Source organism: Ruditapes philippinarum, unplaced genomic scaffold, assembly GCF_026571515.1.
Source record: "Ruditapes philippinarum isolate M1 unplaced genomic scaffold, ASM2657151v2 ctg186_1_1_1_1, whole genome shotgun sequence".
NCBI classification, from domain to species: domain Eukaryota; kingdom Metazoa; phylum Mollusca; class Bivalvia; order Venerida; family Veneridae; genus Ruditapes; species Ruditapes philippinarum.
The window spans coordinates 18,565-247,232 of NW_026860931.1; the positions used below are offsets into that span (position 1 = coordinate 18,565).

General features: G+C 32.5%; 4 protein-coding genes across 26 annotated transcripts; 3 read left to right on the forward strand and 1 right to left on the reverse strand.

Moving 5' to 3' along the window:
* The first annotated feature begins 237 nt into the window (after nucleotides 1–237).
* LOC132713949 (uncharacterized) lies at nucleotides 238–33,521 on the forward strand. Of its 9 annotated transcripts, none has more exons than XM_060696653.1 (8): nucleotides 238–469; nucleotides 13,631–13,925; nucleotides 15,328–15,613; nucleotides 16,123–21,888; nucleotides 23,555–23,946; nucleotides 25,733–25,840; nucleotides 29,218–29,836; nucleotides 30,374–33,521. In XM_060696653.1, the coding sequence occupies exons 2-7, from the start codon at nucleotides 13,692–13,694 to the stop codon at nucleotides 29,809–29,811; spliced, it is 7,380 nt and encodes a 2,459-aa protein (XP_060552636.1). In that variant the 5' UTR covers nucleotides 238–469; nucleotides 13,631–13,691; the 3' UTR covers nucleotides 29,812–29,836; nucleotides 30,374–33,521. The 9 variants fall into 9 exon arrangements, with proteins under 9 accessions (XP_060552636.1, XP_060552640.1, XP_060552635.1 ...); XM_060696657.1 differs by lacking the exon at nucleotides 30,374–33,521 and adding an exon at nucleotides 28,812–28,879 and having other exon boundaries at nucleotides 29,218–29,333; XM_060696652.1 differs by having other exon boundaries at nucleotides 29,218–33,521.
* Nucleotides 10,100–10,771, forward strand: LOC132713955 (chorion class high-cysteine HCB protein 13-like). The gene has a single exon (XM_060696690.1). It carries the CDS (start codon nucleotides 10,100–10,102, stop codon nucleotides 10,769–10,771), a length of 672 nt encoding a protein of 223 aa, XP_060552673.1.
* Nucleotides 33,522–44,685: 11,164 nt separating the features above from the next.
* On the reverse strand, nucleotides 44,686–66,299 carry LOC132713952 (pituitary tumor-transforming gene 1 protein-interacting protein-like). 2 transcript variants are annotated; one of them, XM_060696663.1, is made up of 9 exons: nucleotides 66,084–66,299; nucleotides 61,269–61,316; nucleotides 61,085–61,140; nucleotides 60,471–60,570; nucleotides 56,610–56,721; nucleotides 56,015–56,080; nucleotides 53,120–53,166; nucleotides 49,482–49,517; nucleotides 44,686–46,692 (listed from the first exon to the last, which is right to left on the reverse strand). In XM_060696663.1, exons 1-8 carry the CDS (start codon nucleotides 66,214–66,216, stop codon nucleotides 49,501–49,503), a joined length of 579 nt encoding a protein of 192 aa, XP_060552646.1. In that variant the 5' UTR covers nucleotides 66,217–66,299; the 3' UTR covers nucleotides 44,686–46,692; nucleotides 49,482–49,500. The 2 variants fall into 2 exon arrangements, with proteins under 2 accessions (XP_060552646.1, XP_060552645.1); XM_060696662.1 differs by lacking the exon at nucleotides 49,482–49,517 and having other exon boundaries at nucleotides 66,084–66,298.
* Nucleotides 66,300–69,522: 3,223 nt separating this feature from the next.
* On the forward strand, nucleotides 69,523–224,888 carry LOC132713953 (sickle tail protein-like). 14 transcript variants are annotated; one of them, XM_060696669.1, is made up of 20 exons: nucleotides 69,523–69,585; nucleotides 71,837–72,029; nucleotides 124,078–124,174; nucleotides 130,129–130,321; nucleotides 183,423–183,530; nucleotides 195,330–195,507; nucleotides 195,958–196,156; nucleotides 205,175–205,334; nucleotides 205,632–206,105; nucleotides 206,241–206,415; nucleotides 207,606–207,795; nucleotides 213,914–214,074; nucleotides 216,657–216,695; nucleotides 217,404–217,585; nucleotides 218,040–218,158; nucleotides 218,849–218,979; nucleotides 219,257–219,332; nucleotides 219,598–219,681; nucleotides 220,092–220,239; nucleotides 220,739–224,888. In XM_060696669.1, exons 2-20 carry the CDS (start codon nucleotides 71,879–71,881, stop codon nucleotides 222,689–222,691), a joined length of 4,818 nt encoding a protein of 1,605 aa, XP_060552652.1. In that variant the 5' UTR covers nucleotides 69,523–69,585; nucleotides 71,837–71,878; the 3' UTR covers nucleotides 222,692–224,888. The 14 variants fall into 14 exon arrangements, with proteins under 14 accessions (XP_060552652.1, XP_060552656.1, XP_060552651.1 ...); XM_060696668.1 differs by lacking the exons at nucleotides 69,523–69,585; nucleotides 71,837–72,029 and adding an exon at nucleotides 80,544–80,771; XM_060696671.1 differs by lacking the exons at nucleotides 69,523–69,585; nucleotides 71,837–72,029 and adding an exon at nucleotides 83,935–84,060.
* The last annotated feature ends 3,780 nt before the right edge of the window (nucleotides 224,889–228,668 follow it).

The window sequence follows — 228,668 nt, forward strand, 5'->3', positions numbered from 1 at the left end:
CTGTCGATATGTAGCCTATTCGGAAGGAGTCGAAATACTTTCCAAGGCATCACGTTTTTGACAAAAAGGCCCACCCGTATTAGCCTACACGACAGGTATACCAATTATTTTTGGTACTTGAGATATAATACTTGATCTTGACCGCCGTGTGCATCTCCGCGACATGCACGCGTCGGGAGGTCTTGTGCGACAGCTATTCAATTTATATCGATGACGTCATTATAACTTTTTGAGCGGCCCTTGCAAGTGAAAAATCCATACGATACCGCTAACAGGTCGGGCTGGTTTGTGAACGCGCTGCAGTTATTTTGCGAATGTTTATGTCGTGTTGTCGAATATCGTAATTTGGACTTAAAAGTAAAACATAACTTTGATGGATATTGTGTGGTAAAGTGAATGACAATATTTGAAGCAATAACTTTAGTTGATCAGAATCTAATTTCCGCGTAAACAATACCAAAACTCTCAGGTAAGCTGTGTACTGTATTTATGTATGCGTGCTAAAAATAGAACGTACAGTAATTCAATGTATGCTCGCAGCGCAGATAAAGAGTTGACCTAGTTATTTATTCAGTCGTCCGATACAAGATTTGTGGTGTAGGATTTTTGTTGATAACATAATTCAGGGATTTCAATAGCTTATTTTGCTAGAGCAATGTTTGAATTTGATACCAATTTTGGATTGATAAAAAGTGTATTCAGTATATCACAATTGAACAGTATTGAATTTATGTGTGTTGGAATTTGTTCCGTTAAGTGAAATAATTGTGTTTAGTAGGTATTTTTAAGTTACGTAGTTTTAACAAATATTCTACTGAGGACGGTGTAAAACGCAGTTTATTGTATAAAAGTAGAGCTGCAGTTTAGATTGTTTGCCTTTTAATAGGTTAGAATGTAAAGTATCTTTCAATTGTAGATCTTGGACTTAAGTTGTTTACTGAACATGGCATGAAGTGATTGACTGTGAAATACGTTCCCAAAATGAAATGTGAATTGTTTCATAACTGATGCAATCATGCTGGATTGTTTACTAGACGCTGTCCTTGTAACTGAGGAATTTTTTTAGTATGTTTGAATGCTTGTTTATAAAAATTGAATGTAACTCTAGTCACAGTACTGTACATGCCTGTCAAAACCTATACATAGCTTATGTTATACATGGGACCAAAAATAGCTAGATATATTTTTGGGTCCAAGTTATACTGTTAAATATATTTCCGACAAAAGAAAAATATTGACTAGACTTGACTTTGACATCCTGTAAATTTATAATTTAACATTTACTCTGATTAAACTTAAAGCTAGATTTGTGTTTGACAAAAGAAATGGATTTAAGGGTGGGAGTTTGTTTTAGAAGAGAGCTTGAGATCACAGCTTATCATCCATTTATAATAAATTCTCAAAATCAAATGATTATTAGTGAGTTTAAAGCCGTCTTTTGCATGTAAAAATTGACTGGTCATCTTGAACATATAGATTTTGTGATTGTAGAGTCTACTAGTTAATTTTCAGATTCTAATTTTTCTCCTAGATCAAATAATTATCTGTGCTAATTATTAATAATCAAGCAGTGTAGCAAATTTTTTATTTGCATTATTTCCCTTTCCAATTGTGATTGACAGTGCATGGTGCGTTTAAATTTCAACTTAAATAAAACTAAAATAAAACATGTCGCATAAAACGACAACTTCAGTGTCACTGATTTGGAACAGTGACTTTAAAAAGAATTTAGTTAAAGTGTATGTTAAGGTTAGGGATGGAAAATGAAATCTATTTACAAGGGGTAAGTTTTTGAATATTAAAGACAAGTGCAGACATTTTATATCTATGTATATAGATGATCTGAATCACACATAATATGTTCTGGTTTATTACAAGATTAGTATTAATGTAAAAATGACTAAATAGGTCTTTCTCTACAGGAAGTTTCTGTCAGTAAGATAAAAGAATGTTATGTGCCAATTATAACTTGTATGTTGACCTATATTGTTAAGGAAAAGATAACAATGTGATTGTATTTCAAGTGTATTGTAAGTTTTTTGTGGCCCACTAAATGGTGGGGCATTTAGATTTACTGTTGTCCATCCGTCTGTCCATTCTCATGTTGTGTCACATATAGCTCAGAAAGTATTTGACCTAGAGTCATGAAACTTTACAGGAATAATAGTCAGCATGTACATTTGTATAGTTGTGCACCCTGGATTTATTCACTGAGTATTTGTAGAGTGATTTGCTTGGTAAACATTTGCAATTTTCAACTTGTGTCGCACATAGCTCAAACAGTATTTGACCTGGAGACATGAAACTGTACAGGAATGTTGCTCAGCATGTGAAGTTGTGCACCTGGGGTTTAACTTTTGGATTTATTCTGTATTGTGAGAGTTATTGCCCTTTACTTAGTAAACATTTGCAATTTTCAACTTGTGTCACACATAGCTCAAAAAGTATTAGTAGTTGTGCAACTGGGGTTTCGTTTGTGGATTTATTCAGTATTTCTAGAGTTATTGCCCTTGAATTAGTAAAAATTTGCAATTGTCAACTTTGGTTGTTTGCATGGTTGGCATGTGTAGTTGTGCACCTGGGGTTTCGCTTCCATTATGTTGTGTTATGTGTTCCTTGAGTGCTTGAGTTAGAATCAACCAACTTAACAGGAATAATAATCAACATGTGCACCTGGGGTTTTGCATGTGCTTCTATATTATATAATTATCCCCTGTCAAAGGCAGAGGGATATAGACTTAGCATTGTCAGTCTGGCTGTGCATCAGTCTGTTTTTCTGTCTGTCTGATAACAGTCACTGAATTGAATGGAGCAAAAACTTTTGTAATAAACTTTTGGAATCTAAATCACATTGAGAGGAAGTGCTTTTCCTAAGTCAAGAATCATAACTTTTATACAAAATTTTGGAGTTATAACCCTTACTATTTATCTTACTTCATTTTTGTATTGGCATAGCTGAAAAAGTACAGCAGGTGTTTACATGAAACTTTTCAGATAGGTAGATAACTCATACATGTACATGTAGGGGAAGCGCATTATATCAGAACCATAACTCTGGTTTGCATAATTTTGAATTTATTGCTCTTTCTATCTTTCATACTTAATTCTAGTCCAGAATATAATTCATAAAGCAATGGAGATATCAATTTGAAATTTCACACAAGCTGAAGTAATATCATTAATGAGAAGCACACTTGTTTAGTAGTTTTGCAATTTGCATCCAAAAATAATTGATGTTCCACTAATATTCCATGCACCCTGGTAAACCCCTACATAACATTTTCATTGCAGGTGTTTTTATGTAGAAAATTCAGGTTAATATCATTTTCTTACATTTTCTCCAAAGTCCAGTAGTCATAATAATAATCATACTTGTTTCTGTAGGTTAACAAATAGACTACAGTTTTCAGGCAAATGAATCAGCAATTTCATTTTTAGTTTGACTTTTTTTTTGAGAAAAAAATAGAGGTATTGTTTACAGTCGCCTCGGCGTTGCAAACTTGTACTTTGATCATAACTTTTTAAGTTCTTGGTGTATTGTCTTCATACTTGGCCATAACAACCTTTTGGACAAGACCTTTCAGTTGACCTCAGTTGACCAGACCAACCTTGACCTTTATCAATAAATGACCTTGACCTTCAAGGTTAAATGTCCGAATTTTCCTTGTATTTTGCTATTAGTAGCTATAACTTTGTTATTTTTTAATGGATTGTTTTCAAACTTGAATTTAATAAACTTTTAGGATAGTGCTTTGAGTTCAACAGACAGACCTTGACCCTCACTCATAAATGACCTTTACTTTCATTGCTTGTTGCTACAATTGGCTGTTACTTTGTAATTAATCAATGGATTATTACAGACATGTTGAATTATTTACATATGACCTTGACCTTTAGGTGACCTTGAGTGACTGTCGAATGATTGAATTTTTATTATATTTTCTTAACATTGTCATTTTTTACCTCGACTAAGAATAAGTAGAGCTATTGTAGTCACCCGAGCGTCGGCGTCGGCGTTGGTGTCCGCGTCGGCGTAACCACTTATGTTAAAGTTTTTGTAATAGTTCAAATATTTTCAAAGTCCATTGACATATGGCTTTGAAACTTGGCACACTTGTTCACCATCATAACCCCAACCTGTAGACAGGAGGAGGTAACTGTATCAAGCATTTTGACAGAATTATGCCCCTTTTTCGACTTAGAATTTACGTTAAAGTTTTTGTAATAGTTCAAATATTTTCAAAGTCCATTGACATATGGCTTTGAAACTTTGCACACTTGTTCACCATCATGACCCCAACCTGTAGACAGGAGGAGGTAACTGTATCAAGCATTTTTTTTTTACTATCAAGCACTAAGAATAGTCGAGCGTTGCTGTCCTACCGACAGCTCTTGTTTGTGGAAAGGATTCATATTGCACAAAATTAGTGTGACTAGACAGACCTATAAAAATTATAAAAAAGGAAAACTTAACTTTTTCTTTAAGATTTGTTTAAACTGTTTATTTGTTTGCTTTTGGAAAAAGTAAAAAAGTGGAGCCTTGTCCCCACCCAGTGGTGGTGCTTGTTACTTAAAATTGCTAATTAAGAATAACAACAAAAATGAACAGTTTTCATTGGTGATAAAAAGTGAAAACAATTATTTTACTTTCCTTCTTTTAAAATTTAAAAAATGATTCTAAATTTCACAAAAAACCCAAAAAAATATATCCCTAATTGCCAGCAATTTTTAAAAACATTTTTAGATTCTCTTGATAGTTAAACAAATTTTTAAAAAAATTGAAACAATATACATATACAGTATAACCTACATTTTGTTCAAAGATAAAAAATTTTAAATGGTAAAGGGACATATTGTATATTGTAGTGTATTATCATTACGGCGTGATAACAGTGAGGATGAAAATGTTTAAGGCTGTATTTAATATATTGTCATGACCATATACATTATATACACACATACACATGTTTGTTTTTAACTTAAACATAGCATGTTATTCACATTTCATAAATTGTAGCCCCAGTATGAGATATTAACAGCATATAATTATATTGAAAGGAGAAGATACATTTGGTCAATTTTGTTGTTTGGTTGTATCAAAGTGGCTTAAATGAAACATATGGTGTTGAGCTTCAAATATGTTGAATTCCAAATAAATTGTATAAAATTATAAATGTTGAATTATATATTTTTTCTACAGGGAGATTCAAATGAAATCCTACCAGAAACTTGGAGGTGTTGGATGCTTTACAGCAATTTTGGTTTATCACAGTTCGTTTGTGCACAGGCTAACACCTCAAAGTTTCTGGTAGGATTTAAATCCCCTCCTATCATTACAGCTGCCCTCTCCCCCAACTTCAGCTTAATTTACGCATTTGGAGCTCCATATCACATGTGTCTGGCAAGAAGTCACTTCTTAGCCAGAGAAAGGCATTTCAAACCTATTTATAGATTATATATAATATTATAATAATTATTAGTGTATTAAATTGATTATATTTAATGTTGGTCATACTGTTAAATTAGGATAGTAATAGAGTGATGGTGCCAGCCAGGTCCACTATTTCAGTCATATTATACAAGTTTTCACTAGTCGAGTCTTGTAAATATCAAAAAATATTCCAACTGTCAGAGTAACTTAGGCACTTGGTGGTAATGCTGGTATGTATGATTGATTTCACAATGTAACAATCACATCTAGCAAGTTGGTGCAACCATATTGTATAAAACTAGACAAAATTATTTTTTAAAGTTTATTAGTGAGACGATATTATTCCCTGCGGTCTGGAGACCGCAGGGTATTGGTACGCGTTTAACTTTTGAGGCATGGAGGAGCACGTGACCTGTTTTCGGTACATGGAGGAGCATGTGATCTGTAAACCGAACATGATTGGTTAATTGACCTTTTCGAAAACCTAGCTAAATACCGTTTGCCGGTACGTTACGGATTTACCTGTAGGTTACAACTTATTAAGAACGTGATATTTCTAATTTTCTATCATTATTTTACCGTTTAAGGTGGAAAAACTTGAATGATGTGTTTCAAAATTATCAATGTTTCTTTAATATCTATCTTAAATTTTACAAACAATAAATTATTTATACTGAAAATTTACAAAATTAAAATATTCGTAGGGGCTTCTACCATAACACATAGAGATATTTTCTGCGTAAACTTGTGTGTTTACTTTATTCTTTGTTTGCTCGGAATTATTCATAAAATGGTAGGCCTATTTAATCATTTTCTTAAAAAGAAATAATTGTTTTATGTTCGACCTTCTCCGGTCTTCAACGGTCACCAGTTTCCAAAGACCTTCTTCTATATTGATATTCAACTGTCAACTATATTCCTGATACAAACGTTTATTTATCCCCCCCCCCCCCCCAAATAATGTTGAAAATAGTTAAATGAAATACCTTTACAGCTGATTATTGAAAATATTATAATCATTATTTCATGATTTTGTTAGGTAGATGTCTTGTTTAACTGTCTTAATTCAATAATGATTTAAGGACTGTCAATATGGATATTTTATGATTTAATGTTAGGCTGTCAAATTTATTATGGATGATCAGTTATATTCACCATTATGTTACTTTAATTTTTGTTGGCATTATTAATATTCAAATACATCTATACATGTATAATACATTGTACATTATTTTAGAAGGGAAGATTTCGATACTTGTTTTTTTTAACAATGTTAAAACATACCAGGACAGTATACAGTCAGGGCAGTATCATGTATATAGCTACATATATGACTCACATAAAGACAGCTATGTTTAAATGGCTTACATCCGCATCTAATTGACTGATATATTAATTAAATGATAAACTTATCAGTTTGGGTTGAAAAGTACAGGGGTTAAAAATTTGTTTTATTGTCTATTTTCCTGTTTACAAAATTAACCCTTTATCTTACATAAAAAACTTTTCATTCAAAAATTATTTATCCTAATTTTTTTTGAGCCCCGGATGAACAAACATTTTGGGGAAGTTTTCCCGTTAACTTCCGTCTACAGAGAGTTTCAGTGTATAGATGCATGAATTGATTTTTGTAATGAATGAAATTTACAAAGTCTTGTTCAATGTATTGATCTAGATAATGTGAATCATACTGTACATATGAGCAATACTATCTCCAGCTCCATGTGTCATATTAAACTCTCAATCATTTCTTTTGATAAAATAATCTCTTTGTTTAGTAAAATAATTTTTGTTTAGTAAAACCATCACATACATTGTACACTATTTTGCAGTAGTATTGTAGTATTGTCCAACAATATTGACCTGGCACTTCATTAATTTTCGTAAAGGTCATTTGAATAAACACTGACCAGTTGTTATTGAATATATCAATATATTTGCTAACTACACATGTCAGTGAGGTGTGGTGTATTGGTATAGATGTCGGACTACAGATCTGAAGGACTCTGGTTCGATTCCTTATCAACACCACGTAATGATATATTTTTAATTTACTTGCAAAATTTAATTTGAAATGTTTTACTACAACTGGTTTTAGAATACCTTTTAGGTGGTGTTTTTATTAAAAAAAATTATTTCAATATAGTATCTTTCAATGCAGGTTCTCTTTGTGACATTATGCAATCGTACATGTATATGCTTTAGTGCATACACACTATTAATGCAGCTTTTAAAATACTACATAGAAAGCACACACAACAAAAGGTTTGCAATAGTGTTAAGAGAATTGCAATTTTTAAAATTAATAAAAACAGAAAATCGCTGAAATAGGATTCGAACCTACCAGTTTACGTCTACATTCTTCAAGTGAAACGCCTTTACCAAATGCGCTAAGAGGGATTTTAATTTACATATTTTAATGCATATTGGAATTTATATTGATTGACAAGTAGATCGTTACGTTTACGGAATATACCGACTACAAGGTCAAACGCAAGAGTGCCATGTCAATGTTGTTGGACAATATGCAATGTTCTTTTCAATGGATAACCAGGTATTTGTATATATGATAGTAAATAGAACTTAGTATAAATTTAGATTGATTAAGTCTTGCTTCAGATGAAATTTATGAACAAAGTATGAAAATTTAATAAGCTACAAATATAATGATAAGTTAAAGGCCCATTATGCCTCAGAAATACATTTATTTTCATTTCTCAAAAGCTTTTTAACTTTGGTGTACTTTTATAAAACTCATGTTTGCCATTTCTAAAAAATTAAAAATACTTTTTTTCTGAAGCTTTATGTGCCTTTCTGTCAATATACAATATTTATAACTATACTGGGGATATCACATACAACTACACTGGGGATTAGTCTGGATTGTGATTGTGGAGTGGCAAGTATAACTATACTGGGGAGTTGTCTGGATTGTGATTGTGGAGTGGCAAGTATAACTATACTGGGGAGTTGTCTGGATTGCGATTGTTGAGTGGCAAGTATAATTATACTGGGGAGTTGTCTGGATTGTGATTGTGGAGTGGCAAGTATAACTATACTGGGGAGTTGTCTGGATTGTGATTGTTGAGTGGCAAGTATAACTATACTGGGGAGTTGTCTGGATTGTGATTGTGGAGTGGCAAGTATAACTATATAGGGGAAATGTCTTGATTGTGATTGTGGAGTGGCAAGTATAACTACCCGGGAAATGTCTGGATTGTGATTGTGGAGTGGCAAGTATAACTACCGGGGATATGTCTGGATTGTGATTGTTGAGTGGCAAGTATAACTACCAGGGATATGTCTGGATTATGATTGTGGAGTGGCAAGTATAACTACACTGGGGAGTTGTCTGGATTGCGATTGTTGAGTGGCAAGTATAACTATATAGGGGAAATGTCTGGATTGTGATTGTTGAGTGGCAAGTATAACTATACTGGGGAGTTGTCTGGATTGTGATTGTGGAGTGGCAAGTATAACTACCCGGGAAATGTCTGGATTGTGATTGTGGAGTGGCAAGTATAACTACCGGGGATATTGTCTGGATTGTGATTGTGGAGTGGCAAGTATAACTACCAGGGATATGTCTGGATTATGATTGTGGAGTGCCAAGTATAACTACACTGGGGAGTTGTCTGGATTGCGATTGTTGAGTGGCAAGTATAACTAAAAAGGGGATATGTCGTGATTGTTGAGTGGCAACTATAACTACCATGGAAATGTTTGGATTGTGATTGTGGAGTGGCAAGTATAACTACCGGGGATATGTCTGGATTGTGATTGTGGAGTGGCAAGTATAACTACCAGGGATATGTCTGGATTGTGATTGTGGAGTGGCAAGTATAACTATACTGGGGAGTTGTCTGGATTGTGATTGTGGAGTGGCAAGTATAACTATACAGGGGATATGTCTGGATTGTGATTGTGGAATGGCAAGTATAACTACCGGGGATATGTCTGGATTGTGATTGTGGAGTGGCAAGTATAACTATCGGGGATATGTCTGGATTGTGATTGTGGAGTGGCAAATATAACTACCGGGGATATGTCTGGATTGTGATTGTGGAGTGGCAAGTATAACTATACAGGGGATATGTCTGGATTGTGATTGTGGAATGGCAAGTATAACTACTGGGGATATGTCTGGATTGTGATTGTGGAGTGGCAAGTATTAACTACCGGGATATGTCTGGATTGTGATTGTGGAGTGGCAAGTATAACTATGGGAGATATGTCTGGATTGTGATTGTGGAGTGGCAAGTATAACTATGGGAGATATGTCTTGATTGTGATTGTGGAGTGGCAAGTATAACTATGGGAGATATGTCTGGATTGTGAATTGTGGAGTGGCAAGTATAACTATGGGAGATATGTCTGGATTGTGATTGTGGAGTGGCAAGTATAAATACTGGGGATATGTCTTGATTGTGATTGTGGAGTGGCAAATATAAATACAGGGGATATGTCTGGATTGTGATTGTGCAGTGGCAAGTATAACTATCAGGGATATGTCTGGATTGTGATTGTGGAGTGGCAAGTATAACTATCGGGGATATGTCTGGATTGTGATTGTGGAGTGGCAAATATAACTACAGGAGATATGTCTGGATTGTGATTGTGGAGTGGCAAGTATAACTACCAGGGATATGTCTGGATTGTGATTTTGGAATGGCAATTATAACTATACTGGGGATATGTCTGGATTGTGATTGTGGAGTGGCAAGTATAACTATACTGGGGAGTTGTCTGGATTTTGATTGTGGAATGGCAAGTATAACTATACTGGGGTATTGTCTGGATTGTGATTGTGGAGTGGCAAGAATAACTATACTGGGGAGTTGTCTGGATTGTGATTGTGGAGTGGCAAGTATAACTATACTGGGGTTTTCTCTGGATTGTGATTGTGGAGTGGCAAGAATAACTATACTGGGGAGTTGTCTGGATTGTGATTGTGGAGTGGCAAGTATAACTATACTGGAGTATTGTCTGGATTGTGATTGTGGAGTGGCAAGTATAACTATACTGGGGTATTGTCTGGATTGTGATTGTGGAGTGGCAAGTATAACTATACTGGGGTATTGTCTGGATTGTGATTGTGGAGTGGCAAGAATAACTATACTGGGGAGTTGTCTGGATTGTGATTGTGGAGTGGCAAGTATAACTATACTGGGGAGGTGTCTGGATTGTGATTGTGGAGTGGCAAGTATAACTATACTGGGGTATTGTCTGGATTGTGATTGTGGAGTGGCAAGAATAACTATACTGGGGAGTTGTCTGGATTGTGATTGTGGAGTGGCAAGTATAACTATACTGGGGTATTGTCTGGATTGTGATTGTTGAGTGGCAAGTATAACTATACTGGGGAGTTGTCTTGAGTTGCGATTGTGGAGTGGCAAGTATAATTATACTGGGGAGTTGTCTGGATTGTGATTGTGGAGTGGCAAGTATAATTATACTGGGGAGTTGTCTTGATTGTGATTGTGGAGTGGCAAGAAATAACTTTACTGGGGAGTTGTCTGGAGTTGCGATTGTTGAGTGGCAAGTATAACTATACTGGGGAGTTGTCTGGATTGTGATTGTGGAGTGGCAAGTATAACTATACTGGGGTATTGTCTGGATTGTGATTGTGGAATGGCAAGTATAACTATACTGGGGTATTGTCTGGATTGTTATTGTGGAGTGGCAAGTATAACTATACTGGGGATATGTCTGGATTGTGATTGTGGAATGGCAAGTATAACTATACTGGGGAGTTGTCTGGATTGTGATTGTGGAGTGGCAAGTATAACTATACTGGGGAGTTGTCTGGATTGTGATTGTGGAGTGGCAAGTATAACTATACTGGGGAGTTGTCTGGATTGTGATTGTGGAGTGGCAAGTATAACTATACTGGGGTATTGTCTGGATTGCGATTGTTGAGTGGCAAGTATCACTCACTATACTGGGGAGTTGTCTGGATTGTTATTGTGCAGTTGGGAAGGCCACGCTTTATTTACAAATGACTCATGAATATATTAGAGTTCAACAGTATATGAATGCGGCTTTAGAGAAATATCGCTTTATTGATCCCATCCGCAAACAGTTTTTAAGTTACCTTTGTTATAAACCAAAGCATAAATAAAATAGCGGCCAATTTTGATAGTGAGCATTGAGCCATTGCAGTCAATAGTAATCCAGATAAGGTAAAAACAGGATATACGACAGAACATAAATTTATAAATTAAAGGTGATCTTGTACACGCAGATTTAAAAATTCAGTAAAGGAGATTTTTGTCGAATGACTTTTTTAAAAGAAATAACATGTATACTGTGCTTGTTGTGCAATTGAAGATTACAATAAAAGTGACTTTGCTAAATTGTTCTTAATATATAGTCAATGCACTTGAGTTGTTTTAATGGGATTAAAACAAATGGATAACAGTGAAATAAAAATAGTAAGCTCTTTTCTTCTGTAAATTGTTTTTGAGTGGAATTTTCTGCTAGTTTTCAAACAATATTGAAGCTCTTCATAAATTTATGGAAAAAAAATGAAAATAACAAGCTGAAACAAGATGTTTTTCTTTTGTAATTTTTGAATATATATTATATTTTTCTATAACACAAATTGTTGTGCTTTTTAGAGAAAAAGTTTAGCAAAACCTTAAAAATATTAACAAACTAGATCAATACAATATTGTATGATTGTTGCTTTTGTTAATACTAAAGAAGAGAATGATTTTCAGGTCGGAATAAGTACATTTATATGGTATGTGTATACCAATATACTACATAATAATAAAAATTTTAAAACGTTTTGTATTCAACCACTTGTTAAATTTAACAGTGTTTTATAAAAGGTGTAGTAGAGCTATACTTGGTTCAGGTATATATTGATCGAGAATTTTCAATAGATTAGACTGGTACCTAGTATACATTGTATGACGATTAATCCACAGAGGTCCTATCTTTATGTGTTTATATTGAATTTTGTATAATGATATGGTTTTGTATGTGGATAACAAACATGTACACAAAAGATCAATAAAGACAAATGATTAACTGAATAGATGGCAGAGGTTGCTTTTTTAAATTGAATTCAATTGAAAGTGACAGTTATTGCCATATAGTGTTATTTCACAGTAAGCATAATACTTTGACAATTTAATGCTAATTTGTGTGCAGCTCTGTAAAAAGAAATATTACAACTTTAAAGCAGAACACCTCCAGATTCATGTTAATTTTTATGAAATTTTTTTAAATGTATTCAAAAGTAAAATATTGTGAGGTGAACAAATGAAGTAATTAACATATTGCAATTGGCATTTACAATCCAAGAAAATTATCAAAAAGTCGTCAACATATGCAAAAACGGCCCTTACTGCGTTAGTAACACAGTAGAAATATGGTGATAAAATACTGCAAAATCAGTCTTAAACTGCACATAACATGTAAACTATAACTTGGATCTTGAATGTTTTTACATTTCTTAAAATTCTAGTACATTTTTATCAATATTTATTTTCTTGAAATATTTTGGCTTATCTGGAGGTGTGCAGCTTTAATAGTATTCAAGTATTGGATGGAAAAAACAACAAACATTATTACAGTATTAAACAAAGATTAGTACTGATACACAAATTAATTTATGCTATCACATTCTGTTGCACTCAAGATACTCTGTTATAAAATACATTTTAAAACTACAATAGTCAAGATAATGTACTTCAAAACCTAGTGGTAAAACAGGTAATATTAAAGTATAGTTACTTCCCTTCTCTACCATTTTTTTCCAATACACATGATTAACGTATTTAAGCTGAACATATGTTCATATATTTCCTTTGTTGTTTTATTGTAAAATCGAGGTTAAACTAAATGTTTGTTGACTGAATGTATGAACGATTGAGAAAACTGATACGACAAATGTTTTTAAACGGTCTATCAGTCTTGCATATCGATATACATTCTTATATTCAGACATTGATTTGAGATGTTATAAAGGTCAGCTCTTGGGGTTAGCATTATATGTGTTGTAAGGTTGAATGAAAGTACATGCATATTGGTTTATTTTTTATGCAAATTGAACTGATTCTTGTTTTCAATTTTTTCCCTTATTTAATAGCAAATGAAGGACTGAGATAGATTTTAGTATGTTAAAGAAAATTGTTAAAAAATAAGATTTCCTGCAATATTTGAATATTATTCTTTTCACTATTTCAGATATCTTTAATACCTTCTGTAAGGATGGGTTAGTTAGTTCATTTCCACTAAAAACTATAGAATGAAGAAGTATTTACAGTATAACACTTCACATTATCGTGAAGCTCCCACAGGCATTGGGGTCCATTTGCCAAAAAGACAAACCATTGATACTTGTCAAAATGAAGCAAGGGTTCCAAATATTCTGGATTTATCCGGGAGGCCTAATATTCATCATGGTATGAAGGCTACAGAACAGAAAGAAGCCAAAGAGCAGGAAGCTGCATTAGATTTGTCCAAGTATGGAAGGCAAGAGGTGAGTTCATTTCTTTTCTCGTTTAATAAATTGGAATACATGATACTTTTAATATTGACCATTTGGAAATGCCTTTTTACCCTTACCATGCTTAATATCTTAAATGGACTTGCCCGGATTAGATATCTTAAATGGACTTGTCCAGATTAGATATCTTAAATGGACTTGTCCAATTAGATACCTTAAATGGATTTGTCAAGATTAAATATCTAAAATAAACTTGTCTAGATTAGATATCTTAAATGGACTTTTCCAGATTAGATATCTTAAATGGATTTGTCCAGATTAGATATCTTAAATGGACTTTTCCAGATTAGATATCTTAAAAGTATTTGTCCAGATTAAATATTTTAAATGGACTTGTCCAGATTAGATATTTTAAATGCACTTTTCCAGATTAGATATCTTAAATGGACTTTTCCAGATTAGATATCTTAAATGGACTTTTCCAGATTAGATATCTTAAAAGGATTTGTCCAGATTAAATATTTTAAATGGACTTGTCCAGATTAGATATTTTAAATGCACTTTTCCAGATTAGATATCTTAAATGGACTTTTCCAGATTAGATATCTTAAATGGACTTTTCCAGATTAGATATCTTAAATGGACTTGTCCAGATTAGATATCTTAAATGGACTTGTCCAGATTAGATATCTTAAATGCACTTTTCCAGATTAAATATCTTAAATGGATTTGTCCAGATTAAATATCTTAAATGTTGAAAATTGTGCAATATAATCTTTGAAATTTTCAAAATTATGAGGATCCTATTTTAAGCATTTACCTATTTCTTTTTATGAAAAACACTATTTGTGGTATAAAAAGAATATTTATTTTTAATTGCTATGTTAACTTATTCAAAAGACATGGGCTGTTCCAAAAATGTTTTCACTGTCAGCACAATGGGGCTTGTAAATTTGTTTTATACATTATCTCTGTAGTAATCAAACACTATTGGCGGAAGTTTATTTTGTATATTTAACCGTCCAGCTTATGTGTTTGTTTTAATGACAAAATCTAGAACAATACTTTATAGGGTCATTTTGTAGTTATTGACCATCTCTTTTCTGTCATAAGAGGTCAAATTTAAGAAGGCTTAACTTGAAAACATCTTGACAAACCAGAAAGTTTGCATTTCTACACTCCCAATTTGGTTCAGCTTAACTGATTTAAGATTTTTTGTTAAAAATGCACACATTACGGCTCACATAATGGGAAAGCATATGAAGTAAAATTAAGATTTATAAAGAGAAAGGAGATTTTCTATCATTATACAATTAATTGAATAAAGTTTTAGGCGACATTGGCATTTGCAAGAATATTGGTAGCCTTGAATGCCTAGATTTAAATGTAAATGAATGTCATGTGTATAAAATATTTTATTTATTTCATGATGAAGTCGCAGGAAGAGGCATTGGATTTGAGCAAACCATGTGTCAAAAGACCAGAACGTCCTATGAGCCAATCATATCCTCAGACACATTCAGTCAACCAATCACAACAACCCATACAAACACCTCCTGCTACCAGACATTCTAAGTCTCCGGCTGGCCAACCATACAGCTTGTTACAAGCTGCACTGAATTCAAGCCAACCAAATGCTGGGTTAAATCCAATATTTGAAAGGATTGGCCAGTCAACAGCAGTTATGTTAGACCAAAGGGCAATGATTTTTTCCACTGCAGGTAATTTAAATTAATATCGTCTGTCATATGTTGTGGTTTTGAAAGGAAAATCTGGATTATTCATGTATCTATATGTTTTCAAGACATTTTGCACTGGAAACATAAATATAATTAATATTTGCAATTAAAAGACAAGAGTATTCTGTGGCTGAGAGTATGGTTAAGGTTTGCTGACTTGAAATGCCTTGCCAGTCAGTGCTATGGGCCTATACCAACAGGCACTTATAATTCTTTCACTAGTCAGCCAGTTAATTGAAAGGCAGCCGTTCTAGTAGGTGCCTGCTGATACTTGAAATAATGAATGGCACTGCAGATCTTCTTCCATTGGTAGAAGACCTTCATAGTATTGATGAGATTTAAAAACCAAGCCATATAAAGTTAAAAACGTAAAAAAAAACAGAAATCAACTAATTGATCATTGAACATTTTTGTCAATCTTAGAAAAGTTTAACTGCCATTCTATTTATATAGTTCTTAATTGTGTTTCATTTTATATTTCAACTATTTAGGTATGCCAGTGACAGACTATGGAAGGACAATTAAACCATTCTCCTCATTATCCTCACGACCACTGGGAATCACTGTGCCCCACATGACACCAGGGGCAGTAATTCAGGGAATGCACAAACCTATTGCTATAACAACACCACAGCCACATAACTCCTCAGTTAACACCAAAAGTCAAACTGTGAGTGATGCATCAGTTAGTGTGACAGATGCCAGTCATTCTATACCTAGTACAAGTAGCCAAGGTTTCTTAGTTAGCCAGTCAAATTACTCCTCTGGACACAACATTCAGATCAGTAGACAATTGAACTCTGGAAAGATTGGAAATGTAGACTCTATAAAATATTCTCCTGAAATATTAAAAGATGCAAACAGGGTTGAACGTTATTTAATCCAACCGCCGAAGGGTTTGAATAATGTTGGGAATATTAATGTGGTACCGACAGAGGTTCTGGCCGGATTCTCTTGCAATCAGTGTGTAAAAACATTCAAAACTAAAGCTGCATTAAAGCTTCACACTACAGTACATAAAACAGCAGAAGAGAGACAATATGCATGTACAATTTGTTCTCGGCGTTTCTTACATCGCCACCATTTAGTTGTTCACCAGAGGAAACATAGTGGTGAGAAACCATTCAAATGTACTGCTTGTTCTAAAACATTCATGGCGATTTTTCTTCTTCACAAACACCTTAGAAAACATGCTCGTGAAACTGGACCAGTTTCTCAGATATCAACAGACCAGTTAAAACAGCTTCATGATAAAAAGCTTCTACAGCTTCCTACTTCAAGAGTTGTTTCTGACGTAAATACAGCAAAACCACCTTCTGACAGTAGCTCAGTTATAGTGTTAGATGATGATGATGAAGAAGTTGTAAATGCCACTGTTGAAATAAAAGTTCATGATGGTGATGAAGGAAAATTGGACAGAAAACGATATGAGAGGCATAAAAATAAACAAATTCTTGATATGTTTGAAAAAGATCCTAGCATGATACTTGAAAAATTAAAGGCAGATTTGATGAAGAACAAAACAGAATTTGAAAACCAGAAACATATAAAGACTGTTACTGAAGAAACTGTTGAAATAATCAAACATTCAAAGGCTGAGTTTGAAAATAAATTAACAGAAGAAAGAAGTAACAGCCCTGAAAAAATAAATACTAATATTGATAAGAAAGTGACAGAAAACAACGAACAATCAAAGGTCCAGGAGGATACAGATTATTTCATTAAGTCTGAAGATGTAGATCGCACATATAATTACATTATTAAAGACAGTAATTATGATGAAGTTAATGTTGACATGGGAGAGAAAGAAGCCATTAAACAAGAAGTGCTTGATGATATTCAGAGGGAAGAAAGTATCGAAAAACAAAATCCCTTTCCTGTGTTTGAATCAGATGATGAAGTTGAACTTGATTTTACTACTGGTGAATTGAAAGTGGTTGGTAAAAGAAATATGTATGAGGTAGACATGAAAGAAAATGGCACAGATACTGAAATGACAAATGATGCAAATATAGAAAGTGAAAATAAAGTAGCAGCCATAGAAATAGAGGTTAAAAATGAAAATTGTTTTGAAAATAATGAAGATGGTGACTGCAAGAAAGAAATTGATGATTTAAATAAGACTTTGTGTGCAGATAATGAAAATGCAAATAATTCAGAATGGTCATTTAAGAAAGGCAAGTTTGATTCAAACTTAAAGCAGGATAAGCAGGATTCAAACTTTGATCATGACAGAGTTGAGTATAACAAGGAATTAGAGAAGTGGGAAAACATTAAGGCAGATTACGTTAATTCTATTGAGGACGGTAGTTCGAAAGATGATTTGTTGAAAGAAAAGAATTATGAGAAATCAGATATGAATAAAATTGAACATGTAAGTGGAAATATATTTGAAAAGTTTAAAGAAATAAGAGATGGTATGAAACAATCAGAAGATAAAAAGTTAGAAGATAAATCTATCAAAGATGGTATAAATGACATTAATAGAGATGTTGAAGCTATTCTTGGAGTCATCAAACAAAAGTTATGTGAAAGTGAGGAAAACAAATCCGAGTTATCTAAGAAACCCAAACTTAATGAAAAAGGCGAAGGAAGTGAACTGCTTCTAAATGTACTTGCTCAGAACAAAACTAATGGTACTGAAACAGTAGGCCTTATTACACCAAAGCATATCCGACACAGGAAAGGAAAAAAGAAAGGGAAAAAAGTAAAGTGCGAGATATGCTCAAGAAGTTTTCATTCGGAACATTATTTAGTGTTGCATATGGCAGTGCATAAAAGAAACCCAATGTTACAGTCATTGAAGAAAGCGAAGGACTATCAAATGAAAGCAATGGGCTTCTTAAATAAAACAAATGTAACTTGTGATATTTGTAAGAAAGTTTTTAAGTTTCAAAAAAGTTTGAATTCCCACATGCGTGTTCATAGTGAAAAAATGATCCAAACTAAATTGTACCGTAAAGCTTTTAGGGACTTTATGGCGGAGGCGGCACCCCAAAGCTCAAGAGGCCTTAGTTCAGATAAAGAAAAATCTCACACACTGAACACTGACACAGAATCTCAGTTTAGAAGATTTAGTTCAGGGGAACAACTTCTAAATAAGGAAAGCAAAATTTCTGCAGCTTCTTTAAAGAGGGTCAGTTGTGATATTGAAAATCTGAAAGCTTTTAACGAAGACCAGTATGATGATCCACCAATAAAAGTGATAATTGGTGATGATAACATTAAACGATACTTATGTCATGCTTGTGATAACACATATACTACTCGACAGAAATTAAGAATGCATGCCCTCATTCATAAAGACAATTGTTTTCTTTGTCATGTGTGTGGTAAGTCATTTTTCCGTCATATAACACTTGAAAAACATATTTCAACACATAGGTTACCCAGACCTCATGTCTGTGAAACTTGTAAAAAATCATTTATACATAGAAGTAGTTTGATGCGACATAAGGTCATTCATGAAAAATCAATACCAAGCATTAAACAACAAGTAGCAGACATAAACTTTGAAATGAAAATGTTGGACACATACACAATGCTAAGGCAAGAAAGAATGCAGAAGTTCCAGGCACAGAAATGTAATGAAACATCAAATAATGAACCAATGTTGTTGAAAACAGGGAATAAATTTGATCCTCTGGATTTATCTGTGGGCATTAAAACAGAAGATCTTGGTTTACCCCCAGTTTTATCTCCAGTAAGTGCTGGCATACCAAATGTAACACATGCCAGTACCTGGAATCTAAGCCCACCATTGATAACACATGAAACAAATAGTGATATTGGGGAAAGGTTTTCAGACAAAACTAAAGTAATTAAAAACATTGAAAATGATAATAAGCTTGGGAAGGTTGAGTCTCTCAAGTCATTAGAAATAAGAGAAAATCGAAAAAGACGGACAGAGTCTACTTGTAGTGACTCAGACATGGTAGCCGTCGAAGGGCACCAGGTTGTCCAGAAAAGGTCACGGAAAACACGTGTTTATCAGACGTCGTGTAGGGTTTGTAAAGAAGTGTTCCCAAATGTAATGTTATTAAAATCTCATATGGTAGTGCATAATACTGTGGAGACACACTTGTACGAGTGTCACATTTGCAGACATAGATTCACTCAAAGCTGCAGTCTGTTACGGCACTTGAAAACCAGTTGTCAGGAAAATCGTATGAAATGTGTGCCATGTGGGAGAACGTTTCATCGGAGAAACACGTTTGATCAACATATGCGTCTTCATCAAGGTGGACCTCCAAACCTGGATGGAAGTTTCTTTGACAAAAGACTTGATGAGGCTGAAGTTATTGAAGAGCGAGAAAGTGATATAGAAAATAATAACCTTGCAAAAATTGAGGGCGGGGTTATGCATCCGGATGGTCATATTCCTCCTTTAAGATTAGAACTGATAAATATGATAGAAAAAGATTCAGATAATAATGTCACGGTAATTAAGCACGATGGAAACGATTCTGATTCAGATGCCAGGACTTACCTGTATTCAGAAGGAGAAGTTCATTCTAGGTATAATTCAGACTTTTCTGATAATGACTGGTCCCCACCACAATCACCAAGAAAACCATCAATTCCTCAGGACTTATCTGTCACTAGTGGAAATATGACATTAAATTTGCTTAGTGCAGTGTGTAGTGACATTATTAATGCTGAAAAAGAACAGGAGGTGAAAAGAAAAGAAATGGAAGAAAAACAAAAAGAACTTGAGACAATTGAAATTTTGGCAAATTTGAAAAGAGGTGCGATGCAGAAATCAGCTAGTCCCTCTTCAGCAGATATGAATGTATATCATGTTGCCTTTCCATTTACCTCTTGTTATGATAAAAATAAAGTACCTTCAAGTACCCAATCAGAAAGTACTACTCTCTCAGATCTAAGAACATCACAGCATAAATCAAACTTCACAAGACAGAGTGATCATACAGAACATTTAATTAATGATAAAAATAAAATGGAACAGCATTCAGATCATTTGAATTTTGATCATGATAAAAAGAATTCCCACAATAAACCTGAATCCCTACCATTTACATCTTTTGCTACCCATAATCGACAAAATTTGCCGTCAGTGGTCCAAAGTATACCAATTTCAACAGTTGAGCCAAAGATTCCCACAGTTGTCCTGGAAGTTTCTGCTGAAGCTGAACGGAAGCGGCGGCAACGAGTAGAAAGTACCTGGCAAGAAAAAACATTTAATGCTTTAACAGTGGGAAAACCAAATGTATCTATAAATGGTCCACATTCTGTGTCTGCAGTTCCTCCATCATCTGTTTGGAATGCACATCATAATTCAAACATCCCTCATTCAGTTGCAGATGGACAACATTCATCTCCAATTATTCCACTTTCATCAGCAATAAATCAACAGTTATCACCATTCATTTCACAGTCATCACCAAGAAGTCCACACACATCAATGGGAACCCCTCAACAATCAGCTGATCACTTGTCGCCTGTCATACAGAATATGTTAGGAAGATCACCCCATTTCACATGTAGTCCTCAGTCACATGTAAATGATCCACATTTATCAAAAGATCTATTACATCAGGAAATGTCACAGATGAAAATGCACTATCCTGCTATTCAAGAGCGTTTGTCACTGTTGATGAAAGCTCAGGTACCCACAAACATACCTGGATCTTCCCACAATACTTCTGCTCAATCTACCAAAACTAATTTGTCTGAAAGTACAAATTCACACAGAACTTTTGTACAATCAAATAAAACTTTAGTGAAAAATGTACAAAATGCAGAGAATGATGTACCCCAAGACTTATCAGTGAAGAAATTTTCTCAGGAACATACTTCTGTGCATTCAAGGTCATTGCACTCGAGGTCTCTTTCCACGGATTTAGCAAGATTGACTCCAAATAAAAGCAAAAGATCAGATACAACAAGAACTTTTTCAGCAGACATGCCAGTACCATTGACAAAAGAGAGTACAAGACAATTGTCATTGGAGAGTAACTCAGTTATTTCGAGGCCAGAAAGTTCAAAGTCTTTGCCAACAGATGTTCTTAAGTCAGGTTATTCTGAGATGAAAAGATCAGAAAGTGTTCCTCTACAGCAACCACCCCTAGTGCCTATGCTTCAGTGTAACCTCTGTAGTCGTGTACTCTACAACAAAACTGATCTTCATCTTCATATGATGGAACATGGAAGGTCAGCAGGTGCTGTGTACAAGATGTTGCAAAGCAACAAGGTACTTTTAGAACAGAAAAGACCCTCAATTGAATCTCCTTTAGGTAGGTTCTTGTAAGAACTACTCATATTTTATTTCTTATTTTTAAATAATATTAATAACAGTAAAATCTACATTTTACATTCTCATGTCTACATAAATGTAATTTATTTATATACATGTTTTAAGAAAGGTACATGGGTTGTCTGTTGTTACATGTTAAGGTTGTTGATTTTAAACTACTTGGCCCTCACTGCTATGAGTTCAAATTCTGTCAGAGAGTTTGGATTTTATCATATGAGGAAGTTTTCCAGCTAGCCAACGAAACTTCAGTGGTTCTACTCAAGTGCCTATTTGTGTCTGAAAATAATTCAGATGGACAACTGAGGTCTTCCTCCACCAGTAAACATGTAAAGTCACCATTTAACCTGCGAAGTAAAACACAAACAAAGAAATAAATTAAAAAAATAAGAAAGAAAGAAAGTGAAAGACTGATTTGTTTGTTTATTTAAAAAAAAAAAATTATCTGAACATAACACAAAGTAAGCATTATCATTGTAAACTAAAGTATAATTCAAAACTTTATTCCCTCACTATGAAATATTATTTCAGATTTCACTAAAGCAGGGCCTAGTAATGGTTTTGGGACACATATCTAAGGAATCCAAACAAATACCACCTACTTCGTTGGACCTTTCAACAAAAAAATCTGAGAAACCAAAAGCTATCAATTTGTCTGCATCACAAACTGCGGACAACTCACCAGGAGTACAGTCTAAGTTGTTTATGCCATTTGTTCACAAAGCATCTGATAAGTTGTCTCCTATGTCAAGTAGTGATCAAAGTGATTCTCTTTCTTCCCCATCTACTCCATCAGGATCTTCTCAATCAAGCTGCAAGTCTGGACGCACTTCGTCAAGAATTACGCATGAAAATCTATGCACGTAGAAGATCACAAGGACTTGATGAGCTCAAGGTGGAATTCAAACCTCCAGAGCCTACTGAAGTATGATCCTTTCTATAGTTCAAGACTTAAAACGATATGTATTTACCATTACATAATCCTTAATAATTCATGTTATGATTTTGTCCTTTAAATTTGGAACAATTAGTAGAAGTATTTTCAGGGATGCCAATATTAAAATAGAATAAGCCTCCCAGCAGTATTAGTTTGGTAAAATGCCATAATTTTCAGGCTGTCCTTAAAAAACATTAAGTTTGTATTCTTTTTTTTATTTATCAGTTCTGCCCAACTGACAATCTTTTTCTGAATGTATTTCTACTTCAAACTACAGTATCAAGTTTAACCATATAAAATGTTTCTTATTATCACTCAACATTTGTGAGTGTTCAATACTCTAGCAAGACTATTTCCAGAATTATGCCCCTTTTGAACTTAGACTTTTTTTTGAGAAATTGGTAATTTTTAATCCAACTTCTTCAATCATGATAGGATTTTAAAAATGTTATATTTTGATAACAGGGATGTTTAAAAAATAACTTTAGAGTGTCCTTCAGTCCGTCTGTCTGTACATAAAAACTGTTTCCTGTGATCACTTTTAAAGAACTTTTTCTACAAATTTACTTAAAATATGAACCTAAGTGAATGGCCAATGGCCCTTCAGAATGTTGCTTGGGCTCTTACCGGTAGGGGACTTATGGATTGCTTGCAATACTATGATAATTGCTTGTTCAAAACTTTATTCCCTCACTATGAAATATTATTTCAGATTTCACTAAAGCAGGGCCTAGTAATGGTTTTGGACACATATCTAAGGAATCCAAACAAATACCACCTACTTCGTTGGACCTTTCAACAAAAAAATCTGAGAAACCAAAAGCTGTCAATTTGTCTGCATCACAAACTGCGGACAACTCACCAGGAGTACAGTCTAAGTTGTTTATGCCATTTGTTCACAAAGCATCTGATAAGTTGTCTCCTATGTCAAGTAGTGATCAAAGTGATTCTCTTTCTTCCCCATCTACTCCATCAGGATCTTCTCAATCAGCTGCAAGTCTGGACGCACTTCGTCAAGAATTACGCATGAAAATCTATGCACGTAGAAGATCACAAGGACTTGATGAGCTCAAGGTGGAATTCAAACCTCCAGAGCCTACTGAAGTATGATCCTTTCTATAGTTCAAGACTTTAAAACGATATGTATTTACCATTACATAATCCTTAATAATTCATGTTATGATTTTGTCCTTTAAATTTGGAACAATTAGTAGAAGTATTTTCAGGGATGCCAATATTAAAATAGAATAAGCCTCCAGCAGTATTTAGTTTGGTAAAACTGCCAGAATTTTCAGGCTGTCCTTACTAGCCTAGCTCTCAACTGGTAGCATAGGCAAGTCAATGCTACTGCTCAAAAGTTTTAAGTTTGTATTCTAAACTTTGTTGGAGTATTTATTTATTGTAATTCAGTTCTGCCCATTCACGAGTTTTAGACATTATTAACTTGACAATCATGAATGAATATGCAATGGAAATAATCTTATTATGACTTCTGAATATTTCTAAAATTTATTAGTTAAGTTTGACAAAAAAGTGATGAATTTTCAGCCCATTTTGCACTACAGTATCAAGTTTACCAAATAATGGACATAATTGTAGACCAACAAATATGTATTGATCAAGTAATAGCTTGTTGACAATATCATGATTGTGTTGACAATAACATGATTGTTGGTACATGACTGATTAATATACATATATCACACATTGCCTAATGAATATACATGTCCCACATACAATGTACACATTCCACATTGCCTAATAAATACATAAATATACAATATACACATTCCACATTGCCTAATAAATACATAAATATACAATATACACGTTCCACATTGCCTAATAAATATACAATATACACGTCCCACATTGCCTAATAAATACATAAATATACAATATACACGTTCCACATTGCCTAATAAATACATAAATATACAATATACACGTTCCACATTGCCTAATAAATACATAAATATACAATATACACGTTCCACATTGACTAATAAATACATAAATATACAATATACACGTTCCACATTGACTAATGAATACATAAATATACAATATACACGTTCCACATTGACTAATAAATACATAAATATACAATGTACACATTCCACATTGACTAATAAATACATAAATATACAATATACACGTCCCACATTGCCTAATGAATATACATGTACATATCACACATTGCCTAATGAACATACATGTACATACATGTATTACATGCACATTGCCTAATGAATATGCATGTACATATCACACATTGTCTAATGAACATACATGTACATACATGTATTACATACACATTGCCTAATGAATATACATGTACATATCACACATTGCCTAATGAACATACAACATACATGTATTACATACACATTGCCTAATGAATATACATGTACAAATTACACATTGCCTAATGAATATACATGTACATATTGCACATTGCCTAATGAATATACATGTACATATTGCACATTGCCTATTGAATATACATGTACATATTGCACATTGCTTAATGAATATACATGTACATATTAAACATTGCCTAATGAATATACATGTACATATTACACATTGCCTAATGAACATACATGTACATACATGTATTACATACACATTGCCTAATGAATATACATGTACATATTGCACATTGCCTAATGAATATACATGTACATATTGCACATTGCCTAATGAATATACATGTACATATTGCACATTGCTTAATGAATATACATGTACATATTAAACATTGCCTTATGAATATACATGTACATATTACACATTGCCTAATGAATATACATATTAAACATTGCCTAATGAATATACATGTATATATCACACATTACATAATGAATATACATATATCATACTACAGATGACAGAATCAGAGAAGTTAAAGTTGAATTACCGTAGGGAATGTAACCGACAGGCAGCACAGAGGAGTCGTATGAGGAAGAAGGATTTGGTAGACAGTCTGCTAGAGGTATGAATAAATTAACTTTATCTTACATTTTTCCAGTCTACAGTTTGTTCTTCATTATTTAATTATAATGTTTCTTTAGTACTAATTATATGACAAGATTTGAGCAAGTTATTAATCCATTTTTAGACACTATTAAGATTGGTTGCAGTTTGAATTAGGGGTGTCACGTTTATCCAATTAAACGGGTATGGTTGGTTTTTAGCTAAAAACCTGCAAAGAGGAGAAAAAAGTTTTAAATTGATTCTAAACATTACATTAGATTCTTATAACAAGATATGACAATTTGTATTTCAGTTGTACTAAATAACGTATTTTTTCCCTGATCGATTATGGTTCTACCTGATTGGAAAATGGTCAGTCCATATTGTAATCATTTTGAGTACAAAGGATTTTATTAGTATGGTCGGTTAAACGTTTAACACGGTTCTCTGGTCTCCGTTTAAACGGTTAGCATTTCTCTAACTGTGACTACCCTAGTTTGAATGCATAAAAGATTTCAATAAAATGAAAGAAGCATGAAAATCCAAATTTGTATTTTTCTTATAATTTATTTTTATAATATTTTGCTATATTTACTGCATGAATCACTTGCACAAATGCAAGCTGTCAAATTGTACCTTATTCTGTAGCATTATACTGTAGTATTGTAGTTTCATGTTGATATGATCTTATGTGGACTAGATAGTTAAATTCCACTCTTCATATTGAAGATAGCAGGTGTGTGGCTGTACCACTGCAGTATTACTGTATGTTGTATATATGTAATATAGTCACTCACTCAACTATACTGTAGAAGACATGCTACTTACATGTATCACATTGCCAGTCATTTACACCAAATCACTTCAAATGATTTACATTTATACTGGTAACACTTTTCAACAATAGGGCTGTTTATTTTACCAATTGAGTATATGATGCAAGAAGTGTTTGCATTTAGTTGTTTTATGCTAAAAAAAAGTAAAGGATAGTGGGGCTATCCTTCTTGACTTTGTGTTAACAGAAGCGTTGGTTACATTTATATATATATATCACAAAGCCTTGAAGACATTAACTTTAAATGTCAAGCATGTCTTCATGATGATAATTGTTGGTGACAAAGATCTGTAACTCTAGTTTGAGTTTTCAATGAATTATTCCCTTTACTTGCATGGCCCTTGTTTTACAAATTCTCAAAACCCCTGTCTGTAAACTCTTGTTTTGTTTAGTAATTGTAGAGTGCTTAAATTAATATATATAACAAACTTTTACTGGTGAAAGATAACAATGATATTTTGAATACAATAGGGTTATTCACATTGAATTAATTTTTATGCAGATATGTTATTAAGTGATCCATTTAGATATTGCTTGTTTTTGTAGAATGTCAAACATTTAACAATATTCAGGGTGACCTTTCCACTTTCCAGATGACATAAGATATGGAATTGAATTGTGGCACACATAAACCAATACCAATTTATATTTTCTTAGCTTGTTCTCTTATTTCAAAACAAATTGAAGCAGTGCAAATTGCACAGTTTTCTCTTTCCTGAATGACATATTTTGTTCAAACATTTGAACCACAGTTTTAAAGTGATGCAGAATATCATGTGAAAATGGTGATTTGGTGTGAAACATTCTTGATTTATGTCATTTTATTGCTTTAATCTCTGGACATTTTATGTGATTTTGAAGGTCCATAAACTTGTGTAAGACTTGCATGTTATATTTTGAACTGAAACTACATTCTTAATACTCCGATCAGATCATGAATGTTTTTTTTTTAAAGTGAAGTTCAAAATTTTATATATTTTATGACACCCTATATATTCAACATACAAATATGTGATACATGTAAACATGTACAGTCATTTAAGTGGCATGTTTAAATGAAATTATTTGGTTATATAAACTAATTCAGTATAGACTATTATTGAAGACTTTTCAGTACATGTAATATTGTATGACAATTTAACTTGTTTGTATTGAAACTTGTGTGATAGCAATACATCTCTTTGGTTCTCATCATCAAGAACTATATCATCATCATCATCATGTTATATACCAGCATCACCATAAGAATCACCATCATCATCAACATGAACAACCCTCATCACTTTATATGCCAGCATCATCACTAGAATGATCACAATCGTCATTTCTTGCAAGAACATTATGTCATTTTAATGTTTCTAATCATCATCATTGTAATCATTTTTGACTTATAGATATTATTGTTTTTGCTCAATGCAAAATATGATAGTCAACATTTAATTGTAACTTTCAAGTTATTTGTTAATGAAATTTACCAGTTTTCTCAATTGATGAATATTTTAATTTACCAGTATTGAAGTAAAAGCCAGTTTTTGAATTATAGTAGTTTTAAAATCATGCCCTTTTCTAAAGTTGAGGTTATTTTAAGAGACAGGGTCTGTAAGATAGTAGGATCTGAAGAGAAAGAATTTAACTAGCAGAAGCATTTGATGTCTTTATATTTAGTGTTAAGCATTTACAAACCATTGTATCATTTCATAACATATGAATGGTGTCATTTCATTACCCCATCCTCAAAACAATGCATGTTATTTTCATGTAGCTTTTTGTGTCAGATTGTTTCCCTCTTTTTTAGTATTCTAGGATATCATCAGTGTCAATGACTACCAACCATAGATTTTGCTCTGACCATCCAAATTCAGTGCATTAAATGAATTTCATAATACAAGGATGCTGTGAATGTCATTTTTTTTTTCACTGCTATTTTTTTTTCTGGATCATGCATGTTGAATTCCTGGTTGAAAATGTTTTGAACACTGTCTGTGTGTGTCTGTATAAGTTAGTATCAAAGTATAATCAGTGTGATTAACTTCTTGTATGGAATTCTGTTAAAGTTCCTAAATGTTACACGTGTAGAAATTAATACCGAGTCATTCTTGCCTTGATATTTTATCTGTTTATGTAACTTATCTTTAGATTTAACATTAAACTTCAGACTGAAAAGATTGAACAAGTATTTGGTAGTAGAATACCTACAAATCTGCAAAACACATAAATTCTCAGGTATTAATAAAGGCATGTTCAAGTATTTAAAAAAATCCTCTGAAATCATTGATTTATAATGAGGACTTTGTTGTTGTTGTTTTGCCTGATATAGAAAGAGAGCTAAGAAATAATTGTTTATATAAATAAACCATATTTTACATAAACAATTTATTTACTTACATAAATGATTTTAAATTTTATATAATGTATGTTTGTTGGTGGATGGGACAATGAAAATAAGAGTTGACTAAAAAAAAATAGAAATTTTCAAAATTGGTATGCTACTACAAAAGCACTTGTCCTACTTTTTTATTAATCTATACACTGACTTACTGGAGTCTTTCTTTTGCTCTTAGGATCTCCATAAAGAGGAGGTTGTCCATAGCGATCTCCAACGAAAGATGGAGGCCCTTGTGGCGGAGAAAAATTCTCTTCTCAAAGCTCTCAAGTCTCATTCATGTGTTAAAGCCTCTCATATACCATCAGAGAATAATTCTATCTTTGAAGCTATCGATGGCAAAGAAGGTGTCGTAGATGTGCAAACATCTTCAGAGAAACGTTCTGCTACCTTGGCACGCACTCTAAACTTAGAGGAATGCTCAGAAGGCAACAAGTCATCTGTTGACCAAAATTCTGTTCATAAAAACATGGATACAAAACATGAAGAACATTGTTTGGGCAAGGAAGTTTCTGTAATTGAACCCAAAGCTGACTCTCCTGTTACAACTGAAGACGAAAGCAATAATGATGACAATGTTAAACCTTATGTGAATGATAGAAAACATGAGGAAATTTCAAATAGGTACTGTGAGGACAGTGATGAAAGTTTTGAATATTCAGATGAAACGGAATCTCCAATTTTAAAAATGCTTACGAGTACTTGTGACAGTGAGGAAATGACAGATATCTCAAATAATCTAAAAATCAAAGACTTGGTGGATATTACATAAAAACCACTGTCAATTTTTTGTATCTGTAGGTATACTTTAACTTAGCAGATGAATAATTGTTGATTTAACCTTACAATTGTTTTAGGTGTAAAACAAGTCATTTATGTGGCAAGCTAGTGGTTAAGGTTGAATCACTTCAAACTATACTATCACAACAACATATTGGTTAAAGAAAATCTGTCTTGGCATTACAATCTGAAAATATTTTTTTATTCATATTTTACTGAATAATTTGATTAAACATGAAGGATAATGGCTTTGTAGATTATGCAACATTATTATGTTCTTAGCACTACATATCACACACAAAAGACATGCTATTATTAATATAAAAATATAATAGGGGTATAAATTTCATAAGTATTGTTGACAGTAAAAAGAACCAAAGAGATGTATGTCAATGTAGTTTGTAAATTTTTCTCAGCAAGCAAAACATTTTTGTTATACATATCTATCGTCTTTTGTAATAACAAATATATATTTGTATATATTACATGTATATCTCAATTAACTATATAACTCTAAATATATATATTACATGACATGGTGAATTTTATTCCAGAAATTATCAGAAATGCCAAATGTAAATCCAAAAGAGAAGAAGGGAGATCCTTGAAAAAGAAGAAAACTGTGTAAATGCATGTACAATGTATGTATTGATGAAAGTAGATAACAGTAAATAACTGATAAACCCCAAATCTGCCAAGTTGGCTCTTGACCCAGTGATTTTGTGTAAAAGATTATCTTGGCTGGACATTGACAACCTTGAGAAAGTCATTAAAAGGTGGCAATATAGTGTCCAGTGATGCTATCGAGATGAGAAGGAAGGCTATACCTTATATCAAACTTAAACCTTACATATAATTGTGAATATGTCCATGTCATTCCATCATTAATCTATAAATGATACAAGCTAACACATTGATATATATTGAACAATACATGATTTCCAATCATATTAGGTAATAGTTTTGATATTGGACCTATGCTTTGAGAGTCTATTAATTATATTAACATGTTTTTGGAGAAAACACTGTCTTTAAATAAATGAGGTTACTGTTTACCTGTTAGCAAAATAAAATATCAAGAAAAAACATTAAATTACATACTTTTGGAAACTTAAAGAATGTAAAAATGACGAAGACCAATATTGTGTTATATGTTTGATTCAACTTTATATTCTTCAGCAAGGTTTTTGTTAGAAAATAGAAGTAACAACTTACTGAAATGTTTTACGCTTAATGTTCATCAGCTAAAAGTAACTTATAGGTACTGTTTGAGTATTTTTTTGTATTTAATTTCTATCAGAATCATGTAAATATGCAAATTTTTGTGGTTATTTCAGTTTAGGATATGTAAGATTGATTGTTTTATCTGTTTTATCTTAAGGGAACTTGATGCCAAGTGTAAAACCTTCAAAAATAATTACTTCTAGTTTCAGCAGGAATTTGTTGTGATATGTTTATTCTATTTGTATTATCATGTTAATTATTATCAATCATTAATCATTATGTTAAATAATTATTGGACTTAACTGCTTAATGCTCACTGTCATGTGACTACATATATCTTTATTGATATTTATGAAATCTCAAATCATATTTGTGATAGCCATGATGTACATTACACATGATATATAAGAGTTAAGAATAATATAAAACTAGGACTTCCACTTCCAGTTTTAATAAGTTATTTTTATAAAATCCACAATAAAATCACTAACAAAATGGTTACATGTTTACTCTGACATTCAAGCAGATATATGGTCATTGTATAGTCATCCCCCCTCATATGTTTAACAAAACTGCCAAATTTCATCAAATGTCCATCAGCGTTATTTTATATCATTTATAACAAAATGGATTCTATGGGCATTTTTAGCTTAACTTTTTCAAATATTGCTGCAGTGAGGTTGTTGTTGATGTGGCTGTCCAGAAACTTTAACATTGGCCATTATTTATTTTCTTCTTTTTAATGGATTGTCTTCATACTTGGACACATCAATCCTTTGGACAAGACCTTCAAGTAGACGAAATTGATTATGACCACTCATCAGTGTACTGGTAGATTGTGAGGAGTAGTCCAGACATGTTGTTTTAATGGACAGACATACAGACAGACAACATAGAAGTTATTCCTATATGTCCCCACTGCTCTGTAGAGGCAACACAATGATTGATTCTAATTAATTAATTACAATCTGAATAGTGATGTAAATTATGTAATTTAAATGAGAAGTTTTCAATTTAACTCAAATTAATTATGATAATTACTTTTGGAACAACAGACAAGGTCAAACAGGAAATTTGAAAGAAAGTACTAGGAGTACTCTACACTACAATATTCTCCCTCTGAGAAATAATAAAAAGTTGCACTTACCCCTTGCTATGTAGTGGCTCTAGTTTAAATGTACCAAAGTTTTATTTCAGTATCCCCCAAGCAGTAAAATCATTCAAGAATAATTTAGTTACAGCAATCATTTGTATATACATTGTATATGAGGTCAATGGTGTGACAAGTTTCCTCATATTGCATTAATTACACACTGCTTCCTATAATTAACTAGAACAGGTGCCATATGAGGACCAGAACTAAAAACATGACCAAAGAAGAGTTCAAATTCACAAATTCTGAGTTAAGAAGCAGACAACAGGCCATCTCTCCAAATGTTCAGAATCTGTTTTGGGGAAAAAATGCATCTTTCTAGACATTGCATTGAGTTGTTTTACTATCAATTTCTGTGACTTAATATAGTAAATATAGTTTACATTTAATATACAAATGTAGTAAATACAACTTTACATATGATATAGTTAACATGGTATTACACTAAAAAAGGCAGCAGATTGCATTTAATGTTTTATATTGTTTGTGAAGGGTCCAAAATTAAAGTTATGTAGTGTAATGTAACAAAGTGATTTGTCTGTTGATGTGTGCCAGTTTACAGTGTTATTGTAGCAATGTTTGTTTGTTTGTTTGTTTAATTTTATTTCACAAAGAATTTTAGTTGTCTAATTATGTCTAACTGGTATAAAAATATTAAAACGGGTTACTTAAATATTGTTTGGAAGTATAATTATATCTATACAAAATACTTTGGCAAGGAAAGAAGTTTGTTATTAAATCAGACAAAAGATGAAAAAGAAGTTTGTCTCCTGTATTTGGAAAGGAAAAATTACCTCCACTTTGAAAGTCTGTAATTATAAATTATTTTAAAGAAAAGGGAGGTAATTTAGTGACAAAAAATAAAATATGTATGAAAAATTTTGGATTGGGATGAATTATGAATACTTGAAGTTTAATAGACAAAAAATTTTTATAAGGACTTCCAAAATATTGCAGGTAATAAGCAATTAAAGGTATTTGTTATTTAAATATCTTTAATGTCAAAAATACTGATTTACGTTTATTTAACTATTTTACATAGCTACATCACTGATATGATTTTTAAAGTTTTTTGTTGTTTATTTGAATTTATTTACTATAAGAAATGTGCTTAGGTAAACATACACAATTTATCTTGTAAATATTTCATCATTATTTTTATTTGTATTTTTAAGTGTTTAGTGTTTCATATTGCTATAGTTTTTATAAAAGTTTCATTTTCTATACTATTTTGTTAAGTTGTTGTTGAGAAAAAGTTACTCATATATATTGCAGTGTGATACTGCCAAAATAATTGAAATGAAAAAATAAAATACTTAAGCAATTGTGATGTGTTAGTTTTTATTTTCATATCCATTAAAGAAAACCCATTTCATTTGTATAACTTAAGATAGTGTACAGTGCAGCCATACCAAGGGGCATATAAAATCCTGAATATAGAGAGGATCTGTGAAAATGAAATAATTATGTCACTTTAAGAAGTAAGACAATTGCAATATTTTGTAGATAATTTCTCACTCCAATATATATTTCAAATTCACAAAAAAAAATCTTTTTTTATGCCTACAGTATTAACTGAATAAAAAATGATGTATTGTAATCAAACTTGGTATATAGCAACCTTATGTGGAAACCCAGGTTGGTATTGCATTTGTACCTGGGGTGAACATTAAGGTCACTGTTACTAAAAAAAAGAAAAATGGTTTCTGGACAATAATTAGAGTGAGGAATGAGATATTGTAATCAAACTTGAGTTTGTATTTGAGTTTATTTATACTTGCCACCAGTTGCCCATATGGGTGAGTCCTCCAGAAGAGTATTAATCATTTTAGATTTTTGTTTGTTCGTTTCATTTTACGCCTTTTCCCAACAGTATTTCAGTCATATAGGCGAGTAGTTTCCTAACCATTGTTCCTGGAGAGTTACACCAGTACAAGACTACCTTCCTCCGCGCTTGGAGGATAGTGCAAGAAACACATACAGAAAGATGCCCCAATTCCAGAAGCTTTCCCTGGTTCTTTAGCGTGCTAAGTGCTGGTTCTTCAGCGTGCCAAGTGTTTAAGCACTCCTAAACGGGACCTCGATTTAAAGTCTCATCCAAAAGACTGATTAATATTTTTAGTTGGCCAGCCCAGGAATCGAACCCACAATTTTGAGATTATGTAAGTCTTGCGCTCTTACTGATTGAACTATGCTGGCTGGCTAAAAATCAACCTTGGTCTATAGCAAGCTTATATAAAGATCCTGGGGTCAAGGTCACTGTTACTAAAAGAAAGAAAAATGGTTTATGGACAATAACTAGAGTTAGGAATAAGAGATGATGTAAATGGCAAGCCTATATGAAGACCCTGGTTGGGATTGCGTTTGGATCCCCTGTGGTCAAGGTCACCGTTACTAGAAATGAAAAAAATGTTTCCAGAAGATAACATTAGTTGAAAATGAGATATTGTAATCAAACTTGGCATTTAGCAACCTTATGAGGACACCCTTGTTGCGATGGTATTTGGACCCTCTGGGGTCAAGGGTCACTATTACTTAAAATAGAACTAGAGTTAGAAATGAGATATTATACTCAAATTTAGTATAAAGCAAGTTGATGTTTGGATTGCAATTAATTGAAATAATTCTTTGTACACAGTTAGTTATTCAGATCACTTTTTTTTCAAAAAGGTCAAAGTTGCTGGTGGGGTTATTAATCACCTTTAGTGATCTCTGAATGGAAGAAAAACTATAGAATGACGTCACCTACCATGGTTGTTATATGACCACACTGATGCAGCGAAAGGAATGTCTTGTTGATTACTTTATAATGTTCAACTTATAAAGTTGTCCACCAGTTAAAAGCATCATGTAAAAGATTGATCAGACCAATGTACTCGGCTGAATTTATATAATGGACTTGCCCCGCACAGTAAATTTAGAATAGTACATAAGTAGTTGAAGGGATTTTAGCCTCATAATACTGAAATTAAGCAAAGTAACTGGTTCAATTACATGGAAGCTTTGTCTTGTCAAGTCATTTTAGCTGAGGTAGTATAGTCCTACATTTTCTGTTGTCATAGTTTTACTGCAGAGCCTCTGTACCTGCTAGCAAATCATAATAGTACATGAATAATAAAATAATATTTTTGTGATGTAAGCCACAGCCAAAAGAAACTAGCCTTTGTCACTAGTATAGGACCAAGCCTGCATGTAAAATCCCATTGTTTATACTGTTGATATCACAATATTTGTTTTTTGTTATTGAAAATGAACTTTTCCTGATTCAAAGCTCAACGTCCATTGAGGAAATTCTGCAGGCTCAGGATTGACAATGTCCACAAACTCCCTTCATGTAGAAAATTCAGCTATAGTGATATAATGTACCTACATATACAATGAGACAGGTTAATATCCAGAATGGGTTTAATCAAAAGGGGTGTTGTTTACAAGAAATTTGATATTTCCTAGAAGTTCAACTCCTGGAAGTTTATCTTTAGGTTTCAGAGAAACATTTTAAGGAAAGAATAATTATGTTTATTGACTGAAATAGCTAGGCTATGTGAAGCATGTCTTCAGAAATCAACCCAAAGATCACTTAAAGGCAAAAGTATGAAAAAGCCAAATTCAATTAATTTTTTTTTTCAGAACATTGTACTTTAGTGACAAAAAGATGTCATACCCATAAATAGCATATACATTATATGGTAAAGAAATCAACTCCAAACTGAATTGATATACAAGTGCGTAATGATAATGGAAATTACTGACTTGCATCAATTGGCTCTGATGAACAAAATGGTGATATTGATATAGGTCTTTATGAGGTTTTAAATTTCCTGTATTTTGAAATTTAACTTCCTTTAACAATTTGTCAAATCTCTATTAATATGTATATACAGTCATAAATATGGTAACTTTCTATATGGACTGATGCATGTCCAACTGACTATTGTCCAAAAATTTAAATAAGCATAAAATAATTTAATAAATTTAAGAATAAAAATTATAATTTACACCAACATGACCCATTGGTTTTGGGAAAGCTATTATGATTATAAGTGATTGCTTCTACAGATACTGTTTACAATATGCATATAACATCTTTTCTACAACATCTTGTTGGTCCTACTCTAAGCATATGACCCTCCCTGATGTTTGGAAATATGTATTCTATTGACACCTTTTTAATTCAAATTCTATTAATTAGAAACCTTTTTTTAATTTAAACAAAAGGATTTGAGAAAATTTATTGTGTAAGTCTGTATGTTACAGAAGAAAACACAAATTATCATCCTTTTATACAAGGGATTGGACCAGTAAACCCTAGGAGTAGGATGAGCAACTACCTTGGTGAATGTAAAAATAAAAACTTGATTATTTCCCATCTTCTAATTTTTAATTATTGTGTAAGTCAAGACAAGGTCTATTAATTTTATATTCCAATGAACTATTTAAAGAAATCATCTCACAGATTGTAATTTTAATGACCTCTTATAAAGGTCAAGCCGTCAACAATATTTTGATTAAAATACAGTACATATATATATTAAATGTTTTTAACAAATAAATAAATTTGTAAACAGGTATTATGTCCAGTAATCAGCACAAATTCTCTAAACCTTTACAGCATGTTTCATGTTGATAGACTAAGGGCTGCATAAAATATTAAACTTTTTTTATTCAAGCTGACTTGGGAAAATTACACCTATTTGAACAAGTTAAACACTGTTAAATATCACTCCAAAAAAAGAAGGTAAAAACTTAAATATCTATTTTATTTCAGATAACCTTGATTTAAACCGTCATTTAACCTTCAAAAACCAATTTAGCTAAAAATGTTGTATTGATGTTAAGTTGATAACCTAGTATTAGTATCGGCTTCCTAATAAAATAAACATTTATAGAGGATATTGAATGAGTGTAGTTTAATACTAAATTTATTGAACGAGTTGAATAAAATCATAGGCGAGCATAATATTGTTTATTCAACGAGTTCAATAAATTTAGTATTGAATCTACACGAATATAATATTCTGTTTATCACATATATAAAATATGAACCGTAAACTGTTAAAATGAGTAATTTTTCAATGACGCGCCTATAGTGTAACGCTAATATTAGCACGCTTTAACGCTTTGTTTCTATATAGCGCAAATGACGTCACGTCAAAGTGTTATTACACTAGTGTAATATCGTTTTTATTAAATGGCTTTATTACACTCCTGCGCCACAGTTTATGTGATAAATATGTTTAATAATTGTCAGATGTATACAGAATATATATATTATATATATATATATATATATATATATATATATATATATATATATATATATATACAGTAAACTCCGCTTATAACGAACTCAGTGGGACATTGAAAATCTGTTCCTTATATCCGGAGTTCCTTGTAAGCATATAGCGAATTAGTTCCTTGTATAAGGAGTTTTTATAGCGAACAGATTTACATATAACGAACTGATTGTAATACATCGTCCGCCATTTTGAAGAGCATTTGATTAAGAATAATTAGTCATTTATTTCTTTTTAGACACAATGCTCGAAAGCGTACAATTTCAGTTTTAGTTTTACTCCCTTTCTCAATTTCTCATAAAAATCATATTTTGTTTCTTAACTCAGTGCTTTTCGTTATCTTTCCATAAATAAGAATAAACAAGATTTTCGATTTTTTCTTCCTTTTATATTAAATATCTATTATATTTTAAGGGTGACTTTTACAAATGAAATATATAGAAATGAAATACATAGTCAATCAAGCATACTTTGTAGTTTTCTATTGATTATGTTTGCAAGCATGCGTGATTATGTTGTAACCGATTATAATTTATCATATTTATTTTACTCTAGCAAAACTATAAAAGAAAAGAAATAATATAATAAAAGGAATAACCGTTTTATCTTTGTGACAAGAACTCGTGCTCAAAATACCCTAAATAGAAAACTATTAGATACCTCTATACAAATTCATTTTCATAGATATATTAAAGTACATACACATTCCGCGAAATAATAACGAAAGTTGAAAATGCGGGATATATTTACAAATAGCCGATATTTTGGAGTTCGTTATAAACGTGTGTTTTTCTGCACTTTTAAGTAAATTGGGACTAAGAAATGAGTTCCTTATAAGCGATAATTCCTTATAACCGTGTTCGCTATAGCCGTATATTTTTATATTGAAAAAAGAAGGGCAAAATTCGGGCCAAAATAAATTGTTCCTTATAACCGGAAGTTCGCTATAACCGTGTTCGCTGTAAGTGAAGTTTACTGTATATATATATATATATAAAACAAAAAACACAGTCCATGAGTTAACTTATTTAATAATTTGCCAACCGGTTTCTCTTATGATCATCAGGGCAAATTTGCAAGATTTTATAAATTCTATTATACTGACAGCTAGGTTATCAAAAGCTATATTACAGAAATTGATGACATCTAACACTTTCTATGAAACTGGTTGGCATTATATTAAAATGAGAAATATAAGTTAATGTCAGTTTATTTTTTTACTATAATTTTCATGTTCCGGCACTTTTTTATCATTTATATGGTGAAATTGGACATTTTGCAGGCTTGCCTACATCACATGAGGAGTCTAGTGGTTTGTGGCGTCTGCTAGTCAACAGATTCGAGCTCAAGTGGGGTCAGGACCATGTTTCCTCATGACACCAGTACCAGTTCCAGGAAACAAGACTGGTACAAATAAGCTCTAACTTAATCAGGTTTAAACTCATTTACCAACCACGAAAGCACCAGGATGATTAGAATATAAAGATGGTGTTATTTACAATTTAGAGACATCCACAAAATTCAGAGCTAAAATCAATATCAATTTGGAAAACTAGAAAAGGAATAGAATGATAATTCAGTTGATCTTGCATGATTTAGAGCTACTGTTGTCTCTGTAATGAAACAAGACAAGAGGGCCATGATGGCAGGGCCAATTTTAACACAAGGGCTTTTATTTGAACAAACTTAGTAGACACCCACAAGAAGATAATTCATGCTAAACATCTAACCTCCAGCTCATTGGGTTTTTTAAAAGAAGATTTTTAAGTTTTTACTATACACATATAACGAAAATCAATGACCCCCGGGGCGGGGCCAATTTTGACCCCAGGGCTTTTATTTGAACAAACTTGGTAGACACTCACTAGAAGATGTTTAATTCAGGCTTAATATCTAAACTATAGCTATTTGGGTTCTTTAAAAGGAGATTTTTTTAAGTTTTCACTATATGCATATAGGGAAAATCAATGACCCCCTGGGGCGGGGCCAATTTTGACCCCAGGGCTTTTATTTGAACAAACTTGGTAGACACTCATTAGAAGATGTTTCATGCTTAATAGCTTAGCTCTAGCTCTTTGGGTTCTTTAAAAGAAGATTTTTTAAGTTTTTACTATATGCATATAGGGAAAATCAATGACCCCCTGGGGCGGGGCCAATTTTGACCCCAGGGCTTTTATTTGAACAAACTTGGTAGACACTCTCTAGAAGATGTTTCATGCCAAATATCTAAGCTCTAGCTCTTTGGGTTTTTTAAAAGAAGATATTTAAAGTTTTTTCTTTCGGTGCCATGGCAACCAGAGTTCTGCATGGAATTAAATTCTTTGAACAATTTTTAAAGGTGACCATCAAAGGAAGATTCCTGTGAAGTTTCGATGAAATTTGCTTCGTGGTTTATGAGATGTCATTTAAAGTAAAAGTTTACAGATGGACGGACGACGGATGGACGCCGGACGAAAAGCGATCACAAAAGCTCACCCTGTCCCTTTGTGACAGGTGAGCTAAAAAAGCTGTAAGAAAAGGGAGACCACACTTTACGCTTTAATGAAAGATCAAACACTTAAAAAAATGTATTTAAAATCTTATCAGAAAAACCCATCTTTCAAGTTCAACGCTTTATATCAATCCACTTTAAAATTTTAATTTTATACCGGATCTCTGTTTACAATCTTCATTCATATAATGATTGTGCCTTCATATAAATAAACCACTGAATCTTTAGTCTACTTGAACTGATTTGATACTCTACAAGCCCTACCTTGTAGATAAATACTAGGATATACCAGTAACTACACGACTGTATGTAGTATGGACTTTGAATATTTAAGACATGCAGTTATATACTTCTTATATTTATGTTTACATTATTTACAGGATGTTATAAACCATGGAGTCTGACAAGGCCCTCTCATGTTTGTTGTTACATTTTATTATTCTGATGTAGAAATTCTACAAATTAATACAGGACAGGTCTATTTCATAAATTTAGCAGAGTATTTTAGTGTCAATGAACTCAATAAGTTAAAACAACAGTGCACTTTGCATAACATTCCATGTATTTAAGTAGAAGGGGTTTTTGTCACAAAAACATATGTCTCCCAGAACAAGGTATGGTACTAATCACTCCTGTGAATTTTGGTCAAAATCCCACCAGCAGTTTGACCTTTGAAAGCCTGACAAGATTTCTCTATTTATAGCTCTGACTGCCATTTTGTGCAGAAAAGTGGAACATGCCGGCAACACACAACTAGGGATTGTACTGATCACTCCTGTGAAGTCTCATCAAAATCCCACTTGCAGTTTGACTTGTGTATGCCAGACAAGATTTTTATATTTAAAGCTCTGGCGGCCATTTTGTGCAGTGACGATGACACTGAATGTGCCGGGATGATACTGATCACACCTGTATAGCTACATTCAGTTCAACCTAGATTTTTCTATTTTTAGCTCTGACAGCTATTTTGTGCAACCAAGCAGAACGTGTGGGAGATATGCACAACTACTGATCATTCCTGTGTAGCCTCATTGAAATCCCACAACCAGTTCAACATGTGAAACATGACAAAATTCTCTATTAAATATTTTTTATTGAAACAAATCACTGGTACATTGTTAAATCGTGTTAATGAAGTCATTGAATTAATGATATCTGCACACTGACCATTCATATATACACTGTCTCTCACAGTTAACAATGAAACTTTACATGTCACACAATATGCATAATAAATTTTATAAATACACATGTATTTATTTTGTTTACAAAGTGTGTAGTGAATAACATGGAAAAAAAATCACATACCGTATATCAGGTTTTTTAGGTGTATGGCAAATTTAGGGATTCTGGCAGTAATCTAATTTTATTAATTTTTTTTCTCGTTTTTTGTATTGTTTTCACAGGTATACATTTGTTTACAATTTTCATACTGACAAGTATGTATTCGGTATTTCACACATACTGTCTCGTCTCGACTTAATGCTTACATGTTAAGCTGCCTATGTTTGTATACCTACTCACAAGGAGTGAATTATCTTATTATATTGGACAATCGGTTAAATAAACGTTAACAAAGCTCACTGTGTCACTTCAAATTTTTATGTACTTAATAAAAGCAAAAAAACCATTTACATGTAATTCTAAACAACCAAGAAGATCGCAAATTGATATTTGACAAATTGATTTGTAGTAACCACATTGTAAAATTAATACAACTATACTGGGCAGAAAATTTAGTTCAAGAAACACACGAAATCTTTGCATTAAATTGAAGAAAAATTTGGTGAATCTATTTTTTGCAATGTTAATTGCATGCGAATATAGCGAAAATTAGATACCCACGAAAATAACCTGATATACGATATTTTATATTTCTCTCATAACAAAGACATACATCATTGTTTATACATGCATATGAAGATCTGTAGCAGGTGCCACACTCAATTTCTTTTTATTTCTTAAATCAAAGGAAGGATATTATAGTTATGAAAATTCCTCAAAAACATAGTCTAAATTTTGACAATTTCTTATACTTAATTATTGTATTTTTAGAGAAAAAGTTTAATGGTAAGTTTCTTTATTTTCAGTTAAAAGCATTGCGTATTGCAGCTTTAAACTAACCCATAAAAACATTTACTTACTAAGATTTTTTTAAATGCCTGAATTTCACAGAAAAAAGAGTAGGAAAAAATTTCTCTACTAAAATTTGGGTCGATACATAACTACTACTATAAAACACTTATAAAACACTGTTTGATATGGAATTTTCAATTATGTGTAGTTGATTAGTATTGTATCAAACATTTGAAGAATAAAGCAGACTTAAAAGGGTGGTCTTGATTTCTTGATAACTCTTACATTATTCTCAAAGCAGTTTTAGAAGTGGCACGTCATACAATGCATAATAATGTATATAAACATTGAATATATTATATGGAGAATGACACCTACACTACAAGCTGTATTATATTCTCAGATAAAGGTTATGTAACATATAAAATAACTCTATCTTAAACTGTCACTCTGAAAACTTATCAGGTATTTTGACTGGTGAAATGTTTCTATTTCTTGTATCATTTACTGAGTAAATAAAATTTCACTATCAATTATTAGGCCAAGTAAATGAATTTCCTATGTAAAATGTATCAATTGAATGAATGTAAACTACACTGCAGGCCTGTTATAACGCTCACATTGGGGTCCAAGGTCTCAACACAGCGTTCTAGAGGTGCAGATACATGTATATAACGCTCATCGCAATTACCGTATTGCCCCTCCCACTGCCGATACATATAACACTTAACGATTTTTACTTACAGTTCAATGAATATCGACATTAATTTTCATAAGTTAATAATGTAAATATATATTATATTAACAAACATAAATCTCAATGACAGTGAAGTAAAAACTTCCAGTTTTAGTTGTGTCCCTTAGTTAATCAAACATCATGCAGGCTTTTTAAATTGCTTTTGGGCGGGTGTGGTTTACTTAATTCAGCGATGTTTGCATGTCACAGTTACTGTATGAATTTGAAATTTTTATAACAATCTGATGCCTGACTGATTGACAGGTTAAACAACAAGAGCGGATTAACTCTTAACCTGTGCATGCTTTTCACACCTTATGCACTCATAAGTGTCTTAATAAAGGTTTGCATTATAGAAGGGCATGTTATTAGAGTTGGGTACCGCCAGAAAGAAAATACCACGGTATACCACGTTTTTTTCCTAAAAACCACGGTATACCACGGATTTTCATTGTATGCTATAGGTTAATTTTTATCCCTAAAATAAGTATCAAGGTAGGCTGGTATAGAATTTCAAATATTTAATTTAAGCAGATCTATAAAATACAGATTAATCAAAGCACCATTTAACTTTTTTCAATCAGGTACTTTCGCATGTTGACAATCATAAATTAATTGGGTCATGGATCAGTTCTTGTGGGTTTTTTTATTACATACATTTAACAACTGTTAAATAAATTGCATAGTTAAAATGGAAAAATAAAATGTTTTTATTGCTTATTGATTAATAAAATAATAGGTCAAAATGCACGTTAGCTGATGACAAATATTTATTTGTCGGTTAATTTTATAAAAGAGTCCCAGCTGCTATTGTAATTTTTTTATTGCAAGGGCTAAGTATTTAATTAATCCGTGCCAAAAACCAAAACAAACATGTACCCCAAAAGCAGATTAAAATTATCACATAGAAAACAGCTGACCATGTTACTGCTTAATCAATATTCATTAGTTGAACGACCAGTTTCTACGCCGTTCTAAAATTAGTTAATTGCCATGCGCATGCAGTAAGTACGTGACGTAAGGAAAACCCCTAGCCTGATTGGTCGCTCTTTATATAAATACTTAAAATACTGGGCCATCCTTAAAAAAATGTTTGTTTGCAGTAACGCGACCTACTCACAAAATTTGCCCCTACTCAAAAGTTTTTTTCATGGTCTGGATAAAAAATTATTTTTTTTAAATCAGAAAATTATGCCTTGTGCTTTGTTTTTTTCTTTTAAAGGTTAATAGAAGAAATAAAATGTATGTATTATTTAATTAAAATTCATTTATCAATTTATTAATTGTTACCAGATTATGAAAGCATATATTGTCCAGCATTTTGAAATTCCATGTTTATTTGGGAGTACAGTTAAATAATAATAAAAAAAAAAAAAAAAAAAAAAAAAAAAATCGACCTACCTACCCACCTTGAAAATTCTGGGTCGGGTTACTGCAAACAAACATTTTTTTAAGGATGGCCTAGTAATGCAAGGAATGCCCTCATGAATTATCAATCTTTACGAAATAAGCGATATTTGGACGAGTAAATGTAAGTCGACAATTTTTGCTTCTTCAACTGAGATCATGCAAGTCGACAATTCTGGCTTACATGCGGTAATTGATAAAGCATTCAATTTTCGCTAAGAAATATCGAAGAATGATAATAGTCGGCAAAATTTGTTTGCTAAAAGATTAACTCAAAGAAACATTAACATATACAACAGAAAAAGTTTTTTAATTTAGTACATTTTACGGATCTGTAATTGCTTTAAATTAGAGCTAAAAGTACCGGTTTTCCAGGTCTGTACCGCGGTACGTACCGCAGATGTCTCGGACCGTGGTTTACCGGTATACCGGTTAAACCGCGCACCTCTACATGTTATAATGGGGCTGCAGTGTATTTAGAAAAAAAATATACAGTTACAGTACAATACTTGTGACACTTCAGTTTTAATACACTGTTATGATAAATGTATGACATTTTTGTGACTAAGTATAGGATAACAATGATGCAACATTTCAACAAATAAAAAAATCTATACAACAAGCAGTTAGACATCTTTTATCACAGACATTTTAAGTTTATTTCTGCCAAACATTTTGTATAAAAATAGTACAAAAATTGCTATTTTTAAGAATAATCAAGAGCAATCAGTGATCACATTTGTCGCCTCATGATAGCCAATTGCATGATCCTGCTAATGTGTAGCAGGAGACACAAAACACATTTTTTATTCCAAGCCAAAAATCATTCAACCAAAAAACCTGTGTAATATGTGCAAGTACTTGTAATAAATCCTGTAAAGTTTCATTGAAATTGCATTAGTGGTATAAGAGGAGTAGTCCAGATAAAGTGCCTTTATTAACACCTTTTTTATTCATCAAGGGCCATAATTTGGCCAAAAATCTCTCAAGCCGAAAACCCATGTAAGATGCACAAGAGATTCACCCACCAATCAATCTTGTGAAATTTCAATGAAATTGCATTAGTGGTATAAGAGGAGTAGTTCGGACAAACTTTAAAAATAAAAATCATTAAAGGGCCATAACCCATAACTCTGACAAAAATCATTGCATCGGAAAATGACGCTGATTTGCACAACAATATTTGGTACTGATCATTCCTGTAAAGTTTGGCTGAAATTGCATCAGCACTTTTGAGGGGTAGTCCAGACAAGTTTTGTGATGGATGGAGAACAGACGGAATGATCCCTATAAATAGATACACAAAAAGCTCACACCTTAATTGATACTCTTTCCCCAGTGTATGTAGTGAAAATACAGATAAACTGTTATAATCTATTTATTAAGAAAATAATTCCTCATTTAATATATTGATATGTGAAGTTAAATTTTAAGCACCGATGTTGTGATGATATTAATATATTCATGTCTTAGTATTTGATACAGTTAATATTGATACACAATATTTCTGTATGTTTCAATTTGAGAGTATAAACGCAATGTATTCGTCAACACTATTTTATCATGGAATGTAGAAGACACTTCTATCTTTGAGCAGTCTACTTCATAAAAGAACTGTCAATTTAAGTTACCAAGTGTGACATTTCCACCATATACAGTATTCACACCATACATATTATTGTCATCAGTCATATACCAGAACTGTATTCATTGACTATTAATTGTAGATTTGACTTTAATGTACATAATCTTTAAATTGACTTGAATTTTAAAAAAAGTAATTCATAAATCAAAACAAATTTCTTGATTACAAACAAAAAAACAAATCAGCTACTTACATATCTTTACATGAAAATGTAAAATGAAAAGTTTAAATTCTATTAAGTTTGACCTGAAAATGTTACTTTATCAATGTTCTAAAACAATAAATTCTTGTAACTTGTTTCAATCAATCAAAAATTCTTTTCATTTTATTAATGCTTGGTCACAACTTTCAATTTCAATTCTTTTAATAATAAAGCCTTTTACAAAATATGGCTAAAACAGGAAAAAAAGATTTCAATTGTGAAGAAATTAAGGTAATGAAATTGGTTATATTTACAGTAAGTAATCAAAGCTCAGAAAATTACCATACTTTACAATATGAGAAGAAGGAACAAAATCAAACACACAAAAAAAGAAAAGCAAAAATGAAAACTGTAAGTTTCTGTACACTAATATCAAGAGAAGATATATTTTAAATCAATGAAAATACACAAAACAATTCCAAGCAAAAAATCAAACCAAAGCTTGAATTGTGGTATGCCTTGTAATTGCAATGTTTCCTAGTCTTTACATCTTATATTTATCATTCATTTTCTTTGCTATAAATTATCATTGTAAAAGTTGTTAGTTCTTGTTTTTCTCTTGTTCTTTACACTGATGTTTAAGGTAGATAACTCTTGTCTATTGGTTCTCAAATCTTGAATATGGATTGTCCTCCTTGATCAAGCCTGAAAATTAATGAGATAATGCATTATACATGTGATAAATGATTTGACAAGCTGCTGATATAGTAAGATTTTTTGCTTTAAGAGGTAACAATAAATTGTTTAAACTCAAATATATACAAACTTATGAAGTACAGAATAATGATTAATAACCATGATATACATAAATTTTACTTACAAAAACATAGCCAGATATTGTAGTTAAGGATAACATTGTTATAAACTGAGGGATAGAGAACTATAGTGGTAAATATATGGCCAGTGTGAACTAACAAAACATTGAACACAGGTTTATATTAATGTAGAATGTAAATTAACTCTCAGCACTAGCGACTGACCATGTAAATTGGAGAGAGCCAGCCAGGTCACCCTGCACAGAAATCTAGTCTAACATTGCTATATAGTGTCTGCAACTCAACTTTACATTTTCCATCCCTTAAAATTACCAATGAACCTTCCAAATATCAAAGCAGGAGAAGTATATTACACAAATTCAATGATGTAACAACCGCTGTCCGTAAGACAGCATGCTCTACTATTACAAATAACTGCCTGGAAGTGGTCATGATTGTCACTAACAAATGGTATAGGAATTAAGTGGTGCGGTACCAAACTTTTTCTTAGTTGAAAAAGGGGCATAATGGTGGTATAAAAAACTTAAACAAAAGTTTTAGATAGCTCTGCCCATTATTTAAATAAAATATTCAAGCTAAAAACACTTGTCTTTTATCATGTTATTATATTTTAAAATAACAATCATTACTACATTTCTTGAACTCTCTATAAAACATTATGTTCAGTTTTAATTTTATACAGCCAAGATTTAAGGACAGAAGATTATATGTAAGTTCAAGATAAAGGCAAGATAATGATACAAATCAGAATAATATTTGCACTACATTAGAATAGACTGATACCCTAACGCCATTAGTATTACTTGGAATACAAAATCACGTATCTTTGAAACAGCTAGACTATTTTCAGTGCCTGACAGGTCTTTGAAATGATGAGTCCAAAATGGGATATACTTATGTCAAAATCCCTGAATGAGTTATTTACTCATAGGGTTTGATATGAAAAAGTGAGATGGTACAAAAAACTAATTAATAAATGAATTGAAAGTGGGCATTATTTTGTCACATCTTTAGATGAGTGATGTGTATTTTCATGGCAGTGTTGGACAAGTTGCTAATGTATGTGACTGGTTATCTAAAGATCTTTCACCATGGTGATTCAAACCCCGTCACAGCCAAGCTGTTGTTTCCTTAAGTAAGTGACTTTACACTCATTGCTCAGTACTGCTTGGTTCTAGGAAATATTAGAGACTGTGACTATAGGATTATAGCTTCCTTCATGATCAAACAAAAATAAATTTTGTATAAACCAAGTTTCAAAGTAATATCTCAAAAAGTTCATTGAAGGAGTGAAGTGGATCAAAAATCATACCCAAAAGTTCAAAATCACACATGACAAAAAGGAGCAAAATAAAGTACTCTTGAAGGGGGTCATTCAAAGTTTTGATGCAATATTTCAATGGGTTCTATGAAACTAGAACTCCGCGAGTCGGATGTGTCGCCTTGTGAACAATGTAGTTTAGGAGAAATGGCCAGGACAAAAAATGAAATATGAAAAATAACAAAGGGCAATAACTAAAAAAATAATAAGTGCAGAGCAGCAGTTTCTGTGCACTGCACTTCTTATCAATAAGATCTATCATTCTATGATGTTTCAAGTCCATAGCTTTCATACTTGAGGAGAAATGACCAGGACAAAAATAAAGTATGAAAATCAACAAAGGGCAATAACTCAAAAAATAAGAAATGCAGAATATCAGTTCTTATGCACTGCACTTTTTCTTAATGAGATCTATCATCCTATGAAGTTTCAAGTCCATAACTTTTATACTTTCGGAGAAATGGCCTGGACAAAAATTATGTATGATTGAAAATTAACAAAGGGCCATAACTCAAAAATTAAGAAATGCAGAGTACCGATTCTTGTGCACTGCACTTCTTCTTAATGAGATCTATAATGCTATGAAGTTTCAAGTCCATAGCTTTTATACTTAAGGAGAAATGGCCCGGACAAAATTAAAGTATGAAAATAAACAAAGGGCAATAACTCAAAAAATAACAAATGCAGAGTACCTGTTCTTGTGCACTGCAATTCTTCTTAATGAGACCTATCATCCTATGAAGTTTAAAGTCTATGGCTTTTATACATTAGGAGATATGGCCCGGACAAAAATAAAGTATGAAAATTAACAAAGGGCAATAACTCAAAAATTAGGAAGTGCAGAGTACCGGTTCTTGTGCACTGCACTTCGTCTTAATGAAATCTATCATCCTATGAAGTTTCAAGTCCATAGCTTTTTTAGTTGAAGAGAAATGGCCCGGACAAAATTAAAGTATAAAAATTAACAAGGGCAATAACTCAAAAAATAAGAACTTCAGAGTACCGGTCCTTGTGCACTGCACTTCGGGTTATTGAAAGAAGCATGCATACCAAGTTTGAAGTCAATCAGACTTATAGTGACTGAGTTATGCTCCGGACAAGCTTTAGGGGACGCCGACGCCGACAACGACGCCGCCGACACAGACGCCGCCGACGCCGCCGACAAAAGTAACCCCTATATGTCACCTTTTCAAGGCGACACAAAAATGGGGTGATACAAAAAACTTAAACATGGTGTGAACAGATGCTCAGGTGAGTAGGACAGCTCTCCCTATATACATGTATATTTGTATATAGTCAAGCCAAAAATAAGGTCATTGAAAATAAATTATACATACATCTCAAAAGTTTGACTGTTTATACATTGTCTATACCTACACAATCATATAAACACATCATTGTCTATACCTACATAATCATATAAACACATCATTGTCTATACATACACAATCATATAAACACATCTTGTCTATACCTACACAATCATATAAACACATCATTGTCTGTACCTACACAATCATATAAATACATCATTGTCTATAGTCTATACCTACACAATCATATAAATACATCATTGTCTATACCTACACAATCATATAAACACATCACTGTCTATACCTACACAATCATATAAACACATCATTCTTGTCTATACCTACACAATCATATAAACACATCATTGCCTATACCTACACAATCATATAAACACATCATTGTCTATACCTACACAATCATATAAACACATCATTGTCTATACCTACACAATCATATAAACACATCATTGTCTATACCTACACAATCATATAAACACATCATTGTCTATACATACACAATCATATAAACACATCACTGTCTATACCTACACAATCATTATAAACACATCATTGTCTAAACCTACACAATCATATAAACACATCATTGTCTATACCTACACAATCATTATAAACACTTCATTGTCTATACCTACACAATCATATAAACACATCATTGTCTATACATACACAATCATATAAACACATCATTGTCTATACCTACACAATCATATAAACACATCATTGTCTATACCTACACAATCATATAAACACATCATTGTCTATACATACACAATCATATAAACACATCATTGTCTATACCTACACAAATGTTTTTATCAAAATGTTATATACACCAAATTCAGTATCATGTAAGAAACATGTTCATCTATTTTTTACAGCAGATGGCAATGCACAAAATCATAAAACAGCAGTACAATATTTATGACCAGGAACATTTTATTCAGTTTATGTACAATATCTATGGCTGTTAATAACTCTTTCCAGAGTCAACCATAAATTTATTGAAACAAAATAATTTTAGCATTCACTCATTTTGGAAATATATTTCATTAGATATAGTTTTATACCTATAAAGTCAAAGGTAAAACAATGTATAGTGACTGTACAGGTTTTTCAGAAAATTTCAAACATGAGTGGGAGCTCCAGGTTAAATCAATGACAGTCCATCTGTGAGCTAGCTAGCTAAATAACTTCCTCACATGTAACAGTCCAAAAATCCCTGAGAGCAGTATGGGACAAGAAATTTGAAATAAGCAACATAAACAACTCAACCACAGAAGTCCTTACAAAATTAAACAATAATGAAGAACAAAAAGATGACAAAAATATTGTAATAAATAAATATATCTAAATCAGAAAATTGTTGCTAGTACATACACAAAGGAGTCATTATCAGTTCAATAAAAAATAAAACATTAAAACATGAGTATTAGAAATACTAATGTATCTAATGTCCCTTTAGGAAAAGGAATGAAAACATGACCTTACTATGAGGAAACTAGGAATATCTATATATAGCCTGAATGACCTTAACAAAATTAAACTGAACTGCTACAAATGGCCGAGTACCATGGTAGATAATAACACAATAAATATTTCAGTATCTATCAGTCAATCAATGAAGGCACTATGGGGAACAGTAAGTGTGATAGAATAATGGAATGAAGGAAGGACAAATGGCAAATGTATCAAAATAAATCTGGAAACAAAATCATAACCTAAATACTATTTAAGTTACCATAGTTTTAACAAAATTTAATCTGCTCTAAATGCACATATGTCTAAAAGCAATGACAATGAATAAAATGTTTGCTCAATATACATTACCTCGTAATCCTTGATGAGCCATAATAGAAACAGTATACAGATCTTATCTTACAATATCATACAATCATTTCTTCAAGACGTGCTACTACTGAAATCAGTATACTGCAGTGTGGGGGCAAGAATTTCAAGAAAATTTTAAGTTTTTTTAAGAGAAAATATTATCCTGTTAACAAACAAAGTAATTAAAGTTCTCTTAATATAATCCTCAAAATAAAATAATATGTATAACAAGAGGGCCATGATGGCCCTGAAGTCACTCACCTGTATATAGGCCCCTGGAGTGGGGCCAGTTTAAACCCCAGGGCTTTTATTTGAACAAACTTGGTAGACACCCATTAGAAGATGTTTCATGCTAAACATCTAAGGTCTAGCTCGTTGGGTTTTTTAAAAGAAGATTTTTCAAGTTTTTTCTTTACACATATAGATAAAAACAATGACACACCTAGGGCAGGGCCAGTTTTGACCCCAGGGCTTTTATTTGAACAATCTTTGTAGACACTTACTAGAAAATGTTTCATGCTTAATATCTAAACCTAAGCTATTCGGGTTTTTTCAAAGAAGATTTTTATGTTTTTCCTATTCACATATACGGAAAATTAATGTCCCCGGGACGGGGCCAATTTTGACCTCGGGGCTTTTATTTGAACAAACTAGGTAGACATTCACTAGAAGATGCTTCATGCTTAATATCTAAACTCTAGCTATTTGAGTTTTTTCAAAGAAGATTTTTTAAGTTTTTGCTATACACATATATGGAAAATGAATGACCCCCGGGGCGGGGCCAATTTTGACCCCAGGGCTTTTATTTGAACAAACTTGGTAGACACTTACTAGAAGATGTTTCATGCTTAGAATCTAAACTCTAGCTATTTGGGGTTTTTTTCAAAAAAGTTTTTTTTAAGTTTTTGCTATACACATATAAGGAAAATCAATGACCCCCTGGGGCGGGCCAATTTTGACCTCAGGACTCATATTTGGTAGACATCCATTAGAACATGTTTCATGCTAAATATCTTAGCTCTAGCTCTTTCGGTTCTTTAAAAGAAGATTTTTTAAGTTTTTACTATATGCATATAGGGAAAATCAATGACCCCCTGGGGCGGGGCCAATTTTGACCCCAGGGCTTTTATTTGAACAAACTTGGTAGACACCCATTAGAAGATGTTTCATGCTAAATATTTAAGCTCTAGCTCTTTGGGTTTTTTAAAAGAAGATATTTAAAGTTTTTTCTTTTGGTTGCCATGGCAACCAGAGTTCTGCATGGAATTAAATTCTTTGAACAATTTTAAAGGTGACCACCAAAGGAACATTCCTGTGAAGTTTGGATGAAATTGGCTTAGTGGTTTATGAGGAGATGTCATTTAAAGCAAAAGTTTACGGACAGACGGACGCCGGACGAAATGCGATCACAAAAGCTCACCCTGTCACTTTGTGACAGGTGAGCAAAAAATATACAAAAATAGCTTTTACTCCATCATACAATTTTACTAACAGAGGAAAACATCCCCTCATATATAATTTTAGACATTAAAAGGTAGACTATTAGAATTCCTATAACTTTATCTGTATATCTAGCAATACTACATATTGAAACTGTCAGGAATAGAAAGTTACTGAAATTTTGTTATATAACAGTGAGAGTAAGTTGTATTTTATTATACAAGGGTGTTTTACTAATGTATGTATTTCTAGATACAGTAGGTCATATACTTTATGGTTATATAAACCACTTCAGTATACTCCTCAATATCATTCTTATAACCCAACACATGTTTCCTGAAAGATACAATAAACAACAATAAAGGAATACGTACCATATTTTTTCCTGATTTCATCTGTCTTTGCCTTTCTTTCTGCTCTCCTTTAATACACACAAAAATATCCATTTATATATAATATTGTAATCAAAAGTAAAACTTACATATTTGTGTGCCATTTATATGCATATTATAAACAAAAGTAAAACTTACATATTTTTATACCATTTATATATAATATTACAAGAACTGTCGGAGGACAGTATTGGCCCGACTATTCAAAAATTGTCACAAGGGTGTTTTATTGAGTATAATAATGCTAGCTATGAATACATAAAATTGACCGAAAAGGTACAAAGGCTTGTTATTAAGATGTTTTATCAAGAAAAACACTGCTTTATTATTATGAATGCATAAAAATGTCTAAAAAAAAGGCACAAACTCTTCAGTAGTTATGGAGATAACAGCTTACAAGCAAAACTTTACCATGAATTTCTAAGTTGAAAAAGGGGAGAAAAATCAGCCTAAATGCAAGATAGAATTATGGATCTTGGTCAGTGACCTACAATTATGATTCTAAATGCATATGTGAAGTTTTAGATAAATATCTTTAATTGTTATTGAGATATGTTAAACTTGCATGTAAACATTAACCAAGAGACTAAGTAGAAAAGGGGAGATGAATCAGCCTAAATGCGAGTAGAGTTATGGAACTTGGTCAGTGACATACAATTATGACTCTCCAATTATGACCCTAAGTACATGTGTAAAGTTTCAAGTAAATATCTTTGAAGACCTTTAACCAAAATTTCTAAGTTTCAAAGGGGCAAATAATTCTGCAAATATTGCAGGCAGAGTTATGCAATTTTGCAAACTGATGTACATTGTTACTATAAAAAATTGTAAATTTCAATTGAATATCTCAAGCAATAATTGAGATATTTGACTTTACAAAACTTTAACCAAAATTTCTAAGTTATAAAGGGGCATAATTCTGTAAATATTATAGGCAGAGTTATCCAACTTGTCAATCTGATGTACATTGTGACTATAAATAAGTATTGTAAGTTTCAATTGAATATCTCAAGCAATAATTGAGATATTTGACTTTACAAAAAACTTTAACCAAAATTTTTAAGTTGAAAAGGGGCATAATTCTGTCAATATTGTAGGCAGAGTTATCCAACTTGTCAATCTGATGTACATTGTTACTATAAATAAGTATTGTAAATTTCAATTGAATATCTCAAGCAATAATTGATATATTTGAATTTACAAAAAACTTTAACCAACTCAGACGCCTACGCGGACGCTGATGCCGACGCCGGGGCGACTACAATAGCTCTCATATTCTTCAAATAGTCGAGCTAATAAAAAAGTAAAACATACATATGTTTGTGCCATTTATATATATAATATCATAAACAAAAGTAAAACATACATGTTTGTGCCAGTTATATATATAATATTATAAACAAAAGTAAAACACATATATGTGTGCCATTCAATTTGAACAACCTTGATGAAAACTTGTAATTGAGAAAAGGATGTTATCTCTACATATCAATGACAAGACTTATGTACCCCTGACACTAGTGATAGTCATAAACAAGTACAGTAGAAGTGGATATTTTCACAAGTCTCCCAAAATCACAATTTCAAAAGCTTTAAGAGATTTTTTTATGTGGACATTTAAATATCAAATTAAAAACAACACTTATCCCTGCAACACATTCATATTGGTTGAAATATTATTACTGCTGAGTTCACAAAAAATGAAACCTTTCTTCACTGTTGTCTCAATGATGTTGAAATTAAAAACACTAATTTTCTGTTTGTTGTACAATATAGCTTATTTTTTACAGTTATTTCAGGTTATGAAGGAAACAGGGTAATGTTTGATCACATGGTAATTGTCTGACACAGGCTATGTTAGTCATGTATATATCAATAATTCCTTCATATTAAAGAATGATGATCAGGCAATATACATGTGATTAAAGAGAGACATAGGAACTTGGGTTGATGAAAAGTCCCCTAGCAATATTTTGCTATTTTTATGAACAAAGAAAAATAACATTGCACACTTTACCACTTTAAGATTAACCCATTACTTCATATACACGCCTTTTAACGCCTTTTTCACCCCCCCCCCCCCCCCCCCCTTTTTGTTGTCTCAAATGGTGAAAAAAATGCCTTATTAGGCCCCCAACACTTGTTTTTGTTTGAGAACTGTTGTTAAAAAAAGTGACAGTTTTTCGGCGCGGCCCCCCAATCCATAAAGATACATCAGCGGGGATGTGCCCCCCTTCTGTTGGGGGTTTTGAAGGGGGGCGGAGTCCCCCTCATCGCCAAGAAAATTTTGGACTTGTGAGAGGCTATAAATGACCTCAGATTGATCATTAAGGTAACGTGTAACCAACGCTTGAAAAGCATTTGACTCTATCTCAATCCATTGAGAAGTTGCAGCACTTTGAAATCAATTATGATGGAAAAAATCGAACGCAAAATAGTGATTTTTGGCAATTTTGAGATGTCCCCTCGTTGCCATGGTAACAGAAAATTTAAGCCTGAGCATGTTGTTGCAAGGGCAATGGTCCAGTCAACATTTGTGCCAAGTTTGATTAGTGTTGAAGCAGTTTTTATAGTATTATAGCAATTTGAACTTGGAACGGGAGACTTTTCAATGAAAACAGCCATTTTTCACAAAATGCTCATGAAGTAATGGGTTAAAGAAAAATATCTAAAATATAATGGTAGTGGGTTAGTACAAACAATTTGACACTTGCATTGACATAAATGCACTTGTGTTTTATACAATATTTTAGAGAAAATGTTGGCATTTTTATGATAAAAAGCCTCAGTATTGCAATACCAGTCGATCTTTCAACTCTTTTTAACCAAACAAGAATAAGTAGCAAATAAAACATGTGCAATTATACAGTGACATACCTCTCTGCCTGTCCTGCCTTCATTTCAGTTTTCTTTCTTTCATACTTGGCATCTTCCTTAGCATACCTAAAAAGTTTATGTTATAGCATTGATATTAATATAGGGAAGTGTTCTCATCTTATTATAATAGGGAAGTGTTTTCATCTATTATAACTAGGTCTAGGATTGGATGTTGTCACACAGACACTGTTAATGTAATATTTGTGACTGGCGGTGGAACATTTCACATACTCATACATTTATTATTTCAGGGTTAACTTTCATCACCTGTAAGCTTACATGATAACTTCATACAACACAGGAACTCTAAACACTCCAGCATGATGCTTTGACAATGTTAAAAACTTTTAGAACAAGCAGGAAAGTCAAATTATAGTCTCAGTAACTAGACCAAAATCACACCAAAAGTGACAGTAAGATGAAGGGAAAACACACCTACAACTGTATGCCTCATAGATAAAACATGCAGAGAATAACAATCTATTTCAAAGTATGTTCAATTCTAATTGATTTTTTGTTTTTATTTAAAATATAGAAACATATATATACAGAAATAGTTTGAACACTATTATAGGAGTTGTTTGTCTGCACTTACTTGGCATTTTTGTTACCCTTACAGCAACAACAACAACAGATACAGATAGTTAGTCCTAATATCAGGACTCCACCAATTACACTGCAAGCTATGATCAGTGCCTCATAGTTAACTAGAAAATAAACAACACTTATATTATCTCATTATAATATATACCTGGTATCAGAACTAAAACAGTTCCTTGTAGTTAACTAGAAAATAAACAACACTTATATTATCTCATTATATTATATACCTGGTATCAGAACTAAAACAGTTCCTTGTAGTTAACTAGAAAATAAACAACACTTATATTATCTCATTATAATATATACCTAGTATCAGAACTAAAACAGTTCCTTGTAGTTTACCAGAAAATAAACAACACTTATATTATCTCATTATATTATATACCTGGTATCAGAACTAAAACAGTTCCTTGTAGTTTACCAGAAAATAAACAACACTTATATTATCTCATTATAATATATACCTGGTATCAGAACTAAAACAGTTCCTTGTAGTTAACTAGACAAGAGGGCCATGATGGCCCTAAGGTCGCTCACCTGTATGTAGGCCCCCGGAGCGGGGCCAGTTTAAACCCCAGGGCTTTTATTTGAACAAACTTGGAAGACACCTATAAGAGGACGTTTCATGACGTACACACTTATAATGAAAAACAATGATCTGCCCTCCCCTACCCCCGGCAGGGCCAATTTTAACCAAGGGCTTTTATTTGAACAAACTTGGTAGACACCCATAAGAAGATGTTTCATGCTAAACATCTAAGCTGTAGCTCATTGTGTTTTTTCAAAGAAGATTTTTTAAGTTTTTACTATACACATATAGTTAAAAACAATGACACCCCTGGGGCGGGGCCAGTTTTGACCCCAGGGCTTTTATTTGAACAAACTTTGTAGACACTTACTAGAACATGTTTCATGCTTAATATCTAAACTCTAGCTATTTGTGTTTTTTCAAAGATGTTTTTTAAAGTTTTTCCTATACACATATAAGGAAAATCAATGACCCCCAGGGCAGGGCCAATTTTGACCCCAGGGCTTTTATTTGAACAAACTTTGTAGACACTCACTAGAAGATGTTTCATGCTAAATATCTTAACTCTAGCTATTTAGGTTTTTCAAAGAATACTTTTTAAGTTTTTGATATACACATATAATTATAAGGAAAATCAATGACCCCCGGGGCGGGGCCAATTTTGACCCCAGGGCTCTTATTTGAACAAACTTGGTAGACACCCATTAGAACATGTTTCATGCTAAATATCTTAGCTCTAGCTCTTTGAGTTCTTTAAAAGAAGATTTTTTAAGTTTTTACTATATACATGTACATGTACATATAGGGAAAATCAATGAACCCCTGGGGCGTGGCCAATTTTGACCCCAAGGCTTTTATTTGAACAAACTTGGTAGACACTCACTAGAAGATGTTTCATGCCAAATATCTAAGCTCTAGCTCTTTGAGTTCTTTAAAAGAAGATTTTTTAAAGTTTTTACTATATACATATAGGGAAAATCAATGACCCCCTGGGGCAGGGCCAATTTTGACCCCAGGGCTTTTATTTCAACAATCTTGGTAGACACTCACTAGAAGATGTTTCATGCCAAATATCTAAGCTCTAGCTCTTTGAGTTCTTTAAAAGAAGATTTTTTAAGTTTTTACTATATACATATAGGGAAAATCAATGACCCCCTGGGGCGGAGCCAATTTTGACCCCAGGGCTTTTATTTGAACAAACTTGGTAGACACCCATTAGAACATGTTTCATGCTAAATATCTTAGCTCTAGCTCTTTTGGTTCTTTAAAAGAAGATTTTTTAAGTTTTTTACTATATACATATAGGGAAAATCAATGACCCCCTGGGGCGGGGCAATTTTGACCCCAGGGCTTTTATTTGAACAAACTTGGTAGACAACCATTAGAACATGTTTCATGCTAAATATCTTAGCTCTAGCTCCATGAGTTCTTTAAAAGAAGATTTTTAAATTTTTACTATATGCATATAGGGAAAATCAATGACCCCCTGGGGCGAGGCAAATTTTGACCCCAGGGCTTTTATTTGAACAAACTTGGTAGACACTCATTAGAAGATGTTTCATGCTAAATATCTTAGCTCTAGCTCTTTGGGTTCTTTAAAAAAAGATTTTTTAAGTTTTTACTATATGCATATAGGGAAAATCAATGACACCCTGGGGCAGGGTCAATTTTGACCCCAGGGCTTTTATTTGAACAATCTTGGTAGACACTCACTAGAAGATGTTTCATGCCAAATATCTAAGCTCTAGCTCTTCGGGTTCTTTAAAAGGAGATTTTTTAAGTTTTTACTATATGCATATAGGGAAAATCAATGACCCCCTGGGGCGGGGCCAATTTTGACCCCAGGGCTTTTATTTGAACAAACTTGGTAGACACCCATTAGAACATGTTTCATGCTAAATATCTTAGCTCTAACTCTTTGAGTTCTTTAAAAGAAGATTTTTTAAGTTTTTACTATATACATATAGGGAAAATCAATGACCCCCTGGGGCGGGGCCAATTTTGACCCCAGGGCTTTTATTTGAACAATCTCGGTAGACACTCACTAGAAGATGTTTCATGCCAAATATCTAAGCTCTAGCTCTTTCGGTTTTTTAAAAGAAGATATTTAAAGTTTTTTCTTTTGGTTGCCATGGCAACCAGAGTTCTGCATGGAATTAAATTCTTTGAACAATTTTTAAAGGTGACCACCAAAGGAACATTCCAGTGAAGTTTGGATGAAATTGGCTTAGTGGTTTATGAGGAGATGTCATTTAAAGTAAAAGTTTACGGACGGACGGACGACGGACGGACGACGGACGGACGCCGGACGAAAAGCGATCACAAAAGCTCACCCTGTCACTTTGTGACAGGTGAGCTAAAAATAAACAACACTTATATTATCTCATTATAATATATACCTGGTATCAGAACTAAAACAGTTCCTTGTAGTTAACTAGAAAATAAACAACACTTATATTATCTCATTATATTATATACCTGGTATCAGAACTAAAACAGTTCCTTGTAGTTTACCACAATATAAACATTTAGTACAACCTCATACTCTTATAAGTTTATCATTAGATTAATTGTTACTTCATTGCTGATATACTAATATAAGAAGACTTTTCAGATCCATGATGAAGAGTCTCTAGATTCATGCTGATGGTTATGAAGTGTAGAAATCTTAAACTCACCATATTGTTTATATATTCAATAAATTCCTAATATACAATACAGTATGTTAATACATAGCTCATAGGTGTAGCACGTCTCACACAAACTCATATGTAAACTTCAGATTAGGAAACTTGGTGGACTTTTAAGTTTGTTTTAAAAAACTTAGACATCTTTTTATAAGTGTCATACATGTTGTTTGCCATGAGTCAGGGGAAAGTTATGTTACTATGAGATTAAGATTTCAATAACATAAACTGGTCAGTATTTTTTCTATCAATTGTTAAATGTCTGAATAATTTGAAAGTTTTCCTCAACTACATTTTTTTTGTATCATCATCTAACTTACAGGTATTTAAATGTAATCAAAAGACATGTGAGTAAATTCTGTTGTAGTCGGCATGAAATTATGAACAGGTCATACGTCACATGTATTGTGAATATTTTACAACCCTTTTGCTGCCTACCAGTTTCACCCACACAACATTCTGTTTGCCTTAAAGATAGGCATACATGTTTTCGTACATATTTTTGTTAAAAGGTTGTAAATAAATGTAAATCAATCCTTTTTTGAAGCGTCATACATCTTAAAAATATGACCGAATCATTTATCTTTACTATATCTCAAAGCAAGAAGATATTTGTTGAACATATGTTATATTTTACCCCAGCAGACAGCCCATTTAGCATCAGCAAGACCACATTCAGATGTTGGTATCACATGTTCCTTCAACATACACTTGCTAGATGATGCACACCACACACACTGTCAAATACAATATATCAACACTTTACACAAACTATCACATTTCAACCTTTTCATAAAACTTAAGGAAGTTATAAAATTTAACAATTACATATTTCATTCAAGTGGTGATGACACCTTAATGAGAAATTCTGAGTAAAGCAAGCTGCTTTAGTTTTCTTTTATGTTTTTTTTTTAAATTGTAGTTTTCAGTATGTGAGAGATTTTAATCATGCAATAAATTTATAATGACAATAGTATCTAATAATATATTTATATTCAATACTTCCCGGGACAAAATAAACACATTTTACAATCCTTTTTTATGATATACCATTCTCATGAGAAAGTTATTGAATGAATTACACACATACTAAGTCACACCAACACAAGTGATTTGCATGATACAGAGACTTTTAACCTGTAAACATGGAGAAAGTTGTCCCTCTGTAAACATTCTCTGTATTTCAAGTCATGCCATGTAAAAACATCAACACATAATCTTATTTTAATATGTAAGTAGAACTAAGCATACCTGTACAGACCCCACCTTCACACATGTATCACAACTAGAGTTGGCCTTCTGACATTCTACAACAACAATATAACATCAGTCTCATAATATTCTAGAGCAGGAATGTCTACTGTAAAATACAGGTGAAAATCTACAAATATAGAAAAAATATACATAATGTATCTAAATAAATAAATAAACTTACCTTCTGCTGGTGTAAGCTTAGGAGTAGTGACAACATTACTTGTTGAACCTGAAAATAATATCATCTATAATTGTTAAAACCTAGATAGTTCATCAAAAATGTGTAATAGTTTTACTGAAATTAACAACTTTAAACTATGTAAAATCATTTGATAATAGATAAGTTTAAGAAAGTTGCACATTATATAATCCAGACTAAACTGTACAGTGTAACAGAACAGGAGTTATCAAAACATAAATTGATAAATATAATAATGGAGGCAAAATGCATTTTTGTAACTTATGCTATTTAACTCTGATTGACGAAAGTTTCATTGTCAAAACCTTATTTTAAATATAGGGTTATCAATTCAGACATCTTGAATGAAAATATGAATCAAGATCATTTATAATCATTACCGAGAGACAATAAAGATAACCAACTAGAGCCATCACAGAGCAGAGACCTGGGTCCATGTTCAACATTTATTACTTCCAAACACAAACACAAAAAGGGAAGCATTGTAGTAAAGGGTTTTAAAAATGCAGAACTGAATTTAACCTCGACTGTTAAAGTCATTTACAACTTGAATTTTAAGTTTTTAACATGTCCATATTCACAGTCAGTAGAGTTGCTTTTTCAAAGTATGAATAATTCTGTCCATTAAAAACAAAGTTATGGTAATTGGCATCAAAGACTAAGACAGTCAAGGTCAATTTAACAGCAAGGTCAAACTTGAATTACTCAACATTTTGGGGTTGCAATAAGTGTTGTGATGTATAAATCAAATGCTTAAAAGAATAAATAACAAAGTTAACACAAGTCACACAAAATTTGCTACTTTTTCCTACTAGGTACCCTTTACCACTTTAAACAGAGTGTGACCACTTCCCACCACGTTTAAACTGAAGATATTGTTTTTTCTGTTTAAGCTGTATCCCTGTACTGCCACTTTCCGATCAGCTAACATGTTTTTCTTTAATAACTGACAGTGAAAATATAAAAATAAAATTTCTCTTAAAATTCTGCAAATATCATTTCAGCTAATAATTGCAACAACTTTTTAAAATTTTACCTGAATTATTATTTTGAATCGAGGACAAATCATTACTGACCCATTTTCCTGTACTTCAAAATTTCACAACCACTTTTCAATCAGTTATTATAAATAACCTTTTCCCCCATGAGCATATTGCGAAAAATGGCCGTTTTCATTGAAAAGCCTCCTGTTACAAGTCCAAACTGCTATGAAACTATGAAAAATGCTTCAATACTAATGAAACTTGGCACAAATGTTGACTACACCATAGCCTATGTAACAGCATGCTCAATGGTAAATTTCCTGTTACCATGGCAACGGGGGGACGTCTCAAAATTGCCAAAAATCACTATTTTGCATTGTTTTTTTCCATCAAAACTGATTTCAAAGTGCTGCAACTTCTCAATGAATTGAGATAGAGTAAAAGGCTTTTCAGCGTCGGTTACTAGTTACCCTAAGATCGACCTGAGGCCATTTTTAGCCTGTCACATGTCCAAAATTTTCTTGGCGATGAGGGGCACTCCGCTCCCTTCAAACCCCCCAAACAGAAGGGGGCTGAAAAAGTGGTCACTTTTTTTTAACAACATTTCTCAAACGAAAAACAGTGTTTGGGGCCTAAATAGGGCATTTTCTCACTGTTTGAGGCCTCAAAATGGGGGGGGGGGGCAAAGAGCCGTCGAAACACGCTTATATAAGGGAAAAGGTTAACAAAATATACACGGTACCACATAAAAATTGTCATACAATGTTAAAATATAACCAGTTATGTATTTTGAAGAAATTTTGACAAACTCAACTTCAGATAAATGGTAATAAACAATTTTAACAAATTTATAATGCCATTTTTCAATCTTGATATCTTTTTGCAGTAGTAAAGCTGTCACAATTGGGGTATGTATTCTCAATGTGCACAACAGAAAAAGCATGTTCTTGTGAAATTTTTAGGATCTTAGGGTCTATATGACCCCATTCTAGTGACAGCTTTCTGAAAAGTTATCGGAGAGAATGTTTTTCCTTGGTTAAGTGACTGTTAGTTTACTGACGTATTACCTTCCAATTAAGAATTGTAAGGTAAAATATGTACATATTAAAATTATAGCTTTTGAAGAGCAGTATACATTATAACTTAATTATATTGAAACAGTTGTCCAACTTAATATCCATTTCTGCAGACTGACAAAAAACTGAGTCTTTAAATCAATTATTTTTAGAAAATTATTGCGATTTGTAACTGGGTAAATAAAGGATTAGTGGAAAACACAAATTTTACATATTTTGAACTAAAATACTGTTATTTTCTTTTTTAACACCATAATTGACATTGCTGCTGATAAATGTAGTCAAGGTAAATACAAGATGTGCTTACAGTTTGGTTATATGACAAATAAGGTCAAAAATAAAGAATTTCCAGGGATGATTGAAAAGTGGTTGTGATTGAAAACTGGCAGTATGTGGATATATTTTCTCTTTTAAACTAACACTATCAACTTTTTATTTCAACTCTCACAAATACATGTACAATATTACTTTTATTCTCCTTTACATTTCTTCTTTTAAACTCTCGCATAGACATGCACCTGCACATAATACTCGAAAGAGGGTGTTGCTGTATATAAACATTGATAGACAATAGATATGAGCCATTCGGTTAGCTCAATTGGTAGAGAGTTGGAGTAATGGACTTGAATCGGGCGACCCTGGTTTGATTCACTGATCACAAAATCTTTTCTACTGTCATTGGCAATGAGCCTCTGCTCTTGTATGTACAAAAGTTTGTTTCAGTTCCTTGCAAAGTTGAGGCAACTATTACTGGAAAACTGCTTGACAGCCTGCCCAAGAACGATGCGAAGGCAACGAACTGTGGGGCCGGAACAGAGGGAAAAGAGTCAACTCGGCCCTATACCAACTCGGCACGGGTCAACTTGGCCCACTTTACAAAAATATATATAACGTATTAACCTTGCTTTGCATGTTGTTAAGGTAAATGAATAATAAGAAATATCTTATTATTATAAGTAATACATTGTACTTCTGCCGAAATAAAGTATATTTAGAAATAAATTGTTATTTATTTGTCTTATATTTATAAGCTCTCTCTGTCGAACTACGTAAATAACGAGGTATATTGAGTGAAAAAGCAACACTTGTTTCCCTTAGTGTCCCTTCGCTTGCAAAATAATGCAAATTTAGCCGTGCTTAAATCCCTAGTTTGGGGCGAATAAATGTCCGATTTTTAAAATTTGTTACACCAATTAAAAGCTGGTGATCTTAGCTTCCTCTCAGTATATATTTCAACACATTGTTTGACACTGAAGGTTTTTAAATTTACGGTTAAAACTACCACGAGTCAGAAATACAACGCTTTACTCGCAATTCTATCGTCGGGTCATGTGTTTTGACGCTCATCTATTTTGACGCCATTTTTGTTTTGACCTAAAAAATGACGAAAACGACCTCGTATGACGTCATAATTTGCTGACTGCACTGCAAGCATGTATTTACAACGTATAACTAAAACATGTGGAAAGACAGAGATATTTCACTGAAAATACTTCACCTTTATCATATGTACTGTATTTTTTCATCTTTTTACTAATGCAAATTCAATTGATGTTTATGCAAGCCATAATTTTGCAAATATAGCCTTTGAAAAATCTTGACCTGCCCTTTTCTGTTTCTATCCTCCATTTTAAAATGTCTAATGAGTGTCATGTGACCAAAACTTTGCAAAGTGTCCTTAATATTCACTGTATCATAAGGTGTACAGCTTATATTGTTTGAAAACGACAATTGGTTTTTAATTGATACTGAGTAAAATTCATAATGGATTAATTATTGTATATAAAGTTTAAAAAAGAAAGAAAAAAATCATTTTTCAAATAAACATATACATATCTGTACAACATCATTCATTTTAGATATATTTTTCAGCCCTTTAAGCCAAATACAGATGCTATTCATCAAGATTACGGTAATAGTAAATGCATTCAAGGTGAAAGAGACAGGTGCACTTATTAAGACCAATGCTAGGGTATATGTATGGCATTCCTAAATAATGGATAGTTTTATATGAAATATAATATAATTTTAAGTTTTCATGATGTTGTTACTTTGCAGGTTTGCTCATTTAAAAACTTCTTTTTCCTGTACATATTACATTACAGTGAAATATCCTTTAAAATAGCCAGCCAATCAAAAGGCGTCATTTCGTATGACTGTAAACAACAATGGATGCCTCCACGGTCTATTAACTTATTAATAAGTACACTACAAAACATGAGTGATTTTGAACTTGTAACAAACATAAAAATGGTTTGCAGTAATAAACAACATGCCATAGTTGCTTTATTTAGTATTTTATTTAATAATCAAGTTCCATATAAAGAAATGCACTAGTTAAACAGCTTAAGGGCGTCAAAACTAATGACTCTAGGATACTGATAAGAGAAGCCTGTCTGCTGCTAGTTCTGAAACTGTCTTATATAAATAATTACAATAATAACAATAAAAAGTGATAACACAAACCTAAATATTAATCATTAAAAAGTGGGCCGAGTTGACCCGTGCCGAGTTGGAACAGGGCCGAGCTGACTCGGGGGCCGAGTACGTTTTAGGGCCGAGCTGACCCGGATTCGAACAGAGCTCTGGTAAATTCAATGTGGCTTACTGCCGTGATCCGGAGTGAAAACTAACAACACCACCACAACAGCCAATAGATATTAGTTGATCAAATACATCCTTCAGCAAATTTGTCAGGGAATCCTCAGACAGGAAGGCGTAACGTGACGTGAACTTACCTGTTGGTTTCTGCGTAGTTTTCTGTGTGGTACTGGGGTTGTCTGTGGTGACAACAGGTGCTTTAGATGTTGAAGCTGATAATACACCGTTAATAACGGCACCAAAAAACACAAATAAAATAAAACACTTCATCTTTTTTTCGAGATTTTTATGTCGCAAAAATTTTAGGGAATTTCTTTCTTCCTACTTCCTTTTCAAATTTCGCTAAAGTCTGTTGAAATACGTACTTTTTCCGGTCAATGTAATAAAATGGATTTAGGTTTAAAGTACTAAAATTATAAAATACACGTGTTATTCATTGTCAATTTACTTATATTCTTTTCGTAAACGATTAAATAAACAATTAAGGGCCAAAAAGGCAAACAATCTATGTGTATTTATCAGCTAAGAAGATTTAAATATTACACAAGTATTTGAGGCTTTTAAAATTTAAGTATACAATTTATTTTTTACTAAAATGTGAGAAATCAGGTATTGTTTTGCTAGTTTTCCAAGTGATACTTTGTGTTTTTTCCGAATGTTTCTTAATTATTAAGATTTTGCCTTATTTAAAACTATTTTGCTAAGTGTTTGATGTGTCTTTGACTCACGAGTTTGCTTCTCGGTCACAGAATATTACACAAATATGTAAATGAAGATTTTTAAATTAATGTTTCGAAGATATTATTAAGGATGACATGTTCTACCAATCAGTTATATTTACTAAATCTTTAACTTCATCATATCCACTCTAAATTTTAGAAAATTCTTTGCTGTTAAACAAACTGAATCAAACTGAGCTTACTTTATTTATAACTTTACCGTGTCTAGCTACAATGTACAACTTAGTTTCCATTTCGATTATTTATTACTCAAATATTTAATACAGCTACTAGGTCTTTCTTCCTGGTAAACTGTTGTTATTAGATGTTTAAAACACATCATAGTGTACGTGCAGTGATGGCTGAATACATAACGAACTATATTATAACATCTACAGAAGCACGAGGACGCATTAAAGCACGATCCTACATGGTGAGTATATATAGGTTTGACGGCTTTTGTGGTTATAAATACACGAAAAATGTGTATTAGCACTATTGTTGCATAAAAATATGCGCCTAACTTGGTAAATCCGTGTTTTGTTATCTGCTTTCCGGGTAAAGAAACAATTTTGTCATGCTTTCCACGTGCTAGGTCAAATTTATATTTTGTTCACGTGATTTATCCGTTTATGTGAGTTTCCTTCTTATTTAATGTATACATGCGAGTTCAGTTTTTTATGCAAGAGTAAATAATTAAGTTTACTTTTAAAGACATTTTTAACAACAATGGCGATTATTTATCTAATTGGAGGCAATTTTGTTGACTTTCATGCCATAAAAATGGAGCACTATTTATGCCAAAAGAAGGGTCTCCTGTTTTTTGCATAAATATGTTCTAGAGAAATAAGATTTGACTTGGCATTTTATTTAAAATTACATTTCTGTAGATATATTTGCATAATAATGTTTCTACCATAATTAGTTTCTGTATGTTGTTTCCGCAATGTGACGTGTATGACCAGATTTTTGGGAAACAACAAAAGCTTCTTTCATTCTTTTTCTCAATAATGTGAAAACCCTCACGAGTACGTAGACGTGTATTATTTTATTACAATATGAATATGCTTGACTTATTCCATTGTGCTATACATTCAAAAAGATTTTATAATCCACAAAAAATAAACGTTGATTAAATGTCCGTTGGGTGATAATTAATATAAGATAAATAAATGTCAGTGCACCACTAGTTTACATACAATAACCTGATATCGGATCAAAATCACTGTCAACTACTGACTACATACCAGGTCATGGATTCAAGTTATCTCCACTGCACTATATAATACAATTCCTAAACTTATTTTGTCCCATGTGATTTCGTTGATCATTGTTGTCCCTACTGCCTAATTAACAGATGACCAAGCCTTGTTATTATTTCCAAACAGCATACAATATGTATGGACACTGTTTAAAAAACAAGCATTATTCCATGGGTTCAAGTAATTATTAGTGTCCTACCAAACAGAAAATCACTCCGTGAAACAGAGCACCCTGAACACCCAGAAACTAACAAGTTCCCAGTTCTGCGTTGTTTCTCCTGCCAAATAACATACATTCCCATGAATAAGTGTCGTACCCGTGTGTTGGTTTCAGCTGAAAAACGTATGTGTATTGTAGTATATGTGATATGGAAATCATTGAAACGTAATGGTCTAGATTTAACTCTTTAAAGATATGATACATGAATAAATATTTAAAGACACTGAGCACAGCTTAAAGTCCATTTTATTCTTTTTTTTATTGCTAAATACATTTTGTTATAGTTGTTTCAATGAACATTGTTCGTGGTGAATTATTTATCTATATATCTATCTTCCCTTAATGTCAAAGCCTCATGGGGACGTAGACATGTCTGCGCGTCAAAAATCGCAAGAAAGTTAAAAATAGTTGTTTAAAAGGGGATAAAAGAATATTTAGAAATGTTAAAAACTGGGACTGGAAAACTAGGGGATACATGTTCGATGCCAGCTATGGCTGCACTGAACTGCTCTGGGGTAGGGAGTAGGGAAACTGCAAGGGGTATGTGGTTCCAGTGATATACCGTCCTAGGAAAGAATGAGAATTTATAATAGCCTGAAGTTGCTGTGAATAACCTATAACATAATTAAGGGATGGCCATGGCGTGATGTTCGGGAGAGGGGTGTCAAATATTCTTCTATGGGGATAGCAACCAGAACATGGTAGGCATAACCTATTATCTATACGTCTGAGTTCCTATTTTCTAAGCTCAAGGGAGTGAAGCATGTCCGTGACGCTAAAATTCTGACCATAATCTAGCTTAATCCATCGGGGTGTTCTTCTTTGGACATTTGATATATTTGTATTTTGGTGTGGGGAGACCATACTTCGGTGCCATATTCAAGCTGGGGTCTGACTAACGTCTGGTAAGCAACGGACTTAATGGATTGGGATTTAACCTTTATGTTTCAGCGTAGGAATCCTAAGGTTTGGTTGAGTTATTCATGCATTTCTTCGCCATTAGGTCATTTATAAGAAAGAATGCACAAAGATATATAGCAATTTAAATTCTAAGTCTAAATTCTTAACTTACTTTATACGGATAAGAAACTGCACTATTGCAGTTTAGAAAGTCTTTTGGTTTATTATCATAACATTAATTTTCTACTGAATAATCTAAACATAAGCACGAAAATTATCAGTATCAGAGGCATTGCTACGTAAAAAAACTAAAATGTTATATTTTTTTTTATTTTACATAAAAAATGTTAAGATCTGCTTGTTATCTTTTCATGACTAACTAATTTATATTTGAGTCGATAAACAGCTAACATTCGCAATAATACACCTCTATTTAAACACGGTGCGATACGTACGAAGTAACGGCATTTAGCATGACGAGTGTGAGCGCACGTGAAAACCGAGAATAGTCAAAATCTGTATTTATGTTTTGGAAAACGTACGAAAGTCACTCTCATTTGTAAACATGAATTTGTTCTTAAGTCTTTCACACATTTTATACTTTTTGTTATCTAAGATAAATTTATGTTTTAAGTAAATCAGAATGATCCTTCAGTCACAGACATTTTATATTTAAATTCATCAAATGACATTCAATGTAAACTTAAGGAAAAGTTAAGTACGCCGATAATACGGAGTCCCATAATTTTACCAGCAGCAAAATTTTAGTTTTAGCAGATAACAGTCATCTGTTTACAAAAGGGACTGTCTAGAATTTCTTGATATTTATGGACAGGCCATAAATTTATGGATAGTCTAGAGATTTAAATATTTTTCAATCCATAAATTTACAGGCATTCAATGTGAAATTTGCTGTTTTTTAATAAGAAAATCTGCAGCTTTAGTAAGTTGTTACATTGTGTACATTTACAAAGGTAATGAGATAAGTTTCAACTTTGATGACTTTGAAATTTTTGTAAGAAGGTCACCAAATTGCACGAAATCTTACCATACTGCTACATTTAATCATAAAACCAGTAATCTTATTATTTTTAACTTGCGGTTTTGAATTTTAATACATTGAACATCTTCTATTTTCATACTTAATGCTAATTTACAGATAATTAGAAATAATGGATAATAATAATTCATAAATTTACACTGTCCATAAATATCCTGAAATCCTAGACATGATAAAGTTGTGCTAGCAGCTATCTCACATTGTCATGATAAGACATGAAGACACCAGGCCTTGCTCAGTATGGTGGCTAGTATATACTCTTCAATTTTCTAATTAATTCGCACTTAGACTGCTACTTATTTAGGGTTAGGAAAAAGATTATTTTCAGCACAGTTTGCAGCATACTAGCAACTATACTGATTAATTGATAGCAAATCAAACAGAATAGTTTTATAAAGATAATATCAAATAATTCAAATTGCATTATCAGGTATATTTTTTATACATTATGTACCTGATTAAACTGCAGAAAAATGTAGAAAATATTTTTTAAAAAATGCTTTTTTTTCTTGAAGTATGTATGTTCTTAATGTAAGCATGATAAAGCTCTTGACTGAGGCTCCATTATAAGGCACAAGAAGTATCCAAATATGTAATGACTTGTATTGTTTTTAGGATAAAATGATAGGTTACACTTACAAGTTTATAATAATCTACATGTGGATGTAGTTTTATGTTAAATGAATAACATATGGTTGAAAGGATATGAAATATTATCTAATTTTACCCATGAAATATGGTGCTATATCAGTCAAATATATTTCATATTTTTTAAAATTAAATATGAAATATAAATATGAAAGTGGGAGGAGTCAAAACTCATATTTATTTTAAGGGACTTCTTTCGCCATTTTGTTTGAAAAAATCTGATAAATAAATAACAACTTTTTGTTGAATTTTGTTTTGAAAACTATCTAGAATGATAGAAAATGATCTAACTAAGAAAATAAATCCGAACACCAATATCTTTAATTCAGTCTTTTACGCTGTACAGACGTTTAAAGAGTTGTTTACGTGACGTCACAATGTAGCGCTAAATATCGCGTGCAAAACAAGACAATAATTATATTACTGCGCGCTGTACAATTGCAGTTGTGTAGCAAGCAATCATGGTGTTCATAACCATTTTTCTTTGATAATGAAATTAAATAAAAAGGTTATTTTTTCGTTTTTCGTGAAATATGGTATATATTTTCACTCAACATGATAAAATGTCACACATTTTCACTCGCCGTCCCGGCTCGTGAAAATATGTGGCATTTTATCATGTTTTGTGAAAATATATTCCATATTTCACTCTAACGAAAAAATATCCTCTTAATATCGAAAATAAATTATTTGATAAAAAATACCCAACCATTATTGTAACTTGTTGATGTAAATTATAAAAATACTGTTGATAATTTATCAAAACTGCTACCATAAAGCATTTGAAAGTCTGGGAAAAGTGCCATTTTCAATCTCCGGTAATAAATCGGTCTATGGGAGGGGAAAATACTCCCATTAACCCACCCTGTACACAGGTTAGAGGTACAAATTGACGCCCCAATGTCCAAAACCATAGTCTGCTAGAGCGCACCTGAATAAGTATGAAATAGGTAAAAGTTGTATTTAAATTCATCACTGCAGATAAATTTAATGAATAAGATTACTGATTATATGATTTAACTTAATCTGAAAATGAATAAATGCTTAATTAAATTTTAACTGATTTTTTGTATAATTTCAGTGACTTAATTTTTCTGATCTGAAGTGTGTTGAGGTAACTGAGATGGAATGGAAGGACACAAAACAAATATGTGCAACTGATGATGATAAAACAAAAAGAAAGAGCAGATATAAACGTATTCGTTCAAGGACACTGCAACATTACAGTCTAAAAGGTGGGATAGGAAAGCCTCCACTACCCCAAGGGTTATGTGGTAAGTCAACATATTTTTAAAAGGCTAATATCAATACTGTGGGTTCAAATTTTGCCAGGATTTCTTTCTCATGAGGAAGCCTAGTCCAGGCAGCTTTAAGACTGTTCGAGAGGTTCTTAATTTGGGTCTTGCGTGTGCTTTAAATAATGCATAGAGACGCACATAATGTCTTCCTCCACCAGAAAAACTGGAATATTGCCATACACCCAGTGGTCTAAATATTTTGGGACAATTAGTTCTCACTACAACTGTTTGTGGCTGATTTTTCACCAATCAGATTTTTTTTATCAATTGAAAGTTTTTTTCCAAAAACTGTTTACACATAGATTTCCATTCTTTTGATTTTTACCACATTTTTACAATAATAGTAAGTTTATTATTTAGATTTTCCTTGTTAGCCTGTACAAAGCTAGTATTAATCATGCACCTTGCATCAATATAAGCCTAGGTCTCTACCATAATTGAAAGATTATTTTTGATTACACAAATTTGCATTTGCCGTGCCTTTGTAGTGCGCTTGTTGTTTTATTTGTTTTTGTTTTAAATTATTTCCTGCAAATGATAAAACAATGCTTATCTAGAGAACTGCATACACACCCTTGACAGTCTATAATCATAATCTAAGCCCCCCCCCCCCCCCCCAAAAAAAAAAATAGTTATAAAGCTAATAAAGTTTGTTTCTCTTATTACTTCTTCCAGTCAAGATATTAATAATGATTGCTGTGTTGTTGTTGTCGTTGTTATTGAGCAAAACCTTTAATGTAGCCCATTACTTAAACATTGCTTGAATGTAGGCCATTACTAAAACATTGCTTTAATGTAGGCAATTACTTAAACATTGCTTTAATGTAGGCAATTACTTAACATTGCTTTAATGTAGGCCATTACTTAAACATTGCTTTAATGTAGGCAATTACTTAAACATTGCTTTAATGTAGGCCATTACTTAAACATTGCTTTAATGTAGGCCATTACTTAACATTGCTTTAATGTAGGCAATTACTTAAACATTGCTTTAATGTAGGCCATTACTTAACATTGCTTTAATGTAGGCAATTACTTAAACATTGCTTTAATGTAGGCAATTACTTAAACATTGCTTTAATGTAGGCCATTACGTAAACATTGCTTTAATGTAGGCCATTACTTAAACATTGCTTTAATGTAGGCCATTACTTAACATTGCTTTAATGTAGGCCATTACTTAAACATTGCTTTAATGTAGGCCATTACTTAAACATTGCTTTAATGTAGGCCATTACTTAAACTTTGCTTGAATGTAGGCCATTACTTAAACATTGCTTTAATGTAGGCAATTACTTAAACATTGCTTTAATGTAGGCCATTACTTAAACATTGCTTGAATGTAGGCCATTACTTAAACATTGGAATGCTTGCTTATCATGACAAAAGGCAGTTATCCAATATATTGCTATATATTGGATATCACAATATTTTATCTCATTCTGGCAATATTTTATTACAATATGTTTGAAGATATCTCATTACATGTATATTGAAGCAATAAACTAAAATTATATTAAAGATGAAAGTGTAGTCCTCTTGTATTAGCTTGACTTCAAATGGCATTTACATAAAGTTATTTTTAAACTCCTTCATTTGCAATGCCTTTTTTAACACATTGTGAAATCTGTTAATTTATTAAAGAGCCTTTCACATACCATTTATTGGGACATAATACTAAATGATCAGCTTATTAAGTTAAGGTTCTGTAGGTTCACAATATATTGCAATATGCTCTCTCTTTGCAATACCCATCCCTTTGAGCAATTTAGTGCCATCATGGTCCTCTTGTTTTCTTGACTTGATTGGCAAGGTTTTTTGCTTGTATACATGCTTGTTATAGTCTGATCCTCAACTTTAAAGAAATGAAGAAATAGAGGTAAAGCATCTGGTGTATATATATATACATGGTGCAGTATATCAATCAATGTAAGAAATAAAACACCTACACTCATGAATGTTATAATAAAACAGTGCCAGCAATAATTAGCTTGGCTCATTATACCTGTACAGGTAGTTATCTATTTATTGTCTGGAAAATGTTTAAAGTCTACAAAACTGGTAATTACACATAGTAATACAAATATATATGGTGATCTGTTGTAGTTATATGTAAGACAATAGTAAAGTTGGAGTTTTCTTTCTGTGAAAACCATGTATTTATTGGCGTCCGCGCCGAAGCGCGGCGCCTTTTATGAAATGAAATCAGATTTTGTGAAAGGGCGACAGCAACTTCTCGAGCCTTTTATAGTTGTTCATAATAAAAGCCGATCATTCCGATCGGTATGAGGGTGCTTGATTATTAATTAGTCGCGATATGTACAATGAATAGCGAACTGGAGAATTTCGCAATGCAAACATTTTCAAATTAATTAACCTTTTCCGTCAATAAATCGCGCTCTTCGGGGTATTTTTATTTATCATTTTGTAGTACACAGTGGGTTATTATGGTATGTTATTCCGAAAGCTGTAAATAGAATGTTGAGTTGATGACCTAAATATTCCGAAAATCTATTTATAGAGGGATGTACTCCTGTCGGTAATTCCCGGTCTCTCCTGGTCTATTTTGACGACCGGCGAATAGTACCACACGTTTATTGTCCGGTCTCTTCCGGTTTTGGAGTAGATGTTTGATATCGTTACAGAACAGAACAAATATTTTACAGATAAATAAGCTTTTTTTCAAAATGAATGTTTGTCACTTAGTTTGGTTACAATAATTAATAAAAATAGATCAACTCTCAAATTTATTGATTATTATTATACATAAACATACAATTCGAAAAAAAAAAAAACCAACAACACAAATCGCATGTTTTATTTTATCTATATGAGATAAAAACAAAAAATATGTACAATAATTGAGAAAAAATGTACATTTTTATGGCATTAATATGACACTATCAACTTTGAAACATTTTATTTAATTTGTTATTCGTGTTTAGTAAAGATGCCGAGGAATTATTCAAAGTTACAAATCAGATTTTATGAATTATTCAATTGATTGATAATTTAAAAAATGATAAAGAAAAATACAAATGTACATGTATATGGTTTAAGAATAAACAATATTATATATTGAAAGTTTAACCATAATTTACTGACTTTTTCCAGTTAAGTTTTGACTTATAATCGTCGGTCATTATGACAATTGAATTCTTAAAATAGTAGTAAACGTAAAAACTCAGTATTAAAGTAGTGCATAAAACACAAAAAAGAAAAGAAAACAATATTCATAAAATCTGTATTTTTTTTATTAAAAAAGATATTACAATTAGTGTATAATAAACATTTATGCTCAACATGGTAATATAACAAGTGTCATATTGTTACTAAGTGTGAACAGATAGCTTAAGAGGGGGTCTTCGCTAATAGCGATAACATAATAAGGGACAATTACACAAGTGTGGTGTTGATCATGCGTTACTCATATGGATTATAAATGATTGTATACATGTATATCCGTTGCTATTAATAACCACGATCATAAAGAAATAACAAGTAATATTCTAATTTCTAGCATGCCAATCAAAGTTATAAATAATGAACAATGTCTTTCGTTCGTTCATTCATAAGTGATATACAATTCTGGTAAAAACCAATGAACCATTGAACAGTTTATAAGAATATCTTGTCATCATATATCTACTAGTTTATCTGCACCTGCTGCATTTCTTGCTCGGACGCCCTTTGATGCTTTGCATCAATGCTTTTCTTGTAATATATGTTATGGGTTATAGAATGTTAATGTGATTCAGTCTTATATTGATTTAAGCATGAGAATGGACAGAAGCAAAACTTTATCAGCTGGCAACTTTCAAAATAATGAAAATCATAGATAATTATAATCACTGTTGGTTAAATTTGTGTGAGATGTTAATATGTAACCTCAGCAGAGTGGCCCTCTACAATGCATTTACCTCTTAACAACAACATAATCAGATTGTTACAAAGATTTAACCCCAGTAGAGCCTTAACTCTTACACAGGGCATCATGATAGCTAACTTAAATATAACCCCAGTAGAGCCTTAACTCTTACACAGGGCATCATGATAGCTAACTTAAATATAACCCCAGTAGAGCTTTAACTCTTACACAGGGCATCATGATAGCTAACTTAAATATAACCCCAGTGGAGCCTTAACTCTTACACAGGGCATCATGATAGCTAACTTAAATATAACCCCAGTAGAGCCTTTAAACTCTTACACAGGGCATCATGATAGCTAACTTAAATATAACCCCAGTAGAGCCTTAACTCTTACACAGGGCATCATGATAGCTAACTTAAATATAACCCCAGTGGAGCCTTAACTCTTACACAGGGCATCATGATAGCTAACTTGAATATAACCCCAGTAGAACCTTAACTCTTACACAGGGCATCATGATAGCTAACTTAAATATAACCCCAGTTGAGCCTTTAAACTCTTACGCAGGGCATCATGATAGCTAACTTAAATATAACCCCAGTAGAGCCTTAACTCTTACACAGGGCATCATGATAGCTAACTTAAATATAACACCAGTTGAGCCTTTAAACTCTTACACAGGGCATCATGATAGCTAACTTATATATAACCCCAGTAGAGCCTTAACTCTTACACAGGGCATCATGATAGCTAACTTAAATATAACCCCAGTGGAGCCTTAACTCTTACACAGGGCATCATGATAGCTAACTTAAATATAACCCCAGTAGAGCCTTAACTCTTACACAGGGCATCATGATAGCTAACTTAAATATAAATTTGGTTTGCACTGCCTTAAGATGAAAGTGGCTGTGGCAAAACATTGTCAGTTTAGCATGAATTTTATCATTAAAATGACCGATATTATTTTTGGTAATAATGTTTACGAAAAAAGAACATGCAAACTTAGTTAAATTTGTAGTGGATTCTATAACCTTATTCTCCCTGTACCCTGAGATACTTGGAAATTTGTTGAAAGGTAGTCTTTGGTATTACTTGCAGTACTTTGATAATTGGTTGTTAAATTAGAATTTTAGTGAAATTGCATATTAAGCAGAATCAAAACTGTAAAAGATGAAACTTGTAATACTTGTTTATCTTGACAAGTCACAGTTGTAAGGCAAGGTATATAATATTTAGTGTTAATGCCTCTGCTTTTTGTCCAAAAAATACAATTCTTATCAATTTGAATATATTTTAAAACTATGAAAGATATCAACATGAAACTTGGTACACTTAATGATCATGACAAGAGCCAGTTGTAAAATATGGGATATTCTCCTGAAAGCAATATAATAGAGTTATGACCATTTTTAACAGAATTTTTGTCATAATTTGCTTATTTTGTAGAATGATTTCAAAAGTATGAAAGATGTCAATATGATTCTTAAAAAAGTTATATTTTTGGAGTTATGCCCCATTTTAACTGTCACAATTGCTTATTATAAATAGGATGATATCAAAACTATCAAAGCTAGCAAATTGAAACTTGTCATACTTGATGATCATGACAAGGCAAAATTGTAAGATCTTGGAAGATATACTTTTAGGAGTTATGCCTCTTTTAAACTTATAATATTTATAAAAGCTGGTTATTGATAGTGGTTGCCCTTAACAGATGATTGTTAACATGGCATTAAGTACTTGGGTATTAAATAAGTAAGAAGACAGTAATATCAAAACAACACATTATCAGTTAAGTTCAACAGTGTATGTGTAAAGTAAGTTCAACAATGTCTGTGGAAAGTACATGTGTTAAAATGACTGAGACCGAGAATGTTACAAATAATGTCACTCCAATACTAATACAATCAGAGCCAGTGATTACTTGCCCTGATCAGTACATGGAAGCACAAAAAATTGATATGTAAACATGTATCCATAAAATTTTGTTAAAGTAGGCCTATTGGAACTATTTGCAAATGCGTATGCTGACATATTTGATCTTAGGTTTCCGGCTGGTTGCTTTGGTAACAGCAAGAAACGGATCTCGAAAATATAGTTAGCTATGGTCAGTCAATAAATTGCCAGCCAAAAATAATAGAAATTTCAAGGTCTTGGAGATGGCTTGGTTTGAATAACAAGTCTCTCAGTTGAATGACAAATTTAACAAGTTGAAAGAAAGAAAGAAAGAAAGAAAGAAAGAAAGAAAGAAAGAAAGAAAGAAAGAAAAAAAAGAAAGAAAGAAAGAAAGAAAGAGCAATTGAAAGTGTGAGAGGAATAGTTACAGAAATCTTTTGTGAGTATTGTCAGTGGAAAAAAATACATGTTATGGTCTGTGAAAATAGAGTTTTCAAACAAGATTTTCAGTTTCTATCAACCTGACAGTATTAGTAATGAATAAACCAGGATTGTTACATGCAAGGTATATATATCAGAAACACATAGAAACTTGTTCTATGTTAATTGCTTATTAATTACTTTGATCAAAGAAACATTTGCCTCATAAGATTAGGTCTGCAGATTTGAGAATGATGAAACATTATTTTTTTCTACATTCATTGTATGTTTTATGTTTTTATTTTAAATCAATTTGATAATGAAGATGCTAAAACTGCAGAAAAGAAAGCTCCTCATTCAAATGTATATCTTCTAGAGGGGATTGAGAATTGGAAGTATGTTGGTGAAAATAAAGAAAGTGCTTATCTATTTGTAGGGCGAAAAGTTTTACCTGTTGTTGGTATAATAGATGTTACTTGTTGTTACACAATCAGAGTAATTGTATAGAAAACATTAAAATATTTTAGCTTTTTTTTCTCCTACCCTGCACTGATGGATTAAATACATCTGATAAAATCATGAATGAAAGTTGTGTGCTTTTGTGGTTTCTGTGGATAACTTTACATTCTATTTTAGTGAAAGATCAAAATATAAAGAAGTGGATGTAATTTGTATGAAAATTTTAACAGTTTGTTAATGGAATTGAAGGAAATAAGTGATGCCAAATTAGGATAAATTTGAATAAGACATTAGCAAAGAGTACATATGAAGGTATACTGATACTTTTTGGAAAACAATTTAAGTATTTGAAAAATGTATTGAAAATATTAGAAAGAAAAAGAAGAAATGTTTTCCAATGAAACACCTTTTAAAGACACTAGAATTAATATTTTAAGGTGAAATATATCGGCAATATATAGCAGCAGATCCTTCAACTTTAAGTCTATTACCTATACATGCACAATATTTAGTGGGTTTTTTCCCCCAATCTTAATTGATATTATTACTTTCAACGTTTCTATTTGCATTCTTTAAATACATAAAAAAATTCTTTCATTTACATTGATTTGAAATGAAATAGGAATTAGGCATTGTATAAGTGCTTAATTAAACATAGTGTGTAGTAACTGTTACAGGTATTTATACATTATATAGTGACTGATAAAATATGTTAAGTCACTGAATGATATATGAATCTTAGTGGCTGAATGATATATGAATCTTCATCACTGAATGATATATGAATCTTAGTTGCTGAATGATATATGAATCTTCGTCACTGATTGATATATGAATCTTAGTTGCTGAATGATATATGAATCTTAGTCACTGAATGATATATGAATCTTCATCACTGATTGATATATAAATCTTAGTTGCTGAATGATATATGAATCTTAGTGGCTGAATGATATATGAATCTTAGTGGCTGAATGATATATGAATCTTAGTCACTGAATGATATATGAATCTTTGTCACTGAATGATATATGAATCTTCATCACTGAATGATATATGAATCTTAGTTGCTGAATGATATATGAATCTTCGTCACTGATTGATATATGAATCTTTGTCACTGAATGATATATGAATCTTAGTTCCTGAATGATATATGAATCTTAGTGGCTGAATGATATATGAATCTTAGTGGCTGAATGATATATGAATCTTAGTCACTGAATGATATATGAATCTTTGTCACTGAATGATATATGAATCTTCATCACTGAATGATATATGAATCTTAGTTGCTGAATGATATATGAATCTTCGTCACTGATTGATATATGAATCTTCATCACTGATTGATATATAAATCTTAGTCACTGAATGATATATGAATCATAGTTCCTGAATGATATATGAATCTTAGTGGCTGAATGAAAAATGAATCTTCCTCACTGAATGATATGTGAATCTTAGTCGCTGATTGATATATAAATATTAGTCGCTGATTGATATATAAATCTTAGTCGCTGAATGATATATGAATCTTAGTAGCTGAATAATTTATGAATCTTCATCATTGAATGATATATGAATCTTAGTCACTGAATGATATATGAATCTTAGTTGCTGAATGATATATGAATTTTTGACATTGTATAGTGATGGATATATCAATTACTATGTCAAATAGAGGCTGATATGTAAGAAAGAGGTAGGATGTGAAGTGGTTGCACACTTAGTAACTGATATATGAATTTAGACATTTTTTTGTGACATCTTTTAGACATCTTTTAGTAATTTAGACACTATATAGTGATTGATATATAAATTAAGATGTTGACTGATTTAGATGAGTTCTTTGTATATTGATAATAAGCTGATTTAAAAGGAAAATGTCATCAAAGATTGGAATTCCAATGTTAAAAACAAAGAGTTCCGTTGGAAAGTATCCAGTGCGTAAGGGCAAATCAAAGATTCCGAGTGGAAGTACATATAAATCTAGCAGTTCAGACAGCGCATATGCCAGTGATGATCACCAAGGGTTCAAGGTTATTTATGGTCGACAAACAGCAGGTTAATATTTATATTACTCCTATAGTTCTTGGGTAGATGAATAGTTTTAAAATGTGATCAGTGTAAAATTTACCTTAGAAACATGGACCAGTGATTAAAAAATTACCATAGAAACTGACCAGTAAAACCAAGCTACTTTAGAACTGGTGTGATGTTAAGTAAAAAAGAAAATATTTTGTACAATAGAACCTTTGACCAGTTAGAAAAACCAAGTAACTATAGATTACCAAAAGCAGTGGTAAAAAAAATTAATCAATTGAAAAAAAAAAACCCACAGATTATTTAGAAAAATTATTAAGAAACTCTGCAAGAATTGGAACATTAATAATGACTAAGCTTTTAGAATAATGAAAAGAAAATTCTTGCATTTTTCTCCATATAAAATGCATAGATATACTTGTACATTGAACATGAATTAAACGTACCTATACTGTGTCGGTGCGGCATAAAACCCCCCAAAAAAAAACAAACAAAAGTTTTCAATACTGCCATGCTGGAGCTATAATGTTTGTTTTTTTAAATGATACAGACAGAAATTTAGTAATATTTTTATCCAGGCTACATTAGCTTATCATTAAGTTTTATGATATTTTTGTAATTTTGACAGAAGGTTATTTTTGTTGTAGAGTTTCTATTAATATTCCAGACCATGTTCTTGAAGTTTTTGTATAATTATATAGGTAAACTATTATTTTTTTGTTCCCATCTGCTGCATGAAATAATACCATTAATCTATAAGTGTGTTTACTGTAAGGTACAACAGATGTTAGAGTCTCTGACTTATATCATACACTGCTTGTTCAAACATAACCCTGTTATATGCTGGCTGATTTCTGCTCTGTCTTCATGTCTTTGGCCCACAAAAGTAAAGGGGAAGACACGATAATATGCTTTCACCCTTTCACCCTTTCGAGGTGAAGTCAAAACCACAACAAATATAGGGCGCCAATACTAAGAATTCTATTAGCCAAACTGAATTTAACCTTGACTTTAAAATGATTTATTGAATATTGCTATAATTGGACATAATTTTGTTAATTATTGATGGGTTTTATTCATACTTAGAACAAAACAACACTTAGCATAAAACCAGCAGGTTGACAGCAATTTGGGTTTGACCATGACCTATTTATAACATTGACCTTGAAGGTCAAGTTGTTGATTTTTCCTGAAATTGTTCATAATTTTGTTATTCATGATAGATTTGATTGATACATTGAAAAATCCCTCTTAGCATAAAACCGTCATGTTGAGGAACTCAAGTTTGACTCAAAATGACCTTTACTTGTCAGATCAAATTATTGAATTTTGCTAAAATAAGCCATAATTTTGTTATTGAAAGAAGGATTTGATTGATACTTGGGCATAACAACCTTTGGGAAAAACCTACAATAAGTTAAACTAAACTTAACATTGACCTTTAAATGACACTGACCTTCATGGTTAGATGACAGATTTTTACTAACATCAGCCATTACTCTTTTATTTATGGACAGAATTGAATAATGCTAAAATTGCCATAATTGTGTTATTAATAGACTGATTTGATTAAAATTAGGACTGACTACTACTTATGAGAGTCAAGTGGAGCAATTCAAGAACAACCTTGACCTTTAAATGACCAGTTCAAGAATGAATTTGACCTTTAAATGACCTTGACCTTTAAAGATCAGTTAAATATTTATAAAATTGGCTAAATCTTTGAAATAAATGAATGGATTTGATTCATATTTGGATATTTGGACCTTCACCTTCAATTATCCTTGACTCAAGGTTGAATCTGAAAATTTATTTTAACTCTGAAAAACTTCATAATTTATGCACAGATATAATTGATATTTGCACCCAATGTTGTTGCATATTGAAGTGAATTATGATATTAAAATGTTAATTATCTTTAAGGCATTCTTAAATATAATGAAATTTGCTTCAACTTTGTTATTAATTGACTTTTTTGGTTTACATTTGAACAAAACAACGCACTGGACCAAATTTATTCATTCATAAAATGACCTTGACCTTTGAAAGACCCTTCTCATAATGGCCTCTACCTGTGTTTTTGCATTTGATAGTAAGAAAAAGTCAAGTGTGACAGTTCTTGTCTGTGACATTTAATTCTTTAAGTTAAAAAAATAACAAAGATGTTTGTTTGTTTGTATGGATTAGATCGCTATATTACTCCTATTATAACCTATACTTTATTTTCAATCAGTCATTCAATTGAAAATCATTATTTCTTAATCAATTATTGAGGGAAATTTTTACAGAAGAAGAAAAAATAATTTTGTTTGAAGATGTGTGTAAATAGAGACCTGATTAAAGGGACAAAGTATAACTGATGTGGTGACACATTATCACCAATCAAACATTGTAATTTATCAATAACTACCTGTCAGGCCCATCAGCTAGTTTACTGTGATAACAATGTTGTATTTAATACATGATGTACTTCAACTTTACCTCAGATAATAATTACAAAAAGTCATATCATGAAATGTTGGTGAGAGAGAGAGGTCGGACAATTTTATTGTGATTTTCTGACATTGTCTTACAGTTTAGACTGTTTTTATTACTGAATGTTTAACATGCCAGGTACAATACAAGGATTAGTTGACATTGTAAAGGATTATTCATTGGTGATGTTATGCATCATTGAATAGATTTTTGGGGATGCTGGGTTTTATTGATGTATTGAAGTAGCCCCCTGTATTATGGGGATCTAGGGTATCAGCACAACCAATGGGATTCATGCAGGCTTCTAAATGACCAGATGTGAATAATTAATTATTGTAATGGTCATCTTTAACTAGAGAATCTTGGGATACTGCTAAACTTGGTAGTAAATATGGGATTTTTTAGTTGTATATGCACCTGGATTTTTCAAAGAAAACATATTTTGCTGAAGAAGAACAATTAATTTTGTTATAGAGGATAGAATAAGTTTATTGAATTTATTGAAATTTCTTTTGTATTTAAAATGTGAGCATAGAGGTACAAGGAATAAAAGCTTGTTTTTCAGTGAATGAAAGATGTCAGATAGTTGATTTTTGTACATGTTTGAAAATTTTTTGTGATTTTTTAAAACGGTTGTTTTTGTTGTTTGGCTTTTCTTTATGCATTGATATTAAGATTAATTTGTAAAGTTTTTTGAAAATATAAATAATGGATATATCGGCAGTAGATAGTGATATAGAGAAAATGGATGATAATAAAACAAAAGACAACCAATTAAAAAACGGAGGAAAGAAGGATACAGATGTGCAGCAAGATGTAAATATAGAGGTGATAGGTAAGTTTGTATCATTGAAAATTAAAATAAGAACAAATATAAAGGATTTTAATAAAGTTACAATCACATGTCACAGGATTATTAAATGGTTCAAGGCGAGCATGTCACTAGCTTTTAACATTTCCTGAACAACTTTCATAATAAAACTGTCGAAATGAAATGTTGACAAGTTAAAAATTATTTTTACTAAATGATATCAAAAACCTTATATCTTATATCTTATATTTTCTGGGCTGACTTATAGCAATAATTGCAAAATTAAGTTTAAATCCTGCTAAGTGATTATTCTGTGGACTATTGTTCTTCATTACTGATAAAAATACACAATAAAATGCATCAATGAATCATTTAAACTTTATTAAATCAACAGAGATACATGGCAATGAATACATTAGTTTGCATTTGTCATGAAAGCACATTGATGTTACCTCTGATCAATGATCTATGTTGTTTTCAATCACCATAATGGTGACTTGTTCTGTAAAATATTGCTTTGTCATTGAAAATTTTTGAAAATTAAATTTTTTAATACTTGCACTTGCTATTGTGCTGTCATGCTACCTGTCCTGTCTGTAGACTGACATAACAGTTGAACAATTTACTTATAGAAATATAAACTAAAATGTAATACATCATGACAAACAAGGTAGGAAACTCAATTATTATCTGATCAAGCTGAAAGAAGTTGTTTCCCTTTAGTATATTAAAGGAATGAAAATATGCTGAATTTGTATAGTATCTACCAGTATATGTATGATATAAATTTATTATCCCCCGCCGATGGAATCGGGAGGGGGATATAGTTTTGGCGTTGTCCGTCCGTCCTTCCGTCCTTCCGTCCGTCCTTCCGTCCGTCCGTCCATCCGTCCGTCCGAATTTCGTTTCCGGAGTAGTTCTCTGCAACTAATGGCTGGAATTCAACGAAACTTTATGGGAATGTTGATCAGCATGTGAAGTTGTGCACCTGGGTATTTTCGTCTGGATATTTTTAGTATTTTTAGAGTTATTGCCCTTGATTTAGTAAAACGTCCGAATTTCGTTTCCGGAGTAGTACTCTGCAACTAATGGCTGGAATTCAACGAAACTTTATGGGAATGTTCATCAGCATGTGAAGTTGTGCACCTGGGTATTTTCTTCTGGATATTTTTAGTATTTTTAGAGTTATTGCCCTTGACTTAGTAAAATTTTGTAATTTTCAACTTGTGTCGCATGTAACTCAAAAAGTATTTGACCTAGAGTCATGAAACTTTACAGGAATGTTGATCAGTATGTGTAGTTGTGTACCTGGGTATTTTCATCTGGATATTTTTAGCATTTTTAGAGTTATTGCCCTTGACTTAGTAAAATTTTGTAATTTTCAACTTGTGTCGCATGTAACTCAAAAAGTGTTTGACCTAGAGTCATGAAACTTTACAGGAATGTTGATCAGTATGTGTAGTTGTGCACCTGGGTATTTTCGTCCGGATATTTTTACTATTTTTAGAGTTATTGCCCTTGACTTAGTAAAATTTTGTAATTTTCAACTTGTGTCACATGTAACTCAAAAAGTATTTGACCTAAAGTCATGATACTTTACAGGAATGTTGATCAGCATGTGTAGTTGTGCACCTGGGTATTTTCGTCTGGATTTATTTAGTATTTTTAGAGTTATTGCCCTTGACTTAGAAAATGTTTGCAATTTTCAACATGTGTCGCATGTAACTCAAAAAGGATTTGACATAGAGTCATTTAACCTTATTGGAAAGTTGCTCAGCATATTTAGTTTGTTCCTGGGGTTTCGCTTGTGGATTTATCCAGTATTTGTAGAGTTATTTCCCTTGACTTAGTAAAAACTGTTTCATTATGTTGTTATTTGATCCTTGAGTGCTTGAGTTAGAATCAACCAACTTTACAGGAATAATGATCAACATCACTAAATTACGAATAATGAAGTCTGGAGATTAAGATGTTTTTACATCTAGGTGAGCTATTGTGATCCCCCACCGTCCGTCGTCATGCGTCGTCAGCAATTTCTTTAAACAACATCTCCTCAGAAACAAATGACTGCACAGCAACCAAACTTTACAGGAATGATCCTAGGGTGGTCCCCTGCCAAAGTTGATCAAATGGTTCTGGTCTGTTGCATAGCCTTATGTCTTCAGTTGTTGTGTTAATAATAACCAGTACTCGGCGGGGGATATAAATTCAACGAATTTGCTTGTTATATGTATTTTTATTAGGACATGGGGTTTTCAGTTTTAATAGGAAGAGATGGGATATAGTTTTCAACTATCTGAAATGGTGTGAACACCACTATGGGGTAAACAATACATGGAATATTAAAAGAAGAAACATTAGCACTATTGTTCCAGAAGGAGTCTATGCCACAATGTTTTTTTTTGACTACCTGGCAATTCCTAGCATTTTTTGAAAGGCTTCTATTTGTACAAAGATATGATTATACATACAAATACAATACCATTATAATTTCATTATGCCAACAAGACCCAGTTTTATCAACAAGATAGTTTCACTTACAAGAAATTTCACTTACAAGATAGTTTCACTTACAAGATTGTTTCACTCGGAAGAAATTTCACTTACAAGATACATGTAGTTTCACTTACAAGATTGTTTCACTTGAAAGAGTTTCACTTACATAAAAGTTTCACATACAAGATGGTTTCACTAAATTACAAGATAGTTTCACTTACAAGCAATAAACAGTTTTACAGGACAAGAGATAGTTCTACTAACAAGATACAAATTTTCTTTCAACACAGACAAAAAAAATCAACAAATTGTTCCTCCAGGTACTTCTGCATTATTTCTCGACAAAAAAGTTTGTTGAATTATTTCCAAAACCTGTTGCATATCAAACTAGACAATCTAACACCAGAGATAAAAATTCAGGAAACTTCATTTTCCACAAGTGGAAGAGATAAAATGTTAATTCTCCTAATTTCTGTATAAAATATGAATGAGTTACCATGAAATATAAGTGGAATATATTTTCGTATATACTGGTGGATGGATTTATTAGAATGTTGCCGTTTTGGAGTCTATCATCTTTCGAGTGAGAGGTTTAATATTAATTTTATATTGATTTTAATGTTAATTATATATTAATACAATAATTTTGATTGAATTGGCAAATATTTGTGCACATTAAATGTACTGTCTGTTCTTGATATTTATTATTTGCATGCAGAGGTAATTTCTATATTTAGTTTAATTGATCACTTATTTGAAGTGTTTATTATTATGTTGGTATGAAAACATTTAGTTAAGTTTTATTAGTCAAAAGTTCTTACAACAATTCCCCACCCCCAACACACAGGTTTGTGTTTGGTTTAATAATATAAACTTTTCAAATAATCTTTTCAAATTAAGTATTTCACAGATGGTTCTTATTAATAAATATATTTTATGAACTTTGAAACCTGATTTAAACACTGATATTTTTGAAAAGGGTTTACTGACTCTCAGGATTTCTAACAGGCACTCTATTCTTGTGATGTTTGTGAATAAAATACCACTGCTTGTAGTTGTAAATTTAGACCAATGTTTACTAACATGTTGCAACAGTATTAATTTACAAAAGAATAAGGTGCCAAAATATCAATTAGCTGAAAGAAACATGTTATTTATCATGTCATTTCATGTATTATTTATTACTTGAGGTATAATTTTATCACCATTGTGATGACTGAAGTTCAACACTGTTGTAACTATGTTCTTTATTTTATATTGGTTACTATATATATTTCTTTTATAACTTCATTCTACATAATTATGTTACTGTATTGTAAATGATTAAGGCAGCATGCCTCCATATTTTTATGAAAATAATTTTTTAAAAATAGTCAAAATATTATCAAGAAAAAAGTGTCAAAATATGAAAAAATAGCCATTAGAGCAGTATGGTAAATATTATGTCACTTATTATTAAGATTTTGTCATATCTTGGTGTATTCATATTGTTTTCATATTTTCCCCTTACAAAATAACAAAATGGCATATAACAGTCACCATAGAATATATAAAATATTAAGTGATAATATGTAAAGTGTTGACTACTTTGTGAATATTTATAATGTACTTTTCATATTTTATGATTCCTAAGTTTTGATTCCTGTAAACAAATTATTTCATTTCCGAGGTGTGGTTTTCACCTGTTTGTGAAATAGAGCTGTTCAATTGTTTCCTACAAGAGAAATACAGTAGAAATGAAACTTTTGTCAAATATTAAACCATTTTAGGTCACAATTCAAACAAAATACACTCTCATATATTGCACTTAAAAACCTTACAATAATGGGAATGTTTTTAGCAATGAATATTTGATGATTTGTAGTATTTCTCCTTCACTTTATCCAATGCATTTATATATCATGGTGGGCTGATAATTCTATCAGTTTGTCAAGCAATCTATGACATTGTCAACAGAAAATTATTAATTTTGTCAACAAATAACTTAGTTGTCTCCTTTAAAGTTACACAGAACACCTAAAGTAATCTCTTAAACAGATTGAAAGTAGTTTAGATGTGGGTTGAATTTTTATTAGCTCGACTTTTCTATGAAAAGGGGAGCTATCCTACTCGCCCCGGCGTCGGCGTTGGCGTCACACCTTGGTTAAGTTTTTCGTACCACCCCACTTTATTTCAGAAGTATTACAAGTATGGCTTTGAAACTTACCATACTTGTTCACCATCATAACCTCCATCTACAGACAAGAGTACATAACTCTGTCAAGGTTTTTGACAGAATTATGGCCCTTTTTTGACTTAGAAAGTGTATTGAGCTTGGTTAAGTTTTTTGTACCACCTCACTTTATTTCAAAAACCATTGGAGGTATTGCTTTGAAACTGACCATACTTGTTTACCATCACGACCTTCATCAACAGACAAGAGGACATAACTCTGTCAAGGTTTTTGACAGAATTATGCCCCTTTTTGACTTAGAAAATACATTGAATATGGGTAAAATCCACTTATTGCCTTAACCCTTTGAGATATTGCTTTGAAACTTTTAATGCTATTTCACATCATTACCCCCATCTGTACGCAAGAGAAGGTAACTCTGTCAAGGATTTGTTTTAAAAATTAAGGCCTTTTATCGACTTAGAATCTTGGTTAAGTTTTTAGTACCAGTCCACTTTTTGACTGAACTGTTTGAGATATTAATTTGAAAGTTGGAATACTTGTTTACAATCATGATTCCCAAACATGTCCAGGAGAAGGTAATTCTGTCAAAGATTTTATTTGAATTATGGCCCTTAACTGTCAATGTTTTGTATTATAGGCAAGCACTAAAAAACTTAAAAAATCTAAAAAAATTCATTCCTATCCACTTGTTCACTTTACCATAAATTATGTCATATAAACATTGCTGTAATATTCAAGGGTATCAAACAACTAGTTCACTTTAAAAATACAGAGATTCTTGTATTGCCTTTTACTGCAAAAACTTTTTTTATTGGCAAGCAATAAAAAAGTCGAGCGCGCTGTCTTACGGACAGCTCTTGTTTAATGAGCAATTGATGTATATACTTGAGATGCAACAGAAAAAAATGTTAATTTTGGTAAAATTATGATTGAAAAATATGTTTGACAATCAAAAATCAATTAAAGAATGCTTTTAACCAAATGCCATAATTCTTGTTTTGTTTTTGCTCCAATAGAATATTTAGAAATGTACAATATTTAAATGGAATTCTTTTTATCTTTCTTTATGCAATTATATGCTTCCATAATAATGGCATGGTTAAACATTTCTTATTTCTAACATTATCTTTATGGGAAACAGGTTATAAGTATGGTGAATGTATGCAGGAATATTAGCAGAGGTTAATTGCTCAAACATGATTAATTGATTAATTATCAACCTAAGGCTCCAATTTATTGCCCATAATGTTTTGGACCAAAAAAAAAAGACATGAATGCATGAAGCAAAGAATTACTTTATAACAATCTGCACTGAGGTATGGACAGTAAATTGTCAAATAGTTATGTAAGGCCGTGTCTACACCTATTCAAGTTTCTTACATGTCACATTTAGATAAGCTAAATAAATGGCCCTTTCAACATTTTTTCAGGCACAATTTTTACTGAAATGTCTCATTAAGATTGCCCAGGATTTATACCTTTGTCTTTGCAAGACTATCATGTTTCTGTAAAATATGTGAAAAAAGCCGGAAAATGATGCAATTAGCGAAAACAGACTGGAGTAAATGAAATGCGTCCATTCTTTTTTAAAATTGAAAAAATGTGACAAAAATTTATTTTGATGCAAATTCTTTATTTGATGAAAGTTATTCACTAAATGAACAAGATCATTTTATATCCATTTTGACTCTACTTGAAAAAGAGCTCTTTTTTAGTTTTTTACTATGTATTTATTTTTATTTTTTTTTATTTTTTGCTCTTCTGTGTATCAGCGTATTGATTTGTTCCTTTGACCAAGACATTGTAATCATTTACTGAAATTCAAAGGGCATGTACACTGAATCAGTAACAAAAAGTCAGAAAATAATAAAAATTACAGCACTATCAAACCTTCGGGGCACATGTTCTGTGTCAAACTGGTGTTATCAGTGTCTTGACAGCCAAAAACTTGTAGAAAAATGGAACGTGTTATAACTTTCTTGCAAGGAATTATCTTCTTGGATGTCACATAATTTCTCTTTAAAACTCATTCAAGTAGGGTGTCTACACTATCCAATACAAGAGAATATGATACAAGACTTGGATAGGTGTAGACGGGCTCTAAGGCACCAGTCAACCAGGAAATAATATCATAGGGCTGCAAGCTCTGTGTTATTTTCTGATCTTTGCAATCTAAATCATACTGACTATCATATCTGACTATCTGTATGTATTTTCCTGTATAAGTTTATTTTTATATACTATAATTCATCGTACGCAGCGACTGCGTTTAGATTTTTTTTCTATAACAGTTTGAGATTGATACATATGGAATTTTGCATGACTAGAGTTGCATCAAAAAATCATTTATGTTCATTTATTATGAAAGCCACACTTTATCCTTGCATATCGTGGCTACTATCTTAAAAAAGACACTTCAAAAAAAAAAATTGCCTCGACTAGGATTTGAACCCCAGGCCTCTCACATCCTAAACGAGCACGCTACCTCTGCACCACGGTGAAGTAATATGTATGTAGCTTGAATTAAAACAAATACATTGTAATTCTAAATTGAAAATTTCCATTTTGTGTTTGAAATCCTTATTAATTTCGAGGTAATTTGTTCACGATAAACCTGTTGTTTAACACTGATGAAAATAGTTTAACGAAAATCTTCTTGCCAAAACAGTTTGACATGTATATATTCCACTATTTGACAGTCTGATTTATTTGTGTACTACGCTCTGAAGTATTCGGTAATCGACAGAGCTAAAAATAGCATTTTCATTGATTAAAATGATATTCATCCGCGTAATTTGTGATTGTGCATTCATGATAATCTGAAGCTTTACGGAAATAGCCGAACATTTTTCATTGGGTAAAAAAGATATTCATCCGCGAAATTTGTGATTGTAACCTCATATCTATTGACTGATCTAAACTTTAAATGCACTGTAATTCATTAAATGCCTGCATTAAAAATTCTTCTTTCTTTTAAATTGCTGGTTTTTAAGCAGTTTTGAGTGAGAACTACTTTGCATTGTTAGGTCTGTTAGGAAATTTTGTGTTAGACCGTGGATGTTAGTTTTGTATTTACTGATCTTGCGATCAGAAAATACAATAAACTAGAAATATTTCAATTTCAGAATTTTCTTATATCTGGCAAAGGCCCTGCCTTGCAGGGTCAATGAGATGGAATTGCCCACTTAATGCCCTGGCACTGCACTGCATATCTATTAATTTGCCCTGATACCGCAGCACTGCCCCAGGCTGGTGCATAGTGGTATGGATTCTAGAATTTTAAGTACATGATTAAGGAAATAAGTTTATATTTATCTTAGTCACAATTACTATAGCAGAGAAACATCAGACTTTTTCACTTTTACAGCTTTCAATATAAGTCACCAATTTAAAATCTACAAAGTAAGCCCATGCAAAAACAGCAACAATAGTAATATATCTGTCTTATGGCAATCTTGTCCCATTTTATTAAAAAAAAAGTAGTTCAGTACACCAAAACCATCTGTTATAGTAATTGAACAATGGATCTTATAATAGTATGGGGAAGCATGTTTCATGATAAAGTCTCATCTATCATTACATTATTGATCAAATAATAATACTATGGTAAGCAGTATTTTCTCGCCTATATTTAGCTTTCATTGCCGAATCATTAAGAAATATCCCAGAACTCTGATGACAAAAGTGAAGTAATAAGTTTAGCTGGTGATTTCTTTTATTTCTCAGCATTATTTTGATGTATGAGGAGGTAGACTGGTGATAAATATACCATTATCGCTGTGAAGAAAATTTATTTACTTGAGCATTTCTGTAATATTCTAGTATTAAGAAATGTTGTGCAAAAATGTCACTTTCCTGACATGATATCAAAATATATAAAGGTTTGTTTTGTAGGGCATGCTTAATAATCTATCAATAAATTTTTGTTGATTGTTATTACATTGTGTCACTAGCTTAAAGTGGAAAGGTCAAGGTCACATTGAATTGTTGAAGTGAGTTAATGGCTACATGTTTAGTTTGCATGACTGGATTTGAATATTGGATCTTTTGCCAAATTAATCATGCATCATGTAGCATGCAAGAACTATTGTGCTATCTCTTACTTAAAGTCAAGGTCACAAAGATTTGTTTTATACAATTAGAGGTATACTAGTTTTAAGGCTTTCCATCAGTCTGGTTGTCGGGCCATCTGTGTAGGCATACTGCTTAAACCATTGAAACAGTAATAAGTGACGTGTCTACTTGGGCATATCCTTGAACTTGACCCATAGATACCCTTGATGTTCAAAGTAAATTGCTTAAATTTTGCTGAAATTGGCTATAATAACTTTTTACCTCACCTGGGCAAACAGTGACTTACATAGCAACCATTGACCTCAACTTTCCCTAGCAACCAGTGCCTTTCCATGGCAAGTATTGACTTTCCATAGCAACCTGTAACCAATATTGCAACCATACACTTTCCATAGCAACCAATGACCAATATTGCAACCATTCACTTTCCATAGCAACTATTGACTTCAATAGCAACCAGTGACTTTCCATGGCAACCAGTGAGTTTACATAACAACCATTGACTTCCATAGCAACCAGTGACTTCCCGTAGCAAAAAGTGACTTACATAGCAACCATTGACTATCCCTAACAATGATATACTTCTTTAGCACCCAATGACCTTCCATAGCATCAAGTGACTTGCCATAGCAACCATCAAGTGACCTCAATTGCAACCATTGACTTTCCGCTGCAACCATTGACTTCCATAGCAATCACTCAATCTCATAGCAACTATAGACTTTCCACAGCAACAATTCACTTCCATAGCAAACAGTGACTTCCAATAGCAATTAGTTACTCCCATAGCAACCATCGACTTTCCATAGCAACCATTGACTTACTATAGCAACCAATGACTCCCATATTGTTTGCACTCCATAACAACAATTGATTTCTGAAGCAACCATTGACTTCATAAGTAGCCTTTGATTGACTTTTCATAGCAAACTGTACATTTCCATAGCTAACAGTGACTTCAGTAGCAGACATTGACTTTCACATAGCAATCAGTGACTTTCATAGGATCCAGTGATTCTACTATTGAATAGCAGGCACTGTCTTCCAAGAAAACCATTGATTTTGTATAGCAACCAGTGACTTCTTTAGTAACAATTGTTTTCTCTTAGCAAAAGCAACCAGTAATGTTTTTTACAAATGCACTATTTGAGATACAAATATGAACTTTTGTGATATCAGTTCAAGATTTAGATTTTTAGCTCACCTGAGCTTGCTCAGGGTGAGCTATTAGGATCGGTGAATGTCCGTCGTCCGTCGTACGTCCACAATTGCTTGTGAACACACTAGTGGTCACACTTATGACTCAATCATCATCAAACTTTGTCAGGATGCTTGTTTAGTCCATTGCTCGGATGAGTTCGAAACTGGGTCATTTCGGATGGAAAACTAGGTCAAAGGAGCTAAAAATAGAAAAACCTTGTGAACACTCTAGTGGTCACATTTATGACCCAATCATCATCAACCTTTGTCAGAATGCTTGTTTAGATTATTGCTTGGATGAGTTCGAACATGGGTTATCTCCGATGAAAATCTAGGTCACAGGAGCTATAAATAGAAAAAACTTGTGAACACTCTAGTGGTCACATTTTCGAATCAATCATCATCAAACTTGGTCAGAATGCTTGTCTAGTCAATTGCTTGGATGAGTTCGAACATGGGTCATCTCTGATGAAAAATTAGGTCACAGGAGCTAAAATTAGAAAAACCTTGTGAACACTCTAGTGGTCATATTTTTGACCCAATCATCATCAAACTTTGTCAGGATGCTTGTTTAGATAATTCCGCAGATGAGTTCGAATATGGGTCATCTCTGATGAAAAACTAGGTCACAGGAGCTAAAAATAGAAAAACCTTTTGAACACTCTAGTGGTCACATTTTTTACCTTATCATGATCAAACTTTGTCAGGATGCTTGTTTAGATAATTGCTTTGATGAGTTTGCACATGGTTTATCTCCGATGAAAAACTAGGTCACAGGAGCTATAAATAGAAAAACCTTGTGAACACTCTAGTGGTCACATTTTTGACCCAATTATTAAGAAACCTTGTCAGGATGTTTGTTTAGTCAATTGTTTGGATGAGTTCGAACATGGGTCATCTCGGGTGGAAAACTAGGTCACAGGAGCTAAAAATAGAAAAACCTTGCCAACAGTCTAGTGGTCACATTTTTGACCCAATCATCATCAAACTTTGTCAGAATGCTTGTCTAGTCGATGCTTGGATAAGTTTGAACATGATTTATCTCGGATGGAAAACTAGGTCACAGGAGCTAAAAATAGAAAAACCTTGTGAACATTCTAGTGTCCAATTTTTGACTCAATTATCATCAAACTTGGTCAGGATGCTTGTCTAGGTAATTGCTCGAATGTCAAGCTCGAATATGGGTCACCTGGGGTCAAAAACTAGGTCACACTGCTCAAATATGGATAATCCTTGTTAACACTAGTGGTCACATTTTTGACACACCTGTCATGAAACTTGGTCAGAACGCTTGTCTAGGTAATTGTTCGGATGAGTTTGACGGGTCAGGTAAGCGATCTAGGGCCATCTTGGCCCTCTTGTTTATATTCTGCTTTCATTTTTAGTTTACAATATTACTTGTTCATTGTCATTAAAATTATTTATATTCAGGTGAACAATATTTGGGCCATTATGGCCTCTTGTTTTATTATTTAGACTTGCTTAATTCATGAACAACAATGATAATTCTGAAAGGTATAATATGAAGTAAGAACAATAATAAATCTTTTTCTGAAAGGTACATGAAGTAAAAGCTGTATAATGGGCGTTTTTAAACTGTAATTATTAATAGTGCAAAAGTGACCATCAAATTTTATGATTCAGCAAGTATTCAGTAGCCAACTTATTTATATAGACAACATTTGTATTGATCAAATGAGTCAATAGTAAGACTAGAGTTTCATCTATAAGCTGTTTATTGGGAGAAATGGTGACAAAACTGTAATTATCTATGGCACACAGTTTTGTGTGGATCACATGGTTCACAGAGATATTGTATAGTATCAGCCCAATATATAGCCCAATAATTGTTTTGCCTACATTTATCTTAGTGTAATACATTTGTTATTCATGAAACATACGATAAGAGCAGTGCAAATGATGGTATTTTCTTCTGTGAATCAATTCTTGTTGCCCTCAAAGAAACTGTTAAGTTCAGGATTTAACTGAGGTACTAAAAGAACCTTGTTACACATACCTATATATACATAATGATATGAGAATATGAAAGGACAATTATAGCTCCACTTTTTAAAGAAATATTGGATTTTGTAAACCCTTTTTAGCTCGACTATACAAAGTATATGGAGAGCTGTCCTACTTGCCCCGGCGTCTGCGTCCAGATTTCAGATTAAAGTTTTGGTGCAGTAAAATATTTTTCACTATAACAGGTAAACTTCAAACTTCAAATTTATGTTACTTATCATCAACCACATCTTATGTGACAAGGTTCATAACTCTAGCACCAATATTTTTAGATTTATCTCCCCTTGAACTTAGAATTTTCCTTAAAAAATACTATTCTTTACTGTTACTTCTTTATTTCTTAAGGGATTAACCTCATACTTCAAATATATGTTCCTTATCATCATCCCCATCTTCGCTGTCTCCTGTGACGGCTCTTGTTGTTAGTATTTTCATTTATGGTCATTACCTTCGATACTACTAACACTATAACCAGATAACTATCCCAGCACTGAGAAAATTGGAGCTTTCAGACAGTTTTTGCATATGATGAAGTTGTGATATCATTAGTCTTACTTATGACTTCATGTGGTCAGACAAGTTGTTGTACAGGTATAAGTCATTTCACTGTGGCAAGTTTTGAAAATTGCTTTTTATGCACCTCCCTCCACAAAATGGGTGACTTGATTTGGACTGTTTTAGCTGATCACATGTGTGAATGACCGAGGATAAAGACTTTACAGTTACTTGACTTCCTTATTATAAGTCAAATGTTTGCTGTAGTGCTATTGTTGTGAAAATTTCATGCAAAGCTCTCATCTGTATTACTGTATTGATTAAATAATTCCATATCAAGAAATATTTTCTTTCCTATATATAGCTCTTCATTGCTCAATCATTATATGTTAAGTAGTTTATTCTGGAAAGCTGATGACAGAAATGAACTGTATCTTTATTTCCAGTATCATTTTGTAATGAATTCATGGTATATTATATTGAAATATTGTTAGACAAACTTCTGTCGACATTTTTATACACCTGAAATAATCTCTGCATATTATGTTATGCTCCTTCCGAAAACTATTTGGCAGAAATATTACTTATAATGAGACAATGTGCAGAGCCCAAGTTTGGACTTTCTGAGATCAAAATAAGCCCGAAGGTTCACTTGATTTATATCGGTTTTATATAAGAAAACATATTTATGTCTTGTTTTGTGAAACAACAATGCCCAGAGCGTTGATATTGGGCATGTAGCATTGCTTTTTGGACAACTACAAAAGTCATATGGATCATGTCCCTTGGGTTCCTATTGGCCCAACCATGGGGGTCACTTGATTTATATACACTTGTATAGGTAATACCTTTTTGGCTTGCAGCCACGGCTGCAAGCCATTTGTTTTGGAAAAGTTGTTCCGGTCAGGTGGTTTCCTGCTTACATTTGTTAGTGCATGATTGAACGGGAAACCAATCTATCATTGTGTCAATCGCAACTTTTCAGCCCTTTCCGTCACTCTTCGGATTAATAATAATAGCCGAGGCAGTTCCGATTGCAATCGTGAGAATTCGGGCGATTCCGTCATACTGCGGAATCAGACAAAGTAATATTACGGAAATCTAAGCTATTTTAGTTACTTCGGTAATCCCAGTTTGTTTATATAAATAGGATTTCTATTTTTACTTGATTTATCGGTAGAAGGAAGAAATAAATTATAAACGAAATTGTTCCGTTTCAATTCTTTTTCAAGACGCAAAAGTTAGTTTCTTTTATAATTGGTTTTTGTCTTTTTTAGTTTTATACAATAGAGAATGGTTACTGTAGTAGTATTCCGTCTCCAAAGGGCGGTCAATCACACAGAATATTAGTGCATGATCGAGTTATATTTAGATCTACTGAGTCTTTTATTTAAACGCAATTCTAACGTAGAGTTTAAACGTCTTGGTGAGGTAATCTAAAAATAGCCCATGCATATCATTAACCTTACCACGTGCTGATCTACAGATAGTGATCATAGATATTTTAGGTGTAACATATAGTTGATACATGCTTATTAATTGGTACCACGTAACAAAGTCTTTTAGTGCATTTACTTGTCTATGAAGCTGCTATATAAATGAAATTAGCAACTGCCAAAACGAATGACTCTCTCTGCAATGAAATGTGCACACTTGTTTCCCTTCAGTATGATAGATAGATCTCCATGTGGGAGAGCCAATGTTAGTATTTTTACAATTGATTATTTTCTTTATTAGTTTTATACAATAGAGAATAGATTTCAAATCGTTTTTGACAAAAAATATTAGTTTTTACAAAAAAACTAAATAAACCCTTTATATATATGATATACAAATACCGTAATTCAAAAAAATTGTGATAATAAATTGAAACAAAAAAAGAAAAATTAAAGGGTTGGGATGATGGCACAACTGAGCAAGATTTTCCTTTTAAAAGGAAACTTTATTTAGTCTTATTCTGTGAAACTACGAAATATTTGGCATGTAGCAATGTTTTGGGGAGCTTAAAATTTATATCAATCATGCCCCTAGGGTGAGTATGTGCCTGGGCCCTAGGGTCACCTGATTTATATAGGAAATTTTGTCTTATTAAAACTACAATGTCTAGAGCTTAAATATTTGGTATGTAGCAGTACCTTGTGGACTTCAACAAAACTGATTGATATTATACGCCGGCAGTCACTTAGTTAATAGAGACTTAAATAGAATAACATATTTAAGTTTTATTTTGTAAAACAATAATGCCAAAGCATAGATATTTGGCATTGTGGCATTGCTTAGTTGACCTCTACAATCATAGGATTGACCCCACACTGGGGGTCACTTTTTATGTAGTCTTTTTAACATATCTTAAAATTATTTACTCCTATACTGTTAAAGCCCAGAGCTTTGATACTGGCATGTAGCATCAATTTATAGTCTTAACCATGACCATGATACCAAAATTGTCTCTGCCCTGTGTGTGACCATGCCTAATGTAGATTAATGTATTAGAAAACATCATTGGTAACATTTTGTGGAAATGATGTAGGGGTTGTTACTATGTCTATTTGGAGATCTCTTGTTGGAGTCAATAATTATCTGATTATCTGGTGAGGACAATTGTCCCCCAGTAGCCATTCCTGACCATAGCTACATAATACAGATGTGAATAATTTGATATCCATGGATTATTTCTGCCTTATAACATTGCTACTACATACTACGAGGTCATTTTTATCTATTTTTGAAGGCAAGTCCAGAACAGAATGAATCAGGTTTTTATGCCTTTTTTGAGTAAAAATTTATGCAAAACAAAGGATGTAATAAGACTGTATCATGAACTGCAGACTGAGGTATTCTTCACAAAACTTGTCCGTACTACTCCTCAAAAACTTTCAGTCCGTACTACTCCTCAAAAACTTTCAGTGCAATTTCAATCAAACTTTACAGGAATGATCAGTACCAAGTCTTGTTGTGCATATCATCAGTATTTTCAGGTTCATAATTTTTAACGTTTATAATTTGACTTTTTTTTTTTTTAAATTAAAGAATAAAGGTATTGTTACAGTCATGTTGGTGTTGCCGTTACCATTGCTGTCCTTGTTGCCATCCGCAAACTTGTACCTTGATCATAACATTGTAAGTTCTTCGTGTATTGTCTTCATACTTTGCTACAACAACTCATGGGACAATACCTTTCAGTAGATACGACTAACCTTGACCTTCATCCATAAATGACCTTGACCTTCAAGCTCTAATGTCCAAAATTTGCTTGTTTTTTTGCCATTACTGACTATAACTTTGTTATTTTTGAATGGAATGTCTTCAAACTTGGACATAATAATCTTTGAAGAAAGTTGACCAAGTTAATCAGACAGACCTTGACCTTCACTCATAAATGACCTTGACTTTGAATGTCAAATTATTAAAATTTTCATTTACTTGTCTGTAACTGGCTGTAACTTTGTTATTATTTAATGGATTGACATCATATTATAACAGAACCATCTTTAGGATAAGATTTTTATGTATATTAAACTCAAATTGACCTTGGCTCTTTTTTGACCTTTACCTTGAATGTTAAATTATTTAATTTTCGCAGATTTTTGCTTTAATTGACTGTAATTTGGTAATTAATAAATGTATTGTCTTCATACTTTGACAAGAAAACATTTTGGACAAGACCTTCTGAAAGGTTGAACTGACGTTGACTTTTAAATGACCTTGACCGTCAAGGCCAAATTATTGAATTTTGTGTTAAATTGTCATAATTTTGTTATTTATGTAGGGATTTGATTTAAACTTGGATGAAACAAGACTTGCTACCAAACAAACATATTGAATAATTTAGATGTGAACTTGACATTAAATTGATCTTGAATGTCGAGGTCAAATTAATGAAATTCTCTTCTATTTTCCTGTTGTAACTGGCTATAACTTAGTATATATATATAAACATTTTTATTTCTGTATATATATAGTTTGCCTATTGTTGGAAAATTTGAGCGATTTGTCATAATAACTTGAGTAACAGTCATTATTTCTGACATTAACTGTCTTTAACACCTTCAAGGTACAAAATATCACACTAAAAGGGAACAGAAAAAATTTATTGGTATATCTGAAATATTGCAATATCTGATATAACTACAAGTGGAGCGTAACAAGGAGAGAGAGGTGGCCAGGGATTTGCCAGGAACCTCTTACCGGGGTCATGTTTTGATGTATGAAACCAATATAACAAGTTTACAATTATTGTAGGATCATATATCTACCATGCAAACAATACTACCTAAACAGTATTGTGTTCTTGAATTAATGTAAGAAAGTGTAATTGATTCTCTGCTCCCTATATGAAAAGTAGTGGATCCTTGCCAAGTTGTTTTCTATAAAGCCCAAATAAGGTAAACTAATATAATCAGATAGATAAATTGATCAAAGCTCAAGACACTATTACATGCATTCAGAATTTTATGATTATATTGCACTTATGACCTTTATTTACATTTGATTTCCCATTAACCAAAAGCATGTCTGAAATTCAAGCAGACATAATCCTGTAAAAGCAACATAATTTGCATTGTGCAAATGTTGCAGATATTGAATTTTGAATAATGTATATATCATGTGGAAGGAAAAGTGTCTGTTTGATCGAATGCATGTGATGTCATTTATGTCCAGAAACTGTAATGGTACATTATTTCTTATGTAATATCTCAAATGGCAAATAGTGTTTTAAATGGTGCAGATTGTTAGTTCAGTTGTCAAAGGTCATTACACCTTTTGTCAATAAATTTTTAGCTCGACTTTTCTATGAAAAGGGGAGCTATCCTACTCGCCCCGGCGTCGGCGTCGGCGTCGTCGTCGGCGTCGGCGTTGGCGTCACACCTTGGTTAAGTTTTTCGTACCACCCCACTTTATTTCAGAAGTATTACAAGTATGGCTTTGAAACTTACTATACTTGTTCACCATCATAACCTCCATCTACAGACAAGAGTACATAACTCTGTCAAGGTTTTTGACAGAATTATGGCCCTTTTTTGACTTAGAAAGTGTATTGAGCTTGGTTAAGTTTTTTGTACCACCTCACTTTATTTCAAAACCATTGGAGGTATTGCTTTGAAACTGACCATACTTGTTTACCATCACGACCTTCATCAACAGACAAGAGGACATAACTCTGTCAAGGTTTTTGACAGAATTATGCCCCTTTTTGACTTAGAAAATACATTGAATATGGGTAAAATCCACTTATTGCCTTAACCCTTTGAGATATTGCTTTGAAACTTTTAATGCTATTTCACATCATTACCCCCATCTGTACGCAAGAGAAGGTAACTCTGTCAAGGATTTGTTTTAAAATTAAGGCCTTTTATCGACTTAGAATCTTGGTTAAGTTTTTTAGTACCAGTCCACTTTTTGACTGAACTGTTTGAGATATTAATTTGAAAGTTGGAATACTTGTTTACAATCATGATTCCCAAACATGTCCAGGAGAAGGTAATTCTGTCAAAGATTTTATTTGAATTATGGCCCTTAACTGTCAATGTTTTGTATTATAGGCAAGCACTAAAAAACTTAAAAAATCTAAAAAAATTCATTCCTATCCACTTGTTCACTTTACCATAAATTATGTCATATAAACATTGCTGTAATATTCAAGGGTATCAAACAACTAGTTATTTTTCTCTTTTTGTACTTGAAATTAAAATCAGTAGTATATGCATATTTCACATTTTATCTCGCCTATTTGATTGGTGGACAAGTGACCAGCTACAGTGTTCAAGGGTATCACACAATTCAGTAAAATAATTCTTCACTAAATATCTTAATGCTCATGGCCATTGTTCACTTTAAAAATACAGAGATTCTTGTATTGCCTTTTACTGCAAAAACTTTTTTTATTGGCAAGCAATAAAAAAGTCGAGCGCGCTGTCTTACGGACAGCTCTTGTTAATCCCCTTCCACATAGCGGAAAGGGGATTATAGGAATGGCCTCTGTCTGTCCGAGCAAACATTTTGGGTTTAGGGTCTATATAACAGTAAAGAGAACAAAAGAGAACAATAGGTTCATTCCGTGATCAAAGGGTTTAGGGGCTAGTAGCCCTTAAGAAACAAAGAAAATAACAAAGAAAATAGCCCCTAAAGCCAAAATGTTGGAATGTCCATCCGTCCATCTGTCCATCCGTCTGTATGTACAAACCCAGAAGTACTTGTGTGACTTGGAGAAAAATGGGTAACAATACATTTCCTTTCATTCTATTCATTCTGTTTTTACTTGTCTGTTTTTTTAGGCCTTGTGTGACTAAAAATAGCTGAAAAGATCAAAGGAAAAGTCACTTAAGTACCATTTAGTAAGTAAGTCGGTCCGTCTGTCTGTCCGTAACACTTTTTTGTCCGCTCCATAAGTTTTAAACAGCTGAAAAATTTTTGAAATATCTTGGCACAAGTGATCACCATAATGAGACGATGTGCAGAAGGCAAAAATTGGGTTACTACCCCCAAGGTCAAGGTCAAATGTTAAAATCTTCATTTCATAATAAAAAGTCTACGCCTGTCCGCTCCATCACTTTTAAACCGCTGAAAATTTTTTGAACTTGGCACAACTGATCACCATTATAAGAACATGTGCAAAGGGCAATCATTGAATTGCTACCTCCAAGGTCAAGGTCACACTTACAGGTCAAATGTTAGAAAGTCTACATTTCGTGTCTGTCCATAACATTTAAACCGCTGCAATGTTTTTATGATAACTTGGCAGAAATGATCACCATTATGACACCATTGGCAGAGCACAATAATTAAGTCACAACCTTGAAGGTCAGGGTCACACTCAAAGGTCCAATGTAAAAAATTACACAAATGATCCCCACCATGACACAATCTGCAGAGCTCAACACCCAAGGTCAAGGTTATATGTTCTCCATAGCTTTTTGTCTTTATGGAAGATTTTAAATAACTTGGCACAAATAATCACCATAGTGAGACTATGTGCTTATGATATGCATGGCACAACATCAAGGTCATGGTTGGTAAAAGGTGAAGAAGAACGCATTCATGTTCAGTGCGGAAGGGGATTTAGCTGTCCTTCAGACTGCCTTGTTGTAAATTAACATGCTTTACCATGGAGAATTTTAGGCTGAAACACATTAACAACAGGGCAACATCTCATCAAACTGAAGTAATACAAGTTGCCCTGGCTCTATTGTAGTTGCATAGACCTGCCATTATCATTATAACTATGCTATCAAGTTAACATACAAATGGTTGATGATCTACTCGTAGTTAACTTATAGAAGGTTTTAGATGCTATTCGGAAACTATCAGGTTAACTTACAGGTCAATGGAAGAACTTTGGAAGCTATTTAGTTAGCTTACAGAAGTTAGTGATGCTACTTTGGAAACTATCTGGTTAACTTACTGGTCAATGTAAGACCTCAGAAAGCTATCCAGCTGACATACAGAAGGTTGATGGTAAACCTTGTGAGGCTTTCTAGGTAACTAATGCTACTTGATAAGCTATCTAGTTAACCTGCAAATGGTTGATTGTAAACCTTGAGAAACTATCTTAGTTAACTTTCAGACAGTTGATTGTAAACCTTGGGAAACTATCTAGTTAACCCTTTCCCACATGAGCATATTGTGAAAAATGGCCGTTTTCACTGAAAAGCCTCCTGTTACACAAGTTCAAACTGCTATGAAACTATGAAAAATGCTTCAATACTAATCAAACTTGGCACAAATGTTGACTGGACCATTGCCTTTGTAACGACATGCTCCGTCTTAAATTTCCTGTTACCATGGCAACGAGGGGACATCTCAAAATTGCCAAAAATCACTATTTTGCCTCGATTTTTTCCATCAAAATTTATTTCAAAGTGCTGCAACTTCTCAAAGGATTGAGATAGATAGAGTCAAAGGCTTTTCAGCGTTGGTTACACGTTACCTAATGATCGACCTTGGGTCATTTTTAGCCTCTCACAAGTCAAAAATTTTCTTGGCGATGTGGGGGACTACGGCCCCATTCAAATCCCCCAAACAGAAGGGGGCAAACCCCCCTTCTGGCAACCCCCTGATGTAACTTTTGGATGGGGGGCGGCCCTGATAAAGTGCTCATTTTTTTTAGCAACATTTCTCAAACGAAAACATGTGTTCGGGGCCCAAATAGGACATGTTTTCACTATTTGAGGCCTAAAAAAGGGGGGGGGGTGGAAAGTGCGTTGTTTCGCGTATATATGAGGTAAAGGGTTAACTAAAAGAGGGTGCTTGGTAAACTTTGGGAAGACAAGGTGGACACATGCCCCCTCCTCTGTTTTGGAACTGCCAAATTCATTGTGGGCAAATATCCACCATTTTAAAGCGTTTGAGGGGGCAAATGTCTGTCACAGCAAATTAAGGGTGCCAATTCCTGAGGGACAAATGTTAAAGGGGGCAAATGCCCTAGAATATGTTAAAGTAAATCATAATACTTGAAAACAGCTAATAATACTTGTTAATAATTTTTGCTATATAACTTGCATTCTTTTAACATTTTTCTGACTTATGCCTATTATGTTTTTCATCTCTATGTACATCACCTCTTCTTCCTTATCTGACTAAAAACTTGAGAAAGAATAAGTCATGGTTTATGTTACTTTGTAGGGACATTACACTTGGCCAGTAGATGACACCTAGTCATTTTGAGGTCAGAGGGTCAAAGGACAAGGTCACCATGGCCTTGACTTCTGAAAGCTTGTCTAACCAGTAATTTGGAGACACAGTCTAAGATTTAATGTTGGGTTTGTTTATGACTAGTAGAAGACCCCTATTGATTTTGAGGTCAGTAAAGGTTCAAGGTCACTGTGATTTTGTCACAGTAAATAAAGAACTCTTTTGCCTATAGTTTAAGTTTGGTGTGAAGGTTGGTCATGACTACTAAATTAATTTTGACAACAAGGCAATGCTTTGTGTTAAAGTCTTAAGATTTGCCAGCAGAGTTTAGCAGTGTGTTCCAGGACTCTTGAAAAAAGTCTAAAGAATTAGGCACCTCTATTGTTTTTCTTTCTCAGCTTGAAATAAATTGAGATTGAATTAAATTAGACAGGAAGTTGAATGACAGATAATTGACAGGTTTTTGAGAGAGATGTGCAAATATTGAACAAGATATTGCTATTGGTGTCAGATAATTAGTTCTGATAGTGGGGGAAATGCCACATTGAATGCTTCGCAACTTTATGGATTTGCTGTCACTTGCTGCACAAATTCCATCAGATACTGGATTGCAAAAGTTTTAATCTGTCTGTAAATCATGTATTGTTTTGTACATTATCTGTGGTGCCAAATTTTACACGCTTTTCAATCTACCAGTCATCTGACCTTTTATAACCCCCTTACCAAGCTGGTAAGCCAACATAATTATGACCTTTGCACTGTTGGTGCAACATAAAACCCAACCCAAAAGAAACAAAACCAATTGTTTGCATAAATCGATATTGTTCTGGTAATTTTGTACTTTAATTGAGTGATTTAGTAATTTTGTGATTTAACTGAGTGATTTTTATTCTCATTATGAGATATGATAATTTTTGTTGGGGCAAAATATTGTGGTAATGTGATCCACAGCATAGAAATTCCTGCTTAAAAAAACAACAGAAAAATAATATTACTTTACAAAAGAAAACTGATCTATTGTAAAAAACATTTAAAACTATATCATTGAAATACTACTTGCTTTTTGTAATCAAAATAAATATATTTAAAAAATAATACATTCATATGGAGCAATATCTTATCTTAACATATGATACTCGTGTCAACCTGGATACAGTGGTCACCTCTCTGTACTGGCCAATTTTAATTCAGACCCTTTATTTACCAAAGAATGATTCTAGTCAATGATTGAAATTATTGTAATTGTACAAGTTCAATAGACTATAGGTAATTGACTTTATGATTATTTCAACAGCATTTACTAGAATCATTCTTCTTTGTGAAAATACACAATTTATGATTAATTTTACTATAAAAAACTAAATCTTCCTACAGAAATGAATGTAAAACTCATTATAGGATTTTGATTAATGCTAATGGACATACAGAAAACATTGTAACAATTTACTATATATCTAGAGTAGATTTCAAATAAAAATCTCATGTAACCATAGTAACTGATGGAAATTATTTCCTCTGTAAATGAAAATGCTTAATGCAAATTTGCTTATTTCCTTTAAATTATCATATTGTTTAATCCTGTTGAAAGGGGCTGTGACTCTACCCTGTTGTCGGAGTGGAATTTTTGAAACATCCATGTCCCATGGATATATTTCTAATTTGCTTTTTTTATAATTTTTTAAGTGCATTTTTATTATATGCCCACAAAAATTATGGTTTATATATAGTTATTTATGCTCCTGGCAGTCTGTTTGTCTGTCTGTTAACAATTTCTAGTTGGCGGTTATTAGATTTAGAAGAAATGGTAATACAGCTTCAGATTTATGTACAAAGGTTAGTGAATTCTGTAGTTAAGATAACCCTCCATTTATGCCAAAATATATTATACATCTCAAAATCTGGTTAAAACTTGCATGTAATAATTGTAAACTTTTTATTCAATGTAAATCATATACATTGTAACTATAAATCGCATATGGCACCTTCTTGCTTGCTGTATTGCAAAGAGAGGAACTACTTTTCGATGAAGTGATGTTGAGTTCTAGAAGCCTTGTAAGGTTGCCTTGGTGCTGAAAAAAAACTGTATGATTGTGTGCCTACAAAGTGAATACAAAACACAGGATAAGAGCACAGGCATACTTAGACAGACATTATACTGTCTATGATATGTACCTGAAATTTAGGACTTCAATATGGTTTTTAGCTTGTATGAGCATGAATTCAGTTAGAAATTAAGAGACCTAACTGCTTGGAATAAAGTGTAATATGGAGGTTCACTCAGCATATAAAATATTTCTATTGTTAATGAGACCATAAAATTCTTAGCTTCCTTCCTGTGACAGTGTGATAAATTGAGATGAACTTTTGTCATGCTAAAATGATTCATGAGAAATTTCTGACACATACATGAAAATTCTCCCCAGTTTTCTGGAAAAAGAAACAAACAAACAAAAAAAAAATCCACTATGAAAGGCCAAAATTTGAACCCTATGACTCAGTGGCTTGCTATTTTGTTTGCATAATCTAGTGAAATGAATTATAAGTTGATGTTCGATCTTTTAACATGTAGAAAAGGGATCACACATGGGAGTTGGCATGTTAGAAAACTAGAGCTGGAATGGAATTATTAAAGTAAAACCTTACTAGCATTGTGCTTGATATTATATTTTCCGCAATTATAACTGTTGTTAAATAGAGAATTTTATATTTGAAAATAATTTTTCTATTGATAAAATTGCACAAAAGCATAATTATATATTTGCTGATAATTCATATGAACAGAGAGAGTGATAGACAATTCCAAATTGATTTAAATATATTATTAGAGATTCAATTCACTTCACTATTTTGTTGAGCATTATAGAACAATACACTCCAACCCTGTTATAATGTTTATGTTAGGGTCAAAGGTCACAACACAGCATTATAATGAGGTGCTGATATATAACGCTCATCGCGATATTACCCCACAACCTGTCGATACATATAATGCTAACGATTTTTACTTACCGTTCAATGAATAAGGGCTGTCATTGATTCATTGCAAAGCATATTGACGATACATTGAAATTGGATGACAAATATCGGCGATATTTATCGATATATACTCCTAATTTCTTGTATATAATTTACTTTCATACCAGTTTAAATGATTTTAGTGAAATATATGTTCTGTTCATACAAATATGTTGTGTCCTGTTTATAAAAGTCCTTTGAAAGTTTTTTTCCTTACCATTTTTTGTCATCACTGCTATAAAATGTGTCCATTATGTGACAACAGCTTAGAGTTAGACATGGCCACCTGCTTCTCTTGTTTTTGGTGAATTTTCATAATTCATAGACATTAAAATAATCAAAATTATCGATTTTTTTTAAATGTGTATCGATTATCGATCAACAGAAAAATATCAATGATACATGGATATCATCTCTATCCATGACAGCTCTACAATGAATATCTTTTTTTTTCTAAAACGATTTAGAAATATAAAGTGGTGTTTAGACCTTAAATTCCATCATGAGGCTGCAATTGGTTGCAGTGTACTTGTACATGAACAGTGGACAAACATTCAAACCAGACAGCACACAATCAGAAAGTGTAGTAAATGAAAATAAAACCGAAGTGAATCCCTTCCTTAGCAATAAACCAGCCTTTATCTTAAATGATGCTTTTACAGTAATGGCTGTTCATACAAAAGATTTATTTACAGCATTTAAAAGTTTTCCCTGGTATTGAGTAATGCTTAAAATGCATGCAACTATTATTTGTCTAAATTAGAATCTTGGAAAATCCCGAGACTTTTCTGATCAAGTGGTTTTGATATTAATCTGAACTGTCTGCAGTTGAAATCAATTATTTACAATGATTTAAGGCAAATGCAAGAAATGATGTGTACAGGGGAAAATATATATTACAGCATTCACTGTGGTGCGACATGCATGTATATAAACAAGTGTACTTCCTGTTACAATTAGGACAGTTCGAGTAATATATATACCGGTATTCTATGTAAGGGATTTTAGAATAACTTGATACAAATGTTTACCATCATAGTATACCCATGAACCAGGTCTTCTGATCAAAGGCCAAAGTCACACTTAGAGATCAGTCCAGAAAATCATTTCTACATACGTTGAGGGATATTGTTATACATTTGTACAAATGTTCACCATGTTGCAGTTCCTAATGTTAAGGTCACACATAGAGGTCAAATGTTAGTTAACAGTATGAAAATTAGTCATCATGAGATTGAGGGATTCTATCACAAATGTTCACCATCATGAGACTGAGAAAACATGCATTACCTAGGTCCATATAATTATGCAAGGTCATGGTCACTGGAGATCTGAAATATCCAGATATTTGTCTCCAGCATATTTCATTATAAATGGAGAGATTTTAGTATTACATGATACAAATTTATGTTCACCATTATAAGATGTAGAAAACCAGTTCTCTAGGTCAAAGTTCAAGGCCACTCATAGAGATTCGAGGAAAATGCTTATCTTAGAGCTAAGCTTCTACATATACTGAGGAATTTTAATTAAACTTGCATAATTGTTAACCAGTGTGAGACAAAGTGTTGTGGTCAAAATTTCGGTCACTTTGGCCAAGATCAATGCCAGACATAGATGTCAAAGGTCAGTTGTAAGAATGAAGATGTGTTGTGTCCTGACAATTCAATCACCAAGAAAACTCATCTAAGGAAAATGTTCACCATCATGAGACTAAGGTCCATACATGGTCAAGGTCACTATAGTGATGATGAAATATGCAGATTTTATCTGAAGTATAACTTTTATCAAGTATCACTTGATAGAAATGTTCACCATTATGAATTGTAGTGTTTGGTGCTTGAACTAGGTCAGTAGGTAAAAAAGGTCAAAGTCACACCTTAAGATCATTGGAAAATGTTCACCATCATGAGACTAAGGTCCATACATGGTCAAGGTCACTATAGTGATGATGAAATATGCAGATTTTATCTGAAGTATAACTTTTATCAAGTATCACTTGATAGAAATGTTCACCATTATGAATTGTAGTGTTTGGTGCTTGAACTAGGTCAGTAGGTAAAAAAGGTCAAAGTCACACCTTAAGATCATTGGAAAAAATTGTCAGCACATATTAGTGCCATGTACAAAATTCAGAATTCTGTATAATATTATGACATGCATATTTTATGATAATGGCATTCTTGTTGATATTAAAACCTGTTTAAATTAACGGATGTAATGATAAGCTCACCCACATGATATGATACATATTGCAGTACAGGGTTCATAACTTAAGGAAAATTGTTTGTAACCCATTTTCACTTTCTGAAGACCTAAATACAAACTTCATACAGTAATATTATTTATCCCATGCCACTTTTGTGACTCCGTAAAAATGATATTGCACGGCTGTGCATATATTTTGACGTGACGTCATTTGCATTATATGAACATGTGTAAAGATGCGCTAAATGTTATAATGTTATACTATAGACGCTTCAATGAAAAATGTCCCTTTTTCAGTTTTAATGGTCTTTATATTTGGTATGTGATAAATAGAATATTATATTAGTGTAAGTTCATTACTGAATTTATTGATCATGTTCAATAAAATAATATCATGATCGCCAGAGGCTTGCATAATATAATTTTATTCAACTCGTTCAATAAATTCAGTATTGAACTTGCACTCATTCAATATTCTCTATGTAATGCTTAAAGTTAATATTAAGTTAAAATGTCACAATTTTCCCTAATTACCAGGTAATTACCAGGTATGAATTAAATGAGTCCTTTGGATTGAAAATAACTCTATGGTTTATTTATATATCAATGTTTCTAGTTTTCTATGAACATTTTGTTAATTAAGATTAAAGTTTTAACTTTATTTTAATACTGTGAAGAATATCCCCATAAATAGGTCCAATTAAATATGCATGCACAAGCGGCTTAATTGTAAAAGGTCTTATGTAAGGTGATAACTGTTTTTAAAATGTTACTTGGGTATAATAAGTACATGTTCTTCAGTTACACAGGTACAGATGACATTTTAGCTAGGCATGCTATAATCATTACATATATTATTATATTATGTATATTGCATATTATTAATTGTTCCATGAACTGTACCTTGAGGGAACAGTAACGATATATTGTACCGGTATACTGTTACTCCATATTTACCACAGAGCAAGTCTGGTTAATAAATTGAGTTGTGAAAGGAACAAGTTCTGTATCTTTGTGTCAAAGATAATATCTGCTGATATGTTTTTAAATAGGGCTGAAATACGGGCTGGTTGTTATATGGGCTGAAATTATGAGATGATGATATGACTTTAAGTACATGACATTATTTGATTATTTGGCCAAAATACATTGAAATAAAAATCAATTCAAAACAGAAATAGGAAAAATAGTCATCACAATTTGTTATTATGATGTCAACCATGCTGTCAACGTTCATTCACAAGTGATTCAGGAATTACAGCAATAAATCTCAATCAAGCTACCATCATTTGATGGTCTGTCTGCTTGAACACAAGCAATAAAACTTCCTTTTAAATTTAAATTTTGTTGTAATCAATTGACACTAATGAATTTGCTGTAAATGATAACTGAAATTGCTGATATAGCCTGTCCATATAGCTTTTCCTCCGTAACGGAGAAAGAAAACTCAATATCGTTTTTTAAGACAGCAAAGTGTATGTTTTGGAATGCTTGATGGATCAATATTGTTCTTTCAACCTGTATCCATTCTAGTATGGAAGCTGACTGTCTTTGGAATACTGGTGGTAAAAATGACGGTGACCGATTTGTATCAATCTAATTAGCTAATTGCATCCAAATTTTCTGCATGATACTGATGCATGCTAATTGAGCAAAGATTGATGGGTGATGTTAAAGAATCAAGTTGGGATTTGAATGGATTTGGTGCTTTATTTAGAGTGTGGGAGAGCTTGATTAGAATTTTGATAATCTTCTCTTTTTGTGACTTGATTTTTGACCTAAACTGGACTGCAGCACAAATCAGAGAAAATTGGATTACATTGTTTAGGAGATTGGATTGTACTGTTGGTGTTAGTGGAGATGTATTCCATAGAGTACACTTCATAGTTGAGTGAAGCTTAAATCAATGTAATCAATACAGTTATATTGGGAATAAGGTCAATAGTAAAGACTTTTAATTACTCTGTGAAAAACAACATCTCAATAAATAGCATACAATAATTATTGTACTTGACGAAATGTTCCCAGTAATACAAACTCAAACTTCCTTTTAAAGAAAATGGATGTCAATTGGCTGTAAATGAAGCTTATTGACTGTTAATTAAAAGTTAAATAGTGTGGCAGGTTTTATAAGTATTGTACTGGTAGTTTCTAGGAGTATGCTCCAATGTTCTAATGACCTTCTTCAGTTGAAAATCAATATGTAGGATTGTACATACTATTGCCTATGAAAGAAAATATAGATCTAGTGGAAATTACACTTTGAATTCTATAGTGATTGGAATTTTAACTGTTAATGCAGAAAGTGACTGGAGTTATGTGGCAGATAAGCTGTTTGATTATTGTGGATAGATTTGCTTGTTATGAGTCAGAAACATCGTAGCCCTCGACCTCTCCGAATTGGAGGTAGGAAAGGTGAGGGCCAAGAAGGTCAAGGTCGTAAATCAAAGGAACCAAAAGACTGGTACCATTACTGTTTGTATAATTGTGGATATTTTCTCTGGCCTGTCTGTAAGTGTTCAAATGCTTTTGTTACCTTATTTTCAATAAAAGTAGGCCAGTAACTTATAGATATCTTATTTAACTAAACAAATTATTAACAATTACTAGTTATAATATCAAATTTGTCACAGGGTCAAATATTTTTCTCTCTTTATTCATCAGATTTTTTTTTTTTTTTTATTTAAAGGAAGATCTAATTTTAGATGCAAATTAGGATTTGGTTCAAACATTAGAACTGCCATACAGAAATTTAACATCAGTGTAGCTGTATTGTAATTAATTCTGATATCTGGAGCTGTAATTATATGTTTCCTTTCAATCTATTGTAAGATAGAGTCAGTATTTTATCTGATTACAGAGTGATTATTCAATTTCATATTGAATTTTAGGGAAATCCAAATTTAACAATGTTAAGCATGTGTTACAAGCTTTATTTTTACTTCTGTAGATTTTGGGGATTTTTTAAGTTGGTGTGCCAGCAGTGTAGTGCCTTCTCTACATAAGAAAGTGCATGCTTGTTTGGTTCAGTAAATACTGTTCTTTAGCATTCTAATCTTTAAGGAGTTAAATTAAATTCTGATGACAAAAGTAAATGTTAAGAAGTGAAATGAAATTTTTTAGCTCAACAATATGAAGAATAGTGGGTCTATCCTTCACACAAACTTAACTTTGGCATTATTAGTCCCCTACCGGTTTAACTGGAGGGGACTTTAGGTTTACCCTCCGTCCGTCTGTCCGTCCGTGTCCGTCTGTCTGTCAGTCCGTCCGTCCACAAAACTGGATCCCGCGATAACGCAAAAAGTACTAAAAATATTTTTATGAAACTTGGTATATGGATAGATGGCAGTATGGAGATTTTGCACGTTGTTCTCTTTTGTTCCTATGTTGAAAATTCTGGTTGCTATGGCAACAAATAGTCTGAAAATATGGCAAATTTAACACATAAACTGGATCCAGTGATAACTCAAAAAGTACTGAAAATACTTTTATGAAACTTGAAATATGGGTAGATGGCAGTCTGGAGATTATGCACATCTTTTTCTTTTCTTCCTATGTTGAAAATTCTGGTTGCTATGGCAACAAATAGTCTGAAAATATGGCAAATTTAACACATAAACTGGATCCAGTGATAATTCAAAAAGTACTGAAAATATTTTTATGAAACTTGAAATATGGGTAGATGGCAGTCTGGAGATTATGCACATCTTTTTCTTTTCTTCCTATGTTGAAAATTCTGGTTGCTATGGCAACAAATAGCCTGAATTTCAAGATTTCTGATTTAAATTGTTCAGCTTTTTTACTATAAGTTCTTTATTTCTTAAGGTGTTTACATTAAACTTTAAATATAAGTTTCTGGTCATCAACCACATTATATGTGACAAGGTTTACAACTCTAGCACAAAAATTATCAGTATTACCTCCCTTGAACATAGAATTTTTATGAAGAAAAAAAAGTTGTCTTTTTTTAAATAACTTCTTTATTTCCTAATGTATCTACTTCAAACTTCATATATATGTTTCTTATTATCACTCAACATTTTTGAGAAGGTTAAATACTCTAGCAAGACTATTTCCAGAATTATGTCCCCCTTGAACTTAGATTTTTTTCAAGAAATTGGTATTTTTTACTCCAACTTCTTCATTCCTTTTAGGATTTACTTTAAAATCCCACATCATAATAATATGACAGGATTGTATAAATATAGTTTCCTTACTAGGCAGGGAAACTTAACACATTACTGTGATATAGACAAACTTAGAACTCAAAAGATTTATGTTCATTCATGTCATTCATTCACTGGTAAAATTGAACGGCCAACTGGTAAAATTGAACGGCCAATGGCCCATCAGAATGTTGCTGGGGTTCTAACCGGTAGGGGACTTATGGATTGCTTGCAATACTATGATAATTGCTTGTAATTATAGGTCACTTACCTTCAACACCAATAACTTTGCCATAAATTTTAAATAAATTATTAGCCCTTTGTGGACATTGAAAATTTGTGGTTACATACACCATGACAGCAGATCAATAACATTTAAGACTTGGATTTTCAAATTATGCTGTGGACAAATATTGAAAATGAAAAAAAGCAAACAACAACAACGTGGCGTAGGGAGAGATCCATCTATCTAACAACTAACAAGATAATTAAAACTATCAAAGGCATCATCATGATACTTGAAATACTTGTTTATCATGACAAGGCACCATAACAACAGGCATTATTAGTCAGTCTTTTAGGAGTAATGTTCCTTTTAACTTAAAATATAAATAAAAATTGATTATTGATAGTCATTAACAGCCAAGCGTTAACAGCGCATACTGTGCTCTTGTTAAGTTATTACCCTTAGTTACCCATTTAAAGTCTTAGCTAGAAGCATTGTGCACTAAGACATTTATTGATTGCTAATTTGTTTAAATTAAAATTCTTAAATATAGAATATAGAGTAAAGGGGAATTGTGATGTAGTGAACAAATGGCAACCAGACTGGACTTCCACTTATGTCATTTACCCCTAGAATGTTGCCCTTTTCCTTTCCTTATTTACCTATAGAATGTGCCTTTTAACTCAGAGATTGAAAAACATATTTTCTCATTTGACACCAACTATATAGGTAAATTTCTGTCATCTGTTGTCCATCATTGTCCACATTTTTTTAAAATAAGATCTCCTAAACCACTAAATGGATTTTGACCAAACTTTACAAGAATGATCTTAAGATGTTCTATAAATGGTTCAGGTTTGCTGATACATAGGTCACATAAGCTAAAAAAAGACTTTAAAAATGAAATTATTTCATAATTATCTTCTTCTCAGAAACTACAATGCCCATAGCTATGATATTTGGCATGTTACATCACTTTGCAGTCTTTTACAAAAGTTTTATGAATCAAAATTGACCCTGCCCATGGGAAAAATTCATGAAGGAAATTACATTTAAGCCTTCTTTTGTGAAACTGCCTTGCCCAGAGTTAAGAGTTTTTGCATGGAGCATTACCTTGTGGACCTGTACAGAAGTGATATAAGTCATTCTCTTTGAATCAAAAATGGTAACTGATTTAAATAGACTCCATACGACAATCAAAACATAATAAAATGTAATCAAGAAAGTGGCCCCATTTTTTTTCTGTAGATTCCATAGTAATGTCCCAAATTTGGATGTGGCCACAACAAAAAACAATGTAACAAGATTAAGGTCAATGATGAAATCTGGACACAGCTAATGTCCATTTAAAAATGCATGTCTATGTGAATTAACAAAATTGAAAATCTGAGTTCTACGATGACCACATGTTTCTCAGCAGGTGACTGACATGTCATGACATTTCCTACCAAAATGTTCCGTCCGTCCGTCCCCTTTTCTTGTCCGGGACATAACTTTGAAACAACAAGAGGTATCAACATGAAACTTTGTAGGTAGATAGATCTCATTGAGTAGGTGTGCAGTGCACAAGAACTGTAACTCTGCCTTGCCTATTTTTTGAATTATTCCCCTTTGTTTATTTTTACACTTTGAACTTTGTCCGGGACATAACTCTAAAAGTATAAGAGGTATCAACATGAAACTTTGTAGGTAGATAGATCTCATTGAGTAGGTGTGCAGTGAACAAGAACCGTAACTCTGCCTTGCCTAAGTTTTGAATTATCCCCCTTTGTTTATTTTTACACTTTGAACTTTGTCCGGGACATAACTCTAAATGTATAAGAGGTATCAACATGAAACTTTGTAGGTAGATAGATCTCATTGAGTAGGTGTGCAGTGCACAAAAACCGTAACTCTGCCTTGCCTAATTTTTGAATTATCCCCCTTTGTTTATTTTACACTTTGAACTTTGTCTGGGACATAACTCTAAAACTATAAGTGGTATCAACATGAAATTTTGTAGGTAGAAAGATCTCATTGAGTAGGTGTGCAGTGCACAAGAACCGTAACTCTGCCTTGCCTAATTTTTGAATTATTCCCCTTTGTTTATTTTTACACTTTGAACTTTGTCCAGGACATAACTGTAAAACTATAAGAGGTATCAACATGAAACTTTGTAGGTAGATAGATCTCATTGAGTAGGTGTGCAGTGCACAAGAACCATAACTCTGCCTTGCCTAATTTTTTAATTATCCCCCTTTGTTTATTTTCACACTTTGAACTTTGTCCAGGACATAACTCTAAAACTATAAGAGGTATCAACATGAAACTTTGTAGGTAGATAGATCTCATTAAGTAGGTTTGCAGTGCACAAGAACTGTAACACTGTCTTGCCTACTTTTGGAGTAATTGCCCTTTGTTCATTTTGACACTTTGAACTTTGTCCGGGACATTACTCTGAAATTATAAGAGATATCTGAACATGAAACTTTGTAGATAGATAGGTCTCATTGGATGGAAGTGCAGTGCTTAAGAATCATTACTCTGCCTTGCCTTATTTTGAAGTAATTGCCCTTTGTTTATTTTTACTTTTTGACTTTTGTCCAGGACATAACTTTAAAACTATTAGAGATATCAACATGAAACTTTGTAGGTAGCTAGATATAATTGGATAGAACTGCAATGCTTAAAGAACCTAAACAAAGCCTGGTCTAATTTTGGAGTTATTGCCCTTTGTTCATTTTTACACTTTGAATTTTACCAGGGACATAACTCTGATATCATCAGGAAACTTTATAGATAGATAGATCTCATTGAATAGAAGTGCAGTGCAAAAAAACATAACTCCTCCTTGCCTAATTTTGGAGTTTTTTGCCCTTTGTTCATTTTTTTTATACTTTCCTGTGTCCAGAACCTTCTCGGGGAGCATCACCCGGTTCAACCGGTTCTTGTTTTGAAAAGTTAACAACAGAGACCAAATTATGTATACATGTGACACCTATACTGATTCACCCCCTGGCTTGGGGGTCACTTGGTTTACAAAGACTTGCTTTTAATCTTCTACTGAGAGCTTAACATATTTGTCATTAAGCACCAACTTGTATTCCTAATGTAAGTCATATAAATCATTTGTTGTATTGAAGTGTCAAAATGGGAAAGGCAAAGACACTATTGGCCAATTTATTCAGTCTTCGTGTCATTGCCCCAATAGTCGAAGACACGATAGTTGGTCAATTTATTGAGTCTTCGTGTCTTGCCCTGAAAGTTGAAGACACAATAATTGGCTAATTTATTGAGTGAAAGTGTCTTTGCCCCGAAAGTCAGAGAGACAAAAATTTGGTCAATTATTGTGTCTTTGCCTTTCGCATTTTAAGGTGAAAACACGATGACACAACAAATATAGGGCTCCAATACGAAGATTTCGTTCCTCCCCCAACAATAATTCTGCAGAAGGAGATCTCGTGTCTCGCCTTTTTAAAAAAACCGTTATTTCACCTAAAATATATTGTGGCTTCATGTCGGCACCTCAAAAGTCGAAGACAAAGACACAATAAGGGGGCACATTATCCTGTCTTCGTGACATCCACCATAGCAAACAAAACTATGTCTTGGACAGGAGGAGTCCAAGGCCATTTTTTACAGTCATTTAGTTGTGATGCACAACATATAATTTTGTAATTATATTTGTCCTGTAAGTTGACCACAACCCATATTATATTCCAAATATGGAAAACCCTTGTTAGCACCCTAGAGGAAGCATTTTTAGCTTGACTTGTTTTTTTTGAAGAAAAAATTAAGGTATTGTTACCGTCATCAGGCAGTGTTCCCGTTGCCGTCTGGAAACTTTAAACCTGATCATAACTTTTTAAGTTATTGAATATTTACTGATTTTTGCTGTATTTGACTGTTACTTGGTAATCAATATATGGATTATCTTCATACTTGGACAAAACAACCTTTTGGACAGGACCTTCTAAAAGGTTGAACTCACCTTGACTTTTAAATGACCTTGACCGTTTATTTTTTCAAATAGATAAGGTGTCTGGTAGGGGTATGAATTACCTTTTTTGATAGTTATAATTGTATCTGGTAGTTGTATCTGCACCCTACCTAACTTAAAAAGAAACAATACTGTTAGAAAAGTTTCACATGCCTCAGAAATGCCTTTTAAGTTTGTTGTAATTTTATAGAATTCTAAAAAGTTACTCATTGACCAATTACCTGAACCATCGTTTTTTTACATCGGTTCTTTTCGACCTAGTGTATAGTGACAAAATCACTAGACATGTTGGAATGATGGATAAACTGTTTAAAATTAAATCAAATATTGCATGACAAGTGTTGAGCATGGCATAAAAGAAAATATTACAGGTTTGGTTATATGTGTTATATATGTGAGTTTGTTCTTCTACATATCATACATATCCAGTTGAGATTTGTTCATGGAAATTTATGCTTCATGCATAAACATAGAAAAAATACTTTTATGAATGCATTCTCCTGATAACCAATCAAATAAAATTCATTTTCAATTCAGTTTTTAGCTCGACTTTTCTATGAAAAGGGGAGCTATCCTACTCGCCCCGGCGTCGGCGTCGGCGTCGGCGTTAGCGTTGGCGTCACACCTTGGTTAAGTTTTTCGTACCACCCCACTTTATTTCAGAAGTATTACAAGTATGGCTTTGAAACTTACCATACTTGTTCACCATCATAACCTCCATCTACAGACAAGAGTACATAACTCTGTCAAGGTTTTTGACAGAATTATGGCCTTTTTTGACTTAGAAAGTGTATTGAGCTTGGTTAAGTTTTTTGTACCACCTCACTTTATTTCAAAACCATTGGAGGTATTGCTTTGAAACTGACCATACTTGTTTACCATCACGACCTTCATCAACAGACAAGAGGACATAACTCTGTCAAGGTTTTTGACAGAATTATGCCCTTTTTGACTTAGAAAATACATTGAATATGGGTAAAATCCACTTATTGCCTTAACCCTTTGAGATATTGCTTTGAAACTTTTAATGCTATTTCACATCATTACCCCCATCTGTACGCAAGAGAAGGTAACTCTGTCAAGGATTTGTTTTAAAAATTAAGGCCTTTTATCGACTTAGAATCTTGGTTAAGTTTTTAGTACCAGTCCACTTTTTGACTGAACTGTTTGAGATATTAATTTGAAAGTTGGAATACTTGTTTACCATCATGGTCCCAAAACATGGGCAGGAGAAGGTAATTCTTTAAGGATTTTATTTGAATTATGGCCCTTTTTGACTTAGAAACTCAGTTAAGATTTTCATTCTTGTCCACTTGTTGACTTAACCATTTGAGATATTACTTTGGAAGTTGGAGTTCTTATGTGCCATCATGAGACCTATCTGTAAGCAAGAGAAGATAACTCTGTGAAAATGTTTCTTGATTTGTACTTAGAAATTCCTAGTTAAAGTCTTGTGTGCCCTTAACTGTCAAAGTTTTGTTTTATAGGCAAGCACTAAAAAAGTCGAGCGCGCTGTCCTTCTGACAGCTCTTGTTGTATTTTCTGATCGTAAGATCAGTAAATACATAGCTAACATCCACGGTCTAACACAGAATTTCCTAACAGTCCTAACAACGCAAAGTAGTTCTCACTCAAAACTGCTTAAAAACCAGCAATTTAAAAGAAAGAATAATTTTAAATGTAGGCATTTAACGAATTACAGTGCATTAAAAGTTTAGATTAGTCAATAGAAATATGAGGTTACAATCACAAATTTCGTGGATGAATATCTTTTTTACCCAATGAAAAATGTTCGGCTATTTCCGTAAAGCTTCGGATTATCATGAATATCATTTTAATCAATGAAAATGCTATTTTTAGCTATGCTGATTACCGAATACTCCAGAGCGTAGTACACAAATAAATCTGACTGTCGAGTAGTGGAATATATACATGTCGGACTGTTTTGGCGAGAAGATTTTCGATAAATTATTTTCATCAGTGTTAAACAACAGGTTTATCGTGAACAAAATACCTCGAAATTAATAAGGATTACAAACACGAAATGGAAATTCTCAATTTAGAATTACATAATGTATTCGTTTTTATTCAAGGTTCATATCATGTATAACTTCGCCGTGGTGCAGAGGTAAGCGGTCTTGTTGAGGGTGTGAGAGGCCTATGGTTCAAATCCTAGTCGAGGCAATTCTATTTTTTTTCATGCAAAATTCCATATGTAAATCTCAAACTGTTAAAGAAGAAAATCAAAACGCTGTCGCTGCGTAAGATGAATTATAGTATATAAAAATAAACTTATACAGGAAAGTACATACAGATAGTCAGTTATAATGATTTAGATTGCAAAGATCAGAAAATACCATAGAGCTGCAGCCCTTTGATTAATTTCTTGATGCTACAAAATAAATGCTAAGCTGCAAGTGTTTTGATTAGTTTCATTATAAATATTTGCATGCACATGTAGCACACAACAGTTTGCTTTTCATTAAAAGTTTTATTGCTACTTTCTATAGCTTTTGTTTTCAAAATCAAATCAATACTTGCTATGATTAATTACGCAAGTCTCAGATTTCTATTAAAACTTCATGTATTTAAATGAAAGTAATGGCAAAGTGTTGATAGGGCAATAATTGCTGAGTGGGCACCAAGACTAGATCAATACAAGAGCAGACTATTGTTGCTAGTAAATCACACTAAACAGACAACTTGGCCTAACATTCTTTAATCCTCATGCACTGTAACATACAGCTTTAACAATGATTGAATGTTTCTTAATGGAACAGGGTTATTATGATACCTGATTGATTGATTCAAAATGCCTTATGTAACCATCACCACACAATAAATTTTGTAATACTTTGAATTCTGAATACATGTAGTACATTGTTGTGCTCTCACCTGGGGGCAGGATTTGCCCTTGTCCATCATCTCTCAGGTTGTCAGCTTTACACTTATACACACATTTCTGTTCTGTTTCATTATGAGTACTTTTAAATTTTAATGGTTTCATAATGAATAACTCAATATTTTAAGGGTTTGATTATGAATCATCTAATATTTTAAGGGTTTCATTATGCATCAGCTAATATTTTAAGGTTTTCATTATGAATCAGTTGATATTTTAAGGGTTTCATTATGACTCAGTTGACATTTTAAGGGTTTCATTATGCATCAGCTAATATTTTAAGGGTTTCATTATGCATCAGTTAAAGGAACTCCACTGAGGTTTATAAGCCTGAAAACATAACATTTTAATTTTTTACAAAGATAAACATGAGCACTTTAAACAGAAATATAAATTAAATATAACTAAGAAATATACAAGAAATACATTGGATATTGTAAGTTTGTGCTATTTTCAGTCGGATATGATTGAAAAGCCTTTAAACGCTTTTCAATTTTGGGTCATTTTTCACTATTATAATAATTATTCTGGAAAAACGCAGCGAGCTAATGGTCTGAAATTTTGCACATAAGTCATTAGTATAGATCTACATCGAATGGAGCAATAATCTCAAAAAAATATTTCCAGTCCCGTTATGTCAAAAGACCTCAGTGGAGTCCCTTTAATATTTTAAGATTTCATTATGCATCAGCGGGCAGCTCATATTTTAAAGGTAACTTTCATTATGAATCAGTTGACATTTTGAGGGTTTCATTATGAATCAGTTGACATTTTGAGGGTTTCATTATGAATCAGTTGACATTTTGAGGGTTTCATTATGAATCAGTTGACATTTTAAGGGTTTCATTATGAATCAGTTGACATTTTAAGGGTTTCATTATGAATCAGTTGACATTTTGAGGGTTTCATTATGAATCAGTTGACATTTTTAGGGTTTCATTATGAATCAGTTGACATTTTAAGGGTTTCATTATGAATCAGTTGACATTTTAAGGGTTTCATTATGAATCAGTTGACATTTTAAGGGTTTCATTATGAATCAGTTGACATTTTAAGGGTTTCATAATAAACGAACTCAACAGCATACGGTTGGGTCTTACTGCATGTGGTATACAGTCAAACTTGTATTAAACAACCGCTCAAGTGAAACACCAAAAATGGTTGCTAAATAAAATGGTCTCTTAAGACAAAGCATAAAAAAATTTATTGATGACATATTCCTTTGCAATTTGGGGTGTTTTTATGCATTTATGAATTAATAATTATAACTCTCTGATAATCTAAATAGATTCTAAAATTTAGAAAATGACTTTCTGATATTTATTGACAAAATGGTTTTGATCTGTTAGGCCTATACACACATTTGGATATTTTCCAGAATTTTTAAGCTCCTCCATTTCTTGCTTGTCCCTGACATTAAACTTTTTTTAAGTGTAAAACCCCAAAACTTCAACCTACGTCTAATTACAATGATTAATTCAACTAACTGCTCATCATGTTCATAGTCAATTCATTGTGTTCTAAATATCAACAGAAAAGTGTATACAGCATCACAGTAGGGGTGGAACCTTGCTTTGTTTTATCAATTTTATTGGATAATATGTGACACACATATACTTAACTTCATGTGCATAGGCTACTAGTTTTTGAAATTAATGTTTTTCACACAGGCATTGGGTTTTTTGATTCTTGACACTTGTGATTGCATGAGGCTGTGTTTCTATAAAACACTAAACAGAGATCACTCAATGAAAAGATAGATAACAATAAACTGACTAATTAGTGGCTGCTGGTCTTGTTGAGCAAAAGTCACTTAATACATAAAAGATACAGAGAGTAAATCGAAGTGCAATAGTCGCTTAATATATGTGGTCACATGGGCAAGTTAGACTGTACATATTGTTATTGTGGGCATGGGAAACCCTTACAGCTACTCTATGATGCAAATTTTAAAGTAGTTATTTCAACTTACTATTACATAATTTATTGATAAAGAAAATTGTGTGTGTGTTCTTTTCCAGATCAACTGTAAAAAATGTTATTTACACTTGTCTATCACTTCTTTCTTTCTGAGTCTCTCTTTGAAAAATAGACTTTTAGCGGTGGTTCTAGATATATATATATTCTAGATACCCATATTTGATTGAGAAAGGACATTTTGAGGTTTCACCTTCTGTAAGTAGAGAATCACATTGTAAAGTGTGTCAGTATGATAGAGGGACATCAGTATTTTGTGGGGGATTTAATTATTAACTCTCTCCTCATTATATATCTTAAATGGACTTGTCTATATTTCTGTCTGAACAAAACCATTCATCAATTTAGGGAAAATTTTAGTAGCCATCAGCAGGCTAAAGGTTGAAGCTCTGACAAACTAGAAAACTTATTGTTAGCAATTACTAGCAACAATTACAGATGTTTATGAATTATGTTTTTGTTATTTTTCAGCTCCAACACAGTCAATTACAAATGGAGACAGGACAGACAACTCTGATGAAGGAAACAGTGTAAGGGGAGCCTACTCAACTACTAGAGAAAGGTCAAGGTTAGTTAATTTGTCTTGCTTTCTCTTACACAAATTAACATTGATTTACATACTTAAATATTAAATTCTTGTTTGTAGATTAAATTGCCTTCTCAAACAAAAGCAAAAAAAACAAAAAACTTTTACATTACATGTATTATTATTTCAATGAAAAAGAAATCACCTTTACCATGCTAAGTTTGTGTTTACTTGTCCTGGTTAGAATGAGGAACTAACCTGGGAGGGAGGATGATTTGAGAGCAGAGACAAACCAATAATATGATTTGAGAGGGAGGGAGTAACCATTAATATGATTTGAGAGGGAGGGACTAACTAATACTATGATTTGAGATGGAGTGAGTAACCATTAATATGAATTGAGAGGGAGCGACTAACCAATAATATGATTTGAGAGGGAGGGAGTAACCATTAATATGATTTGAGAGGGAGGGACTAACCAATAATAAGATTTGAGAGGGGGGGACTAACCAATAATATGATTTGAGAGGTAGGAACTAACCATTAATATGATTTGAGAGGGAAGAACTATCCTTTAATATGATTTGAGAGGGAGGAACTTACCAGTAATGTGATTTGAGACGGAAGAACTAACCATAAGGGAGGAACTAACCATTAATATAGTATGAGAGGGACTTTAGACAACAAATAAGATTTCTTAACAAACCCGTAGCTGCCTTTATTATTCAAGACATTGAATATAAAGGTGTTTTTTGACTGCCTACTTGAACCAAATTTGGTAAGTTTAAATAGCTAATAAATGCTTACCTGCATCTTTGTAGTCAACCAACCATCTCTTTTCATTTTCTCTTAAACTTTTGCAGTAAGTGGCTGATTGAAAAGTTTAATTAAAACTGCTATAGAACCGGCATACTTACTTTAAAGTAGAACATGCTAGACAGAAACTAATTGATTAGCCATTCTTCATTGCTTGAATAGAAAAACCTGTACTTTACCACATATTTCCCTAAGAAATAATGCATTTGGTGCAATGTGAGAAAATAAACCATTTTAGCTGACATTTACCAGTAAATTTACACTTAAATTCTATTCTTTAGAGGCAATTTATGCTACAAGGTATTAAGAATAAGAATTTATAGTGCATATTTTTATGTTAAATTTCAGAATTGGTTAATAGTTAATTATATTCATAACATTAATTGCATATCATTTTTAGCTCGACTTTTTTTTTTTTGAAAAAAAAAAGTAGAGGTATTGTTATAGTCAGGTCGGCGTTGCCGTTGCCGTTGCCGTTGCCGTCTCCGTTGCCGTTGCCGTTGCCGTTGCCGTCCGAAAACTTGTACCTGGATCATAACTTTTTTATTTCTTGGTGTATTGTCTTCATACTTGGCCACAACAACCCTTGGGACAAGACCTTTCAGTAGACCACACTAACCTTGACCTTCATCCATAAATGACCTTGACCTTCAAGGTTAAAAGTCCAATTTTTGCTTGTTCATGCTGTTATTGGCTGTTACTTTGTTATTTTTGAATGGATTGTCTTCAAACTTGAACATAATAATCTTCAAGGATATCCCTTAAAAATAACCAGTCAGACCTTGACATTCACTCATCAATGACCTTGACTTTGAAGGTCAAATTATTGAAATTTTCATTTTTTTGGCTATTATTGGCTGTAACTTTGTTATTTTTGAATGGATTGTCTTCAAACTTGAACATAATAATCTTCAAAGATAACTGTTAAAAATATATCGAAAGACCTTGACCTTCACTCATTAATGACATTGCCTTTGAAGGTCAAATTATTGAAATTTTCATTGTTTTGGCAGTAACTGACTGTAACTTTGCTATTTTTGAAGGGATAAACTTCATATTATAACAGAACATTCTTAAGGATAAGACCTTGTTGTTTATCAAACCCAAATTTGCTTGGGCTCTTTAATGACCTTGACCTTGAAGGTTATATTACTGAATTTTCTCAGATTGTGCATTTATCGGTGTCTGTGTATGTATAGTATATGTATTATATATAAATATATATATAAATGTGTGTGTATATATATACATATATGCAGGTATATATATATATATATATATATATATATATATATATATATAAATATATATATATATATGCATGTATATATATATATATACATATATAGATATATATATATATATCAAATATATATATATATATATCAAATATATATATATATATATATATATATATATATATATATATATATATATATATACATATATATACATGTATATAATTGCGTCATGTTTTTCTATTTTTAGAAATTGCGTCATTTTTTCTATTTTTAGAAATTGCGTCATTGTTGCTATTTTTAGAAATTGCGTCATTGTTTCTATTTTTAGAAATTGCGTCTTTGTTTCTATTTTTAGAAATTGCGTCATTGTTTCTATTTTTAGAAATTGCGTCATGTTTTTCTATTTTTAGAAATTGCGTCATTTTTTTTCTATTTTTAGAAATTGCGTCATTTTTTTCTATTTTTAGAAATTGCGTCATTGTTTTTCTATTTTTAGAAATTGCGTCATGTTTTTCTATTTTTAGAAATTGCGTCATTTTTTCTATTTTTAGAAATTGCGTCATGTTTTTCTATTTTTAGAAATTGCGTCATTTTTCTATTTTTAGAATTTGCGTCATTTTTTCCTATTTTTAGAAATTGCGTCATTTTTGTTTTATTTTTAGAAATTGCGTCATTTTTTTCTATTTTTAGTAATTGCGTCATTTTTTTCTATTTTTAGTAATTGCGTCATTTTTTTCTATTTTTAGAAATTGCGTCATTGTTGCTATTTTTAGAAATTGCGTCATTTTTTTTCTATTTTTAGAAATTGCGTCATTGTTTCTATTTTTAGAAATCGCGTCATTTTTTTTTCTATTTTTAGAAATTGCGTCATTTTTTCTATTTTTAGAAATTGCGTCATTTTTTTCTATTTTTAGAAATTGCGTCATTTTTTCTATTTTTAGAAATTGCATCATTGTTGCTATTTTTAGAAATTGCGTCATTGTTGCTATTTTTAGAATTTGCGTACTGTTGCTATTTTTAGAAATATGCTTACTGTTTCTATTCATATATATACAAAATATATAAACAAAACTAATGTGACAAGACAGACCAACTAAATTTATAAAAAGGAAACATCAATATATGTTCAAACCTTTCTATGTTTGCGTTTAGAAAAAGTAAAAAGTCGAGCGTTGCCCCCGCCCGGCGGTGGCTCTTGTTATTATATGCCGGAAAGAATTTCGTGCATATTATGTTATATACCACCTGGCGTCCATCCATGTCCATTTGTCCATCCGTCCGTCGGTTAGCAATTTGGTTTCCGGAGCATAACTAAAGTTCAATTTGGCCCACAATATTCAAACTTCATAGTATGATTGTCCATATTGGGTAGAAGACCCCAATTGATTTTGGGGTCACAAGGTCAAAGGTCAGGGTCACTATTACCTTAAAACTGAAAACAGTTTCCGGAGCATAACTTAAGTTCCATTTGGCCCACAGTGTTCAAACTTCATAGGATGATTGTCCAATTGGGTAGAAGACCTCAACTGATTTTGGGGTCACAAGGTCAAAGGTCAAGGTCATTGTTACTTTAAAATTGAAAACAGTTTCCGGAGCATAAATTAAGTTCCATTTGGCCCACAATATTCAAACTTCATAGGATGATTGTCCATATTAGGTAAAAGACCCCTATTGATTTTGGGGTCACAATGTCAAAGTTCAATGTCACTATAACCTTAAAGCTGAAAACAGTTTCCTTAGCATAACATTAGTTCCATTTGGCCCAAAGTGTTCAAACTTCATAGGATGATTGTCCATATTGGGTGGAAGACCCCTATTGATTTTTGGTTCACAAGGTCAAAGGTCAAGGTCACTATTACCTTAAAACTGAAAACAGTTTCTGGAACATAACTTAAGTTTCATTTGGCCAACAGTGTTTTAACTTCATAGGATGATTGTCCATATTGGGTAGAAGACCCCTATCGATTTTAGGGTTACAAGGTCAAGGTCACTATTACTTTAAAACTGAAAACAGTTTCCAGAACATAACATAAGTTCCATTTGGCCTGCAGTGTTCAAACTTCATAGGATGATTGTCTATATTGGGTAAAACACCCCTATTGATTTTGGGATCACAAGGTCAAAGGTCAAGGTCACTATTACCTTAAAACTGAAAACAGTTTCCGGAGCATAACTTAAGTTCCATTTGGCCAACAATATTCAAACTTCATAGGAGGATTGCTATTTGAAGGAGGTAATACTTTATTTAATTCTCATGTCTCACAAATGCTTCATTCTTACTAAAAAAAAAAGAAAGACACTTCCGGGCATATAATGCTCCACTGCTCCACCTAGCAGTGCTCTTGTTTGAAAGGAAGTGCCGTTTTATTAAAACTTTAATTGATTAAAAGTTTCACACTATCTGTATTACATGTATTAATGTATACAATACATTTTGTTTTTTATGAGCCCAACTGACAAATTTGGGCATAATTCTTTTCATTAAGAAATTGTTTAAGAGCTATGGGACACAGTTCTAACAGTATAGTCTCAAAATTTAAATTACCATTTTTCATCAATGAATCAGTCACCATCAATGTTTGAATAATATGTTTAGAAAAGATCAACTGATGGTTATGTGCAATACAAGACGCTTATTTAATATACAAGGTTTTGACCTCAATGATGTTACAAAATTTACAATGTGCCCCAGGTAGACCATAGTGACCATTTTGTTGTGTGTGTAGTCTTTGAAATAATGATTATTTTTTGCTAATCTTTTGAAAGAACGAGCTGCACATATTCCCATTTATTTTGATTCTATAGTTTGTTTTATATAGCAGTGATAGCCAAAGTCTAGTTTTGGATCATTCCTTGAAGAAAGATTGGGGTGTATAATTTTTAGCATTAGATTTTGATAGAAATAGAATGGTTGTTTAAAATATTGGTTTGCTTTGCATGTGCATATCTAAAGTTCTGGCTATGTCCCAAGCGCAAAATGAATGCTTTTGTGAACAAAGTAATTACATCTAGTGTTACATTCTATTTTGAATATTTGTCTGAAACATAAAATATCAATAAATAAGGGCATTAGAGTAGTAATATAGGTACTGAATGTTAATACGTTGTCTACTTTGGGATAGTTTTTTTGTTGTTGAAAACTTTACAAGTGCCTTACATATTATAGAAGTGTTGTTTCAAGCTAGATGATACAACATGTATATTACACAATTATACTCAAATGATTTGTGAATTATATTTTTTACAAAATCAGTATGAGCTATTGTCATGACCCCTTTGTTGGCATTGCTGTTGGATATCCATTTTAGTCCATCATACTTTTTAACTTGACAAAGTTGTTCAGTATTGTAATAAAAAACACTTTGAAAAGACTAAACCTTGAATTTATCACATATTCTGTGCAGTTTTTCTGGCTTTCAAAAGCCAGTATATTGTCATGGCTAAATAAAGTGCTTTTCATGTTTAGCATGATTCTGATACATATTATTAAACTCTGCCCTGCTTATGGGGTGAATATTTTACTGTTGTAGTAATAATTTAGAATTACTCCATTAAAGGTTTTTACTCAGATTACTCCAGATTCCACTCTTGTTTCTTTATAATATCATTTTAAACTGTTAATATTCAAAGTTGTTGAGCAATTCTAGTCTGCCAACTTTTGTTGTTACATTCTTTCACTGTTGTTGATTTTCCAATTTTAAATAAATTAAAAATTTACATGTCAGTAAATAATTCAGCTCCTGGGAAATCGCGACTCCTGTTGGAATGATGAATTTATTTCCCAGCAAATTTTATGTATTTTTACCATGGTGATGCAGATCCATACAGTAAATATAACTGTGTATACCCTGAAGAATTGTTAACTTAGACACAACAGAAGATATTTTTTATCAAACTGAACACTGTCTTTATGTACAGTAGATTAAATATTTGTTTTAGGTCTCGAGAGAGGTCACAGGAGACTGATCCACGAGACAGAGATGAAAGAAGCGATCATGATCGGGCCGCCACACGAGAGCCTGTGTATGGAGTTATTCAGACGCAGCCAAGGTCAACAAGAGGTAAACGTCCAGTACCGAGACGGCACACAGTAGGAGGGGCTGCAATAAGAACAAGACACATCCAGGAACAGGTAAAATCTGTTGTGGATTTTTGGACATTGAAATTGACTATTGTCTGCCAAACTTCAGCAATCCATGTTATATTGTGTATGTTGGAACTGTGCCAAGAGAAATAGTGTTTTTGAGCAGTGTGATGTTTATTCCATTGACTTTTAGTGAGATCTTTTCAGGTTATTCTGTGAACTTATGAGTATGCAAATTAGAGTCTGGCAAGCAAAGAAGGATTAAGATGAGAGTCTGTGCTGTTAAATCTTAGTTGAAGCTGCCCTAGTCGAACTGACCTCATTTGTTGTGATAGATCAAGAAATGCTTGTTATAATTTAAACATCACTAGTATCAGATATTGTTGTGTCACCTGTTGCTTTTGACATTATTAATGTGCCATACATTCCCGATGTCCTACATTGGCTGTTGTTCTCATATTTCTAGACAATGATGTGAAGCATTATATTATTAGACAATTGTTATGTCTCACATTGCAATTATTAGATATTGCTCTATCACACACTGTAATGCTATGAATCATCACTATATCAAACATTGTATTTATAGACATTGGTGTGTAACACATTACAATTATTAGATATTGCTCTATCACACACTGTTGCTAATAATCATCACTATATCAAACATTGTATTTATAGACATTGGTGTGTAACACATTGTCATTATTAAACACTGCTCTGTCACATGTTGCCATTATTCAACATTTCTCTAGCACGTGATAATATTTTAGACACTGCTCTGGCACATTTTGCCATTATTCAACATTTCTCTAGCACATGATAATATTTTAGACACAGCAGTGCTCTGGCACATTTTGCCATTATTCAACATTTCTCTAGCACGTGATACTATTTTAGACACTGCTCTGGCACATTTTGCCATTATTCAACATTTCTCTAGCATGTGATACTATTTTAGACACTGCTCTGGCACATTTTGCCATTATTCAACATTTCTCTAGCATGTGATACTATTTTAGACACTGCTCTGGCACATTTTGCCATTATTCAACATTTCTCTAGCACGTGATACTATTTTAGACACTGCTCTGGCACATTTTGCCATTATTCAACATTTCTCTAGCATGTGATACTATTTTGGGACACTGCTCTGGCACATTTTGCCATTATTCAACATTTCTCTAGCATGTGATACTATTTTGGGACACTGCTCTGGCACATTTTGCCATTATTCAACATTTCTCTAGCATGTGATACTATTTTAGACACTGCTCTGGCACATTTTGCCATTATTCCACATTTCTCTAGCATGTGATACTATTTTAGACACTGCTCTGGCACATTTTGCCATTATTCAACATTTCTCTAGCATGTGATACTATTTTAGACACTGCTCTGGTCCATTTTGCCATTATTCCACATTTCTCTAGCATGTGATACTATTTTCAGACACTGCTCTGGCACATTTTGCCATTATTCCACATAATAATATTTTTAGACACACAACATAACTGTCAAGCCTATCAAGCTAAGAGGTCAAAGAAGCCAAAAGTTAGAGTAGGGTAAGAGGAGTTTTGTTGAAGTATTCTGAACAGGATATGATTCCAGGAATACTTGAAATCATGTGAAATTTCAGAATTTGATTCAATGACTGACCTTTGTATATGAACGTTTCCTGTATTAGGAACTCATGAACATATTTTGGTTTATAAGTCACATTGAGGGATTTATCCTGCATGTTGTCAATATAGAAGAGTTTATTAATGATATAAATAAGGAATGTATTCAAAGGTTTGTGAAAATATCTCCATAGAAAAACTGATGTATTTTGTATTAAAAGGCCTGTAAATTCTGCACACTGCAAAATGTGCATTTGTCTCGAGTTTAAAGCTGGCATGTTGTGTTGAAATATTTCCAGTTTTCTGATAACATTTACAGACAGTTTCTATATTCTGGAAGGTCCATTACCTATGTATGGTTTTATAATTACTATGTTCTGAATTTGTTATCATCCAAGAATACCCCTGGTGAATCTAATGAGCTAGAAATCTGTAGAGATACTTCAAACCACTTGTTACAGAATAAACAGTAAAATCTCTTGGTTTTCCCTGGTAGATAACACATTGTCCAAGTCTGTATTTTATAAATCTTTTGAAAGTGAAAATATTTTTATAACATATTTTGTTCAAAGTCAATGTTATTATTTATATATGTGTTGTTTACACTGTCTGACACTAGTGTTATATTTTGCAATGGTACATAGTAGGAAATTTTATTTCCAGGAAACTACTATTGATGTATATCATGAATTATTGACTTACACACACTGGAGGTTAATAGATTGCTGATTGGGGTCAAGCTATTTTCTGGATGCTGAATTATTTCAATAGTATGTCCTCTTTGTAATTATTGAGTTATTTTAACCCTTACCACACTAAATATCTTAAATTGATTTGTCCATCTTACATTCTGTGAACATTGCAGACCATGGTCATACTGTATAGATACGTCACTGAATCTGGGCAGTATTATCTTGGTTTGTACTGGTTTCATGTCTCTGCAGTAGGATTTTAGTCTGTACTGGTTTCATGTATGTGCAGTATGATCTTAGTCTGTACTGGTTTCATGTCTGTGCAGTATGATCTTAGTCTGTACTGGTTTGGTGTCTGTGCAGAGTGATCTTATTCTGCACTAGTTTCATGTCTGTGCAGTGGTATCTTGGTCTGCACTGGTTTCATGTCTATACAGCATAATCTTGGTCTGTACTGATTTTGTGTCTGTGCAGTGTGATCTTGGTCTGAACTGGTTTCATGTCTGTGCAGTATGATCTTGGTCTGTACTGGTTTCATGTCTGTGCAGTATGATCTTGATCTGTCCTGGTTTCATGTCTGTGCAAAGTGATCTTGGTATGCACTGGTTTCATATCTGTGTAGTATGATCTTGGTATGCACTGGTTTCATGTCTGTGCAGAGTGATCTTGGTATGAACTGGTTTCATGTCTGTGCAGTATAATCTTGGTTGGCACTGGTTTCATGTCTGTGCAGAGTGATCTTGATATGAACTGGTTTCATGTCTGTGCAGTATGATCTTGATCTGTCCTTGTTTCATGTCTGTGCAGAGTGATCTTGGTATGCACTGGTTTCATGTTTGTGCAGTATAATCTTGGTCTGTACTGATTTTGTGTCTGTGCAGAGTGATCTTGGTCTGAACTGGTTTCACGTCTGTGCAGTATGATCTTGATTTGTACTGGTTTCACGTCTGTGCAGTATGATCTTGATCTGTCCTTGTTTCATGTCTGTGCAGAGTGATCTTGGTCTGCACTGGTTTCATGTCTGTGCAGTATAATCTTGGTCTGTACTGGTTGTGTGTCTGTGCAGTGTGATCTTGGTCTGTACTGGTTTCACGTCTGTGCAGTATGATCTTGATCTGTACTGGTTTCACGTCTGTGCAGTATGATCTTGATCTGTACTGGTTTCATGTCTGTGCAGTATAATCTTGGTCTGTACTGATTTTGTGTCTGTGCAGAGTGATCTTGGTCTGAACTGGTTTCATGTCTGTGCAGTACAATCTTGGTTGGCACTGGTTTCATGTCTGTGCAGTATGATCTTGGTATGCACTGGTTTCATGTCTGTGCAGTATAATCTTGGTTGGCACTGGTTTCATGTCTGTGCAGTATAATCTTGGTCTGTACTGGTTTCATGTCTGTGCAGTGTGATCTTGGTATGCACTGGTTTCATGTCTGTGCAGTATAATCTTGGTTGGCACTGGTTTCATGTCTGTGCAGTATGATCTTGGTTGGCACTGGTTTCATGTCTGTGCAGTATAATCTTGGTTGGCACTGGTTTCATGTCTGTGCAGTATGATCTTGGTTGGCACTGGTTTCATGTCTGTGCAGTATAATCTTGGTCTGTACTGGTTTCATGGGTACAATAAGTTACCATCAGCATGTTAAAGGTTAATACATATATAAAACCATTCTGTGTAGTGATAATTATAAAGTAATAAATGCAGGAATAACTTTAAAAGACACTATTTGTCTTGAAACTTGAAGCTTTTAAAATGTTTTTGATAACAGTAGCATTTTTATATATATTAATTAACAAAGTTATCATAAGCTTAAAATTTGCAATTCATACTATATTTGATAAAATATATGTAAAAGCCTTACCAAAATTATGATGATTGCCGCCTTGTTGTTGTGAAAAAACTTTAATGTAGCTCATTATTCCAAAATTTTAAAAGAATTATCAGCACAGCACTTGGAATTACTTGCTTATCATGACAATGCACATTTGTAAGACAAGGGGCATTATACTGAAAACTTATGCCAATTTTTAACTTAAAATATTTACATAAATTGGTTATTGATAGTTGTTACCCTTAACAGAGGAGCATGATTAACACTGCATGCATCTATAGTCATTTTAAAAGAAAAGGAATCATGACAGAAACAGATTTTTAGCTCGACTTTTCTATGAAAAGGGGAGCTATCCTACTCGCCCCGGCGTCGGCGTCGGCGTTGGCGTCACACCTTGGTTAAGTTTTTCGTACCACCCCACTTTATTTCAGAAGTATTACAAGTATGGCTTTGAAACTTACCATACTTGTTCACCATCATAACCTCCATCTACAGACAAGAGTACATAACTCTGTCAAGGTTTTTGACAGAATTATGGCCCTTTTTTGACTTAGAAAGTGTATTGAGCTTGGTTAAGTTTTTTGTACCACCTCACTTTATTTCAAAACCATTGGAGGTATTGCTTTGAAACTGACCATACTTGTTTACCATCATGACCTTCATCAACAGACAAGAGGACATAACTCTGTCAAGGTTTTTTGACAGAATTATGCCCCTTTTTGACTTAGAAAATACATTGAATATGGTAAAATCCACTTATTGCCTTAACCCTTTGAGATATTGCTTTGAAACTTTTAATGCTATTTCACATCATTACCCCCATCTGTACGCAAGAGAAGGTAACTCTGTCAAGGATTTGTTTTAAAAATTAAGGCCTTTTATCGACTTAGAATCTTGGTTAAGTTTTTAGTACCAGTCCACTTTTTGACTGAACTGTTTGAGATATTAATTTGAAAGTTGGAATACTTGTTTACAATCATGATTCCCAAACATGTCCAGGAGAAGGTAATTCTGTGAAAGATTTTATTTGAATTATGGCCCTTAACTGTCAATGTTTTGTATTATAGGCAAGCACAAAAAAACTTAAAAAATCTAAAAAAATTCATTCCTATCCACTTGTTCACTTTACCATAAATTATGTCATATAAACATTGCTGTAATATTCAAGGGTATCAAACAACTAGTTCACTTTAAAAATACAGAGATTCTTGTATTGCCTTTTACTGCAAAAACTTTTTTTATTGGCAAGCAATAAAAAAGTCGAGCGCGCTGTCTTACGGACAGCTCTTGTTTACCTTTATTATGTGACTTAGGATAGAAAATATTTTAATGAAATATTCAAATGATGATAATGAATCGAAAACACAATTTTACACTGCTTTCCAATTTTCTTGCATTTTTAAAAGCAAACTGATTTTGATATTTTACATCAACAGTGAGTTATTGTTTTTAGTTATTGAATATTTTAGCTAAGATTTTGATTGGTTTAGATGATTGATGTTGTATGCATAACAGTACACATGAAATCCCCTGATACTGTAAACCAGTCATTGTGTACACATGAAATCCCCTGATACTGTAAACCAGTCATTGTGTACACATGAAATCCCCTGATACTGTAAACCAGTCATTGTGTACACATGAAATCCCCTGATACTGTAAACCAGTCATTGTGTACACATGAAATCCCCTGATACTGTAAACCAGTCATTGTGAACACATGAAATCCCCTGATACTGTAAACCAATCATTATGAACAGGAGTTCACCAGTCAGGGGAAATATAGTAAAATGTCATTTTAGACATTTCTAAGACTTCAAAAACATTACTGTAGACTTGTCTATATAGAGATTGTGGGGTAGAGGATGATGAAAGCTTATGTTATGTTTGAAATATACAACATGACAGCAGAGTGAAATGAAGTTAGTCTAATGTGTATTAAGCGCCCGCACAAGGGAAACACCAAAAATGGTCGCTTAATGCAACGGTCTCTAAAGACAAAGCATGAGAAAAAGTCAAAATTTTCCCTTGTGGTGGTTAAGTTTTTTCACTTTCATTTATATAAATATTTAACAATTATAACTCTATGATTTTCTAAATAGATGCTATGACTTTCTGATATTTTTTGACATAACAGTTATGACCCATTTGGTGCATTCCAGAAGTTTTAAGCTCCTTGTCCTCATAAGTGTAGATGCTAATTCAACTCACAAATCACAATCTTCACCATTAACTCTTTGGCTAAATAGGTAACAAATTTAAATGCAGATTTTCTACAATCATTACATTTTAATTGTGTTAAACAAGCTCAAAATCCTCTGTATAAATCCAAATATTAATTGGAAGTAAATCAATTCATAAAATGTACTATATTTAAAGCAAAGCCATATCATTACCTCTTGAGTAATTATGAAGTTGTAGCATTTATTTTTAACAATACCATGTTCAAAACAAAGAAAATACAGTAGAACTTCTAAATGTCCAACTTCAATAAGTCAGTTTTATATAGAACATAAAACAATCAAACCATTATATGGTTGTACTTGAACCTTTGCTCAGAATCAACGAGGAACATTATATGATATATTTTAGAGATACTGAGAGATATGGACAAAAGATGGATTTTATTGTTCAGCTCAGTGCCATAGAAAGATTATATAGTGTAGTTTTGAACCAAAATTGAATTTGACTGTAATTTCCTCAGAGCTATTGAGATGGTATATGGTTAATATCTTTGAACTAGAAAGAGTTTAAGCTCTTGTTTAGAGCCATTGAGATGTTAACAATATGGTTAATATCTTTGAACCAGAAAGAGTTTAAGCTCTTATTTAGAGCCATTGAGATGTTATATGGTTAATATCTTTGAACCAGAAAGAGTTTAAGCTCTTGTTTAGAGCCATTGAGATGGTATATGGTTAATATCTTTGAACCAGAAAGAGTTTAAGCTCTTGTTTAGAGTCATTGAGATGGTATATGGTTAATATCTTTGAACCAGAAAGAGTTTAAGCTCTTGTTTAGAGCCATTGAGATGTTATATGGTTAATATCTTTGAACCAGAAAGAGTTTAAGCTCTTGTTTAGAGCCATTGAGTTGTTTATATGGTTAATATCTTTGAACCAGAAAGAGTTTAAGCTCTTGTTTAGAGCCATTGAGATAATATATGGTTAATATCTTTGAACCAAAAAGAGTTTAAGCTCTTGTTTAGAGCCATTGAGATGGTATATGGTTAATATCTTTGAACCAGAAAGAGTTTAAGCTCTTGTTTAGAGCCATTGAGATGTTATATGGTTAATATCTTTGAACCAGAAAGAGTTTAAGCTCTTGTTTAGAGCCATTGAGATGTTATATGGTTAATATCTTTGAACCAGAAAGAGTTTAAGCTCTTGTTTAGAGCCATTGAGATGGTATATGGTTAATATCTTTGAACCAGAAAGAGTTTAAGCTCTTGTTTAGAGCCATTGAGATGGTATATGGTTAATATCTTTTAACTGAGATAGATAATATATTTTTTCCAAGAGCCAAAGATTAGCAAGGTTTGGTTTGAAAATTGGTATTTTTTCCACATGAATTTTAGATTATTCTGCTAAAAATTGATTTTGAAGTTTTTGCTTAAAACTGTAATTTTCATTAAAGGCACATTATGCCTTAGTAATGAATATTGTTTTCCCTTTTTTAGACCACATAAGGAGCTTATCACCTGGCAAAACAGTACTAAATGTGAAATTATTTGCCATAAAAGAAGCAAAATGTAAACAAAGTAGTATTTTGACTTCCATACAAAATACTAACTCACTATAACTTTACTTATTGCCAAAAAGCAATAGATGCAAGAGATGTGAAGCTATAACAGGACACCAAAAAATAAATAGCATTCGAGAATTAAAAATAAAACAATTCTGGGCCTGTATTTTTAATGAATGCTTATTGTTGTGACAGAAAAAGGAAAGTAATTAAAATTGGTTTAAGTATTGATAAATCTTGATGCACTCATTGACCTTGTCATTTAAATTAATGGGATTCACAAGGAGTACAGGTAATGTAAACATGGTCTGTGAAGACAGGGGAATATGTTTATGTACAGATATCAATTAGAAATATGTTTGGTTGGTAGGGAAACAATAGAACAAGTGTGGAGTGATGGCAGGATGGAGGCATTTCCCTGCAAAAACTATAGAATGCTTAAATGTGCATTTTATTGTTGCTAAAGATAGAATATATACAAGTAAATCTGGATTTTATTGTTGCTTTTTGGCATGATAAAGTGCTGCAGTAAAAACCTCTTTTCATCTGATGATGGCATAGCATAAAATATGGATTATTGTTACAGAAAGTTTAGGGTGAGTTTTGGTTTGCATTTTTGTAACTTTCTGATTTTTTTTTTTTTTTTTTTTAAAAATGGAGACAGATAAAGTATTCATCACAGTTAAAACACATTGAACTAAGATTTCCCCCCAAAAAGGAGAAAACATAATTCTTATTGTCAAAGTAACAGATATCTTATTTCATTTTTAGCTTTTCTATATATTTGAAGAATAGAAGGACTATCTTACTTACATAGGCGTTGGAATCTACTGCATAACACTTTGGTTAAGTTTTGAATGCAACACCCTGAACTAATAATATTTGTTTGTAACTTCACACACTTATTTGAGAGCATAATTGGAGGTCACTATCCAAGGCCAATAACTCTAGCACAGATTTTGATAGAATGATTGCCCTTTTGACCTTAGAAAATTCTTGTAAAACTACTGAAGGTATTCACTTGAAACTTAATACATTACTCATAGGTCACTTTTTAAGGCCCATATTTAAAGTAATACATGTTGGTTGTTGGTTTGAAAAGTAACTATCCCAGGCCCATAACTCTGAAAAAGATTTTGACTAAACTTAGAAAACTCTTAATTCTATGTTTTCGTGAAACACGAGTCTTCATAACTATTGAAAGTATTCACATGAAACTTAATACATGTCTTTAAGAGGCACTGTCCAAGGCTCTAACATGGAATTTGACTAAATTATGATCCTTTGTCCATTGATGTTATTGGAACTCGACAAATGTGGGGTTTTTCATGCTAATCCTCTGGTACAAACAAACTTTTACTGTTATTATAGCTTTATGGTGCACTATTGGTCACAATAGATAAGTTAACCTGTTGCGCTTAGTTTTGAAGCTGTTACTGTAAAAGTTTGTTTGTACCCCTGGATTAGCTTGGAAAAACCCAAATATTCTTAATTCCGGAGTAAGTCTATTTGTTTGATTTGTTGCTGCCAGCTAAAAAAAGCATTAAAAAACAGATTGACCTGACATTGTATGGGTGGAATAGTCAAGTCAGCAAGATTCTACAAAGTTAGCTTAATCTTGCAAGAGTAAAGCAAGTTCTTGACTTGTGCTTGCTCAAGTTGTTTCCCTTGTATAAAGTTTTATTGTAGAGCTGGTATTTGTTGATATCTTATAAATTTGGAACTGTCCGCTTCCTAAATTGTGATAGACTACAAAAAATATATTTAGGTGATAATATATAGAAATGTGTATCTTTTTTAATGATATAAGTGTTTCGTTATGTATATTACTATAAAATGCCACTATTTTAGAGAGACTGCTTTAAACTTTTTAAGTGTACCAATAATCCTAACCTCCAGGGATTGGTAGTACCAGGGGTTTGTTTGTTTATAAAAGCCTGTACAAAATGGAACAAAAGCTGGCTGAATGGTCAATGTATGTAGATCAATGGTAATAATTATAGAAATCATGTTTTATTCAAACATTGACCCAGTTTTAGAAAGTCTTTCTGAATAGCATCATTTCCCAGGAGTGAAATTTGTCTCACATGGTGACAATAATACTGATCTTGTGAAACTATACCGTAGATTACTGTGTGATTTAAAATAGGAAATTGGATGATAATTCTGCACCAAGCATTGATTTTTGGATGTGGTCTCATTATAAATAGTCTTAGAAATTCTATTTATGAATAAGAGATTTGTTTTTATACGTTGGAGAGCAACATTTTGTAGCGATTGATTGGTTAAGTAGATGCTGTTTGTTTTTTGGCAATAAAATTGATGTAGAATAGGAAACAAATATTTGATTGTATGTTTCTAGGATGTATTACAAATTGATATTATAAAAACTTTAAAGTTGACATACAGTTATGTGCAAGGGGAACATAATTGATGTTCATTGTATGGTAAAAGTTGTACTAGACTGTGCATGGATTATCATAAACAAAGGATAGCATTGAGTACCAGGTTTGGTTACAACAGGTGAACCATTCTATTTCATGTTATTAGTTTAGAATGCTGTGTTGGGACAACCCTGACACCACCATAAAAGACTTACATAAGTTTCAAGCATATTTATTTATTCTGCATTGTGAAACACATTCTTGCATCTTATATTTACATGTATATAATTTATTCATCCTGGAACATCTTGTAAGAAATATTGTTGTGACTTGAGTACAGCTCAAACCTATGACATGTTGTTTTGCTTTGTTCCATTCCTGGAACCAAATGTACTAAGCCATATGTCTAGAGTTTCTCGCTCATGGAAACAACAGGTTGTTTGAACACATGCGGCACGCCATCCATGGATTACCAGTCCAGTGTTTTAACCACATGATCATTCTGCCACTTCAACCATTCCTGCTCTATATCTTGTGTAAGATTTGACCCATGGCTAAATTGTTAAGGTTGTTTACTTCTCCCATTTGTATTTTGATTTTTTTGTTTGAGAGAGTACCTGCAAAAATAGCTGTTGTTTCATCTAATGCACACTGTATGTAAACAGAAACAAAAATGTTTTATGTTGTTTCTTTTGTTGTTGCAAGATGATCTTTTAGATAGTTCCTTATGTCACAATATGATTTTATTGTTTTTTTCCACTTTTTCATTCTTCATAACTTTTGATTGATTTTTGTCAAGACTTACTTGTATGTTAGTTAATGTTATAAGTCCTTTACACTTTGAAATAATTACACTAGCAACTTGTGATGAGCTCTATGTTATCTTTTTTGTCCAATCAGTTGTTTCTCCAGCATTATGTCTTAATCATTTTTTGCCTGCAGTGAACAGTTTAAAAAACAAAAATATAAGTGAAATGACAAAAGGTTCTAACAGCACTCTGTTATAAATAATTTTATCTGGTCAGTAGTTACTTGTCCCAGTATTATGTTAAAGGTGCAAACCCAGGCAATTAATGACAGAGGTGATTTGAATATTACACAATGTATTTGACTGGACAGATAACTCTTGTATGATTAAAATATTTGACTTTTTAGTGTTGTCTCTCTTTGCTAAAATCTTTGCTTCAATTTGGGTCACACCATTTGACCTGAAAGAAAATAAGTTAATATAGAAGATAGTATTGATTGGCTGAAATGGTGTGATATCTGGACATTTTTTTCTACAGTCTAAATCCCAAAAGATCCACAATGTGGATTTAACATGCAAACTTCCTTTTAATATGGCACAGCCTGCTGTTGTAGATTTAACATTCAACCAAGCTCCAAGATGGACTATTGGACCATTGGACACAGGGTGGTCACAGCTTGACCATTGGGTCTTAATCAATACAATCTGGACACCAGTAAAATAATGATGTTATTATAAAAATTGGATGTTGGGTGTATGATTCTTTAACTCTAAATGCCAGCTGTCACAGGAAATGAACCTGAAACACCTTATACTACAGTCATGTTTACTGTCTTTAATCTTCTTTAATCTGTCATAGTTTCAGTCTCTATCTAGTGTTTTGTATAAAATGTCATCACAAAAAAAAACAAAAAAAAAAAACATACCACATTTAGTTTCCATATTGCAAATAAGTTGCCATACATAACTGAACCTTTTCTGCTAGTAAATCAATCAGAAAATGCTAAAAAATGAATTTGACAAAATCACTGTGTAAAGAGGTTATAATGAATAAAGGCAAAATAAAAACTTTGATTTACACCAGTCCTAGAAAAATTAAAACATGCATGAAAGTCTGACATTAATTACTGATTGAAAGTTATAAAATTCATATAGTCAATGAAAAATCTACAACAAACTCCCAACATTTACTTCCCCTGATCATGTGACGTAACCTTGAAAATAGTTGTTTGCTTTAGTTTGTTATCAAATTTTGTTCTTGTATGATAAGTAAATATACACATAAAACTTAATGAATGTTTTTAAATTTTCTAATTCTCAATATGTTTGCACAAAAAGAAGAATTTTTACAGATTATTAATTTCCAGCTGACACAGTGTCTGGAACAGCTATTATATTAAGCAAAAACAGTAACACTATATGAATACTGCTTTCTTGATGTGTTAGACTTTGTTTTGAGTGTCATGTTGTATAATACTGTACAACATATCATTCCGATGTTTGTAATTACTTTATATTACTGCATAACTATGCTAGTCTGTGTTTCTAAATATTGTATACTGCACATCTAGTTATTTTATTTTATTTTTTTTTGGTTGGCGGTTCAATTTAATTTAGGATTAATATTTGATTTAAGATACATTTTGATAAAAGTCTTTTAATGATTTTTTAATGAATTGGCATATATATAAAGATACAAGACAATTTAGTAGAAAAACATATGGTGATGTGTGAAGTTTTACTTTATATAAATATTTAAACTCAATATGAATGCAATGCCATGTGAAAATTTGATTAAACTTGTTTATTTAAATTACACAGATGTTAAGACTCAGGTCTGAATTAATAATATTGTCACAGAATAAAAGAAACTTAATTTTGTTAAAAAAATAATTTCAAAAGGAATATAAAGTATTTTAGTGACTATATTTCAAAAATTTGTAATGATGTTAAACATGGTAAAAATAAAGAGAAAGTTAAAATTGATATAAATCATACATGTAAACTTTTTTTGATAATCAAGTGGGAGATTTTTCTTCAAAAAGAGGGAGATTTTAGAATTTGCAATAAACAAAGAAGAAAGTTCTGACAATAAAAAGAGGGAGCTTTCTTTAATTTGTGAAAATACCCCTTATTTTAAGAAAAACCTTTGAAAAATATGGCTGCAGAAAGTGGGAGTCTCCCGCTAAAAGTGGGAGCGTTCACATGTATGATAAATTACAGTATTTTTTTCAACTGCTTTGATGTCAAGAGCATTGTGAAAGTGTGCTTGTTTTGTTGGCAACAGAATTTCTTCTTCAAAATACCAGGTTTAATAAAATTTGTCCGTACAAAATCATATCATCGCTTTTATTTTTCATGATAAAAATGTTTATACATCAATGTAAAATAGGTGGGAAAATGTCTAAAGCAATGGTAAAAATATGAGAAAAAGGTTTATGCCATGATGTCATTTATGATGTCAATTCCTGTTTTATTACTTAACATAATTGTCAATAAGACCCCCCAAAAAATCCTATGTAATAAAATGATGTATTATCAAAATTATTGAATGTGTTTTTCTTTAACCAAACATGTTATATACTTTATGTTGATAGTCTGTAAATGTATCTGCATGTATATGACAATTATCTTTGTCTTATCGTCCAATCCTTGAACTGGAATCAATGGGGCTGGGGAGGGGGGGGGGGGGCTACAGTTTTCTTTGAACTCTTTGAATGAACTTCATAACTTTGCGATCAAACATTTATATTTAAAGTGAATAATTTAGCCGTTCAGGGTTATTTTATCAAAGTAAGAATAAAGGGGAATTAAATCTTGATGACAGTTACAGTTATGACAATAGTAAGATATTGAGAACAATAAGTTATCTTTCCACAATAGTGATAAAAGTTATTAATGAAAGGTGATAACTCACACTTGGTAACACATGTTTATTGCAGCTTGCTGTAGTAAAATCAGCTAGCCAGGAAATTAAAGTGAGCTCATGGCTTTAGCTTCTTTCATCTGGTTTCATTTGTAATTTGTTTCCCATTTTATATGACTCATATTTACTGTAACCTAGTGGGGACTACAGTTTCTGGGCTGATAAGGTGAGACTATTGTTGCATGTACAAATTGATCATGCAAATTATACCAATGCCTAATGTACCCCTGAAAATTACCGAGTCTTCAGTCTTGGATATAGCACATCAGTGACAGAATATTCACAATAAGGTTTATATTATACATAGATGGTTACTTTATTGACTAATCTGCATTGAATACATAGACAAATGAATGTGCAGGTTTCAAGGAGTATCCATCACTAATGAATTAATTGTTCACAATACCTAGTGTGTGGACTACTGTCAGTGAATGAAATTATTTTTTTCCTCCACCAGTTAAATAAGTATTGATTCAGTAAAACTATGTGGCAGTTACAAGAAGTTCACAAGTAGATGAGAGAGAAGAAAATCGGTCATATGTGAGTGGTTATAAGGAGGTCAATAAAAAGTGATGATAAGATAAGAGATTGAAATCTGTTGTTTATAACATTGAAGAAATTCCAATATTGAATTTATATGTCAGTGTGCTTTAATTGATCATAGGGGGCACATATTGTTTCTGTCTGTCTCTCTGTCTGTTTTCAACAACCAACTGACTTTATTTTGATATATTAAAATAAATAAAGCCCTAAAAATTCTTACATACATGATGCGAAGCACTGTAAAATGGAAAAAAAAGCAAGTGTTATTAAATAAATACAGTCGAAATAAAATTGAATTTTTCGAATTTTTTTCCGTGATTCTTGGCCCAACTTTAGTGAAAAGGGTTGCAACCCTTATAATTTTTAGCTCGACTATTCGATAAGAATAAGTAGAGCTATTGCAGTCACCCGAGCGTCGGCGTCGGCGTAACCACTTATGTTAAAGTTTTTGTAATAGTTCAAATATTTTCAAAGTCCATAGACATATGGCTTTGAAACTTTGCACACTTGTTCACCATCATGACCCCAACCTGTAGACAGGAGGAGGTAACTCTATCAAGCATTTTGACAGAATTATGCCCCTTTTTCGACTTAGAATTTACGTTAAAGTTTTTGTAATAGTTCAAATATTTTCAAAGTCCATTGACATATGGCTTTGAAACTTTACACACTTGTTCACCATCATGACCCCAACCTGTAAACAGGAGGAGGTAACTCTATCAAGCATTTTGACAGAATTATGCCCCTTTTTAGCTCGACTATTCGATAAGAATAAGTAGAGCTATTGCAGTCACCCGAGCGTCGGCGTCGGCGTAACCACTTATGTTAAAGTTTTTGTAATAGTTCAAATATTTTCAAAGTCCATTGACATATGGCTTTGAAACTTTGCACACTTGTTCACCATCATGACCCCAACCTGTAGACAGGAGGAGGTAATTCTATCAAGCATTTTGACAGAATTATGCCCCTTTATCGACTTAGAATTTACGTTAAAGTTTTTGTAATAGTTCAAATATTTTCAAAGTCCATTGACATATGGCTTTGAAACTTTGTACACTTGTTCACACATCATAACCCAACCTGTAGACAGGAGGAGGTAACTCTATCAAGTATTTTGACAGAATTATGCCCCTTTTTTTTCTAAGTTTTGACTTAGAACTTAGAGAAACTTTCAAGCGCCCCTTTTAAAGTTAAAGTTTTTGTAATAGTTCAAATATTTTCAAAGTCCATTGACATATGGCTTTGAAACTTTGCACACTTGTTCACATCATGACCCCAACCTGTAGACAGGAGGAGGTAACTCTATCAAGCATTTTGACAGAATTATGCCCCTTTTTCGACTTAGAATTTACGTTAAAGTTTTTGTAATAGTTCAAATATTTTCAAAGTCCATAGACATATGGCTTTGAAACTTTGCACACTTGTTCAACATCATGACCCCAACCTGTAAACAGGAGGAGGTAACTCTATCAAGCATTTTGACAGAATTATGCCCCTTTTTCGACTTAGAATTTACGTTAAAGTTTTTGTAATAGTTCAAATATTTCAAAGTGCATTTATGGCTTGAAACTTTGCACACTTGTTCACCATCATGACCCAACCTGTAAACAGGAGGAGTAACTGTATCAGCATTTTTTTTACTATCAAGCACTAAGAATAGTCGAGCATGCTGTCCTACCGACAGCTCTTGTTCGACTTAGAATTTACGTTAAAGTTTTTGTAATAGTTCAAATATTTTCAAAGTCCATTGACATATGGCTTTGAAACTTTGCACACTTGTTCACCATCATGACCCCAACCTGTAAACAGGAGGAGGTAACTCTATTAAGCATTTTGACAGAATTATGCCCCTTTTTCGACTTAGAATTTACGTTAAAGTTTTTGTAATAGTTCAAATATTTTCAAAGTCCATTGACATATGGCTTTGAAACTTTACACACTTGTTCACCATCATGACCCCAATTTGGAAACAGGAGGAGGTAACTCTATCAAGCATTTTGACAGAATTATGCCCCTTTTTCAACTTAGAATTTACGTTAAAGTTTTTGTAATAGTTCAAATATTTTCAAAGTCCATTGACATATGGCTTTGAAACTTTGCACACTTGTTCACCATCATAACCCCAACCTGTAAACAGGAGGAGGTAACTCTATCAAGCATTTTGACAGAATTATGCCCCTTTTTCGACTTAGAATTTACGTTAAAGTTTTTGTAATAGTTCAAATATTTTCAAAGTCCATTGACATATGGCTTTGAAACTTTGCACACTTGTTCACCATCATGACCCCAACCTGGAAACAGGAGGAGGTAACTCTATCAAGCATTTTGACAGAGTTATGCCCCTTTTTCGACTTAGAATTTCCGTTAAAGTTTTTGTAATAGTTCAAATATTTTCAAAGTGCATTGACATATGGCTTTGAAACTTTGCACACTTGTTCACCATCATGACCCCAACCTGTAAACAGGAGGAGGTAACTCTATCAAGCATTTTGACAGAATTATGCCCCTTTTTCAACTTAGAATTTACGTTAAAGTTTTTGTAATAGTTCAAATATTTTCAAAGTCCATTGACATATGGCTTTGAAACTTTGCACACTTGTTCACCATCATGACCCCAACCTGTAAACAGGAGGAGGTAACTCTATCAAGCATTTTTTTTACTATCAAGCACTAAGAATAGTCGAGCGTTGCTGTCCTACCGACAGCTCTTGTTAATAATGATTTTTCTTATGGAAAAATGGGTCAACAAATGATTTATAATTTGGTTTATACAGAATTTATTTTAGTTCGATTGTGTAGGAAGCTAAACGCTTATAGACACACTTTCGAATCCGTTCCTGGAACCAACCAGTACTGAGCAATGAGTGTAAAGTTTCTTGCTCAAGGAAACAACGACTTGCCCCTGACGGGGTTTAAACCCATGCGGCTAGCAATCATGAGATTACTAGTCCGACGCGTTAACCACTCGGCCATGCCACCACAAATTTTTTTTCATATACAATTTTCTAAGAGATAAGGAAATGTTTCAGACAGTTAACAGGTAGATTACAACAATGTATAATAATATCATGATGGTAAATGTCATTAAACTTTCCCACCTTGAGCTTTATCACTGATTGTCTAAAGTTTAATCTTTTTTCATATTGATTATCGAGCCTGTTAGCAAACTAAACTAATATTAGTAATCACTTGCCAGCGATCAATGATCAAGGATATGCATAATTACATTTACACCTTTATTAATTACAGCTGTGTCAAAGTAAAACTCGCCAATGCATTTAATTACAAAATTTGCATGCAGTTTAAAAGGCTAACTGGATTTATTTGATTTTTTCAGTGTTGGACATATTTACATCTTCATTTATGACTTTGATTTGTATGATTTATAACAGAAATTATAACGATTTGTACTTTAATCATGTAAACAATTTTAGTATTAGCTTTTCATTTATTTGTATATGAAATAAATTTGTATTTAATAAAGGACTTTTCTGTTATGAAAGGTCCTGATATTTTGTATGTTGTTGTTATTGTTTTTCTTTTCACTTTATATGATATGTTGTCCTAGAAGGTAAAATGTTCTATTGTTAGTGTAAAGATGTAGTAGATAAAATTATTGAATTAGTATTAGTGGAATTGCTGAAATATATGTTTAGATTAGGGGAATTAGTTTACTTTTATCTAATGTTTCATCATACTGGACAGTAGAGTAATCTCTGACCTTTTAATACCTGTCAGATTAGGCTAACTTGTAACTTTTGTTTGGTTTTCAGGGTTTCCTTTTCACATTAGTTTATTAGCTTGCCATATATAATTATTTACCTCTTTTGTTTCTAAAAGAAAAACTTCCACAGAAAAAGTAGAACTATTTTGCCATGATTGTTTATTAGAAGGAAGATTTCTTAACTATCATGGCTATAATTATGAAACATGTAATACTTGATTATCATTTCAAGGCACAATTTTAGCACAAAAGACATTAATCAGAAAGCAATTCTTTACGAGTAATGCCACATTTAAACTATAAATACTTATAGGAATTGGTTGACCTTTACAGACAGGTTTAAACACCGCATGCCGTGCCATGTGCGAGTGCTTTTGTTACAGCAATGTATTTAGCAGCTGACTTAGTCAATGATAGTTTTAGTTGTCCAGTTTGTTCATTTGTTTGCATTGTTGTGTGACTGCATGATTTTGCATGCAGAATAGAAGACTTACTGGATTTACTGGACTTAAAGTAATGGTGGATGTATTTTACATCTACTTTAATAACTTTCCTCTGTATGATTTAAAGGATAAGAAATAAAGCAGCATGCAAATACTGTACTTAAGGCATTAATCTTTGAAACTTCTTTGGTATAAGATTCTCATTGATTTGTATATTGAATAATGAAAGTTTCCTTTATAAAGGGTCTTGATATTTTGATCAATTGTATTGAATTGAAAATAGAATATAAATGATATAAAGAAAAAAGAATACAAATAATACTGTATGATATAAGTAGAATGAAAATGAAATAAGGGATATTGATTATTCCATCAATTAAAAGATAACACCAATATTATGATAGTGTGTTACTATATATAGAAACTACATTGGAACTGGTGACTGTTTGACAAGTACATGGTGATTTGAAGATAACGATTTTTAACATGTATGTTTTATCATATCAACACTGTGACATGATCTTTATCATTTATTACAACAGATATTTTTTTTCTACTCTGACATAATGCCTTTAAGGAGTGTTTTAGAAAATAAAGGAATCATTGGAAATGTAGTTAAAATCAGTTTATGTACACTTTGTCGAGGGAATGTAAACAGAAATGTACTGGACTTGGAGAAGAAAGTGTTTAAAACCATTTATTGATCAATGTGAAAAATATATATGTGAAAATATAGGAAATATATATGAAAAAGAGAATATTTTTGGATTTGAGTAAAGGTGTGATCTGCTTACTTGGATTTTTAACAAAGGAGTATTGTGTTTGGTTTATAATATTTTCCCAATCAGAATGTAATTATTAATTAGAATTGGTAGGTTGTTGTTCTATTTCAGAATATTTCCAATGTATAAATCTATAAAATATTAATTACTGGAGTTTTGATTTATCTTTTTAATATCTACAGGATAGGAATGGAAGAAAATCTATTTATTTTTTACCATTAATTATCATGAAATAAAAATCCTCCCATTTATTACCTGATTTCCTGTCAGCAAGTGCTCCCTTAATTGACCCCTTGTGACTTGAGGCTACATCAAAAACGAATAAATTCTTTGTCAGGTTTTATTATCAAGGCCAATCAGCCCAGGGGTCAAGTAAATTCAGGGTCTAAGAACATAAATAAAGATGGGGTCATTTCTACAAGGTTAATATTTGTTTTATTACTTGTGTTTACTGATGATTTTAGATGGGGGTGTGTTGTAAAAATTAAAGGATAAAGTCTTTTTAGATTTTACCTCCCTGGAATATGATAGAAAGAAATTTGCTGTGTTGGATATAAACTTTTAGTTTTAGGAAGGAGTGATAAATTCTTTTTTTTTGTTTTTTTCTGGATACATGCAAACTGGGACATATGTCCCAGATGCAAATGATGTATAGTACATGTGTATATAAAATAATGTAACTGTGAGTAAATAAACATGTTGAATTATCTATATTAACTCTGTACAGACATAATTTAATTTAGTACACAATTTGTGAAACTTAAAATATAATTTGTGTTTATGATACACATTTATATATCGCTATAATGACCAAATATTTTACTGGACGTAAAGGTTTCTTTTTCCAGTCTACAACTTTGTAGCATGATTTACAAGGCAATAAAAACATTTATATTATACCTAGGGTGTAATATTAGATAATGGTTACTTACAAGAGGATGTTACAAAGGCATGTTTGTGCTGTGTTTGAGGATGAAACATACCTTGGTTACGTATTTTGTCAAAATGTATCAGAGTTCACATTTATTCTCATGTCAGCTCATGCAATACTTTAAATAATTATTTGAGTAATTTATTTTGACATAAGTTTTTCAATAGTTCCTTATATTAATCATCATTCTGATGTATTATAATGAACTTGCCCTAATATAGTGTTATTGTAGTAGTATCTTGATCTGGAACTGCCGGGGATTTTACTTGATTTGGAACTTGTGAGGATTGTACTTGATCTGGAACTCTCGGGAATTGTTCTTAGTTTAGTTTTTAGTTTGACTGTGTTGAAAGGTTATTGAAACACTCTCAAGTTTGTTCCTGTATTATGTACTAAGCAATGAATTAAAAATTTCTTGCTCAAGGGAACAACGGCTTGCCCCTGAAGGGATCTGATCCCATGTGGCCAGCAATCCTTAAATTACTAGTCTGATGGGTTAACCACTTGGCCACACCGCCACTATGGATTGCATTTAATTGGATTGCATTTAAACTCCCGGATATTGTATTTTATCAGGAACTCGTGATGATTGTAATTAATCTGGAACTTCCGTGAATTGTATTTTATCTGGAACTCCCGGGTATTCACTATTGTACTTTATCTGGAACTCCCGCGTATTGTACTTTATCTGGAACTCCCCCGTATTGTACTTTATCTGGAACTCCCTCATATTGTACTTTATCTGGAACTCCCTCATATTGTACTTTATCTGGAACTCCCGCGTATTGTACTTTATCTGGAACTCCCTCATATTGTACTTTATCTGGAACTCCCTCATATTGAACTTTATCTGGAACTTCCTGGTATTGTACTTTATCTGGAACTCCCTCATATTGTACTTTATCTGGAACTCCCTCATATTGTACTTGATCTGGAACCCCCTCATATTGTACTTTATCTGGAACTTCTGGGTATTGTACTTTATCTGGAACTCCCTCATATTGTGCTTTATCTTGAACTCCCTCATATTGTACTTTATCTGGAACTCCCTCATATTGTACTTTATCTGGAACTCCCTCATATTGTACTTTATCTGGAACTCCCTCATATTGTACTTTATCTGGAACTTCCGGGTATTGTACTTTATCTGGAACTTCCGGGTATTGTACTTTATCTGGAGCTCCCGGATATTGTATTTTATCAGGAACTCGTGATCATTGTAATTAATCTGGAACTTCCGTGAATTGTATTTGATCTGGAACTCCCGGGTATTGTACTTTATCTGGAACTCCCGCGTATTGTACTTTATCTGGAACTCCCTCATATTGTACTTTATCTGGAACTCCCTCATATTGTACTTTATCTGGAACTCCCTCATATTGTACTTTATCTGGAACTTCCGGGTATTGTACTTTATCTGGAACTCCCTCATATTGTACTTTATCTGGAACTCCCTCATATTGTACTTTATCTGGAACTCCCTCATATTGTACTTTATCTGGAACTCCCTCATATTGTACTTTATCTGGAACTTCCGGGTATTGTACTTTATCTGGAACTCCCTCATATTGTACTTTATCTGGAACTTCCTCATATTGTACTTTATCTGGAACTCCCACATATTGTACTTTATCTGGAACTCCCGCATATTGTACTTTATCTGGAACTCCCCCTTATTGTACTTGCTCTGGAACTCCCCCGTATTGTACTTTATCTTGAACTCCCGGACATAATGTAGTAAATCTTGAACCCTCAGGGATTGTACTTGATCTGGAACTCCAACAGATTGTACTTCATCTGGGACTTCTGTGGATTGTATTTTATCTCAAACTCCTGCGGATTGTATTTGATCTCAAACTCCTGTGGATTGTATTTGATCTCAAACTCCCATGGATTGTATTTGATCTCAAACTCCCGCGGATTGTATTTGATCTCAAACTCCTGTGGATTGTATTTGATCTCAAACTCCTGTGGATTGTATTTGATCTCAAACTCCTGCGGATTGTATTTGATCTCAAACTCCCATGGATTGTGTTTGATCTCAAACTCCTGCGGATTGTATTTGATCTCAAACTCCCATGGATTGTATTTGATCTCAAACTCCTGTGGATTGAATTTGATCTCAAACTCCCGCGGATTGTATTTGATCTCAAACTCCCGCGGATTATATTTGATCTCAAACTCCTGTGGATTGTATTTGATCTCAAACTCCCGTGGATTGTATTTGATCTCAAACTCCCATGGATTGTGTTTGATCTCAAACTCCTGCGGATTGTATTTGATCTCAAACTCCCATGGATTGTATTTGATCTCAAACTCCCGCGGATTATATTTGATCTCAAACTCCCGCGGATTATATTTGATCTCAAACTCCCATGGATCATTCCTAGTTGTGCAAATCACCGGGACTTTCACCTTTGCTGCATAAAATGGCCTCCAGAGCTATAAATATAATATTCTTGTCCAGCTTTCACAGGAGTGATCAGTACCATACCTAGCTTTGAGAGACATATTATTGTGACAAAAACCTATTCTAGTTTTTGACAGTATGTACGAAAAAGAAAGGTCTAATACAAAAATCGGCAGCGGAAATAATCTCAGCTTGAATAAATAGAGTAAGCCCTTGATTAGGTGGGAAATTTCCACATTCGCTGAGTTTCTGAATGCACTAGTGAAAGCAAAATTTTAGCTTGAAATGAATTTCACTCAGAAGAGGAAAAAAATATAGACTGAAAATAATTCTATAAAAGGTATTTCACATTATTTTTTTGGAAGAATTGTAGTTTTCAATCTGAAGTAACCAATAAAAAAACTTGTTGCCATGGTTATGGTTACTATAAATCTAAATTAATCTAGATAATTTCGTTAATAGATGTGTAATCTTGTTTAAGTCATTCTCAGTGAGGAAGCCATCCAAATTACTTTAAGACACAAAAATGGTCGAACACTGATCATTTTACACCACACTTTGCCTCTCACTGGAAGCTGTGTAACTGACAGACAGTGATTACAATATGACTGTAAGAGAGAAAATAACATCCAGTGTCTCTAATTCAGCACATAAGCATTGGACCGAGTTGCAGGTCGTAAATTGTTTTCATTAAAATTACTGGTCATAGTCGTACATTAAAAATTCTTTACTTTAGTATGAAAAAAGTTATGCACCCTCCTTGTTATTTTTGTGAAATATTGTTTACGTATTCAGAAAAAAGTTGTTACAGTCATATGTCAAAAGTTGTTTACCCATGTTAACAACTGGTTGTTTACCAAGGTAATCTAATGGTCACATAAGTATGTCAAAAAATTGTTTACCCATGTAAACTGGTGGTCAGTTGTCAGTTGTCTGGCATTGATGAAACTTTACAGGAATAATCCTTTGGTATAAATTAGTCAAATGGTTAGGGTTCGCTGAACAAGATGACGTCAGAGCTAAAAATACAAATACCTTAAAATGACATCTCTACCACTAAGAAGATTTTAATGATCCTAAGATAGTTCTTCGCTAAATTTACTAAAATTGTTCAGGTATGGCAAACAAACCTGAAGCGACATTTCCCCCTTCTATCACTTGGTAGATTTTGATGTAAATGTACAGCAATGATCATTAGGTATTCGTAGTCCTAAATTGCTCAAATTGAACAAGGAATATTCTGTTAGTTCAATGTTGTCCATGTAAACCATATCGTAAGATGAGCAGTTAAAGGCCAACATGGCCGTCTTGTTCAGGTTTACATATCCTCATTTCTATAGTCACAATGATTGATAGATAATTTGGTTCATCAAATGTTCTCACCTTTTCTTTTTTAGCTTTGTCCTGTCCAAGAAAAAGTCAAGCTATTATGATTGTTATGGCACCGTTGTCATTGTAGTTGTCATTGTAGTTGTCATTGTAGTTGTGCAAAAACTTTAGTCTTTAATGTTACCTGTTATTTTAACATTTCAAAAAGATATCAACATGAAACTTGGAGTGACAGTGTGCAGTTGTTAGACAAGGGGCATAATTCTTAAAGCAATATTTTTGGAGTTATTCCATTTAGAATTTTTAATAGACAAGCGTTAATTAACACTGAATTCTGTGCTATTGTTTAAATTTACAATAATTGTAGGAGAAGGAAAGGACATTTTGGCATTTTTGGATGAATAGAAATGATATTTTAGGCATTTCCTGACTAAAACACTTTTGTTTTTATTTCCTGGTAATTGTATTTTTGACCTCTCTTTAGCCTACTCATTATCTGTGAAGTCAGGGCTGGACTTATTATTAAGGTCATTGTGCTGACCACAGTGAAAAAAGCATTGTATATATATGACATAAATAGACATAAGATTATTCACAACTGTTACTGTTTAGCATAAAATCATCAACTATATGTTGGTAATAAAAGCACTGCACTTGAAAATATTTGCACTTGAATTTCTCTGTCAGGTTCATTGAGATTTTGTAGAAAACTGTGAGTATTCAGTAGCCTTTTAATAATTTTGTAAAATATAACTTATTTCTTGAGAATATAAAGTAATTTGTGAAGAATATAAATTAATTTATATATAAAATAAAGTAATTTGTGTAGAATATGAATTAGTTTGTATATAAAATAAAGTAATTTGTGTAGAATATGAATTAATTTATATATAAAATAAAGTAATTTGTGTAGAATATGAATTAATTTGTATATAAAATAAAGTAATTTGTGTAGAATATGAATTAATTTGTATATAGAATAAAGTAATTTGTGTAGAATATGAATTAGTTTGTATATAAAATAAAGTAATTTGTGTAGAATATGAATTAATTTATATATAAAATAAAGTAATTTGTGTAGAATATGAATTAATTTGTATATAAAATAAAGTAATTTGTGTAGAATATGAATTAATTTGTATATAAAATAAAGTAATTTGTGTAGAATATGAATTAATTTGTATATAGAATAAAGTAATTTGTGTAGAATATGAATTAATTTATATATAAAATAAAGTAATTTGTGTAGAATATGAATTAATTTGTATATAAAATAAAGTAATTTGTGTAGAATATGAATTAGTTTGTATATAAAATAAAGTAATTTGTGTAGAATATGAATTAGTTTGTATATAACATAAGGTAATTTGTGTAGAATATAAATTAATTTCTTTCAACTTGGCCTGTTGGATATTCTAACATTTCATGTCATAAAATTTGTTTATGTTTTTATATTGATCAATCTATAACTACATATGTATTCATGATATTTGGCCATAAATTCCACATGGGATTTTTATATAACCAGAATACCATATTTACTCCAAATAAAACACCAAATTATATAATTATAATTATGCAAGTTCATTATTAGTCAATTTCATTTTATTTTAGCTAGTCAAGAAAAATAAATAAACAACAAAAAAAAATTAAAATGAAATAGAAATCAAAATGACAACACTATGAGGGAAATAAAGGAGAGTTATTTCAAATTACTGAGAAAGATGTCATTTATTTTCGATATAGTAGAAAACCAGAAAATATTTTTGTCTGATTATGAAACTCAGTATTTTTAATCACCTCTGAAGTTTTCCTGGTGATAAAAAGGCCTTTATAGTAGCACTTTGATTTCATATTAGACAATAAAATACATTACTCTTTAAGACATTTTACCAACAGAATAAATGATGTTTCTTTAATTTCTCATTGGAAGAATATCAAAGTTCTATTGAAGAATAAAAGAATTAAAGAAAAATTAATTAAGTACACATGATCAAATCTTTCGCAACAAATTGTTGTATTTTGCATTTTGTACAACGTTGCTACAGATACTGATGTTGTTAGTGTTGTTTTGTCTGAGGAGAGCATTTTAACCTTGGTTATATTAAAATAGATTTTCAATATTCATGTATTAAAGCAGCAGATCAAATACTAATTTTCATAAATTTTTTGAAAATGTATTTGTAAGTATTATGTTGTGAAGTCCACCTGCCAGACCCACTTAGATGTTACAAGTCAAAGGTAAAGGTCACTAGGGTAAAGGATCCCCTTAATTAAGGGCATTGTATTTCTTTGAAAAATAAACATCTTATGGCATAATGAATTAAAGAGAAAATATTTTGTAAAACTGGGGCATTTATTGCACCAAGCATGGTATATCAGATACATATTATGGTGTTATTTCAGCAGTTTTTATTTGCTAGCTAAAGTTGAGAGAAGATTTTCTAGGATATTGTGGGGATGGTCAAACTTATTTATTCAGATGACTGCATTTACTTGTCAATAAGCCACTGGATTAGCTGCTCATTATTGTGGCAGCATTATCTACATTACTAGACATATATAAAACAAATAGCACTACAAGTAAGAGAACAATAGACACAGAGAGGAACCTGTTAATTGATGATTGTTAGTGTATATTTGTAGGGACAAAAATAGGAGAAAATATTGAAGAACACAGTGCTTTTTGTTTTTTTTTAGATACAGAAATAACAACATGGAGTAAGCTAAGTGATAATTGTGTATCAATATACAGGAACAAAATGTGCTTGAAAGGTTTCCCCTAGGGTAAATTTTGTACTTTTACATGAAAATGTAAGGAATATATAAAGTATACTTTAACATGAAAATAAAAGGAAAACTATTCTATTACCTGGCTTGTATGTAAAAATACTTTTAGGGCGAAATAATAAATTTTAAGGCGAAATTATAATTTTTAATATGGAAATATAAAGAAATTATGAAAATATGTCATGAACAGAGGTGTGACCATGCACCATTTCTTATTCCTTCCAGACATGTTAAAGGGAGAGATGGAAAGTAAAACCTATTTTTATATTTTTATGATACTTAGCTTAATATATTTTTTCTTTTTTTGTAAAGATTAGTTCATATATCAAGGTGCTATTATGATTTTTTAGCTATAATCATTTTCATGACAAAATAAACATGGTGCTTTATGACCATTAGACAAGAAATAATAGGAAACCTCTATTATCTTTCTGTGATAGCTTAATCAAATATGGCCGTAAATCAGGATTTTCTTGTCAACTTTTCCTGCTGCTAGTATTATAAGATTCTCACTTTTCTAAAATAAAATGATACTGACATTGAAAATAATGATCTTCTCTCATTTTCTCGCATGATAAATAATTCATATAGTACCTATAGTTGGCGATTTGGGTCAACAGCAGAAGTATTGAGATTCTGCTATGTTTAGGACTACTGTTCAAATTTTTCTGAAATTGTTGTTTGAGTATGGAAATGGAGGTTTAATTATATCAAAGTAAACAGACTTGTTTGCTTGTCATGGATAGAAAAAAACAGTGTTGAAAATTTAAGGTAGATGTTCTAATTTAAACAAACACATATCACATGTTTGTTGTTTTGAATAAGCAAGTGACATGTGAACAATCTGATAATTAGTTTGGCACATGTTTTTTTCCATCATTATAGATTAGGTTCAATATGATTCTAACTATGTTTACATTACCATCAAAGAGAAAACAGTTTGGGTTTCTGATTGTATATTCCCTAAGGTCAGAAGATGAAAATCAGCTGTATTGTTGCTAAGATTTATGAGTTTTATAAATTGATACATGATTTGGAAATTGTCAAAATGCTGGAATTATTTTCAATGACTTTTCCCCCCTTTTTGTGTCTGCAGGAGTTTTCTAAAGTTACAGGGGTGCTTGATTTTAATTTTTGCATCAAATGTTTGCCAGAACAATATTCCAGGGAGAAAATCTATACATAGTTTTGGGAGACACAGTTCTGATAAAACAAGGTTAATCAATGTAAAGGAGAAAGAAATTGAGAGTTATATTATGTTGACCAAATATTATTGTTTGTTTTTGTATATTTATAGTGCATATTGAATATCTGCAATAAAACTGTAAATGTCACTTTAGTGGTTAAGGAGATAAAGATGGAAATAATCAGGCTGGTATCTAACAGATAGAAAGAATAGACCTATTGAATAATGTTTTTCAATAGGTTGGAAATAAAAAAGGTGTAAAAGCACCAGAAATCAATTTGAGGAATAATACTTACATTAAATATGGGGCAAATATCTTCAAGCAGATTGGATCAACAAAATGGAATTCATCATCAACATCAGAATGGTGACAAATCTTACATAAATGGACATGGTCAAATTTACACCTTGGTTAGGAGTGAACCTGACAGAGAAAGTCAGAAATCTCTTAATTTAAAGAAATTAAAGAAAGAAAAATCAAAAGAGGCCAGGAAAGATGGCAATAAAACAAAAAGTAAAACTGAAGTATGCCGAAATATTGCAAGGTATGATTCTGCCAAATATGGTGCAGATGGTGAAAAAAGGAAAGGTATTAAAGAAGTGACAATGACAACAAATGGACAGGAATATGTCGAGAATATATCCGTTTCAAAAAATACAGAAGAGCAGCCTGTAGGACAGGTACCATTGACACACTACAGAAAATGTGAAAAAGTGAAGCTTGAATATAGCAAAAATGGAAATAATTCAGAGAGGATTAGGCTTGTTGAAAAACATAATGGAAAAACAAAAAATGGAAATATTGAACAGCTAAATAGACAGTTTGAAGATTTTGTAACAAGATTGAGGAAAGAAGCTGGCATACCACAAGCGACTGATGTATCAAACAAAGAAAAGGTTGGTATTATTCATTAAAATCTTGACCTAATGATTTTATGTGTTACTGTGACTGAATGTAAATAAATGGAAAACCTGTTATTTTTAGCTGATATTGTACATTTAATATCTATGTCAGTCAGTATGTTATATATATAATTGATATGACTTTTCTTGTAAGAGGTTGTTTTTGCATGTTTCTGCAAGATATACTTTCTGGATTTTAAACAAGAAGGCATTAAGTAGCATCTTGTATATTTTTTCATAGGATCATGCATAAGCGTATAGTTATGCTTGACCATACAAACCTCGTTGCTTATTGTGAGTCTTCAGTTTTGTCATTTAATGTTTGAGACAATCATCATAATTATATAGAAAAATACCTTTATAAGTCTTCAAGTTATGTGTTATAATTATAAAACTGCTGTAAATTTGAGTCAATGAACAGCTTCTGTCATTTTGAGTCAATAGGTACCTTCAGTTAGTATAATGTTGCTTTCAATTACACATAAAACTGATGAAAATTTGAGTCAGTTTAAAATTTCTGTCAATTTTAGTTGTTGATTTGAGTTAGTCTATTTGAGAATACGCCAGCTATATTAGGAAAGGTCTTTAAGAGAATGGAAAAAAAAGAGTAAAGATGATGAATATTGAACATTGGGCAATAAACATTATAGAGGGCTGTGTAATAAATCATAGAGAGGCCGCATGCCAGTCTGATTAGATATTGTCATATATGATCATAAAAAACTGTTGTAACATTGGCAGATACAAATGTATATGGTCAGGGGAGATGTGGTGTGTGGTCAGAACTCATTTCATGGTCATTTAAAGGTCAACTGATTGAAATTTTAGAATGTTATGATGGAGAAACTGTTGAGGCATGTAATTAACTTCATACTCCTGCCATTGTTTATAAAATTTAAGAGCATGTTAGACCTGAATGTTAATTAAGGCAACTTGATGTTTGGTAGTATGTTAATCTGGACAGCAAATCTTGAATGTAGGGAAATAGCCTTTTTTGAGAAATTTGAATTTTTCTGTAGTCCTTTAGATAACCACAGATATTCTACAACACAACATTTAGGTGAAAGTCAAGGATAGCTGTTTTGTACTTGTATATAGTTTGTAAACCCTACAACAGAAACCATTTGGTGAGTGATCAAAATAAACAAAAGTTTCCAAATAGACCACTAATACCTGAATATTTATTTATTGAAACAATGTTTTGAAAATACTCCACCACCTGGAGTGTATATGTCAGGTAATCTGTCAGATAATACTACACCTTATTGGTGCTATCTCACTGTTAACTTTGATTATCTCTTTAGTGACCAATAAAAGGGAGATAATTATCCTTTTTCTTTAAAATTATGATTAATAAAGGGAGATAATAATATTGTATTATCTGAAAGTTATGACATGGGGATTTAGAGTGCTGTTTGAAGAATTGTGTCTGGTGTTCTGTATAGATAAAGAAAGTCTCTGGCTGAAATAGGATTATATTAGGAACAAGTTGAAATAATGGGCAATTGTTTTCATAGAAAATGAATAATGCCAAACCATATTCTAGTATGCAGGAAATTAATAAAGTCTGTGCAGTAGGATTAGTGTCTGAAAAATGCATAATTTGATCAAATAATTTGATTGGAAGAATAAATTTATCTACATTTGAGACCTACTGAAACTCAAGGGTTCAAGATTATAACTAAAATTACTAGACCAGTTCGGAAATAGACTTGTAGGGTATGTTCTCACACAATCTGCTGAGTTACCTAAATAAAGCTTATGTAAGGCCAAGGCCTACACTGTAGCCTGCTGAATTTCTTTAAGTAACTTGTTCAAATCTCATTAGGGAGATGATAAATTTTATGGTGCAAACAGTAAAGAGCTTTTGTCATACAGCATGGATTTTGCACAAATTGTCATTTTTACAACTTTAATAATGGTTCCAGACAAAAAAATTTATTTTTTGTTTGTTATTGTACATTAATTATAAACATGACACTTTATGGCCCATTTTCTAAGTAACTATGTAAGTAATTAACTTCAAACTTTATATTTATCTTCAACATCAAAATATGACACCATTTTAGAAAGGCAGATAATCCTAAAAGTTATGCCTTTATGCCTCTTTGAAGACTTAAGTTTTTTCTCCTAATAAAGGTAAATTTCTCAAAAGTTGTCAAAGTTAATCACTTCAAATTTTTGGGATATTTTTCAGTTTTTAAATTGAAATTCATTTCTAAAAAGTCAGGCTACTTGCATTTTTAGGGGCAGATAATCCTAAAAGCCTTTTCTGCTTCACTTATTTCCCCAAATTAGAAAATACTTCATTTTCTAAGCATGGATATAAAAGTTTCTTCCCAACTTTACATAATTATATGATTTTTCATGCAAATAGCTCAATAGCATATAATGTATTGTTTCTTTGTTTACATTCAATTAAATACCCATTAACTTGAATTTTGGTATTTAACCATTGAATGTGGAATTTAATGTTTGAATTAGGGTATTTCATGTAAATTTTTGTGCAAACATAATGACAAAAAGAGGTTTAAATGTTCTTCAAATAACAATTATGCAGTGATTGTTGCCCACAATTAATCCTAGATAATAGATATGACATAAGTTTGTGGTCAGTGTGGATGGTTTTACTACAATGCAAATACCAGTTTCTGTTTGTAAAGGCTTATAGCTACTTTAAAGTGGGGATATAGCGTTAAAGCTGCATGCTAATATATGCTAATTTTCGTGAAAATTTTGAAAATTTATTTAAAAGTAAAATATTATGAAGTTGACTAAGAAAATATTTTACACATTGAAAACAGTACTGACAATCCACATTAATTACCAAAAACAGGTTGAATTATGCTAAAATAGCTCTACTGTGTTACTAAGTAGAAATAATTTTGGTGATATTAATACTGCAAAATCAGTCATTTACTTTTATATCATTTAAGTGGACTTATACTTGATACATTGGAAAAAAACTTAGTCATCAAATTCCAGCATTAAATTACTATTTGTTTACATGTTTAGTTTCTTAGTGTAGGTTAGACAAAGTACGGTATCATTCTGTTCTATGTAATCTTACTATTGTGTTCAAAGTTTGACAGAAAGGGCCAAGAAGATGTCATTTTATGGATATATTGTGTAAATTAAAAAAATTACTTGAAGGCGTGTAACAGTCATCTTCCATTCTTAGATAGATGTTTCCTGTCAGTAAATCATCATTAGAGAATATATATATGTAGAAACCATGATGTTTGTAAGATAGCTATTTATTTGATGTTTGGTGGTAAAGCATATTTTGACAAGGGAGGTAATTATTGTTTCGCATTCAGCAATGTTGAGGGTGATAGACAGAATAGATAGACATGAGACTTGAAAGCTACCTGATTAAGTTTATGAACTCTTGCACCTCACAATGTTTGCAAAATAACTCATTTAGACAAGTGAAGATTGGAAAAAGATATAAATAACTGTATTTGCATGAAAAGAATATTGATTACTCAGCAGAAAATACATTAACTGCAAACATCCCAGTACTGATCTTGTATTATGATATATACAATGTAAAGGTAATGACTCCAATTGAACTTGAATCCTATATAAAACATTGGCTTGAGAAGATGTAGGTCCATTTAGTCCACAAGATGTGACAAGTATATAGTTGATGGAACTTTTAAGAACTTTGTAAAGAGTAATACCATGTTCATACAATATAAATACAGCAGAAAGTAGAAAAACATAATAAAAAGGTCTGATTTTGTAGTTGTAATGAACATATGGCTAATTTATTATGTGCTTATTTCTTAATTTAATAAAACAAATTTGAATTGAAAAGGTATTGATAATTTTACCATTTAGATGAATATAGAACAAAACCATGTGATGGTCTTGCCCAGCTTTTGGTTTGAAACAGTCCATTAGTAGTTTTCAGTGATGTTAGTATCAAATAATAAAAGTGAGCAGACTACAATATATTTATGGTTTTAAATAAACCAATGACTACAAATTGTAGCTTCGAAAGATGATATTTATTTTTCAGCTCAAATTTCTTCATTTATTGAATTCTAGAGTGGCAGACCTTAGATTTTATCAAATAAGAATGCATTTCTATTTTTACCCCTTACATGGCCAGTCATGTATAAAATTACAGACTGTCCACTAATCATTGCTGACCAGAACTTTGTGATACTATAAAGAACAGTTTAATTAAGTTAATTGGTTATGTTGATTGACAGCTCATCATGTCTAGAAGGTCACTAGAATGCATGATCACTATTGTTGGGTCAATGTACTGCCCTTTGCAATAGCTTCAGACACTACAGTTTATTGTTTCATTTCACTAAACCATTGCTGAAAATATTATACCAAGTTGCCTTGTTGTGCAACTTCCAGTCTTGTAGTATTAAAGAACTGATAAAAAAGTGAAGAAATCATAATTTGATAAATAAAATTTATAATATTTAACATTTACAATATTTAATTTGTTATCAGACAAGACTTAATATACTAGCAAAAACAAATGGCAGATGCTTCAGTTTTAATATTGTTGTTGCTATTTCAGCTAAATGCCGTATTGTCAAGGGGTTTGAATTCAATAGCTAACTTTGGGAACTCCAGTTTTTGCACAGAATTGCACTTTACCAAATTGCCCTCATGGAACAGTTTTGGCATTGATAAATACTGTTTACATGGAAACACAACCATATTGAATGTTAGTGAACTTATAATTCACTTCTTTTGTGACTGTTCAATGTAAAAGCATAGTTATAATAAGAGGCAAACTTTAATTGGGATTTTAACATCTATTTAACATTAAATGTCTTGTATAAGAATTTCAACATGACTTTTAGGTTGTTGTAGGTAATGTGATGAGTGCACACTAAGATCAGCCAGCACATCTGTGCATGCCATCTGATCATCATGTGTATTGTTGGCTATTCAGTCTGTACATAGTATGAAATTTTCTCTTAAAAAGAACACTTTTTTTGTAAGATGGGATAAGTCATTCAAATATATCACAGCATGGTATGGGTTAAACTCCCCTCCCCCTAAAAAACAAACAAATCAAAAACAAAAAAAAACTGACTGCCAGTGGGTGGGGTCAGTATCTTTAGGTAGTTCCGACACCTGCTGGTGGTGTAGTAGTTCCATCTCATGTTGACAGACCAGACCAACACCTTCATTGTCATGTGATATCTTTTTGTAGCACAATTAGGTACTATTTTGCAGAGCACCAGGTTTAATGTGTTGTTTAAATTCTTGTCATATAATTATTGCATTGTAAACATTTGACAACACTTGTAAATTATCTATCAGACAGGTTGAACTGTATTTAGTAGGTAGTTTTCTTTATTATCTTGGTGCAGTATTAACTTATACTGTAGATGGAAATCCTGTCTCATTAATTCTTAAGCAGCATTTAGGAAAGGTTTTAGCTGTTTCATTGTAAATGAGGTTTTTTGTCTACTTATTATTACATTTTGCAGGCAGTAGGTCCGCCATTTAGCCAATAAGCGAGTGTATTATATATAAATTACCTTGGTCTTATTTGCTGTCTGCAACCTTTAAAAAGGTTTCAATATAGAAACATAATTATGTACAGTAATAATGTTTATATAGTAATGATTTGTTAACTTTAAGTTACTGTCAAAACCATAACCCGTTTTAAAAAAGAAATTTCACTTATTTTATTCTCTCTATTGCAAATGACTTTCTGCAACAAAGGGAAGCAACCTGTATTAGAAATAGATTCTTTGAATGCTGGGCAATACATTTTAAAATTTCTGTAGGGCAGTTTACTAGTTGAAAAAAATGTTATTGTCACTTACAGATTCTAGTCATTGTAAATGCACTTTTTATCTTAATAAGATTGTTCAGGAAAGTGATTAAAATAAGTACATGTAAAACTTAATGATATTGTTTGGTTTTATTAACCTGTCAATTACATACTGATTACACTGTCGATGCACACATTATATTAATCTTCAGTAGATTTTCGGTAAGTTTCATGTGATGTACGCTTCACGATGGAATTCAATTTAATTTGTATCTCTTAACAAGGTGTACTAAGCGTTATAGCACAATAGGGTAAAGCAAGAGTTTATAATCTAAGTACCACACGTGTTTTAAGTTCGAGACCACGTTGGTCCATGTTTTTTTCTTATTAATACGTTCAACATTATTGAAGCTATATATGATTATTTTATGTTGTTCGTTTTGTTTTATTATGTTTTACTTAATTTTGTTAAGTCTATACTCTTTTTAAATAACATGCTTTAAGAATTCATATTTAAAATTAAAACTGATTAAAATCAATAAATGCCTTTTCAATGCCGTAAAACACACAACAAATCTGTTCCTTTAAGATATACTGCAAAAATAAATAAAGGCCAACAGTAAGTCTCAATTATCAGGCATTCTCTTTACCGACTGTCCTATTGTGAATTAACGAAAACCTTCACTTTAAGCTGGCGTGACTTTCAAAACATGACTAATATACTCCACATTAATTCTCGTAAACTACACGGACCAAACCGAAGCGGGATCGAATATTTAAATGACTCCTATAATGTATTCATAATTGACAGGTCAATAAAATCAGACTATATATATTAGTTAAATTTGTTAAGCAGCATTTGCTTATTTGTAACAAAATAAAATAACAAAGCATCCACCAAATGTCTCATTCAGGATCGTTTGGTTCATCTGTAAGTTTTTTATTCTGTAGAAAAAGCTAGTCAGTGACTGTTATCAACATTTAGTCATGAAGTCATATTTCCTGGCCAGATTATCTAGTTAATTAATGTAATTATTGGAGAACAATAGGCCAAACAGTTGCACAATACTGCATTAGTGTCATAACATAAAGTATACTAGTTTACCAGAAGTTCATCTGCCAGTAATAAAGTGACAATATTGGTCTCATGTCAAGAGAGAGGAGAGAGAAAAAAGCAATCCCTGAAATAAATGGACTTATTCTTTCCTGTTCTATTGGCTGTAAGTTAATTGTAAGCAACTGGTCAGTTTGTTGCACAATATTGTACTAAGTGTGGACAAAACCATCAAAAGTGGAGTTCCACTGGAATTATAGCGGATCAATATAGTGTGTGTATTTTCTCAGCCATTTTAGTGTAAGATGGGAAACTTTATATATCATTTCTGGAAACTATAGAAACCTGAGATGTTGTTGTTGGTTAATTTTCTACATCTATAAGCTGGTCAGAACATGTGAAATAAACAATTGTTATGTGTAAATAATTGAGTGATTTATTCTGTTTGAAATTGTCACAGTGGAATACTACATTCTGGGATTTATTGTGTTTTAATGTGCTGGTCAATTACATGAAACAGATTCTTTATATACATATATAACTATATTATATGGTATTGTCCCTATGTTTTTAATGTACTGTTTCTTAATAGGATATACTAACTACAAAAGTATTTATAAAATCTTTTATAATTAGAATGTATATGTCTGTAAGGTATGAAATAACAAGTAATAGGGCTTTATTTATTGTTGCTACCTATATGTACATGAGAAGGTCAAGGTTGAAATTTGTAAAATATAATCATATTATATTGTTGAACAATTACTAAAAGATAAGATGGCTTTTACTGTTAGCTTGTTTGCAATAACTGATTTAACCTAGACAAAGATCAGCTAGTACTGATCTTGGTCAATACTGTTCGTTATTCTATCAGAACTGTTACGTTTGTTGAAATTTGTCCTCATATGATAAATAGTTTTCTCTAGATTGAAAGATGAACAAATCATTTATAGATATTTAACCATATTAAACTTTATATATCTTAGTCATATTTATATTCATTATTTCAAATAATAAGAACCAACATATAAGTCAGGTAGACAGTAATCCTGGCTCCCCATGGAACCAAATTTGTTATCTATTACAGAGTGTAGATATCATCTATATGTTGTACAGGGAAAATTTTGACCTTGGTAATGTTCTTCTAATGTCCCTGTCATCTGACAAATTAATAGGTATAGATTTTACATAGAGAATTTCCACTGAAATCTGCCACATATATGATCTACAGTTGTAGAATGGTCTCTGACTGTCTCCAGTTATCTTTCTTTCACCTAAGTTTCTAGTGTCATATTGTAGCTTCATAAGTATTTACACTTCACAGATTTGAGTTTCATTGCAATATTGTTCTCTTAAAAAAAAGTTGTCTGATAAGATTTTGAATTTTGGATAGATGATTGATATCTGCTTTTCAACCAACATTTAACCTGATAATTTGCTGATCAAATATGTTCATAGGGGCGTCCGTGGCCGAGTGGTTGAGGTCGTTGACTTCAAATCACTTGCCCCTCACCGCTGTGGGTTCGAATCTAGACAGGGACTTTGGATTCTTTCATGTGAGGAAGCTATTCAGCTAGCTTACGGAACATCAGTGGTTCTACTCAGGTGCCTGTTTTGCCTGAAATAATGCACGGAAGGGCACCAGAGGTCCACAAGTTGGAATGTCGCCAAATTCTGTTTGAAAGACTCTGATATGATAGACTAGTGTGATAATTATTAATGTGATAGACTTTTGTGATATTCTAGTGTGATAGACTAGTGTGATAGACTAGTGTGATAGACTAGTGTGATATATTAATGTGATAGGCTAGTGTGATATTCTAGTGTGATAGACTAGTGTGATATTCTAGTGTGATATTCTAGTGTGATATTCTAGTAAGATAGACTGGTGTGATAGACTGGTGTGATAGACTTGTGTAATATTTGTATTGTGATATATTATTGTGATATATTTATGTGATATATTATTGTGATATATTTATGTGATATATTTATGTGATATATATGATGAAATACATGAGAATGAATGTGACAGAACATGTTATTGTGATATATAGAAGAATGCTAGTGTCACATATAGAACATGTTATTGTGATATATAGAAGAATGCTAGTGTCACATATAGAACATGTTATTGTGATATATAGAAGAATGCTAGTGTCACATATAGAACATGTTATTGTGATATATAGAAGAATGCTAGTGTCACATACAGAACATGTTATTGTGATATATAGAAGAATGCTAGTGTCACATATAGAACATGTTATTGTGATATATAGAAGAATGCTAGTGTCACATATTAAAGAGCTATCCCCGTACTGCCTCTTTCCGATCAGCTAACAGATTTTTCTACAATAACTGACAGTGAAATTATATTTAAAGAATATCTCTTTCAATTCTGCGAATTTTATCATTTTAGCTAATAAATGCACCAACTTTTTAAAATTCTACCTGAATTATTATTATGAATCGAGGACAAATCATTACTGACCCATTTTCCTGTTCTTCAAAATTTCACAACCACTTTTCAATCAGTTAACAAAATATAAACTGTACCACATAAAAATTGTCATACAATGTTAAAATATAATCAGTTATGTTTTGTGGAGAAATTTTGACAAACTCAACTTCAGATAAATGGTAATAAACAATTTTAACCTAATTTTAATGCCATTTTTCAATCTTGATATCTATTTGCAGTGGTACAGCTGTCGTAATTGGGGTATGGATGTACATTTCAATTTGCATAACAGAGAAAGCATGTTCTTGAGAATTTTTTAGGATCTTAGGGTCTATATGACCCTATTTTAGTGAAAGCTTACTGAAAAGTTATCAGAGAGAATGTTTTTCCTTGGTTAAGTGACTGTTACTTTACTGACGTATTACCTTAAAATTAAGAATTGTATGGTCAAATATGTACATATTAAAATAATAGCTTTCGAAGTGCAGTAGACATTATGACTTCACGATATTGAAACAGTTGTCCAACTTAATATCCATTTCTGCAGAATGACAAAAACTGAGTCTGTAAATCATTTATTTTTAGAAAATTATTGCGATTTGTAACTGGGTAAATAAAGGATTAGTGGAAAACACACATTTTACATATTTTGAACTAAAATGCTAGCATTTTCTTTTTTATCGCCATAATTGACATTGCTGCTAATAAATGTAGTCAAGGTGAATACAAGATGTGCTTACAGTTTGGTTACATGACAAATAAGGTTAAAAATAAAAAAAATCTTGGGATGATTGAAAAGTGGTTGTGATTGAAAACTGGCAGTATGTGGATATATTAGTGGGATACATTTGTGTGATATATTTATGAATGTGAAACATAAAGGAAATAATTAGTGTGATATAGTAAAGAGATATCAAAAGTTCTTTCATTTGTTCAAGTGCTAACAGTGATTTTGCCTGGAAAAAAGTCAGTCAGGCCAGCCATACAATATATTAAGTTTCATATTCAACTTTAGCAGATATTGAAATGCATTAAATTAATATGATCATGCCCAGTAAATTCAACTAGTCACACTAAATGAGGTTGAAATAGGTTTATCTTTCAGGAAACAGATTTTCACACTGAAGTGAAAGTCATTCCTAGGTCTGTTGTAGCCATCAAGATTTGATTGTCCATATGTTGGTCATAGTGTATCAGTGATGTGTGATAGATGTAAGATATATTTATGAGGTACATACTGTATTAGTGGACAGCTGGGAATCACTGTTAACAATTAACATATCAGAACATAGTAATTATACAGTCATTATCTATACATTATCACTATTTCTGAGGACACTAATAAAGTAATGGAATTAGGCTATATTCATGTATATATGTAACATATGCTAAATTTTTATAATGGTTTGTACCTTCTGTCAATGAAATTAAGGTTTTAAAATACTAAAATCAAGTTAAGGTTTTAAAATACTAAAATCAAGTTAAGGTTTTAAAATACTAAAATCAAGTTAAGGTTTTAAAATACTAAAATTAAGTTAAGGTTTTAAAATACTAAAATCAAGTTAAATTCAAAATACTAAAATCAAGTTAAGGTTTTAAAATACTTAAATCAAGTTAAGGTTTTAAAATACTAAAATTAAGTTAAGGTTTTAAAATACTAAAATCAAGTTAAATTCAAAATACTAAAATCAAGTTAAGGTTTTAAAATACTAAAATCAAGTTAAGGTTTTAAAATACTTAAATCAAGTTAAGGTTTTAAAATACTTAAATCAGGTTTTAAAAGATTGTAAGGATGTAGCGGCTTTGCTGGCTGTATACTTATACAGATTGCATGTACCTTAACATATTTACTATTTGTATTACGAGTTATAACTAATAGTAGCCTCGAGTGCCCATGTTCCGGTGATATAAGAACTGGATTGAGAATAAATCCAATTTAAAGAATGAAAAAAACAGTTTTAGCATTTGCCAAATAAAAACAAATAACTTACCTTCAAAATGCCTTTGTTTTTATTAAAATAGCATAAGTAGTTCATGATTTTTTTTTCAAAACTTTGACCTCCTTCCAAAAATTCTTCTGTAAAAACATGGTGCCCTGATTCCGGTGACGTCATACACATGCTAATCAAGGGGGGTAACTCCTAATAAAACATATATATAATAAACTAGATTTAGGAATGAGATATTGTAATAAAACTTTGTGTATAGCAAGCTTATAATTATGAAAACCCTGATTGGAATTGCTTTTAGACCCATTTGGGTCAAGGTCACTGTTACAGGAAAAGAAAATGATTTCTGGATGTTAACATTAGAGTTAGAAATGAGATATTGTAATCAAACTTGGGTTTATAGCAAGCTCAATATATCAAGACCACAGTTGTGATTGCTTTTAAATCCCTGGGGTCAAGGTCACTGTTTGAATTGTTAAATGGTTTCCATAAAATAAAAGAATTAGCAATGAGATATTGAAATTAAACTTGGTATATAGCAAGCTTTAAGGTCTTTGATATTGAGGCTATTTAGATTATTTAAGGTCAAAGTGACGCATTTTGTACAATGAAGAACAAGAGTTATTTGATATATAGGTTTGTGAAACTTATCAGTTATAATACTATTCCATATTTTGTATGAATACTTAACTTATAAAATATGCAGAAGTATGTTGACAGCAAATGAAGTGGTAGCATAAGTGTTCTATGGACATATTTCTATTTTTTGTCTGATTTATATGTAAGAAAACATTGTTACAGATGGTATTTTCTGCTGTCTAAAAATAGAAGAAATATCCATTTATTTCTAGGGAAAACCGTAATTATCAGACACTGAAATTTGTATAAGTGCATTTGCCGAGGGTTGTCTAGGAAAACATTTGTATAATTGGTGACAGTTTCTTAGCATGCAGTAATTGTGGCACAGCTTCAAGCTCTAGTACAATGATCTATAGTCAGAATAAATGTTAGATGTTGCTGCTTCATTCTCTAGCTAAATGTATTTCCTGTGCTCTTATTGATTTGAGTCCATGGGTTCTAAAATATCTGTAATTACTAAAATATCTGTAATTACTAAAATATCTGTAATTACTAAAATATCAGTAATTACTAAAATATCAGTAATTAACTGTGCTTCCTACAACAGTGATAACAGGTACTTTGTAAAATTATCATAACAGTTAATATAATAGTAGGCTTATATTACAGGGTATTTTTTGTTGATTTCTTGAAAATTCAATGAAATACAAAGCACAAAACAATTTTCTTAGCATTGTTAAAGAAATGTAACAAATTTGATGTGAAGAATATTTCAAGGTACAATAAGATACCCAATGTTCTTTGTTAACATGGATACAAATTATTTGAGCTAAAATTTATTTTAAGTATATTTTCGAGAATTCCTAAAATCTTGAAAGACTATCTCAATTATATAAAAAATGTGAAAATTTTTCGAAAATTACATCTTTCTTAAAAAATTGCCAATGATTATAAAACGTAACTTCACTTTTTAATATGATATTAGATGTACAATATTTGCAACATATGCTAAATATCTTAAATGGATTTGTCCAGCTTTTAATCTAGACATTACTATCAGTACATGTACACTGACTGCATGAAGAATAGTGCGTATAGCATGGAATTTTCCAAACATTTAAAAATTAAATTTTCATGTGCTGAATTATATTGTCTGAAATTAATTTTCATGACAATGGAAGAACAAGTTTTTTTTTTCTTCTGTCAACTGGCATTAAACATATGTTGATCACGAGGATGAAAGCACGAGAAACGCTGATTATGGGTTATTTTGACGGGAGACTTTGACTCCCTCATTATTGATTGGTTGGCCTTGGACATTATAACAATGATTTGTTACGGATCTTGATCTATTCTCAAGTCTCTGGTAAAGTGCTCCTTTTTTGGCAGAAAAAAATGACTAACGAGGAAACGTGATAAAGGAATTCTAGGGGCATAAAACAGGGCGTTATTCCAAGCTTCTGGAATCCCTTTTGTGTGCTAATTTTGACATTCCATTGGGGAGCTATATTTCAGGCAGTGGATAAACATTTTTGATGAACATTTGTTTCTAGGAATTTTGTTGTTTTGTTTTTGGATGTAGTATTATAGTGACAATTTTAAGTGATGCAGAAACTGCAGGTGCAGTTAGGAATTTCCAGCAAAGTGTTTATGTTTTGTACAGTTTGGTGATTATTTTTACAAGGTAACTGTGGGGGAGTCTGTATAATGTCTATAGGAAATTGTGTAGAAAATTGCTTCTTGTAAAACATATGCACTGAAATTGTGATGTGTAGAAATTTCTAGGTAATTTTAGTAAAAGTCTCAGGTGTTAATTCTAGAGTAGAAAAAACTCGTTAAGAGGAGGATGAAGAATATTGTGTCTTTTATACATAAATGGAAAATTACAATGGCTATAAAATAGCAGGAAATACAAAATCTGTGCTGTCTTGACAATACTGAGATTACAAAAGTGTTTTCTTGTATAGGTGTTAATTACTAACTCAGGGTGAGAGGTGTTGAAATATGAATAAAATAGGATAAAAATAATAGGGTATGTTGTGAAGGATTATACTGTAATATTTTTCTGCTGTTTATCAGTGTATTTCTGAGTTTTCTGTTTGAACTGAAAATTAACCTCCTCTTACTTTTTGCTGTTAAAAAAATTATAATGTCTTAAGTCTTTATATAAAATACATTTTGTACAAGTTATGACCATTGATAAACTATGACTATAATTTAACCATCATGTTACAAATGTGAACACTTGGAATTAATACTTACATGTATATTCATGTCTAATCTATAACAATTGAACATCTTAAATATTTCTTTGGTTTCCTTAGTTACAGATTTATCTCTTGTAAAAAAGAAATCAATTACTAACAAATAATGTTTCTGTTTTTTTGTGAGACATTTTTCTTCATTTTGCCCATCTTAGATGCAAAGATTGGTCAGAATACTTAATGATTCCTTCGGTTAAACTGTAACTATGACAGATAAGATAAATTAGTTCATGGCATGGGCAATGGGAATCCTGCTGAATTTCTGTAATGGATTTGCCCTTGTCTTGATTTGGAACTGTCCATTAGATATCTAAGGGATTGCAATATCAATATATAATAATCAGCTACCTGGGTTATACTGGTGACAAGGGTTTCAGCTGGCATTTCTCAAGGGAATTAACTGTTATTAGAAATATGTATTATTCTCTGTAGATTATCTGTATTTCATAATAAATAATTTGTGGTGTATATAAGGAGACACCAAGCAGATGCCAGCCCAGTCATATTTTACAAGGTTTGTTATTTGGTGTGAGTCAGTAGGAGTTATTGCCCTTGCATTTTCAATACATCTGGCCTACTTTGACCTAACTGTTATTAACCTTCTCTATCTAAAAGCATATGGTAGATTGCCTATCTGTAATTTTTAGCTCGACTATTCGATAAGAATAAGTAGAGCTATTGCAGTCACCCAAGCTTTGAAACTTTGCACACTTGTTCACCATCATTACCCCAACCTGTTAACAGGAGGAGGTAACTGTATCAAGCATTTTTTTTTACTATCAAGCACTAAGAATAGTTGAGCGTTGCTGTCCTACCAACAGCTCTTGTTTTAAGTATTATTAAAAAAAACCCATAATCTGACATTATTTATGACAGGGCTTTTTTTGGTTGTTTTAATTCTTTTTGCTTGTCCTTAATACCAGCTCAAGGTAAATAAACATGTTTTTGTTTTTACTGACATTTTCAGAATGTTTGCTTGAAGAAAAACTGACAGGTGTTTAGTTCTGTATCTGATGTTTTTAAGATAAATGATTTAATCAAAGTAGATTTTAAGATATTTTCTCTAAGTAGGATGTGTTTAAGTTATGATCATATTATGTGATATTATTTTTCAATTACCATCAGCATACCTAAAACATCATTATGTAATACTTTACCTTTGTACATGCAGATTTTATCCCCCACCCACCTTTTACAGGTAGTGTAAATATAGCTTAGTTTAAACTGTTCAGTTTTTAGACTCATTTACATACATAATTATATATCAAGTCAGGGGGATAATTGAAAACCTGTTATTACCGATTATTCTGTACAAAAGAGGATAGCATTTGATTTAATTTTATGGCAATTAGACAGGGTGAAATGAGAAGATATGCAGTAAACAAGATTTATTGTTGGAGAGCACTTCAAGTTTAGAATAGAATGTTTAATTTCTCAGTGTCAGGTCTTTGTACTTGTATTGCTATTAAAGAATGAAGTTTATTTTGTTTATAAACTTTATGCAGGATGTATTTTTGGCCTCGTGTTACAATGACTCATATTACATATAGGTGTGATTTGTGAAAAGATCTATTCTTTAATTGGAGTGAATTACAGCTTGAAATGATGGTAAATATTTTGATTTTATATATATGAATATATACATGTACATGAACTACACATAGCCAGGTATAAATGGTTGGTTAACATTTTATTAGAGGTTTTGCTGTGAGTTAAGATGTGAAGTTATATCATGGGCAATGGTGTATTTAGCATCATTTTAAGATAATTATATAGTGAAGTGTTTGTTAAAAGGCAAGTGATCATAATGATTTGGATTCTCATTTTATTGACAGTTTTTCAAATCTGACTTAAAATAAATAATTAACTTCAGCTATTACCTTTTTCATAATAAACTGTTAGAATACCATGGGAAATAACTGTTTCATAACAGAATTATAGCCCATTTTTATGTAAAAAAGTTATACTTGAAACGTTTCTAGTTGTCAAATGTCTCAAATATCAAGATGGTCAGTCAGAGGGTGCTTGGATCCATAATGCCTTGCTATCAAGGAGGGGTCATTAACCTTTAACCTGCTGTGGTGGCTATGGAATTTACCTATGTGACCAAGTGCCATTGTCTGCACTGTTTGAAATTGACCAGTATATATATTTTGAAAGTTTTCCTGAAAATGATTAATAGTTTTGTCCAGATTGAAGGGTGGACAAGTCCATGGCCTCCTTAAGCATCAATTTGCAATGATATTTCCATATCTAAACTTGAAAAAAGCTTATTTATAGTGGACATATATCTCAGAAATTCTCAATAATTTCATTTCATTAATATATTTAGGACCAAAGAAAGATTTTTTTCTTCTCTTTTTAACTGATACTCAGGTGTTCACACTGTACTTGATTAACCAGTTACTTGTTGCCATCCCAGGGTAATGATTTTCATTGTTAACTTAAAGTCAGAGATATTCCCTCCTGATTTTAATGGTTTTTTTTCCATTTAGCTTATAGCTTGTATAAGGAAACAATTATGTGATGTTCTGTATGATATTCCAACCTTGACCTTCATGATATTATTTGGTTTTTGTGTAATCTGAGATTCCTTAGAAATGCTGTTATATTTTGGTTTTCCTATTATGAAAACTTTACAAATTGATAAATGTCATTCCTTCATAGAATTCACCTATTTGCGAATAATTGAAATGAGATATTAAAGTATTGAGACTGAAATATCTGATAGATGATAGGAAAATACATTTAAGTCTTCTTTTGTAAAATGTCAAATGGCCTGTAATGTTATGTCACAGAGTGGCTTAATTGTCTTCTAGTAGACCATTTTACCCCTTCTGTTATTAATTTTTATGCCCTCCAGCATATAATAATTGAGCCATCCATCTGTCCGGCTACATGGATTAAGTTCTATCTGTACCAATAGCTTTTTAAATTACATACATGTGTTCTTACTAATCAATACAAAGTACATTATTTTGTCAAGTTACATAACTATAGCTTCAATTTAAAGTTATTTCCCTTTTCAGCACTTTGAAGAGTTGGATACATATGTATCTATAAGTTCTATCTGTTCTAATGGCTTCATAATTTACACATTTATTTATCAATTATAGTAAATGATTGACATTTCTGTCTGTATCTTTACATCTGTTATCATAACCCCTTAACCTGCTAAATTTCTTAAATAGACCTGTCCAGCTTTGAATTTGGAACAGTCCATTTGAATTTTAGGGAATTTTAATATCAGAATACAGATGAACTACATTTAAACCTCTGTATAAGGACCAGAATTTTTTATGACCTTTGTTGACAGGTAGTTTCTTCAAACATTCTTTGGTCTTAAATCATGCAGTCTTTATATAGAGAATGGTCATTAAGTCAGGTTTTTCTATAGTTTGTATAGAACATTTTTTCATTTATATACAAAGTTCAAATTTCCTTGTTAAACTTATAAACTTAATATAAGATGTCTGCCTTTCTATTTATGGAAAAACCCTGGAGGTAAAGTTACAGACAGGTCTTAAGATATCATAAATGTCATCTCAAATTGGAAAGAAATTCTGATTTGTTTGTCTAAAGTTGAATTCTGTCATAAATTGGAAAACTTGCATTTGATTTTTTCACGGCTGATACTGTTTTATGAATATCACTGTAGTGAGAGAAGCAATATTAACTTCACTTTCATCATGTATTTGCATACAAACCCTACTTCAGACACAAATGAAAGAAGAAACAATTTGATTGGAATTGATCAAAACTGTAAGAAAACGCTTTAATCTTCTGATGTGTAGAATAAAAAAGCCTTAATTTACATAGATCAACTATGATAATTAAAGAATAGAAATGAAACTTTATGAAAAAGTGAATGACTTACCCAGTATATGTAAATTTGCTGTAAATCATTGTAATTATAATCAATACTTATGCTAAATCAGTGTTTGACTGTGATTTTCCCAGGTGACAGTCATATTGTGACAGTCATATTTTAAAGCTCACCTCAGCACATAATCTTCAAAATGAGCAGTTAGTATGAGATATGTTTTGTTACTATGAACAACAATAACTCTAGCAGAACAGATCACTGAGGTTGTTTGACATGATGGTACTGATAATATTTTTTGAGATTTATTATGATTGTCTAAACTATTAACTTATGTGCAAATTTACAGATAATTTTGTCTCTCAGGTTTTTCGTGAAAATTGACACAAAGTAAAAGCGTTTACATGTTTTGAACTCAAATCAGGCTGAGAATCACACAAAAATATGATTTCCATCTTTTAATTTTGTGTATATCTCTATAATCTTTAGCATATCTTTTCCCCAGTTGATCTTTGTAAAAAATTAAAATTTTATGCTTTTAGGCTCTTTGAACTCAATGGGGCTCCTTTATAAATTAAATAAAAAAAAGTTAAAAAAGATTTATGAAAATGTTTACTTTCTTAGGGGTCTAGCAGTGACAATGATTGGTTAGTTTGACTAGTACAGAGCCGGATACATGCTGGCCAAGCTCTATAATAATGTTGAGTCTTCAGTGTTGTTGTTCACCCTTTCTCATAGTTTGTACTCCAGAATTACATATCTTGATTAGATTATAATATTGCTGTGATACATACATTCTTTATAATCGGCAGATTTCATATACTAAGGTAACTAAAATTAAGTGGGTTTTTTTATACAGGAATATATGAATATTTACTTAGGAAAATTTAATTTAGATATTATTTTTGAAATCATTGATAGTCTCTACAGTTTGTTTTAAAATACTTGACTGACAAATGTATAAAAAAGATATTTTCTACGAGTTACATAATTTTAAATATGGTCTAAAATTAACTATTACAAAATAGTTTCTTATTAAATACATTTAATTTTATAGAATTAGAAGTGTTTGTGAAGAGCTAGGCAATTTATTGGAAATTGATTATTCAGGTCTGCAAAGAGAGAGTTGTTTATATTGTATCAGCTGAATGATGTAACATTGTCTGTAACAATCATTGTATGGATGAGTATAGTGTACCTGTCTGTGTGAAAATAAATTACAAAATGGATTATCAACTGTTTGAACATTAAAAACATGTGAGAGTGGCTCCCCTTATGCATCGAGGATGCATTTTTTGTAAGATGCGGGATGCCATCTTAGGTTGTATGGGAGGGCAACCACAAAAATCCGATGAGTTACATAGGAAAGGTAACTCTGAAGAAACATATGTGTTTGACAAGGTAGGATTGAGAAGGAAACAAAGGTCAGAATCATGTAGAAGGTCTCCAAGGAGGTCAGGGTCAAGGTCAGTACATGTCAAGGAAGGAGTTCTTAGATTAAAACAGGGACCACATTACTATAAAGGGCAAGGCCAGAGCCAAAGAAACGGAACTTTCCAGCAACAGCAAAGATCTGGGCTTTCATATTTACCTGCGCATACACAAACTAAAAATAGATCACATTCTAAAGTTCTTTATAATAACAAACGTAATTATGAAATTGGACATTGTAATGCTCGTTATTGTAAATACTATGAAAAACAATATGAAAGAGACTTGCTTAAAAGAAATGTTGAACGATTACCACTTCTGGAATATACATATAAACAAGGGAGACCACTCAGAGGAATATTAAAAAAGCCACAATTTGTTCGCAAACCTAGAATGGATGAGTTGATTTTTGTTGAGGTAGGTATTTGATTACATACTGCATGCTGCTAGTTGTCTGTTTGTGTGGCCATGTCTGATTCACCTTTTGGATGTTAAAAGATGTTCAACTATCCAAATATCTGTGAGCATTATTTCATTATTTAGATGATAATATGGTTTTTAGCTCGACTATACGAAGTATATGGAGAGCTGTCCTACTCGCCCCGGCGTCGGCGTCGGCGTCGGCGTCCGCGTCCGCGTCCAGATTTTAGATTAAAGTTTTGGTGCAGTAAAATATTTTTCACTATAACTTTGTCATTTCTTAAGGTATCAACTTCAAACTTCAAATACATGTTCCTTATCATCAACCACATCATATGTGACAAGGTTCATAACTCTAGCACCAATATTTTCAGATTTATCTCCCCTTGAACTTTGAATTTTCCTTAAAAAATACTATTTTTTACTGTTACTTCTTTATTTCTTAAGGGATCAACCTCATACTTAAAATATATGTACCTTATCATCATCCCCATCTTATGTGACAAGGTTCATAACTCTAGCACCAATATTTTCAGATTTATCTCCCCTTGAACTTAGAATTTTCCTCAAAAAGTACTATTTTTTTACTGTTACTTATTTATTTCTAAAGGGATCAACTTCATACTTCAAATATATTTACGTTATCATCATCCACATCTTATGTGACAAGGCTCATAACTCTAGCACCAATATTGCAAGAATTATCTCCCCATAAACTTAGATTATTTTACTAGAAAAATGTTATTTTTTATTATAACTTTTTTATTTTTAAAGATATATACCTCAAACTTCAAATACTTATTCCTTATCATCAATTACATTTTATGTGACAATGTTCATAACTCTTGAAGCAATATTTACACATTTATCTCTCTTTGAACTTAGGATTTTCTTTAAGAAATATAATAACTTCTTTACTTTTTAAGGTATCTACTTCAAACTTCAAATATATATTTCTTATCATTACACAAATGTTGTTTGACAAGGTCCATAACTCTAGCATGACTATTTCTAGAATTATTCCCCTTGATTTTGGAATTTATGTTAACAAATATTATTTTTTTTACTATAACTTAATACATAATTATACATTTTTGATTTTTCTTTCATAGTTTTGTCCTCCTTACTGCGTCCAGTATTTTATTAGTCGAGCTTCGCTGTCTCCTGTGACAGCTCTTGTTTTAGTCTACAATATCTTGTGTTTCAGTGAAGGCTGGAGACCTAAATCTTACATGCTCATTGGTATGATTTTTGTTAGTTTTGTTTAAAAACTGCTTCAAATTATCTCCCTTTTTAATTATTAAAAAAAAAATATTGGCACTGACTTTACTCTATGAAGGTTATACAAAGGTTATATGAAGTTTCCATATATCTTATAGCATGGGAAATATGTGTTTTATAACTATAACGGTTCCCGCAAGTGTGCAAAGTTTTCATCCTGATGTATAAAGGGAGGTAATGGATTTGCATAAAATATCAAAGATAAAAATTAATGTTGATACAGTTGATAAGATATGACAATCTGATGTTGTAAGAGCAGTTGTGGATAATGATTGTAACTTAAAGGTCTTTGGAAGCATTTTGATATTCTAAAAACATTGAAGATTCATATGCAATAAATATTGGAAAAAAGAACTTTTTTCGCTACGAGTTTATGTTTTTATATGTCATAGGGAGCAGGCTTTTCTTGCATTTGTTTCAAAATATAAAATGTTTGATCTGAGTAGTAATAGAAGAAATATTTGATGTATATTGATTAAGTATTCAACAAATAACTTCTATACTAGGGATAATTATACCTTAGTAAGCTGTTCAAATTGTATGTGTACTGATTTAAATTTGGAACATTTTAAAGATTTTGGAATTTCAATTTCAAAATACAGAAATTGAGATACTGGCCTGCAGTAAATAGCCTGGTCAACTGCACGGAAGTGAAGACAGGTCAGGCCTTTTACTGCTGACAGAGGTTGATTACTTTGGGTTTGAGCAAGTTAAGGCATATAAATAATGTGTTATGTGCATCATTACTAGCTTTTTAATTTGTTATTGTAACTATGGCAAATACTGCCTGTTTCTAATGGTAGGTTGATTTTAAGAACTTCTGGAAAGTTAGTGTATAGGCGATACCAGTATAGAAATATTGCACCTTTGAAGGAAATGTCACCGATTTTCTCCTGAAAATTCATTAGAGTAACAGAATAGTGTCAAACATCAAATGTAAGCCAACAATTGTTTCTTAATATTGTCTGTGAGAGAGCAAATTGTCATGTTCCTCAGACAGGAAATGATTAAAACTTTTCTAGATTGATAATAACAAATAAAACTCCTTCCTGAAGAGCTTGATTAGTAATATCAAACAAGACTCTATCATGAAGAGTTAGATTGGTCTGTCAGTAGCTGAGTTGTCATAATAGACATTAGTAAATCTACTAGACAATAATTTCTTGAATTATCATACTTTTGTATCAATTTGTTTTACCTTTGCTGGAAAATTTCATCTGAAATGGAGGATGAATATGAATGAAAAAAAAATAAATTAAAAGAATTAAGAGATGCTTAGCAACAACATGCATGTAATTTTACAGAAAACTCTATAAATGTGTGTAAATCAGGCTGCTTTATAATATATTGTCTTCACTCTTTTGTGGTTTGAATCCTACTAGGAAGAGAAAATATATATAGCTTGTGAGAGAGTCCATGGTTCTACATAGGTGCTAATACTTGTGTCTGAATTAATTCAGTGCATGCCAAAGTGGGAATTTTTATTATTGAAGTTTGCATTATGACCTTAACAGTGTTGTATGCTAGTTCATGTAGACATGTTATTAATGTTAGCACTTAAGACACATCAGATTTTGCAGAAGATTTTAACTAGGAAAAAAATTACATTCACCTTAAATTGTTGTCTGTTTTTTGACAGCAGATATATTTGTTTTAATGGCTGTCTGCAAACATCATTACTTAGAAAGGAAATTAAATTGTGCACCTCATTATAATTTCTATCACAAATCTATTGATTTCTCATTTCACTTGGAATGAATTTGGTTTAGTATTTCAAGAAATGCCAATATTCTTGGACTGTTACAATACAGATAGATATGAGATTTATGCAAGTTTTCTCCCTTTGTCTGGAAAGCAAGGTTAACACAAGCATAAAAAGGCTTGACGGATTGGTGTAACACTACATACCTTTACAAGGGCCAAATAAAATGCTACCTTAATGCATGTCTGTTTAAATTGTGCAGTTGTGAAGAAAGAAATTTAAGGGGAAGCATTTTGACACAGAATACCATTACATCTATACTAGTACTTGCTTTATACTGTGACAGGACAGGGTTATATTAATGTTATCAGTAATTGTGTCAGGAATCTGACACCATGAGTCTTATTTAAATAAAAAAAAAACTGTGCTCACACCTGTACAGGTAATATTACAGGCAGATGAATGTTTTGTTTATAATTTTATTGAGGGCAAACAAAATATTCACTACCCATATCTTGATAACACTATTCAGTTCACTAAATTGTTTGTACTATTGTATAATTTATATAATAGTAGATGGTGTTTGTACCTGTATTAAATGTTTGTTATATATAATTCTTGCTATAGAACAGTTCATGATATAACAGATATCTGTATGAAATAAATTAATTGTCTATACTTGTTAGTTACTGCTTGTATATCATTAATTATATATTATTGTTAATGTATATTATTGTTTTATTAAACTGTTCATGTATATGATTGTTAATGTATATGATTGTTAATGTATATCATTGTTAATGTATATTATTGTTAATGTATATTATTGTTGTATATTATTGTTAATGTATGTTATTGTTAATGTATATTATTGTTGTATATTATTGTTAATGTATATTATTGTTAATGTATATTATTATCAATGTATATTATTGTTAATGTATATCATTGTTAATGTATATTATTGTTAATGTATATTATTGTTGTATATTATTGTTAATGTATGTTATTGTTAATGTATATTATTGTTGTATATTATTGTTTTATGTATATTATTGTTAATGTATATTATTGTTAATGTATATTATTGTTAATGTATATTATTAATGTATATTATTGTTAATGTATATTATTGTTAATGTATATTATTGTTAATGTATATTATTGTTTATGTATATTATTATTAATGTATATTATTGTTAATGTATATTATTGTTAATGTATATTATTGTTAATGTATATTATTGTTAATGTATATTATTGTTAATGTATATTATTGTTAATGTATATTATTGTTAATGTGTATTATTGTTCATGTATATTATTGTTAATGTATATTATTGTTAATGTGTATTATTGTTAATGTATATTATTGTTAATGTGTATTATTGTTAATGTATATTATTGTTCATGTATATTATTGTTGTATATTTACAGGAGACAGATAGGAGTAAGGAAGCATTTATGGACATGTTGGCATCGAGATATCCACAGTATGCCGAGAAAATCAGTTCAACAGCCAGTGAGGATGGATTTCCTGTCAGAGTAAGTCATATGTACCTATACCACTCAAAGTTGCCAACATGTCCTTTAAATTACATAAACAATTATCTTTTTGACCTTAGGTGGCAGTCTGATTTGTCTGTCTGTCTGTCTGTCTGAACGAGAATTACAGAAAATTACCATAACAATAACATCCCTGGCTTGCACTTACCTTACCGCCCAATTATACTGTGCCCCATTATAATGCTCAAGTGTCTTTTGCCCTGGGTGTATAAATTTACCCTTGTCCATCTCTGCTGCTGTCATGCTATGAGTCTGTTAACTGACAAAACAGTGAACTTGGAGATATCCATGTTCTATGGATACATTGATTAATATATAGTTCTTATTCAATTTTTAGCTCGACTTTTCTATGAAAAGGGGAGCTATCCTACTCGCCCCGGCGTCGGCGTCGGCGTCGGCGTTGGCGTCGGCGTTGGCGTCACACCTTGGTTAAGTTTTTCGTACCACCCCACTTTATTTCAGAAGTATTACAAGTATGGCTTTGAAACTTACCATACTTGTTCACCATCATAACCTCCATCTACAGACAAGAGTACATAACTCTGTCAAGGTTTTTGACAGAATTATGGCCCTTTTTTGACTTAGAAAGTGTATTGAGCTTGGTTAAGTTTTTTGTACCACCTCACTTTATTTCAAAACCATTGGAGGTATTGCTTTGAAACTGACCATACTTGTTTACCATCACGACCTTCATCAACAGACAAGAGGACATAACTCTGTCAAGGTTTTTGACAGAATTATGCCCCTTTTTGACTTAGAAAATACATTGAATATGGGTAAAATCCACTTATTGCCTTAACCCTTTGAGATATTGCTTTGAAACTTTTAATGCTATTTCACATCATTACCCCCATCTGTACGCAAGAGAAGGTAACTCTGTCAAGGATTTGTTTTAAAAATTAAGGCCTTTTATCGACTTAGAATCTTGGTTAAGTTTTTAGTACCAGTCCACTTTTTGACTGAACTGTTTGAGATATTAATTTGAAAGTTGGAATATTTGTTTACAATCATGATTCCCAAACATGTCCAGGAGAAGGTAATTCTGTCAAAGATTTTATTTGAATTATGGCCCTTAACTGTCAATGTTTTGTATTATAGGCAAGCACTAAAAAACTTAAAAAATCTAAAAAAATTCATTCCTATCCACTGAACCTGCAGTGTTCAAGGGTATCACACAATTCAGTAAAATAATTCTTCACTAAATATCTTAATGCTCATGGCCATTGTTCACTTTAAAAATACAGAGATTCTTGTATTGCCTTTTACTGCAAAAACTTTTTTTATTGGCAAGCAATAAAAAAGTCGAGCGCGCTGTCTTACGGACAGCTCTTGTTGTTTCTTTAATAACCAGCAATTTACAAAATAATATTTGTTTCTACTATTAAGGTGATTAAGGAATAATTCTATGAAATCCTCCCTATCCACAATCAAATCTCTTGGTGAAGGCTTTATTTACAAACTCTGTTTATATCAGGGTTTGAGACCTTGGACATAATTGGGAGCTGGTGACTTATGTAAGTTAGTCCATAATCAAAGAAAATTGTCATATATTTTTTCTTTGTAACAGAACCATTGTATTATTTACTGTTAACATTGATGCTACAATCTATAGTAGACTTTCCCTGCATTGAATTGAACTGTGCTTTGTATAGTTGAGAGGTTTTGAAGCCATTCATCATTTTAAGGGGAAATTTCTAATATTGTGTACTAACTATGTAGACCATGATCAGACGGCACATATTTTGACAGCACAGATGTACTGGCTGATCTTCGTCTACACTGGTCACATGGGTAAATTTGGTTGCAACCAGCAAGCTAAGGATTTAAATATGGCTGTCAAATGTTTAATTTTAGCTGCAAAAGCATATGTTTACATGTTAAAGCATTCTATCAAACTGGTATTAAAGAGACACATGACTAGAGTGTTTCAGTTTTTATTAAACCAAGGCATATAATTATAAGAAACAAAGAACAGAAAATAACAGTCAAAAATCAAGTAATATCACAATGAAGGAATACAATTATGACTAGCTAAATAAACAAAAATAGGAGATCATATTGTTCATTTCAACTACTGAATACTCAATTCTACATGTATTTTACATTGTAACAAATGGGAGAGGGAATGGAGAATGAGAAGTATAAATTACCTAAATTTTAACAATGTTTTAACAAATAAAAGATAGTAGTTTAAGTAGGAAAAAAAATGAAATGTTACCTTTTACAAGCATGAAACAAATAGAGTGATCATTCCTGATTTTGTAATGTAGACTTAGTAGAGTCATTGAACTTCCATTATTGAAATTCCAGGACATGCTGTTAGCTTATTGAACATACCATATTCTCCGTGACACCCTCATTATGTCAAACTGTCAATCAAGATTTTTATTTATAATAAATCTAATTGATTACACACATATATACATGTTGGTATAAATTAGCATTATTAATTACAACCTGATTGATTTATATCCTTATTGATTATGTAATTTTTAATTCAAGGTTCATCATTTATTGTCACTTGCTGATTAACAGTATGTGCCTGCTAAACCTGCTAAAGCTGTTATAGAAATATTTATGATACTAATCTCATTTTCTATGAAAATTTGGTTGGAGAATTCCTCCATAAGTTTTCCATAATGTTCAATGATTTCTTGCCGCCATGTTTTAATGGACGTGTCCAGTATATATATTTATATGCTGGTAAGACAGAAGTGCATTATCAGATCTCTCCTCCTTATCTTACCAAAGATTTTCCTTTATATTATCACACTTGAAACTGCAGAATCAAATGTCATTGTAATAATTAATTGCATATTTTTGTCAGCTGTCATTTATCATCAGTTTGTTGTCAGTTGGTTGCCAGGATAATGTCAGAAAACTTTTGCAATAGTGAACATTGTGATAAACATATATATATCAAAGTTACACTGAGAAATTTAGGTGGTTTGATATCTTTGAAGAGAAATAAGTACAGAAACCAACAACACTTTGACACCATGGCGGTTTCTTAAAGAATCCAAGAAAATTCAGAATGCCAGGGTAATTGACAGATGACAGCAGCCACTACTGCAGCATTAGAGTGGCATCGCGGCATTGCTTTGGGAACTTATAGAATGCTGAGTGTCATAAGAGACCGCACTTTGAGCATGCTTAAAATAAACACTGTCACAGTGATAAAACCACAGGGGGATCATCTAAAGACATTGTAAAAGACAAAACCACAGGGAGATCATATTAGGACATTCTCACAGTGATCACACCACAGGGGGTCATCTAATGACGTTGTAAAAGATAGAACATCGCAGGGGGAGGTCATCTAAGGACATTGTAAAAGATAAAGATGAAACCAAAGGGGGATCATCTAATGACATTGTGAAAGATTAAACCACAGGGGGGTCATCTAATGACATTGTAAAAGATTAAACCACAGGGGGGTCATCTAATGACATTGTGAAAGATTAAACCACAGGGGGGTCATCTAATGACATTGTAAAAGATAAAATCACAGGGGGATCATCTAAGGACATTGTAAAAGATAAAACAAGGAGAGGGGGGGGGGGGGGTGTCATCTCAGGATATTGTGTTAGATAAAACCACCGGCGGATCATCTAATGACATTGTAAAAGATAAAATCACAGGGGGATCATCTAATGACATTGTAAAAGATAAAACCACAGGGGGATCATCTAATGACATTGTAAAAGATAAAATCACAGGGGCATCATCTAATGACATTGTAAAAGATAAAATAAAAGATAAAAGAACGGGGGGGAATCATCTAAGGACATTGTACAAAATACAAAATAAAACCACAGGGGTAAAAGATAAAACCACAGGGGGATCATCTAATGACATTGTAAAAGATAAAACTACAGGGGAATCATCTAATGACATTGTAAAAGATAAAACCACAGGGGAATCATCTAATGACATTGTGAAAGCACCGAGAACCTAGAGTATGTGACTGTGTCAGCTAAAACTCCATAGAAAAGCAATATACATACAGAAACAACACTTTGTCACAGCAACACTGTACATTTTCTCTAAGATCTCACAATGCTCTGAAAATGAAAAACAACATTGTGCAAACCTAGTGAAAATGTCATATAATGTTCCTGGGGCTTAAACACCTGCCAATGCCTGGCAAAAACATTCATGCTAAACCATACTAAATGATTGATTTATTCTGAATAGTCTTTGTAATGTTTACTTTTGTTGATATGAAATTGAAGCTTTAATATATATGAAACATGGTGTGAATTTATTGACCATTTTTGCACTCGCTTGTATTGCATAATTAATGTCAATCAATTACTGACTATATAGAAATTTCACAATAAGTCTAGTGCTTCTTTTAATATTAGAGACAAGATTCTTTGTAAACATCAATTAATTGAATTTCAACAAACACTGTAAAAATGTTCTATATATGCATGGTGAACATTCAACAAACAATAAAATAATTGATCTAGCAGGGAGAGCAATATATCAGTAATTATAACACATTCTAAACTGACTAAGAAAATGCAGGAATTTTTTTTAACGAAAAGTAAAGTGCATGTCAGTTTAATGACTTTCGTTTCTTTCAAAAGGTTATGTTATATTTCAATTATTGAATGATGTATTTAAATGATCCTAGTATTAAGGCACAGAATATCTTAGGCCATGCAGTCTACTTACAACAAACACACAATTTATCAATATATATATCACATGTAATTAATTTTATTATAAGAGAAGACATGTATTAATTAATTGATTTTCAGCTGACATTGATAATCTAAAATGGGAGCTTTAACTACTTCAAGTTTAGCTAGGAGAATGTTAGGTCAATGCACATTAGCAAGTTTGAGTCCTTCGATTGATTCAAATTCAGTGCTTAATGTTATGCAACTGGTCGTCCATCTGTCTGTAGGCAGTGTTCATGTCCAGCCTGTATCTTTTTGCAGCCTATATATTGCCTGGTAGCGTATATATTACCTGGTAGCCTATATATTGCCCGGTAGCCTATATATTGCAATGTAGCCTATATATTGCCCAGTAGCCTATATATTGCCCAGTAGCCTATATATTCCCTGGTAGCAAATATATTACCTGGTAGCCTATATATTGCCTGGTAGCCTATATATTGCAATGTAGCCTGTATATTGCCCAGTAGCTTATATATTGCCTGGTAGCCTATATATTCCCTGGTAGCCTATATATTGCCTGTTAGCCTGTATATTGCCTGGCAGCCTATATATTGCCTGACAGTCTATTTATTGCTTGGTAGCCTATTTAAAATATATTGTCTGGCAGCCTACATATTGCCCAGTAGTCTATATATTGCCCAGTAGTCTATATATTGCCCGGTAGCCTCTATATATTTCCCGGTAGCCTATATATTGCCTGGTAGCCTATATATTGCTTGACAGTCTGTATATAATGCCTGGTAGCCTCTATTTATTGCCTGGTAGTCTATTTATGGCCTGGTAGCCTATTTATTGCCCGGTAGCCTATATATTGCCTGACAGTCAATATATTGCCTGGTAGCCTCTATATATTGCCTGGTAGCCTATTTATGGCCCGGTAGCCTAAATATTGCCTGGCAGCCTATATTTTGTTCAGTAGCTATATATTGCTCAGCAGCCTTTATATTGCCTTGTAGCCTATATACTGCCTGGCAGCTTATATATTGCATGGCAGCCTATATTTGCCTGGTAGCCTATTTATTGCCTGGTAGCCTATATATTGCCTGACAGTCTATATATTGTCTGGTAGTCTCTATATATTGCCTGGTAGCCTATTTATGGCCCAGTAGCCTATATATTGCCTGGCAGCCTATATTTTGCCCTGTAGCCTATTTATTGCACAGTAGCCTATTTATTGCCCAGTAGTTTACATATTGCCCAGTAGCCTATAAATTGCCCAGTAGCCTATATATTGCCCAGTAGCCTATATATTGCCCAGTAGTCTATATATTGCCCAGTAGCCTATAAATTGCCCGGCAGCCTATATATTGCCCAGTAGCCTTTATATTGCCCAGTAGCCTATATATTGCCCAGTAGCCTATATATTGCCCAGTAGCCCATATATTGCCCAGTAGTCTATATATTGCCCAGTAGCCTATAAATTGCCCGGCAGCCTATACATGTATATTGCCCTGCAGCCTATATATTGCTAGGAGGAGTACCCCCAAGTTAAACTTTGAAGTTGAAACATGACCTATACATATCTTGCCAGTGTTTGTGTCAACCTCTCAACCCCAAACAAAAAAAGTATGGTTTTATTTTTAAAAAAAAGAAAGCAGTCTGCAACATGTATATACTTTACATAATGAATTTAAATTGCATACATGATAGATTAATTATATGAATTTAATAGTGCTTCTTGTTCATGTTTACATAATGTAGGCTGTTAAAGATAAAATATACTGTAAACATTGTGCATGTCAACAGCATGTTATGGTAAGAAAACATATCAAGGAAACGACCATCAAAGAAATATGTACATGATCACAGGTGTAAATGTGTTCTCCTAGATAAGATTTAAATTTATCATAGAGGGCGGGCTGTAACATTTCGTTATAAAAAGTGAAATGTGAAAGAATGCATGCATGTGCTGGGAGAGGAGAAATTTTTCTGTTGAGGTCTAATCTTTGAGAATTTAACATTTAAAAGTTTAGCTAAAAGCATGCATTGAAAAGCAATATCTGGAATTGAGATATAAGTAAATGACTCTGACAGCTTTGAGATAAATTGTGAATTATAAGTATTTCCATTTGCTGATGATCTATGCAAAACGTTTTCAATATCGTAACAGAATAATGATGACTCAACAATCAATTTTTGATTCCTTTAAAAAATGTGAATGAACTTTGAATGACAGAAGGATCAGTTTTCTGTTTTAAAAAAAGTGAATGAAAGTTAAGTTGATGAAATAACATGAATTATGTTTGTCTCGGGAAGTAGACACCTGATATAGTCATAATTATAGTGTTGTCAGGAAATTGAATTGTTCAAGCCGTCCATCATGTTACTGGAAGAAGAGAAAAACAAGACAGGGAAACAAACTTAAAACATATATATTGTAAGACATTTCTATTGTGATCACAACGGATTATTGTTAGACGCTTCTATTGTAATCATCATGGATTTAACACTAAAATGTTTCCTGGTTTGAATTGTTAAACAAGAGATGAAGTTGCTAAATATGTTCTTAAATACAAATCAGGGGATAAACACAAAATGCACGATTTAGCGTTTTTTTGGTAACACAAAGTAAACTGTTAATACAGTAGTACAACAAATTATTCAAAAAAAGAAAAAAAAAGGAAACATAATTTTTTATTGTTGGAAATGGAGAGAAGTGCGTCTGAACAAGTTATATGTGATGGAACAGTTGTCAGACGGATAAACACAAATAAGGTATACCAACACACCACTGTCATTCTATATACATGAACTTTTTTGTTATTGTCTTCTTTCAGAAAGGAAACACTAGTCTTGCTTGCTGATGTAAAATTTTAAAATTTTAAGCTTTATGCCACAGCTTTAGGTATAATATAATTGAATCTATATTTGAAATGTCCCCTCACCCCAAATATAATTTTGTGTATTAGTTTGTCCATATAGCAAAGGTGGAGAATTGTCAGATAGTTGTAGAGTGTTAGTCCTGATAAGATTTTGTTATTATTTGTTTTTGTTTTGCTGTGTATGTCACATAACTGAACATTAGAAAATAAAGATGTAGTGAGATAAAGGTCATACCAAATTTTATATTTTATTTTCATGGAGAGCAATTTGCAATGACTCCGCTGTCTTTTCAAAGGCCATAATATAAAAAACATAATCATGAAGGTGGATTCTTTTGGTTTCATCACAGAAATTTGGATGTGACTTCAACATTGAAACACATATCTGGCACTTTAAATGGATGTCATTTGATCAAGGTCAAGGATGAATATAAACATATTTCTGTGTGAATGCCGTAATATTGAAAATTTTAGGTCTACTGTGAGCAGGTAGGTTAGTGTCACATGACTTTTCCTGCCAAGATGTTTTTATTTACAGAAGTTATATATCTAGAGTAAGGAAAGAGAGAAAAAATTGTTCTTTCAAAAGACAAATCAGAGTTACTAATGTTAGTACATTTTTAGCTCAACTATTCGATAAGAATAAGTAGAGCTATTGTAATCACCAGAACGTCTGCGTCGGCAAAACTACTTCTGTTAAAGTTTTTGTAATACCTCAAATACCTAAAATACTTTCAAAGTCCATTGACATATGGCTTTGAAACTTTGCACGCTTGTTCACCATCATGACCCCAACCTGTAGACAGGAGGAGGTAACTGTATCAAGCATTTTAACAGAATTATGCCCCTTTTTCGACTTAACATTTACGTTAAAGTTTTTGTAATACCTCAAATATTTTCAAAGTCCATTGACATATGGCTTTGAAACTTTGCACAATCGTTCACCATCATGACCCCAACCTGTAGACAGGAGGTGGTAACTGTATCAAGCATTTTGACAGAATTATGCCCCTTTTTTACATAGAATTTACGTCAAAGTTTTTGTAATACTTCAAATATTTTCAAAGTCCATTGACATATGCCTTTGAAACTTTACACACTTGTTCACCATCATGACCCCAACCTGTAGAAGGGAGGAGGTAACTGTATAAAGCATTTTGACGGAATTTTGCCCCTTTTCTACTTTTATTTACGTTAAAGTTTTTGTAATACCTCGAATATTTTCAAAGTCCATTGACATAATAGGACTCTCTCCAAGGCCTATAAATGTAACATGGGTTTAAAGAAAAATTTTGTCCTTTTGTTATTAACTTTACATTATCAAGGCTCTTTTACTATCAAGCACTAAGAATAGTAAAAAAATGTCCTACCAACAGCTCTTGTTGTACTTGCTTTTTTTTGTAGTTGACTGATGCTGTAACTTCCTACACTGTGAGGTAGGGGTCACTATGAAAATGCTTGAAAAATTGTTGGCTGCTCTAAGGAATTATAATTTTTCACTTCTTGAACAATTATCTCTACAGACTGGAGACTATGCTCAATTTCTTGACATGGCCCACCCATCTGTTTTTGCAAAGTCATGTAGATTTTTTATGAGAAATTGAGTTTGATAAGACCTGCCATAGGAAAATTTATGAGTAATTGTTCTTGATATAAAATCTGATAAATTGCTGCCTGGTATTTTCCTTTCAAGTTTTTTTTTAATGCTGTGAAAGTGTTTCTTTTTTTATCTTTTTTTTTGTATTAAATAAATACAATGCAGTAATGTGGGAAAATTCTTCAAAGAAATATTTAGGATATGGAAAAGATTCTTGTAACAAAGAAAAGGAATGTGGGGCTGTTAATTAATAAAGATTGGGTCCAGTGTTTTATAGAGAAGAAATACAAATCAATAATTTCAACAATGTCTTTTGAGAGCGCATTTTGAGAACCCAGGAAAAAACCAATCTTAAAACTGACCCAATGAACATACCATAGTGTTAGTTTGAGTTTGTGGTAAGGACAGTGTAGAAGGGGAAAGAAGGGAAACTAGGATTTGATTGAGCCCGGGGGGTGTTGCAATTTTTAGATAATATTGTTTTAGAAGATACTCTTTTATAGCCCATTAAATTTAATTCCCCAAAAGGGGAACAAAAAGGGGCCTTTATTGAGCAAATCAAATTTCTGAAAGGGGAAAATTGGATATCTTTTTTATAGTGGAATAAATGACTTGTGTTATTTCAGTGATCAATAAAATTGCGACATGTGAAACATGTGCTTTAATGAAATTCCTTAACATTATATCAGGTCAAGGCAGCTAAAATATTGTGATTCCATTGCTGAAGTGGTTTAAAAAAGAACAACGGAAACATGGTTGTAATTTCTAATTGAAGGCAAGCTATTGTTTCAATAAATCAGGAGAATTTTTGTTGATGTATAATATTCTGAATGTTATTGTCTGTTTTAAGTGACTAAGTTAATAAATATAACATGAACAGCGATGGTTTGTAATAAGGCAGGGTTTCCATGGAAATTTGTTTTAATATTATGCACATCACACCAGGAAGGGCATTTAGATTCATTTGTTACCAGTTTTAAGTTAGTTTAATTATTATATAATAACTCTTATTATTTCCTCATATGAAGTCATGAAGTCCAGAAAAATTGTACATGTAAAAAAAACAAAATTCAAGTTGAACTTTGTGATTTCATGCTTTTTAAGGAAGTGTTATATGACAGTGTGGTTACCATAGCAATCTATAATATAGATATTTAATGACACAAATTGTGGTTAAAAGCAGAATTAAGTACTTGTAAGTTATGAATTATAAGAAACAAGAAATACATGCTTGAAGCTGAACTGCAACAGTTTTTTTTATGTAAGAGAAATGATTTGAATGATATCATTGTATAAAATATTGTTGATGAAAAAAGAATTGAAAAACAAAGTGACCTTTCATTCTGGGCAGTAAAGTTTAAAGTGAACATTATCTTAGATGTTTGGCAGGTTAAGATGAACCTTGAGATATTTGTGAATAGAATTCATTGAGAAATTTTTGCTATTGATTGTTGTTTCTCTTATTCAGGCTTTTCAATGCAATTTATCAAATAATTTATCTTGTAGCATATCTCCCTTGTTACTGCTTGTATAGTATGCAAAAGGCTTTTGTGACCAGTTTAGGGGTAAAAGTTGAAATTGCGATGACGAATTTATTTTATTTGTGTAGTGTATGAGAAGATAATATGCTTGTATAAGTATTGATTTAAGAAATAGGGGAAAAAAGAAGGTAAAAGGCAATGTACGGTGAATATTGATTGTATAGTTAAATATGGCCTGGAATGGAAATGCATCAAAGTCTCGACAGTTTGGAAATATTGAGACGGTTCTTCCTTCGTTGATAATTTAGTAAAATAGAAATCTAGGATATAATTTGCTCTGATATATTTGTATGTAGAGGATATATTGAATAATCTGAAAAGTAAGTTTTCATATATAATTATGACATTTGTCAACTTTAATTTTATGTCTTAGTTAAACTGTTATTGGTGAAATTTTATAATGGACATGTCTTTTTTGAATTTGGGAATATTAAGATTGAGTAGTAAATATGCATATGAGTTTCCATTGGGCCATGGTAATACATGTATTCAGTGTAATATGTACAAATTAATGTATTACAATATTAAATACATACAAATGTTGATGCTAATATACTAAAGTAATGTATTACAATATTACATGCATGCGTAAATATATTGAAGTTTATATGCATTACAGTATTAAATACATGTAGATACCTAAATATATGGTAGTTATACATTACTGTTCTTAATACATTCACAGTCATGTAGATACTACAATTTTAAGGCATTGTTATGATATAGATTAATACCTATATCAAAATTACTGTAAATATTTATTGTAATGCAAGATTTGCAAAGACATGCATAAATAATATTTTTATATGTATAGACTGGTACACAAATTTTCAAAGATTGACGTTGTCTGAAGTATAGATTTGGATTGTAAAAAAGTGTACATATGCAAACATATATTTGTGAAATGCATTTTTGCTAATAAAGCATAAACTGATGTTTGTGTACACAATGTATGTTACATGTGGTTAAAAGTCATATTGACTGTTTCATTTGAGAGTGAAATTTACCTCTCCTTGGAATATTGATGTAATATACATTCATGTAATATTGATAAAATTTATGTAAATAATTAACTACATAAGCATGTAATAAAGTAAATAAATGAAATAAAAATCTGTTTTCAGGGTCGTTCACGGGATCCCCGTCGTAGAGCTACTGTCGGATACTCACAGCAGCACAACAGGTCCATGGATTACGAGGGAACAGTGTCCGAGGCAGAGGGCCCAACATTCCATCGGGGAGGGTTTGTACGATCTAGTCTTCCTGCAGCTCGCAGCCCTCCATCTATAGATAAACCACCTGGTAACTTATTATAATTATTGTTCGATTACGTTTGGTATTGTGTCACACTTACATTGTTATATAGTGGAGTATCTTGACTTCTTGTTACTGTGAAAGACAGAGATGTTGTCAGATATCTTACCTTAATATTTGATGAATTAATTGTCCAAATATGTAAATTACCTTGTTAGAACCACAGACCTTCCTTGCCAAGTTCATGACAGACTTTGTCTGTTTCTGAAATCACAGGGTTAGTGGTTCAATGTCAACAAATCTAACCACACATAAGCTGATACAGCTTCATTTATGGCAAACGTGAAACATGGCTTACTATTTGAACATTAATAACAATTCATTTTTCTGATATTCAGATAAAAGAAATTTCACCCAACAATATTTGTCATTGTATTTGTTTTGTAATCTTTGATATATAATATTTTGAATATTGAACATTTTTCTTTGGCATTATAGGTCTAGTGTTTCTTATATTCCGTGATGAAACAAAGAAAGCCCTGTTACCTAATGAAATAACGCATCTAGACACTGTGCGTGCCATGTTTGTTCGCTCATTTCCTGGTAAATTGACAATGTCGTACTTAGAATCACCAAAGAGGAAAATTTACATTCTAGAAGCTCGAACCAATATATACTACCAGTTAGAAGATCTCAGGTAAGGAATATTATTGTGACCTTTCAGTACTGACAAGTTCATCTAAACATCAGATTAATATATAAAGATTTTAAGAAAAGTTAAGAAACAGTGCTTGTTTCATTTAAATAAAGTCAAATATAAAAAATCAAAATTGCATTATGATTTGGTAAGTTGTAGCAATGATGAGCAAATGATGAATGATTACAAACTCTTACCAGATTTATAGTTAATACACCAGATATTATCAACTATTAGCAAAATAGATATTAACACAAAGGCAGGAGATAATGATTATATTACCTATAATATGAAACAACTTCAACTGGAAAAAGAATCTGTCCTAATTTACAAGGATCTAGACTTGTTTGGATAAACATCAATGTGGGTATAATGGGGTATTATTGTACCAAGTATTGATATATTTTATTAATCAAAAAGGGAAACATGATGTAAGAAATGAAGAACTTTATCAGACAGTTACACAATAAAAAGACCTTGTGCATGTAACCTTGCCTTGATAACAAATGCAAGTGTTCTTGTGAAGCTGAACTATAAATCAAATTAGATTTTCACAATTTTCAAGAAAATCTGAGAATTGTTTCTTGCACCTCAATTCAAGATGAATATTTGTTCCTAGAGGAATTAACAATGCTGAAAAAACAGTGAGAAAATACAAGCTCAGCAGATATTTTTATATGGTTTTGGTCGGGGACGTTCATTTTTAGGTCTTGTGCAGCTTGAAAATGTTGTGAATTTCTGGTCCTTCCTAAAATGTATGTCATGAAATTGTCTTACAGTTTTAATGTTAGATTTTATTTGACGAGACACACAGGGGACTATTTTGACTTTCCAGGCAAAATACTGTCTGACAAAATTAGCAAGAAAATTATAATAGTTTGATATATATATTTGCTGAATCTAAATGTTGCACAATTTAAGCTGAAAGGCAGAAAAGAATATTGTTGGGAATGTATGAAATAATCAAATAGATGTCCCAGGTTTTAGTAAGCCTTTGTCTTCTAGAGGACATTGCAAGGGCATACATGCTGCTCTACTTATTTGATAATTGGTTTTGGGTTGAACCAGATTTGTACAGTCAGCAAAGTTAACCAGATTTGTACAGAATGACCAGATTTTGAACAATCAGTCCCAGATTTGAAACAGTCGGGGACGCAAGACTTTGTATACTTCAGACTAGATTTGTACAGTTATGACCAGATTTGTACAAACTATGACCAGATGTTGTAACACTCAGACCAGATTTTGTATACTCAGACCAGATGTGTACAGTCAGACGGCAGATTTGTACAGCAGTCAGAACAAGATTTGTACAGTCAGACCTAGACTTGTACAGTCAGACCAAGAAATTTGTACAGTCAGATCAGTTTTTGTATACTCAGAACGACCCGATTTGTACCAGTCAGACCATTTTTACAGTCAGACCAGATTTGTAGCAGTCAGACCGACAGATTTGTACAGTCAGACCAGATTTGTACACTCAACCGACCAGATTTGTATCACTCAGACCAGAATTTGTATAGTCAGACCAGATTTGTATAGTCAAGACCAAGATTTGTACAGTCAGACCAGATTTTGTATACTCAGACCAAGATTTGTACACCTCAGACCCAGATTTGTAACACTCAGACCAGATTTTGTACAGTCGGACCAGTTTGTGCAGGTCAGGCCAGACTTGTACAGTCGGAACCAGAATTTGTACAGTCAGACGCAGATTTGTCAGTAGATTTGTACAGTCGGACCAGATTTGTAACAGAAGGACCAGATTTGTACACTCAGAACCAGATTGTACTGTTTATGACCAAGATTGTAACAAAATCAGACCAGCTTTTATTACATTCAACCAGATTTATAATAGTCAGACAGATTTGTACTGTATGACCAGATTTGTAAAGTAAGACCGATGTTGTATACTCAGACCAAAGAATTTGTAAATAACTCAGACCAGTTTTGTACAGTCAGACAGATTTGTACAGCCGGACCAGTTTGTACAGTCAGACCAGACTTTGTATAAAAAAAACAGTCAGACAAGATTTGTACAGTCCAGAGCGCAGATTTGTAACACTCAGACCAGATTGGTACACTCGACCCGATTTGGTACAGTCAGACAGAATTTGTACAGTCGGACAGCAAGAATTTGTAACAGGTCAGAACCAGATTTTATACTGACGGCAGATTTGTACAGTCAGACGCAGATTTGTAAACAGTAGACCAGATTTTGTACAGGTAAACCTAGATTTGTACAATCAGACCAGATTTTGTACACGGTCGAAACCAAGATTTGTACAGTCGGACAGATTTGTTACATCTCAGACCAGATTTGTACAGTCAGACCAGATTTGTACAGTCGGACCCAGATTTGTACAGTCAAGACAAGATTTGTTATATCTCAGACCAGATTTGAGCAGTCAGCCAGATTTGGTACAGTCAGAACCAAGATTTGTACAGTCAGACCAGATTGTACAGTCAGACCAAGATTTGTTCAGTCAGAACCAGATTTGTACACTCAACCAGATTTGTAACAGTCAGAACCAGATTTTGTACAGTAACCTAGATTTTGTAACAGTCAGACCAGATTTGTACATTTGTACATCTCAACCCGAATTTTGTAGCAGTCAGACCAGAATTTGGTTTACAGTTGGAACGCAAGATTTGTACAGAAGGACAAGATTTGGTACACTCAGAACCAGGTACTGTATGACCAGATTTGGTACAATCAGACCACTTTATATTGTCATGATTTGTATAGACCAGGAGTGGTTGTACAGTATGACCAGATTTGTACAGTGACCAGATTTGTACAATCAGACCAAGATTTGTACACCTCAGACCAGATTTTGTAATTGTATGACAGATTTGACAGTCAGACCAGATTTGTAAATCAGTATGACGCAATTTTGTACAGTCAGAACCAGCTTTGTACATCAGAACCAGATTTGAAACAATCAGACCAGATTTTGTACACGCAACCCAGATTTGTACAGTCTGACCAGATTTGTGCAGTCTGGACCAGATTTGTGCAGTATGATATAGATTTGTACAGTAGACCTAGATTTTACAGGCAGACGCCAGACTAGATTTGTGCAAGGAATGACCAGATTTGAACAGTCGGACCAGAATTTGAAAAGCAGTCGGACCAAGATTTTGAAACAGCAGACCAGATTTGGTACAGTGCAGACCAGATTTTGTGACCAGAATTTGTACAGTCAAGAACCAGCTTTGTACATTCAGACAAGATTTGAAACAATCAGACCAGATGTGTAAACAACGCACCCAGATTGTACAGTCTGACCAGATTGTGCGCAGTCTGGACCAGATTTTTTGGCAGTATGAAATAAAGATTTTGTACAGTATGACTCAGATTTTTTACAGGCAGACCACGATTTTGTAACTGTTAGAACAGATTCTGTGTACAGTGAACAGTCCGACCAGATTGAACAGTCAGACAGAATTTGAAGCAGCACGAACCAGATTTTTGTACAGTCAAGACCAAGATTTGGTACAGTCAGACCAGTTTGTACAGTCGGACCAAGATTTGTACAGTCAGACGCAGATTTGTATACTCAGACCAATTATGGTAAGAGTCAGACCAGATTTGTTCAGTCAGACCAATTTGTACACTCAACCCAGATTTGTACAGTCAGACCAGATTGTACAGACCAGATTTGTACAGAGTCAGACAGAATTTGTATACTCAGACCCAGATTTGTAGAGTCAAACCAAGATTTGTGCAGTTCGACCAAGATTTGTCGGAGTCGACCAGATTTGTACAGTCGGACCAAAGATTTGTACACTCAGACCAGAGTCGGAAGATTTGTAACAGTCAGACTCAGAGTTTTTTCAGACCAGATTTGTGTACAGTCAAGACAAGATTTATAAAAAAAAACCAGATTTTGTACAGTCGGACCAGATTTGTACAGTCAGACCAGATTTGTATACTCAGACCAGATTTGTACAGTCAGACCAGATTTGTACAGTCAGACCAGATTTGTACAGTCAGACCAGATTTGTAACAGTCAGACCAGATTTGTTCAGTACAGACAGTCAGACCAGATTTGTACACTCAACCCAGATTTGTACAGTCAGACCCAGATTTGTACAGTAAACCTAGATTTTGTACAGTCAGACCAGATTTGTACAGTCGGACCAGATTTGTACACTCAACCCAGATTTGTACAGTCAGACCAGATTTGTACAGTAGGACCAGATTTGTACAGAAGGACCAGATTTGTACACTCGGACCAGATTTGTACTGTATGACCAGATTTGTACAATCAGACCAGCTTTATATTGTCAGACCAGATTTGTATAGTCAGACCAGATTTGTACAGTATGACCAGATTTGTACAGTATGACCAGATTTGTACAATCAGACCAGATTTGTACACTCAGACCAGATTTGTATTGTATGACCAGATTTGTACAGTCAGACCAGATTTGTACAGTATGACCAGATTTGTACAGTCAGACCAGCTTTGTACATTCAGACCAGATTTGAACAATCAGACCAGATTTGTACACGCAACCCAGATTTGTACAGTCTGACCAGATTTGTGCAGTCTGACCAGATTTGTGCAGTATGATAAGATTTGTACAGTATGACCAGATTTTTACAGGCAGACCAGATTTGTACTGTTAGACTAGATTTGTGCAGGATGACCAGATTTGAACAGTCGGACCAGATTTGAACAGTCGGACCAGATTTGAACAGCACGACCAGATTTGTACAGTCAGACCAGATTTGTACAGTATGTCCAGATTTGTACAGTCAGACCAGCTTTGTACATATTCAGACCAGATCTTTGCAAACAATCAGACCAGATTTGTACACGCAACCCAGATTTGTACAGTCTGACCAGATTTGTGCAGTCTGACCAGATTTTTGCAGTATGATAAGATTTGTACAGTATGACCAGATTTTTACAGGCAGACCAGATTTGTACTGTTAGACCAGATTGTGTGCAGGATGACCAGATTTGAACAGTCGGACCAGATTTGAACAGTCAGACCAGATTTGAACAGCACGACCAGATTTGTACAGTCAGACCAGATTTGTACAGTCAGACCAGATTTGTACAGTCAGACCAGATTTGTATACTCAGACCAGATTTGTAGAGTCAGACCAGATTTGTTCAGTCAGACCAGATTTGTACACTCAACCCAGATTTGTACAGTCAGACCAGATTTGTACAGTAAACCTAGATTTGTACAGTCAGACCAGATTTGTATACTCAGACCAGATTTGTAGAGTCAGACCAGATTTGTTCAGTCAGACCAGATTTGTACACTCAACCCAGATTTGTACAGTCGAACCAGATTTGTACAGTCGGACCAGATTTGTACACTCAGACCAGATTTGTACAGTCAGACCAGATTTGTACAGTCAGACCAGATTTGTACAGTCAGACCAGATTTGTACAGTCAGACCAGATTTGTACAGTCAGACCAGATTTGTACACTCAGACCAGATTTGTACACTCAGACCAGATTTGTACAGTCAGACCAGATTTGTACAGTCAGACCAGATTTGTACAGTCAGACCAGATTTGTATACTCAGACCAGATTTGTACACTCAGACCAGATTTGTACAGTCAGACCAGATTTGTACAGTCAGACCAGATTTGTACAGTCAGACCAGATTTGTACAGTCGGACCAGATTTGTACAGTCAGACCAGATTTGTACAGTAGATTTGTACAGTCGGACCAGATTTGTACAGAAGGACCAGATTTGTACACTCAGACCAGATTTGTACTGTATGACCAGATTTGTACAATCAGACCAGCTTTATACAGTCAGACCAGATTTGTACAGTATGACCAGATTTGTACAGTATGACCAGATTAGTACAATCAGACCAGATTTGTACACTCAGACCAGATTTGTATTGTATGACCAGATTTGTACAGTCAGACCAGATTTGTACAGTCAGACCAGCTTTGTACATTCAGACCAGATTTGAACAATCATACCAGATTTGTACACGCAACCCAGATTTGTACTGTCTGACCAGATTTGTGCAGTATGATAAGATTTGTACAGTATGACCAGATTTTTACAGGCAGACCAGATTTGTACTGTTAGACCAGATTTGTGCAGGATGACCAGATTTGAAAAGTCGGACCAGATTTGAACAGCACGATCAGATTTGTACAGTCAGAACAGATTTAATACTGTCGCCATTAAATGATATCTGGGGTTCATTTTGGTACAGGTCAATTTCTCCACTTTCAGGAGGGTGATCCTATGGAACATGCATCATATTTCATATCAAAGAAAAATCTGCTTCATTCAGTATTTCAAAAAGTAATTGTTCTATTGTGAAAAATTTTAATAGCTATATAAGTACTCTATTAGTGCTGACAGCTTGGCAATCTAACCAGGCATTGTGCCATTCACTCATGTTGATCAATTTTAGTGTTTTTTTAATTTACACCCTTAAACAGGCATCAGAACATATTAACTGCTGGAAAAAATAAAATGCATAAAAAGATGCATGGTTCATTTTTGGTGCTGTCCAATAGATAAAAGTAAATCAGGCAACAGTATGTAGAGCCTGGTTGTAATGTACAGATACCAGTTAAGCTGGCATTGAGGCTTAACCACTTTATTTCTAGCAGGGTCACTGTGTAATGATGACAGTAATGTTGTATCACAGTATTTGCATTTACTGAATGCTGACCTGCTGATTGCTGGAATATTCTCATATCAACAGATGTGATCAGATATTGAGTGATCTATGAATTATTGATAATCTCGTTATTATACTATCATCATGTAAACACTACAATCAATCGTGTGATATTAGGTTAGCAACAAAATATATTATGAAAGTCATTACAGTGCTGAATTATTCTCTTACATTGTTGCATTAAAATATCAACAGCACCATGAGTAGTCAGTTGATAGAACATATATAATAATAGAATATAAAGATATTTAGGGGGCCACATATTTGTTAAGATCAGATTGAATTTTGGCAGGGAATATGGAAATATCCCTAGTCAACTAGTTAAATTGAGGGAAATTGTAGCAAATAATTTAATTGTAGGGTTTATTGGAAACAGATGCCTTGATAAAATGCAGTTTAAGATGGCAATAAGAGATAGTTGTAGGCATTGCATGCTATATGTAGATTAATCAATGTAACGGGGAATACGTCTAGAAATGCTTGCCGCGTGACAACATACAATGAGCATGTCACATGCAAGAAAAGAGAAAGAGGAGAGTAAATTTCCCAGTGGTCATTAATCATAACCAAATACATTATTATCATTAGGTATGCAGCGACTAATAGGGTATTGTTTGGAATATTTGTGGTGATAGTCAGAAATGGTTCCTTTTGTCTGGCTTTATAGTAGATTGTTCATTTGCATTAGCAGACATATGCAAGTTTATATTTTGCTGGGTAACGTTTATATGTTATTATATTAAAATCCTTAATTTCTCTTTTCAGAATTATAAGGAATTTTTCAAGTTTTTCATAATTTATGGATTATTTCATTTCTCTGAATCTATTCCTAATTCTGTTACACTAACTTATCAGGTCTCGTAGATCTTTAATTTACTGACAGTTATCATAACCTTTTAATGGGTTTCATCTACTTTGGGTGGAGTAACACGTTTGATGGACTTCTACTTTTGGTGGGTTAACACCTTTGATGGACTTCTACTTTAGCTGGGGTTACAATCCTTTGGACAATTACTTTGGGTGGGTTAACACCTTTGATGGACTTCTACTTTGGGTGGGGTTACACCTTTGATGGACTTCTACTTTAGCTGGGGTTACAATCCTTTGGACAATTACTTTGGGTGGGGTTACACCTTTGATGGACTTCTACTTTGGGTGGGTTAACACCTTTGATGGACTTCTACTTTAGCTGGGGTTACAATCCTTTGGACAATTACTTTGGGTGGGGTTACACCTTTGATGGACTTCTACTTTGGGTGGGTTAACACCTTTGATGGACTTCTACTTACAATCCTTTGGACAATTACTTTGGGTGGGTTAACACCTTTGATGGACTTCTACTTTGGGTGGGGTTACACCTTTGATGGACTTCTACTTTAGCTAGGGTTACAATCCTTTGGACAATTACTTTGGGTGGGGTTACACCTTTGATGGACTTCTACTTTAGCTAGGGTTACAATCCTTTGGACAATTACTTTGGGTGGGTTAACACCTTTGATGGACTTCTACTTTAGCTGGGGTTACAATCCTTTGGACAATTACTTTGGGTGGGGTTACACCTTAGATGGACTTCTACTTTGGGTGGGTTAACACCTTTGATGGACTTCTACTTGGGTGGGGTTACACCTTAGATGGACTTCTACTTTGGGTGGGTTAACACCTTAGATGGACTTCTACTTTGGGTGGGGTTTCACCTTAGATGGACATCTACTTTGGGTGGGATTACACCTTAGATGGACTTCTACTTTGGGTGGGGTTTCACCTTAGATGGACATCTACTTTAGGTGGGTTAACACCTTAGATGGACTTCTACTTTGGGTGGGGTTTCAAGTCATCAATGCTGAAAACAGATTTTTCTATTTTTCTTCTTTTAAGGACTTCACTGAGGTTTTTTAACATGACATGACTGAAAGTTTGTCAAGATTGCCAATGATGTAGGTCTAAATCAATAATTGTCTGTTGAAAATTGTAGATCATTTGCTCTTCTTGTTTTTCAAGACCGATTATTTTAATTATAGTGAAAAATGACCCAAAAAAGGAAATGCATTTGAATGCTTTTTTCAAAGAATTGCACAAAAAGTTGGTATCATACAAAAAGTCTATTTCCAATTTAATAAGCATAGATATATTTCTTTATTATCCTTTACATATTTTTCCATTTTATATGGCCCATTTGATGTAAAAATTTCAAATTTTAGGTTTTTTAGGCTTGTTAACCTCAGTGGGGTTTCTTCTGGGAGAGGAACATTCTGTTTATGTTATATTTTGTCATGGTTACAATTACATCATACAGAATTATACGTGTCTGTTATTTTGTTTTATCACAGGGATATCAAGGACCGTACAGTATTACGTGTACATGAATGTGACAGTGAGGAGCCGCAGCGGGTTCATGAGAAGCCCGAGGTCAGAGGTCGAACTATACAAATACCAGCAGGATCTCAGGGCTTCTATGGCACACTACCAGCTTCAGCAATCACTAGTCAGGTAATGCACCCCTGTATCTAAATTCCATAATGTTTGCTAACATCTGAAATTATCTTTTGGTGATTCTTATAAGGCTTTATCTTAAGTGTAAAATTTGCTGCTTCATTTTTAATTTCCTCTTTTTTTGCAGAATTAAGATTTTAGCAGTGAACAATTATTTCTGAAATGTTTGAAGACAAAATTTAGGATATTGTATAAGCAATATGTGAACATCATATTATTAACTTTTTACCATTTGCAATTTAATTTATGTAGGTCATCAGAAATAAAATGTATAGACTATGTTATCTGTTACAGGTCCATCATAAAGCACAGACACTGCCCTCGCATATGCACCATCCTGTTTACATGTCACATGATGACATTAGCCAATCACCAGCCAGAACGGCTTATGAAAGGTCAAGGTCACTTACCCCTGACCCTATTAGATCAGCAAACTATGCTCAGAACCCTATATATGGAAGAATGGGTATTTCCCCAGAAAGACCCCCACCACCACAAGATAGAGTAGGACCACCTGACCGACCTCTTGTACTTAGAACTATTCCAGAGAACAACCTAATGATGAATGGCATAAAGAATGGTGCGGAATATTATGATTATATGGATGGATATGGTCGACCATCTGGTGCACCATCACCACGGCAAAGTTCCCGACCTTCTCCTCGACAAGCTATGTCCCCGCCGGCTATACCATCAGTACCAAGAGTAGAACCTACACGACGAGCTTTCTCCCCGCCGCCAAATCTACAAAACTATGATTATATTCAGGTACAATGTATATAATTTTGAGTACATTTATAAACATTAATGTTAGCAAATCTTTTTTTTGTTAGTATTTTACACTGAGATAAATATGTTAAACTGGTACATATATACTACAGTGTATGTTGTTAATAATTGCAGGTTATTCCCAGTAGTCAAGCCTCACATAGTCAAGGCACGTATATTGTGAAAGGTGCTAGAGCTAATACTGTTGTTACTCCTCAGCGAGCTACTGTAGCATCACAACCAACAACAAAAGCCTCATCACATCAGCCTCAGACAGGACAGTCCCAGAATATCCCTCAGCAATCTTGGCGTAAGTTTATACTCAGTCTTAGTACTCTTCTGCTACACAACAAAGCATTCATCAATGTTATAATAATTACAGAAGCATTATTTCATAATTATAATGTACTGATTATAAACTTGTAATTTCTTTAACTAGAAATATTTTTACAGAAAGTAAATGAAAATTAGAAAGTTGTTCAGCAATTTTGTGATAAAATGACAGACACGATATTTAGTTGACTAAATTTTCTGAAACAAAGGTAAAGGTATAAGGTAATTACAATGAAATTTTATTCGTGTGGAGTCAGCATATAATTAAAATATTAGATGTCTGCTTTATAATATAAGTGTTGTTCCTCAAGGTCATCAGAAATGCTAGTTGTGTTCATAGTCCTGACTGATATGCTAAAAATATGTTCTGAAATATTAAATAACAATAGATTTTTCAGCAATACTCTAATGTTGAAAATACTGAATTTAATTGGGAGAGTACACAGCTGTCAAAACTATATTGCTGAGACTGTCTGAGTCTTATTAAGAGATTTATACACGTCAGAGTAGCCTGGCCGGAAGGTGATAATCGGCCTGCAAAATGAATAATGGCTCTGAGGGCTTCAGTCTGAGGGCATTATTCATTTCAGGGCCGATTATCACCTTCTGGCCCTACTCTACTCTAAAAAGTACTTTGAAATTTCTTTCATTGAAATTCCTGTCTGCATTTCTACTGTATTGTACAGTTCAGTAACTTCTACAGAGTTGTTTACTTTTTGTGTGTTCAAAGTGCACGACTGTAGAATCTAGAAGCAAGTTTTATTTTAATTTTTTTCGGAATGAATTTGTTGTATTATTTCTTTAAATTTCAATGGTAATAAAACTGTGTTTGTACTAAATCGGCTTAAGCTCTCATAATAAATTCAAGCGAACCTACTTTCACTTTTACAGTTAACTGTTTGATGAGGTAAACTATGACGTCATTGTTTCAGTTTGTGCACGTGCACATGTTCAGTGGACTGATTACTAGTTCTCGGCCCGTAAACTCGTAAAGTCGTAAACTCCTAATAGGTCATGTGACACTCACAATCAGTTGAAATCATAGGCGATTTTGTTACTATATATAGTAACAATTGTATTAAATAGGTTAAAATATCATTGTTGACTAGGAGAGTTATCAGGATAATGTTTGTTTAATGAATTGTATAAGGATCATCTATATTATAGGTGAAAGGTCACCAGTAGGGAGACATTCATTACCAATGTCTTCAGTTCCGTACAGTGGGTCTGGCACAATTCATCAGCGATCTCAGAGTTACAGGGTACCTGGCACATCAGATAGGGAACCATTACTTGTTACCCGGCCACGCAGTATGACACCCTCACCACTAGACATGCAAGATGTGGATACTACAAGGTAAATGAATACAAGTACTGTAAATAACATCATAATGTATGTTACCAGAGTGTACATATTTTAAAATAACGTTACTATGTATGTTACCAGAGTGTACATATTTTAAAATAACCTCACTATGCATGTTACCAGAGTGTACATATCTTAAAATACATCACTATGTATGTTACCAATGTGTACATATCTTAAAATAACATCACTATGTATGTTACCAGAGTGTACATACCTTAAAATAACATCACTATGTATGTTACCAGAGTGTACATACCTTAAAATAACATCACTATGTATGTTACCAGAGTGTACATATCTTAAAATACATCACTATGTATGTTACCAGAGTGTACATATCTTAAAATAACATTACTACCTATGTTACTAGAGTGTACATATCTTTAAAATAACCTCACTATGTATGTTACCAGAGTGTACATATTTTAAAATAACCTCACTTTATATGTTACCAGAGTGTACATACCTTAAAATAACATCACTATGTATGTTACCAGAGTGTACATATTTTAAAATAACGTTACTATGTATGTTACCAGAGTGTACATATTTTAAAATAACCTCACTATGTATGTTACCAGAATGTACATATCTTAAAATAATGTTACTATGTATGTTACTAGAGTGTACATATCTTTAAAATAACCTCACTATGTATGTTACCAGAGTGTACATATTTTAAAATAACATCACTATGTATGTTACCAGAGTGTACATATCTTAAAATAACGTTACTATGTATGTAACCAGAGTGTACATATTTTAAAATAACCTCACTATGCATGTAACTAGTGTGTACATATCTTAAAATAACATCACTATGTAACCAGAGTGTACATATCTTAAAATAACCTCACTATGTATGTTACCAGAGTGTACATACCATAAATTAACCTCACTTTGTATGTTACCAGAGTGTACATATTTTAAAATAACCTCACTATGTATGTTACCAGAGTGTACATATCTTAAAATAACCTCACTTTATATGTTACCAGAGTGTACATATCTTAAAATAACGTTACGTTGTGTGTAACTAGAGTGTTTATACCTTAAAATAACCTCACTTAATAATGTATGTTACCAGAGAGTACATATCTTAAAATAACGTTACTATGTGTGTAACTAGAGTGTTCATACCTTAAAATAACCTCACTTTGTATGTTACCAGAGTGTACATATTTTAAAATAACATCACTTTGTATGTTACCAGAGTGTACATATTTTAAAATAACATCACTTTGTATGTTACCAGACTTTTTACTCTTGGCTGATAAATTTTAGCACTTTAATATTGAAATCTTTTAAATTAAATACAGACATAAAGCAAGGCTTGTCCATCATTTTTTGTTGTTGGCAGATGAAAAGCTAACACATAAAGGAATAAAATATACATGTACAGTCTAACTTGCCCATGCGACCACGTGTATTAAGCGACTTTTGTCTTAAACGACCACTTTAAATTCCCCCCAATCATTTTCTCTCTATATCTTTAATGTATTAAGCGACTTTTGCTCAACGCGACCAGCGACCGCTAATTAGTCACCTAATTGAGATAAAGCTTTTCATTAAACGACCACTTTTACCTGTCAAGTAATTGTGTTTTTAGAGAACGCCGCCGTGTAATGTGACAAGTGTCAACAATCAAAACACAACAAATAAACGTGTGAAAATCTCTATTTCCCAAACCGGTTTAGCGTATGCAAATGAAGGTAAGTATACGCGTGACGTTTATTATCCAATAATATCGGATAAACAATGCAACGCTCCGCCCCTACTGAGATGGTGTATACGCTTGGCTTGTTGACATTTAGACTGCATTGAATTGACCTTGAACTTGATCAGCAGTTAAATTTATCGTAACAATTAGATGTAGTTTGTTTATCTCAAATAAAAAATGCACAACAGAAAACATCTTCACTATTAGGGGTTTCGTGTTGGAGACAAGGAAAAGCAACGGAGAAGTTAACAAATTCTGGAAAAAATGTCACACATGTACGTAATAGATCAAAACTGTTTTGCACCCCGTTTTGTCAATAAATATCAGAAAGTTATTTTTTACATTTGCATCCATTTAGATTATCGGAGCGTACTAATTATTCAACATTTATATAAAAATGAAGTTAAAAAGCATTCCTACCGCATAAGAAAGATGTCATTTATAAATTTTGACTTTTATATCATGCTGACTGTCTTAAGAGACCGTTTCATTAAGCGACCGTTTTGGGTGTTTCCCTTGCGCGGTCGCTTAATACACGTTTGACTGTATATAGATACAGTGACAGTAATACTAATAGGGATCAAACATCTTTTAACTTTGTCAATGCTACATGGTGCAAGAGCTTAAATTAGATCTTCCGGGAAAATATTCTGAAAGGATATAGATAAATATCAATTAAGATAGAATTAGAGGTGATAGATACAGTTTATCAGTGACTTTACTTGAATATTTCATAGACGTTACAGATCCGTTCTACTGAAGATTGATTTTCTCTGTTATATTAATTTGTCAGATTGTTTAGATTTCTTACCATATTACTATACTCTACTATACTCTACTATATCATTCTTCGAGGGTTACATTGTAGACTGTGAGGAAGTTGTCTTACTTTCTTACAGAACAAATACAACTTTATACTTGTGCCTGAAATAATGCTTAACCGATATCCTGCTAAATATGTGTAATTGATTTGCACTGCTTTAAATGTGGTCATTGTTCCGTTGTCATGAAAACATCAGCAGCAAAATCCAGAGACATGAATTTCAATTTACACAATTATCCTTCTTATAATAACTCAGTCTGTCAAATATTTTCTTTATGAACATTGTTTACTACTTTTGATGTTGTTATTTGTCAGGAAAAGACATAATTATTGAGAAAGCTGGAGTACTGCTTGTTAAACAACATATTTTCATATTTTTTAATGTTGACTGAAGTATAATGGAGCTTTTCCAGTATGTCTTACCTGTGTGTTAAACTAGGCTCACATATTCTGACTAAAACAAGGTACACATGTATTATACCTATTATAGCATAAAATCGGCTATTTTTCCCTCTTTTGCCCATGTTATAACGGGACCAAAACCATGTGTTAACATAGTCACACGCTCTTGTTATAGCCCGGTTTCACCTATGCGCAATACATACAGGGCCCAGTAAACAAACAAACAAAAAATGACGATTTGGCCTGTTTGCCGAAGAGTCATGCGCTCTTGTTATATTGAAATTAATTGATTCGAGGGCCTAAGTCGCATATTCCAGTAACTATGCCGGAAAAACGGCGTATAGACATCGGTGCTAATCTTGGTTGTCGCCCTTTCTAAGAAACGGACAGTTGTCAATGTAAACAAATACAGTAGAATCTACAGGTCTGTCATTCAGTTTAACACTCCGATTAACTTACAAAAGTAGATAACACAAAATTAATATGAGAAAATGTTTTTTATTTATGTTAATGTTGATAAATGCTCTTTATATTTCTTTGAGAGAATAATGCTTAGTGCCTGATTTTTTTATAAACTTGTTTGCTTGAAAAAAAAACCGATTCTGATGTCACTGATCTTTTTTCTACCGTCAATCTGAAATCACTCTAAGAATTTCTGAGGGTCATGTTTTGTCTTGGGTAGAGGATAGAGTAATATATGTAACGTTTTTTTTCTTGAGATAATAAATCTCCAAAGGCCAAGCTTTGTTAAATCAATTAAAATTCAAAATTTCGTTCGGTTCCGAGAATTTTCCAAGTTGTTGGCCCCGGAAAAATGAAACGCATACGTAAAACATAGAATTGGATAAATACCGTCCAAGCACAAGAATTTAATGTAATTGTGTTTTGTATAAACTATACATCACAAATCTGTTTGAAAATTTTATGCTATAATAGCATCAACGCACATTTATTTCGTGTTATAAAGTCTGAAGAGTCCCTCGGAACTGTTGGAGCCCTCGCCCTACCGGGGCTCGGGCACCAACCGTTCCTCGGGACTCTGCAGACGTTATAACACGGAAAACATGCGTTAACCCTATAAAACAGGACACACATGTATTCTGCTAAAACAAGATACACATGTGTTCTGCCTAAAACAAGGTACACATGTAGTCTGCCTAAAATAAGGGTACACATGTATTCTGCCTAAAACAAGGTACACATGTATTCTGCCTAAAACAAGGTACACATGTATTCTGCCTAAAATAAGGTACACATGTATTCTGCCTAAAACAAGGCACACATGTATTCTGCCTAAAACAAGGCACACATGTATTCTGCCTAAAATAAGGTACACATGTATTCTGCCTAAAACAAGGCACACATGTATTCTGCCTAAAATAAGGTACACATGTATTCTGCCTAAAACAAGGCACACATATTCTCACTAAAACAAGGTACACATGTATTATACCTAAAACAGGACACACATGTGTTCTGCCTAAAACAAGGCACACATGTATTCTGCCTAAAATAAGGCAAACATATTCTGACTAAAATAAGGTACACATGTATTCTGCCAAAAAAACAGGCACACATGTATTCTGCCTAAAACAAGGCACACATGTATTCTGCCTAAAATAAGGTACACATGTAGTCTGCCTAAAACAAGGCACACATGTAGTCTGCCTAAAATGAGGGTACACATGTATTCTGCCTAAAATAAGGTACACATGTATTCTGCCTAAAATAAGGTACACATGTATTCTGCCTAAAATAAGGTACACATGTATTCTGCCTAAAACAAGGCACACATGTATTCTGCCTAAAATTAGGTACACATGTATTCTGCCTAAAATAAGGCACACATGTATTCTGCCTAAAATAAGGTACACATGTATTTTGCCTAAAATAAGGCACACATGTATTCTGCCTAAAACAAGGCACACATGTATTCTACCTAAAATAAGGTACACATGTATTCTGCCTAAAACAAGGCACACATGTATTCTGCCTAAAACAAGGTACACATGTAGTCTGCCTAAAATAAGGGTACACATGTATTCTGCCTAAAATAAGGTACACATTTATTCTGCCTAAAATAAGGTACACATGTATTCTGCCTAAAACAAAGCTGTATTTTTTCTGTCTAAAAGAAGGCCCACATGCATTCTGCCTAAAGAAAGGGACGCATGTGTTTTTACAGCATGTACAAGGTAAAATTAAGTATTTTGGAGACTAATCCAGGAAAAAGTAAGACTATAGTAGACTGTGTATGATTGTAGCATTGTGTTAACTGCTTGCTGTCTGATAATTCTTTATAACAATAAAGTAGAAGTTAAAATATAGAATATTATATATATACGAAATGTCTTCATGTTTTTATGTCTTGGGCATAGAGTCTGTAAAAGGGATTTTATTAGGCAGGGCATCATGAAAAATGAATAAAACATTGGGACTGATGTATACTGCAGACACATTTATATACACTGTGTATCCCTTTTAATATTGTACTGTAATTGAACGTACGCATAACCCAAAACACTCCGTTAGAATAAATTCACTAGAGGAAAGACAGAATATATATATACACTGGAGTAATAACAAATCTTATCTTAAATTTAGGCTTCCAGACTCTTTTAAAAGACAATAATATTGATTAATGGCTCTAGGAGATTTTCTCTCTACTATTGTACAAGTTGTTGCCTTTCTTGTTGGCGCACACAGAGGCGGGAAATCTCTCCATATATAGCCATATACAAAATATCAGCAGATGTTAGAATCAACATGTTCTAGTATGATTTAGGTGAAAATTGCAGCATTTATGGATACCTTAAGGGTAAAACTTGTTCCTAACAAAAGAAAAAGAAAAAGTAGCATCTTATTGACCATAACTTGTATTAATTTAAAGTCTGTTATTGGTGAAGTCAGTATTCAACCAGTTGCAACCACATACTCATTATTCACTTGAAAATTCCTGGTATATGTATAATTGCTGCAACCTCATTATTTGCTAGAAAATTTCTTGTTAAGGTTTTTCACTTTTGTTATTTACTCATGTGTGAGGGTCATAATTTTACGTCACTGTCCACTGTATTGTGAATCATAGAATAGTTGATGGTAGCACTGTCTGTCTGTTAACTTACCCAGTATAATAAACATGTCTATTATATATATTGCAGGGATCGTATTGACAAAATGGAGCATCAGCTTGCCCATCTTGCAGCGTGGGTACAGACAGCAGTTGTACAATCATCCAGTAGTACAGGAGCACCATCTAGTGTTAAAAGTACAAGTAGTGTAACGTCTGATACAAGCCCGCTGTTAGACTCAGCTAGTGGTAGTAAGTTAGCTGCTAATTCTGCTTTATCATTTCCTTTAATGTAGCATTAAACAAAAATATCAAATTAGATGATATTACAATGTTATAATTTTAGCAGAGAGTCAGCTGATTTAGCATATTAAGCTAACTGGTTACCTCCATCATCCAGCATCAACAAAAGACATCTCTAAATCTACTGGTCATTCTTGTTTACTGGTATATTGTCTGCCTAAACATAGAATACATGTTTTACCAAAATAAAGCTTAGACTCATAGAATTATGATTATGCTACTATTTTGTATGAGTTTGTATGTTATATTACTGGTTTAAATGGTTCCTTAGGGTTTAAAGTGGCATGCCTCCAGATGAGTTTTTTTCAGCTTTATAGTTCACAGTACACAGATGCCCTCTAATGCCTAAGGTCTTCTAGTACTGGTTAAGCTGGACAATTACAATTTGAATAGTCACACAATTCTTGACATGGGAAAAAAAATGTAATATAAAGTTGCTGTGTTCTACTTATTATGAACCAATATACCATTAACAATTTTCTTGAAGCAGAATTCCTATACATTGTTTATTGTTGGAAGGAAACATAAACAATGAGTTTTGATTGCTTTACAATAATGCAGTATATAGTTTAAACATCATTAAATCTTGCCTAACAGCCAAGAAATGACATTATGTCATAATGCAGCAGACATTAAAATTATTGTCTTCCGAAATCAATCAACAGAGTTAAACTTTCTACACTGACCTCAGCAGTAAAATAAAGCTGCAGTTACCATGGGGATAATTTAGCAATTTATTTTATGAAAATGACAAGTAAAATTACTTAATCAAAAAAGAAAACAAAAAAAACTCCCAAAACAAACAACACAACAAAACAAAAGAAGATGCAAATCTGTTGAAGATTTTTGTGAATATGTATCTATTTCAAACATGTTCATAAGTTAAAATACACCAAAACAACACATATTTATTTTAAAATCTTTACTAGTTTCGACTGTTGTCTTCATCAGAATAACGTACAAAGTATTTGACGTCACGTCCGTTAGGACGCCAACGTCAACGTGACAAAATTGCGCAAAAACGTGAATGTAAAGTAATTAACAAATAGATATGGATCAAAAAGATACAGCGGGTATTAATAATAGAACTATATTTCTACAATATAAAGCAGAGAAAAATGATAAAACCCAACATACCTATATGTCAAAATATATCATATAATTTTATATATACATTCACTGGGAATTAGCAAGAAAGCATTACTTTAATTAGCCAGCAAGTTATCTAGAATAATAAAAAAGATAATAATAATGATATAATAACAACAACAACATTATCCATTACATATAATCATCATCATCACCAACACTAATTTGTAAAATAAAATCATTATATAGATAATTAGTTTTACAAATTATCTTATTCATTTATTCATTATTATTATTGGTGTTATTATTATTATTATTTGTGTTGATGATGATGATTATATGTAATGGATAATGTTGTTGTTATTATTATATCATTATTATGTTTTTTTATTATTCTAGATAACTTGCTGGCTAATTAAAGTAATGCTTTCTCGCTAATTCCCAGTGAATGTGTATATATAAAACATGTTCATATAAATTTTCAATTATACTCATTCCTTGATTGCTATTTGAAGCTTCATGTACATGCACATTTTTATTTGATTTCCATGGTGATGATATTTTATCAGACACTAATTAGAAAATCTGTTGATTTGTTTTTGTTGGGTTGTAACATTATACCTTTACAAGCTGTTATTTGAGAATATTTTGTATGTTGTTTGATGGTGAATTTTTATGAAACATTGTTGACTGTATTATATTTGTGGTGTTGGAAATACTAAACAGTATTCTAGCTTAGCTTAACTCTACAAACTCTATGCTTGTAGTGGAAATGACAGTGTTTTGTGCTGCAGCCAGGCCTAGATTGATTTTGATGGCTTTTTGATTTAGATTTTTTGTTTTTGAAATTTGTAGATTTACTAAGAACAATAATTTTATTATTACAAAATTTAAAGATGATGGAGAGTTGGTCTAGTGGGTAAGGTATCAGGTTGTTGTTGCAGATATGATGAGTTTGAGTCCTACTGGTTTCAAGGTCATGTTACCTCATGGTTTTCTAGCAAAGTCATGTTACCACATGGTTTTCCATCAAAGTCATGTTTCCTCATGGTTTTCCATCAAGGTCATTTTTCCTCACGGGTTTCCAGTACTCTTGAGCGCTTCAGTTAAGCTCTACCCTTTCATTACAAATATTTTAACTACAGTCATTGCCAGGCAAAGTTGGTATTTTGATATGTAAATCAATTGTCTTTACAAACAATTTACAAATTACAGGTCATTTATTACTTTTGCAAAAAGTAAAGAACACAGGTTGAACTTTGTACTGTTGTCAATTTTGTTTGCTCAATAGATACCTGTTTGTTACAGTTATTTATTTATCTCCTTATACCATGTAAAAGCAACACCAGAACAGGTTCTAAAGGTAATACCTAATTACTTAATAATATTTTATTGAATGTATAAGGTTTGCTTGCTATGCCTATCTAACATTATATTTGCAGAAATTGAGGCAGAGGTGAGGGGCTTTAGGGAGCTTCAAGGTATTGTCTATACTTGTATCATTAAAATATGCATGTCATTGTAGATGATATATATATATATATATAAGTATACATATACATGTATATTGAGGTTATTAAACATTGTCAAGTACATTACTGAGTACACAAACCTGTATTAGACCAGGTACTAGCCAAGTCTAATACAGACTTTACAGCCGTATGCAAATCCAATACGATCAGTATTGATAAATTTCACATCACCAAATTTTTGACATTTTAACTGAAGTTTGTTACTTCAAGTACTTTAAGGATTTGATATGAATTTGGACTTTGAAAATAGTACAATATTGATGTGATCGGGATTGTTTGGATGCGTAATATGAAAACCAAGCTAGATTGAACAATTTTTTTGATTGCTTAACTAATTTTCATTTGGGTCTGTATTAGCAGAGCAATTGTTTTTCTTCTAAAGTTATATCATTATTGATATCAACATATTACAGTAAGACAACACTTGTACCAATTCATTTGACAAATAAAGATTGTGTTGATTAACCATACAAAAAGTTTAAAAGAAATTTTATGCAATGGAAAAATATATCATTAAATAAAATGTTTTTGGCTGGTCAACAATTGAAATGATCTCACTGGTCATTTGAGTTGATCCAAACTGTCAAAATTAAGAATGTTTAGCCTTGATATTTTGTATCGTAACTATTTTATTGTATGTAGTGTATAATTATGTAGGTTTGACAGACATAGCTTCAGACGATACTCCAACATTGTCTCAGGACATGAAGAACAATATATTGTCTATAAAACATCAAGCAGACGCATTACGATCAGATCTACGCAGCTTACGTCGTTTACAACAAATAAATAAAGAATCCATCTTGGAAACTGTTGATGATGCATGGAGAAAAATCAGGGTAGGCTGACAGCTTATTAAAAGATAGTAACTATATACAATTTTTACTGTATCAAACGTCAAATTATATAACTGACTGGGCCTCCTTGGTTGAGCTGTTAAGTTATCCTGCTAAGTTATGGAAGTAGTTTGGTGGTTATACTCAGGTGCCCACTTGTGTCTAAAATGATTCACTTAAATTGTTTGCAAATAAAACCAAAAAAAATGAATTATAACTGACTTGTCCATTTTTGTCCCTCATTTTGAAGAAAAATGGAGAATATAGGAGAAAATAGAAATGGACTCGCAAGCATGTGCAGATCTAGCATTGATCAAGATTTTGCTCTGGAAGTCCAGATCCATACTTCCAACTTTTGAACTAGTACAAGAGTTTTCTTCAAATAAAATGGAACATTTGTAATATTTTAATATATCTTATTAACATGAGTACAGTATGAGAAATGTTTTACTGGTAGGAGGCTTTGTCTTCTGTTCCGGGTGCTGAGCATTTATTGATACGTCAACAACGAAATGAAGTGGATGTGATGTACAAAATCTACCTCGAGGATAAGGCACAGGCTGAGAAAGAACTCGGGTAATAATATATATATTTAATCTTATATCATTGATGTGTTTATACCAAAACTAAATAAAACTCATAGAATCACTATATGCCACCATATCGCAGATTTGCACCCAAATAATGTCAGTTGACATTGTAAACATGATATTGTTAAATAGCTCTGATGATTTATAGAAACCAATGAGAAATAACAGTTAATGTTAGAAATTGTTTAATATAATTTTTTTACACTAATTCTCTAATCTTTGCTTTTGGAAGAAAAAAAAGGGCTTTTGTCATGACCCTCTCATGTGTTGGCGTCTGCTTAGGTTACCGTTAACCTTAATTTAAGTTCCATTTTCCTAGAAACTATAAAAGCTATTCACTTGAATCTTGGTATGTCATGAAAGGACGCCATTTCAAAAGGGTGGATAATCCTAAAATATGTGCTATTTATTATTTAATCAAAATCTGCTGCTATTTCCTGTATAGATTCCTTCAACTTCTTTTTTTGACACAGTGCGTTGGTCAGTTTAAGGAATATCACAATTAAAATTATGATTTGGTCAGCCAACTGTTAATGTGTTGTTATACAGCATGAATGTTCAGACTAGCCTGTCACTATACTGGTGGCAAAGGCTTTACAACTTTCTGTTTTATAAAAGATAAAGATATGTTGACAGTTTATTATAGAAAAGGTCACTTTATAATTTCTATCTACAGAGATTTGGAGCATGCTGTAGAAGAGTTACGGTCTGATGTTCTATCCCGACAGTGCCGTGTACAGATGACCGATGTTGAAGGAATGGCTTTAGTACTGAGTCATGTGACTAAACAACTGGGTGACCTTAAAGGTAAACTTGATGAAATTCTTAAATTTTTTATATTGGTTCTTTCCACAGATCACAAAAACCACTGACCTCTTTGTGTAAATGGGATTGTATGTCGGTTAGATCAAGAAAAATAAATAGATTAACAATGTTTTCTAGATTTTTTAAACATGATTGGAGATGACAATACATTTGTATTGTGATTATTCTTGTTTTTAGAAAAGAACACACATGAATTGCAAATTAAATTACTTTGATTAGAATGAAATGTATTAAATATTAACTTTTGTTTATATTACAGCAAGGTTTCCGAAACTTCAAGAGAGGTTGAAGTTTGTAATGTCAGCCGAGATGGAGGTCATAATCAGGGAAGAGAAGTAAGTTGTACCTTATTCTGTAACAGTACAGGTTCCAGTTGTCTCCCTTTATACAGTCAAGAGGATTTATTACTATTATTAAAACATAATAAAGAAATTCATTTCTGGGAGAAGGTAATACAGAGTGAAGGTCATTGACTTCTATAATACTACATGTTTTTAGGATCCATACTTATTTGTGAGAAAGATTTGAAAAAGTTAGGTGTAATTTTAAAATTCCTTGTATTTTATCCAAGAATATCAGAGTTTAATTTTTTTCCCCCAGGTTTTTGAAGGAAGAACCAGAAAAACTTGACAATTCTTTGAAGAAATGTAAAAAGCTTACAGGAACTCTCTTCACACTTAAAAGGTTTGTAATTAAGTTTTTTATAGCAAAAAGCAAAAGTAAATCTTAAATTTGTTTTCATTATGTTGTATTGATATAAGAATGTGTAATGTTTATCTTTATTTTATCATCAAGTGTGATAGAGTTTAATTTATGTTTCCCTACTATTATTACCATTGTTACAAGTGATATTAAATTTGACAATGTCACATATCAGAGCAGCAGTCGGATCATTCTGTAAACTAAAAGTTACATTTTATTTTAATGTTAATGGAAGTCCAAAATACAAAATCAGGAAAAAGTCTGTAACACAACCTGAGATAGGTAAAGATTGTTATTGAAATTAAGCTCAAGAGTTAGTTATAAAACTGTAACTTAGAAACAAATAAATGTAAACATTCAACTTTAACTTTATTATTTGCTGTTTTATATAGACTGGCTTCAGTACAAGAGCATCGACCACCTCAGGTTGTAGCGTTATCAGCCCAAGCTAAAATACCAACAATGGAGGATAAGAAAGCAGTGTTACAGAATATACAGGCAATGATACCTGATCATGAGGCCAGACTTCATGGTATACAGGTATACTAGTTTTATACTTACAGAATATACAGGCAATGATACCTGATCATGAGGCCAGACTTCATGGTATACAGGTATACTAGTTTTATAACATTGGCCAGTTAGTTATGATGTCAGTGACCCAGTAAATGTGAGAAAGTTGTTAGTCATATGATTTAAAGACAGAGTTTTCACAAAGCCCTCAGAAATCTAGGTTTTATCCCTGCTAGTGTTGTGACCATGTTCCCTCATGTAAAACCAGTGCTGGTTATTTCCATGAAGCAGATTGCAGGTTCAAATTAACTTAAAACTAACTCCAAAATCCAGCATATATAAAATGTTATCCATGACAACATTTTCTATAATGTCTCATTCTTTTATGAATAGCATTGTGGAGAATAATATACAGATCATATAACTAGGAGGTCTTTTGTTGATTACTTATGTATCAAGTTTTAAATATTATCCCTGGAAGTTTATCATGTAAATAGTTTTTCACCTTATTTTGTTTCACTTGTAGGCAGCTGAAACTGCTCGCCAAATAAAGAAGAAGATAACTACTCAGCAAGAATCACTCAGATTTGGTAAATCATTAGAACTAGCCAGTAAAGCATTAAAACCTTATGGTGCTGCCCCCACTTCTCAACCAGGGGGACCAACCACTGCTGCTTCCCATCAGGCATCAACTGGAGATGTATATTCATCGTCACCGTCAGAGCTAGGTACCGATACATCATCTGTTATATCATTTGTGATGCCAATGTCTACGTCCACACCAAAGAGTGCTAGTCAACAATCTACCTCAGATAAAGAAACTTCCGCCACATCTCCATCGATGTCGTACCCAGTTATGTCCCTAGTTAGATCTGTCTCTCCTGTCAAACAACAGTCACAGTCTAAAGGTCAGACAGATACTAAAAAAGTTTATGAATATAAAGGTCAAAGGGAGGAGGGCAGAAGAAAAGAGAAAGGATTGGATGGCAAAAGTGGAAAAAATGTAGATTTTTCCGCGGAACCGGCTGTTCTTCCTGTTACATCAAGTGAGACAGCTGCTCACAAGAAGAGTGAGAAGGCACCATCTGCTGATAAATCACCAGACAAACCAAAAACTACAGAAATAAATAATCAGAAATCGGCTGCAAGGGCTGCATTTTTTAGTTCATTAGCTTCACCACATACTCCTACAACAGCATCAACACCGACATCAACTGTATCATTGTCTATAGAGTCACCAACAGAAGTGTATTCTAAGATCTCACCAGGTGTTAATGTATCACCTATCAAGGGCATTCCATCATTAGTCCGTAGTTCTGCTGTCACAATGCCATCAAGTTCACTAAGTGCATCAGTTAGTCAGTCACATGCGTCTGTAACTAAACCATCAAGCCTTCCAGTGAGTGGGTCATCAGTTGTATCATCTCAGAAATTTAGTCCAGCTTCTCCCTCTAATTCATCTCAGCAAAGCACGTCACGACCAAGGACAGCTTTCACAGCCATTCCAAAGCCATATTCACCAACAAAATCTACTCCAAGTCCATTGACACCAGAATCACCTAGATATCGTATTCCCCCTAGTCAACAAACTATAATATATTCTCATGCTGGAGCTAGGACTTCACAACTTAAACAGCCAAAAGATATATCTGCACGTCCCAAGAAAGTTCCGCCACCCCCACCACCTAGGAAAAGCAGCAAAGTTCCAGGGCATGCAGTTCTGGCAGTAAATGCAGCTACTGTGAATGGCCAATTAAAGACTAAACATTCTGATTCTAAAAGGTCACAAGAATCAAGCAAGGAACGCACAGACATTATTAAACCACCAAAGCAATTTGCAAATGTAGAATTAGACACTAAAGTGGAGAGGAAGTCAAGCATAGGATCATTAAAACAATTTACAACTCCATTATTAGAAAGTAAAAGAGATAAATCATTAGAAAGAGATCAAAAACCACCAGAAATGGTCGGCAAGAAATTTTCATCCTCAAATTTAGATACAGAAGACAAATCTTCCAAAAACATTGAAAAAGACCTTGACCTTACTAAGGAAGATCAAACTGTTTGTCCTGATTTGGAACAAAGTACTCGAAAAGTTGTTGATGGTAAAGTTACAAATATAAGTGCAGAAAAAAGTAGCAGAACATTTCATGAAGGAAGTGTAGAGAGTACAAGTAGTTCTAGTAGTCTAGACTCTCAACATGACGCTGTCTGGGTGAAGCAGAAGTATGAATCAGCAGAAACAAGCTCTGCTGTGACCCTGTCTAGTCAGGGTCAACCAGAAGATTTGTCTGTTTCAGCAGATAGTGTGGAGACTGTAATAGAAGAGAGAAATAAATCAGAAAATGTAAATGTTAAGAAGCCAAAACCGCCTCCCCCAGAACGTAGGTCAAGTTTGTCGTCTAAGTCAAGGACTGAGACAGAGGATATAACATCAGAAAGAAAGGAATCCAAAGGCAGCATTGATAGATTAGTTTAAATGTTTTGTTGTTTTGTTTACCTAGCAATATATTTATCTCCATCAAGAAAAATTATTTAGAAATTCATGTTTGCTTTTTCTAAGTAAATAAATTCAATAAAAAAAATTGTAATTTTGTTAAAACCAAATACATCAGAAATAATTATTTCAAATTTACATGTCAGTCATACCATTTTAACCTACAGTCATAATGCATAAGTTAACATCCCCATAGCAACATTGCATAATTAGTTTCATGTGTTTTGAATATAGCTCAATCTCCAACTTGAAGAGCCAAATTATGCAATTTTTTTTGAGATAGAATACATTTATTTATATTTCTCATAATTATGTAAACACTGTGAAATCATTTTATACATTTATTGTTAGACTCACCATACCTCAGTGCAATATGTTTTATTTGTTATTTAATGGACACAAATAATATACAATAATATAATATTTCTACTTTTTTTTGCGTCCTTCTTTGACATTTCTTGGCATTTCTTTTTTATTATCTTTCTTTTTCAAATGACAAATTAAACTGTAATTTTTGCAATATTTCATTTTTGTTTTTCACACATTATATGTTAGTGGTTGAACATTAATTTAGAAACTGTATCATAACATATCATTTTTGAGTTGTTCACATATTTACAGATACATATACAGTCATCTTTTTACATGATGATATGCATAATAAAGAATGTGATTTGATTTTTCAAAATTTGGAAAATTATTATTTTTATTTTCAATTTCAAGATAAATTTGCTACTCCATGTATCTATATGAATTCAAATTCTGGTGTGATTTTATAAAAGTATAAATCTCTACATGTCTGTTCAACTTGTTTTGCATATCATACTGCTTTACTTACATCAGTGTCTTTCAGATGCTGTACTCGTAAAATAATATTTAATATATTAAATGGATCTTATAGATTTGACTGTATGGATGAGTTGAGGTGTATAAGATTGTTCAATTAATTTTGTTAACTGAACAGAATGAAAAAACAGGGTACAATATGTTTTGTTTTCCATTCATTGTAAAAATTGTCCTGTTGTTTCCTTGTTTCGTACATTTCGATTCTGTTGGGCTATTCCATGGAACATTATTTAACAGGTGTACATCTAGAAATTTCTTGATAAACTGAATGTGGGACTACTGATTTTGCAGACATGAAACATTCTTAGTAGGGATTGCAACAAAGTAGCCAGTTTATTATGTAATTGATGGAGCATTCAAGTATTTGGTAACAAAATTGCCTCTCAAGGACTGAGTACCGTACTGCTAGGTTTATGTCCACTATAAACCCCTGCAAAAGTGCAAATTGACAAAGGTTAACATCTTAACATATATGTTACAACAACAACTCTTTAACTTCTCTCAATTTTGACTGCTTATGACATTTAATTACCAGTGTGTTGCCGACTTTTGTTCTAGGTACTTGTTTAATGTTAACTGCTTTGAAGGGCTAATAGCTGTCAGATTAATTGATTGATAAGACTCTAAAATCAACAATATTTGTTTTTATTCTGTGCATTTCTAGTACTTGTCAATCCTGTGTATTAATATCGAAAACAAAAGTGAATAGGCGAGGGTGACATTATCATAAATGAATAACTGTCTGGTTTTACTGAGAAAGCTGAAGGCTTCTGAGAAACTGAGTTGTTGATAGAAAGAATGCCTTAGTACTGAAATCTGTACTCATCTTACCCATCCCTAATTCTTTAACATCCTTCTTTCTATTGTTATATTATTACTTTTTAATCGTAAATATGATTGGTGAGTAAAGGTCTAGAATTGTATAAATGGAGATCTAAAATGTTGATGTATTGTATTTAATGCTGTGAGTTGATTCTATATGAAAGTTTTGTATATTTATAGTGTATTATATTTATTATATTGCATCCAAATTGTGTTCAAATTTATTATGTAACAGAGATGGTGCAAATATTTTCAAGGAATTTTGGAAACCTGATTGCTCTTGTATTGTAATTTCAAGACTAAGACTAATTAGATAAATTGAAATTTTCTAGCTTATAAGGCAAAATTAAACAAGTTCAGATTCATGATGATTTTTATGAACAGCAAACAAAGCTTGTCAGTTGGTCAGTTCTTACTAAAATTATGTTTATAATTAAGTTATAGTAAAATTGTTTCAGTATTAATTTATGGAGAAATCAAATTTGACTTTATTAAATACTGATAGAAATTCTGTCTAGTTTTTCCTTCAGTTACACGGTAACTGTCCTTGTATGTCCCTGGTCTTTGTAAAGAAAATTTTATGTTCCCTGAAGTTTTCCATTACCTCATATAGGGTTTGTTCTAACCTACCATTTCTAAAAGTACCTTTATCACCTGTCAAAGACAGAGTGATATAGATTTGGCATCTGCTTGTCTGTCATACAATCTTTCTTTCTGTCTTACATTCATCACCAAACTGTCTGTCACAGAATTGAATGGAGCATTACACTTCAATTATTTCTGTTTGGAAATGTTTATATCTTATTGAAATGCTGTGCCTAACATCTCACAATGTTACATCTCCGAGCCTAAGAATCATAACTCTCTTTGCAAAATTTCGGAGTTATTGCCCTTTTTCATACTGGGCATTACAAAGTATAACGGCTATATACTTTTAATATTATAGATTAATAGATCTCATATAGACAAAGTATTGCAAACGACACTATTTTACATAATTTTGGAGTTATTGCCCTTTCTTTTTTTCACAATTAATTTTAGTCCAAGGTATAACTCACAAAGAATTTAAGATATGAGTTGAAATTTCACACATGTTTTATATATCTCATTAATGAGAAGGGCAATAATCTTTTTTATGTGATTTTTGACTGGTAATTGTAATTTTTATGTTCATGGGGCATATAGTAAATGAACCATCTCAGCATTACAAATCGGGGATAGGGGGGGCATATAACATTAAAAACACAACAAGAGTTAATTCCAGAACTTTAAAAAGGTCAGTTGGCACCAATTAAACAAAAGAAATGGCCGCTTATCCTATTTTGGTAGCATGTCCATTTGTCTATCCATACAAAGTTAACCTAAACCACAAGTAAGATATATCTGAAGTTGTACCTGTAACAATGACTTATAATTTACACATTAACTTATCTGTCTACTATTACTTCAGTCAAGTTAGCTTTAGGTTCAGGGACCATACACAATGTTACCAGAACAGCCTTGGTCTTGAAATGAGCCATAGATGATTTTGTGCCAGAGAACGAGGTTTAATTTTACCAAATGGCAACTGTACATATCATCAAAGATATTAGTACCTTATATATTGGTAAATAGTGTGTCAGAATTTAGGTGATTCTGTTATCCGGTCACAGTCAAGTGTAAGTGGCATCTCGTTTGAGGTAGCTTACAGACTGCAGAACTTCGCGACATTTCATAGTATTGTTCGCAACATCATATTCCCAACATAGTTTTAGGCAACACAATAACCCAATGTCAGAGACATGTTATCTACATCTCTGTCAATGTCATAGTTTCAAAAAAATCTATAATAACAAGTTTCACTTTTAAAACATTTAATCATCTTTTTTTTTGTATTCAACAAAAACCTGCATACAAATTAATATACAAAAACCATCACAATTTACAGCTGATTATCTGTTCCAATTTGCCCTTAAATATATTTCCTAGTATAGTACATAGTGGCAAACATCTTTGCATATCTTTTACATCAATTTATTCTTCTTTACCGGTCTATTAATTAACAATTACAACATTCTATTCTAAAGTAACAAAATAAAAGCAAACTGTTTTTGGTTTCAATATCTTATTATAATTAGATTAACCAATGTGTCATTTACCTTAAAAGGAACTAGATGGAAGTCTTTTTATGTTATAAAAAATTAAATAAACTTGTAACAAATTCAACAAGTAAACATTCACTCTATACAAAGAGTTGCCCCCCTTTTAAATAATTTACATGGGAGTTTTGTACAAAAGAGAAATTCTACCATTTACTAAATAATAACTTTTTAAAGCACTCTTATTAAACAGATTTTCCTAAATTATTTGCTAAAATCAAATTCTCAGTAAATGTCTGTAATTGAAATGGGTTGTGATTAAAGGTCCCAGCTTTGCTAATACAGGACTATGTTGGGTATGCTCTGATATTTCAGTACTAAATGGACACGAGCTTCCTCAGTTTGTCTAATATTGTGATGTTATTTTATCAGCAACATATATACATGGAGAAACAACTAGACTTTATTTATACTGGTACTTACAATACTTATTTTAAATGTGGTTACTCTTTAAAATTTAATCTAATTTACATCTGTAAACCCAATTACAAAATCAAACAAGACATTATTAAGAGATGAAATTTTACAGCTACAAGCCTTAGAAATACCAACAATAAATGGCTGAGATGAAAACTGATATTCTTAACCCTTAACAAACTAAATATCCTAAATGGACCTGTTTACTTTCAATCTGGACAAAACCATTCATCAGTTTTGTCAACAAAATAGTGAACAGTGCAGACCATGACAGCAGAGTCATGGTTGCTAGGGTTAATTCAGTTGTAACTGGCAGGCCAACGATTAATATATAATTATTATTATATATATACAAAACCATTGTGTACAATATATCAGGTCTTTCTCCCTTCCATATATATATATGAATTTTCAGCTGTAAACAGAATTGGTTTTAAATAATGTAATAATTTCATTTCGTTTTTAATTCTCATAAGACTAAACATGTTGTACAGTGGTTGTTCTTATTAACAATTATAGATTTTATAAATACAAAATAACCTCCTCAATGTCAAATATGAAGTCTAGAAGAAAAGAATCAAAGCACAGAAGGCGCTGAATTTGTTTGGGTCTCCGAATGTCAGAAAGGTGAAGGTTGTGAGATTATAAACCAATTTGTTTTTGTATAGTACCACCAATGGTTTCCAGCGTTTTAATTGTAGTTAATTGGCTAAAAGACTAATTACAACACTGATATTCAATCCAATGTTTATTTGACTTAAACAATTTGAAAAAAAAAATGAGCTGCCTTATCTGGGATTTGAACTCCAGACCTCTCGCTTCCCAAGCGAGCGCGCAAACCCCTCGGCCACGGTGAATTTATATGTTAACAGCCTGAAGAAAACCATATTATTCTAAATTAGGGTTTGTAACGACGCTAACTGTTGTTTAACATAGTGTTATTAATCATGGCGCTAACTATAAGCATTTATATCTATAAAGAATAAAACAATATTAGAAATCTTCGACCATTCAGGAATTATTTTGCTTGAAAATTAATGCGCCTGTCATTTGACCATCTTTACGCAGTGATCTCCCTGAATTTTTCGGCGTTAGTGTACATATAAAGGGAATTAACCGCTTCAAAAAAGTGGACTACTTTCGGCATTTGCAATTAACAGCATTAGAGTCTGAAATTTCGCTACCATTATTTGTTTGGTCTGACGACCCAAACAAATAAAAATAGTTTCAACATATACATGTATTCCAAATGTTTGGACCCTTGGATTATAAAATTCAAACTTAGATTCAAGTGAGAAACATCCACCTATGTTATATGTAATAAAAAATTTAAAATAATTGGAGTTGTCTGCCTTAGAACAAGAATGGCGTACAGATTCACCAACAGAATTTTTTTTTTCTTTTTTGAAGTCACAGAAACAATGCAAAATCATAATTTTTATACATATACATAGGATCATAACAGTTTAAGGAAAAGTATATTAATTCAGTGTGAAGCAGATATTTGAGTACAACCATTGTTGTTTATGTACCTGGAAATCTTCACATAATACAATTCCTGTTACCATCAGGCACCAATAATAAAACTATCTTATACAATATAATTTTTCATAGGCTTAATACTAAATACCTTAAATCAACTTGTCCGTTCATCATTTTTGTCAGGACTGATTACTTACTTACTGATTAAATAGCAAACAGTGCAGACCATGATCAGATGGCATGTATGTGCTGAC

What these genes read in the sequence shown, in the direction of transcription:
- LOC132713949 (XM_060696652.1), top strand. Translation starts at nt 13,692, where the DNA reads ATGAAGAAGTATTTACAGTATAACACTTCACATTATCGTGAAGCTCCC. An exon ending in AACCTCCAGAGCCTACTGAA is followed by an intron (nt 23,947 to 25,732) that starts GTATGATCCTTT and finishes ATCATACTACAG; the next exon opens with ATGACAGAATCAGAGAAGTT. An exon ending in TGGTAGACAGTCTGCTAGAG is followed by an intron (nt 25,841 to 29,217) that starts GTATGAATAAAT and finishes TTTTGCTCTTAG; the next exon opens with GATCTCCATAAAGAGGAGGT.
- LOC132713952 (XM_060696662.1), bottom strand. Translation starts at nt 66,216, where the DNA reads ATGAAGTGTTTTATTTTATTTGTGTTTTTTGGTGCCGTTATTAACGGT. An exon ending in TGAAGGTGGGGTCTGTACAG is followed by an intron (nt 60,571 to 61,084) that starts GTATGCTTAGTT and finishes TGTATTTGACAG; the next exon opens with TGTGTGTGGTGTGCATCATC. An exon ending in TAAATGGGCTGTCTGCTGGG is followed by an intron (nt 56,722 to 60,470) that starts GTAAAATATAAC and finishes TTTATTTTCTAG; the next exon opens with TTAACTATGAGGCACTGATC.
- LOC132713955 (XM_060696690.1), top strand. Translation starts at nt 10,100, where the DNA reads ATGGCAATTATAACTATACTGGGGATATGTCTGGATTGTGATTGTGGA.
- LOC132713953 (XM_060696664.1), top strand. Translation starts at nt 158,655, where the DNA reads ATGGGGCAAATATCTTCAAGCAGATTGGATCAACAAAATGGAATTCAT. An exon ending in ATCTATAGATAAACCACCTG is followed by an intron (nt 195,508 to 195,957) that starts GTAACTTATTAT and finishes TTGGCATTATAG; the next exon opens with GTCTAGTGTTTCTTATATTC. An exon ending in ACAACTGGGTGACCTTAAAG is followed by an intron (nt 218,980 to 219,256) that starts GTAAACTTGATG and finishes TTTATATTACAG; the next exon opens with CAAGGTTTCCGAAACTTCAA.